Raw genomic sequence first — 263,877 nt, forward strand, 5'->3', positions numbered from 1 at the left:
AACTTTTCTTTTGGACCAAGGCCAAGTGAAAAAAACCAACATAGTGAATTATTAGCAACAAACAAAACAACAACATGCCACCAAAGACAACCAAACAAAGCAGTGCAATCTCGGACGAGGAGATCGAAGAGATAAAGAAGGCGCTGAACTTTATGTCTGGAGAAATTGCAACTGTGTCTAAACAGCAAAAACTAATAATGGACTTGATGGGGGAAATTAAGGAGCTGAAGAGACAACATGTCGAGAAGGACAAGAGGATAACCCTCTTAGAGTGCCGGGTGGCGGATCTGGAGCAGTACTCCCGCATAAACGATGTGATCGTTAGCGGGTTGGAGACCAGGCCACGGTCATACGCCCGGGCGGTGACACCAGCAGACGGCGGGGGGCTCACCGAGCCCGACCAACAGTCCCTTGAACAACAGGTGACGGCTTTCTTCAACAACAAAGGCATCTCCATCAACAACACCGACATCGAGTCATGCCACCCTCTCCCCCGGAGGAACAAGAGCGACAAACCGGCCTTAATAATCCGGTTTTACCAACAGAAAGCACAAAAATACGCTGCTTAGACAAGGAAGAAAGCTAAAGGGGTCCGACGTTTATGTGAATGAACATCTTACAAAGAAAAACGCAGACATCGCCAGAAAGGCACGCTTTCTAAGGAAGCAGAGGAAAATTCAATCAACGTGGACTGCAAACTGTAAAGTGATCATCAAACTGAACGGGTCACCAGAGGCCAGAGTGCTGGTTATCAGAGAAATTGAAGAATTGGACAAATACCAGTGACATCAGAACAACACAACAAGGTAATCATACCTGTCTGTGGAAAATGGGTTCTTGTGGAATTACATAACATTCACTGAACATTATCTGAACACAATATGCATGAACTGGAACTGGAAGATATTGATCCTGACAATAACTTTTTTAACCATCTAAACAATACATGTTGCTACTACACCGATGAACAGTATAACAGCAATGTGAAGTCAGCTCAAGGAATGTCAATTATTCACTTCAACAGTAGAAGCTTATATGCTAATCACCAAAACATCAAAGAATACTTAGGTCAATTCACAAAACCATTCAATGTCATTGCAATATCTGAAACCTGGCTCAATTCTGAGAAAGAAGCAGATTTCGAGTTGAAAGGATATGAATTCAATTACATGAACAGGAAGAGCAAAAAAGGATGGGGTGTGGCCCTGTATGTGAAAAATAGTCTGAAATATAAGATTTTAGAAAACATGTCAACCACTATTGATGATGTGATGGAATGCATCACTGTAGAGATCTGCATGGAAAACCAAAGAAATGTGATGGTCAGTTGTGTATACAGAGCACCAGGAGCCTGCATTGAAACTTTTAAAGACAGTATGGAGAAAATATTTGCCAAAACTAATCAGAAGGTTACATTCATTTGTGGGGACTTCAATAAAGACCTGCTAAATCCTAACAAACACAAAATGACAGACGAATTTATTAACACAATGTATAGTATGAGTTTATATCCACTGATCACCAAACCAAGCAGAATAACAGCGCACTGTGCAACTCTAATCGACAATATATTTACAAATTACATGGAAAGTAGCTTAGTGAGCGGGCTGCTGATGAATGACATCAGTGACCATTTGCCAGTTTTTGTGATCCATGACTGTGATTGTGGAAAAGAGAAGGAGGACCATAAAATCAAATATAGGAGATTGAGAACAGAAGAATCCATAAATGCATTCAGAACCGAATTGCTATCACAAAACTGGAAAACCCTCTATGAAGGAAATTATGTTGATACAGCATATGAAACATTTCTAAATATATTTAAGTCATTATATGACAAAAACTGTCCAATAAAACAAGATAACACTAGGAATAATAACACAAACAGACCATGGATCACAAAGGGACTGCAAAATGCCTGTAAAAAAAAGAATACTCTATATAGACAATTCATAACATGTAAAACTAAAGAGGCAGAACATAAATATAAGAAATACAAAAATAAATTAACTAATATTATGAGGATATGCAAAAAGGAATATTATACCAAATTACTAGAAAATAACAAAAACAATATAAAAGGCATATGGAATATATTAAACAGTATTATTAGAAACCGTTCGACTAGCTCAAGTTACCCTGAATATTTTATTGATAATGATAGGTCTTTAAATGATATGAATGATGTGGTTAATGGGTTTAATGAATTTTTTGTAAATGTGGGACCAAAGTTGGCAGGAAAAATCAATGACACGTCTCCAAAGGATGGGGAGGGTGTTGAAAGCCACATTGCAAGAAATTCAAACTCAATTTATATCAAAGCTATAGACAGAAAAGAAATCATAGACATAGTTAACAAGTGCAAGAATAAAACATCTACTGACTTGAATGGAATCGATATGACGATAGTCAAGAAAGTCATTGACAGTATTGCAAACCCCCTAACCTACATTTGTAACTTATCATTCATAACTGGCACATTTCCACATAAAATGAAAACTGCTAAAGTTATTCCACTATATAAAACTGGGGACAAACATAATTTCACTAATTACAGGCCTGTATCTTTACTTTGCCAGTTCTCTAAAATATTGGAGAAACTGTTCATTGGAAGATTAGATAACTTCATTGACAAGCACCATTTACTGACAGACAGTCAATACGGGTTCAGAGCAAACAGATCAACAGCAATGGCATTAATGGAGCTAACAGAAGAAATAACCAGTTGTATTGATAACAAGAAGTATGCGGTAGGAGTATTTATAGATTTAAAAAAAGCATTTGACACCATTGATCATGATATATTATTCAATAAAATGGAAAGGTATGGTATAAGAGGGGTAGTGCTGAACTGGTTGAGAAGTTATATAGGAAACAGGCAGCAGTACGTGCAAATAGGGGACTACAAATCAACATGCTCAGGTATTACTTGTGGGGTCCCGCAGGGATCAGTATTGGGTCCAAAATTGTTTATTATGTATATAAATGACATAGGTAGGGTATCAAGGACACTGAATTTAGTTTTATTTGCAGATGACACAAATATTTTTTGTTCTGGGGAAAATCTGCAGCAGCTTTTGGAGGTGGCCACATCAGAAATTAGAAAATTGCAACGGTGGTTTGACAGAAATAAATTGTCATTAAATTTGGACAAAACTAAATTTATGTTATTTGGAAACCAAAAAATAGACATACCAGTACAAATGATAATAGATGATGTGACTATTGAAAGAGTATATGTAAATACATTTCTGGGTGTAATACTGGACCACAAAATCTGCTGGAAACCTCAGATAAATTATGTAAGAACAAAGCTGGCAAAGAGCATAGCAGTCTTAGGGAAAACAAGACACACACTGGATCATAAATCACTGCACATTCTGTATTCTTCACTTGTATCACCATATCTGAATTACTGTGTAGAAGTTTGGGGTAACACTTATAAAAGCAACTTACAACCATTATGCATACTACAGAAGAGAGCAATCAGGATAGTAAATAATGTGGGATATAGGGAACACACGAACACACTGTTTTTGAAGTCACATGCATTGAAATTTATGGATTTGGTCAAATTTAAAACCGCAATAATTATGTTTAAAGCAAGACATAATTCACTTCCGGGCAATATTCAAAAAATGTTTTGTGACAGGGAGGGGGGTTATAATTTAAGAGGAACATTTAATTTTAAAAAGCATTGTGTTCGTACAAAAAAGAAGAGTATGTGTATTTCAGTTTGTGGGGTGGATTTGTGGAATGGGTTAGGTGATGGGTTGAAGGGGAGCACAAATATAAATCAATTTAAAAAGCTATACAAGAAAGATATTTTTGGGAGGTATATGGTTGAAGAAGAGTTGTGTTAAAGGTTGGTTATATACTTTTTAACTCCGGATGTATTTGTGGGTTGTAAATAAACTTGGGATGCTGTTCATATATTCAACTTGGGATGTAAATAAATCTGAGATAGTTTTTATATTATATTATATTATCATTCTATGATATATGAGTTAATAGAGGAGAAGTGAGAAAGGGGTAGGGTAATATAAGTTTTTCTTCTACCTACTCCTTTTCGGACACTATAACTCTTGTTTTGTTTGTTATTATTTTGTATCTGTTTTTATTTATTATATGTTCGAAATAAAGTCTTTCATTCATTCATACGTACATGAATACATACATACATACATACATACATACGTACATACATACATACATACATATATAGGCCTACATACATACATACATACATACATACATATATAGGCCTACATACATACATACATACATACATACATACAGGCCTACAAACATACATACATACATACATATATAGGCATACATACATACATACATATATAGGCCTACATACATACATACATATATAGGCCTACATATATACATACGTACATACATACATACATACATACATATATAGGCCTACATACATACATACATATAGGCCTACATACATACATACATACATACATATAGGCCTACAAACATACATACATACATACATACATACATATATAGGCATACATATATACATACGTACATGAATACATACATACATACATACATACATACATACGTACATACATACATACATACATACATATATAGGCCTACATACATACATACATACATACATACATACATAGGCCTACATACATACATACATATAGGCCTACAAACATACATACATATATAGGCCTACATACATATATAGGCCTACATACATACATACATACATACATATATAAGCCTACATACATACATACATACATATATAGGCCTACATACATACATACATACATACATACATACATATAGGCCTACAAACATACATACATACATACATACATATATAGGCCTACATACATACATACATATATAGGCCTACATACATACATACATACATACATATAGGCTACATACATACATACATACATACATACATACATACATATATAGGCCTACATATATACATACGTACATGAATACATACATACATACATACATACGTACATACATACATATAGGCCTACATACATACATACATACATATATAGGCCTACATATATACATACGTACATGAATACATACATACATACATACGTACATACATACATACATACATACATACATACATACATACATACATACATACATATAGGCCTACATACATACATACATACATACATACATACATACATACATACATATAGGCCTACATACATACATACATACATACATACATATATAGGCCTACATACATACATACATACATATTTAGGCCTACATACATACATACATATATAGGCCTACATACATACATACATACGTACATACATATAGGCCTACATACATACATACATACATACATACATACATACATACATACATACATAAGGTGGAGTCAGATAAAATGGGCCACTTTTTGGTAAATGATTAATAAGACCATCAAATAACACTCTGCATGAGATCTAGTGGTATTTTTTATAAATTGGCATGGGTCTCTTAAATATTTATTTGTAAAAATAAGTGAAATAGTATAATTGTTTTGGAATTATGAGAGTCAGAGTATCAGCAGGTTCCCTCTTGAGCTACGACACAATGTTCAGGTAAGATGGGCCAGTATGAAAAGAGGGCATGCAACACAGTAATTTCAGCTAAAATCATTTTAATTTGAACAGTAAATTAACAGTAACTATTGTCACCATAAATACATTTTTGCTTGGATACACATTAGACCTATGAACCTCTTTTACACCCTCAATTTCTGTGTGAATTTCTGTGTAAAAGTGTGTTGGAATGTGGCCCATTTTAACTGAAAATAGTGGCCCAATTTAGCTGACATGGTTAAGCTAAAATGGGCCAGTACCTAAAATTACTTTTTTCAAGAAAATCTAAGTTTTTTTTTATTTCAACTTTTTTATTTGAAAGAGCTCGTCAAAGCATTGCTCATAAACATTTTGCTTTGTTTGTAAGCCATATTATAATTGCTTTATCATCTTTATTAGTGATGAGTGACATGCCCTGCCCATATTAGCAACCTCAGACCAATCAAAACTATTCCTACATGTCAACTAGTGTTGTAGCAACAATGCATCTCCGGGTTCTCCGGTTTCCTCCCACAGTCCAAAGACATGCAGGTTAGGTTCATTGATGACTCTAAATGTCCCGTAGGTGTGAATGGGAGTGTCAATGGTTGTCTGTCTCTATGTGTCAGCCCTGTGATAGTCCGGAGACCTGTCCAGGCTGTACCCCCCCGCCTTCACCCAATGTCAGCTGGGATCGGTTCCAGCCCCCCCCGACCCTGAATAGGATAAGTGGTTACAGATCATGGATGGATGGATCTCATCTGATCATTCCAATACACTGATATTTTCACAACAACATGGCCATCTTGAATGAAGCTTAGTGGTGAGTGAGAGTGGTGGGAAAATGGTCGGCAGACGCCGCTTTGCTTCATGTTTGTATGATAACGGCTTGTGTATCCGCCGTCTTCGGTCATCCGGTTTCCCTTTTAAATGGCGAATACAGACGGCAGCGACCTGCTGGTGTGGAGAGTTATTTCATCTCACGCAGGTGCAGAACGTACGTGGTAGTTTTTGCGGTGTGTTCGAGTGCAACTTTTTGGCCAAGACAAAGGCAATGTGAGGCGACTCAAAGGTTGCCCTTCATCGCCGCTAGTTCTTTGATGTCGATTTGGTGTGTCTGGGCCTTAAGCACGTGTTTACTGTGACAGAAAAGTGAGGGGTCTGACAAAGCGTCAGTATGAGACGAGTTGGGATGAGAACTTGTTGCAGCACAACTTCCCCTGACTGAAGAGGCTTTCAAGCAACATGTTCTGAGAGCAATGTATTCAATTCAATGGATTTATACACCCTGATACTCTGGCGTCATAGCCATCTTCCAAGGGCACTTCTCTGGAATCCCATTGGAAAAAGATGGACAGTCAGACAATGGATCCATGAGGCCACGTTGTTCCAGAAACCAGCTGCTCTACAAAAGCTCAGAAACATCCCACACCTATACAGCAGTGATGGGACCTGTAGCGACCGCAGACAATTCCAGTGCCTTTTAGTGGGATTGATGTGAACTGAGTTTTGCTTGTGTCCCTTTCCTGAGTGCCCAAACATGACACATTTTGTCACCGAGGATAATGTGGATGGACATGCTTCATTCAAAAGATGGAAAAAGCAAGAAAAAAATAGACCAGAGAACGTTTTGTGTTTATATGGGTGTTATATATTCATACTTAAAAGTTTAAGTGCAAATTATTACTTTTGCATCAAGAGCATTTATTAACTCCTTAAATAAAAATTGATACAAAACTTTCAATAAGTGTTGTGTAACAATTTCTCCCTGATTGAAGTGTATGTTTAAGTATGTATTGACTGCAGACATGCCATTAACCCCATTTACCCCCCATTTCATGCTTGGAACACGTGATACATTTCTTAATGTATACCACTGACCATACCTGCTACTGTTACATATCATATATTACCATGCCATTCCAATAAAATCCTGATTGGTGTTTCTGGGACAATCCCAGCCAAAGCTACTTAAAAGTAAATTAATACATTCATCATAGACCTTCATATTTGATATTTCCACTTATTGTACTTATGTGTTTGTAGTACTGTATTTCATCAATGCATTGATATAGTCACATTCTGTTTCTTCACACATGTAGAGGAACCCATTGGCCACTATCACACCAAATTTAGGATGAATCAGAGCTAGCATTATGAAATTACATGAGTTTTGGAGTACCATCTCCCATTCGGCTTGGCTTTAATTTTGCCATCCATCCATCCATCTTCAACCGCTTATCCGGGGTCGGGTCGCAGGGGCAACAGTTCCAGCTTTGTTTTGCACTTATTTTATTTATGGGGTGTGTCACAATATCTGTCAATTTAACCACTTTTGCAGTAAAATATTTTTATACAAGAATCCATTTCATATGTAGGAGACCAGAGAGAAAATAAAAAACATTGTTGTGCTTTGTTCTATCTCTGGTAGGGTATCTCAAAAACTAAACTAACTAACTCCTGAACTCCACCAAATGAAATCCATGAATCTCCAGCTTGAAAGACTTTCCAAGAAAACCAGTTTAACAGTCCATCACCAAGCCTACACAGATTACCTTCAACAATACAAAGACGTTCTCTCCACAGCCCGGTCCACCTACTACTCTCATCTCATACACTCTGGCTCCACAAACCCCAGGACTCTCTTCTCCACCATCAACAAACTTCTCAAACCCAGTGACAACATCTCCAGTTCCTTCACAGCCAACAAGTGCAAAGCTTTCCTCTCATTCTTCCAAACAAAAATCAACACCATCTACACCAACCTGACCACCTCCCCCGCCCTCTCCACCGCCCCACCCGTTCCCCCCGCCTGTACCACCCAGCACCTGTCTCAGTTCTCCCCTCTGTCCTCAGTGGAGCTATCTGACCTCATGGTTTGCCTGGTAAAGCTCTACCTATGTTCTGGACCCCATCCCATCCAATTTTGCCAAGGACTGTCTCCCAGCTATCTCCTCACTCCTCACACACATCATCAACTCCTCCTTCAGTTCTGGTTCAGTCCCCGAAGCACTCTAACTGGCTGCTGTCACCTCCATCCTCAAAAAACCTGGCCTCAACCCTGATGTCATGACTAACTTCCTGCCCATCTCCAATCTCCCCTTTCTGTCTAAAATACTGGAACGTGCCGTCGCCTCACAACTGAAAACCCACCTCATCTCCAAAGACCTGTACGAACCATATCAATCCGGTATCCGCTCAAAACACAGCACAGAAACAGCCCTCCTCAAAGTCACCAATGACCTCCTCCTCTCCTCAGACTCTGGTCACCTCAACATCCTCATCCTCCTCGACTTCAACTGCACCTCCTCCCCCGCTCCTCTGTCCCAAGGCGTCCCCCAGGGTTCGGTGCTTGGTCCCCTTCTGTTCATCCACTACCTGCTTCCCCTTGGTCACATCATATGCCGCCATGGCCTCCACTTCCACTGCTACGCCGACGACGACCAGCTCTACATCTCCACAAAATCCATCACCACCGCTACATACTCCACTCTGTCCAACTGACTCACTGAAATTAAATCATGGGTGCAAATCAACTTTCTCAAACTCAGCTGTGACAAATCAGACATGATCGTCAGCGGTCCAAAATCACTCACCAGAACCGCTCACAACTTCTGCCTCACCATCGACAACTCCACTCTGTCCCCCTCCCCTCACATCCGCAACCTTGGAGTCATTTTCGACAGCCACCTCTCCTTCGAACACCACTTCAACCACATCACCAGGACTGCCTTTTTCCATCTCAAAAACATAGCTCGTCTCCGCCCATCACTCTCCTTCTCTGATACCGAAACTCTGATCCACGCTTTCATCACATCCAGAATCGACTACTGCAACAGCATTCTCTACGGCTCATCATCCAAAATCCTCAATAAACTCCAATACAACCAGAACTCTGCTGCCCGTCTGCTCACCCATTCCCGGTCCCGTGATCACGTCACCCCTGTCCTCCAGAACTTCCACTGGCTCCCTGTCCCACAATGCATCCAGTTCAAACTCCTTATCCTCACTCACAAAGCCCTCCATAACCAGCCCCCCAAATTGTAAAGAGCTATGATGCCCCAACCTTATCTGGCCCATTTTACATGATGGCCCATTTTACCTGACTTACCACCCTACATACATACATACATACTGTACATACATACATACATACATTGTACTGTCACCTTTATATACTTTTACTTACTGTTTTACACCTGTTTATATCTCTGTATGTACCGTATATATTTATTACTTCTCACATTCCTGTTTACATTCAGTTTATTCATTTTGCAATTACTGTCTACCACAAATTTAGTCCACACATTTTATTTGATATTTTATCCTTATATTTTTAACTTTGCACTATTTTATGTCTTTTACATTTTTACATGCGTGATTTTCTTTTCATATATAGCATATTTAATGAGCGTTGTTGGAGGGCAGCCTGAGATCCAAGATTTTCATTGCCTATGACAATCTCTGTAAATGTTTTGCATATGACAATAAAGAACTTGAAACTTTGGTGCATAACAATAAACATAGTAAGAGAAAGGAAAAAGAAGACACAAGTACTGCAAAAGTCCAGCATCATAGAAAAGGAACATTTACAATAAAAATGTGAAACTAAATGAAAAAATGTTTTTAAATTAAAAGACTGTACAGTGTTTAGAGGGTGAGGAGGATTGGGAGTGCAAAATATTGAGCATGGAAGATGCAAATGTTAACAATATGAAGTAAAGTATTAAGTCAAAAAGTGTGTTAATGTACCATTGAGTAAGATGTGGAGACTTTACATTAACATAATGTGTGGTGTCCATAGGGTGCCCGGGCCTTGTTGATGAGGCCAGCTGCAGTTGGGAAGAGACTGTCCTTCTGGCGTGAAGTTTTCGTCTTGATGGACTGTATAATCTTGCCAGAGAGGAGTGATTCAAAAAGTTTGTGTTCAGGATTGGAGCCGTCATAAACTTTCTTGCTGGAATCATGATCCTGTAAGCGTACAAGTCTGTCAGATTGCAGCCAATCACCTCAGCAGAGCAAGTGATATGCTGCAGTCTGCCATTGTCTGACCATTTGTTTTACTAGCATGTGTTCCACTAGCCCAGTGGTTCCCAGTGGCTTCATCACCAACCCACACACACACACACGCACACGCGCGCGCGCGCGCACACACACACACACACACACACACACACACACACACACACACACACACACACACACACACACACACACACACACAGGTAAAACAATATCAAATACAATTATAACAAATACAATTGCAAACAAGTTGTAAAGATAGGGCACTATATCATATGGTTGCACCTAAGAAATAAAAATAAAATAAAAAGAATTCAAGCGGAACCGACGTGACATGCACTGTGTTCCATCCACGCCCCCCAGAGCGGCTCATGTTACAGACCGACTAGTGGCAAAACCAGAGAGAGAGAGAGAGACACACACAGCGACACAAAGAGAGCGAGAAAGACACAGAGTGCCACAGAAAGAGAAAGAGAAAAAGATAAGAGATAGGAAGGAAGCGATGTACCAAGATGGACAGATTTGTGACTGGTATGAAGCGCAAATCAGATGGCAAGTCTGTTACAGCTGTAACAGGCGACGCGACCACCACAACAACGGCACAAAAAAAGGTGAAAGCAAGAAAATATAACGAGGCATATCTGTCCCTGGGCTTTACAAGCACTATGGTCGGCCAAGAAGAGAGACCCCAGTGTGTTGTGTGTCTTCAAATACTGGCGACAGACAGTATTTGACAGACAGTTTAAAAAACCTACTGTTAAATGGGGAAATGTAAGTTGTTCACTGTTCCTAACTTCAATTTTAACATTTGAAGTTAATTTTACTTGAAAATATATTCAAGAATGGATTGCAATTAATATATCTGATAGCACTACTTGAAAGCAACCTAAAGTCCAATCTTTTTGGAAATTGATTTTATTATTGCTATTTTTTTTTTCAAACTGAACAATAAACTGTGAAGTGGAAAAGTGAAGTGATATGTACTTATTTTAGAAAGAAAAACAAATATTTTATAAAGTTTATATATTTTAATGCAATTAATTCAAAACAAAGAAGGTAGGACCCATTTGGGGTGGGAGGGGTCGGGTGCGTTGAGGGGGCTTACAATGTTCCTATATCATCGAAGGGGGGCTTGACAAAAAAAGTTTGGGAACCACTGCACTAGCATGTGTTCCACTAGCATGTGTTCCACTAACATGTGTTCCACTAGCCTGTGTTCCACTAGCATGTGTTCCTAGTGTTCCACTAGCATGTGTTCCTAGTGTTCCACTAGCATGTGTTCCACTAGCCTGTGTTCCACTAGCCTGTGTTCCACTAGCCTGTGTTCCACTAGCATGTGTTCCTAGCGTTCCACTAGCATGTGTTCCACTAGCATGTGTTCCACTAGCATGTGTTCCTAGTGTTCCACTAGCATGTGTTCCACTAGCATGTGTTCCACTAGCATGTGTTCCTAGTGTTCCACTAGCATGTGTTCCACTAGCCTGTGTTCCTTAATTTAAACTGTACTATTAACTATTAGGTATCTTACAGATCAAGTTAACGTTAGCACCAAGCCTCCAGGAATAGCGCCGGTCGTTGATTCCAACTTTCGTAGTGGTCAAACGGCAGTACTACATCTTCCGTGTCCGTCACGTGATGCCATTGGGCCCAAAATGACTTTTTCCCATAGACTTCCATTGGGAAAGAGACGTCTGTAACTTAGAGAATCATTTATTTTGAGGTGAATCAACTCCCCAGTATGAACACTCTAATAGTCCTTATTTAAATCATCAGGTCCTAAAAGTTGTAAAACGCACTAATAGCTGAATCCAGAGTTATTTCCCTTCCTCCGTTCATGTGAATGAGACCCAGACCGAGGCTGGGGCGCAAGCCGTGACGACGGCGTGACGTTGGGACCCCGTGACCGAGTCATGTGACCGAGCAGACGCTACTGCGCATGTTCCATGTGTCCGAGATCCGAGTACTTTTCCAGATGGAAGTGGAGCCATTTAGTCTTCATGCTCCACTGAGACACTCTGATAGGAATGAACGAGGCCCCGCCTCCAACGCTGGATCCAGTTCTCTTCATACATCCATGGTTAGCACTCATTCGGTGGTTGCCTAGCAACAATAAAAAAAAGAAACAGCAAATCCCAAAGAACACATACTATCTGATTGGACATGAAAAAGGCAGTACGGTGCACCTCTCTGTTCGATCAGGGCCTTAAGACTGGAACCGCCCTACTGACCCATTTAGACAATTTGGTGTTGAAATGTGCTCGTAGACACACTGCGGGACACAACGTGCAATGCGTTGCACAAAAAATGGTGACAAGGGCACATTTCACACCTGTGCATAATTTGAACACAACTGGTCTGAGAGAGTAGCTGTTAAGAAGCAGGAACTCACAGCTTTATTTGTCCAACTACATCTGCAAACACACAGTACACGGATCATGAAACAAACCTAAAATGCACACATGACATGATAGCTGACAGTCCAGCTCTGGGTCACCGCACCGTGCGAAGGTGGCATCGTATGAACACGTCAGATACTGGGAACAGGCTTGTATGATTCATATCATTCAGATTATATGCAGATAGATACTGTATGTTCAAAATCACAACCCAGTGTACACATGCTCACACACAAACAAAGAAAAGAGTCATCTGTCGGAGGCAGAGTCCTCGAGGAGGTGAAGGTTCACATTATAATGTTCAGTTCAGTTCGACAGTGCTGAATGTTCCAAAGGTTAACGGAACAAAGCCGTATAGTCTGTTGTGTGTTTCAATCCGTCAGTCCACTTTGACCACACTGTAGATCTTTGTAACGAACCAGAAACAGGAGAAGAAGCCGATAGAACCTGAGGAAAGAGAAAACACACCTTTAATTAGAGCTACATTAAATCATGTCAAGGGGCAGTGGGTCACCATCAATGATGAAAACATAAGTGTTTCATACATATTGTAGCCCTGTAACTCTCAAACTGTTTCACTACAAGACTTACTGTTTAATATTAGAGCTTTATTTAAGACTCAGCTGACCTGATCCCAGCTTAGTCTGACTTATTCCACCATTTATTGACCTGGGGTCAGTAAGACCAGACCAGTGGCCAGATGAATAAAACTGTCTAGATCAAGCATCAACCTGCGAGGCTGAAAAATGAAGCCAATGCCAATGAAGTACCAAAAAATGCAGTTCATCAAACAGCCACTTGAGGCTCCAAAAGTCCATCCCATAGACCTCCATGTTAAAATGGCCGACTTTACAGCAGAAAGAAACGTCTACAGCCTGGTACAAAAAACGGTTTTGGTCCCTAGAGCTAATTTCCCCATTCATGACTACTGAATCTTTATAAAACTCAACTGTTTAAATTATATTAAGGCTTAAAGTTATACATAATTAAGAGCGTGGCCTCTTTGAATGACAGGTGGGGGCCGTCACAGCCGCTAGCTGTCTGCTGGGTGCCACCTCAGCTACTTGGAGTCACTGAACTTAGCCTCTGGGCCGTGTTTGTGATGTTGGTGCCTTTTGGAGATATTTTCATGCACGTAGCCCATCGGACAAATAATACGGTTCACTGTGTGGTTAACTGTACGACGGGCTTCCTGCTGGACAATGTGCGGGCGTTGGATGGCGGGCTGCCGTTGGAGGACCTCCGTGCTCGTATCGCTTTCCAACGGGACAACAGGAACTGTAATGTTCATGAAACTTGGCTAAATCTGGCACTACCGAACAGCGCCATTCAACAGTGACTCTTTTTCTATCTACTGATCTGACAGAACAGAGGACTGGAAGGAAAAAGGAGGCGCGTGCTTTACGGTGAATAATGTCAGCGTTAATGCACAAACTGAAGGAGCTGACGGCGTTGCATTTCATTTGAGTTTTAACATCACCTTGTACGATTTCGTGTGGCCAATAAAGCTAAATTGATTGACTGATTGAAGAAGTCTGCGCTCCAGTTTTTTTGGTGATTGAAATTCTAACATTACTATTTTTTTTTAGGGCCCGAGCACTGACAACTTCGGGCCACGAGGACCCTATTGAAACTGTAGAAATTATTATTTTTCTCTCAAATGAATTGCCTTTTTGAGGGTCTTGACATGCTCAAAAAGTTGTTAAACTTGGCACACTTATCAGACGATGATATTTTAAGGGTCTCGGGCTTGGCTGTTGCAAAATGGCCCACTAGCGCCCCCTAGAAAATTGGACATATTGAGCCCCTCGCTCCAGATTCACTTACATGTATGAAATTTGGCAAACAGATGTAACATGTGGAGACGCACAAAAAAGCCTCTTGGAGGTATGCCCAAAACTCAACAGGAAGTCAGCCATTTTTAATTGAATGTGCGATTTTCACCCATTTTTAGCGTTTTATAGGACGTGTAGTTTAACGAACTCCTCCTACGGATTTAATCCGTCAATTTGAAATTTGGTCAGGACCATCTTAAGACCTTAAGGATGAAAAGTAATTCAAATTCGAGTTTTCACTGAACCACCTGACCGTGGCGTGGCAGCCATTTTGAGATTCTCAGGCATGATGAGGGTCCAGTCCTGAGGATATTTACATGTCCATATTGAGTCACACTCATAGCGCCCCCTACTGGCAACAGGAAATTACATGTTTTCTATTTTAATGTACTCCTAGCAGGTTGACCAGATCCACCTCAAATGTGGTCAGAAAAGCCTTAAGACCTTGATGATCCATTATTGTGAAGACTGAGTTTACGTTGAACGGCTTTGCCGTCGCATGGTGGTCATTTGGCGTGATTCGCCATGGAACAGGAAGTTGTTGTAACTTCAGCATACTTTATGAAATCTGCTCCAAATTTCTCAGCCATGATGGTGGTCCTGGCCTGAGGTCATTTTCATGTCAATATAGATTCATAGCCCCGCCCCAAGACATTAGCCACGCCCCCTTTCATAACTCATGAACCATTTGTCGTAGAGTCTTGTGGCAGGCGTCATTGCGCTCATCAGAGTTGCGGTTTCATCGTTCCTGGCCGCGTCAATCTGTGTCCCGCCAGTACCCCCGACGCGCGTGAAGGTGCAAGGTCCTGTTCATCGCTGCTTGCAGCTTTAATATTCATATGTTACACAAGAACCAACTGGCAACCACAGGATTAATGTTAGCCAGCTACACAGAGTAGCATATGGCCCGTTCTCTTCCATGATATAGCCTAGCTTGTTAGCCTTAGCTAGCTTGGTATCTTTGAGCTAGGTGGGCATTCTTAAGCAAGCTCTTCAGAAACCTGTGATGTCACGTCTAAAACTAAAAAAAAACAAATATCTCAGTTCTACAAAAAATATAGGAATATGCAATATTTTTCTTTTCATCAGATTTAATAAGCCGTGTGTACGCACGGTTCTGTTTTGTAAAACTCAATCATTGTGGAACTGGGCACATGTGCATGACCCCCATTGATGTAGAATCACCCTTAAAAATCAGTTTGCATTTCAACGTGAAAAAGCTAAAGCGGCTAAAGAGACAGACATATTTGTCTAGATGGTGGAGACCAAACCAGAGCTAAAGAGTCAATAATAGACCTGGGTTTGATGGCTTTGATTGATTTCTTATATTCATCAGATGGGCACAAATACGTTCACCATATCAATTTCGGGTCACGTCACTGTTAATTATGTTTGAACGCCCCATCACACAAAGCCACACAGCCTGGAACTGAACCCAGTCCCAACAGTTGTACCCCCAAAATAATCAGTTCTGTAGCTGTATGCATGAGAAAGATGACAGCCATGACAATCCAAAATAGAAAAATACATCAACCCTCATCCTTCCCTTCTTTTTTATATATATACTGTATATACGTACCAGTGAATAAGAAGAAGATGAGAGCCATGATCATGGTGTATCCAAAGTACAGGATGGTGCTGGCCAGTCCGGTGATTTGCAGCTTAGAGAAGAAGTAATGAATGGCGTAGACCATGAAATAGACCGCAGTGAAGCCGCTGGTCAGGAAGGAACGCCACTGCCAATGGTAGTCCTGTGAAGAGGAGGAACACAGCCAGGGTTCAGATGGAAGGGAGGTCTTGACTGAAGAAAGAGCGAGTGGCCGCTGTCATACAGAGTCTGTCGATGCTGGTGAGTGTTAAAGGTCCCATATCGTGCTCATTTTCAGGTTCATACTTGTATTTTATGTTTCTACTAGAACATGTTTACATGCTGTAATGTTAAAAAAAAAACTTTATTTTCCTCATACTGTCTGCCTGAATATACCTGTATTTACCGTCTGTCAGAAACGCTCCGTTTTAGTGCATTTCAACTGAAATGCAATGGAATTGCGTTGATAGGCAACAGTTTGGGTCCATATTTACTTTCTGTCAGCTGATGTTATTTACATCCACTGCAACAGGAAATAAACTGGGACACATTTAGAATGTTTATTTTTAAAACCGTGTAATGGTTGTATATATATATTGTATATTTGTGACATCACAAATGGACAGAAATCCTGACGGCTTGTTTCAAACGCACAATTTCTGAATATGGGCTGTGTGTATTTCTCAGTATATTGAGTGTTTTGATAGTTTAACAGTATTTATATAGCACTTAAACCTGCTTTATAATATAAAAGACATGAAAATCTCACTTTTTACAATATGAGAATTTTAAATCAATCACATCAACATAGAAATCAGAACTTAATCAAATCTAAACTAATACAAACATGTCAAACCACTGTGGTTTGCCAACCATCAATGTCCGACCTGTCTGTCTGTCTGTCTGTCTGTCTGTCTGTCTGTCTGTCTGTCTGTCTGTCTGTCTGTCTGTCTGTCTGTCTGTCTGTCTGTCTGTCTGTCTGTCTGTCTGTCTGTCTGTCTGTCTGTCAGTCAGTCAGCAGGATTACTCCAAAAGTTTGCGATGGCTTTGAATGAAATGGTTTTTTTTTGGGGGGGTGGATGTGTGTGTGGAGCTGCTGTCCGTCCGCGGTGAGAAAGAACAAAGCGGTAGATGACGGGATGAGAGACAACGTAGTGTAACGTTATACAGACATAACAAGGCTTCTGAATGAGAGAAGAGGCATCCGCCGAAACGTTACACTGAAACACACGGTGTTAATAACAAGCCGACTACCTCACAGTACCGCCAGCTGGGAGCTGGGATCTGGTTTTAAAGTCACGCATTGGCGGCGGACTGCGCTCTCCGAGTGCCATTCTATTTGGGACTATGATTAAAGTTGTACTGCAAGATGCATCTTTAGACTTAAAGGTGCAATGATTGAAGGAGACCGCTTCGCCGGGAGGAGAACATGCGGCAGCTCCAGGAGACGGACTTTCAGTTAGTGGCTTTGTAGCAACTCGCACACAGGCAGCGGAATCCCCAGCGACTCCCCGCCGGATCAGCAAACTTTCTGTTGCAGTCGTTACACGATTCATGGATGTATAAAGAGACGTCTGTAAATCAGAGGATATAAATCAACTTCTCAGTAGGAGCACTTAAAGATCCCTCATTTAAATCATGATGTCCTAAAAGTAGCAAAATGAGCAAACAGCTGTATCCAGAGTTATTTTCCTCGCCATAATGAACAGTCATCAGACCCACGGGACGCTCTGCACGCTCATGACATATCTGGTTCTGCCAGCTTCCTGCTAGCTGTATGCGGCTGTAATAATGGATATATTGGCTGTAATTCATCACTTTTATTATCTTCTAATACACCCATGGTGGTGCAGTGGTTAGCACTGTCGCCTCACAGCAAGAGGGTTCAAATCCAGCTTGAGGTCCTTCTGTGTGGAGTTAGCATGTTCTCCCTGTGTCAGCGTGGGTTCTCTCCGGGTTCTCAGGTTTCCTCTCACAGTCCAAAGACATGCAGGTTAGGTTCATTGATGACTCTAAATGTCCCGTAGGTGTGAATGTGAGTGTCAATGGTTGTCTGTCTCTATGTGTCAGTCCTATGATAGTCTGGAGACCTGTCCAGGGTGTACCCCCCCCCCTTCACCCAATGTCAGCTGGGATCGGCTCCAGCCCCCCCGTCACCTCAAGTGGGATAAGAGGTTACAGATAATGGATGGATAAATAATACACCCATGGGCTGTATGCTGTCAGCCTGTACCGTGGTGGATGTATTAACGTCTCTGTTCCCAAACAACCGGCTATCGGCCAGTAGCTACTGTAGTGCATAAAACTGGTCACATTTCAAACGAATAGCTGATGTCAGTATTATTATCATGGCTGAAACATTAAGATGATAATGTTAAGGTATTGCACTGATCATGCTCTTTACCTCAGCACATAAGTGGAAGTAGCAGAGCAGGATGGTGGCCTCAGAGCAGGTGATGACCAGAATAATGAAGACGAGGAAGAGGAAGCCAAACATGTAGTACATCTGATGGGACCTGGAGGACAGGCAGAGACATGGACTACAGTAAATACAATAGATTACAGACATCACTGGATGGAAATGCATCTTATTGTCAGTCTGCCACCATATTAGGTGATAGGCAGAGAAATAGTAGATTTAAATACAAAAAATAATTTGCCACCTTTTGATGCTAAATGTAGTCGAATGAAGCAATAAAATCCTGTGCGTGCTATATTTAAGGGATAATGTACAATGAGCTGGTCATTATTGTGAAAGAATCCCCTACAGAGTCTCTCATCGCCCTGAAGGGGATTCTTTCACAACAATGACCCGCTAGCTGTACATTATCCCGCTTATTACACGGCTACTTACTGAAGAAATCAATAATTTGACACAAAAACGGTCCTCCAGAGTCCAACATCAGAGCTGGGTCCATAGCAACAGTCTGTTATACATAGTAATGGTCTGCTATACATAGCAACGGTCTGTTATACATAGCAACGGTCTGTTATACATAGCAACGGTTTGTTATACATAGCAACGGTCTGCTATACATAGCAATGGTCTGCTATGCGTAGCAACGGTCTGTTATGCGTAGCAACGGTCTGTTATACCTAGCAACGGTCTGCTATACATAGCAACGGTCTGTTATACATAGCAACGGTTTGTTATACATAGCAACGGTCTGTTATACATAGCAACGGTCTGCTATACATAGCAATGGTCTGCTATGCGTAGCAACGGTCTGTTATACCTAGCAACGGTCTGCTATACATAGCAACGGTCTGTTATACATAGCAACGGTTTGTTATACATAGCAACGGTCTGCTATACATAGCAATGGTCTGCTATGCGTAGCAACGGTCTGTTATACCTAGCAACGGTCTGTTATACCTAGCAACGGTCTGTTATACATAGCAACGGTCTGTTATAGAGAAATTACAGACGGCAGAACGCTGTGATTGACCAATCAGAATCAAATATTCAACACAACTAATTTAATGGTCTGCCTCTGAAGGAGTGAGAACCGCCAACGAGCTGCTGCAGCGGGGTAGCTGCTCAGCGGGCAGCCGGCATGGCTCGGCAGCAGGAGAAGTCAAGTCAATTTTATTTGTATAGCCCAAAATCCCAAATCCCAAATGTGCCTCAGGGGGCTTTACAATCTGTACAGGATACGACACCCTCCGTCCTTTACAGTACCACCCTCTCATCGGATAAGGAAAAACTGAACCAAAAAAAAACTTTTAACAGGGAAAAAAATGTTAGAAACCTCAAGAAGAGCAACAGAGGAGGGATCCCCCTTCCAGGATGGAAAGACGTGCAATAGATGTCGTGTGTACAGAGTAACAACATCATGAACATACAACATAGACAATCCATATGACAAAAATTAATATTTATAATGTGAACATATGTGAGCGGGTGGATCCAGGAGGATGTCGAGCAGCTTCCTGGCATCGCCAAACAGATAGAGCCAGAGCAACACGACCTCCTCTCCACGCCAGATAGGTAGAGCCAGAGCAACACGACCTCCTCTCCACGCCAGATAGGTAGAGCCAGAGCAACAGGACCTCCTCTCCCCACCAGATAGGTAGAGTCAGAGCAACACGACATCCTCTCCACATCAGATTGGTAGAGCCAGAGCAACACGACCTCCTCTCCCTCACTAGATAGGTAGAGCCAGAGCAACACGACCTCCTCTCCCCACCAGATAGATAGAGCCAGAGCAACACAACCTCCTCTCCACGCCAGATAGGTAGAGCCAGAGCACCACGACCTCCTGTCCACGCCAAACAGATAGAGCCAGAGCAACACGACCTCCTCTCCACGCCAGATAGATAGAGCCAGAGCAACACAACCTCCTCTCCACGCCAGACAGGTAGAGCCAGAGCGACACAACCTCCTGACCACGCCAAACAGATAGAGCCTGAGCAACACAACCTCCTCTCCACGCCAGATAGATAGAGCCAGAGCAACACAACCTCCTCTCCACGCCAGATAGATAGAGCCAGAGCAACACAACCTCCTCTCCACGCCAGATAGATAGAGCCAGAGCGACACAACCTCCTGACCACGCCAAACAGATAGAGCCAGAGCAACACAACCTCCTCTCCACGCCAGATATAGAGCCAGAGCAACACGACCTCCTCTCCCGCCAGATGAAAAATCTGAGAAATCAGCTGTCAATATAGCAGTGGCACCGGGGAATTAATGTCTTCAGTGGACTACATTTACCATCAGCACTGATTGGAAACACATATAAAAGGTTTAAAAGATTATTTTTTCTATTCTCTATTTGGGTAAATTCTATCTGCCAAAATAGTTCTAAACAAAAGAATATATGCATTATGTCCCTCTATAATGTAAAAACCAAGTAGGACAATGTGTTTGTGCTCGAGACACTTCAGAAGAACAAAATGTTCCACTCGATTGTATTCTGTTCTTTTTCATATCAAAATATCTCATTTAGTTGCTGATTTGTGCTCATCATGGCTAGTTCTAATACCTGTTCATGTCTTTCAGGCTGAACGGACTCTCAGTTTTCTATACTTACATTTTTAGTAGCAAAAACTGAGGTTGCAAGATGTATTCAGACGTTCTATGAATATTACTTTTTCTTCATTCTCACCAGATGGAATTTAATATGAAGAACAGCTGAATAAATATGCATCCAAAAGGCAGAATTCCTCCCATGATGATACCAGGGAAAGGCTTCGTGTAGAAGGACTGCTCTGGGACTTGACGAGGAATCTGATTGGTCCTCACTGGGTGCTCGATACCCTTAAAGAAGAGAGAGAGAATCAAACAGTCAGGTACACCCTGAAATAGTCACTCTATTTAAAAATGGAACATACTTCAAGTTTGTTAATGTGAACCACAGTACAGCATCTTCACATGAAATCATCATGATGACAGAACATAACAACACAAACAATGCTGGACCGAGCAACAGACTCTTACTTAAGAACTTAAGTTAGTTACTTGAGTACTTACTGTACTTTACTGATGACATTGTGACAGCACACTCGTCACTGACATGAAATGTATACCAACAATTACAGAATGTATCAGAGGCCTGTACTATGAAGCAGGATTTGGCGTTAGTGAGGTAACTTCAGGGTTAACCCTTCAGGGTTTTCAGTCCTATGAAGGTGGTTCACTTCTTACCGGGGTAGATCACCATGGTAACTGATGCTGAACAGCTGACCTGCTCCGGTGCAGGTTATGTTCCAGATAAGAGATCAACTCATATAAAAGTACCGCCTACTGACCAATCAGAGCTCAGTGCGTGGTTCGTTTGATATTACACAAATATGAAGAAGTTACAGTCATAATCAGACTGAAAACAACACAGTTTAAACTGACGGATGAAGAAGTTACAGTCATAATCAGACTGAAAACAACACAGTTTAAACTGACGGATGAAGAAGTTACAGTCATAATCAGACTGAAAACAACAGTTTAAACTGACGGATGAAGAAGTTACAGTCATAATCAGACTGAAAACAACACAGTTTAAACTGACGGATGAAGAAGTTACAGTCATAATCAGACTGAAAACAACACAGTTTAAACTGATGGATGAGGAAGTTACAGTCATAATCAGACTGAAAACAACACAGTTTAAAACTGACAGATGAAGAAGTTACAGTCATAATCAGACTGAAAACAACACAGTTTAAACTGACGGATGAAGAAGTTACAGTCATAATCAGACTGAAAACAACACAGTTTAAACTGACGGATGAAGAAGTTACAGTCATAATCAGACTGAAAACAACACAGTTTAAACTGACGGATGAAGAAGTTACAGTCATAATCAGACTGAAAACAACACAGTTTAAACTGACGGATGAAGAAGTTACAGTCATAATCAGACTGAAAACAACACAGTTTAAACTGATGGATGAAGAAGTTACAGTCATAATCAGACTGAAAACAACACAGTTTAAACTGATGGATGAGGAAGTTACAGTCATAATCAGACTGAAAACAACACAGTTTAAACTGACAGATGAGGAAGTTACAGTCATAATCAGACTGAAAACAACACAGTTTAAACTGATGGATGAAGAAGTTACAGTCATAATCAGACTGAAAACAACACAGTTTAAACTGACAGATGAGGAAGTTACAGTCATGTTTTTATATTTATTTCTTTACTTGGTCTTGAGTCCGTTTCACACCGCCGGAGACGGGACGCAGCTGAAAGAAGGATCAAATAGTCACATACGCCACAAACTTGTTAAAACCCTGGGTTGATTTACCAAGTTGATAACCAGCGTCGTAGGACTGTTTAGCGTGATCTCGGTTGTTGGGGTTAGTTAAGACAGATAACGAGGAGATAGCCTGGGTATGTTGAACTCACTTCGTAGTACAGGCCTCAGGTATGAATGGATGTATGTTTATATTTACTTACTGCCTTCTTGAAGCCAAAGTATGCTCCTATAAAAGTGAGTGGCACTGAGATACAGAACCAAAGAGCCAATATGGCTACCAGGGTCCCAAATGGCATGGCTGCTGAAGACCCTTCACCCCACAGGATCAAGTTCATCAGAAAGAAATCAGCAAATACCACCCTGAGTAGAGATGAAGGAGTTAATGATTGAGAGAGTGGAGTCAAGTCCTTGTCTTCTTTCTCATGTATTATTACACGGCTGTGTTGAATACTCGATTCTGATTGGTCAATCACGGCGTTCTGCGATCTGTAATTTATGTATAACAGACCGTTGCTATGTATAATAGACCGTTGCTATGTATAGCAGACTGTTGCTATGTATAGCAGACCGTTGCTATGGGCGCAGCTCTGGTGTTGGACTCTGGAAGATCGTTTTTGTGTCAAAATATTGATTTCTTCAGTAAGTAGCCGTGTAATAAGTAAGGATAATGTACAGCTAGCGGGGCATTGTTGTGAAAAAATCCCCGACAGGGCTATGAGTGACCCCTCCGCCATTCTTTCACAACAATGACCGGCTCGCTGTACATTATCCCTTACATAAACTTCTACCCTGGTGTTGTGTCCAGTATTATGTTGAGTGTTTGAGCCAGCTGTACCAGTCTTACCCAGGACAGAGGAAGGCTGTCAGCAGAACGTTGGTTTTCCACTTCTCTCCTCCAAAAGCTGACGATAACAAACATAAAGGATTTACAGAAATCAAATCAAACTGGATTATGAAAGTAATCGGTAGCTACAGCCCTACCTGGAATATTTTTTCGCCAACATGAGACACTTCCCTGTTTCCTTTCTCACTTACATTTGTAGAGGCGAGCAGCCACATATCCAGCAGGAGTTCCCAGAAGAACCCAGAGAACAACAGCACATGTCATCAGAGCGCCACGGTTCGCCGGAGAGAGGAACCCAAGACAGGCAAAGACTGGAGAGAGGGGAGAGGACATTATTACAGGTCCCACTAATACTGGATTCTTTTAGGCTAATACCAATATCTATTTATGAGTTTAAAAAAATCGGATCATGAAATATTGGTTGATATTGTTTTTTTGTGGCGGCCCTGAAGTGCAGAACACAGTACAATTGGACAAAACTCAACAACAAAACAGAAAAAAACATTTCACAAAATGGAAATGGTAGGGATAAGAATTCTTCATGATTGGACAGAACCCAAGTCAGTTCAGAGTTTAAACAAGATAAGTCAGCAATACTTAACAGACTGAAACTCCCACAGATGTGCTGACTGGCCATGGATGTATCTATGGATGTATGGTGAATACTACTGGGCCAATTCCTTTACTCTTTATTGAGTCGCGAAGAGGGAGGAGCTATTTTGGGCACTCCTGGTTCTGGAAGTAAAAGTCCTATTCCTGTTCCCATACAAAATGATACATGACTCACAGTTTGAGCTACAGCTGAAGTTGGAACTACAGGCCCATATCAAACCTCCCATTTCTGGGTAAAATCAGAGCAAAACACCTTCCTGGCACCTAATAACTGTTTTGATGTTCTCCAATCTGCATTCCGACCACATCACAGCACTGACACTTGCTCTCATGAAAAGTCCCAAACCACATCTGTTTATATACCAACAATGGCAAAGTCTCTGTCTTAATACTGTTGGCTTTCAGTGCTGCGTCTGACACAGTTGACCAGAACATACTACTGGACAGACTGGAAAACTGGGTGGGGCTCTGTGGCACAGCCATCAACTGGACTGGTACAAATGTGAACGAGCAGCAATGACATGTAGAGTTCCCCAAGGGTCCATTCTTAGTCTAGCTCTAGTCCACATCTATATGCTCCCCCTTGCGCACATCTTGGAAAACAACAATACATCCTACTATATGCGGACGACACACAGATTTACATAAAAATAAACCCAGATTATTATGGACCAATGCAGACACTGAATGAGTGCACATAGCGGGGCATTTAAGCATAACAACTGTGCATTTTGCGATAAAAGCAACACAGATGTAGGTTTATACGTATATTATAAAAATATATAGATATCGGGGCGCTGCCAATTTGGCCTCTGAGGGCCGTGGCAGCCATTTTTCAAAATAAAAATGAAATCAATTGTAAAATGTGGAATACAGACGTAGGCAAAGTTGTTGGTAACGTTCCGTTAAAGAGAGAAAAACCCACGATGGTCACTGAAATAACTTGAAACTGACAAAAGTAATAATAAATAAAAATTCACTGAAAATGAACTAATGAAAATCAGATATTGTTTTTGAATTATGGTTCAGAAGAATCATTTAAAAAAACAAACTAATGAAACTGGCCTAGACAAAAATGATGGTAACATTAACTTAATATTTTGTTGCACAACCTTTTGAGGCAATCACTGCAATCAAGTGATTTCTGTAACTCTCAATGAGACTTCTACACCTGTCGACAGGTATGTTGGCCCACTCCTCGTGAGCAAACTGCTTCAGCTGTCTCAGGTTTGAAGGGTGCCTTCTCCAGACAGCATGTTTCAGCTCCTTCCACAGATGTTCAATAGGATTTAGATCAGGGCTCATAGAAGGCCACTTCAGAATAGTCCAATGTTTTGTTCTTAGCCATTCTTGGGTGTTTTTAGCTGTGTTTTGGGTCATTATCCTGTTTGAGGACCCATGACCTGCAACTGAGACGAAGCTTTCTGACACTGGGCAGCACATTTCGCTCCAGAATGCCTTGATAGTCTTGAGATTTCATTGCACCCTGCACAGATTCAAGACACCCTGTGCCAGATGCAACAAAGCAGCCCCATAACATAACCGAGCCTCCTCCATGTTTCACATTAGGTACAGTGTTCTTTTCTTTGGATGCTTCATCTCTTCATCTGTGAACATAGAGCTGATGTGACTTGCCAAAAAAGCTCCAGTTTTGTCTCATCTGTCCAAAGGACATTCTCCCAGAAGCTTTGTGGCTTGTCAATATGCATTTTGGAAAATTCCAGTCTCGCTTTTTTATGATTTGGTGTCCTCCTCGGTTGTCTTCCATTAAGTCCACTTTGGCTCAAACAGTGACGGATGGTGCGATCTGACACTGATGTACCTTGACCTTGGAGTTCACCTCTAATCTCTTTGGAAGTTGTTCTGGGCTCTTTGCTTACCTTTCGTATTATCCGTCTCTTCAATATGTCATCAATTTTCCTCTTGCGGCCACGTCCAGGGAGGTTGGCTACAGTCCCATGGACCTTAAACTTCTGAATAATATGTGCAGCTGTAGTCACAGGAATGTCAAGCTGCTTGGAGATGGTCTTATAGCCTTTACCTTTAACATGAAGGTCTATAATGTTCTTTCTGATCTCCTGAGACAACTCTCTCCTTAGCTTTCTGTGGTCCATGTTCAGTGTGGTACACACCATGACACCAAACAGCACAGTGACTACTTTTCACCCTTTAAATAGGCAGACTGACTGATTACAAGTTTGAAGACACCTGTGATGCTAATTACAGGACACACCTTAGTTTAATATGTCCCTATGGTCAAATTATTTTCAATCTTTTCTAGGGCTACCATCATTTTTGTCTAGGCCAGTTTCATCAGTTTGTTTTTTAAAATGATTCTGTTGAACCACAATTCAAAAACAATATCTGATTTTCATTAGTTCATTTTCAGTAAATTTTTATTTATTATTACTTTTGTCAGTTTCAAGTTATTTCAGTGACCATTGTGGGTTTTTCTCTCTTTAACGGAACGTTACCAACAACTTTGCCTACGTCTGTATTGTGTAATTACAATTGATAAAAATCTGGGTTTTCCCTGATTTTATAAGTGTTTTTTTCACAGTGCATAAGCCAAATGAACAGAAAAAAACTCCTTGCATTGTTTTGGTGTCATTTCTGGGCACGTGGCTTCTGTCCTATGCTCTCTGTGTTGGTGTTTCATCGAGAGTCGGGCTCAGCTCCTCCTTCTCCACACACACACGTTTTCTGAATTAGATGTTGAATGAAGATGTTGAATGTCTTGTATTTCACACTTTTTAACCTTAATTAGGCAAGGCAAAGGGTCAGGGAGCATTAATTATGGAGTGGATATGACAGAAGAAAAACAGGAAAGCTAATGGCATGTCAAGGGCAAGTAATGAAGCAACACACCTATCAGGTACTGTCACCATATAAGGATAAGGTGGTACTAGTGTTGGCATCTGTGACTGTTTTTAATTCTAATAAACAATTATGAAGATAATAAAGATATAAAAAAAAACATACAAAGGGTGACAAAGGTCATAATGAAGATCTGGGTTCCAGAGCCGAGGAAAACCGACAGCAGCATTCCCTTCCTGGGAGGTCGGAAAACATCTCCATGGACCAACTTCCACCCAAACTCCTCCTGAGCGTCCTCCTGGATGAGCAGATATGACAACAACACAGCTTCACCCCTAAGGTCCACGTTCCAGTAGTGCCGTGACTACCTGGTATGATTATGTTTCATGTGATAGTAAATTTAAAGTGAATCATTGCTGTCACTATAACCTATATATAATATATTATAAATATTTGGAACACAGCTCCCTCTCAGCTCAACAGTGATGCTTTCAGCCCCACAGACAGGTACTCACCACAGAGTCCATCTGATTGTATCTGGCAATATCTTTATGCAGAGTCCTCAACAAGATCATGGCTACCATTCCAGACAGGAACAACACGATCACCAACGAGTTCATTATGCTGGGAATAAAAAACAGACAAGCCACATTAGGTATCATAGTCATTACTTAATGAATGTCGTATCACAATTTTGATGTGGATTGTCTCTGTTCTTACAGACAACCGGTCAGCTAATAGACAACAGGGTTGAGCAATGGTTTGAATGAATCATTAGGACACTGTGACATCATTAATGTTTGACATCAGAGGCATTTTTAAGCCAAAATAATGATGAATGCTATCTGAAGTCTTCCCCCAAAGCCTGCTGTCACTGAAAACTGGGGGGACTGTTACACTGGGCTGTCATGGTCGGCACTGGACAGACGGAATGGAGAGAAGACGGGAGGAATCACCTTCACACTGATGTCGTTTGAAATCTAGTGGAGTTAACTGACTTAAAAGTGTGTATGCAAGATGAACAAATTGATCAAACTGAAGACATACAGCTTAGACCAGTGGTTCTCAAACTTCTTACACCACGTACCACCTCAGAAAATATTTGACTCTCCAAGAACCACCATGACCAGGGGTGGGCAATTATTTTTTCCTGGGGGGCCACATGAGAAGACCAGATTGTTGCCGGGGCCAAACAAATTCTGTCAGAAGTAACCTCTATTGTATCACTACATTAATTTATAGAAAACATACAGCACACTTATTTTTCAGCATTTATTTGACTGAAAATCACTCCAAACAGCAGATTATTAAGAATATGACATTAAATGCAGGAGTTTATGAACCGTACAGGACTGACTATTTTGGGAAGTAATGATTCCATTAACAAAACTTAAAACAGAGAATCCCCCAGCATGCCAACATATAAAAACAAAAAAGCCCTGTTTTTTACTGTACACAGTACTGTACTGTACTTTGTTATTGTCATCTATAGTGGTCATTTGCATAAAAACACACAATTCAAATGACTATGATTATTTAAATATTTGCTTTGATTAAAATAAATCTTGGCTAGCTGCTTAGAGCTAGTGTTAGGAAGTTAAACAGGTCAGAATTCAATCTCTATTATCTATTTTATAGTGATGTGAAAACATCTCCTTCAAACAACTGGATTTATTCAAGTTTCTCGCCAAAAACTACATTTTACAAGATTACATTTGAACTCATCATGATAACGTTGTAATTTACCTTCACCCAATAGTCATTTTTCCTGAGCAGACAGTGAACGTCTCATAATATTAACTCAGTGTCACCTCCGTTAACGTTTGTATCTCCGGTATTTATCCAGTCAGGACTGTGCAGTTAACGTTACTAACTCTCCTCCTGCTGATTTCAACACAGATTTGTTGTTCAGTGTTGCTTTATCAGGTCAAAATAGGGTGCACCCCCTCAGGTTTAGTAGCGCCACGCTGTTGAGCACTTTTTTTTTCTCTCTGCCGTGTCTCCGGTCCAAAACAAACTGAAACATGACATAGCATGCATATGCGTCATAGTGCAGTGTAACTGTGGGAAAGCTTCAATAAGAGGATCAATATTCAGAGATTCCTCCGCGTACCACTAGAGAGAGCACGCGGACCACCAGTGGTACGTGTACCACAGTTTGAGAACCACTGATCTAGAAGATCTAGCAACGACCTTTATTGCTTACTTAGACAGATGTCTACAGACAGATTAGACACAGATGTTTGGGTCAGCAGTTCCACATCTGTCCCTGCATGCTCTCAGATCTTGACGTGTTAACTGATGACCACTTGAACTTTTGTTGTTAATGAACTTCCAAACATCACTGATGATGATCATTGATCAGAAAATTCAACATGAACATGGGCTCGTATTAATGAATTATATCTGAGCTGCAAATGATGGCACAAAATGAATTAATGTCAAATCAAAGTATGTCAGTGTGTGTTTGAGTCTTACCTGAACCACTGGATGTTGGTGTGAGGCATTGACTCAAGGATGTAGTCCCATCTAGACGCCCAACGAATGTTCTTGTCTTCCTACACACACAAACATAAATTTTTGCTGTAAAATGTGCTCTGTTTTAACTCCAACCAGGGCATCCTAACTCCTACCAGTGTGTATCGTCTGGTCTGCTTAAAGATATTTTAATAACTTCTAATTAGCAGTGACGTTGCAGGCTCACGGTTCCCTGCGGATGTTTTTATCAAAGGTCGTCTGCCCCCACTGACTTCATGACTTGGGCTTTATCGTGGTGTTGGTGCAGGGCATGCTATGCAGCTTCACACCGGTGACCTGCTATTTTTCGGGGCCGTTCTGGGGTTATTCCCTTGCCTGTGCTGGTTCAGTATCTCGATGACTTGATGCACCACAGTGGGGGAGAGGCAGAGTGTAGCGGCAGTTCCCCTCAGATGCCATTAGCAGCAAGAACAATGAGCTGATTGGCGTGCGTATCAGTCACACTATGGCGAGCGCAAATGAAACGCCAGAGCTGGAAGACCCGCCTGCGGGTTTCCGGTCAGCTACAACAGCAATGGAAAGAGAGAGAGAGTTGTGCATAAGACGAGGACGGTGTGTCGGCGTTGCTGTTGACAACAGTTTTTGTTCACAGTTTACTGCTTAAAGGGGAACACCACCTATATTAAGGTTTCCAATATGTTGTCTCCATCACTGAGGAACGTTCAACCAATTTGTGTGAACAGGAGCTGCTCTCTCTGAAAGACAGAAACCAGAGAAGTAAGTCTCAAACTTGTGACGTCACAGGATATAAAGTCTGGAGCTGTTGTCAGTTGTGAAACAGAAAATGTTCCCATATACTCAGAACATTCCTCTGGGTGCTCTCAATGTCATCTACAACATCATCTCTCCCCATTCATTGTCTGTGGAGCAGTTCCACACTTTATACCCTGTTATGGAAGTTTTTATTGGACTTTATTAGTTGTAACCCACAGAAGACATTCCACAAATGTGTACCATGATCTGCAAATATTTCACTATCCGCAAACATGTATTTTTGTATTTGTGTTGTGTAAAGTCACATCCACAAAAATACAGGGCGATTTGCAAATACGCATAACTTACTCTGTAAATATGTATTTTAAGGTTTACATGTAAAGTGACATCTACACATTTGTGCATCTAGTTTGTATTTGCAGATCGCTTCCTGTGCATTACGGGCCACGTGACATTTGTTACTTCCCTCCTGTTTCTTTACAGAATTTTGTCCGATTGGTACCGCAGCAGATCTGTAGAAAATAGTTGTAACCCACAGAAGACAATTCACAAATATGTAACATGATCTGCAAATATTTCACTACCCACAAACTTATTTTTGTATTTGTATTGTGTAAAGTCACATCCACAAAAATACAGGATGATTTGCAAATACACATAATTTACGCTGTAAATACTTATTTTAAGGTTTACATGTAAAGTGATAAACACACATTTGTGCATCTATTTCTACACCTGGAATGCTATTTGCGCATTTACAGATCGCTTCCTGTGCATGTTTGGGCCATGTGACATTTGCAACTTCCCTTCTGTTTGTTTACAGCATTTTGCGGTACCAATTGGTACCGCAAAGATCTGTAGAAACAATCTGTAAGTAAGAGATGCATTTACTAGCTCCACCAGGAGGGGGCAACATCCCCTCACATGAGCTGACGGAACTACAGTCTAACGCTGCTGGCAGAAAGCTATAGAAGAAGAGTCTAAGACAGCCAACAGCCTGGCTTCTGGAGGTGAGAGCCGACGTGGAATATCTTTATTTAACGCCAGCCAGTGTCAGTGACTAAATCAGTTTAATTGCATTGTTTTCTGTTAGAATGAACTAACACAAATACAAAAATACGTTTGTGGGTAGTGAAATATTTGCAGATCATGTTACATATTTGTGAATTTTCTTCTGTGGATTACAACTTTTATCTACAGATCTGCTGCGGTACCAATTGGACAAAATTCTGTAAACAAACAGGAGGGAAGTTACAAATGTCACATGGCCCATAAATCCACAGGAAGCAATCTGCAAATGCGAAATAGATGCACAAATGTGTAGATGTCACTTTACATGTAAACCTTAAAATACGTATTTACAGTGTAAGTTATGCGTATTTGCAAACGCCCTGTATTTTTGTGGATGTGACTTTACACAACACAAATACAAAAATACATGTTTGTGGATAGTGAAATATTTGCAGATCATGGTACACATTTGTGGAATGTCTTCTGAGGGTTACAACTAATAAAGTCCAATAAAAACTTCCATACCCTGTGATATCACAAATTTGAGTTTTAGCACTCTAGTTTTGGGGATCTGGGAGAGAGTTGTTCATGTTAACTAATATTTGTTGGACTGTCTTATGCCAGGATCAGACTACTCAATATGTTTGACGGTTACGATGATCACTTTGTCAGGTTAGATGATTGAGAGTCATAAATTCTTGACGTGACACAGACTACACGTCGGTCCCGTTCCGACAATACGCACTATCTCGGCACCGCCGTCTTAATATACGGGCTTACTGGGGCTCAAGCCCCCGGGCCCGACCATGTAAAGGGGCCCACGAGGCTCCAGGGGAAAACCATAAAAATATAATTCACAGGGAGAAGTAAAAGCGGGCGCGCAACGGGATGCTCCATGCGCAAAGACGCAACGGCAGTGGTGTTTTTTACTCCGACACAACCTAGATTGAATATCCTACTGCGAGGTCCGGCAGCAGTTGAAGGTCCAATGACATCATTCTGCAAAATAAGTAGCCATGTGCTTTGTTTACAGCTGTGTGCGTTCTGTGCTCAGCCGGTCAAATTCACGACCGTGTAGTGGAAAGCAAAAAAAAAAAATCAAACATGCTAGACTTTCTGTAGGGATATCGTGAGGTGTCGCTGACGTCGCGAGGCGTCCCTGACGTAGCGTCGGTTGTGGTGTACTATGACACACTACACGAGATAAAACGATCGATTGTTGCACACAACACTCATTTATCGTTCCCGATCCGAATCGACACCCTACGATGGCCGTGTCGGGCTATAATCATGCTGATATCGTGTAGTCTGAACCGGACATTAGACCAACGGAATAACATATATGAATTTGGGAAATGGCGTAGTTCGTCTTTAATACAGTGCAAAACATAAATGTTTGGGTGCTTTGAATGTTTAAATATAGCCAAAGTGAAACTAATTGAAACACTCCTCCTAATGCACAAGTTTATTTTGTAGTTTATTTAAGGATTTTCAATATCGTAGCAAAAGAGAAGCTTTTCAGTTGTATAGTGTGTTGTGACCTGTTGCCTTCTGGAGAAGTGTTCCTACAACAGTGTAATACAGTAAACAGTTTGAAATGTTCCTTATGTTTATAATGACAATAGTTGGTCCAGTGGACAAACTGCTGCGTCAGTCCCCAGAAAGAGGACTGTGCCCGCTGGCCAAAGAAAGGGAGGGAAGAGGGTCTCTCGCACGTCCCAAGGTCCGGATGCTCACGTTGGGTCCAACACCTCACAACAGGCCGAGGTCTGAGAACAGAACCTGAAGAAGCCTCTCCTGGTTCTAACCTGCTCCAACTAAAACCAGAGAAGTCTGAATCCTGAAACACCTGATCTTCTCTCGCGCTGCTCTGCTTCAGATTTCTGACTTCCATTTTGAAATAACCAAATGTAGCATTTTGTCTGGATTAAAAGTAGGATTGGATCACCACATCTGCATCCAAATCTTCAGGATCAGAAATCTTTGGATCTGCTTTGAAATACCACATTTTCAGATCAGATAAGAATTTAATCAAATCCAACCCGAATAAATCCTGTGAGATCATTTTTGAAATACCGGTCCCAGAAGAGTCCTGAAGATTGTCCACATTGTCCCTGATATATTTGAGTACTTGGTTTGTGTGTATGAAGTATTACGGTCACTGTTTACAAGACAATACGGCTGTACTAACCACAAAGTTGACAGTGTAGGTGTACGGGATCTCGAACAATCCTATGTGTTTGTTTTTCAGGAACTTAGGCCCTCCAGAACAATCAGGGCTGTCATCATTATTGTTTTCATAGCTGGGCAGAGAAACACAGACAAAAGAAATAGATTAAAGTAGTCCACCAGTTATCACAGTTATGCACAGGCAGATTTGATCACACTACAAGCAGAACATACAAGAACGCTAATAAATACCACACTACTGTACTAGTCTGTGGAACAAACCAGAGCTCTGTTAGCATCCCCAAATGTAAAGCAACATAATAAGCTTAATAACTGACATCTACATTTGGACTAGATCCAATCAAATCAGACACACAATCATACACAGTACAAAGTACTGACATTAGTAGGTGCCTAGCTCCAGAACGCATCTAACAAATAGATCAAAAAAATGAAACAGTGACACAATGAAACAATATAACCAGTGGGGAGTTTCAGAAAATAATATAAATTAAAGCTGCAAGCATTGATGAACAGGCCCTCGCCCCTTTGCCCACGAAGGGGGTTCCTGCTGCCATGCATTTCCATGAAAGTCAGACACTGCACGCAACAGTTAGAGGGTATTTTGTGCTTGGAGCGCGTGGCGCCCAAGACTCTTATAAAACATGCCAAGTTCGGTGCAGATTGGACAATGTATTGTCAATTTACAACAACTTCCTGTTTCCTGTAGATGGCGCTATGACTATCACTCATAATGACAAATATATGTCTTTAGGCCTGGGCTCTTATCCAGCTTGTAAAATTTGGGGCAGATTGGACTATGTAAAGTCAAGTTACAACAGCCTCCTGTATCATGTCGAAACATCGAAATTTGGCACGCCGTTTGAAACGCCGTTTGGCGAAAACACCAAAACTTTATAATTTAGCACCGTGAAGGTGTTGAGATTCTCCTGCCCGACTTTGAGATGGATCTCTTCAATCCTTTAGGAGGAGGATTTATTTCCATACCTCTAACGTGATAAAATGGCGTCTTCTCACATGACCTATGACATCAACGTTTGAGCTATCAAACATTCCTTCGCAATTTAGCGTCGCATTTGTTTGAGGGTTATACTACCAAAGCAAATCCAATTAACTCTCTAGGAGGAGTATGTAAAAGTATGCATAAAATACATGAAAAACGGCATCAAAATGGCCGACTTCCGGGTTGGTGGAGCTAATGAAACCCAATGAGGAATATGTCTGAAATAATGAGCAGGATGTGCCTACCAAATTTCATGAATATAGGATCAACTTTGTCCAAACTATGGCCTTCCTCGTATTAGAGGCCAACGCCCGAGCCCAATCAATACAGAACTTTGCAATTTTCACCAGTTCTGATGCGTATTTCAATTTTTGTGAGTTTTGGTGCATCTTAAGCACCTCAAAAATGCGATCTCGCAGTGAAAAAATAATCTTCCGAAAAATAATAGGTTTCCTCGGGCCCTAATTAAAGCTGTGCAGTTCCGTGACTATCGGACACTGAGCTCACGAGTTAGATAGTATTTAGTACACTATTATATATATAGTACAGTATAGTATAGTATAGTATACCATTATATAATATATCTTTCTGTGTCATGGTGACGCATGCAAATTGCCCGCCTTGCCATGGCAACTGCGTTCCATTAAAACTAAAAAGCTTTGCAGTTTGGCATCGTGAAGGTCTTTAGGTTCTGCTGACCAAATCTGATGTCGATCTGTTGAGTCCTCTAGGAGGGTTTTAGAAAAAGAAAAAAAAAACTGTAAAGTGCCAAAAATGGTGTATTGTCACATGACCTTTTGACATTATCGTTCAAGGTATCGACTATTCCTTCACAATTTAGCATCAAATTAGTCGGAGGGGTATACCAACCAAATTAGAAATTAATCTGATAATCCCTTTTAGAGGAGTTTGATACATTATATATCATAAATATGTATGTATGTATGTATGCATGTATGTATGTATGTATATAAACTGGAAAAAGAAAGTACGGAAACTTGTGTTTGGTGGATTATTTCTCTGTTACAATGCTAATGGTCATTGTATTTTACATGGTTGGAAAGCCTGTTTATTTACCTTCGCAATGATGTCCAACTTGTAAGGATCATGCATTTGTGGGATGAGCAGCACAGCTGGTTATGTGGGCAGCGCCCAAGAAAAATGTTCCAAAATGCTCCGTCAATGGTAAACAGTGTATTCTCCTGTTGGTATTGACTCTTGTTTTGAGTTGTTTGGTGGATTGGATGATTGAACTCTCTATCAGTAACAAGGAACAAACAAGACATATTGGCTATTTTACACTTTATTCATTTAATACACCGTCAGGAGCCTCAGTAGCGGTGGAAGATCCATACGCAGCCACAACAGCCTGGCACCTCCTCCTCATGCTGGTCACCAACCTGGTCACACGTTGCTGTGGGATGGCGTTCCATTCCTCAACCAGCATTTGTTGCAGGTCAGCCAGCGTGGTTGTGTTGGTCACTCTAACACGTACAGCACGCCCAAGCTGATCCCACAAGTGTTGAATTGGGTTGAAGTGTGGACTCTTGGCAGGCCGTTCCATTCTCTCTACTCCCACATTGTGGAGGTAGTCTGTGATAACCCTGGCTCTGTGGGGGCGAGCGTTGTCATCTTGGAGGATGAAGTTAGGTCCCAGATTGTGGAGATATGGGATCGCCACTGGCTGCAGAATCTCATCCCGATATCTCACTGCATTGAGATGGCCTTCAATGATGACAAGCCTTGTTTTGCCAGTGAGGGAGATAACCCCCAAACCATGACACTGCCCCCACCAAAAGCTGTTACTCCATCGGTGCAACAATCAGCATAGCGTTCTCCACGTCGTCTCCGTACTTTGACCCTGCCATCCAACTTTGGCAGACAGAACCTGGACTCATCACTGAACATGACATTCCCCCACATGTTCAGGTTCCATTGTCTGTGTTGTCGACACCAGCGCAAACGGGCCTGACGGTGAAGGGCAGTCATTGCAGGCTTCCTGGTAACCTTATGAGAATACACTGTTTACCATTGGCAGAGCATTTTGGAACATTTTTCTTGGGCGCTACCCACATAATCAGCTGTGCTGCTCATCCCACAAATGCATGATCCTTACAAGTTGGACATCATTGTGAAGGTAAATAAACAGGTTTTCCAACGATGTAAAATACAATGCCAGTTAAAGCTGCAAGCAGCAATGAACGGGCCCTCGCCCCCGCGGGCACGTCTGGGGAACGCGCACGTCGGGGAACACGCTGTCGTGGCACGTATATGTCTTCAGGCCAGGACTATTATCAAGCTTGAGAAGTTTGGGGCAGCTGGGACTAGGCAAAGGCAAGTAACAACAGCCTACTGTTTCATGGCGAATGGCTCAAAATGGCCGCCACGCCACGGTCAGGTCGTTAAGTGAAAACTCACCATTTTGATGACTTTTCATCCTCAAGGTCTTAAGATGGTCCTGACCAAATTTCAAATTGATCTTATTAAATCTGTAGGAGGAGTTCGTTAAAGTACGCGGCCTATAAAACGCTAAAAATTACATGAAATCCAATATGGCCGACTTCTGGGTGGGCGGAGCTAATGAAACCCAATGAGGAATATGTTTCAAATGATGAGTGGGATATGCATACCAAATTTCATGAATATCGGATCAACTTTGACAAAGTTAAGATTTCAACGCGTTAGGGGGCGCTATAGAGCCGGCTAAACACACTGAGCCTAATGGCTATACATTTACATAAAGTTCACAGGTGTCTATCATTTTGCCAAATTTCATGAGATTCCGAGTACATCAAGGTATGTTCACAAGAAACAAGACATAAGGGGGCGCTAGAGAGCCAACATGCCACGCCCAAGCAAAATTTCACCACTAAAATAAAGTAATTACCAGTTTGGATGTGCGTGTAAAGTTTCATAATTTTTTGTGCATCCTAATGTCTTCAAATATGCGTTCGTAAATTTTAAAATCACGCAGGAAGTCCAACATGGCTGACTTCCTGTTGGCCGAAAAAATCTCAAAAACATTTAATCCAAGTATAAGGGCGTGAGCAATGACATACTTGAATTTCGTGAAGATCAAAGAAACTTTCTCTGAAAAACTGCGTACGTTAGGGGGCGCTATGGAGCCCCCTGGAGACACCCGAGCCCAGTCACTACAGAACTTTGAATTTCCCACCAGTTCTGACGCATACTCCACTTTTGGTGAGTTTTTGGGGATGGCTAAGGTCCCAAAAAGGCGATATTCCAGCAGAAAAAGAATAATAATCCTTAGAAAAACAATAGGTTCCTTGCACTTCGTGCCAGGACACCGTTGGGGTCCTGGCACTTTCGTGCTCGGGCCCTAATTAGCATTGTAACAACAGAGAAATAATCCACCAAACACAAGTTTACTAACTTTGTTTTTCCAGTATATATATGTATACAAATTGTACAAACAAAAGTTAAAATGGCTGACTTCCTGTTGGGCGGAGCAAATTAAAGCTGATGGGAAATATGTCTGAAATGATGAGAACAATGTGGATAACAAATTTCGGGAATATCGGAGCAACTATATCCAAACTGAGGCCTTCCACGCATTAGGGTCATGCCCGAGCCCAATCACTGCAGAAGCAGTTCTGAAGTGTACGACAATTTTGGTGAGTTTTCGAGCATCCCAAGCCCCTCAAAAATGCGATTGCGCAGCAGAATAATAATCTCAACAAAAACAATAGGTCGTGCTTGGGCCTTAATAATAATATATATAAGGGGTGAAGATGACATCAGTGTGACAGGTGAATGAATTATAAAGTTTATGTAAAGTCACTGGTTCCATATCATAGATAGCTCTATACCAGCTAAAATTGTCACCTTTTGGGTTCAATCTTTGCAGCCACCAGTCGTGCTCCCAGTTGTTCATGCTCAACGATGTGGTAATGGATGGTGATGTCCACGTGGTTAAAGATGTAGAAAGAATCCTTTTCATTAAAGTTGGACTGGAAAACAAAACCGAGACACAAAGGATCAAAGCATAGACATATGCACTGTATAATAATGACTTATTACAGTAACATCTATGTGTAGGATATAAACTATTCTGACTTTCGGGACTGAGACAAGTGCTAGTATCAAAAAAGACCCTGTGGCAGACAGTGGTGCATGCCACTGATCTTGTTTCTACCTCCCAACAAATGTAACCCACAGACACTGAAATGGCCTTAAACCCCCCAGTGTTACAGTGTCAATATCTCACTGATGCTGATGTATCAGGACTCACTGTCTAATCATTTTTATACAGAATCTCATGAATTACTAGCCTATGTTTGATTGATGCAGATTTGACTTAGGCCCTGTTCAGACCTGGTATTAAAGGAACAGTGTGTAACATTTCAGGGGACCTATTTTCAGAAATAGAAAATAATATTCATAACTATTGTTTTCTTTAGTGTATAATCACCTGCAACTAAGAATCATCATGTTTCCGTTAGCTTAGGTGGAGTCCTTCATATCTACATAGGGAACGGGTCCTCTTCACGGAGGTGTAGTGGCTAGAAGGAAGCCCGCAAACTGGGGAAACGCTCACTAGACTGTAAAGGTTAGCATTGCTCTCAAATAGTTTTCAATTCAATTCAATTCAATTTATTTTTGTATAGCGTCAAATCACAACAGAAGTTATCTCAAGATGCTTCATATATAGAGCAGGTCATAGACCGTACACCATAAATAGTTAAGGTTTGGAATTGACCTTGAATAGTTAAGGTTGGAATAGATCATCAGGCAGTGAGTCTCACAAAACTTTTTGCAAGTTTTTGCAGATTTTGGATCAGATTTCGCAATTTGCGGGACAGGACCTTCACGGAGTCTGCCATGTTGCTCCTCCATGTTTCTACAGAAGCCCAGACCGGACAAACCAAACTCTGGCTGTAGAGAGAGTTTTTACGTAACCAGAAGGCCACCATAGTTCTTCGACACGCTTGTGAAACTGCGGTAACATGAGCCAACATGAGTAATATGAGTGCAAAACCGTGGTACCTCCAGCTGCCGTCTGACTTCTGTTGCTCCTAAAGTAGAGTTATTATGGTATGGATGGCCTCTGAGCGAGGTGAACGGCGTTACCATGGTTTTGCACTTGTGCACATTACCGCAGTCCTGGAAAAGGAGGAGTGAGTGGAGGGATATTCAGTTGGTTGCAATCTTTAACTACAACACTAGATGTCACCAAATCCTACACACTGTACCTTTAACATGAGATCGGATCTTTCAGACCACATTCAGAGGTATCAGTGTGTAGTGAATGTGTCCTGGGCTACATTAAGTACCGCCTACTCTACTGACTTCTCGCTGGGATCCGCGGGGCTCTGAGCTCCTCAGGTGAATAGACAGACAGACATGAGCGCTGGTCTGCCTCGCGGCATGGAAACGGCCTCTGTGCTCTACTGTATCCTGTCGGTACATCTGTATTTTATTAAAATATATCTGATCTGTAGGCTATGTATCAGCCTTTACACACATGGATCACAACAACACATATGTAAGGATGCTGTTTGTTGATTTCAGTTCTGCTTTCAACACAATAATTCCACACAAACTGGTTCAAAAACTGAGCAACTTGGGCTTAGGCAGTTCACTGAGCACATGGGTGCTGGACTTCCTCAGGAACAGACCCCAGTGTGTCAGGATGGGCGACTACACCTCAACCACTCTGACCCTGAGCACTGGAACACCACAGGGGTGCGTCCTCAGTCCTTTTCTCTACTCCCTCTTCACATATGACTGCTCAACTATTCACCCCACTAACACCATGGTAAAATTTGCAGACGACACTGCTGTAGTAGGACTGATAACCAACAACAACGAGACAGCCTACAGGGAGGAGATCCAACATCTGACACAATGGTGTTCCATAACAACCTGGATTTAAACACAACTAAAACAAAAGAAATGATAATAGACTTCAGGAGAGCAAGACGGGTGGAGCACTTTGCCCTCTGCGTACGCGGAGAGGAGGTAGAGAGGGTGGACTGCTTCACGTACCTCGGAGTCTACATTTCAGCTGACCTCACCTGGTCCAAAAACATCTCTCATCAGGTGGGGAAGGCCCAGCAGAAGCTGAAGCAGGCTCACCTTCCTCAACACCTGCTGATTAATTTCTATCGGGCAACCATTGAGAGCCTTCTGACCTACTGCTGCACTGTTTGGTTTGCTAGCTGCACAGTAGAGGACAGGAGGGACCTGCAGCAGGTGGTGAGGATGGCAGAAAAAGTGATTGGGACCACATTACCCCCCCTCAGTGACCTATACGCCTCCGGAAGGAGATAAAGGACAATTAAAACACACACAAACAGACTACGAAATAGCTTTTACCCACAGGCTGTCAAGTGTGTAGAACCCCCCCCCCAAAGGCTGAGGACACTAGCAGCTGAACCATAATCATGACACCTGCACTTTATGATCCATTTATTTGTCTACTTTGTGATTTGAATGTTTTTATGTTTGCTTTTAATGTTTGCATTTACTGCAAAGAGCTGCTAAACTATTTTTCGTTGTTTTCAATGACAATGACAATAAAGTCTCTATTCTATTCTATTCTATTCTATATCTACAGACTATCAGACTAGACACGGGGAGTGCATTATTATCAGACTGTCAGAGATGTTTTTGTTCCGGTGCTACGCACGGAGCTGACACTGGCCCGCTCTCTGAAGCTCTGCCAGGTGTGAACAGGGCCTTATCCTGTTAAAGAGGGATTTGTGTATCCATGTGTGAACAACTCACATTGACCACGCAGGCATCTTTGGGTCGACCTGCTTCTGTGACATAACAGCCGATAGGGAAACCAGGATTACAGAACTTCTGTCCATCTTCAACATCATAGCACCAGGTAACCGGCATGTTATCCACAATCCTTCACACACAAACACACAAAAAAAGCCTGTGATACTCACCAATGTACACAGCATACACTGACAACAGCGTACCAAACTTGGTATTTTGCATGCTTCCTGCCACAGACCTACTGACAGGGCTTGTATGCTTCAAGGGGATATATCATGAAAAACTATATTTTCTGTGTTGTTTACATCCATCTGGGTATCTGGAGTGTATACTGTAATACATATATACTGATCAGCCATAACATTGAGACCACTGACAGGTGAAGTGAATCTCCAGAACTGCAGCTGTTGTGGGATGTTCCCGGTCTGCAGTGGTCAGGACCTACCAAAAGTGGTCCAAGGAAGAAAAAAACGGTGAACCGGCGACAGGGTCAGACCCGAGGCTCATTGATGCACGTGGGGAGCATCCGATCCACTAGAAGAGCTACTGGAGCTCAAACTGCTGAACAAGTTAATGCTGGTTCTGATAGAAAGGTGTCAGAAGACACAGTGAGGAGCAGTTTGTTGCGTCAGGGTGCCCGTGCGCATCAGAACTTGACCACGGAGCAATGGAAGAAGGTGGCCCGGTCTGATGAATCACGTTTTCTTTTACATCGTGTGGCTGGCCGGGTGCGTGTGCGTCACTTATCTGGGGAAGACATGGCACCAGGATGCACTATGGGAAGAATGCAAGCTGGCGGAGGCAGTGTGATGCTTTGGGCAATGTTCTGCTGGGAAACCTTGGGTCCTGCCATTCATGTGGATGTTACTTTGACACGTACCACCTACCTAAACATTGTTGCTGACCAAGTACACCCCTTCATGGAAACGGTATTCCCTAATGGCAGTGTCCTCTTTCAGCAGGATAATGCGCTGGTGGTCATAATGTTATGGCTGATCGGTGTATATTCAAATAAGGACAACTGATTAAACCAACTTATCCGCCTCCATGGATAGATGGATAGATGGATAGATGGATAGATGGATAGATGGATAGATGGATAGATAGACGGATAGATGGATAGATGGATGGAGAGTCAGTGAGTCATACATACCAGTGATGCTGGTAGTTGAGTAACATGCCTTTCTTGAGGAAGTCCAGCTTGGCCTTGTCTGCTGGGTTGTTGGTGTCGTAAGATCTGGTACACACCTTCTGACACACCGCAGGTTTCTTAAACTCAAACTGACACACAGGACACCGTCAGAATGGGTGTGCTTTGGCTCCCTAACAATTGGGTTTTGTTTGCTTGCCATCATTGATATTAACAATGCATCATTCGCCACTGTAAACATTTTTTCAACAAAACAAAGAAATTCAATTCGAAAAACACAAAAATTACAATATAACACAGATATTAGTCTCTGTTGGGAGATAGTAGGCTCGTTGGATATGAGCCAGGCCTGCGCAGAATCCATCAGCAGCAATTTCCGTGCAATGTATGCCGGTTAGATTGGTGTCCGACTTGATGCCGACTTGCTCTGACGTCGTGCACACGTGGGCAACAATAACCTCACGAGATCGAGGCGGCCGCAGTTTTTAGAGCCAGGGGCCGCAGCTGCTCTCCACCGACTGCAAGACCCAGGGCATTATGGGAAACGCCTGGCTGTCTCCTGATCCGAGAGCTGATTGGCTCTTAGTTTTGACAGCTGACAGCAGACACCACGTGTTGTAGAAAGTCACAACTTCCTAAGTAACTGTAATATTTAACACTAGATGTAGGTTATTAGTCTCTGTTGGGCAATGAAGGTTTCATCTGTTAACAAACATCTTGTGTGGTTGATAATAATAATAATAATAATAATAATAATATTAATAATAATAATAATGAAGGTCTGCCTGATCTCGTCTACGTTCGAGGCGAGGAGCAGTTCATCTCCAACGAGCCTAATATGTTCCCTTGTCATACCATACGATACGATACGATACGATACAATACAACTTTATTGTCAGTTTGCACTGAAATTCATTTTGCATCCATAGGCAGCTCAGTTTGAGAAAAAGTACTCATACAATAGACATACTGTTACCATAGACAGATAGACAAGTAAGACCCATCAGACAAAAAAAAACAAAAAAAACATCACAATTATTCATATATAATCCATTACAAAAATGACCATCTGTCCTCTGGATTTACATGTCTTTAGCAGCACATTAATTATTATTTAGCAACAAGATGGACTGATGGACAAAAGCGTTCTTTAGCCTGATGCGATTAAATGTAGGGACTCTGAATCGCCTCTTGGAGGGTAGAAGTTGATATTCCCCATTTAAAACACGTAAGGGATCAGAAGACATGCTGTTGGCCAGTCTGAGCATACTCTGGTTGTGAGCTGCTTGAACGGAGGCTGCCACAGGTTGGCCAATGATCTTCGCGCAGATTTTGATTTGGCTATAAAGTTTAGTTTTAAGTTTTACAGAGAGACTACTGAGCCAGGCTGTGCTGCAGTACAACAGGACACTCTGAATCACTGATCTGAAAAATAATCTGGCTACTGGCTCCAAATGATCTGAGTCTGCGAAGAAAGTATATGTGCTGCTGTATCTTCTTACAGGTGAATTCAATGTAAGGGTCCATGATAGGGTGGAGTGTATCATAACTCCCAGGTATTTGTATGAAGAGACCTGTTTAATTTCTACATTGTGAATTGTAACTGGAGGCAGCTGACAGTCAGGAGGAAGGCCAAAAATGATTTCTTCTGTCTTACTAGTGTTGATGATAAGAGCGTTTTTGTCACATCATTCAATCAGCCAGGCGACATTACACTGATGCAAACTGAGGTCATCGCTGTCAGTCAGCAGAGAAATTAAGGTGGAATCATCAGAGTACTTTAACAGACATTGGTTGGGCAACACTGGTCGTACAATCAGCAGTGTACAAAGTAAATAACACAGGTGAACTAATGCATCCTTAAGGTGCTCCAACATTAGTCCTGATGGAGGAAGAGAGTGTGTCATTTACTTTTACTCGCTGTATTCTGTTTGTAAGAAATGAATTGTACCAATGAATGAGGTTTGGGTTGAACTGTAACTGAATCATTTTGGACAGAAGCACATCAGGCTGGATTGAGTTAAAAGCTGAGGAGAAATCCAGGAAAAGAACTCTGGCAAATCTTTTTGATTGGTCATGGTGTTTGGAGAGAAGATGCACAAATTGGAAAGGATCCTGTGCATTATCTATTTCTCAGTTGAGATGACGGACCATAATCTTCTCAAGTGACTTCATGATAACAGATGTGAGTGCTATTGGCCAAAAATCATTACACTCCTTAGGACAGTGTTTTTTGTGGAGAGGTTCAATATGTGATGTCTTCCAAGCTAGTGGAATGGTGTGAGTGTCGACAGAGAGTTAAAAGATAGGCTGCCAAACGGGGGCAAATTCCCTGGCAAAAGATTTCAAAACAAGAGCACTGCTCGAGTCAGGGCCAAGAGCTTTCCTTGAGTTGGCACGTTGGAAAATGCTCCTGACTTCATCCACAGTAATGACAATCCTATCTGCACTAGTGGGTGTGCTATTCTTGAGAAGATCTGCACATTTCTCAGGATAGCGGGCAGAGTCAAACCGAGTGAAGAACCTATTTAGCTCATTTGCAGACACAAGTTCATTGTTTGTCACCATAGGTTTGTTAGAGGATGACATTCCCGTCATCCTCCTCATAGTGTCCCAGATTCTTTTAGGGTTGTTGGCTTTAAAGTTCTCCTCTAGACGCTGTCTGTGTGCCTGTTTGGCATCCCTGAGTTCCTTCTTTAAGTCTCTTTCCACCTGTTTGAGTTTGACAGAGTCTTTGTTTTTAAATGCCAATTTCCTGGTGTTGATGTTTCTTTTAATGTCTTTAGTCACATACAGTTTATTATTTGGGTAGATTTTTATCCTTTTGGTGTGAATAACCAGTTGTACACAGAAGTTAATATAGTCCGTAGTTACAGCAGTGGTTTCATCGAGGGAATTACTGTGAAATGTTTCCCAGTCAGTACCATCAAAGCATGCTGCAAAGCTCTTCCCTACTTTCAGGTGCCCACAACCTGACTTCTCTCTCCTCTGGCTTACTACTTCTTAGTTTTGCTTTATAAGTTGGAATCAAATGCACAACGTTATGATCAGAGTTTGCAACAGGAGGTCTGATTCTAATAATAATAATAATAATAGCTTGGATTTATATAGCGCCTTTCATGAAACCCAAGGACGCTTAACAAAGACATAAATAAACACAACAAATGTAACAGAAGCTAGAGGCCATAGGCCTTGGTGAAGAGGTGGGTTTTGAGGAGTCTTTTGAAGGTGTCCAGAGATGGTGCGTTGCGGAGCTCTATGGGGAGAGAGTTCCAAAGTGTGGGGGCTGTCACACTGAAGGCTCTGTCCCCAAAAGTTCTCATTCTTGTGTGAGGGATGGAGAGCTGACCCGTGCCTGAGGATCTAAGGTTCCGGGGCTGTGTGTAAGGGTGGAGGAGGTCAGATAAATACTGAGGAGCCAGGGCGTTGAGGGATTTGTAGGTGAGGAGGAGGATTTTGTAGGTGATGCAGGACTTGACCGGGAGCCAGTGGAGGTGGATGAGGGTGGGGGTGATGTGCTGCCAGGGCTTGGTGCGGGTGAGAACCCTGGCAGCCGAGTTTTGCACATACTGGAGCCTGTCCAGGGCTTTGCTGGGAACCCCGGACAGAACTCCATTGCAGTAGTCCAAACGGGAGGTGACGAAAGCGTGGATGAGGGTTTCTGCCACAAAGTCAGAGAGTGATTGCCGGAGACGTGAGATGTTTTTGAGGTGGAAGAAGGCGGATTTGGTGATGAACCTGATATGAGACTGGAATGATAGTGTTGGGTCCAGGATGACACCCAGGTTGCGGACTTCCGAGGATGGGGAGAAGGAACAGCCGTCGACGTCCAGGTGGAGATCTCCAACCTTCCGGAGCAGGGCCTTGGGAGCCACAACCATGAGCTCGGTTTTGTTGCTGTTGAGTTTTAGGAAGTTAGATGACATCCAGATTTTTATTGCATGTAGGCAGTTTACAAGTGACTGTGGGGGTAGCTGGGTGGATGGTTTGGTGCTGAGATATAGTTGTGTGTCATCAGCATATGAATGAAAGCTGAGACCGTGGTGGCGGATGATCTGACCAAGGGGGAGCATGTAGATGGTGAAGAGGAGGGGTCCCAGCACAGAGCCTTGAGGTACGCCATGGTTGACTGGGGCCGGGGTGGAACTGGAGTCTCTGATGGTGACAAACTGTTTTCTGTTTGTGAGGTAGGACTGAAACCAGGAGAGAGCTGAACCGGTGAGGCCAAGGTAGTCAGATAGGCGGGTGAGGAGGATGGTGTGGGAGACTGTGTCGAAGGCAGCCGAGAGGTCCAGGAGGATGAGGATGCTGATGTGACCAGAATCTGCAGCGATGAGGAGGTCATTTGAGATTTTGATGAGGGTGGTCTCTGTGCTGTGGTGTGGTCTGAAGCCAGATTGAAACGTTTCGTAGAGCTCATGGTTGGCCATATGTTGATGGAGTTGGGCGGCCACTGCTCTTTCCAGAATTTTACTCAGGAAAGGAAGGTTGGAGATCGGTCGGTAGTTGTTGCTGTCATCCCGGTCCAGACCTGGCTTTTTGAGGATGGGAGTGACTGATGCCATCTTGAGGCTGTCGGGTACAAGACCAGATGCCAAGGAGGAGTTGATGATGTTCACCATAATGGGGCACAGGGCAGGTAGGCACGCCTTGACCAACAGGATTCTGGATTCATAAGCCATTTTAACATTTACATAACATTTATCTAGGATGATGTGTAACCAAGTTGCAATGACACACATCATCCCCATAAAGGAACCCACAACAGCTCTATCTATTCAGCAAAGACATACAGTACACCTGAGATGTTTTTAGCCCAGTTTAGCACAAAGATGGGGAGAAGCAGGTGTCAACTTTTAGTCAAGCTCTATCAAATTTAAACAAGACTAGGTGGAAACCTAGTACTGTATACGGCTGGACCATGTACTTTATGTTCAATGTGCAAAATTGTGGCCAAATTGTTAGATGGATAATCAGTGGTGTCTATAATGCAAATTCATGGATATTAAATGCCCATCTGCAATGTTCTGTAGTGATCCCAGTAATATTTGTTCTTAAAGTGTACTGAAGTAGCAGATCACATGACATGGTTAAGCTATGTTTGCTTTGTTTGTATGCTAGCTATGAAAGCCTCCTCAGGATGTAATTGAGGACTGTCCATGCCAAAAAATGGAGACAGTAAAGTAGATACAATACGTATTTATAGGGAAAAATGTTACCACCGGACCACTGTTGCGCTTATTCAATTTGAACTCACTCGTTTTAGGGCTAGCCCTGCCCACACTATTGCTCTGTCTTAAGAACACAAGTATGTCCAAGCACAATGTGATAAACATTTAATGTTTAAGTATGGCATGACAGCTGCCCAAAAGTGAAGCCACAACATGTCAATCGCCCCCTGGTGGCTGGCTGGCTGCAGTTATAGAGCAGACATACAGCCCGACATAGTGGCCCAAACTACAAGTCAAAGCATACGTCACAAACGTTTTTTTCCAAAGATGGTTTCTGTCGCTTTAGGTAGTTCTTATCATTCATAACTGATTTGTGTTCAAGTGTTCATTTTTTTTATCAGTTTGGTTCTAATTAGTTATTTGATACTATAAAAAGGGGGTGAGACGTCATCAGCTGTCCAACTGCTTATCATACACCAAAGATGTTTGTCTCTGTTCCGTCTCTTCCACTGGTTCATCATTTATGAATGCTCTATACCCTGTAATGAAGCTACTATTGTTATTATGTACATGAGTCTGCACTCTTTATCAGGCAAACAGTTAACATAACATCAGGAGGTCCTTTGAATCTTGTACAGTTTTCCCATATATTGCTGGATAACCCATTTTTCATATATTAAAAATATTTTCTTTTGGAACTATTTGTTTTTTTGACGTGTCTCACTGAAATTGATTATCTAGAAAGTTTTGTTTGACGCGTCGACCATGATGTCTGCGTGATACCAGTATTCCTTACCCTCAAGTTAACCCCTAAAGCCCGTGGCACATATACAACATCAGGAGCGCGTGGCGGCTGCGTGCCGTGGTGGCTGCGTGATACATGCGTCTGGTGTTCACACCAGCTGCGTGTCGGCTGCTCAGAATAAAAGCCTCGTGTTAACAAATGAAGGGATTCTGTCCACAGAAAAAACACCTTAGGGCTTTTATTTCGAAATGAAAGCCGGAAGTGTTGATTTAAACCCCATACTTTATCAATTCATGGAGCTCTCCAAGTGATTGCAGGTTCATCAGCACTGACTGCTCATATTTCACAATAAAAGCCTCGTGTTAACAAATGAAGGAATTCTGTCTATAGAAAAAAACGCCTGAGGGCTTTTATTTTGAAATGAAAGCAGGAAGTGTTTATTTAAAAATAAGTCTTTACTATTTTTCATCTCCGTAACATATTCTACAGATAGACCTCGAAACTGTAGTAAAGTCTTGCTGGTATGATGTTAATATACAGTCAATAGATCACCTTCACTGTCTGTGACATATTCTACAGATGTCTAGACATGCAAACTGTATTAATGTAGCTGATATGATGTTAATATACTGTCACTAGATCACTTTCACTATCTGTTGCTGCGAGATGCAGCTGAGATGCGCGTGGCACACGTCAAAAATAGGCGAGACCTCTATTCTATAAAAGACACGCAGCTTTTATCGCGTCTCATGCGTGTCTCATGTGGGCAGTGTGGCTGCTCTAACCTGTTAACAGGGACGCCGAAATAAAAAACAACACGCCACACAGCCGCCACGCGCTCCTGACTGTATGTGTGTCCACGCTGTAACAGTGTTAGGCAAGTCACTCATGAAGAGTAATCAGTTTGTTTTCACTTATTACCCCTTTAAAAAAGTAATAATATTACTTAACTTATTACTTGCTATCAAAAGTAATTAGTTACGGTACTCATTATATTACTATATTAATTTTGCTAACTCAACTGAACCACCAACCTTGTGATTAATGGACTACCCGCTCTGACCCCCCCTGAGCCACAGCCGCCCATCCACCCCAGCTATAATCCAGTTTTCTGCACCTGGTCTAAAAATAAAGGATTGCATCTGCAAACAACTATCTGTGTTTATTTTGTGTACGTAAACACAGCCAATGAAAGCGCTTCATTCATGAAATTCAATTTCACCTCAACAGTGTGAGTGTGTGAGTCAGTGTTTCAGTGTTTGTTGCTGTAAATGTATCTTACCTTGTATGGTGAGGGTTCAATCCTCTCCCCAAAAAGAACCTGGCCCAGATTCTCTGATGGACGTTTCATTGTTTTCTCTGAGCAGAAGTCAAACCTGCACAAACAGGAGGCAAACTGTTCAAAGTGTTGCTGCAGAATACATAGAACTACACAACACCTCTATTCTCCATTACACACCACATTCAGTAACTTGTTATCTGGTTTAAGGGTTTCCAGATGACCGGGGGAACTCCCAACAGATGAGAAGTACATTAATACAGATACACTGTTGAAACTCCCTGAATTCTGTTTGAAATTAGACCCCACTTGAATGAAATAAGGCAACTGCTGCTGCATGGTTGTCCATAGGCTGAAACTTGTAATCATGCTGAAATGTTTTCAACAGTTTGATGTTCCATGTCCATTGCTTTGGAAGGCTGAGCCACATCGGATCAAATTCCTGATCCCTCTCTCAAAGCAGACAACCAGCGAGGCAGTCATCACCTTTGTCAAGGCTGGAGAAAGGCTGCAGCTGCCACCACAGCCACCACAGCCACCAGGGGGGCTCCTTGCTGCAGCACAGGACTAGCAGCTGAAGGTCAACCTTGGGAGACAGCTCAGATTCCCAGACACCATCGCAGTGACTACACCACAGCTGGAGCTGACTGTTCCTTGGGAAGACCGGATGGAGGAGGCCTTTGAGAAGAAGAGGGCCAAGTACGAGGAGCTAGTAGGCGAGTGCTGAAGCAGGAGATGGAGGACCCAGTGCGAGCCCATCGAGAACGGGTGCAGAGAATTCGGAGGCCAGTCACTCTGCAGGGTACTCAAGCTCCTTGGGATAATAGGACTGTACAGCAGGAGAACCATCAAAAATATCACCAATGCCACAGAGAAGGCGTTGAGATAGCTTTGGATAAGGCGGGGTGATCCGTGGACCACACAAGCTACTTAGACACAAGCCAGGGCTGATGTTGAAAGACCCAAAATACCCGATGACCCCTGGTTACATCACTGATGATGTGTACAAGTTGCACTGAAAGGTGTGTGTTAAAACCAGTTCAACCATTGGCGTCCAGGAAGAGTCTAGATGACTACCAAGAAGAGCATGGTGACATCTGGAGAGACAGCAACCAGGGCAGTGAGGGTTAGCACCCCAGTCTGCAGCTCTTGCAAGGGAGAACCCAAAACAAGCTAAGGAAAACATACTGAGTTATACCCCCAGGGGTGCCGCTGAAAGCTTTGGCACAAAGGAGCAACAGCCAACCAGAAGTTGGGGGGGCCAAACCGAGGGGAGGGGAGGATCAGCCAGCTATGGCAATAGCTTAGACTGCTAAAATGGGGAGGACAAGCATGGGCTAGCAAAGCTCCATAACATAAAAAGGAAAAAACTCATAACCCTTCGTCGAGCAGAGTGGCATAGAAAGAGGGGCAGGGAGAGGGCCAGGTGACAGCAGACAAAGTGACCCACTTGTTTGCACTCAAGAGGAAGTGGACAAGTACCTCATTACCACTTATAGTGAAAGAGCAAGGGAGCACGACCTTGGGCCAAGCAGCACATTGATAACTTGGGAAGGTAAAGGGACACTGCAGCACTCCAGGCAACCAGCAGAGAGTTGAGGCTTACAGCACTGGACAAGACAAGGCTGCCAGGGAAATATAAAGCCTGGATTTACCAGCATGGCATCCTGCCACGACTCCTCTGGTCACTGCTGGTCTATTAGGTTCTACTGACGTCCGTCAAGGGCTTCGGAGGAAAGGTGAGCCACTTCAACTTGAAGTGGGGTTGTATGAGGTACTTATCCATTGTAGGTGTATTACTTACAGTAGATGGCAGTTGGTGTGCCCCCAGCATTGAGAAACAGACAGGAGCACCGGCACTGGAGCAAAGCAACACAGTGCTGTGGACGGGGATGGCAGAAAAACACATTTTAGCCACCTAAAAAAAATTGATATCCGGTTTAGTGTACGCTGTATTTAGAATATTTTTCAACAAAACTGAAATGAAAGTGAAACATATCTCTGCTGTTTTTCTCCTCTGAGCCTGCTGGCTTTGGAGAGTATAGATAAGTTTCACTTTCAGTTCTCCGTCACAAAGGAGAAGGAAGACGGCAAGATAAAAGGGTGAAAATATTCAAAATAAAGCGTACATTTAAACGAATATCGATGTTTTTAGGTGAGCCTTTCTTCTAGGTGGCTAAAATAAGTTTTTCTACTGTCCCTGTCCGCAGCACTGTATTGCTTTGCTCTGGTGTCGGTACTCCTGTCCCGTCTGCAGACCATCATCCACTGTAAGTAATACGCCTACCATGGATAAGTGCCTCATACAACTCCACTGAGAAACTCCGAACTATTCGTTTAAAGAGATTATTTTTCTGGCTTTTTGCCTTTACTTGACAGAGAAAGTGATAGTCATGAAAGGGGGAGAGAGAGGAGGTGACATGCAGCAAAGGGTTGTGGGTCGGATTCGAACCCCGGGCCGCTGCAGCAAGGACTCACGTACAACCACTCGTTTAACATGAAAAACTGATGTGCTTAAATCTAAAAAAAAATTGTGGTATGGGTTTTTACATGTTTTTTGTTTTACATTTTATTTATAGAAGGACCATGGACAATAATGATTTTCATAACCAGAATTAATTATATCTGATTTACATTAAATCCAGTGTGAATAAGTTAACAAAACCTGCTCTCTGTTATATGTTTTGCATTTAATGGATAAAATGGCTCAATATTTACCTAAAAATCAACTTAATCTCTAAACTGCAACAACAACAACAATTCTTGAATACTTGTGGGCAAAGTGTGCAGTCTGCAGCAATAAAATGGAAAAAACATCATATTGGTATGGTGTTACGCACTTGGCACTTACGCAGTATATTCATAAGGCAGAACAGACTCCACTGAATCCAACCTGTTCACAAACAGCTCAATGGTTGACTAGAATAAAACAAAGCAGACACACACATATTAGGAAGACAGCAGGAATGCTCCTATCAGGCTTTCATTTTCAAGTTGTTAGATATTGATTCTTCTCTTCTTTTTTACACCTTGTCTTAAGGACATTGTAATGACCATTTTTTTTCTTTTTTATCTGTTTGTTATGCCACCATTATATTACCAGCCTAGATTTTCTCTGAAAAAAAAGAAAAAAAAGAAGACTAGGGATGCACCGATTTACCAGCCCAACATTGGTATCGGCTGATATTCGCCTTGTTGACTGCCATCGGCCTATCGGCCAAATACGATGACATTCACCGATGGCAGTGGCTGATATTTGTTGTGTTGCATCGATTTTGCGCAGGCTAAATGTTGTGTTGGTTACTCTCGGACAACAGTAACCAGCTGCTGATTCGGAGAAGAAGCCACCGGCTGGACATGACTCTGACGGCGGGTGTCTTGTGCCATGCGCATGTGTGGTTTACAAATAAAAGTGAAAGAAAAAGTTATGTTGCATTCAATGACAAATTAATCAGTAAAACAATGACTTACAAGGTTTATTAAACACAATCACTGCGGTCTGGCTGGGAACAAACCTCGCGTGTGCGTAATGCGTAACTAGAAGCTAGGGATGCTAATTTTGACAGACCGTGTGTGTGTGTTGGCGGTGAGTGTGAGGTTGATGGTGGCGTTATAGCTGTGAACGTAGGTGTAGCAGTGTGTGTACAGATAATTTGTCGGTGAGTAAATGCTACTAAACTACAACTCCTTCGCTCCGCTCAAGTGAGCTCGAGAGACCCATGGAGAGACCGGAGCCAACTTCCTGTATCCTGCAACTCCGGCTCCGCCTCTTAAGGTTGGCTGTTAAGTTCAACCAGCTTTTCTCCTTAAAGTGACAAGCCGCTCATCTGAGCCGCTCAGCTTTTTAATTAAAGGGACTATTTGTAACTTTCAGAAATGCTTGTTAACAGCGACACCTGTGGCCGTGAAATCAACGAAAGTCAGCGTCGAGCTTGCTCGCTCTAAATAGACATGAACGAGCATCGCTCAAAACAGTGAGGCGACACACGTCAGCTAAAAGCACAATATCACTCTATATTTCAGCTGCTTGGCAGTAATGTCATCTGACCAGACCAAGGTCTCTCAATGAATCAATGCTGATCTTAGTGTTGGCTTTTCCTGCCTCAGCTCAGGCTGAGGCAGCGGGGCTCCGCAGGCTGAGAAACGTTCTCGTGTCCGACCGCGGCCAGAGGGAGACACCGGCACCCGGTCGGTAACGAGACGACAACGTTTCTCTCTGCGGAGCCCCGTCACTTCACAAGACACGGAAAACCTCTGTTGGTCTGGAGGAGCTGCAGCAGTTATTTCTGCACTAGATATTCTCAGAGCTAAACTAACTCTTCTGCAGTGTGGAGTGAGCGCGCGTTCACGTCTAGAGGTGGAGCGAGTACGCGAGAACGCGCGCACTGTCTGAGTGAAGACAAGCAGGCAGAGGAGCAGAGACAGCGGCCACACGCAAGCGTGCATATGCGAGCGTGCATGTGTCCCGACTCGGTACATTTATACGCTTAAAAAGTTACAAACCGTCCCTTTAATTATTAACATTTCTTTTAACCGTTTTAACCGATAGCGTTAATTGGTTAAAATGCTTAATGTCGGTGAATGGTTAATTATTAACATTCCTACTAGAACCTGTCAGTCCAACAAGGATGACACAGCCCCCAGTACTGATACTACTACTACTACTGTTACAGTGGGAACATCCTCCATGCCGTGCAGCCCGTGCAACAGTCCGTCCCCCATTCCAAGACCCAGTCCTGGGTGAGCAGAATGCAGCAAGACGTTGACGTCATGCTCATTTCCAGGTTCATACATGTATTTTTAATGTTGTACTAGAACATGTTTACATGCTGTAATGTTAAAAAAAAACGTTATTCTTCTCATTGTGTTCTCATCACTCTGCCTGCTCAGAGCCTATTTTAGCCTCTGTCTGAGAGACCCTGATTTAGAGCCTGTCTCCACCCACTCTGCTCTGATTGGTCAGCGTTTCCTGCTGTCCTGTCAATCAAGCGCCCTCAAAACAGCGTCACGTTTTTAGAGCCATTTTTGGACAGATGGAGCAGGAGAAAAAGAGAGAGGATGGTCTTTTATGATACTATGGTGGCCTGTAGACACACTGGGGACAGATATTGATGTTTAAAAGATATGGAAAAGTGCATTTTGCATAATAGGTGACCCTTAAATACCGGCAGGGGACATTGTCGCCACGAGTAAATAAAATGTGTCCCAAAAATACAGGCCAGGCGAAAAAAACACAAGGGTAGATAAACTCCTGGTGCCTGACATATAATGTGCATGTCAACAAAACAATGTACTTTTCCATCACTTTAATAAATTCAACAATATAATCATGTTATTTTCAACACTTGGTTGTTATGGATTACTCATCTACAGTGATATTGTCCTGTTTCAGTCACTGTGGGTGTAACGGTATGTGTGTTACTGTCCCAGACAAACTGTATTCTGTAGTAACGTACGAGTACCACAAGATGGTAATAGGTACAGTATTGGAACTGAACTGAACAAACACTGAATTCTCCACATCTTGTTCGTGCAACTGTTTCACAATAAGAGCCCTGTTAGTAAATGAGGGGATTCTTTCCACTGAAACACTACATGGCTTTTATTTCAAAACATGTTGAATCCATATTAGCAGATAGAACGCATCATACTAAAATATGACCTAATATAGGCCTACTTATTAAACAATGAATTAGAAATAAAGTCATGTATCTAATATAAACCTCTCGCTCTGCTGCACATAGATTGATTTTAAATAGCTTGTTCAGTATTCAGCCCTACAGAGAGTATCTAACTAAACAACCAGGAGTCAATAGCATATCTGTTATTATAATATCTGTTATTATTATAATATCTGTTATTATAATATGTTATTATTATAATGTTATTATTATATGTTATTATATCTGTTATTATTATAATATGTTATTATTATTATATCTGTTATTATAATATGTTATTATTATTATATCTGTTATTATTATTATAATATCTGTTATTATAATATCTGTTATTATTATATCTGTTATTATAATATCTGTTATTATTATAATATCTGTTATTATAATATCTGTTATTATAATATCGGTTATTATTATTATAATATCTGTGTTATTATTATAATATGTTATTATATCTGTTATTATAATATCTGTTATTATTATAATATCTGTTATTATTATAATATCTGTTATTATATCTGTTATTATTATAATATCTGTTATTATAATATCTGTTATTATATCTGTTATTATTATAATATGTTATTATTATGTTATTATTATTATATCTGTTATTATTATTATAATATGTTATTATAATATCTGTTATTATTATATCTGTTATTATAATATCTGTTATTATTATATCTGTTATTATTATAATATCTGTTATTATTATAATATCTGTCTGTTATTATAATATCTGTTATTATAATCTGTTATTATATCTGTCATTATAATATCTGTTATTATTATATCTGTAATTATATCTGTTATTATTATATCTGTTATTATAATATCTGTTATTATTATATCTGTAATTATATCTGTTATTATTATATCTGTTATTATAATATCTGTTATTATTATATCTGTAATTATATCTGTTATTATTATATCTGTTATTATTATATATGTTATTATTATTATATGTGTTATTAGTTTGATGTCCAGACTAACGGAGCTACATTGAGTTCTTTAGCTGAGGCTAAGGCTAGCTTGCTATCTAGTTATCATAGTACCCGTTAGCTTTGCTGTTTGTTTTGGCTAATGTTAGCTGACTCCCATAACGTTCCATGATAGCGTTAGCTGTTTCTAAAGAACTAGCTCACCTGGTCTATTTATTCAGTGGGTTATTTAGTTGTAACATGTGGCAGCTACACAGGTGATGTGGGACCTGTTAGGTTTACCTTACAGTCTGGAACTGTGTCTTTTCCAGGCTCACAGAAGCTCACCGGAGCCAGACCCGGGAGGTAGAAGCCGGCAGCTGGAGCCAGCAGCGCAGCCCCGAGCAGCCACCGCCACATCTTCACACCCGCTTGACACCGGCCAATCTTCACTCCAGATTCACACAGTTAACTAGCCCCTCTTCGCACTTCACTCTGCATCTGACATCTACACAGCACAGCTGCACAGCTGCACAGCCACCAACTTCCGGTTCAGACACGTCACGTACCGGAAGTCCTGCTTCGTGAATAGGAGCATTGTGGGATCATAACCACCCAGTCACATGTCACCCTTAAATGTGTTATACTCCCAGCATTCATTTAGGATACTTTGTCTTAGAAATGTAACCCTTTCACCGTGTGTTTTCACTCCATCAAAGTTAATTGCAACACTCGGTCAATTAAAAATGTCTTATTCAGCGTTTCGGTTGTGCTTAGCTCCACCCTCTCCTATTACTTCTGGTTGCAAAAAAACAACAAGATGGCAATTTGCAAAAACCAAGATGGCGAACTCGAGGCTTCAAAACGGCAGTCCACTAACCATATGGGTGACGTCCCGGTGACTACATCCACTTCTTATATACAGTCTATGGCAGCCATTCTCAACCGGTGGGCCGGCCGCAAAGCGCCATCTAGTGGGCCGCGGAGGCAGTGGTACTAGATTATTTTTTTATTATTATTTAGCAAAGTGAACAGGTAAAACCTAAAGGAGGTAAGATGCCAGCTGCCGTAAAACCAAAGCCTATTGAAGGAGGCTGAGACACGGGCGGACACGGGTCTTGTATTGGGTATAACACATGCGCAGTGTAACTGGAGCTGCGGTCGTGCGTTGCGATCGGCTCAATTTCGGCGAGTGCAGAGCAGATATTACTGCGCATGTGCGGTACCCCGGAGGCGCGTTGATTAAGTGTGACCCAACCTCCTTCAATAGGCCTTGTGTAAAAACACCAAACATCATCAGGTAGAGACAAACCTGTTTGCCACTGTTAGCTAGCTAACGTTCTCGGATGCAGTGAGACAAAATGGACCGGTTTTTAAAGCGAAAAAGTGATGTGGGAGACAACCCTGCGCCAGTAACAGCTCCGAAGCGTGTGGTGAGGAAATATGACCCTGAATACATAAAAATTAGGATTCGTGCTTAATCGCCTTTTTGAACTGAGAGAAGAAGTGCACACATTTCTGGAAAAGCAGCACTACCCTCTTGCTGAGCATTACACTGATGGTAACTTTTGTGCAAAACTGGCCTACTTATCAGATATATTTGACCACCTAGTCAGCTCAATATATCAATGCAAGGCAGAAACAGCACAGTGTTTTTGGTTTCAGACAAAATTGAGGGCTTCAAGAAAAAACTTATTCTGTGGAACAGAAGAGTCAAGGAGGGACGATTTGACGTGTTTTCACTCCTCAGTGAAACTTTGGAAGCCACTCCTCATGTCAACATATCCAGTGTTATAACCCAGCATTTGACTCAGTTGTCAGGAAAGTTTACAGACTACTTCCCAGAAGATGCACGAGATGGAAACCTTTGGATTTTGGACCCTTTCTCTGTGGATCCTGCTTCAGAAGACATAGCTCTCTCTACTGTGTTGGAAAATGAACTGATGGAACTATCAGCAGACAGCAGCCTGATGCTTCAGCTCACACAAGTAGACCTTGCTTCATTCTGGATACTGGCTGCCAGTCAATATCCCTCTCTGTCAAAACGGGCAATCAAATTTTCTGTTGCCTTTCACCACCATCTATTTATGTGAGTCAGGGTTTTCCATTGTGACTGTCACAAAATCAAAGGCAAGGAACAAACTGAAAGCAACTTTGAATGCTACTCTGCGTGTCAGCCTCTCACCCATCCCACCACGACTTGATCTCATTATGTCCCAGAGGCAAGCCCAAGTGTCTCACTGAGGGTAAGCAGAATATGTATTTTGGTCATTACAGCTGACAGTGGCATAACACATATCTGCAGCCCAGTTTATTATTTGTTGTATAAACATGTTAGGTTTTTTACTCATTTATTTGGGAAGGTGGTCCTCGGAAATGTTTTGACAATCACAAGTGGGCCTTCAGTTGCAAAAGGTTGAGAACCCCTGGTCTATGGCATGCACATGCCGATGTAAACAGGAAACAGGATAATGTCACTGGACACTAACCTGACCCGCTAGTTTGTTTGTGACACAGAACAGAACCATCTGAGAAGCCGTCTTTGGAAACTGTTTGGAAAAGAGCGGACACACGTACCTAAACCACGCTCACAGCTGCCAGTAGCTACTCACAGGATGCTGATTGGTCCGGACACAAACGCATTACTTGCAATTCTCACAGGATCTTGTGATATAGTTAATTCGCTATAAATGATTATGGAATAATTATTGTATATGAAATAATATAACTTAATTCTGCAAGTCCAGTGTGGAATTATTCATACTAAATACAGTTTATACTACCACAGCATACTGTAACAACATAAATTAGTAGGTAAACTACACCATTAATTAAATCATTCACAATTTATTTCCTTGAACGTTACTTGGTGACTGAAAGTAGCCAGCTAACCAAACATCAGCCTGTTTCAATAGTGGAGCGGATAGAGGAAAAATCATGCAAATAGTGATACAAGCACCAAATTTGGCATGATGATTCCCGAGGGGACGCTTAGCAATATCAACGATTGGCCACCTAAAAATACAAGATGGCGGCCATTTTTCAAGATGGCCGCCAAATTGACCTGCCGTTAATGGTTTCTCTCATAGAAATTCATCTACTTGGTCGATTTGAGTGATCTTGGTGTCAAATTATGTGTTTTCTAGCATGCTGGATCTAATTTTGATAGTTTTTACAATTTTTAACTTCAACATGGCGGCCATTTTTCAAGATGGCTGTGAAATTTACTCGCCGGGAATGTTTTTCTAAAAGAAATGCATGTACTTGGTCAATTTAAATGATTGTGATGTAGAGTTATAGGTTTCTGGTATGCTTGATTTAATTTTTACAGCTTTAACATCCAAGTTTTTTCTTACTTTTTGGCTGTCCGGTGAGTCTTTGCTTTGTGGTGTTTGTATGTCTCAGTTGGCTTGTAGGCCTACTGTTGTAGACAGCTATCAATAGCTGCTGTTGCCATAGGTGTAGAGGCTTAGTGGTAGAGGTAGTACCTTTGTTTCAGAAGTCAGCCACATCCTCCAGGATGGACTACTGGCACTGGTCCTCACTATTTGCCCAACTCTCACCTATGGCTTCAAGAAGTTGCTAGTGCACGGCAACGGCCACACCCGGGACACGGTGTTGGCTCACGGGCTAAACTAGGTGAGGGTAGCACACAGAGAGTCTCTGTGTGATGGAGTATTTCTAGCTCCAAATTTCGAAGTGCATAGAGTCAACGAACTAGCCATCTTTATCCATGAGGTTCCCTCACCAACATATCTATCACTTGCCTCTTTCTGGTCTTGGCAAACACAGACAGGCCAACATACACAGGAAAAGGTGTCTCCCGGTCCTTAGAGTGCCTGTGGACCTGTGATCTTTCCCTGTATTTGGCAAAGCAGTTGTACTGTAACAGTTGGGACATTGCAAGGTCAGATTTTGATGCGCCATTCTGGAGACTTGATATCAGCCCCATGTTGAATCATACATACAAACTGAAGCAGGGAGAGTGGGACGGTATCTTCAAGGTACCCATCATGGAACGTGCTGTTGAATTCTGTTTTATGCTGAAGCAGGTCACGACGTATCATCTCAGCAGCCTTTGGGTTGGCAGTTGGGTTGGAACCTCATGGATAAAGATGGCTAGTTCGCTGACTCTATGCACTTCGAAATTTGGAGCTAGACATACTCCATCACACAGAGACTCTCTGTGTGCTACCCTCACCTAGTTTAGCCCGTGAGCCAACACCGTGTCCCGGGGTGTGGCCGTTGCCGTGCACTAGCAACTTCTGGAGCCATAGGTGAGAGTTGGGCAAATAGTGAGGACCAGTGCCAGTAGTCCATCCTGGAGGATGTAGCTGACTGCTGAAACAAAGGTACTACCTCTACCACTAAGCCCCTACACCTATGGCAACAGCAGCTATTGATAGCTGTCTACAACAGTAGGCCTACAATGGCCGCCATATTGAAGTAAAGAATTATTAAAACTATCAAAATTAGATTCAGCATGCTAGAAAACATATAATTTGACACCAAGATCACTCAAATCGACCAAGTAGATGTATTTCTATGAGAGAAACCATTAACGGCAGGTCAATTTGGTGGCCATCTTGGAAAATAGCCACCATCTTGGATTTTCAAGTGGCCAATCGTTTATATTTGCTTCGTGACCCCTCGGGAATCATCATGCCAAATTTGGTATCACTATTCACACAATTTGACTGAAAAATGGATGTCATCCGCTCCACTACAACATGAATTGTATAACAGCAGACATCTGAATCATATGATCACAATGTTAAAATAAACCAAAACAACATAACTGCATTTTAGCTCAGTTTCCAACAGCACTGACGCATAACTGCGTTCAACAACTTCATAACCCAAAAACCATGGCAAAAATAAGCGCGTCCCAGCTGTGTGCATCACTTTTTATTGTCCCCTGGAAACAGTCATGTGAGCTTCTTGCAGCATGTTTCTGTATTTGTTAGTTTAAAAGTTTAAAGTTTAAAGTTTCATTAAAGTGTTTTCTCTTCTGATAATGAGTTTGATTTCTTCAAGTGTTTTCAAGATCACCTCCAGGTCTGTGACCCAACACAATAGTGACAGAGGGTGGTATTTTAGTGTTTATGCCACAATTATTTCCATTCCTTTGCCTGTGGAGGGTTAGGAGGAACTGAAAAAGCTATTTCTGTAAAGGAAAGATAAGCTAACATGGCCCTTTAAATCATGATGTAAAGTCAAACGAGCATGGCTGCTGCACACATGTTACTTTTACAAGAATGAATCATTTCAAAAACAAGTTTGATTGACAGCATGGTATGTTTTCATACTGATACAGTAACTGCAGACGGTTCAACCTACAATTAGTTTCAGGTTTCAGCTACACAGTCACTCCACCTGGGGTCAGGAATGAAGTGCCTCTTGTGTTTAACCTTTGACCTCTGACCATTAACACAGGTCAATTTGACCACTAATTGTGCCTTCCAGGGGCATTATGCCCAAATCCGGCAGGACAGACATCCATCTGCTGTACATCCCATCCACAGAGGAACTACAATTGCACTCTCACCAGTCTGTAGTGTACGCTGGTTTGATGAAAGTGTTCAGGCAGCTGTGAAGATGCAACAGCAACAGGAGATGTTTCATAAAGTACGTCTATAAGTGTACGTCTCCTTTTGTGTGTCTCCTTGGCTGTAATGTCCAGTCTGGTAAGGAGTGTTCCTTCTGTTGTACCCTGGACATCTTTGCAGTGTGCTTCAGATATCACAACCAGAGACGATCAGTGAGTCAGTCAGTATCTGTCCTGGTCTCGGCTGTGCATGTCCCTGGTCCATTTGATCATAGTCTCTGGAGATCGATAGAGGAAGATCAGTTTGGAGTAAAGTTCCTCTTCTAGCTCCAGCTCTCCTGTCTCACGCACCTGAATCACACAGAAACATTAGTTTGTAGAAAAGGACTACAAAGAAATCATTTTCCAGGACACTTCCAACAACGTGGCAACAAGTGTGTTTTTTTGGGGACCCATTATTTATGTTAATGTTTAGATATTCCATAATTCTTGGTTCAAAAGCTGCTTCTTCAAATTTGGAAAGATTATTTCACTCAATCTCTGATATGTGTGTGTCCATGAATACAGTAATTGTGTGTGTTAACATGCACACATACTGCTCACTAACCAGGAAGATGTCTGTGCAGAGCTTCAGGATGCGGTCCACACAGGGCAGCTCCTCAAACATGATGGAATGTGAGATCTCACTGAAGAAGCCACGCACAAACTTCCCAATGACTAAGACCACAGACACATACAGACCCATGATCCTGAGAGGAGAGAAAAGAAAAGAAGATTTACATTCAAGAAGCGTGGGAAAAAAGCAACTCACAAATCACAGTTGTTGTGTTTAAAATGATTAAATGTGCAGAAGGGAACAGTTTGGAAAATATAAAAAGCCTAATCTTGGAGTCATGTCTGAGATGGCCGCCTAAAAGGAGCCTCCCATCAAACTGCTAACTTTCCCTTTTAGTTGTTGGAGTAACACCTTTATTTCTACTGTGTAATAATTGTCCATCAAGGCTTGTATGTTTCCGTCACTAGATTCAACAAGGAGACTGGAAAATGGCAATCTCAAACTCCAAAACCATAATAGCAAAACAGGCTGCCGGTAATGCTAGCATGGCTAGCGGCAACAGGCAGGCTAACACCACGGAGACTCCAGCCATGCTCTGCTGGAAAACGCTGGATTGCTCCCTCTGGGTTGGGTATGAGTCTTTGCCCCAAGCCAGGGAGTTCAAGTACCAGGGTTTACAAGTAAGGGTAAAATGGAGCATGAGATGGACAGGCTGTTTCGTGTGGCTTCAGCAGTCATGCGGGCGCTGTACCGGATCGTTGTGGTGAAGAGGGAGCTGCTGAGCCGGAAGCCAAAGCTCTCGATTTACCGGTCAATATACGTTCTAAACCTCACCTCTGGTCATGAGCTTTGAGTAGTGACCGAAAGAATGAGATCACAGATACGAGAGGCCAAAATGAGTTTCCCACGTAGGGTGGCTGGGCTCAGCCTCAGAGATAGGGTGAGGAGCTCACACATCTGGAGGGAGGTGGGAGTAGAGCTCCTTCACATCAAAAGGGGCCAGCTGAGATGGTTTGGGCATCTGATCAGGATCCTCCTGGGCGCCTGCTGTTAGAGGTTTTCTGGACATGCTCAACTGGTAAGAGGCCCCAGGGTAGACCCAGAACACGCTGGAGAGATTATATATCTCATCTGGCCTGGGAGAGCTAGAAAATGTTGCTGGGGAGAGGGACGTCTGGAATACTTTGTTTAGTCAGCTGCCTGTGCCACCCGGTCCCGGACAAGCACATCAAAATGGATGGATGGATGATTTGTTGACTTCTTATATGCCTGTGCATCCCCTTCCATATGTGGACGGGGCTCTGGTGGTTATGTCTCAGCTGGAAACGAACGGCAACTGATCCTGGTCCTGGACTTTTGAACATCTTTAACTTATTTTACATGGCTCCTTAAAAAAGGCTGTTATTAAAAATGTATATCTATGTAAACGTTAGTTAGTGTGGGTTCCTTACCCATATCCAGCCAGGAAACCCAGGCTGGGTGGACTGACTTTGTCGTTGAATATGACCATGGGTAGAACCCCACATGAGGAGGGGGCACAGCCTGCAATGGCAATGTCCCACCACTCCTGGTTCCCACTGCCGTTCAGTGACCTGTCACTCATCAGGGACAGGGTTATATTCAGGTAACCATCTTCATTACCTACAAGACAACCAATCAGCTGTGTTAAAACACACACTTTCATGAATAACATAATATAACGTGAATAACAAATATAAATGCTTGTAACCAGAGACTATGTTGCAATAATAGTAATTAAGCCATGCTGGTTGCTGTGCTGGTTGCTATGCTGGTTGCTATGTTGCCATCTAGTGTTTCTCCTTCACCCCAACAGGCACTTTACCACCATCGTGGTATTTTTTGTTGTAAGACACAAAGTGCTCTGTGACAGTAAGTTCAGGACAGACTCACATGTTAAAAAGACTTATACAGACAACTGCTGTCAATAATGACAGCAGTTGTCTGCATTTAATGTTAACCAGTGACCGAATGTTTCCTCATGGAAACCTCTTCCTTATTTCTGACTTGATCCTGCTAGAACTGTACCGTACCGTGCAGTGCCGTGCAGTACTGTACCGTAACGGGCTGTGCCGTACTGTACCGTACCATACTGGACCGTACCGTACCGTACCGTACCGTACCGTTCCGGACTGTACCGTACTGTACCGTACCGTACTGTACCATACCGTACTGTACCGTACCGTGCCGTACTGTACCGTACCGTACCATACTGGACCGTACCGTACCGTACCGTGCCGGATTGTACCGTACCATACCGGACTGTACCGTACCGGACTGTACCGTACCGTACCGGACTGTACCGTATTGTACCGTATTGTACCATGCCGTACTGTACCATACCGTACTGTACCATACCGGACTGTACCGTACCGTGCCGTACTGTACGGTACCATACTGGACCGTACCGTACCGTACCGCACCGTACTGTACCGTGCCGTGCCGTACTGTACCGTACCGTACCGTACCGTACCGTACCGTACCGTACCGTACCGTACCGCGCCGTACAGTAACGTAACAAACCGTACCGGACTGTACCGGACTGTACCGTACCGTAAGTACCGTACTGTACCGGACTATATCGTACCGCACCGGACTGTACCGTACTGTGCCGTACTGTAACGTACCATACCGTACTGTACCGTACCGGACTGTACCGTACTGTACCGTACCGTACCGTAAGTACCTTACCGTACCGGACTATATCGTACCGCACCGGACTGTACCGTGCCGTACTGTAACGTACCATACCGTACTGTACCGTGCCGTACTGTATAGAAGGCAGCCATTAACTACCTTGGGTGTTTTGGCTGTCCTTCCATGACTGATGGAAATTATTCTTCCAGTAATATCTTTCATGTTATGAAAAAAAACGTATTGACAGTAATTCAATGAACTCTGACCTTTATATAGTTGATTGACTGGTTTGGCCTCAGCTCCGTTGGGGGCACGGATATAGTTAGGGAACATATGAGGAACATGCCTGGGAATGAAAAAAGACAGCATCTGTAAGATACAACTATATGTATTAAATATAAAAACACATAAAGATCCTTCCAGAGAGGAAACCTACACAGGCTCAGTGCGATTGCCAACCAGTAGTGAGGCCAGATCTGCTCTGACTGGGTTCCCAGGTTCCAGGTCTATAGAGTGTTTGTCAAATGTGTGTTCCACTGTCCCTCCTTTACCAAGGTCCCTGTCAGAGACAGAGAGACAGAGACAATCAGCCTTTAGAGAGCAAAGAACAGTCAAAGATACATCACATATACTCAGTAATATTACTGATAGAGCAGATGGACTGCATGCGTTACAGTCAAGAAAACTAATATTTAGAAACAATGAAGGCCATCAAAATGATCAGCTATCCATATAATGTGTTTTGTATTATCTCAGAGGACACTTATCCCTTCACTTACTCACAATGTTTTGTATGAGATACAGTCTAATTTAAGGCCGGTATTATAGATTAATGGCCTGAGGGTGATGCCAGGAGAAAGCCATGTTGTAATCCACTAAACTGTATCTTTTACATGGTGGCCCTTTAAGACATCTCAGACTCCTGGCAGCGGGTCAGAGATGTTTCACCATGTTAAAAAACGAGGCAATATTTACATGAGCCACAATCTATGTTACATTTTCTGACATAATAAAACAGAAGAAATTAGCAATAGGCTATATATCAAAATCACCCAAATAAAACCTGTTTAATATGCCGTTATGCCCCTGCTAACAACGCCATAGCTCATGGTTGCTGGTTTTCATACTAAGGCAGTTTTCCATAGGGCTGGGTATCGTTTAAAAATTGATGATGCCAGTACCGATACCAATAGATTACCTTTAAAGTGATACCAATACCAATAGACTACCCTTAAAGTGATACCGATACCAATAGACTACCCTTAAAGTGATACCAATAGACTACCCTTAAAGTGATACCGATACCAATAGACTACCCTTAAAGTGATACCAATACCAATAGTAAAGTAAATGGTAAATGGACTTGCATTTATATAGCACTTTTCTAGTCTTGATCCATCCATCCTCTGAATGCTCTAGGTCTCTAGTCTGATCCATCCATCCTCTGAATGCTCTAGGTCTCTAATTTGATCCATCCATCCTCTGAATGCTCTAGGTCTCTAGTTTGATCCATCCATCCTCTGAATGCTCTAGGTCTCTAGTCTGATCCATCCATCCTCTGAATGCTCTAGGTCTCTAGTTTGATCCATCCATCCTCTGAATGCTCTAGGTCTCTAATTTGATCCATCCATCCTCTGAATGCTCTAGGTCTCTAGTTTGATCCATCCATCCTCTGAATGCTCTAGGTCTCTAGTCTGATCCATCCATCCTCAGAATGCTCTAGGTCTCTAGTTTGATCCATCCATCCTCTGAATGCTCTAGGTCTCTAGTTTGATCCATCCATCCTCTGAATGCTCTAGGTCTCTAGTTTGATCCATCCATCCTCTGAATGCTCTAGGTCTCTAGTCTGATCCATCCATCCTCTGAATGCTCTAGGTCTCTAATTTGATCCATCCATCCTCTGAATGCTCTAGGTCTCTAGTTTGATCCATCCATCCTCTGAATGCTCTAGGTCTCTAGTTTGATCCATCCATCCTCTGAATGCTCTAGGTCTCTAGTCTGATCGATCCATCCTCAGAATGCTCTAGGTCTCTAGTTTGATCCATCCATCCTCTGAATGCTCTAGGTCTCTAGTTTGATCCATCCATCCTCTAAATGCTCTAGGTCTCTAATTTGATCCATCCATCCTCTGAATGCTCTAGGTCTCTAGTTTGATCCATCCATCCTCTGAATGCTCTAGGTCTCTAGTCTGATCCATCCATCCTCAGAATGCTCTAGGTCTCTAGTTTGATCCATCCATCCTCTGAATGCTCTAGGTCTCTAGTTTGATCCATCCATCCTCTGAATGCCTTAGGTCTCTAGTTTGATCCATCCATCCTCTGAATGCTCTAGGTCTCTAGTTTGATCCATCCATCCTCTGAATGCTCTAGGTCTCTAGTTTGATCCATCCATCCTCTGAATGCTCTAGGTCTCTAGTCTGATCCATCCATCTTCTGAATGCTCTAGGTCTCTAGTTAGATCCATCCATCCTCTGAATGCTCTAGGTCTCTAGTTTGATCCATCCATCCTCTGAATGCTCTAGGTCTCTAGTCTGATCCATCCATCCTCAGAATGCTCTAGGTCTCTAGTTTGATCCATCCATCCTCTGAATGCTCTAGGTCTCTAGTTAGATCCATCCATCCTCTGAATGCTCTAGGTCTCTAGTTTGATCCATCCATCCTCTGAATGCTCTAGGTCTCTAGTTTGTGGCTGTAAAGTTTCATGAGGCTGTGATTATCCTAGAGGTCACCACAGGTCATTTTATAATGTGAGATCAAGTTTTAAAAAATGGTCTCACTACAATGAAATGTCTCCTATGGGGACTAACATCATCACACATGAATACAGTTGGGCTCATTTGATCCACAAGAGCCTCAGCTTTACAGTGATACCCAGTTTATGGAATTTGAGACTGTTTAGGGACCCCAGTATGCAGAAATATTCAAACACACCATTTTAGAAAGGGAGAAAATAATATTTATACCGCATGAAAAAAAACTGCATGTGATTATCATAAAGTGGGCATGTCTGTAAAGGGGAGACTCGTGGGTACCCATAGAACCCATTTACACTCACATATCTGGAGGTCAAAGGTCAAGGGACCCCTTTGAAAGTGACCATGCCAGTTTTTCCTTGCAAAAATTTAGCTGAACTTTGGAGCATTATTTAACCTCCTTCCCAACGAGCTAACGTGACACGGTTGGTACAGATGGATTCCTTACAGTAGGTTTTCTAGTTTAATATGATATTTTTAACTGTAGCTCTAAAACTGAACTTGCTACAGCCTCTGAAAGGTCCCGTGGGTCTCAAAGGGTTAATGCGCAAACATGCCCATAAAGTTTTGCAGCAGAGTGCAATTTGCCCTTCTTTGTGACTGATTACAATTATCCATGTGGCTCAGTAAAAATGTGCCTTTCCCCATGAACACAGTAGGCAGAACAAAGGCCAAGAGTAAAGAAAAATTAAATTTTCAGACTGCAGAAAATTAAACGTGATAGAGAGAAACTGTATTTGGTATTTAATATCTGTCAGTACAAATGTGCTTCAGTTACCACCAACTCTCTGAAGACGCTGATAATCTCACTGTAACTGTGTGTGGCTATCAGTGCTGATCTTTGTGAACTGGACTGTTTCTTTAATGAGGCTCGTTTGCATTAAAAGGGGCCAATTTTCACCAAATGTCTGCATATTCCGAATTTAAATACATGCAAATAGCACAGGAGCACTGAGACACTACTTGCTTGGCAGCACAGTTAGGGGTACATTTACACTGTTTCTTTCTCCCTTGTTTGTGCAGGTTTAGTGGCTGCAAAAGCCACGCAAATCATTTTGTGAATTTGCCCCTTAATGTAGTACGGCTGTTACCAAGATCGGATCTGTGTGAGCTGGCTTTCACATCTCTGGTATAAATGTAAACTGGGACAACTAGGACACCGTGGGTTGCTCTGTGCCCTTGTGAATGGGTGCCATGGTTTAAAGTAGTGCCTCAGCTGTCATTTGTCATGGTCAGCTGTTCTTCATCAGCTTTTACATGCTAATTTGGGTTATTTGACGATTACCCAATTAGTTTGGTGATAATTATGCATAATATATAATAGTATAATGCTATTTTGTTATTACGAGAGCAAAGGTTTTACCTCTGGAAAATCCAGGCCAGACGTAGCGTTAGATCGACAGGACTTCCAAGTAGTTCTTTGATGACTTCCTGTCTGCTGGGGGGGCTGATCCTCCACACCGATCCTGAACTCCCTTCAATCATGGACGTCACGATGTCCTCATAACTGTAGAGAGTGATGAACTGCATGGCTACCTAGATGCACATACACACAAAATAAAACAAATTATGAAAACAGGTATACAGAGAGGCAGCAACTCCAGTAGGACGCACGCACGCACGCACGCACGCACGCACACACACACACACACACACACACACACACACACACACACACACACACACACACACACACACACACACACACACACACACACACACAGTCCAGTAGAAATAGTCCTATTAATCTGAGCATGTATAAGAGCTGAGCATGCTAAAACAAATCATTTAGTGCCAATTATGAGGAAATGTGATTTAAACTAACATTTCTGAGGATCAGCTCTTGTCTGGTCACGCTGCCAAAGAAGTTAGAAATATGTTTGGAGAAGTATCTGTTTTGTTGAACAGGAGACAACTTAAACTTTATTACAATCATCATATACGTACAGGTACATACAGGTACATACATGACATTTAACCCATCTTTAGCATTAGGAGTAGTGGGCTCTACCCACTGAGCCACAGCCTGTCAACACTGACAGATAAAGAGTTAAAGAGGAGAGTCAGCAAGAACCGCCCTCTTTAATTCACTTCATCATTATTAATCAGAAAAATTAAAATAGAGGGGGACATCCCCAGTGGAAGTTATGCCCTTGACGAGAGGCAACAAATAAGTTACTCCACAAAGAGAATGATGAGCAGAGTGTCTGGCCTGACTGAAGACAAGGAAAAGGGACATTTGTTTTTTGTCCTCCTACTTGGAACCATAGATTTGCAATAACATTTATTCATTAGGTAGATGCTTTTGTCCAAAGTGGCCTACAAATTAGGTACAATCCAAACCCATCAAGGAGAAGCCTTCAAACATACAGTAAGTGCTGCAACACTAAGTCCATGTTCCATCAACCTGTTCCAACTCGTCAAACACTGCCGTTTGGTCAGCAACCCTCGGCATCAGATACCGACACACGGACGCAGCCTTTAGCGACTGTAAGTGATGAACCAGGCTTTCAACTTACGCCAATGTAAAACCACCGGCGGCGTTGCTCAACGTTCAGAGCATGTGACGTAGTATTAAGAGTATGAGAGTCTGTTCAGGGCAGGCGGGAGGGGAGGTGGATGGGTCAAACAAACACAGGACTTACACCAAACCCTCAGGAAGAGCGCCGGGCTTTGAAGTTAATGTTCGTAGTGGTCAAATGGCGGTACTACAACTTCCGTGTCCGTCACGTGATGCCATTGGTCCCAAAAATACTTTTTCCCATAGACTTCCATTGGGAAAGAGACGTCTGTAACTCAGAGGATCATTTATTTTGAGGTGAATCAACTTCCGAGTATGAACACTTTAATAGTCCTTATTTAAATCATCAGGTCCTAAAAGTTGTAAAACGCACTATAGCTGAATCCAGAGTTATTTCCCTTCCTCCGTTCATGTGAATGAGACCCAGACTGAGGCTGGAGCGAGGGCTGGAAGGAGGAGTTAAAGGAAACGCTACTGCGCCTGCTCTATGGGCACAATGGATGAGGAAGATCACCGGATGATCCGGGTACTTTATCACTCGGAAGTCGAGCCATTTTGGCTTCATGCTCCACTGAGCGACTCTCATAGGAAGGAATGGCAGCCTCCGACGCTGTATCCAGTTCTCTTAATACATCCGTTACTTACACCGAGCAGACCTGTTCGTGTCCCGTCAGAAACTAAAAGTAACTGGTGACTTATTTTGTCACGTAATCCTGTGTTTCACGTGGTCGCCAGTCATGTGAGCCGTTATGAGCGGTTAGTCACTCGCTAGTAACGTGAGTCATACGTTAGTGAAGTTAACGTCAACCACGACCGTTTCCTAAACCTAACTGCATGCTTGTGTTGCCTAAACCGAACTCTCTGTGAAAACGAAAGTTTATTTTGAAAGGACACTATGTAACGCAAGAGGGGTACCCCGTGACCGAGTCATGTGACCGAGCGGACGCTACTGTGCATGTTCCATGTGCCCAATATCCAAGTACTTTTCCAGACAGAAGTTGAGCCATTTAGGGCGCTTTCACATTAGGGAGCCGGGCCCGGATCCGAGTACACTTGTCCCCAAAGTCCAGTTCGATTGGCCGTATTCGGGCGCAGTTCGTCGATCCGTACTCGAGTCCACTTGAAAAGGTGGTCTGGAGTACGGATCATGTGTACTCGGGTACGGTTTGCATCAGGTGTGAAAGCCAACCGTACCGGAACACGGAAGGGGATGTAATCGTGGATGATACAGCAGGAAGGCCGGCAAGAGGTTCCTTAAAATATAAACAATAGGCAATGGGGTTGAGTGATGTTTGTTATTTTATTCAGCTGGTTTAATGGTCTGTCTCTGAAGAACGAGAGCCACTCAGCTGCTCAGCGGGTAGAGAGAGAGAGACGGAGTAGGGGGAGACAACGTGTAGAGTCGGCCTATTTTTACATCAAATTCGATGAAATCAGAGTTTATTTAGACCAAACCAGAGTTGGTGATTGTTGGAAAGACTAACGACAACAGTGTTGGTGAGTTTTATTTAGTTTCTGTCCAGTTTGAGTTAAGTGTTTTACGATGCTACGCTGCTAGAACAGCTGATCTCAACATAAACAAATACACATCCGTAACATATTCTACAGATAGACCTCGAAACTGTAGTAAAGTCTTGCTGGTATGAAGTTAATATACAGTCAATAGATCACTTTCACTGTCTGTGACATATTCTACAGATGTCTAGACATGGAAACTGTAGTAATCTTGCTGGTATGATGTTCATATACAGTCAATAGATCACCTTCACTATCTGTGACATATTCTACAGATGTCCAGACATGTAAACTGCGGTAAAGTCTTGCTGGTATGATGTTAATATACAGTCACTAGATCCCTTTCACTGTCTGTGACATATTCTACAGATGTCTAGACATGTAAACTGTATTATGTAGCTGATATGATGTCCATATACTGTCAATAGATCACCTTCACTGTCTGTTGCTGCTGGGACACGCAGCTGAGACGCGGGGGGCTCGCGTGTAAAATAGGCGAGCCTTCTATTCTATAAAATAGACCCGCGTCTGACGCGCGTGAGACGCGCGTCTCAAGCGGCCAGTGTGTCCACTCTAACCTGTTAACATGGACGCCGAAATAAAAAACAACACGCCACGTGAGACTCACGCGAGCCTGATGCGGGCAGTGTGTCCACCACTTTAGGCTTCATGCTCCACTAAGACACTCTCATAGGAATGTGCGGGGCCCCGCCTCCAACGCTGGATCCAGTTCTCTTTATACATCCATGGATGAGACAGGTGTCCTCTCCACAGCAATGACGACTATTTAGTGCTATTGAAATTGTTGGGAATACAAGTGATTCTTGGAAATGAAGTTGAAACATTTATAACTCACGTCCATAACATAACCCTGTAGTAACAGTTGTGTTTGATGTTATCATTAAAAGTGCACTTTTAAATATAAGTTCAGTGAAAAATACTTCCAGAACCTGCAGCCTGTTCTGGGCTATACTCTGTAGAGGTACAGGATCTCCTCAGGGCTGTCTGACTGCATATCTAACGTCCTGCCTTGAGAAACAGTCTTACAGAATGACACAACTGTTTTAATACACATGACAGCAGGACAGACAGACACATACAGACAGACATACAAATCAAAGTGAAATCAGTACGCACCGCATTGTCTCCAAAGTTGTTGGTGAGTTGGTCATATTCAGCCTCTGTGAAGGGCTGGATGGACTGCTGCTGCACACTCATGGTGAACAGGGACTGGACATACACACAGAAACAAATACAGTGGATTGTGTACATTTTATATACTGTGTCATACTGCGTCATTTGCACCTATGTTTCATTTGGCTGTACTGTATGTACACTGTAAAGATCCATTGCTACAGAATTGGTTTCCATCTGTGAATGAGATGAACCTTCTAGAGCCCTACCGAGGACTCTAATGATAATCTAGGATCTATGGGATTTCTCAACTTCCACCTTCCTAACCGTAAATGTACCAGATGATCAGAACAAGTAGAACCTCAAAACATATCACAGAACTGAGTCTACAACACAACTTCAAACAGCCATGTCTTTCAGTTTGTAACACTGGCTTTCTGTACTCTCAATCCAATACTGAGAGAACCATGATTACATCATTATGGAAATGTATCACATGACAGTTTGAATCTCTTTTAGATCATTGTGATGCTCAACAAGTATTAAGAAGCCATATCTAAAATAATCCCTGTCTGTTATTTGAACACACTGCAGATACTATATAATCATTAAAAGAATTCCTCAGTGTTTACTCCATTTGTCATAATACCCAGAGAGCAGTTTTGGAAGTTTTTATGTCAGATGATATTAAATGCAGCTCCTCTGCCATAACGTAATGCATTATTTTCTGTTTCAAGAGACAGGAGTAGAGACATATGAAAGGTGGATTACCTCGTATCCTCCCAGCTTCACAGTCACAGTGACATCGATGGGGTGGTTGACCACGCCCACAACTGATCTGACCAATGAAATGAAGAGAAGGGGGAACCAGATGATGCAAATCAGGAAGAAGATGATGAGGCCACCCATTCCATATTTCACTATCTTCTTCTTCTTCTGTCCTTTAGGCTGCGGGTATTTCTGAGGGCATAAAATATTAGGTTTAGAGATAATAAATATTTATATAATTATCTCTAAATAATACATCCATCCATCCATCCATTATCTGTAACTGCTTATCCTGTTCAGGGTGGCGGGGGGTGCCATCCCAGTTGACATTGGGTGAAGGCGGGGTACACCCTGGACAGGTCTCCAGACTATCACAGGGCCGACACATAGAGACAGACAACTCCTTTAATAATATATAAATATTATAATTGTTTTAACTAATGTTGAGTATTTTCTTCACATATAATGTTAATTATGCAGCCATAATTTAGAGGGAACTATCACTGGGTTTTGTGTCCCTGTGAGCTGCGTTGTTGGAGGCAACAGCCTCTGGTAGGGACTCCCAGGTGAGGGGCCAGACTAAGAGCCACTCATCCACCCCAGATAAATCCTCCCAAAACAGGGAAACCGGGGCCCCATCCTTCAGCCAGACCTGAGAGGGGAGCTTGGCGTGCTGACCCCTGGCACCGTAAACTGGTTCTAGGGACATGGAACATCACTTCTCTGGCAGGGAAGGAACAGGATATACACTGATCAGCCATAACATGATGACCACCTGCCTAATATTCAGTAGGTCCCCCTAGACCTCTGAAGGTCTGCTGTGGAATCTGGCACCAAGCCGTCAGTAGCAGATCCTTTAAGTCCTGGAAATTGCGAGGTGGGGCCTCCGTGGATCGGACTTGTTTGTCCAGCACATCCCACAGATGTTCTATTGGATTGAGATCTGGAGAATTTGGAGGCCGAGTCAACACCTCCAACTCGTTTCCATCCACATGATGTAAAAGAAAACGTGATTCATCAGACCGGGCCACCTTCTTCCATTGCTCCGTGGTCCAGTTCTGATGCTCACGTGCCCATTGTAGGCGCTTTTGGCGGCGGACACGGGTCAGCACGGGCACCCTGACCAGTCCCCATACACAACAAACTGCTCCTCACTGTGTGTTCTGACACCTTTCTATCAGAACCAGCATTAACTGTTTCAACAGTTTGAGCTCCAGTAGGTCTGCTATTGGATCAGACAACACGGGCCAGCCTTCGCTCCCCACGTGCATCAATAAGCCTCGGGTCTGACCCTGTCGCCGGTTCACCGGTTCTCCTTCCTTGGACCACTTTTGGTAGGTCCTGACCACTGCAGACCGGGAACATCCCACAAGAGCTGCAGTTCTGGAGATGCTCTGACCCGGTCGTCTAGACAGCACAGTTTCTATTGGGCTGAGAGCAGTACTGTCACTGATCAGAACCAGTGTAGACACTGACAGCGGACCTGCTGTAGACACTGACAGAGGACCTGCTGTAGACACTGACAGAAGACCTGCTGTAGACGAGGTGGTGCCATTCTATCCTGAGGACGGCTCTAGAGGTAAGACCATGCGGTCAAATCAAAACGTCTCACGTTGATGATTTAATCCAGAAATTTGACCAAATGTAAAGGAGCGGTCACATTAGCCTTCTATTTAATGACAAATTGCCCTGCACTCAAGAAGGATGTGATGTAGGTAATAAATGAATATTGATCAGTGATCACAGACTGTAGACAGAGAGCGATGCTTTAGTTTATAGGCTGTAGAATGAGTTCTTCATTTCCCATCACGGTGCATCACTGTTTCTGGCTAACCAGACAAATTCACGTTGGAGTGGAACAAAGTTCACTGCCGATCCATCCCATCCAAACAGGAAACACATGCTGAGGTCATCAATCATTATGGGCTTCAGTTGAAGTGAATGAGAGTCTGAATATTTACAGTTTGACTGGTGTTATTGTGATGTGGGTTTTAAATAATGAAAGATTGTTTTTGCACATATTGTTGCAGCTGATTTTGAGGAGTTGCTGCTTTAATGGAGTTCTTCTCTCTGCTACAGTATCATATAGTATTAATACACTTCATACCTTCTCTGTCTCACGGCTGCATTTGATGATGAAGATGTTGGCATAAATGTCCTCCACACACATCCAGTTTGACAGAGACAGAGTGGTGTCGGTCCAAACCCAATCCATCACTGCTCGCAACTCCACCAAGAACGGCACCAGACGAAACCTACACTCACACATAGAGTAAGCACAACATCCATATCATACCGTCAATATACTATATTACCATATTATACTATATGCTGATCCTTGACCCATTGAAAACTCTCAGTTTCCTTGAGTAATGATAAAGGTTCATCATTAATACCCAGGTTGCGTTCGAATAGTCCTTTTTGCATAGGAAGGTTCCTAACTGAGTGAAATGACCCGGAAGTACCTCAGTAGCAGCCATGATAAGAGCCGTTCGAATTCACCAAAAGTTAAGGAAAGGAGCTTCAATGCTTCCTTTATTATCTCCTTTAGCAGAGGATACACTGGAGCATCCTTTACCAAAGGAAACGAGAGAATAACATCCCACAATTCCTTGCGGCCCTAGCATTTAAAGCGACGCACCATTTGGCCGTTCATGATAACAAACTATATGCTTATCTTGTATATTATTATCATACGCTCATACACTAATTGGGATTCATGTTTAATACTAGTGGACAGTGACAACCATTTCGTTTCACTTTATTTTTAATTAATTATTTATTTCGAACATGTAACAAATACCTCAGTGAAAAACAAAACAAGAATAACTAATAAAATGAACAGTAAACAACCAATTAACAAATAATCAACATAAATAAATATTCCGAATATTTCGAAAAGAAGTTGGAAGAAGTACAGCCTACACTTACAGTATACGGTCCTACCCCTTCTCCATAACTCCAACAATTAACTCAATATTTATCATATATTCCTGTTTATTTTAATCCCAACCTCGGTAAGGAAGTGATATTTTTCCACGTTAGGTCAGATGATCTTTATTATCTGTTGATAGAGTGTTCCAGCAGCAGGAGGAGGAGCTGTGGTTTCTCTCTTTAACACACCGCAGGTGAAGGAGTCTGTCACTGAAAGACCTATTTAATAACGCACGGGGAGAAGCGGCGCCTTTTGTAGTCCATCTTCAGAACATTGTAGTTTCACCACAGCAAACTGACGTCACTAACATAACATAATGACGGAGTCTAGTGAAAGAGCAGTCGGATTCTCCTAACACCGCTGTTGTGTTTTCCTAAGTCCTCCTGAATTCTCCTTCTCATCTTTCCTTGACCTCATGACGTTTTCCACTGAGGTCAAGGAAAAGTGGTTAGGAAAAGATGTTAGGACGTAATTATTTGACTATTCGAACGCAGCCCCAGTCTCCACTGGATCCGAGATCTCATCCTTAAAACAGAGCTAACATATAATAAAACATAAATAATGTTCAAACTGAAACGATAGTTACGAATGTAACTACGGTTCTATGAATCCTGGATGACCGCCAGAGGCAGTGCTTCAACACTGAATATCTTCGTCTCGCGCATGCGCAGGTCGAGTATTAATATCAACAAAGTCACGTGTGACCTCGGATGACCCTGGTTAGGTATAAGTTCCGGTGTCATCCACGAGATCAGTCCTACAGAATCTTCTCGCGGGATCACGAGATTCTGAGTGACTAAGAACTCTGGCGGTCATCCAGGATTCATAGAACCGTAGTTACATTCGTAACTATCGTTCTATTTCATCCTTACTGACCGCCAGAGGCAGTGCTTCAACACTGGATGACTTATAACAACAGAGTCACGAGGAATCCTCGAGTACATACCCCATAAAGATGAAGCAGAGGAACTCGGCTGAAGGACCACGCCCAGTGGATGGGGGGTGGCCACATTGACTCTATAATATCTGAAGAATGTGCTCGGTGACGTCCCTGAGGCCGCGGCACATATGTCCTCCAAGGGGACCCCTCTCAGGGTTGCCCGTGATGTGGAAACACTCCTGGTAGAGTGGCACCTTACTATGGATGGAGGAGAACGGTCATTCACCTTGTATGCGTGGGAAATCACTTCCACGATCCAGTGGGACAGGCGCTGCTTTGAGAGCGCACAGCCCTTCTTGGGACCGCCGTAACAGATAAAGAGTTGCTCTGACCGCCGTATGCATGCGGTGGCTTCTACATAGGCTCTAAGGGCCCGCACTGGGCATAACAGCCTTGCCCTCTCCTCCCCATCTCCTTTAGGGGGTTGAAACTGGGCAAGCCGAATAGGCTGATTGTGATGTGATCGTGACAGCACCTTAGGGAGGAACGCTGTATTTGGCCACAAAGTGACACCTGAGCCATCTGAGTTCCACCTCAGACGTGAATTGTTCACTGACAAGGCATGTAGCTCGCCTACACGCTTTGCAGAAGTGATGGCAAGGAGAAATGAAGTTTTGGCCGACAGCCACCTCAGCTCTGCCTGTACTAAGGGTTCAAAGGGAGGCAAGCATAGAGCGTCCAGCACCGGGGGCAGGTCCCATGCGGGAGCCCTCGGAGTGCTCGGGGGACGCAGCCGCAGAGCCCCTTTTAAGAAGAGAGACACAAGCCTGTTGCTCCCCACAGTGTTATTATCGACCCTATCGTGCTGCGATGAAATAGCAGCCACATACACCTTCAGTGTAGATGGAGACCGGCCACCTTCCAGGAGGGACTGCAGAAACTTCAGAATTGTAGGCACCGAGCAATGTACTGGGTCCTCTTTCTGAACTGTACACCATTCAGAGAACAACTTCCACCTGTTCTCGTACTGCAGGTGGGTAGATGGTGCTCTGGCATTCAGAATAGTCTTTCTGACGGGCTCTATGCAATCAGTCAGCATTGGGTCGGACCCTCCAGCGGCCAAACCCACAGCTGAAGGCGGCTGGGGTCGGGATGCCAGATCTGACCCCCCAGCTGAGATAAGAGGTCTGTCCTGCTGGGGAGGCGCCAGGGCGTCCCGCAGCAGAGTCTGTGCAGCAGTGAGAACCCTATCCTTGCTGGCCAGAAGGGGGCCACCAGGAGAAGTCTGTGGCCCTGCTGAAACACTCTGAGAAGCGTTGGTAGGATCAGAGGGAACGGTGGGAAGGCATAGAGGAGACTCTCTGGCCACGTGTGAGCCAGAGTATCTTGACCTAGAGGGCTGGTCTTCTCCCTCAAGGAGAACCAGAGGAGGCAGTGGGTTGACATCTCTGAGGCAAAGAGATCCACCTCTGCTCTGCCGAAGAGACTCCATATTTTGTGCACCACCTGTGGGTGAAGGCGCCCCTCCCCCGGCGGGGGTTTGTGACGGGAGAGGAAATCTGCGACAGGGTTCCGTTCCCCTGGCAATTACATTGCCCGTAGGCTGGTCAGGCGAGAGGCTGCCCATGTCAGGAGAGCCTGGGATGTCTGCAGCAACCTTGCAGATTTGGTGCCCTCTTGGTGGTTTATATAAAAAAACGGTCGAGGTGTTGTCCGACCGGACGAGCACATGTTTCCCTCTCAGGTATGGCAGGAAGTGCTTGAGCGCTAGGTGCACTGCACGTAGCTCCAGCACATTGACATGCTCTGTGCAGTCCAGAGCAGACCGCTGTCCCCGAGCAGTCTTGTTCTGCCACACTGCACCCCACCCAGAGAGGCAGGCATCTGTTGTGACGGTCTCTCTGCGGGATGGAACGGAGCCCATGGGCACGCCCTTTTCCAAGTACGCTCTCTCCCTCCATGGGGATAGAGCGAGAAAGCACTGTTGAGACACCTTTATCTTCTTGTGCCTGTGCTGCTTGGCGTCCAAGTGGAGGCTGTTCAACCATCTCTGCAGAGGGCGCAGTGAAAGCAAGCCCAAGGGAACGACAGCTGAGGCAGCTGCCAGTTTGTCCAGCAGGCGAAGAAACAGAATGTGGGGCAACGACCTGCCCCCTTGGAAGATGTGAAGGTGGTGGAGGATGTTGTCCACACGCTGAAGTGACGGACAAGCCCTCATAGTGACTGTGTCCAGAGCCATACCAATAAAGGTTATGCTCTGGGAGGGGTTCAGAGAGCTCTTCCCCAAGTTCACCCTGAGACCCAGCTGGGTCCTGTGGGAGAGAAGGAGGGCCGTGTCCCGGGCCGCCTGAAGCGGGGATGGCGCACAGATCAGCCAATCGTCTAGATACGGCAGGATCTTCATGCCGCGTGACTGCAGGGGCGAGAGGGCCGCCGCAACGCACCTGGTGAATACTCGTGGGGGACAGGGAGAGTCCAAATGGAAGCACCCTGAACTGAAATTGACGGTTTTGGAAAACAAAACGAAGAAACCTCCTGTGGTGAGGTACAATGGGAACATGGAAATAAGCCTCCTTCAAGTCGACAGATGTGAACCATTCCCACCTGGTGACAGCTCGAAGAGTGTCCGCTGTGCTCAGCATTCATTATGACCCGGCTGGAGGATGGGGGCCGGCGCCGGAATTGAAGTTTGTACCCCCGGGTTAGGGTGGACACCACCCAGGGGTCTGAAGTGTGAGCTGCCCAGCAGTTGAGCTGCTGCTGGGAGAAATAACCGACAGCCGGCCCTAGGGTCTCAGTAGCGGGCCCCCCGGCCTCTGAAGGCTCTGGGGGGGCGGCGGTTAGGCTCCACGGCCCAGATTGCCTGGAGGGCAAGTGGGCGGGGTTGTCACGGTAGCGGACCTGCCTCTCGGTGGAGCGCTGAGGTCCGTGGTGGCCACTAGGCTGAGCCGGTGGCCGGGAGCGGCCTCGGGGGGCAGACATGGAGCCCCTCGGCCTGGCAGGGGGGGGCATGCCCTTTCGAAGACCAGAGAACTGCCTGGTCTGGTCAGCTTGGACAGTCTGCTCAAGTACCTGTAGGGCAGCTGTCCCGAACAGGTGCCCTGGTTCTACTGGAACAGTACGGAGGGTCCTCCGACATGTCTCAGACAAGGGCAACTGCGCCAGCCAAACCTGGCGACGAGTCTGAACCAGCATGGACATCAGCCGTCCAAGTTCCCTCGACATCAGTGCAAACGCCTGCAATGACGCGTCACTGAGGCTGGTGGAGGAAACGTCGGGAGCAGCCTCCTGCAGAGAGGCTGAGAGGGCAAGCATGAGGTGTGAGAGGGAGTTGCCCATGCGGCCCATGCGAGCCGCTGTATCATAAGCTTTAGAGAGGAGGTCGTCTGTGACCCGACATTGGGGTCGAGGGCACCTTGCCTCTGGTCTCAGAGCCTCGTCAGGGGAGACTATGAGAGAAGCAATGGCAGGCTCAATAGCTGGCATGTGGTCAAGGCCAATTTTTTGCCGCATCCTGCATGGCTGCCAGGGTTCGGCCATCAGACGGGAGACGGGAGAAAGCCCTAGTATCCCTCCAGCATGCCTGTAACTCCCTAAGATACTCTTTGGAGGGAGGGACAGTAAAGGTGGTGGAGGCCGGCGCGCGCCTAAAGAAAGCGCTCACAGGCGCCGATTCTGGCTGCCGTATACCCATCGGAAGAACTATGGGCCGAGGAACGGGAGCTGCGCCCAGAGGAATGGGAGGGCTCCTCCACGTTGTATTCATTAAAGAGGGTGGCCGAAGCCGCCATCGAGACAGCATCTTCCTCCGAATATGACTCAGCCATGGGCAGAGTTGGTGTACCTGCGTCCTCCGTACCCGCACTAGAGTGGAGGGCCAGGAGGAGCGACTTCATCTGGGCTAGCTCAGCCGTAAGCAGATCCACCTTAGAAGACAGCTTGCCAGACTTAGCCTGCTTCTTGGATGGCGCACCCGCAGCCTCTGTGGCCTGCCGTTTGGAACGGGTAGTTTGGGCTGGGGCCAGCTGCCCTGAGGGGACAGCGTAACCCATCAGGAGGTTTGAAGAGGAGCCATACAGGTGTAGCAGCCTGGAGAGTTGAGCATCGTGACAGCCACGGAGAAACTCTGTCCCGTCAGTTGCTGCTGAAGTCAGTCTGAGCGAGAGCACTCCGCTGACTGAAGAGAACGTGCAGGAAACAGTCTGTGTAGTGAGAGGAGAGCGAGCACACTGTCTTCACTAGCACAGTAACTGTTATCAATATACTTAACTGTTGCTGGTGTCGCGCCGAGTTAGCCTGAGCGAGAACGCGCTGCTAACTGGAGAGAACGTGCAGAAAAAACAGCCTGTGTAGTGAGAGGAGAGCGAGCACACTGTCTTCACTAGCACAGTAACTGTCGATGTCTGAGTCTACCCGATTAGCCTGAGCGGGAGCACTCTGCTAACTGGAGAGAACGTGCAGAAAAAACAGCCTGTGTAGTGAGAGGAGAGCGAGCACACTGTCTTCACTAGCACAGTAACTGTCAATGTCTGAGTCTACCCGATTAGCCTGAGCGGGAGCACTCTGCTAATGCGAGGACAGTAAAGTTGTGGTAATCAATGCCAAGGTTAGCCTGAGCGGGAGCACTCTGCTAACTGAGGAGAACGTGCAAGAAACAGTCTGTGTAGTGAGAGGAGAGCGAGCACACTGTTTTCACTAGTACAGTAACTGTCAATGTCTTAGTCTACCCGATTAGCCTGAGCGAGAGCACCCTGCTAATGCGAGGACAGTAACGTTGTGGTAATCAATGCCAAGGTTAGCCTGAGCGAGAGCACTCCGCTAACTGTGAAGGCGGTAACGTTGTGAAAACAATGCCGAAATTAGCCTGAGCGAGAGCACTCTGCTAGTTAAGAAGGCAGTAAGTTTATAGTAAACAATGCATACAGTAATGTTACCACTATACTCAGCTGTAAGCAATGTTCGTTATAGTGCTACACAGAGCAGAGAGGAGAGCTGGACGCCTCCTCCCTGACAGCACGTTGTCAAACGGTAAACACTGAGCGGACACGCTCTTGTTAGTATCTCACTAGTTTAGCATGAGCTAACGCTCTGCTAACTGTGCACAGACGTTCTTGTTATAGAAAACAATGTAAATCGATCTCACCGGGTGATGTACACATTGGAAGATGTCCTTATCACGCTGGTGATGATCAGGATAGGTGCATCCGCCGTCTCCTCCGTCGGAGGACCGAACGGCGGACAGCACAGTTTGATGGGCGGCTCGTCGCAGCCTTTGGAGGGCGAAACTCCGCAACTCCGACCGGTGGTCACAAGGCTACCGGCGACGAGCTCAAATAGGTTATTTAGCTTTTAGCTAATGCTACCACAGTAGTTAAACTGCGCAAGCGAGAAGATGAAATAGGACTGATCTCGTGGATGACACCGGAACTTATACCTAACCAGGGTCATCCGAGGTCACACGTGACTTTGTTGATATTAATACTCGACCTGCGCATGCGCGAGACGAAGATATTCAGTGTTGAAGCACTGCCTCTGGCGGTCAGTAAGGATGAAATAGAACACATCTTTGATTCTTGGAACGTCTGTTCCAGATGTTCATTCTACTAAACAGCTGCAGACTGGCTTCGTGCCCGTACGTACCCTTGGAATAGAAACAGGTTGAGGTGGTTGTATTTCTTGGTGAGGAAGTTGCCAAGGATACGGGTGGGGTATCCACAGCGGATCTGATAGGCTGACAGGCCGAAGTAAATACACTTGACAAAGTACCAGAGCTGGGCCACAAAGTTCTGATTGAACATCCTAAACATAGAGAAGGAGAAAATGAGGAAGAATAGAGCTTGTTAAAACTCATTTACAGTAAGCTGAAGACTCAACTCATATACAGGGTATCATTCTATCAGAATGTAATATTTTACTCAAACAGCCCAAACAGTCCCTTTCTGTGATTTAGTCTATTAGTGAGAACCAACGTACAAAATCATAATACAAGAAATACATGATTTCATTCACCTTTCAGTGACAGCAGGCAGGATGAAGAACATCCAAAGGTGGATCCCAAACACAAGGATCACCTGGAAGGAAGGAAGGAAGGAAGGACAGACAGGAGGAGGATAGGAAGGGAACAAAAAGAGAAAATACTTAGAATGCAGAAAGGCAACTCTAGCCATCCTAACAAATATTGAAAGCCACTCTTGGCCTCTCCAAAAGTCACCTACTTTTCACCTGAAATATTAGTTCCCCATCTGAGCACTAATAAGGTCACATGATGTTACAGATTAAAATGAAGATATATATCCACTCATTGGTGTCTGATATAATCTGTGATGGTGAATGAGGGAACAAACAATAGTCCTCCACCCCCCGACAGATACATGAGTGCTAATAATGTGAATACATGAAGTCAACCTGGAAGATGAGTTTTCCCAGGACAGCCTTGCGCAGGTACAGGGCTCTGTCGATGATCATGGTGCTGAACTGGATGAGCAGCATCACCAAGAAGGCCTCAGGAACCTGGTCCTCTGACAGGGTGGAGGCTATATCTGCTGCTGCACTGTGTTTCTGGAGGACAGACACGGACCAGTAGGTCATGTTAGAATATTATTTTTTAAATATGCAATGTCATCTAACATTTGGTATATTTACTTCATGAATAAAGGTGATGTTAACATTACCTTTGATAATGAAAATAACTTTAAATTATTTTACTTGTCTTCACTTTGCAATCTGAGGAATTATTACCACCTCTCTCTCTCGCTCTCTCTCTCTCTCCCAGCCGGTATCGGCAGATGGCCACCCGCCCTGCGCCCGGTTCTGCTCCAGGTTTGTTCCCAGTGATCGGGGAGTTTTTCCTGGCCACAGTGCGCTTGGTGGATCTTGTTGGGTCTCTAAACTATGGTGTACGGTCATAGACCTGCTCTATATATAAAGCGTCTTGAGATAACTTCTGTTGTGATTTAACGCTACACAAAAATAAATTGAATTGAATTGAATTGTATTGTATGGCTGTGGAACCAAGGATGTGCAGTGTCTTTTTTGTTGGGCATGAGCCCCCGACAACTCAGTCACGAGCCCCTGACAACTCAGTCACGAGCCCCTGACAACTCAGGCATGAGCCCCGACAACTCAGTCACGAGCCCCTGACAACTCAGTCACGAGCCCCTGACAACTCAGTCACGAGCCCCTGACAACTCAGGCATGAGCCCCGACAACTCAGTCACGAGCCCCCAACAACTCAGTCACGAGCCCCCAACAACTCAGTCACGAGCCCCCGACAACGCTGCAAGCAGCAATACCGGGAGCCTACTGGGAGCCAACCAGTCGTTCCGAACGGCGGCGGCTCATTGACTGCCGTTCACTTTACCGAATTCATCTTCACTTCCCTGGAATCAACACGAGTGGAGAGCCAACTGGAAGCAGAATCCAACCAGAGTGTAAACTTTTTATATCTAAACATCATAATAAATGTAGAGCTGTTTGTGGCTCTTTTAGTTTGGGCTCCAGGCAGTTTCCTACCTTAACGGTAAATCTGTCCCTGGTGGTTTTAACGGTAAATCTGTCCCTGGTGGTTTTAACGGTAAATCTGTCCCTGGTGGTTTTAACAGTTCTGTCCCTGGTGGTTTTAACCGTGAATCAGAGTGGATTTCACTGGTGTTTCTGACCGTGACTGGCCGTGACTTGGGTGTGTGACACAACTATGTCATGGCAGGTGTGTTGCTCAGGAACCAAGGAAGCTCAGTGTTGAGTGTGAAGTTGTTTCTATGAGCAGCAACACCACAGAACAAATATTCAGCCTGTTCTGATCAGGCATGTTTTCAAGAGGTAAGGCACTAGTTAACATTAAACTGTAATTGTACCACTGTAAAATCTCTTTCAATGCAGTAAATACCTTCAAGTTTTTCCTTGACTGAGAAACATTTTAGGTGACTCTCTGCAACACCCTGAAGTAAGTCCCTGAGCCCAGGTGTCATACTTACGGCGAAAACTTAAGGTGCTCTGTGCAACCGGCCCCTGGTACCGTCTACTATTAGTATTAGTAGTACTATTTATTTGTATTTACAGTAATATAGTTATTTTTCAGTGACTAATAACTATGTTTTTTAACAAGCTAGGTAAGCGCACCCACAGCCTACCTGCACATTAAACTGAATTATATTCGTCATATACATAGAGGTACATCATGTACATACATGAAATTTGACTACTGCAGTTAAGCCATCCTTAGCATTTAGGAGCAGTGGGCTGCTGAGAAGCGCCCGGGGAGCAACTTGGGGTTCAGTGTCTCGCTCAAGGACACTTCGAGCCTGGGATCAAACCGCCAACCTTGTGGTTAAAGGACGACCTGCTCTACCGCTGAGCTACAGCCGCCTCATATGCAGTCACATTCATTTAGGCTGCATATCTGTCTAGATATTTCACACATAGGTATATAGTCTAGCTGACTTAGCTAACTAAATGCCTTTCGTGTTCATAGGGCTGGCCCATGGATGTATGAAGAGAACTGAATCCAGCGTTGGAGGCGGGGCCTTGTTCATTCCTATGAGAGTGTCTCAGTGGAGCATGAAGCCTAAATGGCTCCACTTCCGTCTGGAAAAGTACCCGGATCTTGGGCACATGGAAAATGCGCAGTAGCGTCTGCTCGGTCACATGACTCGGTCACGGGGTCCCAACGTCACGCCGTCGTCACGGCTTGCGCTCCAGCCTCGGTCTGGGTCTCATTCACATGAACGGAGGAAGGGAAATAACTCTGGATTCAGCTATTAGTGCATTTTACAACTTTTAGGACCTGATGATTTAAATAAGGACTATTAGAGTGTTCATACTGGGGAGTTGATTCACCTCAAAATAAATGATTCTCTGAGTTACAGACGTCTCTTTCCCAATGGAAGTCTATGGGAAAAAGTCTTTTTGGGCCCAATGGCATCACGTGATGGACACAGAAGTTGTAGTACCGCCGTTTGGCCACTACAAAAGTCGGGATCAACGACCGGCGCTCTTCCTGGAGGCTTGGGCTGGCCCCGCTTTGCTGTGGTCCAGCCAACAAATCAACACATCCTGTTGTATCATACCACAGCACCATCAAGAATGCATTTTCAAATAATGAGAGCCCAATCTGGGGTTGATGTGGGCTTAGACAGCAACATGAACTGCTTTAGACACTATGCCTGTTTACTGAAGAGCAGGAAAACATTATAGATCACCAATTATATGATATCTACGTATATTATTTATAGATATTATATGATTGTCTTGCTAACTGTTGAATAGTAAGATCAGTGGATGTTTTTTGTAATGAATATTGTCCGATACCAATACCTTACACTGCATGTAAAATAAGACTAACTAAACTAAAGCAAGTTGGCTGAGTAGGCCCACCCTCATTTCACTTTAGTTTTCATTTGGAAAATACATTTAATTTTTATTCTAATCAGAAAATGTGATTTCTTCACATTGTAGTTTCTGTTTTCATTAATGTAAATCGTTGATAATTGGTAAATAATTACAAAATGACATCTTCCATCCATCCCTCACCCCAAAAGCCCAGAAGCCAAAGACAATGATGATGAAGTCGATGACATCAGTCAGGAACATGAATGCATAGACATCAGTGGCAGCCCGATAATCAGCGTGGAGAATACCGCCGAAGAACCGCTGAGCTGGCCTGTAAACACTCTGAGCACTGCAGAGGGAAACAAGATGGCATTAAAGATGGCATTAAACCACTGCATTAGCAGAAAACCTAACAGCATTACACTGTTTTTAATTCCTCCTGGGATTGCAACTAAATTATTTGTATTAATCTAATGTATAATTTGAATAAATGATGGATTATTTAGTCATTAACGTGAGATACTTAGATACATTTTCTTAGAGGGTGACTGTGGTGACATCATAGTCTCTATACTTTATTGTTATTATTATTATTATTATTATTATTCTGCCCTACTCACCCAGAGATGAAGACATCTTTGATCTTGTGTCCCACAGCCAGCAGTCTCTCAGTGGCTGCCTCTCTCCTCCTGCTTTTCTGCTTCTTCTTCACTGGTTCTTCACAGGGATCTGCAGCCTCAGCTGTGGGCTCCACTGGAACAGTCAGAACCAGAACCAGAACCAGAACCAGAACCAGAACCAGAACCAGAACCAGAACCAGAACCGAGGAGGGATTCAAAGAGAAATAAAAAGTAAACAGTTTAAGATCTTTATTACACATGCTCTCTCAGTGTCTTGTGGTCCAAATGACACTATCTGCGTATGCATGCAGAATCCGTCGGCAGCGGGACAAGATTTTGGTATCGGAAGCGTTCTGATTTCCGTTTGTAGCTCCTTTGTAGTATTGACCAATCACATTTGAGCGGGCTTTGGTTGCATGCAGCATCAGAGGAAGAACATCTCAGAACCCATCGGCTATCGTCTGACGATAATTTTGCTTATTAGCTTAAAGATGAAATTTAACTGGCAACTAAACCAGTCATAGACGTCTTCTCTCATCAACTCCATTCTTACTAATCAGACTGTAAACAAAGAGCAGCGCACCTGAAAGGAAGTCTTGGCCTGGATATCAGTTATCCGTTTACCCGGATAGCTGCTGGCTACACTGAAGCTCACCACATATTGTCTGTTGTCTGCAGAGGCTCAGTCGTCGTCGGACCGATAGCCGATGGGTTGTGAGATCGGCTCAGAGATGACCGAGATAAGCAAAAAAAAACAGTTGAGTGGAGCCCAGAAACAGTCAAATTTAGCAAAATTAAAAGCAACATTCTAAAACGGATAGTTTCGGTCCTTGATTTTGATTGGGTGAGCCGTTGTAAAATACTCTCTAAACACACAGCTGTGACTGCATTACAACAGCATCGCTGCAACTATTAGTCACCTATTGTTTCAGCCAGGGAACCCAGTCTGTCCATTGCTGCTGCCTTGTATCTCTATCCAGAGCTAACAAACTACAACCATCTATGGTAAGTTAACCATGTAACTCTAGCTAGCTTGCATGTTTTTATTTTGATTCATGTCTTCATTATTTAAATGAAGGTTTCATATTAATACAGAGTCTATTGTCAAACAAGGTCAACAGAGAATCTATCTGTTGAGGAAGCTGAACTCTTTTAATGTCAGTGAGAGGATCTGAGAGTAACTTTTATTGTTCTTTTATTGAAAGTCTTCTAACCTTTTCTTTTATCTGTTGGTTCAGTGGCTTAACCATTAAGGACAGAAACAGCCTGTATAGCATTGTTAAGGTTTGCTCCAAGATTACTGGAGTCCAACAAAGAGACTTGTGTTCCCTCTGGGAGAATCAGGTGGTAAAGAAGGCTAAAAATATTATCAGCCAACCTCTTCATATTCTGTCTCCTGAGTTCTCATTGATGCCTTCAGGCCGCCGTTATCAGGCACCTCTGAGGAGAACTAACCGTTACTCCAACTCTTTTATTCCTTCTGCTATCAGGTTATTGAACTCAGACGGGAGTCATTTCACGTAACACTTTTAACGACAGTTCCCTTATGTGATAAATCATCTTTTCGTTTTCTCTTTTTATTGCTGTTTATAATATTTGATTAACTTATCTGCTGTCCTTCACCCACCTCTGGTGGTCTGTTTTACTGATCTGTGCTTGACATGTAATATTTTGGATGTTGCCTGTGTGTTTGTGATGGGGTAAGCTGTGAATGAATTGCCCTTCTTGGGATCAATAAAGTTGTCTTAATCTGAATCTAAACCTAATATTTGTATATAATACAGTAGCTTGGTCACTCAGCTAGTAACTGGGCTACACTCTAATACTGTAAACAGCTATAGGGGAAAGGAAGCATGATAGTTGCAGATGGTAGATATACATACAGTATGTGTTTGTAATGCAACCGCAATAAGAGAACTCTTTTTTCTCTTTAGGTATAGTAGAGCAGTGTTTCCAAACAATATTAGAAGTAGGCTACAATTATTAAAACAATCAGGCTCCCTCATGTGGCTCAGAGCTGAACTGCAGACAAAACTCTTACAGAAAATGAAAGAAATTCTGAAAATTGAATTGACCCAGTTTTTGGGGGATGATTAAAATGCAACCTGTCCAGAGTCAAACAGCCCTGTACCAACAAAGAAGAGTGCTGACATGATTTAACAATACTTCAACAATTGCACAGTTAATGGCAATGTCCAGACAAATAATAATAATCATCATATTTAAAGGGACTGTTTGTAACTTCTTACACAAATAAATCATTGCGGGTCAGTGTCCTATGGTCGCTCGCGTGTGGCTACGCTGTTCAGACTCAGACTCCAACACAAACTACAGTGAAGCACCAAAACCTCTTGGTTGTATCTAGTGAAGCCCGTCTGTTAAACAGTGTTGGCCGCGGTCGTAGGACGCGGGGGAGACCGTAGCTTTGGTCTCCAGGACCGGAGTCTCTGCTGTACTCTGCTCCTCTGCCTGCCTTCACTCACACACCGCGCTCGTTCTCACTTGCTCTCTCGCTCCACCTCTCACGTGCATGCACGCACACTCCACACTGCAGAAGAGTTAGTTTAGCTCTGAGAATATCTAGTGGACGTTTGAGCAGAAATAACTGCTGCAGCTCCTCCAGACCAACAGAGGTTTCCCGTGTCGTGTCCTGCTGCTGAGTGAATAGACGGAGCTCCGGTGTCTCCCCTGTTCCTTTTGACCGCGGTCGGGAGGCCGAAGCAGGAAAACACAGTATCAGCACTGATTCATGGGGAGACCTTCGTCTGGTCAGCTAACATTACTGCCAAGCAGCTGAAATATAGTGTTGACAGATGCTCATTCATGTCTATGTAGATCGAGCACAAGCACGAGCAACAGGACGCTGACTTTCGTTGACTTAACGGCCACAGGTGTCGCTGTTAACAAGCAATTTCTGATTCTTACAGAGAGTCCCTTTAAGCATGCTTTCCACTGCATCTGTGTGTTGCTTGGCAGCCGTTCTGCCGCATGTTGCTGAAGAACTAAATTTTTTGCCGGAAGAATTTGTTAGCAATAAATTATTGCATTTTTTGTTGCTGTGTATTTCTTTTATGAAACCTCCAGGTCGGTCTTAATTACGCCCCTTAGCTGTTGTAAAATCACTGTAGATCACGGCCTTTCGTGGCCAATTGCTTCATTTACTGTCCAGCTTCCAACATTTACATTGGTTTTGGAACAGCAAAGTTAGTTGTGAAGATTCCTGCAGTCAACAATGACAGCATGCATGTTGTCACAGTTAGCTCCAGGAATCCTCCAGACAGCTCCCTCATTCCTGTCTCATTCCTCTCTTTATTAGTCTTTGTCCATTAGGCTACATTCATTAAGCTGCTGCTTTTATCCAATACGACTTACAATAAGTGCATTCAAACATGTGGGTACAACAAGAAAACTGATGGGATACCCACAGGGAGACACGCAGACCCAGTCAGATCAGAAAACTAGAAAGCTGCTGACAGTCAGATGAAAGAAAGCAGGAACACGGGAGTGGAACTATTCTACAGAGACTCTTATTTATACAGATGGCATGTCTTGGTCGAGACTTGTAGAAGACCAAACAGGGCAACAATACTGCAGGTCATGCTTGAATTTTCATCATTTAATATGCACCATAGATGGTCCTATGCCAGGGAGACACTGCTGTGCAAGCATCAGTCTGATTTAAGTGTTAATTAGTCAAATTTATTTAAAAAAATAATATGTTCATTTGTGACAGCCCTAGTGTAGACAGACCCAGAGCATGTGATATGGCATATGTTAAGAATTCTAGATTTTAAATATGTTTGGGACATGTTGTTGATCAGCTGGTATTTATTGTAATGAGAGCATTCACCTGGGAAGATATTAGCTATGTCCCAATTCATGGGCTTCCACCTTAGAGAGACATATCCTACAAAGTTGCAGCCTTCAGGCAACTAACAGGATATGGTACTGAACCAGCACCTCCTTCCCAGTGACAGTCAGCCTCATAGAGACCCAAACTAACGGCGCCCTCAAGGACTCTTCATCAACTTGTTAAGTTGGAACTTTCAAAGACACTTTGACTATAGTTAACAGGGTTAGAGTCCTGGGTAGTTTTCTAAAATGAGCTGACCTCACTGTCAATGACATGGTTTGGGAGGATCTACGGTAAAAGGTTATGTTTCATTAAAACTAGTAAGTCCGTTAGTCAGCCAAGGGCGTCTTCCTGCACACCCGCCACGACGGGAAGCTTCTCAACCTGGCTCGCCTGCGTGCAAAAACCAAAGTAACCTGTGTCCTGGTCAGGGATATGCTCTTTACCGATGATGCCGCCTTTGCCAGCCACACGCAGGAAGGACTCCAGAAGTGATGGACAACTTTGCCAAGGCATGCCGTGAATTCTCCCTCACCATCAGCATAAAGAAGACTGTAGTTATGAGTCAAGAAGTCATCTCACCACCCACAATCACCATCAATGATGTGACTCTGACATCAGTGGGTATCTCTGGTATCTAGGGTCCACCATCACCAACAATCTTTCACTTTACCATGAGATCGACGCCCAAATTGGTAAAGCCGCAACCGTCAAGGGGAATCTAAACAAGCGCGTATGACCCTGCCAACCACTGCATAGAGTGGCAATGATCCTCTAAATATTGCCCAACGCAGCCCCCCAAATTCATTCACATTGGAATCAAGGTTTGAGACGCTGCTGGGTGATCCAACAAGCATTACTAACATACTGAGACCTTATCTTAAGGATTTCTAGAGGAGGGAGGATGACTGAGAGGATTGTGAGAATAGACCTTCATCACTGCAGATAGAACAAGCTGCCACACCAGTGAGTAGCCTTTAATGTGGTGCAGCCCGTGTTAATGTTATGAGTCACACCTCACACATAATGAAGCCACCAACCTTTGCTGCGCCGTTGTTTGGGTTCTTTAGGTTGTTTGGGTTTCTTGCGGAAGCGGATACTGCTGCTTTTCTTTGGGACTTCCTCTATCACCTGCTCACTGTCTCCGTCCATCCTATTCTCCCTCGGCCTGCTGGGAGGATTCAACATGTCCTCCAGCCCAGACGGAGTTTCCTGTCCATCTTTTGAACCACTGGGTTCTGGTTCAGCTGCAGGAGGTTCTGTTGTAGCAGCAGCAGAACTGGTACTCGGTTCAACATAGTCCACATTATCCTAAATTGATAAAAAAAATTGATTAAAAATATAATATCTAATATCTTTAAAAATAAGTCTACTGATGCTTTAGTCAATGGCAAGAACACGTTGTTATTGATAGGCGGTAACCAATAGCAACTAATATCAAGTATTTGCACCAACCTTTTCAAGTTGGTCCAGTTCAGTAATCTCCAGGTTTTCCAAGGTAGATGTTGAGCTAACTCTGCCCTCCTCCTCCTCTCCTCCTCGTCTCTCTTTCCTGATTCCATCTTCATCTCCTTCTCTAGTTTTTCCTTCATCCTTACAACTTTCTGATGAGGGGCTCTGCTCCTCCAGGGGGCCCTCGTGGTCCCACAGGCCATAACGCTGTGTGTACGCACACACACACACACACACACACACACACACACACACACACACACACACACACACACAACACACATGAACTCAGATGTGGGAGGCAGGCTGAGGTGCTGGCTACAGAGGAGTTATTCTTTAGCATCCCACTCCTCTCACAGCGTGAGGAGAGTTCAGGGCAGCTGCTCTGTCTGCTCTTTATTGGATTTAGTGAAGTTTATTGGAGATAGGTCTACCAAACCAAGTAAAGGTGAAATGTTTAAAAATATAAGAACATGGGTCACCTTTGTGTGGCATGTCCATCTATCTTTTGCTATACACAAATCTGGGGAAATACTGGAAGTCTCCCTACAATACACGCGTTTGAATGCAAGCTGTCCTAAGAAGTGTACAGTTTTACCTACTTTTATCTTTACTTTTTATGTAAAGTTACTTTTGACAACAATGTCAAGAAGTTCAGGAAGAAGGTTAGCCTAACATGGCACAAGTAACAAGTAACATCAGCTATAGTTAACACTGCTTAGCTAGCATAGCTAACGTTAGCCTAACATGGTGAAACAAGTAACATCAGCTAAGTTAACACTGCTTAGCTAGCGTAGCTAACGATGGTAGTGGGCTGAGACAACGTCTAGACCAGGGGTCAGCAACCTGCGTCTCTTTAGCCCCTCACCAGGGGCTCCCTGTGGATTTTTAGAAATGGAAATGAATAACTGTTTTTTGTTTACATTTTCATTTTTATTTATCATTGTTGTAGGTCTATGGTACGACGGTACGACGGAGTATTAGGGCCCGATGAGGAAAAAAAATAAATCTAAGATTTCGAGAATAAAGTCATAATATAATAAAGTCATAGGTTTATGAGAAAAAAAGTTGTAGTATTATGAGAATAAAGTAATAATATTATAAAGCAGTAATTTTACGTGTTATTTTCTTCTTTTCTCATAAAGTTATGACTTTATTCTCGTAATATTATGAATTTTTTTCTGGTAAATTTATGACTTTAATCACGTTATATTACGACTTTTTACACGTAAAGTTATGACTTTATTCTCCTTATATTACCGCTTTTTTCTCCTAAAGTTATGACTTTATTCTCGTAATATTACGACTTTTTTCTTGTAATGTTATGACTTTATTCTGAAAATCTCAGATTTTTTTCCCTCAGTGTGGCCCTAATACTTCGCAGTACATTTGCACTTTGGCCCTCACTGCATTAGACTTACAGTATATACTATATACTTAGACTATAAACTGTGTTACCTTCATCACAATGCTCAAATGTTTTGCGGCTCCAGACATTTTTTTTTTTTTTGTTGCCTAAATTGGCTCTTTTGATAGTAAAGGTTGCTGACCCCTGGTCTAGGGGCTGCAGCGGTCCCACAGAATAAATTAAATCAACTGTGATGTTATTGTGAATTATTACACGGCTGTGTTGAATACTAGATTCTGATTGGTCCGATTTCTCTATAACTATATAGAGACTATAACAGACTTGCTATGTATAACAGACCGTTGCTATGTATAACAGGCCGTAATTGCTCTAACTAGAGCAACCTAATGACCACGAAGTAAACATCATTCAGTCGGCATCACCAACAGAACAGGTCCAAAGTGTCTACTAACCGCGTTAACTGGTGACTCTGGCCAAACAAATGGTGGTTGCTCGTAGTGACGGTATGTATGTGTCCTCATAAAGGCCGTCAATTTGACTTTAATTTTAAATAAATACTCATCTGTGTCTATCTACGCCGACCATTTCTGTGAGTTACTGCGATGAGCCACGGATGCATTCGGCTGAAAGTCACCAGCTAACACGGTTAGCAGTCAGCCAGCACCGCTACATGGTGGAACACACACACAGCGGTTGCTGGATTTGTCTATAGTAAGCATCTGGACAGCGGTACATTGGAGCAGTGGTTCTCAACTTGGGGGTCGCAATACAATTTCTGGGGGTCGCCAAACGGTTGTGGAGAAAAACATAAAATAACATATTTTAGACTGGGGAATGTTTTTTTTATGGACTTGCATTTTTATATAGTGCCTTTGGTCTTCACCCATTCACACACACATTCATACAGTGATATCAGAGGCTGCCATACAAGGAGCAGACCTGCCGATCAGGATCTGATCTAAATACTCATTCACACAGCGATGGCTCAGCCTTCGGGAGCAGTTTGGGGTACAGTATCTATCCTCCGCTTAGTGGACGACCTGCTCTACCTCCTGAACCGCAGCAAAGCAGCACTGGCTATTTCTGCCATGGTTGATGGTCGTTGTTGGTATCTACATGGGTATCTGCGGTCAAACTTGCGCAAGTAACACAAGGCAAAGATTTGCTTGGCGTTTGGTGTGAACACAGAATAACTGTAAAACTTACAGGTGGGTATAGGCTATCTTGAAAAGTGAAAGGTGGCCGATTATGCCCTTGTTGCTTTCACCATGAATGAAATCTTTAACGTGTACTTGCTTACTGTTTGTGGAGCTATAACCATCACTGTAATGACTGTAAATACTAACTGACCATGAGCAGGGATCTGTGGAAGAACAGAGCCAGCAGCTGAAGAAGATCATATCTGATGTAATTATCGGTCTTCTCCACGCCCAGAATGCGAGGTGGGAAGTAAGGTTTGTCTTCATTTAAAGTCATCTCATAAACACTGTTCCAAGGAAAGAATCCAAACTGGAAAAGGTATTTCACCACCACCATCACCTGGAAAGAGAAGAGCACAACAAAACCCCAGTCAAATAGAGAAGGAACAGTACACATGCTGTCAGTAACATATGGAAGGTTGTGAACTTTATATAGTGTAAGTCTGCCTTTCATTATGCCATAGCAGGCCTCCCTGAATATAATTATTAGATTATTTACAAAATCTAGTAGAGTTGTGAGCCATAAAATTAAAAAAATGAGCTGAAAGAGGCTAAAAAGCTCTGTAGAGTTGAGGGGAACTGCAGAGTTGGGGCGCGTCACTTTGCCCCCTTTCACATAACACTGTCAATTCATCAATTTGGATATAACATATTTATTAATGTCTTGTATGTATTTATTAATTTAATATTGAATGAAATGGCGTTGCTGTTGTTGCCTCAGCACACTATTCACTCAGAAGCACAAGTTATGTGTCCTATAAAACCAAACAGAAAGATATATAAGAGATGTATACCAATATGTGAATAGAGCTGCAGAGTTGGTGATGATCCATTGTGAGTTTGTCACAGAGTCATCTGACAGGTTCATATAAAGAATATTGATTGGCATATCTTTAAAGGTGAGAGTGGTTCTGTTTTGCCCCTCAGGGCCACTGGTGCTTTGGCATTCTTTGGCATGCCTGTGATGGTTTATGGTACATGTGTGTTCATACCTCTGTGTAGACTATAGCAGTCATCCAAAACCTCTTGGTTGGTCTTGGAACAGACAACAAAGCCCATAGGAAGACCAGTATGGGGAGGACCAGTGATATGGCAGAGGCACTGACCACGTTGTTTAACACTAAGATAAAATAACAGACGAGCTCAGAGTTGGCTGCCAAAAGGTTGTACATGGCAAACAGCAGCTTCAGCAGGCGGTTCTGGCCGTTATAGAACTCTCGGCTCTGTTCTAGCTCCTCAATGAAGAACTGCCTGCAGAGAGAGAGGAGGAAGTCACAACCATTGTATTCATTTTTCATGGTATTCATCACCAGTCGGTCAGTAACTGAAATAAAACAATAGTTTTCCCTTAACACATTCATGACATAAACATGGTGGTATTACTGCTGCTGTGAAACCATGGTGGCCACTGGCCCTGTGGATCATTGTTGGCCTTCTATAGTCATGAGTATAAGTATGTACCGGTCTCCCAGCAGCTCGCTGGCTGTTCTGGAGTGTCTGTGTTGTTGTTTGGATGGAACTGGTACCAGCTCCATGCTGCTGGATGGGGGTTCTGGACTCAAAAGGTTCCCGGTGCTGTTGAGCCTCGGCCTGGGGGTAGACCGCCCCGTCACACCCATGCTGTCCACCTCAAGGCAGCTGAGAGAGTGATTCAAACACACAGACACATCAAATTTACACCAAAGCTGAGAAACTGAGGATCTAAAGCCTCCTAACTGCCACCCTATGAAACAGACAAACACACCATTAACTATTCTTAGGTCGGGTTCACACCTAAAGGTCCGGTTCCTGAATAAAACCAATCCAGAGATTGTAAACAAAACTCAGGTGGTGTAAATGTCTTTGGATTATTGGTCAGGCAGTTGGCAGGTAGGGAGACAATAGAGACAATAAACAGCTCCTAATTTTCTAGCTGGATATGGTAAATCATGGAGCACCGTCAGATTCTGTTCATGTTGGTGTTGATCTGGAGCGCATATCAGCACACTTTAGTAGAGACAGCAGGTATTTAATTTATTAATGCAGGTATTTGAAGGGAGACGCTGTCATCATCTTCAGCCCATATGTTAAAAGAGGCATCTCACTTCGTCGTGAGTCCAGGTTTGTCCTCTGCCCCTCGACATTTTGCTAGCAAATGCGCTAATAGCCACCGATAACCAAAACAGAAAAAGGAAATGTTCTTTTAACCAATGAAATGACGCATTAAATGGTACACTTCCTGTGATTGGTTCGAACGGTGTTCACACCAGAAACAAACCGCTCCAGAGTTCAATTGACAGCGGACCGAGGCGGACCAGGGAGTGGCTGTTTGGTCCTCACCAGGGTTCGATTCCTGCGTTCACACCAACCCAAACAAACCGCACCAAGGGGGTAAACGCTCCAGGGTTCTGTTCAACCGGACTAAACAAGGCTGGTGTGAACGTGCCCTTAGAGCTTACCAGTAGTGACACTAAACATGTACAGTTTGTCCTGAGGATCAAAAGGTAATGACAAAAACATAGAGGATTCATTCTTTATGAACATGCTCAGTAAATTCCATGGCAATTAACACATTCAGCACAAGAGCGTCCATGTTTGAATAAGGACTAGCTCTCATTACATCACCTAAAGCTATGCAGGCTCATACCAGGGTGTGGAACCACATTCACAGCATGATGTGCTCTAGGAGTAGTGTTTCTAATCCATATGTATGTGGTTGGTAAATAGAAGACACAACACTAACCTGTATCTGGTGGAGTCTCCAACATTCTCATCCAAACACGTCTCGAATGTGGGACTCTCACTGCCCTGAGACACCTGCTCATCTGTGGAGTCTGCTGCTGTACGATGCTGCCAGTCAGAGGGAGACAGACACAACTTAGAGAGTGTTCAATTCCAAAAATCAGTGTTTGTTCAACAACAAACTCTGTGTTGTGTTTACTTGCTGTATCTTGTGTATGATGAAGTAGCGTTCATTGCACAGGACAGTAGACGTTTCTCTGTACTGTTTAGTCAGCAGGTTGAGCCACTGAGTCAGTCCATCCACCATGGCTAGAACTACGGCCAATAAGAAGCGCAGGATATCCAAGATCCTCTGAACCATTTCACCGTGACCTGCAGCACACAGACAGGTAGATGCAGGGAGAGGAGAGGAGAAGAACAGGAAACTTATACTTTTCCTATACAGTACTTACAGGGACTTCTGGGACTAGACTGGAAAAATGTCACTTCACAAAAACACTGAAATTTGACATGTTCGGTGATTGTGTACTACATGTATATTTGTGTTAGGATATAATTTGAATAGTAATTAGACAAATAGATGTTCTAACAGTGTATTTGTAAATGTATGTAAAATGGGAATTACAGTTTGCTGCCAAATATTCTCACATTTCTACTAGTTCTGTCTCATAAATCATGTTTTATAATAACAGCAAAATAGGTGTGCTGTTGCATACTGTTATCTGTTATCTGTCTAATGAATAGGGCTAACCCAACCTAATAACGTTGACAGTCTGAACCATCAAGGCAAAAGTGAACATGACTCACGTACTCCCGCTCACTGCTTGACCCCTGCTAAACTAGGGCCAAAGGTTTTGCCCTTTCAGAACATTTTTAAAAGTTTTGGGCACCCTGGACTTCTAACCCCCAAAAGACACAACTAAACCACACTGTTAACCATCACACCAAACACAACTAAACCACACTGTTAACCATCACACCAAACACAACTAGACCACACTGTTAACCATCACACCAAACACAACTAGACCACACTGTTAACCATCATACCAAACACAACTAGACCACACTGTTAACCATCATACCAAACACAACTAGACCACACTGTTAACCATCACACCAAACACAACTAGACCACACTGTTAACCATCATACCAAACACAACTAGACCACACCATCAACCATAATACCAAACACAACTAGACCACACCATCAACCATCATACCAAACACAACTAGACCACACCATCAACCATAATACCAAACACAACTAGACCACACTGTTAACCATCATACCAAACACAACTAGACCACACCATCAACCATCATACCGAACACAACTAGACCACACTGTTAACCATCATACCGAACACAACTAGACCACACCGTTAACCATCATACCAAACACAACTAGACCACACTGTTAACCATCATACCAAACACAACTAGACCACACCATCAACCATCACACCAAACACAACTAGACCAGACTGTTAACCATCACACCAAACACAACTAGACCACACTGTTAACCATCACACCAAACACAACTAGACCACACTGTTAACCATCATACCAAACACAACTAGACCACACTGTTAACCATCACACCAAACACAACTAAACCACACTGTTAACCATCACACCAAACACAACTAGACCATACTGTTAACCATCACACCAAACACAACTAGACCACACTGTTAACCATCACACCAAACACAACTAGACCACACTGTTAACCATCATACCAAACACAACTAGACCACACCATCAACCATAATACCAAACACAACTAGACCACACCATCAACCATCATACCAAACACAACTAGACCACACCATCAACCATAATACCAAACACAACTAGACCACACTGTTAACCATCATACCAAACACAACTAGACCACACCATCAACCATCATACCGAACACAACTAGACCACACTGTTAACCATCATACCGAACACAACTAGACCACACCGTTAACCATCATACCAAACACAACTAGACCACACTGTTAACCATCATACCAAACACAACTAGACCACACCATCAACCATCACACCAAACACAACTAGACCAGACTGTTAACCATCACACCAAACACAACTAGACCACACTGTTAACCATCACACCAAACACAACTAGACCACACTGTTAACCATCACACCAAACACAACTAGACCACACTGTTAACCATCATACCAAACACAACTAGACCACACTGTTAACCATCATACCAAACACAACGAGACCACACTGTTAACCATCACACCAAACACAACTAAACCATACTGTTAACCATCACACCAAACACAACTAGACCACACTGTTAACCATCACACCAAACACAACTAGACCACACTGTTAACCATCACACCAAACACAACTAGACCACACTGTTAACCATCATACCAAACACAACTAGACCACACCATCAACCATCATACCGAACACAACTAGACCACACTGTTAACCATCATACCAAACACAACTAGACCACACTGTTAACCATCACACCAAACACAACTAGACCACAATGTTAACCATCACATCAAACACAACTAGACCACACTGTTAACCATCATACCAAACACAACTAGACCACACTGTTAACCATCATACCAAACACAACTAGACCACACCATCAACCATCATACCAAACACAACTAGACCACACTGTTAACCATCACACCAAACACAACTAAACCACACTGTTAACCATCATACCAAACACAACTAGACCACACTGTTAACCATCACACCAAACACAACTAGACCACACTGTTAACCATCATACCAAACACAACTAGACCACACTGTTAACCATCATACCAAACACAACTAGACCACACTGTTAACCATCACACCAAACACAACTAGACCATACTGTTAACCATCATACCAAACACAACTAGACCACACCATCAACCATAATACCAAACACAACTAGACCACACCATCAACCATCATACCAAACACAACTAGACCACACCATCAACCATAATACCAAACACAACTAGACCACACTGTTAACCATCATACCAAACACAACTAGACCACACCATCAACCATCATACCGAACACAACTAGACCACACTGTTAACCATCATACCGAACACAACTAGACCACACCGTTAACCATCATACCAAACACAACTAGACCACACTGTTAACCATCATACCAAACACAACTAGACCACACCATCAACCATCACACCAAACACAACTAGACCAGACTGTTAACCATCACACCAAACACAACTAGACCACACTGTTAACCATCACACCAAACACAACTAGACCACACTGTTAACCATCATACCAAACACAACTAGACCACACTGTTAACCATCACACCAAACACAACTAAACCACACTGTTAACCATCACACCAAACACAACTAGACCATACTGTTAACCATCACACCAAACACAACTAGACCACACTGTTAACCATCACACCAAACACAACTAGACCACACTGTTAACCATCATACCAAACACAACTAGACCACACCATCAACCATAATACCAAACACAACTAGACCACACCATCAACCATCATACCAAACACAACTAGACCACACCATCAACCATAATACCAAACACAACTAGACCACACTGTTAACCATCATACCAAACACAACTAGACCACACCATCAACCATCATACCGAACACAACTAGACCACACTGTTAACCATCATACCGAACACAACTAGACCACACCGTTAACCATCATACCAAACACAACTAGACCACACTGTTAACCATCATACCAAACACAACTAGACCACACCATCAACCATCACACCAAACACAACTAGACCAGACTGTTAACCATCACACCAAACACAACTAGACCACACTGTTAACCATCACACCAAACACAACTAGACCACACTGTTAACCATCACACCAAACACAACTAGACCACACTGTTAACCATCATACCAAACACAACTAGACCACACTGTTAACCATCACACCAAACACAACTAAACCACACTGTTAACCATCACACCAAACACAACTAGACCATACTGTTAACCATCACACCAAACACAACTAGACCACACTGTTAACCATCACACCAAACACAACTAGACCACACTGTTAACCATCACACCAAACACAACTAGACCACACTGTTAACCATCATACCAAACACAACTAGACCACACCATCAACCATCATACCGAACACAACTAGACCACACTGTTAACCATCATACCAAACACAACTAGACCACACTGTTAACCATCACACCAAACACAACTAGACCACAATGTTAACCATCACATCAAACACAACTAGACCACACTGTTAACCATCATACCAAACACAACTAAACCACACTGTTAACCATCATACCAAACACAACTAGACCACACTGTTAACCATCATACCAAACACAACTAGACCACACTGTTAACCATCACATCAAACACAACTAGACCACACTGTTAACCATCATACCAAACACAACTAGACCACACTGTTAACCATCATACCAAACACAACTAGACCACACTGTTAACCATCATACCAAACACAACTAAACCACACTGTTAACCATCATACCAAACACAACTAGACCACACTGTTAACCATCATACCAAACACAACTAGACCACACCTTCAACCATCATACCAAACACAACTAGACCACACTGTTAACCATCATACCAAACACAACTAAACCACACTGTTAACCATCACACCAAACACAACTAGACCAAACTGTTAACCATCATACCAAACACAACTAGACCACACTGTTAACCATCATACCAAACACAACTAGACCACACTGTTAACCATCATACCAAACACAACTAAACCACACTGTTAACCATCACACCAAACACAACTAGACCAAACTGTTAACCATCATACCAAACACAACTAGACCACACTGTTAACCATCATACCAAACACAACTAGATCATACCATCAACCATCATACTGAACACAACTAAATTTGAAGTTCCTAAATGAAATAGCTTTCAAGTTCTGCTCCGGAAATGAAAGCGTGACACCCGAACGGACGGAAGGACAGACGGACGGACACGCAGAGCGCTATATACCCCTGACTATGTTGTCACGGGGGTATAATCAACTCAGTCGTAAGGCTAATTGTTCTGGCTTTATGATGCCCAACAGAATTGTTTAGGCTCTTGTTAAGTGCTGAATACCAATAATAATTATAATATTTACTGAATACACAACCATTAAATTTTCAAGACAAATTTTAAGCAAACTTTTGAAATTACTCAAATAAGAAATGCAAATTAGACACATTTCCATCAACTGGTTTGGAGCGAATAAACTGGGCTACAGTGTAGTTTGGTAAATTTGCTATAATACGCATGACTGTAATCCTCCAGTAAACAGAGTAGAAGAAGTAGAGGTCGAAAACCGGAAACAAAACAAGCCGCCTTGGTTGATCTAACTTTCTATGAGATCTTCGGGAATTTGTTTCAATTAGGTAAGATTCTAGTTCTTTCATGTCAGCTACTATCGGCCATGTTTCATGCTGTCCGGAGACGAAGACAAGAGGTGCATCTCATTTCCCGTTTTTTTGCCTCCTCGTCTCCTCGCTCCTCAATCCTCTGGCTGTGACCCGGAAATCGATCTCAGCGCTCCATCTTGAAGGACATCCCGATTCTTAAAATGCATCTCGAGGAGCAAGGATCGAGGAGGGTTGAGCGAGGATACACCGGTGCATCCTCCAGTGTATCCTCCAGTGTATCCTTCACGGAAGTTTTTTACCGACCGACACGCCCCCTTATTGGATGTCAGTTATTGATTGGACGCTGCGCCGATAGGACTGATCTGATACACGTCAACATCACTGGAGTTTTATACCGGAGTGAAGACAGATCACAGATTAAACGTTTTATATTTTAGTTGTCTTCTGATTCACCATCTAGATAAAATCTGTGTTAAATGTAGGTGTGAACTGTAGTTGTGAACAGTGTTAACTGTAGGTGTGAACAACAGACGGACCATGTTGATGGTAAAGTGTTCCAGCAGCAGAAGGACCTGCAGTATCTCTGCTTCACACAACGCGGCTGAAGGAGTCTGACACTGAAGGAGCCTTATAAGAACTGACAACAAACGGACCTCAAACAACTTTCTGCATTTATTAGAAAGAGTTTTCTTTTGATGATCTGTTGTTTCCCCCGTTAACTTTTGTTAAGTATACAGTTAAAGTCAGAGAGAGAAGGAGGGTCTGTCTTTTACAACTTTTACGTAATTTATCCTCATTTCCATTCAGTCACATGAGGCTGATAATTCCTGAGCGTCGGGTTTGATATGAGTTACATCATTTCAACTTTCCTTGAAACATTCAGCCTAATACATAACTTCTACTATCAGAATATCAATAACTACAGACGCTAATAATGAATAAATAATATAAAGATATTGTGCCAGTAGAGATGGTTCCTGGTCCTCTAAGCAGGACTCAGTCCACAGTAGAAATACAGACTGCAGCTGTTATTCATGTGCAGGTGTTTGTTAAACAGGTAACAGGCTACAGAGAAAACACTGCTGCTCTGCCATTGAGAATAACTGAGTGTCTTTATTAGTACTATTAGATCAGTTCAGACACAAACTCCATCTAAAGTCTCTACAGCTGTTAAAGCCGACTGACAGCTGATCCAGCTGTGATCATCCGCTGCTGTCATCAGAAACGGACGTCGCTTCATGTGATGCTTCAGAGGAAAGGACGTCTCATGTCTCTAAAAACATATTTCCTGTCTACCTCTCTCCTCGTGTCTCTTCCTCGCCTCCTCCACTCCCATCTCCCGTGGGCGGGAATAAGAAGCGATAAGAGGAATCGAAGAGTCGAGGAGAGGAATATGGCTGTATAAAATCAGAAATGGGAAAGGCCTAAGCATTCCCGTAAAATGGGAATATCTGAGAAGACGCCGACAGCAGAAACAGCTGATTACCAACACGCGTTTCCATAAACCCACAACAATGTGAACCTACCAGACTCCTGTTCCTCGGGCTCCTCCTCCTGAAGGCCGAGGTCCTCAAACACATCATTGTCTCCACAACCTACACGCACACACAAACACACACACACACACACACACACACACACACACACACACACAGTTAGTCTTTATGAGTGGTAAGTGGTATTTATGCATTTAAGATAAGATAAAATAAGATGAACCTTTATTAATCCCTGGAGGGAAATTCAGGTGTCAAAGCAGCAACATCAGCAAACAGAGTGAAACACAGGAAAGGTAAAGGTATACACAAATTATAAAAACAATACTAGAGATATAAAAGATACAGAGTGAATGGGTGAACATAGTGTGTGCAGTCCGTCAATAAATAAATGTAGTATGTGCAATAAATAAATGTAAGTCTTAGGTTGGATTATATTTAACTTTATTGACATTGTGACAACACAATGTAGTTGCAGTAGCATCGAACCAGAAGTGCGAAAACCGTGGTGCAGAGTTCAGCAAGGTGATGGATGAGGGGAAAAAGCTGCACCTGAGCCTGCTGGTCCCGGAACGGAGAGTCCTGTAGCGCCTCCCAGAGGGAATGAGGGCCAGCAGTGAGAGGTGTCCCTGACCATGATGTGCTCCGATTACTTGTGCTGGACAGCCTCAGTGTCGGAGAGTGTAGCACTGGTGATGCAATGGGCGGTTTTCACCACCCTCTGCAGTGCTTTGTGGTCTGAGACAGATCAGTTGCCATAACATACTGTGATGCTGGTTAGGATACTCTCGATGGTGCGGTGATAGAAGTTCAACAGAACTCAGAGAGAAGAGACGGTGGTGAGCCTTCTTCACCAGGGTCCATGTGTTGAGGGTCCAAGATAGGTCCTCCGAGATGTGGACACCCAGAAACTTAAAGCTGGCGACCTGCTCAACATCTGTCCCGTTGATACGGATAGGGGTGCATGTGATCTTAAATGAGCTCTTTGGTCTTCTTCCTGTTGAGGGACAGGTGCTGGACCTCCTACCTGTAGGCTGACTCATCTCTGTTAGGTCATAAAGAAGTAGGTGGGCTGCGGTGACTAGCCTTTAGCTGGCCTGGATCAGTGTGGTTTGGTCAATGTTGTGTCGCGGGCTCCACCCACTGTACCCATAGAGGCCAGTAGAGGGCAGAGACTGTGTGAGTTAGAATGAAGGTTACGATATAACCCTAGTTCTATAAGCACATGGGGAGCCCTCTACCAAGGAGGCCCTGTTGCTCCTGCACCGCCTGCTGAAGAGGGCGTGGGATGGCTGACAGCGGTGGACGCTGTCTTATATACTGTGGGGTTCGCACGTATTCAGCTAGGCAAATCCTGATTAACCGGCTACGTTCATGCAAAGTTCACTGGCCTTCGTTCTTTTAAGCTTAGCATTAGCACCCGGTGGGATATATGCTGCTGTCTGGGCAGATAGAGAGGTCTAGGCTACACTTAACCATGAGATATTCTAGGTTAACAGAGCAATGACTCTCCATTGTAGCAGTGTCTGAGAACAGACCCCAACACTGGTCTTACTGAAGTCATCTGCTCTTCTATCTACCCGGAAGGATGTAGCGCCCTATTAGCTCAATGGTGGGGTCGGGAATGTCGTTGCTGAGCTGTGTTTTCATAGAAATCATGATGTTGCATTCCATAATCCTTTTGTGAGTGATGATCCAGAGACTGTGCATTGGTGAGGAAAATGCTGGGTGGGGATAGCAGATAAGGAGTTAGCATTAGCTTAGCCCTCCTCTCTTGCCCCGCTTGTTTACAGACTCGACGCCGCCTGCAAGCACTTCCGAGCTGGTAGCCTCCGATGTTTTGGCGATTTCTGGAGTGATTAAATATGAATATGAATGTGATAAAACTGATTACTTTTATTGTGTAGTCCAAAGGGGGTTGTGATTAGTCCCTTATGATGACTGTGAGTGACGTATACAGTATGCTACTGCTGGAGTCTGCGTCTCTAGAGTGCTGATAGGTAGCCTTTAAGTAGCTGATTGAAATGTGTGTTTGTGGGTAGATTTAGATGGCTCAGTTTACTACATCGCATTTCGTGAAAGTATTTAGAATCCTGCGTTAGATCTCACTTTATTTTCTTCCTTTCTGCAAAGGATTAACAAAAGGAATACAGACGCTTGCTGTTTGTGAAAGGAAGGACGCGACTACCAGCTCGATGAATGGAGACATCTCTTGTGAGTAAATAAAATAATTAATAAATCCTGCTTGTGTGTAACGAAATGGAAATGCAAAATGGAAGCGCTGTTACGCGCTACACACAGTGCAAAGTACGTTTTAATAATGTTTCGGATGGAAGCAAGCTAAGCAAAGCATGTTAGGTCTTTGAAAGACGTGTGTGTAAATAAATGCAACTCAAAACAGCGGAGAAAGGTGTCATGGAGTGAGAGATAAACTCAACCAAAGATGAAGTCAAAATGACCCAACAACCGCTGAGGCAGAGTATCTTTTAGAGAGGTAAACTTGGAGTATTCACAAGGAAACTTAACGGAACAAAAGCTTTGATTATGAATATGAAGATGTTGATCATGTCGATGAATATATGGCCATGCTTCAACAAGCTGTTGCAGAATTTAATCTGTGAGCCCAGAGTGATGAATTTCAGTTACTTTCTAGAGGAAGCTGAAACATGGAAAAAAGAACAAAGCACACAATGAAGAATTGAACCACTGGACAGTCAATGGCATCATCAACATCTTCAAAGGCCACTTCTGCTGCCAAGTTAACATCTGCTGAAAAGGCAGCTGTGGAGCCTCGATCTGCTGCTTTAAAGGGCATACACGCCTTACAGCTGGAGGAAACTATTACAAAATCAAAGATGGAAAAAGTGGAACTGGATGCATAAATAGCGGCAGTGGGGATGGTATCAATGCCAACTACGAGGAAGCAAGCAAGATAGAAACTGCGGAACCTACACTTACTGAAACCTCTGCTTTGGAATATATTCAACTGGCTACTGAACCAAAGACTCCACTTCAGAGAGCAGTTGGAAACATCCGTCTAGTCCACAACTGGAAAATCCTGAAATCAGTAATGTCTCTCATGAAAATCTCAGCACAATGGTGCAAAAAACAAAAATAATTTGCTGACCTCATGATTATGCAGCAAAATCTATCGCTGCCACCTAAAAGAGAAGTACCAGCATTTGATGGTGACCCACTATCTTATCAGTCTTTCATCCATGCATTTAAATATCTGATCTGATCTCAAGACCAGCTACCAGGATAGGCTCTACTTTCTTGAACAGTTCACGTCAGGCCAGACCAGAGACCTGGTTTGTAGCTGTCTGCACATGGATGCAGGCCAAGGATATCTAGAAGTCAAGCGACTGTAAAAGAGACATTTTGGGAACGAGATGGAAATTGCAAAGGACAGCCATTAAAGCAGATGATGGAAAATCACTTCATGCATATGCTTTATTATACCTAAGGGAATGTTGCAACGCCATGCAAGACTTGGAATACATGGACGAACTGGATGTTACATCCACCTTGAAATCGATAACATCCAAGCTCCTGTAGAAGCTCTAAGAAAGATGGTGGACTACAGCCCATGAGGTGTTTCAAAAAACAAACACACAAGCTAGATTCAGACATCTAATGGAATTCATGGAAACACAGTCTAACAGCTTATTGTACCCAGTGCTTGGACACAGTAAAGATTCAACTTACACAAAAAGGTTCATCTCAAAGACACCTGACTTGAAGACGACTTTGAAGCAAAAGGGGCAGTAGCTTTGAAACTACTGTGGCCACAACTGAAGAACACACTACCAAACAGCAGCAACACACCAACACCCTTGTTGCTATATCAGCCCTGTGTGGCCTCTGTCAAAGCAAACATGCGATAGTGGATTGCTTACAATTAAAATCACAGCCTCATGAGAAAATAAGGTTGAATGTGTGAAAAGGAATTGTTATTGCTTTGAATGCTTAAAGGAGGGTCACATGACCAAAAACTGCTAAAGAAGTCTGAGGCCTGTACTACGAAGCGAGCTCAACATACCAAGGCTATCTTCTCGTTATCTGGCTTCACTAACCCTAACGAATAAGATCCTGCTAAACGGTCCTACGAAGGTGGTTATCAACTTGGTAAATCCACCCAGGGTTTCTCCATCTGGCTATGAGCGTGTTCACATGAACGGGGCGGTGTCTGCACCATATGACCAATCACAGACATGGACAAGTTTACAGACAGCAGACAAACAGACAGAGCGGCACATTTTACAAAGGAAGAGTAAACTATATTAGACAAATAGGAAGAAGTTAAACACTTAATCAGACTAAAGGTAACACAGTTTAAGCTGCCAAATGCAGGAAGGACAGCTGGTGAAAGAAAAAACTCCCGATGTGTGAATGTGTAAATTAACAGACTTATTCATTTAACGGAACACTCAAAAGTCAGATATAGTCGTTTAGATATAAATACCATTACTATTACTAAAGTATGGATGGATTACACCTCATTATATCCATTAATTACGATATGGCATGTATGACTATTTGAGCCTTCTTTCAGCTGCGTACCCGTCTCCGGTGGTGAGAAATGGACTCAAGAGCATGTAAAAAAATAAATATAAAACTACGCCAAGGTAGCTGACAAGCTCCCACGGAATGACCAGAGGCCAACGAAACCAGACTGGGAGAACGAAGGAAATCTCCAGTACAGAAACACAATAACTGGACTTTGCAACGGTGTAAAGACTGCTTTCCCAGTGAGAATGGACATTGGCAAAATCTCACTGTGCACTGGGATAACATTGAGGGGGATTTCAAACACTCTTTTCTCTTGTCAAAACACTGTCCGATTAACCTGATGGGAAGAGATTTTATGGGTTTACTGGGGATAGTCTTGATATCTACACCACAGCTGTAGAAAGGCATTCCTGACCTTTTTCCACTTCCAGGGTGGACACCACCAATTTATGATGATATTGTCTGAGATAGTTTAATTCCTTCTTTCTCATATACTTAAATCAAAATCACATAGTATCTTCACACTTTGAGATCAGATATGTTCATTATTAAAGTGAGCATTGAATGCTCAAAGGGGGGAATGTAATGGCAGTTTTCATATCTGCAGTTAACACTGTACCTTTAGATAATCTCAGGGCCTCACATCTAGCAGATCTTGTCACCATAAGCATTAAAACAGTGACCCGACAGTTTTATCTTCTGTGACTGTAAACATCACTGTAAACATCACCGGGAACCATCACCTTAACGTGGTGGAGAGGTTTGTGTGTTCCTATGACCCTGAGGGCTGTGTTGTCTGGAGCCTCGTGCTCCTGGTAGGGTCTCCCATGGCAAATTGGTCTCAGGTGAGGGGCCGGACTAAGAATGGTTCACAAAACCCCAATGACGAAACGAGGCAGAGGAGGAGTTACCCGGCCCGGAGGAAGCCCGGGGCCCACGTCTGGAGCCAGGCCCAGACGGAGGGCCCGTCAGCGAGCGCCTGGTGGCCGGGCTTGCCACGGAGCCCTGCTGGGGATACCCCGAAGAAGCAACGTGGCACCCCCCTCCTCTCCATCCTGTGGGTTCACCACCTGCGGGAAGAACCGCTGGGGTCAGGTGCGCTGTCACACGGGTGGCAGTGAAGGCCAGGGACCTCGACGGACTGGACCCGGGTGGCAGAGGCTGGCTCTGGGGATGTGGAACGTCACCTCTCTGTGGGGGAAGGAGCCAGAGCTTGTGCGGGAGATGGAGCGCTATCAGTTGGATCTGGTAGGGTTTACCTCTACGCACAGCCTCGGTTCTGGAACCGTACTCCTGGATAGGGTTTGGACTGTATTCTTCTCTGGAGTTGCCCATGGTTTGAGGCGCCGGGCGGGTGTGGGGATACTCACAAATCCCTGGCTGAGTGCCGCTATGTTGGAGTTTACCCCGGTGGACGAGAGGGTCGCCTCCCTACGCCTTCGGGTTATGGGGGGGAAAACTCTGACTGTTGTTTGTGCGTATGCACCAAACAGCAGTTCGGAGTATTCGGCCTTCTTGGAGACCCTGAATGGAGTCCTGTATGGGGCTCCAGTTGGGGACTCCATAGTTCTGCTGGGAGACTTCAACGCGCACGTGGGCAACGATGGAGACACCTGGAGTAGCGTGATTGGGAGGAACGGCCTCCCTGATCTAAACCCGAGTGGTCGTTTGTTATTGGACTTCTGTGCTAGTCATGGATTGTCCATAACGAACACCATGTTCTAACATAAGGATGCTCATAAGTGTACGTGGTACCAGAGCACCCTAGGCCGAAGGTCGATGATCGATTTTGTAATCGTATCGTCTGATCTGAGGCCGCATGTTTTGGACACTCGGGTGAAGAGAGGGGCGTAGCTGTCAACTGATCACCATCTGGTGGTGAGTTGGGTCAGAGGGTGGGGGAAGACTCTGGACAGACCTGGTAAGCCCAAACGGGTAGTGCGGGTGAACTGGGAACGTCTGGAGGAGGCCCCTGTCCGAGAGATCTTCAACTCACACCTCCGGCGGAGCTTTTCTGGCATACCTTTGGAGGTTGGGGGCATTGAACCCGAGTGGGCAATGTTCAAAGCTTCCATTGCTGAAGCTGCGGTGGTGAGCTGTGGTTTTAAGGTCTTAGGTGCCTCAAGGGGCGGCAACCCTCGAACACCGTGGTGGACACCGGTGGTCAGGGAAGCCGTCCGACTGAAGAAGGAGGCCTTCCGGGATATGTTATCTCGGAGGACTCCGGAGGCAGTTGCAAGGTACCGACAGGCCCGAAGAGCAGCAGCCGCTGCCGTGACGGAGGCAAAGCACTTTGAGGAACTTCTGAATCCGACCAATACGCCCTCTATTGTAGAGGCAGAGCTGGAAGCTGATGGGGGACCATCATCAATTACCCTGGTGGAAGTCACTGAGGTAGTCAAACAACTCCACAGTGGCAAAGCCCCGGGGATTGATGAGATCCGCCCAGAAATGCTGAAGGCTCTGGGTGTGGAGGGGCTGTCTTGGATGACACGTCTCTTCAACACTGCGTGGAAGTCGGTGACAGTGCCTAAGGAGTGGCAGACCGGGGTGGTGGTTCCCCATGTTCAAAAAGGGGGACCAGAGAGTGTGTGCCAATTACAGGGGTATCACACTACTCAGCCTCCCTGGTAAAGTCTACTCCAAGGTGCTGGAAAGGAGGGTTCGGCCGATAGTCGAACCTCAGATCGAAGAGGAACAATGCGGATTCCATCCTGGCCGTGGAACAACGGACCAGCTCTTCACTCTCGCAAGGATCCTAGAGGGGGCCTAGGAGTATGCCCATCCAGTCTACATGTATTTTGTGGACTTGGAGAAGGCGTATGACCGGGTCCCCCGGGAGATACTGTGGGGGGTGCTGCGGGAGTATGGGGTGAGGGGGGCACTTCTCAGGGCCATCCAATCCCTGTACGCCCAAAGCGAGAGCTGTGTTCGTGTCCTCGGCAACAAGTCGGACTCGTTTCCGGTGGGGTTGGCCTCCGCCAGGGCTGCGCTTTGTCACCAATCCTGTTCGTGATATTCACGGACAGGATATCGAGGCGTAGTCGGGGGGAGGTGGGTTTGCAGTTCGGTGTACTGGGGATCTCATCGCTGCTTTTTGCAGATGATGTGGTCCTGTTGGCATCATCGGTCTGCGACCTCCAGCACTCACTGGATCGGTTCGCAGCCGAGTGTGACGCGGTCTGGATGAGGATCAGCACCTCTAAATCTGAGGCCATGGTTCTCAGCAGGAAACCGATGGATTGCCTACTCCAGGTAGGGAATGAGTCCTTACCCCAAGTAAAGGAGTTCAAGTACCTTGGGGTCTTGTTCGCGAGTGAGGGGACTATGGAGCGTGAGATTGGTCGGAGAATTGGAGCAGCGGGGCGGTATTGCATTCGCTTCACCGCACCGTTGTGACGAAAAGAGAGCTGAGCCGGAAGGCAAAGCTCTCGATCTACCGGTCAATCTTCGTTCCTACTCTCACCTATGGTCATGAGGGTTGGGTCATGACCGAAAGAACGAGATCGCGGGTACAAGCGGCCGAAATGGGTTTCCTCAGGAGGATGGACCCAGGACTAGGTGGAGAGATTATATCTCTACTCTGGCCTGGGAACGCCTCAGGATCCCCCAGTCAGAGCTGGTTAATGTGGCCCCGGAAAGGGAAGTTTGGGGTCCCCTGCTGGAGCTGTTGCCACCGCGACCCGATCCTGGATAAGCGGTTGAAGATGGATGGATGGATGGACTGTAAACAACAGAGGGCTGAAGTACTTGTTATGTCTTGTGATGCTCTGTTGTCTGTTCTGTGCTGACTTAATGATTAACTTCTATCTTTCTCTTCTTTGCACTTATCTGTGTGATATGCTTTAGTATGTATAAATACTGACTACTCTTGTGTTCAGGGTTCACTTGCCACTCAGGTGGCTGTGCTCGTGAGTCCATCTGCAGATGCTTTTCTTATTAATATATGCTTTTTTATTAAATTTACTTGAAAGACAAGTTGTTACCTTGGTTTGTGTCTTGTTTTAACAGAAACTGCCACCCCAATGCACTATCTCTTATGAACACATGGCTCTACTAGGCAGCGCCCTCTTGGCTTCTAAACATCACCATTTCATTCCATAACACTACGTACAGCATTACTACACATTGCATGAAACATAAACACAGTCGATACAGAGCTAACTCTGCTAACGAGCATGGCTAACAATTATGCATCCCTCATGTAGCAACTTAAGACATATCTTCAAACAGAAAAAGGAAACTTACTTCTCAATAGACGCACACAGGCTCTCACTGTCCAAAATGTCCAAACTGTGCAGTACTAATTACGTAGCTCAACTACTGTGACAGCTCACTTGTCACGGAACTCTCCAGAGCAACAGAAAAAGGAGACGATTTACCTCTGCTACGGATGATTGATTGACAGGCTACTCAGCCAATAGAAATGCACCATAGGCGGGACTTAGCAAAAGGATAGGTAATGATATAAACCAAGGCATAGATATTCAAGCAACATAAACTGAGGTAGAAAATACATGAAAGGATATGGAATCTTCTTTACACTTACATTGCCAATAGGATTGCAGTGATCCATAACCTGTCCCCAGAAAAACAATGTAGGCATGTAAGTTCCAGGGACAATCCAGCGGACGATTCCTCACGTGGATTGCATATAGAACCGTTCTTGGATTCCATCAGATGGTTAACTGACCCTGACTTCCTGTCAAAAAAAGAAACTGACAACCCTTGGCTACATCTCTCCAAGTGATCCAGAGGTAAAGAAAGACATCACTGTAAATTGGTTGTACATGAAGAGCAGTGCAACTAGTAACCTTATTGAACACTACTCTTTGTTGGATGGTTGTTAAAGCTTAAAAAACTCCTGCAGCTTCGAAGTCAGAAGGCAAAGGTTCTTATGACTGACCCCAAACTGACAGATGGACAAAAAGTGTTATCTGTGGAGGACTTGGACGAAGCAGAGAAGTCAATCATTTGCTATAAACAACAGTTTTACTTTGATTCAGAATGTACTCTTAGCTCCATACCCAAACTGGATCCGATTGTTGATGAAGGCAATCTCATTGTCCCTCAGGATTGGAGAACGGATAAGTGAAGCAGCTTTGCCAGTCGGCTTGAAAAACCGGATTATTCGTCCCAGAGACTCAAATGTATTCAAATTGATTTTGCATGATATCCATCAGCAGGTTGGGCACTCAGGAAGGAACCACATGCTCTCCAGTCTAGGCCAAACATTCTGGCTACCTTCTGCCAAACAACTCCTCAGCCAGGAAAATCATAAAGTCTTGTGTTTTCTGCAGACGCATGCAAGCAAGAGTTGGGGAGACTTACCAGGAGATGGTATAACTCCAGATCTCCCACCCTTCTCTCATGTGGGCATTGATTATTTTGGACCCATAGAGGTTGAAGGAGGTTGAGCACACGTGAAACGATGGGAGGAAACATTTACCCGCCTGGTTTGTCGAGCTGTCGAGCACTTTGGATACAGACTCCTGCACCATCCGCACAGATTGGGGTACCTCAGAAAGAACTTTAGGCTGCTTTGATCCAGCTGGATCACCAAAAGATTCAGGATGCACTGCTGAGTGCTGACCAGTCAAGTCAAGTGGTTTTTCAAACCCCCATGTGGAACCCACTTTGGAGGAATGTGGGAAAGATTGATCAGGCTGGTGAAAAAGGTACTCAGTAAACTATAGAGTCAGATTGTATAGAAGTCTATGAGAAAATGAGCCTACTTCTCTCTTGATTTATTACCTCAGTAAACATTGTAAACATGAGTTTATGGTCTCAATCACTAGTTTCAAGTCTTCTTCAAGGCTACCTTGTGATTGACAGGTCGCTACCACGGCGTTGTCCGGTCTGGGAGTTTTCCGTGTTTTCGTCTTACACCTTTAACACTTTCACAGTGTGTTTTCACTTCATCAAAGTTAACTGTAACATTTTGGTCGCATTTATATGTGTACAGCATTCAGTTTTACTGAGCTCCACCCTCTCGTGTCACTTCTGGTTGCATAAAACCAAGATGGCGACGCCCAAAAATGCAGAACTCAAGGCTTCAAACCAACGGGTGATGTCACAGTGACTACGTCCACTTCTTAAATACAGTCTATGGTCATGACATCAACTAGCTGGTCGGCACATGTTCTTCGTACATGGCCAGGGATGTTATGAGGCCGAGCACCTTTACTCATATTCACTCACATCAGGTATTTTCTCACATCCGCTGTGGATACTGACAGTGACCTGTCTTCTGGAGGCGGGGCACACTTGATCAAAGTGAACATAAAAGGTGTTAAGCTCATCTGGTAACGTGACCTCAACATGATGGGGGCACTCCTGCTTTTGTAGCCGGTGATATTCTAGATCACCTGCCACATTGTTGATGTTGTTGGTGTTGAGGTCTCATCTCTTCCAGTCTCTTTGATGCTTTCAGTCTTGCTCTGGCAGTGTTGTATGCTTCTTTGTCACTGGACTGGATAGGGCCCTCATCTCTCCATTCCTTTTTTTCTGATGGTTTGACCCTTTTAATCAGCTGGGAGTAAATCAGCAGGAGAAGCAGGGAAATGTTGTCCAAAGTTGGGGCGTGGGAGGGCTTTGTAGGTGCAAGGAATGTTCATGTAAAAATGGTCCAGGGTATTGTGGTGGGGGTGTGGACACACTGGTAGAATTTAGGTAAAACAGATCTGAGGTCTGCTTGATTTAAATCACCAGCATTTGAATTAGCATCAGGAGGAAGTCTCATTTCAGCCATTTGATTATCCTGAGACTGGACATCAGCCAGGAGCAGGCTGGGTGGTGGAGTAGCCTCAGGTCCTAGCTCTTCTCCCGGCTCTCTTCCCTCTCTTTCTGGGGCAGTCACGTTGCTCTCGTTGGCGTTTGGTCCAGCAGGTCTGACTGGCTGGTAGGAAGATGTTGTGGACAGCGATTGTCTCAAAGTCCTTGCTGAACTTAATTCAATCCCTTCGCTTCCTTCTCTGATGTTGAGGAGTGTTTTTCGGACATAGGCAATATGTGCTTCAGTAATAAAGGTGAAAAGATAACAAATCAAAACAATAATGTAGCGAAGTTTAAGGGAAACACGAGCCACTGCCTCTGCATGCACTGCTGTCACCATGGTAATAAAGAAGGGAAGGATGTAAGAATATCTAACCTATCACAGAAAACGCCTCCTGTTGTGACTCCACTCTCCCCTCTTTCTCTTTCTCTTTTCTCTCCATCTTCCTCAGCTGTCTCTGGTGTCTCTGACGTTCTCTTAAAGCTGTTTTCACACTGCTCACCCACGCCTGGTACGCCAACTGAGGGGGAAAAACCAAAATCATCAACAATAAAACATATGAAAATCAGAGTTTCAACACAGCGCGTTAACCATAGCAGTGTTACACATTTCAACAACTGCAACTATATACCGTATAAACAGTATCAGTCGAAAAACATCAGACGTGAGCCTGCACATCAGTCTCATGCTGAACAGACCAAACGCATGATTAAAAACAACTGGGCCATTGTTGAGAGCGACACCGTGTTGAGTCAAGTTTTTCCTGAACCCCCTATTGTTTCTTTTAGACGCGGCCCTACTCTTTGGGACAGACTCATGCATGCATTGCCCTCACTGTGAAAATATGATGAAAAACTAAATATTTTGCTGACGTTAACTCAGATAAAACCAATAAACAAAGTGATTTCATTAACTGTAATACTAGCTTTGTCATATACCGCCTGTCTTGCCCATGTGAGGAGGGCTTTTTCTACATAGATCGCACAAAAAGACGCCTGAGAGATCGCCATCAGAGTCAGGAATCGCGACTACCCCCCATGGCTAGACACTTTAATGAGTATCACGGTGCTAATGAATCTTTGTTACGCATAGAGGGCATCGAACACATTAAACCGCTGGTGGGGGGGAGATAGGTTGACTCTCTCATACACTCTCAATACCACCCCCCTACTGTATCCCTCTCTCTCCCTCTGGTACCTGATTGTTTGCACACCGGCAATATTTGCACTATCTGTTTATATCATGTTTATTTTGTTTATAGCTTATTTTGTATATTGTATATTGGTAGAATTTCATTTTTTTTTATTCTTATTTTATTCTAACGTTTTTATCTATTCTTTTGTTATTATACTGTTTAACTTGCACCAACAAAACCAAAGCAAATTCCTAGTGTATACCTCTTACACCTGGCAATAAACACCATTCTGATTCTGATTTTGATTCTGAAAAATTTTAGCGGAGGGAGACTTTTTGGATCCATTGACTGGATGCCTTAAAGTATTATAATTTACATGCTTTCTGTGAGTAATAACAAATAATAATAAAAAATATTCTATAAATTTTTGTTTTTCTGTATAGGCTCCTATGTTTGCTTTGCAGCCTCTGTTGTAAAGTATCAGTAGTTTCCTTAATGAAGGACATGAATTACTTGTTTCTGTGTTATCTCTTTGATATTTTGTAATATTTTGTTATACCATGATGATCATGTGATTGCCTCCCATTGGTTGTTGATACCATACACAGTAGGTGAGGCCACATCCACCTTGTCTGTTTGTTAGTAAGCCCTGACGAAGACCTACAGTGGTCCAAACATGTTGGCTTTTTAAATGATTTTGCCACTCCCATAAAGGCTTTTTAATATATTCTCTTATTCACTTTTTTGATATTTTGAATATTTTGAAGTGCCTAGATTGCCTTCCTGTTTTTTTCCCCGTTTTCCAAGAGCACCCGACACATTATGCCTTACGACTGAACACACAGAGCAACCAGTTATCTCTCTTTCCAAGTATCAGTCAGTTGTTTAAAAGCAGATATTATGGACCTTTGACTCCACAGCTTTAGAACTGTCTACTGCAGCATTAGACCTGCCAACGGACCGTCTATGGTCATGTTGTAGCCACATTGCTGAGTTTCTCCACAAGCTGCTGAGTAAACTGTTGGCATGCATGATGACAATCATCAAGATTGACTCCCATAGAAATGGTACATGGATATATCATATATAAGTAAGTACATTTAGTGAATGAGTCGTGTGTCTGACCTGAGAGGCAGTCTGTTTCTGAGGCTTCTGTTCTTCAGACTCCTCTTCATCCTCACTGTCTGATTCAAACAGGTAGTATTCTCCTGAGTGGAGCACTGTGAGTAGAAGAAACACAGAGATTATCTGAAGTTAGATCAGAAAGACTACTTTAGTTCTACAGCATGTTTTCAGCCATCAGCAGCTTGTCTTGTGTTTGTCGTACCTTTAGCGTGGTCCAACCATGGCTGGTGCCACTTTCTCTTCCTGGAACTCTTCTTGTCTGTCTGGCTCTCTGGAAGGAAACAAGAGAAGGTCTAAATTGGAGGAAGTACTGCACAGGACAATGATGTGATTGGTTTTAAAATCCTAAATGTAACCTGAGGGTGGTGCTAAAGTAAAGGCCATGGGATCATTCCAATGAAATGGTTCATCATGAATGTGCCCAGCAGATTTCATGGCATATTTGGCCTTTAAGATTAGCAAGAACAACATAATAGGGTGATAATATAATCACTTTTGTTTATTAATATTATTATATTATTAATATATCAGGGTTGTGAGTCTCTCAGCTTGCTTTGGAGTTCTTCTTCCTTCTAGTGGTGAAACATGGATTCATGCAGCTTTACGTAGAAGCAGACGTGTCATAGCATTAGCAAGGAGTGGTTTAGTATGAGTATTACTATTATAGTATTATAGTAGTATAGTAGTATTTAATGAGTATCTTTGTGAAGAACAGTACAGTTTAGTTCACTGTCACATGAAATCCTTGTATTTCCAGTTTCTGGTATTTTGACATTTTCAGATCAGTTGAAGAAATAATGAAGACAGACAGAAGGAATGACAGGAAGAACACATATCAGTGTTGTTTTATGAGCTTACGTCATGTTGAGTGTAAAATATAAATAAACTTGACGAATGATGCACTTCACTGCTGATTATTACACTGATTTAACCCTGAGGGGCCCAGAGACATGGCAGACATGGTGGAACACATGTTTCCAGTCAGTCAGTTTACTAGTGAGTCCTACCAGCAGTCGGACTCTTGGTAGAACATTCACTTGTTTTGTGTCCGTCTCTGTGCTTCTGCTGCTTGGAGCGAATTCTCTGCATCCTGAAAGCAGAGGACAGGAAAAGGATGCTCAGGAGACAGAATAATTCAACTTTAACTCTCTACTTATAATATTTGCTGTGGGCTAAAGTAAAGCTATGTATTCTATATCTACCTGGTGTCATGGTGTATTTTGGACAGGTGCCACATCCAATCCACTAATTCAATTTGGTGAGGATCTTTTGATTAATCAATCAATCAATCAAACTTTATTTATATAGCACCTTTCAAACAGGTCAAATGCAATTCAAAGTGCTGTACAGACGATTGACAAAAATGTGTTTCAAATGAGTGTTAAAAATGGATTTAGGGACTAATGCACCAAAACAACCAATATAAAAGTTCATTGAATAACAACGCAATAAGAGATGGGTATTTAAGATAATAAAAGATAAATAAAATACAACGAAATAAAAATAACAATAAAAATAAATAAATACAAATTATTTAACTACACAAAATAAGCAGATTGTATTAAAATAATACAATTTTAATAAAATAAAATAGAATAAAAGAGATAATAATGATCAGCAATAAAATGTTGATTAAATAAAATAGAGTAGAATAAACTATAATGATGACGATAAATAATATAAGTATAAACAATAAAAAACATAAAATTTAAAACTATAAAACACTACATAAAAGCCAGATTAAATAGACGGGTTTTTAGTTTACGTTTAAAAATATCTATATTTTCAGCTCCTCTCAGTTCCTCTCAGTGGTATTTGGTTTTGCAGCCAGGTGGACAGAGAGTTATACATTATGTTATATTACATATTTACATTATTATGTTTGAACTTCAAACAATATCCATTCAATTCGGTACTTACACAAAATCTTGAGTTCATTATTTAAAAAGTGGACATAGAGGATCTCTACAGCCAGCAGTGTAGGAAGAAAGCCCCCCCCCCAGCCATTTCCACTCCTTCATTGATGCAACATTACGCTGCTACTCCCACTCACTGTACGGTGAACACTTACGATCTCTTGAGCTGTGACAGAGATTTCCTCTCAGCTTGTTGGTGGAACTCAATGTTCTTCACAATACTGGCTCTGAAGAGCTCAAAGCCCCTGGAAGGAAGAAACAGATGTCATCAGTAAGTAACCAGCCAATATCAGCAGCTACATCTCAATTAACAAAGAAAGGGTGTCACATTAATTATAGGATTCTGTACATTTGGGATCTATCAGCCTGTTCTTGAAATTAGCAATCTGAAGGGAACTAATAAATAACCAGATGTGGTTTTCACTGATGCTGATGCCCATCGCCTCATGGTGACAGAACATTATGAACTGCATTTCTTGTCCATGATGAAAGTGACTTGACGGAGCACGAAGCACCCCGTGTGGATTAAAACTTGTTTTAAATGCTGACACAAATGCTAAATCTAAGCCACTGAATCTCTTGGAGAGCTGGCCTCACTGAATGTCTTTAAAGTGCTTCTAAAAGATTTGGAAACAAGCACATCTGGCTGCAGATGTCTTGAATGCTGATGAATGTTTTTGATACCTTATGATTCTGTAATTTGTCTTTGTTTTTAAATTGTTATGTTTGTTTTATGTCTGCGACCGTGTAACTGTGCTGCTGCCTATCATGGCCAGGACACTCTTGGAAAAGAGATTTTTAATCTCAATGAGTTTTTACTCCTGGTTAAATAAAGGTTAAATAAAAAAACAACAACATGAAGTGATTATATTCTTGCGGCCTCCGTACGGGAGTGTGTTTGTGTTTGTGCCGGTGGGCGAGTACTGCTGGCGTGGCCTGACTGCCGCTTCTCCCTCTGTCAGCTGTCTTTCTTCTCGTTTTGTTTTGTTTTGTGGCTGTTTCTTCACTGTTCTCCTGAGTTTTGTTATGTTCCGTCTCGTTCTCACTCTTGTTTTCCGTCTTTTGGTTTTCCCTGTGCTCCCATTCGCTCCACTCTCCTCGCTAGCTAGCCGGTTAGCCGCTAACTCGCTAGTGGAGCTGCCCTGCATGTTTCTCTGTCCCTCTCCACTCCTCCCGGACACTCCACCACTGGAATTACAATAATCATCTGGCTGTTCTCCTCACCACCTGTATCCATCTGTACCGTGAGTACCAACGGCCCCCCTCCTGTCTAACGCTACCCTGTGCTGCCTCTACCGTCCCTCTCACCGCCTGCTAACCGCTAACCCGCCTGCTAAACAATGGAACCATCAACCCTACTCACCCCTCTTACACAACCCCCCCTGCTATTCAAAGGATTCCCCTGGTTCCCACATTTGTTTTGTCCCCTCAATACCTCCTCCCCTCCCCTCCCCTACTCTCGCTGTCAACTCCTCCGCCTTATAAAAAACTACAGGTTATCCTCCACTGCTCTCTCCTCTGCTCAATCTGCTGGAATCCTCATCTGTAAACGCTACCTTCACTGTGGCCCCAAACATAACCATCATCTCCAGTCATCCATTACCCCCACCACCCAGACTTACAACATCCAAACCATTCGCCCCCCCTCCACTGCGGCCCGCCGCACTGTGAACCTAGCAAACCTCCAACCTCTCCAGCGTGCCCCCATCACACCACCCTCCCACTCACCCAACTTTGCCCTCCTCAACACCCGATCACTCAACAACAAAGCCCCCATCCTCCATGAACTCATCCTGGACAATTCACTGGACTTCCTCCTGCTCACTGAAACCTGGCAACAACCCAATGACTTCTTCTCCCTCAACCAAGCACCCCCCTCCCCCCCAGCTTCGGCTACCTCGGTAAACCCCGCCCCTCCCGTCGTGGAGGGGGCCTCGCAGTATTATTCAACCGGAACCTCAGGACCACAGAACTCACTTTCCCTACAGTCACCTCATTCGAGTCCCTCGCCTTCAAAACCTGCTCCACCACAGTCATCCTCATTTATTGCCCACCTAAACCAAATTCCTCCTTCCTCTCCGATCTGTCTGAACTCCTCACCCTAGCATCATCCCTCCCTTACCCCCACTGCTACTGGGCGACTTCAACATCCACATGGACTCCCCCACCTGTAAACTTGCCTCTGATTTCTCCACTCTACTGGACAACTTCAACCTCGCCCAGCACATCACCTTCCCCACACAAATTAAAGGCCATATTTTAGATCTCGTCTGCTCTGTCAACGTCCCGGTTCTGAACATCCACCCCTCCCCCTTTCCCCTTTCTGATCACAAACTCATCCAATTCACAATCCCTTCCCCAACACCCCGTCTGGAACTCCCCTGAGTCATATCATTCCGCAACACTAAGTCCATTGATCCCCTCCATCTCTCCAACCTGCTATCTGCTGCCCTCCACCTGGACCCACCCCTCACCTCACCCGATGATCTTACCAACCACCTTAACTCCACCCTGTCTGCCTCCCTCAACTCACTGGCCCCCCTGAGAACCAAAACTGTTTCATTCAACACCTCCTCCCCCTGGTTCACACCCCACCTCAGAAAACTCAAACAGACCGGCCGGCCACGTCTTGTGGGAGGTGTTATATCGCCCAGCAGAGAGTGCCTGTTAAGTTGGTGTTGTTATCCCCGCCCCCTACACATTAGCCACGCACCCCTTCATAACTCGTGAACCGCTTGTCGTAGAGTCTTGTGGGAGGTGTCATATCACTCAGCAGAGAGTGCCTGTTAAGTTGGTGTTGTTATCCCCGCCCCCTACACATTAGCCACGCCCCCCTTCATAACTCGTGAACCGCTTGTCGTAGAGCCTTGCGGCAGGCGTCGTGGCGCTCGTCAGAGTTTCGGCTTCACGGTGCCCGGCCGCCTCGGTCGCCGTCCCGCCAGCATCCCCGACGCGCAAGTAGGGGCGAGGGCCCGTTCATCGCTGCTTGCAGCTTTAATTATTCTTTTTCTGCTGCGAGATCGCGTTTTTGGGACCTTTTCCATTCCCAAAAACTCATGAAAATTGGAATATGCATCAGAAGTCGCGAAAATTGCAAAGTTCTGTAGTGATTGGGCTCGGGTGTCTCCAGCAGGGCTCCATAGCGCCCCCTAATGATGGCAGGCTGTCAGACAAAGTTACTCCGATCTTCACGAAATTCAAGTATGTCATTGCTCACGCCCTCATACCTGGATTAAATGATTTTGAGATTTTTTCGGCAAACAGGAAGTCAGCGATCTTGGACTTCCTGCGTGTTTTTAAAATTTACGAACACATGTTTGAGGACTTTAGGATGCACAAAAACTCATGAAACTTTACACGCACATCCAAACTCGTAATTCCTTTGATTTAGTGGTGAAATTTTGCTTGGGCGTGGCATGTTGGCTCTCTAGCGCCCCCTTATGTCTTTTAGCCTTTGAACATGCCTTTGACACCCTTGGGATACTCGAAAACTCATGAAATTTGGCAAAATGATAGACACCTGTGAACTTTATTTAAATGTATAGCCATTAGGCTCAGTGTGTTTAGTCGGCTCTATAGCGCCCCCTAACGCGTTGAAATTTTAACTTTGTCAAAGTTGATCCGATATTCATGAAATTTGGTATGCATATCCCACTCATCATTTGAAACATATTCCTCATTGGGTTTCATTAGCTCCGCCCACCCAGAAGTCGGCCATATTGGATTTCATGTCATTTTTAGCGTTTTATAGGCCGCGTACTTTAACGAACTCCTCCTACAGATTTAATCAGATCGAGTTGATATTTGGTCAGGACCATCTTAAGACCTTGAGGATGAAAAGTTATTAAAATCGTGAGTTTTCACTTAACGACCTGACCGTGGCGTGGCGGCCATTTTGAGCCATTCGCCATGAAATGGAAAAATTGATATCCGCGCTCCGGTTTCACCTACAAGTACAAAATTTGGTAGACAGATGTAAGATGTGGAGAGAAACAAAAAAGCCTCTTGGAGGTATGCCCAAAACTCAACAGGAAGTCAGCCATATTGAATTTTATGTGCGATTTTGCCCATTTTTCGCCCATTTCTGGGGGGTTTTGTAGGCCGCGTACTTTAACGAACTCCTCCTACAGATTTGATCAGATCGACTTGAAATTTGGTCAGGACCATCTGAAGACCTTGAGGATGAAAAGTTATTAAAATGGTGAGTGTTCACTTAACGAGCGGACCGTGGCGTGGCGGCCATTTTGAGCCATTCGCCATGAAACAGGCAGTTATTGTAACTCAACTGTACATAGTCCGATCTGCCCCAAATCTCTCAGGTATGATGGTGGTCCAGTACTGATGACATGTACATGAAAAAATATACTCATAGCCCCGCCCCAAGACGTTAGCCCCGCCCCCTTTCATATCTCATGAACCGTTTATAGTAGTCTTGTGGGATGTGTCATATCACTCAGCAGAGAGTGGGTTAACCCTAACTCAACTGAACATAGTTCGATCTGCCCCAAATTTCTCAGGTATGATAAGGGTCCAGTCCTGATTATATGTAAATGCAAAAATATAGTCATAGCCATGCCCCCTACACATTAGCCCCGCCCCCTTTCATAACTCATGAACCGTTTGTCGTAGAGTCTTGTGGGAGGTGTCATATCACTCAGCAGAGAGTGCCTGTTTCATTGGTGAAGGTTATGCCCGCCCCCTACACATTAGCCCCGCCCCCTTTCATAACTCATGATCCGTTTGTCGTACAGTCTTGTGGGAGGTGTCATATCACTCAGCAGAGAGTGCCTGTTAAGTTGGTGTTGTTATCCCCGCCCCCTACACATTAGCCACGCCCCCCTTCATAACTCGTGAACCGCTTGTCGTAGAGCCTTGCGGCAGGCATCGTGGCGCTCGTCAGAGTTTCGGCTTCACCGTGCCCGGCCGCGTCGGTCCGCGTCCCGCCAGCATCCCCGACGCGCAAGGAGGGGCGAGGGCCCGTTCATCGCTGCTTGCAGCTTTAATTAGGGCCCGAGCACGAAAGTGCCAGGACCCAACGGTGTCCTGGCACGAAGTGCAAGGAACCTATTGTTTTTCTGCAGATTATTATTTTTCTGCCACTAGATCGCGTTTTTGACGACCTTAGCCATCCCCAAAACTCACGAAAAGTGGAGTATGCGTCAGAACTGGTGGGAAATTCAATGTTCTGGAGTGACTGGGCTCGGGTTTCTCCAGGGGGCTCCATAGCGCCCCCTAACGTACGCAGTTTTTCCGAGAAAGTTTCTTCGATCTTCACGAAATTCAAGTATGTCATTGCTCACGCCCTCATACCTGGATTAAATGATTTTGAGATTTCTTCGGCCAACAGGAAGTCAGCCATGTTGGACTTCCTGCGTGATTTTAGAATTTACGAACGCATATTTGAAGACTTTAGGATGCACAAAAATTTCATGAAACTTTACACACACATCCAAACGAGTAATTACTTAATTTTAGTGGTGAAATTTTGCTTGGGCGTGGCATGTTGGCTCTCTAGCGCCCCCTTATGTCTTTCAGATTTTGAACATACCTTTAGGTACTCGGAATCTCATAAAATTTGGCAAAATGATAGACACCTGTGAACTTTATGTAACTGCATAGCCATTAGGCTCAGTGTGTTTAGCCGGCTCTCTAGCACCCCCTAACGCGTTGAAATTTTAACTTTGTCAAAGTTGATCCGATATTCATGAAATTTGGTATGCATATCCCACTCATCATTTGAAACATATTCCTCATTGGGTTTCATTAGCTCCGCCCACCCAGAAGTCCGCCATATTGGATTTCATGTCATTTTTTTCGTTTTATAGGCCGCGTACTTTAACGAACTCCTCCTACAGATTTAATCAGATCGAGTTGAAATTTGGTCAGGACCATCTTAAGACCTTGAGGATGAAAAGTTATTAAAATCGTGAGTTTTCACTTAACGACCTGACCTTGGCGTGGCGGCCATTTTGAGCCATTCGCCATGAAATGGAAAAATTGATATCCGCGCTCCGGTTTCACCTACAAGTACAAAATTTGGCAGACAGATGTAAGATGTGGAGAGAAACAAAAAAGCCTCTTGGAGGTATGCCCAAAACTCAACAGGAAGTCAGCCATATTGAATTTTATGTGCGATTTTGCCCATTTTTCACCCATTTCTGGGGGGTTTTGTAGGCCGCGTACTTTAACGAACTCCTCCTACAGATTTGATCATATCGAGTTGATATTTGGTCAGGACCATCTCAAGACCTCGAGGATGAAAAGTTATTAAAATGGTGAGTGTTCACTTAACGAGCGGACCGTGGCGTGGCGGCCATTTTGAGCCATTCGCCAGTTATTGTAACTCAACTGTACATAGTCCGATCTGCCCCAAATCTCTCAGGTATGATGTTGCTCCAGTACTGATGACATGTATATGAAAAAATATACTCATAGCCCCGCCCCAAGACGTTAGCCCCGCCCCCTTTCATATCTCATGAACCGTTTGTCGTACAGGCTTATGGGAGGTGTCATATCACTCAGCAGAGAGTTCCTGTTTTATTCGTTAAGGGTAGCCCCGCCCCCTACACATTAGCCCCGCCCCCTTTCATAACTCATGAACCGTTTGTCGTAGAGTCTTGCGGGAGGTGTCATATCACTCAGCAGAGAGTGCCTGTTTCATTGGTAAATGTTATGCCCGCCCCCTACACATTAGCCCCGCCCCCTTTCATAACTCATGATCCGTTTGTAGCAGAGTCTTGTGGGAAGTGTCATATCACTCAGCAGAGAGTTACTGTTTCATTGGTAAATGTTATGCCCGCCCCCTACACATTAGCCCCGCCCCCTTTCATATCTCATGAACCGTTTGTAGTAGAGTCTTGTGGGATGTGTCATATCACTCAGCAGAGAGTGCCTGTTTCATTGGTGAAGGTTATGCCCGCCCCCTACACATTAGCCCCGCCCCCTTTCATAACTCATGATCCGTTTGTCATAGAGTCTTGTGGGAAGTGTCATATAACTCAGCAGAGAGTTCCTGTTTCATTGGTGAATGTTATGCCCGCCCCCTACACATTAGCCACGCCCCCCTTCATAACTCGTGAACCGTCATTTCCAGCGCCACACGCTCCAAGCAGAAAATTCACTCTTAACTGTTGCGTGCAGTTTCCGACTTTCACGGGAATGCACGACAGCGGGTTCTCGGACGTGCGCGTTCCCCCGACATGCACGCAGGGGCGAGGGCCCTTTCATAGCTGCGTGCAGCTCTCGTTATTCTTTTTCTGCTGCGAGATCGCGTTTTTGGGACCTTTTCCATCCCCAAAAACTCATGAAAATTGGAATATGCATCAGAAGTCGCGAAAATTGCAAAGTTCTGTAGTGATTGGGCTCGGGTGTCTCCAGCAGGGCTCCATAGCGCCCCCTAATGATGGCAGGCTGTCAGACAAAGTTACTCCGATCTTCACGAAATTCAAGTATGTCATTGCTCACGCCCTCATACCTGGATTAAATGATTTTGAGATTTTTTCGTTAAACAGGAAGTCAGCGATCTTGGACTTCCTGCGTGTTTTTAAAATTTACGAACACATGTTTGAGGACTTTAGGATGCACAAAAACTCATGAAACTTTACACGCACATCCAAACTCGTAATTCCTTTGATTTAGTGGTGAAATTTTGCTTGGGCGTGGCATGTTGGCTCTCTAGCGCCCCCTTATGTCTTTTAGCCTTTGAACATGCCTTTGACACCCTTGGGATACTCGAAAACTCATGAAATTTGGCAAAATGATGGACGCCTGTGAACTTTATGTAAATGTATAGCCATTAGGCTCAGTGTGTTTAGCCGGCTCTATAGCGCCCCCTAACGCGTTGAAATCTTAACTTTGTCAAAGTTGATCCGATATTCATGAAATTTGGTATGCATATCCCACTCATCATTTGAAACATATTCCTCATTGGGTTTCATTAGCTCCGCCCACCCAGAAATCGGCCATATTGGATTTCATGTAATTTTTAGCGTTTTATAGGACGCGTACTTTAACGAACTCCTCCTACAGATTTAATCAGATCGAGTTGATATTTGGTCAGGACCATCTTAAGACCTTGAGGATGAAAAGTTATTAAAATCGTGAGTTTTCACTTAACGACCTGACCGTGGCGTGGCGGCCATTTTGAGCCATTCGCCATGAAACAGGCAGTTATTGTAACTCAACTGTACATAGTCCGATCTGCCCCAAATCTCTCAGGTATGATGGTGGTCCAGTACTGATGACATGTATATGAAAAAATATACTCATAGCCCCGCCCCAAGACGTTAGCCCCGCCCCCTTTCATATCTCATGAACCGTTTATAGTAGAGTCTTGTGGGATGTGTCATATCACTCAGCAGAGAGTGGGTTAACCCTAACTCAACTGTACATAGTTCGATCTGCCCCAAATTTCTCAGGTATGATAAGGGTCCAGTCCTGATTATATGTAAATGCAAAAATATAGTCATAGCCACGCCCCCTACACATTAGCCCCGCCCCCTTTCATAACTCATGAACCGTTTGTCGTAGAGTCTTGTGGGAGGTGTCATATCACTCAGCAGAGAGTGCCTGTTTCATTGGTGAAGGTTATGCCCGCCCCCTACACATTAGCCCCGCCCCCTTTCATAACTCATGATCCGTTTGTCGTAGAGTCTTGTGGGAGGTGTTATATCACTCAGCAGAGAGTGCCTGTTAAGTTGGTGTTGTTATCCCCGCCCCCTACACATTAGCCACGCCCCCCTTCATAACTCGTGAACCGCTTGTCGTAGAGCCTTGCGGCAGGCATCGTGGCGCTCGTCAGAGTTTCGGCTTCACCGTGCCCGGCCGCGTCGGTCCGCGTCCCGCCAGCATCCCCGACGCGCAAGGAGGGGCGAGGGCCCGTTCATCGCTGCTTGCAGCTTTAATTATTATTATTATTTTATACCATTATAATGGAATTGTAACCCCCCCTTGTGTGTCCTTTTTAAAGGGAGTGAATATGATTATGATTGTTTGTTAAATGCGGGTATATCCTGGTTCACATTCAGTCACAGATGTGGTGAGAGGTTCATAATAAAGCTATGAGTAGGTGATTAGGCTTTTAGCATACGTGGGCTTATGGGAAATGTTTGTTTAAAATGACTGCGTGATTTAATATTACCGCAAACGTAATTATACAATACTTTGTGGTTAAATAAATAATTAAAAATAGTAATTAAATAAGATAATATAATACACATATACATATTACCTTTATGGTAAGGCAAAAGCTGTGGCAGCAGTGGGCACTTGCTTATTTGCATTTAACATGAGTGTGTGAATTAAATTAAATTAAATAAGGATTTATGAATTTTGCAAAGTCTCAAAAAACTTGCTTGTTCTTATTACACTTATTTTGTAATAATGTGTATACAGTATTTTCTTTTCTGTATTTTTTTTCTATTTAAAAGTTTTTTCACATAATGGCTAATAATAACTCCTAAATGAACTGAACTTTCAACTCAACCTACAAAATAAAAGAGCAAAAAAGGAAAAGCTGTTTGTCATTGTGTGGATTCCAGTTCCAGTCTTCGGATGGATGTTTTGATCTCTTTCAATTTGGGAAACTGCACATATTTGAACAATAACTTGACAGGACATATAATAGAATAAATGTCACTTTATTTTGTTAAACTGAAAGTTAAGTCAAACATGAGCTAACGCCATTCAGTGAGGAAGACAGTGACATACAATTGAAAGCCCTAAAAACATTGTTTATTTTGTGACATATACTATTGATATACTGAAACGTTAAAGTGAAGTCCTATTTATTGGTTTATGTGTGATGTCTCAGCCCAGTTTAGGGTCGTGCTGTGGACATGAGTTTATTTCTCAGATTGTTTGATGTGAAGTATTTTTAAACATAACACCATTATGTGTTTTCTTTAATAACCTGCTGACCCCTAGCATTGCATCAGTTCGTCGTGTCTTACCTCGAGGCTTGTTTGGCAGAAGCCTGCAGCTCTGCCATCACATGCAGGAAGTAGTAACTGAGGAAGACCCTCCTCTGCAGCAACAGAAAGAGGAAACAGATACTGTCCCAGATGATCCCGGCCTCTTCTACTGGAAGGCTGCACGTCTTGTCACTCACTGCTTTCGCTGTCAGGAAAAAACAAACACACTCTATGACACATACCTAGACAAAAAGGTATTCTGCAGAACACAACCGTCTGGAACTGCTTCCCTCAGGTGTCAATGCTGTTACCTCACAGACACGACTATCACAGCTATAAAACAGCCATCTAATACTGAAAGCTCCAGTTCCAGAATTATCTGAAAAGGTGGATCCTCTTTGTACTATTTAATAACAAATCACTACCAAATATCCCAAAATATACAGTATGAAACACAATGCAATAATACATCACCTCTGCATAATGATATAAATATTATTCCTAATATATACATGGCCATTGTGGTGTATTATTATTATTACTAAAGCACTTACGGTCGTAGTATCCTTTGACTGTGCAGACCAGGCTGAAGAGTTGAATCACCCAACAGAAGCCCTTCTGCATCTCAAACACAAACACACATGCCAGGATCTGAAACACACACACACACACACACACACACAAACACAGAAATACACAACTCAGTGTTTTTTTACTTGCGTGCATGTGTGTATATTTCTCTTCAAACTCCATAACAATGGCATTTCATAATCCTAAAAAATAGAGTGATATTATCAACAGTAGTAGTGGTACTATAGTACTTTGGGGTTGAAGTTGTACCCAAAAAGTAGGTCCTAACCCGGGTCTGAAATTAACTCTCTTCTCGTCCTGCCACTGTGGCAGGTCCGTCTGCCACTCAGAATGTTTATCTGCCACTTTTGAAATCTCTGCACTAAATGAAGGAATAACATTTTAATTCTGTTTTCATGCAGTGTTCAATATATTTGACATAAAAAACATATACATGGTTAATTCCAGTTTTCAAATGACACTGTAGTTTCTGGGAGAGCCTTATTTTTCGGGGCAGGGAGGGTAGTGTACACAGTACTGTACTGTACTTTGTTATTGTCATCTATAGTGGTTGATTGCATAAAAACACACAACTGATTTTGATTATTTAAATATTTACTTTGATTAAAAAAATCTTGGCATCAGTAGTTTTAATTATGTATTATAAGCTGCTTAGAGCAAGTGTTAGGAAGTTAAACAGGTCATAATTCTCTTTTATCTATTTTATAGTGATGTGAAAACATCTCCTAACAACTGGATTTATTCAAGTTTCTCACCAAAAACTTAATTTTACAAGATTACATTTGAACACATCATGATAACGTTGTAATTTACCTTCACCCAATATTCTTTTTTCCCTGAGCAGACAGTGAACGTCTCATAATATTAACTCAGTGTCACCTCCGTTAACGTTCGTATCTCCGGTATTTATCCAGTCAGGACTGTGCTGCTAACGGCTGCTAACAGCTAACGTTACTGACTCTCCTCCTGCTGATTTCAACACAGCTGGTTGTTCACAGTGTCGCTTTATCAGGTCAAAATATGGTGCATCCCCTCAGGTTTAGTAGCGCTACGCTGTTGAGCTTTTTTTTTTCTCTCCGCCGTGTCTCCGGTCCCAAACAAACTGAAACATGACACAGCGTGTGTATGCGTCATTGTGCAGCGTAGCTGTCGGTGCATCAATAAGAGGAATCCATAGTCATGGTGGCATGAGATGCCAAGAAACAGCTACGGTTCTCTATTCCATCACTAGTGTTTTCCGTGTCTGCCAAAGTGGCGGATGGCTTTTATCTGCCACTGCCAAAAATGTACCCGCATTTTGCGGGTGCTAATTTCAGACCCTGGTCCTCAGTCTGAGAGAAGTTAGAGGCAGTCCTTAGGACTCCTAAAACACTAAGATTAAGCTTTTTCACTGTTAACAGCTGCCTGGCGTTTTGAGAGTGGTGAGAGTGAACCACAGCAGCAGCTCAGTAAGCTGGACAGCTAATTAATGAGCTGAAACTTGTTCTAAAGCTCCGTAAAGCCGATGGGGAGCAGCAGATTCGGGGCATAATTAAAATAATAATAAAATATAAATTGAAATGCTCATCAAAATTAAAATGACTAAATGCAGCGATGACGGGACACCTACAGTATGCACGCGTTGAGAACAACCTCCTGGCTGAAGAGGTACAGAAGGCCCAGGACCCCTGGTCTTCTTCCACCTGCCCCAAGAGACTCTGATCAGCCCCAGAGACCCATCCATCAGGCTTAGGGGCTGGAGGTCGATCCCCAGGACCCCGGGTCACTAATAATATGTGTTAGTGACTGTGTCAGTCAGGGCTGATGTGAGCAGATCCTTCAAAAGAATGAATCCATGCACGTCACCTGGGCCTGATGGCATCCCCCCTCTCACTGCTCCAGTCTGTCCCCACATGTTTCATGCCTGACGACTGACGCCATCACCCCCCCAACCCTCCACACTGCCCTCTCCCACCTGGACCACAGGAACACATCATGACTATAGTTCAGTATTCAACACCATGGTGCCCTCCAAGAGACCTGGGACTGGACCCACTGGAGCCCTCTCCTCTACTCCCTGTTCACACGACTGCACCACCCACAGCTCCAACACCACATTCATCGGCCCGATCGCCGGCGGCGACGAGACGGACGACGGCCTCCCTCTCTGACTGTGGACTACAGGAAGAGACGGTGAGAAGGACACGCCTTCGTCTCCATCAGCAGGACTACGGTGGACAGAGTCAGCAGCTTCAGTGAGGACCTGACCTGGACTCACCACACAGACACCATCACCTAGACAGGCAGGCTGAGGAGGTTCAACATGGACTCCAGGATACTCTGCAACTTCTACAGGTGGACCATCCAGAGTCTCCTGACTGGCTGCATCACCAGCCGGTACGGCGGTAGCACCGCCCCTCGACCGTAGGGCTCTACAGAGGGTGGTTGGAAGCTGCTCAGCACATCACCAGGATGGAGCTGCCCTCCATGGAGGAGCTCTACACCCAGCGGTGGAGGAAGAAGGCTGCCAGCATTATTAGAGAGCCCAACCACCCCCCAGCCACAGACTGCTCTGCCTGCTGCCGTCCGCCAGACGCTAGCGCAGCATCCAGTCCCGCATTGCCAGGCTCATCACCATTTGATGCAATCTTATTATAAAATATTGTTTATAGCAGCTTTAATTTAATCATCATGCAGACTGGAGGGGCCGGCAATCAAACCGCTGACCTTCCAATTAGTGGACAACCCGCTCTTCCTCCTGAGCCACAGCCGCCCCTCTGTGGTTTCTAGTCCTCTTTGTGATACCAGTAACAGAGGGAAGGTTTGCCCTTCCTCAGTACTGAATAAAGTCACTATGTGTGCGTTGTGGGGTGACAGTGTGCAGAGGGATCTCAGGTGAGTTGCGTTTGTTTGATGTGTGGGAGTGAAACGTCTTTATTCAGCTAAGCTTCTCTCAGTGATTTCTACCGCCATCAGACAGTACAACCAACCAACCCTGCTGACCAATCACAGGTCTGGTGGTCTCCGGCGGTCTCTCTGTAGCTGCCGCAGTCCGGATGTGTAGTTACACCTTTGAGTGTTATGCCAGGGTAATGTCATGTTAGTAACAGTACATGTACAAGATGTTCAATTCAACGTTTGTATACATAGGCATTTATACACACATATGCATACATATAGATATATATTGATATTCAATACACCTATGCTACAATATCATTAATTTTCTAACAATTTTGAAACTGCATTACAACGACCACTCAAATACACTGATCAGCCAGAACATTCAGACCACCGGCAGGTGAAGTGAATGACATGGATTATCTGGTTACCATGGCACCTGGCAGTGGGGGGTATATATTAGACAGCAGGTGAACATTTTGAACTTTGAACTTTGTGTTGGAAGCAGAAAAAATGGGCCAGCGTAAGGATGTGAGCGACTTTGACGAGGGCCAGATAGTGCTGTCTAGACGACCGGGTCAGAGCATCTCCAGAACTGCAGCTCTTGTGGGATGTTCCCGGTCTACAGTGGTCAGGACCTACCAAAAGTGGTCCAAGGAAGGAAAACCGGTGAACCGACGACAGGGTCAGACCCGAGGCTCATTGATGCACGTGGGGAGCGAAGGCTGGCCCGTGTTGTCTGATCCAATAGAAGAGCTACTGGAGCTCAAACTGCTGAACAAGTTAATGCTGGTTCTGATAGAAAGGTGTCAGAACACACAGTGAGGAGCAGTTTGTTGTGTATGGGGACCGGTCAGGGTGCCCGTGCTGACCTGTGTCTACCGCCATAAAGCGCCTACAATGGGCACGTGAGCATCAGAACTGGACCACGGAGTGATGGAAGAAGGTGGCCCGGTCTGATGAATCACGTTTTCTTTTACATCATGTGGATGGAAACGAGTTGGAGGTGTTGACTCGGCCTCCAAATTTAGCACTTTAGCAGCCTCTGCCATTAATGTATGAATGTGTGTGTGAATGGGTGAATACTGACATGTAGTGTGAAGAGCTTTGAGTGGTCGGAACACTAGAAAAGCACTATATAAATGCAAGTCCATTTACCATCCTTTTTAATAATCTATTCTCCTTTTCAAATTGATTAGGTATGCATTGGAGAGTGCCCTGATCAAGCCCCACTGAGGGTTTTTTGCACCTCTCCATTACATCTCAATCCGATGGAGCATCTGTGGGATGTGCAGGACAAACAAGTCCGATCTACGGAGGCCCCACCTCGCAACTTCCAGGACTTAAAGGATCTGCTACTGACGGCTTGGTGCCAGATACCACAGCAGACCTTCAGAGGTCTAGTGGAGTCCATGCCTCCACGGGTCAGGGCTGTTTTGGTGGCGAAAGGGGGACCTACTCAATATTAGGCAGGTGGTCATCATGTTATGGCTGATTGGTTGACAGAGGAACTAAGGAGCCCACAAAAAGCTGCAAACTAAAGCACCAGATGATGAGCGTTCTACTTACTGATAACATGTTCTTCGATATAATGACTGCCACGTTGTAGATGATGAGACAGTCCCACAGGGCGAGGCGGGTCCTGGATGATTTGACCAATAGCTGGGTCCCAAACAGCAGGAAGAAGAAGCAGGCCAGCAGGTAGCCCAGTCCAAACACAGAGATTCTGGTGGCCCCGGTGATGAAGACCACCGACAGCACAAACCAGAAGTGGTGACGGAACACCAGAACTTTAGCCATGTCCAGGTAGCTCCTGGAGGAGGACGAGAAAAGAAACACCATCATCTACAAATGGTAAATTCATAGTTAATTAAACTGAGGTCATAGTTATTTTACTGTTAACAAACAACAAAATGATAATTAATAATGTTTACTAAGTATAAGTATTATAAGTATTTGTTAATGCTTAAGATATTATTTGTAAACCTGTTTGTAAAACATACATACAAATTATATAGATCTTATAAAGATTATATTATTAATAAATACTTTGTAAAGCATCTATAAACATTATTTAGATAGATAGTTAACACTTTGTCAACGGTTAGTAATCAGTTTCTGGTCCATCTGTCTATGTAATGTTTATAGATGTTTTACAAACAACTTCTTAAAGGTTTTCAAATCATTTGGTAATTATTAACAAATACTTCATATAGTATATAAAATGTTGTAATGTGTACAACAATAAAGTGTTAAACAGTGTATTAATGTAATCAGAATGTAATTGTTATCGTCTCTTAACTATGATACAATATAGAATTTATAAACTAGTTATTTCATATTACACAAACGATGATCTGATAAATGATGAATGATAAAATAACAGAAGTTATAGCATTACTAATAACTAATAAACATTATTGATTACCAATTCATTGTTTGTTACGCATAAAACAACTATTAACTAAGTTTAATTAGCCATCAATTTACCATTTATAAATGACACAGACACACAGACAGACAGACAGACAGACAGACAGACACATAGACACACAGACAGACAGACAGACAGACAGACACATAGACACACAGACAGACAGACAGACAGACAGACAGACAGACAGACACACAGACAGACAGACAGACAGAAGGACAGATAGACAGACACACAGACACACAGACACACAGACACACAGACAGACAGACAGACAGACAGACAGACAGACAGACACACACACAGACACACACACAGACAGACAGACAGACAGACAGACACATAGACAGACAGACAGACAGACAGACAGATAGACAGACACACAGACACACAGACACACACACAGACAGACAGACAGACAGACAGACAGACAGACAGACACACACACAGACACACACACAGACAGACAGACAGACAGACAGACAGACAGACACATAGACAGACAGACAGACAGACAGACAGACAGACACACAGACACACAGACAGACAGACAGACAGACACACAGACAGACAGACAGACAGACAGACAGACACACAGACAGACAGACAGACAGACAGACAGACAGACACACAGACAGACAGACAGACAGACAGACAGACAGATGCTGTAGGCCTGTTTACCTGCAGTTGATGAAGTTGGGTGCAGGGTTAAACAGTCGACCTTCCATCGGTTCAGGGTCATCCGTGTTCTCTCCCGCAAGAACCATCCATTCCTCTGTGTGCTCACACTCAAACACCTTCCACTGCTGGGACGCACACATCAGCAGCACAAAGTCCGCTTTGGACACACACACAACAACACAACACATGACAATCTGTCAAAGGTAGACTCTTCTGTTGATACAGATAAATGAAAAATGCACGCACGCACGCACGCACGCACGCACGCACGCACACAAACTGACCTATGAGGTTTTTGGAGTGAGGCACGGTGTAGAAGTCAGGCAGGGAGATCCATTTAATGAGAGCTGAGTTGATCAACACTGGAGTGTTCCACCTCCACGGGTAGTCTACAGGACAACACAGGACAGACAGGTAGGAAGGTCGAAGGAGGGACACTCAGTTCAACAGTTTGTCTACCATTCTATAAATATTCATTTCTACAGTAGTTTACCTTCAGCAGAGTTCTACATGATGCCATGTGGGGCCTAATCTAAAGTTTGCTTTGCACAATATTCATTGTATATGTCCTGATTTTACTTTGTAACCAAAGTACTGAACTGAAAAGTACTCATGAGCACTATAAGCATACAGTACACTATAGTACACACACTATGCGACCAGGGCGGCTGTGGCTCAGAGGGTAGAGCAGGTTGTCCACCAATCGGAAGGTCGGTGGTTCGATCCCCGGCTGCTCCGGGTCACATGTCGATGTGTCCTTGAGCAAGACACTTAACCCCAAATTGCTCCCGGAGGCATAGCCATCGGTGTGTGAATGAGTATTTAGATTAAATCCTGATGGGCAAAGTTAGCACCTTAGTAGCCTCTGCCATCAGTGTATGAATGTGTGTGTGAATGGGTGAATACTGACATGTAGTGTAAAGCGCTTTGAGTGGTCGGAAGACTAGAAAAGCGCTATATAAGTCCAAGTCCATTTACCATTTACCAGAGACTGAAACAGTCTTTGACACTTTCACAGGTAGAAACTACAGGCTAGAAAAGGAGAGCTGCTGTACATGTCATTAGATTGTACAGGTATATCTAATGAACTGGGAGATGCAGTGCACATTGCATGCAGTATATTTGGGCATATTATAATATATAATAAAATATAATATCTATTCTCCGTCTTCAGAAACGAGCATTAAGAATTATTAACTGTGTTCACCAAACTCATTCATCTCAACCTTTGTTTTTCCAGTCCAGCATCCTCAATGCTTATCAAGTTAACCAACTTCACATGGCTGTATTTGTGTCCAGCTCTTTGAACAGGACCCTTCCCTCATATTTCCATCAACTGTATTCCTTTAATCAACAATTCCACAATTATTTGACTCGAAATAACTCCAAACTCAGACCTCCTGTGTGTCGAACATCTCAGTTACACTTTGGTTTCATTTACAGAGGTTCAGTGATATGAAATGCTCTGCCATCTCATTTCTTAAAATTGTCACCAGAACTATTTAAGAAAGCTGTTAAAGGTTTGTTTTTATCTCCCCAATGTTTTCCATATGGATTATCTCTGTAAATTACTTACTGATAATGACTTTTTATTGATGATATTATAATGTGAATCTTAATTCCATTTAACGTTGTCTTTGGAATGCATGTTGGGTCGGCTGTGGCTCAGAGGGTAGAGCAGGTTGTCCACCGATTGGAAGGTCGGTGGTTCGATCCCCGGCTGCTCCGGGTCACATCGATGTGTCCTTGAGCATGACACTTAGCCCCAAATTAGCACTTTAGCATCCTCTGCCATTAGTGTATGAATGTGTGTGTGAATGGGTGAATACTGACATGTAGTGTAAAGAGCTTTGAGTGGTCGGAACACTAGAAAAGCGCTATATAAATGCAAGTCCATTTACCATCCTTTTTAATAATCTATTCTCCTTTTCAAATTGATTAGGTATGCATTGGAGAGTGCCCTGATCAAGCCCCACTGAGGGTTTTTTGCACCTCTCCATTACATTCGTTGTTGTTTATGTAATCTCTACTTGTACCTTTTTTATATGTGAAAACAAATAAAAATCTAAATCTAAAAATCCAAACAATATATCCATAAACAATATTGGTGCTATTGATTTACGGAGAGTACAGGTGCTCTACCTGCACCCCTACAGTAGGAGAACACTGCTGTTGTGTGTTATATTGAGCAAGATACTGAACCCCAGACTGCTCCTGAAGGCTGAACCATCAGTGGCTCCTTGCATGGCAGCCTCTGACATCAGTGTGTGAATGGCTGAATGAATGGGTGAATGAATGGGTGAATGAATGGGTGAATGAATGGGTGAATGCTGACATGTGTAAAGCAATTGAGTGGTCAGAAGACTAGAAAGGAGCTATACTATATAAACACATTTACCTGTGTATCAGTACTCACCTATACAGAGAGCAGGCGGTATGCCCACACACAGGAGATACTGGTAGATCATAAAGATGGACAGAAAGAGACAATATCTGGGCCAGATCCTGGCGATAGCTGCCCGCCGCCGCCTCACCAAGATGGCTACCAACCAACAGCCATGGATTATCACCATGAAGTTCATCCGCTGGCCAATCACATTCACCGTCATCAGGAAGCAAATCTGTAAAAATAAGGATACATTTTTGGAGATTTATATAAATTTAAATTAAAAAAAAATATTTTACAACTTGATTATCTTGTTTGCTCTGGAACAGTCAACAAGAGGAACTCACATTAGCCTGTCATCTTCTTTTATATCAATATTTTATTATTTCATAAAAAATATTTCAATGTAAACTTTATAACAGTTCTCTTGTTTTCCTTCCTTTACTCTCTTTTTTATTTCCTTTTCCAAAAAGCCCCCCGGTTCTCTCCCAGCTACCTCTAATCCAAACTTGTAGAAGGTGTAGTTGAGCAGGTACTTGAAGCACGGTATGAGGCCCTGGTCTAGGGTGTCCCTGGTGGTGGAGGGGAACAGAGCACGGATGGTGGGGGGGGATCGTTGGAGCTGTCGGTAGTGGTGAGCCTGGTGACGGTACACTGTGGCCTCAAACACCAACAACACCAGCACTATTAAATGGTTCTGTAAAAAAACATTCAGGACACTGATTCAATGAGTTCTGGTACTGAACCTCAGGTATCATATTCAGATCCATAGATTTATTTGATCTATATTTTAGAGAAAACACACAGTATACATACAGTACACTGTGTTTCTATATCACATCTTCATAAACCTGATACAGTAGTATTCTTACTGCAGCCACGCCATTCACTGAGGAGACATCTATTGAAATATCTAATATTGAGTATACCTTGCTGTATCCCAGGACTGTGGCATCTTTCCTGATGCCGAACCATTTGGCTGGATCCACCGGCTCCTTATACAGAGAGGAGTTCATCATCTCTTCTGGTAGCAGGTTGGTTTCATTTGTTAGAGGCTGAGACGAAGAGACGAAAGAAACAAATTCATAAGCAGGTCAATCAACACTTTATCACTCCAGTTCCCACTTGGTCACATGACTATCTAGGGTGACCAGATGAGGATGGGTGTAATTCTAGACAGGGGAGTTGCTGTGCCACGTGGCTGTGCATCGCGGCTGTGCATCGCGGCTGTGCATCGCGGCTGTGCATCGCGGCTGTGCAGATATAAGGGTTTTTGGAAGTACTTGCAGCTGTGGAGTTGTATCTTGGCACGCCTTAGACAACTACCACGGTTTTTATAACCTTCTGAGGGAGTTTCAACCACCCACATCTTTAAGGCCTTAAGACATGCTGGGAGAGGGACATAGGGAAACAGATAACTGGAGAAATGTGTGGGGGGAATTATTGGATTGTGGTTCAAAGTGTCAAGGGAAATGCAGATGTGACTCAGAAGCTCTGACTTGTGTTGGAGATGTGATGCTACTTGTGCCACTCTCTTACACGTGTTCATCAGTACAGTGATGACTGCTTCACCGGTACAGGGACCAGTGCTTTGCCTAAGTGAAGTGGTTTGAATGCCCTCCAGATGTCCTGGTGCAGAATGGCACGTCTTACTGGATGTATGATAGTGTTGCGACACTGGAAGGAGAGATGTCAGTGAAGGAATGAATGGACAAAACATCTAAAATTTTCTCCTATGAAATGTACTGTTACCAGCTGGTGGATAGGAAGCAAGAGATCTACATGAAAATATGGGGCCCTTTTGTTACGACAACCTGATGTGCTGAAGTGTTTCACAATTTCCAGTTAAAGGGACTGTTTGTAAGAATCAGAAATGCTTGTGAACAGCAACACCTGTGGCCGTTAAGTCAACGAAAGTCAGCGTCCTGTTGCTCGGGCTCGCGCTTGTGCTCACTCTACATAGACATGAAGGAGCATCACTCAACACAGTGAGGAGACACACGTCAGCTAAAAGCACAATATCACTCTATATTTCAGCTGCTTGGCAGTAATGTTAGCTGACCAGACCAAGGTCTCTCCATGAATCAATGCTGATCCTAGTGTTGGCTTTTCCTGCCTCCGCCTCCCGACCGCGGCCGGAGGGAACAGGGGAGACACCGGCACCCGGTCGGAGACGATAACGTTTCTCTCTGCGGAGCCCCGTCACTTCACAAGACACGGAAAACCTCTGTTGGTCTGGAGGAGCTGCAGCAGTTATTTCTGCACAAACGTCCACTATTCACTAGATATTCTCAGAGCTAAACTAACTCTTTTGCAGTGTGGAGTGAGCACGCATCCACGTGAGCATGGGGCAAAATAGCGTGAACGAGCGCGGTGTGTGAGTGAGTGAAGGCAGGCAGAGGAGCAGAGTACAGCAGAGACTCCGGTCCTGGGGACCAAAGCTACGGTCTCCCCCGCGTCCTCCGACCGTGGCCAACACTGTTTAACAGACGGGCTTCACTAGATACAACCAAGAGGTTTTGGTGTTTCCGTGTAGTTTGTGTTGGAGTCTCGTCTGAACAGTGTAGCCACACGCTCGCTCGCATATGCGAGCGCACGTGGGACACCGACCCGGATTGATTTATACCTGTAAGAAGTTACAAACAGTCCCTTTAATTAAAACATGAAAAAATAATGTGATATACTATATGACATGTCTAATTTGTGGTATTATGTAGTTTATATACTATACAGTGTGTCACATAGATAGAATATATTCTATGTATAATGCTCTACTTCTGTTATTGTCTCCTGTTCTTGTCCTAACTTAAGTGTAGTTTGCTGTGGTACTTTTATAGTTTTATGTGGAATAATATTTTACAGGCTATGTATGTATGTATGTTTTTAAGTTAAATAAAATAAAATAATAAAACAACGCTGCAAAGTGAGAAAACAACCAAACACATTGCAAATACAAAAAAGCAGCACAGTAAACTGAGACGGATCTGAGTTACAGAGCAGACGTTTCCAGGGGACACTAAACCGTGAACACAGGACTTCTACTTTTAACAGAGTAGTTCCACATTGTGATGGGACATAAAACTAATACTCTATGTCCACCTCACACATGTACATTTGTCTGTCTATCTATTCCTTACGTAAATGGTAAATGGACTTGCATTTATATAGCGCTTTTCTAGTCTTCCCTCCACTCAAAGCGCTTTACACTACATGTCAGTATTCACCCATTCACACACACATTCATACACTGATGACAGAGGCTACTAAGGTGCCAACTTTGCACATCAGAATCTAATCTAAATACTCATTCACACACTGATGGCTATGCCTTCGGGAGCAATTTTGGGGTTAAGTGTCTTGCTCAAGGACACATCGACATGTGACCCGTAGCAGCCGGGGATCGAACCACCGACCTTCCGATTGGTGGACAACCTGCTCTACCCTCTGAGCCACAGACGTCCGTCCATCCATCCGTCCGTCCGTCCGTCCATCCATCCTTCCATCCATCCATCTATCTATCCATCTATCCATCTATCCATCTATCTATATTACTGTAATGACAAATTGAAATATGACATCATGCCTGCTGGAACAGATATTATTGATGCAGAACATGTGTGTGTGTGTGTGTGTGTGTGTGTGTGTGTGTGTGTGTGTGTGTGTGTGTGTGTGTGTGTGTGTGTCTTACCAGGCTACAGTTGCTGGAGTACTCGACAGGGTTGACGACACTGAGCTGGTACAGCATCTTACAGACGATGATGACACACACCCAGACCGTAGACAGACAGGAGGCCATGGGCCCGAAGCGACTGTAGGGCATCGCCAGAGACCACAACACCACCAGGACCAGGTTCATCACAGACGGCTACACGGAAACAGAAATAGGACGACATGTTTAAGAGCTTCATGTCAAGTATGATATACTGTGTATGTGCAGATCACTCATCTTTCAGGCTGACACCAAAACAAGCTGTTACTGTTACTTGATACAGAGCTCTAAAATAGTGCCCCATTCATTTCCATGAAAGTTGCTCATCCAGTGGTCAGTCCAAGACGTCTAAGACGCTGTAGTTTAGCAGGTTTTCATATACACTGATCAGCCGTAACATTCAGACCACTGACAGGTGAAGTGAATAACATGGATTATCTGGTTGCCATGGCACCTGGCAGTGGGGGGGATATATTAGACAGCAGGTGAACATTTTGAACTTTGAACTTTGAACTTTGTGTTGGAAGCAGAAAAAATGGGCCAGCGTAAGGATGTGAGCGACTTTGACGAGGGCCAGATAGTGCTGACTAGACGACTGGGTCAGAGCATCTCCAGAACTGCAGCTCTTGTGGGATGTTCCCGGTCTGCAGTGGTCAGGACCTACCAAAAGTGGTCCAAGGAAGGAAAACCGGTGAACCGACGACAGGGTCAGACCCGAGGCTCATTGATGCACGTGGGGAGTGAAGGCTGGCCCGTGTTGTCTGATCCAATAGAAGAGCTACTGGAGCTCAAACTGCTGAACAAGTTAATGCTGGTTCTGATAGAAAGGTGTCAGAACACACAGTGAGGAGCAGTTTGTTGTGTATGGGGACTGGTCATGGTGCCCGTGCTGACCTGTGTCCACCGCCATAAAGCGCCTACAATGGGCACGTGAGCATCAAAACTGGACCACGGAGCAATGGAAGAAGGTGGCCCGGTCTGATGAATCACGTTTTCTTTTACATCATGTGGATGGAAACGAGTTGGAGGTGTTGACTCGGCCTCCAAATTCTCCAGATCTCAATCCGATAGAGCATCTGTGGGATGTGCTGGACAAACAAGTCCGATCTACGGAGGCCCCACCTCGAAACTTCCAGGACTTAAAGGATCTGCTACTGACGGCTTGGTGACAGATACCACAGCAGACCTTCAGCGGTCTAGTGGAGTCCATGCCTCGACGGGTCAGGGCTGTTTTGGCGGCAAAAGGGGGACCTACTGAATATTAGGCAGGTGGTCATCATGTTATGGCTGATCGGTGTAGATTCACATTCTACAGCTGTAGATATTTGTGTGAGTGTACTCACATAGAAACCATCAAAAGTCAATAAATAGAAAATGTTCTCAGAACCATTTTCATTTATCAGTTCTTTTCTTCCAGGTGAGCATCGTTGACTGGGGCAGACACAGAATTAGAGGTATCTGATTGGCTGTACAGTGTTTTATGAATTCTTTGCCAACATTCCTTTCATAAACACACACGTTCCCCCCCGCCTTTACCTCTTCAAGTGAAACCCAGACAGAGAAGAAGGCCACCATCTTGAAGATGTGTAGCTCCAGAAGCCTCCAGAGAAACACTTGGACTTTGGTGAGATTGTCAGAGAACCTTCTAGACAGAACCAGTAACCTGTCCATCACCAGACCCCACTTACTGGGCACCAGCTCCACTGAGCAAGGGAAGAGATGGATGGATGGATGGATGGATGGATGGATGGATTAAGAGCGAGAGTGAGAGGGTGAGGGGCAGATGGGAGAAACAGAAAAACAGATATCAGTCCATGAGAGTTTAAGAAACATTTGTGTGAGTGTACTCACTTAGAAACCATCAAAAGTCAAAAAATAGAAAATGTTCTCAGAACCATTTTCATTTATCAGTTCTTTTCTTCCAGATAGAAGTGATTATGGGATGGATTCCTGGTTCAATAATCCGAAAATGTGAAATGATAAGACTGTTGAATTGTTTGCTTAATATGTCAGAATACAGGATCAATAAGAAGGTTTTTCTTTGGTAGAAATCACATAATGCTCCATGGGCTACACAACTTTATGCCGTTTTTGAGGAAGCTGAATTACAATATGTATAATAATAATTTATCATGCAACATGAACACAATTAGAAAAAAGTTACTTAAAAGAAAGATATATTGTTAAAACCAAAATTACGACATATATTAAAATCAATAATTTTTGCACTGAATCTGATGTTCTAGCAAATTTATCGAGGAGTCAGAGGTCTTTAGTGGCACAGTTGAGAACAGGAATCCTTCCTCTGGGTTAGGGTTAGGTTATCCTTCCTCTAGGGTTAGGGTTAGGTAATCCTTCCTCTAGGGTTAGGGTTAGGGTTAGGGTTAGGGTAAGGGTTAGGGTTAGGTTATCCTTCCTCTGGGTTAGGGTTAGGTAATCCTTCATCTAGGGTTAGGGATAGGTAATCCTTCCTCTAGGGTTAGGGTTAGGGTTAGGTTATCCTTCCTCTGGGTTAGGGTTAAGTTATACTTCCTCTGGGTTAGGGTTAGGTTATCCTTCCTCTAGGGTTAGGGTTAGGTTATCCTTCCTCTAGGGTTAGGGTTAGGTTATCCTTCCTCTGGGTTAGGGTTAGGTTATCCTTCCTCTAGGGTTAGGGTTAGGTTATCCTTCCTCTGGGTTAGGGTTAGGTTATCCTTCCTCTAGGGTTAGGGTTAGGTTATCCTTCCTCTGGGTTAGGGTTAAGTTATCCTTCCTCTGGGTTAGGGTTAGGTTATCCTTCCTCTGGCCGTGAAGTCGGTAGATTTAAAAACATCCCGGAGGACAACAGGTTGTGTGAAGTATGCAAGTTAGGAGAAGTTGAAAATGAATCACATTTCCTTTTGGATTGTCCATACTATGATGAGTTACAAACTTCTATTTTAGATTAAATGTCTGCTTAAAATCCAGAAATGTTTTGGTGCTCGGATGATGACAAAATGGATTTAACGGCTGTTTAATTTTGATGTTAATAAGTCGGCTACTTTTGTTTCTCAAGTCTGGAAAAAGCGTCAGGATGGTTTATTTGTTCAGTATTATTTGTAATTTATACTGCTACTCTGGTTTCTGCCTTTGTCTTTTCTTTATTTTCTAAATAGGCTAAACAGGCTCCACAACCAAGGCTGACCCCCATATGAGAACTATTAGGACTTTAAGAAGTTTAAACATGCACTATCTGCCTTTAAACATGCACTATCTACCTTTAAACATGCACTATCTACCTTTAAACATGCACTATCTGCAACCATCTTGGACTCTTACACTTACTTACACTATACATCCTATATACCACTTAATAGACTGCACACATTTACATATTACATGTATTTATTGCACATACTACATTTATTTATTGACGGACTGCATACACTGTGTTCACCCATTCACTCTGTATCTTTTATATCTCTATTATTGTTTTTATAATTGTTTGTATACCTTTACCTCTCCTGTGATTCACTCTGTTTGCTGATGTTGCTGCTTTGACACCTGAATTTCCCTCCGGGGATTAATAAAGGTTCATCTTATTTTATCTTATCTTATCTTAAATAATGGTGTCTTGTAAGCCTGTTTGGGCTGGGCAGATTATTTATGCATGACACACATGACACTTTATACGACTTTATATGACTATAGAGTAACTGGAAGTCTCACAGGAAACTGGGTGCCATCATCAAAATACACAATATATAGAAAGCTGAAGCAGGTATGTTCAGAATTTTCATGTCCAAAGTTTTCACACTGTATTTCTCTCATAATGCAAAGATCCATGCAATGCTGCTAAGAAGTACAATATTAAGCATTAAATGAGGCGTGGCATTTGTCTAGAGAGAGAAACTGCATAAAAATTATTATTTTCCCACTTTGCAGAATGCAATAGTTCAGAATGGTGTCAGTAAGTAGTTTGGAATCATAAATATGGGAACAATATAATTACTAATTTGTGTGTCAATAACCAACACGTGAATTGTAAAAATGTGTCTTTAATGCAGACTGTCACCTTCGTCTTCAGATTCCTCATCAACGTTAGTCACCAGGTCTTCCTCTTCAGAATTCATTCCCACATCACAAGAGCCAGTCTGCTCAGTCCTCCCGCTGGGTTTCTTCCTGGAGGCACAACGTCTCATTAGTTCATACAAAGGGAAACATCCCAGGGAACTCCTACAGTAGGTAACACATGATGAGGAAATACCACCACAAAAAGTAGAGGTTTAAATATAAATATTCATCTGTGACTATAAGCCAAATTAATTTCCCAATGATTAGATTAAAGGTCCCATATCGTGCTCATTTTCAGGTTCATACTTGTATTTTGTGTTACTAGAACATGTTTACATGCTGTAATGTTCAAAAAAACCTTTATTTTCCTCACACAATCTGCCTGAATAAACCTGTATTTACCCTCTGTCAGAAACGCTCCGTTTTAGTGCATTTCAACAGAATTGCAACGGAATTGCGTTGCTAGGCAACAGCTTGGGTCCATGTTTACTTCCTGTCAGCTGATGTTATTTACATCCACTACAACAGGAAATAAACTGGGACACATTTAGAATGTTTACATTTAAAACCGTGTAATGGTCTATATATTGTATATTTGTGACATCATAAATGGACAGAAATCCTAACGGCTTGTTTCAAACACACAATTTCTGAATATGGGCTGTGTGTATTTCTCAGTATTTTGAGTGTTTTGATAGTTTAACAGTATTTATATAGCACTTAAAACCGCTTTATAATATAAAAGACATGAAAATCTCACTTTTTACAATATGGGACCTTTAATATTGCCTTGGATAAGTAGGAGAATACAGTGCCTGTTTAGTGCATATGCATTTTCTTAACTTTCTTAGAGTGACTTTATTAGTCAATGTAATGTAGTGGTCATTTCTGTTTGTCCTGCATTGTTATACTAGAAGGGTTTGCGTTAGCTTTAAACATATTTCTAGGGAAACATCAGGTATCCTTGGGTTCATTCACTAGTTCCATATTTGTATAATATTTTAAATTAATGACTTGGCGACACAGTGACTGATCTGCAGCATAATCAGCTTCTCTCTTCACTCTCCGTAGATAGATCACTATCTTCACCACCAGAGGACCTTCAGGAATTTCTTTAAAGTACATGAAATAGAAAAAAATCTAGAATTAGGGCCTCGTGGTTGTATGCCTCCGCCAACCAGTCAGGTGTCTGTTTACATCCATGTCTGTCCAAAATGTCATCACTTCATCATTTTATCCTGTTAGACATTTGTGATAAATTATCATGATTAGCGTATGAATTATTGAGTTATGGCCAAAACTGTGTTTTGTGAGGTTACATTGACCTAGACATTTGACCACCAAAATCAAATCAGTTTATCCTTGAGTTTAATGAAAAGGTGAAACACTGGCTGAAACTAAATCAAACCTGTGATCACTGATTATTGATTGGGAACATACATATGTAAATTGATTGTAATGTACGATGTTGTAATATGTGATTTTATGTCAATTCAATTCAATTCAATTTATTTTTGTATAGCGTCAAATCACAACAGAAGTTATCTCGAGACGCTTTATATATAGAGCAGGTCTATGACCGTACACCATAGTTTAGAGACCCAAGAAGATCCACCAAGCGCACTGTGGCCAGGAAAAACTCCCCGATTACTGGGAAGAAACCTGGAGCAGAACCGGGCACTGGGTGGGAGGCCATCTGCCGAGACCGGATGGGGGGATAGATAGATAGATAGATAGATAGATAGATAGATAGATAGATAGATAGATAGATAGATAGATAGATAGATAGATAGATAGATAGATAGAGATAGAGATAGAGAGAGAGAGAGAGAGAGAGAGAGATAGAGAAGCAGCCACAATAGTAGCCTAGCAGCTGTAATAGCTAATACAAGTAGGACTGATAACACAAAACCAATAGTGGTGGATGGAAAGAGTGATAATACAACTATCGGAATTGATGTCATTGGGTCGTCCCCAGACGGGCTTTCAAGTGGAGCTTCCAGCTGTCTCAGTCCACCATACATCTGGCTAGCTCGCCAGCACTGTCCAGTATGTATGATGTTGTATTATATATGTTTTTTATTTTTTTAATAAAAGCCTAACCAGGGACAAGGTCTGCAAATTAGCTATGGCTAGAAGTCCTATATATATTGCATCGGTTTAACTTTAATTAAGTGTAACAATGCCCACATGTATTGTCCCTTTCAAATAAACTAATAAAATAAATAATATAAAGTGAATGTTTGTGCCAAAAGTGAAGAAAATTCCCTCAGGGTGTTCCTAAGATATGGCGTTCACGAGAATGTCGCCGGTGTGGAGGCATAAAAACATTTTCTGTGTCTCTGTATTAATTGTTCCTCTAGCTCTTAAAATATACTGTATATTCGTTGCAGTATTTTTATACAAAAATCCCTCTCTTTTCTCTTCTTGTAAAACATTATGGTAGTTTTGATGACTCGTCTTGAACACAGGGGCATATACATACATTTGTCTAGTCAAACGTTATGTGGTGACTAGTTAACCCTGATGTAAAGCTTGTGGGTCGTACTGGGTAGCAGAGTGATTAACAAGAGAAGGAGAAGGTGTGTGTGGTTGAGGTCTCTCCTTTGCCCTCCTCCTGATCTAATAATGCTCCAGATCTCCCTGCAGATGTGATTTAAATCCCTCCCACAACACTGTCTAGCAATATGAAACAGGACAGGTGTGTAGGCTGTGTTACCTGTGTATAGGTGTAACATGCTCCAGGTCAGTTATTCTCATAAAGGGTTTGTGGAAGTAGTGCAGCTGTAGAATACAGGCCAGAAGGAAGAAGCCAGGGATCAGGATACTGCTGAAGAGTTCAGACAGAGCAAACGTCTCCAGACCAATCGCTGCCAGCCTGAGGACGACAGGGGGGGCACGATTACACCTTCATTATTGCAGTTCTAAACTTCTATCTTTCTTATTCCTAAATTACTGTGTTACCACACATAAAATCTGGACTCAGGTAGTAAAACTGCACACATTGCTCATAGAGTGGAAGGAATACAGGGTTATTAAGGATCCAACGGGGTATTTTTGTCCTGTAGTGCTTTGTAGTGATGCTTGGGGAGTTTTGTGGTATGTTAGAATAGTCTTTTAGGCAGGGGTAATGTTTAAATATTACAGAACTTTCTATTTAATATAGAAATCAAAATCTGCAAATTCCTGACAGCAAAGCCGGTCTACAGCTGAAGAGAATACAGAGAAGTATATAGAGAAGTATCAGAAGTTTAGAGGAGGACACTAGACAGTCTCCATCTTTTGTAAAAGAACGTACTGTTCGTACTGAACGTACTGAAACGGACCAAACGGACTGAAGTAACCTCGCCCGGACAAGGGAGACCGGGGCCCCCAACTGGAGCCAGACCCGGGAGGAGAGTTCGCCGGCGAGCGTCTGGCCCCCATGGGGCCCGGCCGGGCTCAGCCCGAAGAAGCATGATGGGGCTGCCTCCCTGTGGGCCCATCCCCCACAGGGATTGGCACTGGGGTCGGGTGCAATGCGAGTCGGGCGACAGGCAAGGGTGGGGATCTAGGCGTGCGGATCCCTGGCATTTGCAGACTGGCTCTTGGCGCGTGGAACGTCACCTCTCTGGCAGGGAAGGTACCGGAGCTGGTGCGGGAGGTGGAGCGGTACCAACTAGATATAGTTGTGCTCATCTCCAAGCATAGCTCTGGTTCTGGAACCACACTCCTGGAGAGGGGCTGGACTATCGCCTTTTCCGGAGTTGCCCCGGGTGAGAGGCGCCGGGCGGGTGTGGGGATACTCACGAGCACCCGGCTGAGCGCCGCTGAGTTGGAGTTCTCCCCGGAGATTGAGAGGGTCGCCTCTATGCGGCTACGAGTCACTGGGAGGAAGTCTCTGACTGTTGTTTGTGCTTATGCACCAAACAGAAGGTCAGAGTACCCGACCTTCTTGGAGTCTCTGGCTGGCGTCCTGAAAAGGGCGCTGACTGGGGACTCTATAGTTCTGCTGAGGGACTTCAACGCTCACATGGACAACGATGGAGAAACCTGGAGAGGGGTGATTGGGAGGAACGGCCTGCCTGATCTGAACCCCAGTGGTGTTTTGTTGTTGGACTTCTATGCTAGTCATGGATTGGCCATAACAAACACCACGTTCAAGCATAGGGTGGTTCATAAGTGTACTTGGTACCAGAACACTCTAGGTCAACGATCGGTGATCGACTTTGTGGTCATATCATCAGATCTGCGGCCGTATATCTTGGACACTCGGGTGAAGAGAGGAGCGGAGCTGTCAACTGATCACCACTTGGTGGTGAGTTGGATCAGGTGGCAGGAGAAGCTACCGGACAGACCTGGAAAACCCAAACGTATAGTGAGGGTGAACTGGGAATGTCTGGCTGAGGCCCCTGTCTGTGAGGATTCTGGAATCAGAGTGGGCCTTGTTCAGAGCCTCCATTGTGGAAGCACCTCGGGGTCCCCCAGGAAGAGCTGGAAAACGTTGCTGGGGAGAGGGACGTCTGGAATTCCCTGCTAAGCCTGCTGCCCCGCGACCCGGCCACAGATAAGCGGAAGAAAATAGATGGATAGATGGACGTACTGTTCTTCTGTAAAACCAGTAAGGTTTCCCCAGTATCCAGGGAAGTCTTCAAACTGGTAAGTGTAGATGGAGATCAGCACCAGCATAGTGTAGGCCACAACGAGCCACCAGAAGAGCTTCAACAGACGTCTCCACAGAGAGTAGTACACCTGGGAAATAAGAACAAGTCAATCACACAAGAGATTTTTGAATTAGCATTTATTTTTAAATATGCAAATTACTACAACAGTTTGAAGAGGCGTCTGAGTGATTAAGACAAAACTGTCACAATGACAGTGAACCTGAATCAGGGAATCGGTGGTATGTAGGCCTGTTCCTACCTGATAGAGACAGAGGCAGAGCAGGAACAGCAGCATGTAGATGATTTTGTATCCAACAAGTTTTCCAGCAAAGGAGACCATGATGAACATCCCTCCACACACGTAGATCCAGTATTTGGCATAACAGCTCATCACCATGCCTCCTAGAACCTTAAGCACCGATTCATTACCAGCCCCCTCTTCTGACAAGTAGGAGAGAATAGAGAGGGAGGAGAGGGGGCAGAGGAACAGGAACATTGATGATAAAATGGGAAAGAAAAAGTCATCAGGAGGACACTGTGCATGGTAAGAAGGACTGTAAAAAAGGGCTAGACAAACGTTTGTCACGCTCTGCAGACTAGGAACATATTTCATCACTTGCGTAGAAAGTTTGTGTTTACGTACAAAGCTGACAGTTTAACCTGATCGTAGCACTAGATAGGAGTCTACAGAGTTGGTTGGTTAATCCTCTGGGGAGGATGTAAAGAGAACTGGTGCCAGGAGATGGTCTTGAGGAGACTGATGTTCAACCCAAAGCAAATTATGACCAGCTAAAGGACTTCAGACTGTTGTCTAAAAGAATTCATTCAGTTTGGAATTAAACTTTTATAATATTGATGACATTTTATTATATTTTAAATTAAACTCATTTTACTTCTGGAAGAAATTTTAGTAATATCAATACAATGGAGGTGCATGTAATAATAAGGTAATTTTGTTAAAATTTAAGGGATGGATGGATGGATGGATCAAAGTTTAAAGGTGCTAAACAAAGGATTGGGAGCATTTCTATTGCTGCTTTCAACATGGCGACAGTGAGCTGGTGGCTTGCAGCTAACGGTGCTAACAGTGCTAACAATGCTAACGATGGTGAAAGAGATAATAGTGTTAACCTGAGGGGGAACCGGAGGGTGGGCGGTACGCTTCCACGACGACACTGTTGATCAGGATGGTGTTATCAGCTGTAACCACCGTACCACGTGTGCGTGTGTGTGTGTGTGTGTGTGTGTGTGTTTAAAAGATATCTGACCTCCTGTAGTGACCTCCTGTAGTGGTGCGGCCATTTTCCTCTTCATGCTGAAGTTTTCCTTCACTGACTGACGAACCAACAGCCAGAAAGTTAAAGTAAAGAGGATCTGGAGAGACAGAAAGAGAGAGAGAGAGAGAGAGAGAGAGAGAGAGAGAGAGAGAGAGAGAGAGAGAGAGAGGAAAACAGAAAATGGAGAGCAAGAATTCAGTTCCCTGGGTTTCTCTATCTAGCAGAATGACCCATCCCTTTATTCAGCTGTTCAAATCAGTAGGACTTTTTAGGGCATATTTATTAAACCCACAGCAAATGACAGGGAACAAAACTTTTCATCAGTGATGATGTAAAAGAGCCAGCAGCTACAGCTGAACTGGGTTAAATGAACAGAAGAAAAGCTGATGCCGGGCTGTTCATGTACAGGAATAGAGCTCTGAAGTGCTTCCTGTTGCTGAAGGAATATCGTTAAAGAGAGGACACTTGTGGAACTGTATTCTCTCTGGAAGTATGAATGATATATGTAAGAAAATATCAGTTTAATAGGCAAATGTCAGTGCAACAAAAAGGTCAGTGATTACTTTAAAAGATTAATTATTTTTTTGTGAGATTAGGGTGTGAGAGTTTATCAGCTCCAGTGCCGGTGCTGTGTGAAGGAACATGAACTGAATTGGTCTGTGATACTGAATGTAATCTGTCACAGCCATGAGTTGAACGTGTGATACACATGCTGTACTAACTGAGCTCATGCCTCATAGTGCCGTGTGGAGAGATTAACCCTACTATATGTGATGAAAAATAAACACAATCTCATTAAAGGGCACAACTTTAATTTCATCATCAGAAAGTCACCCAGTATCTATTCTCTCGTCTTACCATAGCTCCCAGTCTTAGACAGGGGTACTGGGCTCTGTCCAGTCCCAGTTGCCTGAGGCTCATGGTGCCCACAGTGGTGGGCAGTTCAGGCTGCAGCTCCATGGCCCAGACGTACTGCAGACAGCACAGAGCCAGGCCATAAAGCAGGATGAACGGAGAGCACAGTGTGGCTGCGTGCCGTCTGCAAAGAGAGACAGCTAACTGAACTCAAGTGTGAACTATGAAACAACACATTAATGTGGGTTCAGAAATCTATGTTGAAATCACTTTAAAACTTCAGATTTGTTTAGTTTAAAATGACCAAACACAAGCAATATGTGTAGGAATCAACTCATAGAATGACCAAGCATCAATTCAACCTGTAACATCTAAAGATATTCAGAGTCCTGGTTGGTACCTGGAGCGCAGGATCCAGATGAGACACGCCCACAACAGCAGCACAAAGGTCAACCAGCTGTGGTACGTGATGCTCCAAACCTGAACAACATAGAAACAGCACATACGAATGTGGAATCCATATTGTGATGCTGTATAGGTTCATAACAATCAGCATGGAGAACCAAAGGTCTGTGATCATAACTAATGAAGTCCAGTTGATTGGTAGATAACAAGGCACACTGCATTGGTCTTATGTCCTTTTAGAAATGTGTGGTTTATTATTATATAGTTACCATCATGGCTATGAGAGCACAGACGTAACTCTGCTGCATGACCACCTTTCCCAGCTGGAAGAACGGGCTTTCACTCTGTCGGGGGCCACTGGGGGCGCCGCTAACACCTGCCAAAGACAACAATCATCTCAGTATGCAGAACATTAATTACATAGATTATAGAAGAGGAAGAGCATCAAGAAATATGATGTGTTCTATATCATCATATCTGAGAAGTCATTTGTCTGTTGAAATGATCTTTAAAGGATAATTCCAGTTTATTACAGCTTGGCACTTATTTTTATAGTCGTGGTCATCATTTCTAATGATTACCTACTCCGGGTAGGGAATGAATCCTTACCCCAAGTGAAGGAGTTCAAGTACCTCGGGGTCTTGTTCGTGAGTGAGGGGACTATGGAACGTGAGATTGGTCGGAGAATCGGAGCGGTATTGCATTCGCTTTACTGCACCGTTGTGACGAAAAGAGAGCTGAGCCGGAAGGCAAAGCTCTCGATCTACCGGTCAATCTTCGTTCCTACTTTCACCTATGGGCCGGGTCATGTCCGAAATGGGTTTTCTCAGGAGGGTGGCTGGCGTCTCCCTTAGAGATAGGGTGAGAAGCTCAGTCATCCGTGAGGGATTCGGACTAGAGCCGCTGCTCCTTTGCGTTGAAAGGAGCTAGCTGAGGTGGTTCGGGCATCTAGTGAGGATTCCCGCTGGGTGGCTCCCTAGGGAGTTGTTCCAGGCACGACCAGCTGGGAGGAGACCACGGGGGAAGACCCATGACTAGGTGGAGCGATTATATCTCCACACTGGCCTGGGAACGCCTCGGGATCCCCCAGTCAGAGCTGGTTAATGTGGCACGGAAAGGGAAATTCGGGGTCTCCTGCTGGAGCTGTTGCCCCCGCGACCCGACCCCGGATAAGAGGTTGAAGATGAGAAAGTGATGAGTGAGTGAGTCATCATTTCTATCAGTTATGATATCATTGTACTCACAACATGAATAGCTGAGATCTGGATACACAGTGATGTCACTACAACAAAAAGATGAGCAGCCAGACAGGTTGGAAACAAATAAGTTATCCAGATGATCAAAATCACTTTATTTGGAGGTCAAACTGAAAGTGAGCATATGTTGCTAATAATCCCTCATTGGACAGGAAAACTGTGTGCACTACAGTGACGTCACCACAGTCAGTACAGTAGGTCAATGTTGAGGTTGTTAGATGTTTACAACAGACAGCTTGGGGTTATAATTTGACTGTTTTCTCCTCTCCTGAAGCTTGTCTGAGCTGGGAGCTTTGTTTCCAAGCTATCCGATGGACTGACCTGTCAGACTTCTTCTTTATTGATGTCACTGTGTTCCCAGATCTCTGCAATTAACTTAGCTGAATACAGTGTTATCAAAATAAAAGGCAAAACTATGAAATGAAGGTAATGCACCAAAATGATCATTTAATAGACACCTGTCAATAGTTTAAAGAGTCTTTAGAGGACTGCTGTGTGTTCACATTGTGCCGCTCTGCACCATTCAGACAGCAACAGCATTTGGTTGAGAAGTGTCGTCATATTGTCGTCAAGCCTCGCTGTGATTGGCACAGAGCAGTGATATGACTGGTTGAGAGTGTATTTATCACCACACCCTCCGATCACCCTCACTCTCTTATTTTGATATATAAATTTATATATATATGAGAATTAAGTGGTGATCTTGAGTGAATGGGTCACTTCTAGCAACCATCATTATTCTGTCCCTCTGTGTGACAAATGACTTCCTCCAAATGGTCAAATATATTTGTAATAACCTAAATCCTGAACAGATGTTCCACTGTTGTGTTGTTGTAATGACACATACTGTTACTGTTACATTACATACCCAGATCTGGCTGACTGTCTCCGGCCATCGTTCCTCCTCTGCTGCTCTCTGTGCCCATCGACAGGAGCATGAGCTGAAACAGACAAGCATGCAAACACACTCATAAACACATTGGTGGATATGTGAATACAGTTTTATTAAAGAATGGGACTCATCATTTCATTCCACTTAATATAACTCTTGATATGATGAATATGATACAGGACATAGAGAAATGAATATTTACCTCTGTGTCATCTTCACAGTTATCTTTCTGTTGAGTCCATGACCTTAACTCCACCATCTCCTCCTCTTCTATTTTCCCCTGCTGCTCCTCCTCCTCCTTAACCTGCTGAACACAAATAAAGCGTCAGAGAAGAAACACATGTCCAAACTAACAGCTTTGTTAAAAATCAATCATTGTACAAAAGTTTGGATTGGTTGCAGAGTCATCATAAGCGTTTCTACTGTTCTACTACAGCTATTAAATACAACGCTATTCCAGTTTAAAAGCTCTTGTGCCTCCTAGCTCCTGCTCTCACTGCACCAATGTAAGCCAAAACAGCAGCAACAGTGGACACAGCAGAAAACTGCATTTGGATTGACAGCTCACTGTATCTGAGTGTCAAAATTTTTATTAATTTGACAAATAAAGTGAAAGTCTTTAGATGTAAAATGTTGTCTAAATACATGCATAGATGGACATTCACTGAAATAGTTAGCAAATCATTTGATTTAAATCATGAATTGTGATCAAAGAACATAGGTTACGATATTGTAACCCGAGTTCTATAAGCACGTGTGGAGCCCTCTACTGGACTCTATGGGTAATACTCTCCTCCAATCACACGCATGCATTCGCCCACTGAATTTTGCATAAATGTGGTCGGCCAATCAGGACGTGCCAACCCGAACACATGCGGGCCGTACAGTATATAAGGCAGTGTCCCTAGCTGCCAGCTAGCCTACGCCTTCTTCTGCGTGCAGCACAGGAGCGGCAGAGCCCTCAGAGGGCTCCGCCTTTGCTTACAGAACTAGGGTTACAATATCGTAACCTTCGTTCTAACTCACACAGGCTCCGCCCTCTACTGGACTCTATGGGTACATGGATGTATGATGTATGATGGATGTACGCCTTGCCGGGTCACCACATCGACCTAAGGACCTAACCACACTGATAGTATGGTAACCAAGTGTCGCTTGTGCTTCTTGGCATCTGGCAGTCCACCTCTGCAGGGCCCTTATGTGCAACAACTCCAGCGGCACCACCAGGTGAGCAGCTGCATGATGGTCACGCCGTCACTATCGCTGCAGTTTGCAAACTGCCTGCAGCAGGGCCGTCCATCTCCTCGTAAAACTGTGTGAGAGGACGTCCATAAATAGTCCATAAATGGTCGACATGGAAAGGGTGGAGCCAGTAATGCCATCCTTGAACACACCGCAAGCAGCCGTAGACATAGCGATACCGTGCTGCATCTCTCTGTCCACCCGTGTAGAGGTAGATGAAGGAAAAACAGACACTGGAGTACTCCCCCTGGGTTACGCTGGACTGAACAAAGCCGGTGTCTCAGCAAGGATGATCGGAGGCAGCGGCGGAGCTTTGGTGTCTGGAAGCAGAGATGCTGTCTTGACTGTGTCAAGCTCAGCCTCCGGGTCACTATCATCACAACTGAACATTATGCTGCAGTGTCGGAAGTGATCCCACCCCTGCTGGCGTCGAATCTTGGGAATCGACCGGCAGGCCAGGCAGTCTGGAGGTTGCAGAACAACCTCTTCTGAGTGGTCCGCCACGAGGCACTGGAACCATGTGTCGTGAATATCTGCTCCGGCAAAAGGCCGGGGCACAACGGACAATGGCGAGGTTCTTGAAACGGCAACTCCATCCCTGGACATGAGCAGTTAGTGGGCAAAACGGTGATCGCTGAAGAAGAAAGGATAGTTGGGTGCTATTATTGTGGGGTAGGCACGTCCTGATTGGCCGACTACGTTCATGCAAAATTCAGTGGGCGAATGCGTGCGTGTGATTGGAGGAGAGTATTACCCATAGAGTCCAGTAGAGGGGGGAGTTTGCATGAATCAGTAAGCACAACAGCTAACCATCCAGAAGAGACTCTCTGCCATGGACACATTTCAGTCTGTACCAAAGAAGAAGAAGAAGAAGTGGCAGATACCTGGTTAGGTGTTCCTTGACATCCTGACTTGAGAACAGTTGCTACTGTAATGTAGAGGAGGAACAGTATTCCTGGGTTGACATAAACTGGCCAATCATGATTGGCATTAAGGTTAAGGTCGTAGGGTGAGGAACAGTTTCCTGGTATGATGATGTCTTTCAGACCAAAGAGTCTAGAGAGGAACAGAGATAAAGAAGTAAACAGAGAAAGAGAGAGAGAAAAGACAACAGAAGGAAGTTAGGTAATGGCATGTTGAACAAACAGAAGTCTGTGGTGCAGCTGGAACATCAGGATTAAATGGGATTAATGGAAGTGTGAAAAGGTGGAATCAGTAAATCTAATCTACATTCCAGAGCAATGATCTGGGGGAGAGTCTGGGATGCGCCATCATCCACACGTGTTTTTGTTTATGTTGAGATCAGCTGTACGTCGTGGAGCAGCATAAAATAACTTCAGTGGAAGTGGTCAGACACAAAAAAAAACTCACTCTTTGCAACAGTCACCGAGTGTGCCTTGGTCAAAGTAAACTGTGACGTCACCGAGTTTGATGAGGAAAGCTGGCAGAAGGAGAGCGGCTGGATGACGCATCATAAACGTGTCATCATTTACACTGCGCATGTCCTGAAGCCTGTGGTGTAAATGCACAGGCTGAGCGGAATTATTAAAAAAAATTCCCAAAGCCGGATCATGATCCGGATCGCCACCAAAATCTAATGGATTGTTCTTTGTTCCACACCCCACCCCTCCAAAATTTGAAATTCAAATCCGTAGCGGACTTCTTTTTTTTTTGATACTTTGTTTTTATTGCTTTTCCATGACAGAAAGACAACACACACATAGAACAATAAAACAAAACAAAAACCATAAAAGGATATAGATTGCCCTGTCTCTACAAAGTGTTCATCCTGTCATTGACATGTAAACATTGTCCATTTCTCCCACTTCTCTCCACATTGCTCTTCTTGTGTTCTTATCCTATGGGTTAACAGTTATCCTGGGTTAACAGTTCCATATCATATATTTCATTCACAATTTTCAGCCATCCATCTTTTGTAGGTGGTTCTGCCTTACACCATCTCTTTTCAATGGCCTTCTTATTTCCAGTCATATTACCGAAATACAGTACTATACATGACGTGGGTATATCATAGCCCAGAATTTTGCAAATAATCTTATGAACATATTCCCAAAACTGTGCAACTTCAGGGCAAAGCCAAAATATATGTGAATGGTCTACATTTTTGGCCCCACATCTTCTCCAGCATGGTTGTGCTACAGACAAGTATTTGTTTGTAATTTTGGGTGTTATATAAAATCGAATTACATTCTTCCAACAGTGTTCTCTCCATGTACGTTGAGCTGTTGTAGACTGTTGTGTTCTCCAGATATGTAACCATTCATCATCTGTTATAGTGACACCTAGTTCTTTTTCCCATTTCAGCTTTACATAGGATGTTGTATTTCCCCTTCTCTCCATTAGGCACTGATATAATGTAGATATTATCCTATATCTTTTTGAATTATAAACTCAAATTATGATTCTTACTATCCCATTTTTATCTAAATTTACATTGTGCTTTATGTCTCTGTCATAAAAGTCCCTTAATTGCAGATATCTAAAATGGTTCTGGTTGCTCAATGAATAGTTTTGTTTCAGTTCCTGAAAACTCTTAACATTCACATCTTTTATTACTGTACATAATGCTGTTACACCAATTGGAATCCATTGTTTGAGTCTCTGGTCAAGAGTGCCAGGGATATAAATTTCTGTCATAGGCTATCCATCGAAGTAATCTGAGCTCCTTCTCTAATCCAAATTTCCGTACCAGTTTAAAACAAAATTCGAATTTAAATGGAGTGATAGTATCTACCTGGTCAAGAAAATCTTTTGCTACATATCTGTCCCCAATAAGGCTCTGAATTTCTCTTCCTTGTACATATCTCTCTAAATTTTTCCATTTTGCTTCATAATCCTTGGCGCACCAATAGATTATTGATCTAATTTGTGCTGCATTGAAATATTCCCTAAGGTTTGGCAAGGCCATACCCACCTTTATGTTTCCCAATCTGTAATGTCTCAAATCGGACTCTTGGCCATTGACCATTCCATATACATTTTGAAATAACTTTATCCCAGGTTCTAAATTGTTTCTCAGGAATTTCAATTGGTAATGACTGAAATAAGTAGAGGAGTCGTGGGAGTATATTCATTTTGATGGTATCTATTCGTGAACTGAAGTCCAGTGGGAGGACAGCCCACCTCTCAATATCATTCCTAATGTCCTGATCCACTTTGATATAGTTGGCTTTATATAATTTATCAGTTCCTCGTGTTAATGTAACGCCGAGATAAGTAATTTTTTTAGAACTCCAATTCAAGTTATATTTATGTCATATAGTTTATGATGGGTAATAATTCATTGTTAAAATCTGTGTTTTTGCTAAATTCAATTTGTATCAAGAGTAGAAGCCGAATATCTCAGGTTGATTGGTTAATATAGGGAGGCATGTCAGACATGGGTCAGGGTCCTCTAAATAACAGATCACATCATCCGCAAAGAGCTCAATGATGTGTTCTTCATTTTACAACCTTTATCTCTTTAAAGTCTTTATTCTTCCTAATTGCTTGTGCAAGGGGTTCTATAAAAATTGCAAATAAAGTTGGGGAAAGACAACATCCCTGCCTGGTGGACCATTCTAATATTATACTATCAGTCAGACTGCCATTTATTTTTATCCTTGCCGTCGGATTTTGGTAAAGTGTTTTAATACATTGAATGGCCTTATCATTTAGTCCAAATTTCTCAAGTACCTGATACAGAAATGCCCAGTTTACACTGTCAAATGCCTTTTCTGCATCAAGACTTATTAAGGCTGCACTATTATTTTTGTGTTTGACATGTTCAATGATGTGTAGGGTTCTTCTTATGTTATCTTGGGTTTGGCGCCCTTTAATAAAGCCTGTATTATCTTCATCTATAATGTCATTCATGAAATGTTCATTTTTTTTGCTATAATTGAGGTGTAAAGTTTATAATCTATGTTTAATACTGATATGGGTCTGTAACCAGAGCAGGTCTCACTGTTCTTCCCCTTAGGAATCACTGATATAACAGCTTCCTTCCAGGATGGTGGGAGTTCACCATGTTCAAGTGTATAATTGAATGAAGACTCGAGTAGTGGTATAAGTTGTTCACTGAATCTTTTTTACCACTCAGTTGGTACACCGTCACTGCCAGGAGACGTATTTGTTTTTAGACTGCTCATTGCTTTCTTGATTTCTGTTCTTGTAATGGGTGAAGTCAAAAGGTCATTCTGATCTTTCCCAATTGATGGTAAGTCCGGTGTCTCTAGAAAAGCTCTCATTTCGTCAATGTTAGCAGACGGAGGCTGGCTATACACATTTTTATAGTAGCTCCTGAAGATAGTTTCAATCTCTTTTGGTTCATAGGCCATCTGATTTGTGAGTGTATCCCTTATCTTATGAATTGACCTATCTAACTGTTGCTTTTTCAGTCTTTTTGCTAACAATCTGGTTGCTCTAGGCCCCACCTCATAGTAGGATTGTTTTAGAAATATTGTTTTCTTTTCTATCTCTGTGGTTAATAATTTATCTATATTATCCCTGATCTCTTTAATTTTTGGTAGTAGTGTGGAGTCTTGTGTAAATTTATGTTGTTGTTCAATTTCAAGCAGTTTTCCTTTTCCTTCTTAAAGGCTTCTTCTCTAGCTTTTTTGATAGATGCTGTCTTGGCAATAGGCTTCCCTCTCATGACTGCTTTAAGAGCGTCCCACAAAATAGCGGGGTTAACCTCTCCATTATCATTTTCATTTTTATATGTTATAATCTCTTATTTGATCTCCTCGACGATTGATTTATTATTTAATAATCCCACATTTAATCTCCATAATGTTTTTTTCTCCTGTGATTTTAATTTTACTTTGAGATAAACTGAACAGTGATCCGATACATCCGCTCCTTCAATTTCACATTCCCTTACTCTGTATAGGTCTTTTTTACTCATAAAAAAATAATCAATTCTAGCATAGCTTTTATTAGGTGCTGAAAAATGTGTATAGTCCCTTTTAGAGGGGTGCAGTTCTCTCCAGATATCCACTATACCAAATTCTTTAAATATTGTCTTGATCATTTTTGTAACATGGTTGGCATTTTTCTTATTGTTTGTTGTGTCTATCTTACTATTCATCAAGATATTAAAGTCACCCCCATAAATTAATATTCCCTCCATTTCCAAGATAATGTTATCAAACAGGTATTTAAAGAAATGTTTTTCACTGTTTGGTGGGGCATAAACATTGAACAATGTCCTTCTTCGTTTTCCAGTTTTCCTTTCACAATAATATATCTGCCCTCCTTATCACTAATTTCTTTAGAACATTCAAATTTCACAGAGTTAGGAATGAGAATGGCTACGCCTCTTCTACAACCATGTTGGAATGAACTATAGAATGTATTTGTATAGCCAAACCTCTTAAGCTTCTCATTTTCCTGCCTAGACAAATGTGTCTCCTGTAAATATATAATCTGTGCTTTGTCTTTCCTTAATTTGGTCATTACTTTCTGACGTTTAACTTGATTATTCAGACCATTGACATTCAACGACAATATCTTCATATTATGCTCTATCATTTCTATTATGGAGTCATGTTGCAATCCAAACCCAAACATAAAAAAAATATTTGAAATATTGAACGTCAACTGAACAAAGAACTTTGTGACTTCAAAAGCAAAGGATGTACTCTGCCATCCCTCGAGTTCCCTGTTGGTGGGAGGAGGGTAACATGCCTCATTGCTGAGGGGGCCCTCCCTAGTAGTGAGAAAATATCCACAAACTGGTATTCCACATATACTAGAAGTGTCCAACATTCAGCGCATACAACACTCCCTCCATCGGTTTCACAAACTTATTAGATTAAGTCATAAGACTTTTATAAGATGTGGCCCAGAGTTCGCATTTTTTTTCGAGTAATGTAGACCGTAACAAAAAAAAAGAAAAGAAAAAAAACAACAACTAGTTGTTATCTTTATCATTGTAACTAAAATTATTAAGAGGCACAATCTTAAAATGGCTATTGTATTAATAAGGGCTATAGAGCCCAGTTCAAGCTGAAATTAATGTTCAAGTTTAATTGGTAATAAAAAAAAAATAGTTGTAATAATTGAAATTATACCTTTATCTCAATAGGTGCCTCTTCCAAAACAGGATGTATTCCCAGACTCTGTCATAGAGGAATCTTTGTTCAATTCTGTCATGTTTATAATTGTTTGGACCACACTTATCTCTTTAGTCCCTTTTTTTTTACGTTGTGGGCTTCGCATGTACTCCGGGAGCCTCTCTCTCGCATGCTGGGCCGCACCGCCTGTTGCGTTGGTACGTTTCCATGGCAACAGCTCGTTCAGGCGCTCCTCTATGATCCTCCCGTTGTTCTTCCCCCCTGTCACCGTCACCTTGACTCCGCGTTGATTCAGATCCTGGGCTGCATCTTCTGCACTATCGTAGATCCGCAGTCCGGAGTCCCAGTGCACTCGTATCCTCGTGTAGGGCGTCTGGTACCGGATCCCCTTCTCCTTCAGTACTGCTTTAATTGGTCCATATGCCTTGCGTCTTTCCATGATGTCCGTTGCGTAGTCGTTGTCAAAGTAAAGTCGTTTGCTGTAAAGTTCAATTCTCTGCTGCCAGGCTTTCTTAAGGACCAGTTCTTTAAAATGAAACTGTAGAGAGTTGCCTATTATTGATCTCGGAGTGGCAGTCGCCGCCGGCTTCGGGACCAGAGTCCTTTGAGCTCGCTGGATCTGGAGCTCCGCTCCCTCAGGTAGTGTGAGTTGACTTTTAAACAACTCACTTACAAACTCAGCAACTGATCTCCCCTCTTTATCTTCAGGTACTCCATAAATACGGAGGTTATTTCTCCTGGAACAGCTCTCCAAATCAACTAGTTTGTCTCGCATGCCCGTGTTCTGTTTCACCACCGTCAACAGCGCGTCTTTCATCTCCAGGCAGGCTGATTCCAGGTCTGCTATTTCGGGTTTGTGCCTCCGTGATGTTAGCATTTTGACTCTGTAGCTCACGGAAAACTTTGTCTTTAAACTCTGTAAGATCTTCTTTCATAGTTTTCTTGACGTTGTTTTTGAATTCACTAAGATCCCGTCTCATTTCTTGTTTAAAGTCTTTCAGCTCTTTGGAGAGTCCTGATGTCAGGCCCTCTAGTAGTGCATTTTGGCTAGCTGTTGTGTTAGCTTCTTCTGCCGTTGCTTCCTCATCGTCGCCGTCGTCATTCTGGTCAGCGAACTCAGCCACACAGTTTTCTTGTGTTTTATTCATTTTCTTGTCAATCTTATGACTCCTCTGCGATTTCCCTCCTTTCATCTTTAAGTTAAACTGGTTTTAATGCTGTTTTATATTGTGTTGGAAATATATCATGAAGAATAATATGGCAATGCTTAAACTATTATGTTACGAGTTCATTGGGTTGAAGATGTTTAGACTAGAATTATAAGATGAATACTGTGGCGCCTGAGGGACTTCTCGTGCAGAGTCACAAGGGTGGGACGGCATAAACATATTTTTGTGTAGATAGAACAGTCTCAAGGACACAGCCTTAGGGAAGAAACAGATAGGGGGGAGATGACAGAATGATATGAACAGTAGACAGCGTTGTCTAAGGATGGAGTCAGATAAGAGGAAGGTCACAGTGACATTATGGAAAAGTACTAAGACTGATCAAAACCCTGCCCCTCCCTTCAGAGAATGTTTACTGCTGTGTATAAAGGCAAATGTAAAGAAAAGCTCGGGGTTCATTCACTGCGAACTGAACACTGTATTACATGGTATCAGGGACACATTGATGAATCCAGAACTTCTGTAATAACTCTGTGCAACTTTGATGAATATATCTGCGGAATAAATTGATACTGATTTAACCTACTTTGCAATCTTTTATGATTTTAACTCTGAGCTTGCAGCTGCCTAGAAGATAAACCAACACGCATGAAGGTGACGATTCCCTGAAGGGAATTCCTTCAATTGATAGAAGGTACTTTCAAAAAACGACTTTGAGGAGCTCACCACTACACGTCCATCTTGTTGTAGCGCCACCGGAAGTCCCATCGCAGACTTTTTGAGTAATCCTCCAAACGGACAAATCAACAAACCAACCAACAAACCAACAAACCAACCAACAAACCAACCAACAAACCAACAAACCAACAAACAAACAAACCAACCAACAAACCAACCAACAAACCAACCAACAAACCAACCAACAAACCAACAAACAAACCAACAAACCAACAAACCAACAAACAGACCAACAACACAACGCCGGTGAACACATAACCTCCTTCCTAGACCTTCAGCCTTGACGGAGGTAATAATAGAAATTCAAAGATTTTAGAGAAAACCTGTTGTATTGAGTTAATATTCCTCCTGCAGGAGCTTTGAAGTTCACTTTCTCTGAATTTGAATATTAAGAATTAAAATGGACGAATGGAGTTTTAACTGAGGTTGTATTCTACATATTTTATTGAGATGAGAAGTATTTAACAAAAATTGGGATGGAATTTATGAAACTTAGATATTCTACTACGTTGTCAATAAAAAAGATATAAGAATCTTTACATTTCATAACATTTTGAAACTTATTTCTGGAATACATTATCTGTGCAGATCAGTTAGTCATGCGTACTATAGGCCTACTCCCAAGTTTCTGATTTGCCATCTAGTAAAGAGTAGTGGATCTGTGGTTTAGGTCGGATTAACAACATAACCATACAACCAAACACTTTCATCATTCATTAAAAAGATTATAATCGGGTAGAAACTAGTTTTATATGAGATATAATTTCCATTTTCCCCAAAACATTTGGGCTAATGAAGTTCTGACTCTACAAATGTTCGTTTATTTTTTCTAGTAAAGTACATCAAAAAACTTCACAAACATACTTTGGCTTTTATAGGGTATTTTGCCGAAGATATGCAAATTCAAATTAAATGCTTTTTCATAATCTGTCAAATTATACAATAACCTCTTCCACAACTTGAGGGTGCCGGCGCCTTGGCGGACTTTGCTGTCTTTCAGAGGCTGTACCAGGCTCAGTTTTAGAGCTACTTTAGTGAAGGTCCGAGTATCAAATGAAACTAGAAAACCGAAGGAATCCAGTCATGTCATGCATGTCGGGAAGGAGGCAAAATAATGCTCCGAAGTTTTTGCGAGGAAAAAAAGTTCTGGCATGGCCATTTTCAAAGGGTTCCCATGACCTCTGACCTCCAGATATGTGAATGTAAATGGGTTCTATGGGTACCCACGAGTCTCCCCTTTACAAATATGCCCACTCTATGATAATTACATGCAGTTTTGGGCAAAAACAAGCATGCAGTATAAATGTATTATTTTTGCTTATTATAAAAATAGTTTCTGCATACTGGGGTCCCTAAACGGTGTTGAATTCCATAAATTGTGTATCACTGTAAAGCTGAGACCCTTGTGGATCCAATGAGCCCAACTGTATTCATGTGTGATGATGTTAGTCCCCATAGGAGACATTTCGTTGAGCTCACTGTATAAAATGACCTGTGGTGACCTCTAGGATAATCACAGCCTCATGAAACTTTACAGCCAAAAACTAGAGACCTAGAGCATTCAGAGGATGGATGGATCAAACTAGAGATCTAGAGCATTTAGAGGATGGATGGATCAAACTAGAGACCTAGAGCATTCAGAGGATGGATGGATGGATGGATCAAACTAGAGACCTAGAGCATTCAGAGGATGGATGGATCAGACTAGAGACCTAGAGCATTCAGAGGATGGATGGATCAGACTAGAGACCTAGAGCATTCAGAGGATGGATGGATCAGACTAGAGACCTAGAGCATTCAGAGGATGGATGGATCAAACTAGAGACCTAGAGCATTCAGAGGATGGATGGATCAAACTAGAGACCTAGAGCATTCAGAGGATGGATGGATCAAACTAGAGACCGAGAGAATTCAGAGGATGGATGGATCAAACTAGAGATCGAGAGAATTCAGAGGATGGATGGATCAAATTAGAGACCTAGAACATTCAGAGGATGGATGGCTTACCTAGCTAGATTGACAATAAGGGGGTTTCTGAGCAGTTTACACAACAGAAGTGCTCGCCATCCTATCACCAAAAAATGAATTCTTGCAGGAATCTCCAAACGTCAAAGGTTTTTGATCCCAAATCCCAGAATGTCTTTTTCTATGGTGTTCCTCAAAGTCTTGGTGTCTTAATGTGATATTTTGGAGGGATTATTGATCATTTTTATCAATTCTCCAGTGGTAAAAAAATGGTTAAATTTAGCACCAAATCTGTGGAACAAATGGTATCAACCCAAAAATTGCAACACCAGCTTATGAGACATAATAGAGCATGAGGATGGCCATCATATACTTCTATCATAATGTTCTAAGCCCTTATACACTCACACACAAATTATGTTAATTGATAATTGATTCATTATTTTCATTTTATTATATATTATTTCTGATTTATGACTAGAAGAACTTGACCCTCAGTGCTGAGCTGCATCTCAAATTAATCTTCAGGTTCCAGCTTTCAGATGATGTACACCACTTCTATGTCATATCTACTGCTGACCTGCTATCTCCCCCTAAACACCCTCTGTACCCCCCTAAAGACCCCCTGGAACCACCTAAAGACCCCCTGTACCCCCTTAAAAAAGACAAAAATGGGTCTATGAAAAAGAGTGGTGGAGCCTGTGTGAGTTAGAACTATATGGATGCTGGATAACGGCACTCTGCCAAACTGTGTACGTTTTTGCTAACTCATACTACTGCTCTACTTCTATCCACGTGTTTATGTCAGAGCAAGCAACTATTTTTGGAGCCTTTTTGGAGATTGATGTGTATAGTGTGTATAGAGTGTATGGTGTGTATAGAGTGTATAGAGTATATAGTGTGTATAGTGTGTATAGAGTGTATAGAGTGTATGGTGTGTATAGAGTGTATAGTGTGTATAGAGTGTATAGTGTGTATAGTGTGTATAGAGTGTATAGAGTGTATAGTGTGTATAGAGTGTATAGAGTGTATGGTGTGTGTATAGAGTGTATGGTGTGTATAGAGTGTATAGTGTGTATAGAATGTATAGAGTGTATAGAGTGTATAGTGTGTATAGAGTGTATAGAGTGTATGGTGTGTATAGTGTATAGAGTGTATGGTGTGTATAGAGTGTACAGTGTGTATAGTGTGTATAGAGTGTATAGTGTGTACAGTGTGTATAGTGTGTATAGTGTGTATAGAGTGTATAGTGTGTATAGAGTGTATAGTGTGTATAGAGTGTATAGAGTGTATAGAATGTATAGTGTGTATAGAGTGTATAGAGTGTATAGTGTGTATAGAGTGTATAGAGTGTATGGTGTGTATAGTGTATAGAGTGTATGGTGTGTATAGAGTGTACAGTGTGTATAGTGTGTATAGAGTGTATAGTGTGTATAGAGTGTATAGAGTGTATAGTGTGTATAGAGTGTATAGAGTGTATAGAGTGTATAGTGTGTATAGTTTGTATAGAGTGTATGGTGTGTATAGAGTGTATAGAGTGTATAGTGTATAGTGTGTATAGAGTGTATAGAGTGTATAGAGTGTATAGTGTGTATAGAGTGTATAGTGTGTATAGAGTGTATGGTGGGTATAGTGTGTATAGAGTATATAGTGTGTATGGTGTGTATGGTGTGTGTATAGAATGTATAGTGTGTATAGAGTGTATAGAGTGTATAGTGTGTATAGAGTGTATAGTGTGTATAGAGTGTATAGAGTGTATGGTGTGTATAGTGTGTATAGAGTGTATAGTGTGTATAGAGTGTATAGAGTGTATAGTGTGTATAGAGTGTATGGTGGGTATAGTGTGTATAGAGTATATAGTGTGTATGGTGTGTATGGTGTGTGTATAGAATGTATAGTGTGTATAGAGTGTATAGAGTGTATAGTGTGTATAGAGTGTATGGTGTGTATAGAGTGTATGGTGTGTATAGTGTGTATAGTGTGTATAGAGTGTATAGAGTATATAGAGTGTATGGTGTGTATAGAGTGTATAGAGTGTATGGTGTGTATAGAGTGTATAGTGTGTATAGAGTGTATAGAGTGTATAGAATGTATAGAGTGTATGGTGTGTGTGTATAGAGTGTATAGTGTGTATAGAGTGTATAGAGTGTATAGTGTGTATAGAGTGTATAGAATGTATAGAGTGTATGGTGTGTATAGAGTGTATGGTGTGTATAGTGTGTATAGAGTGTATGGTGTGTATAGAGTGTATAGAGTGTATAGAGTGTATAGAGTGTATAGTGTGTATAGAGTGTATAGAATGTATAGAGTGTATGGTGTGTATAGAGTGTATGGTGTGTATAGTGTGTATAGAGTGTATAGAGTGTATAGAGTGTATAGAGTGTATGGTGTGTATAGAGTGTATGGTGTGTATAGAGTGTATAGAGTGTATAGAGTGTATAGTGTGTATAGAGTGTATAGAATGTATAGAGTGTATGGTGTGTATAGAGTGTATGGTGTGTATAGTGTGTATAGAGTGTATAGTGTGTATAGAGTGTATAGAGTGTATAGTGTGTATAGAGTGTATGGTGTGTATAGAGTGTATAGAGTGTATAGAGTGTATGGTGTGTATAGAGTGTATGGTGTGTATAGAGTGTATGGTGTGTATAGTGTGTATAGAGTGTATGGTGTGTATAGAGTGTATAGTGTGTGTATAGAGTGTATGGTGTGTATAGAGTGTATAGAGTGTATGGTGTGTATAGAGTGTATGGTGTGTATAGTGTGTATAGAGTGTATGGTGTGTATAGAGTGTATAGTGTGTATAGAGTGTATGGTGTGTATAGAGTGTATAGAGTGTATGGTGTGTATAGAGTGTATGGTGTGTATAGAGTGTATGGTGTGTATAGAGTGTATAGAGTGTATAGAGTGTGTAGTGTGTATAGAGTGTATAGAGTGTATAGAGTGTATAGAGTATGGTGTGTATGGAGTGTATGGTGTGTATAGAGTGTATGGTGTGTATAGAGTGTATAGAGTGTATAGTGTGTCTAGAGTGTATGGTGTGTATAGTGTGTATAGAGTGTATAGTGTGTATAGAGTGTATAGAGTGTATAGAGTGTATAGAGTGTATAGAGTGTATAGAGTGTATGGTGTGTATGGTGTGTATGGAGTGTATAGAGTGTATGGTGTGTATAGAGTGTATGGTGTGTATAGTGTGTATAGTGTGTATAGAGTGTATAGTGTGTATAGAGTGTATAGTGTGTATAGAGTGTATAGTGTGTATAGAGTGTATAGAGTGTATAGAGTGTATAGAGTGTATAGTGTGTATAGAGTGTATAGAGTGTATGGTGGGTATAGTGTGTATAGAGTGTATGGTGTGTATAGAGTGTATAGTGTGTATAGAGTGTATGGTGTGTATAGAGTGTATAGAGTGTATGGTGTGTATAGAGTGTATGGTGTGTATAGAGTGTATGGTGTGTATAGAGTGTATAGAGTGTATAGTGTGTATAGAGTGTATAGTGTGTATAGAGTGTATAGTGTGTATAGAGTGTATAGTGTGTATAGAGTGTATAGAGTGTATAGTGTGTATAGAGTGTATGGTGTGTATAGAGTGTATGGTGTGTATAGAGTGTATAGAGTGTATAGAGTGTATAGAGTATATAGAGTGTATGGTGTGTGTATAGAGTGTATAGAGTGTATGGTGTGTATAGAGTGTATAGTGTGTATAGTGTGTATAGTGTGTTTATAGAGTGTATAGAATGTATAGAGTGTATAGAATGTATAGAGTGTATGGTGTGTATAGAGTGTATGGTGTGTATAGTGTGTATAGAGTGTATAGTGTATATAGTGTGTATAGAGTGTATAGAGTGTATAGTGTGTATAGAGTGTATAGAGTGTATGGTGTGTATGGTGTGTATGGTGTGTATAGTGTGTATAGAGTGTATGGTGTGTATAGAGTGTATAGTGTGTATAGAGTGTATAGAGTGTATAGTGTGTATAGAGTGTATAGAATGTATAGAGTGTATGGTGTGTATAGAGTGTATGGAGTGTATAGAGTATATAGAGTGTATGGTGTGTGTATAGAGTGTATAGAGTGTATGGTGTGTATAGAGTGTATAGTGTGTATAGTGTGTATAGTGTGTTTATAGAGTGTATAGAATGTATAGAGTGTATAGAATGTATAGAGTGTATGGTGTGTATAGAGTGTATGGTGTGTATAGTGTGTATAGAGTGTATAGTGTATATAGTGTGTATAGAGTGTATAGAGTGTATAGTGTGTATAGAGTGTATAGAGTGTATGGTGTGTATGGTGTGTATGGTGTGTATAGTGTGTATAGAGTGTATGGTGTGTATAGAGTGTATAGTGTGTATAGAGTGTATAGAGTGTATAGTGTGTATAGAGTGTATAGAATGTATAGAGTGTATGGTGTGTATAGAGACAAACTTGTTAAAGGGCATAATGAAGTGTAATCAGTGATGAACTGATTACACTTCATTATGCCCTTTAACAAGTTTGTCTCTTCTGAAAGCTATTTATATCTAGACGACTATATCTGACTTTTGAGTGTTCCGTTAAAGTCTGTTAATTTACACATTCACACATCGGGAGTTTTTTCTTTCACCAGCTGTCTTTTCTGCATTTGGCAGCTTCAACTGTGTTACTTTTAGTCTGATTAAGTGTTTAACTTCTTCCTATTTGTCAAATATAGTTTCTTCTTTTGTTAAATGTGCCGTTCTGTCTGTCTGTCTGTCTGCAAGTCCGTAGACTTGTTCATGTCTGTTCATGTCAGATTCTGCAAACACCGCCCCGTTCATGTGAACGCACTCACAGCCAGACTGAGAAACCCTGGGTTGATTTACCGAGTTGATAACCAGCGTCGTAGGACCGTTTAGCGTGATCTCGGTTGTTGGGGTTAGTTAAACCAGATAAGGAGAAGATACCCTGGGGATGTTGAACTGGCTTCGTATACAGGCCTCTGGTCTCTGTCAGTATACCCAGCTGTGTCTGCCTGTTTATATTTCTACACTTAAGATAACTCGTCTTTGTATTTGTGACTCAGTAGAAGAGGAAAAACCTCATGATGATCAGTAATAATAAGTCTGAATAACTAAACTGATCAAACTCTGGAGTTTGTTGTGTTTTTCCTGTTTTTGAGGATCATTGTGCAAGCTGTGCCATATTTACCTGAAGGCTACATAGAGCTGATTATTCCTCTTCTAATAGTTTTCATTGTATATGCAGTTATAATTATTTTGATTCTACATGTGTATTATTCTTCTGGTAGATAGACAAACATTTCTAACTATTTTGTGCATTGTATCATGGGAGCAGCAGAAAGAAGAAATTAATCGAAACAACTAACGTATTTTGAATCAGTATATATAACAATTATCAACACTGACATCCACAATAAGTGGTATATCAACTGTCACAGTGAGTCTGGCCAAAATCTACAAGGGCCAATCAGATGAGTCCTGAAGCCCCAAACGGTATCTTCAGTATTCGGTATTCGGTATTCGGCATCCGGCATCCGGCATCCGGTATCCGGTATCCGGCATTCGGCATCCGGTATCCGGTATTCGGTATCCGGTATTCGGTATCCGGTATCCGGTATTCAGTATTCAGTATTCGGTATTCAGTATTTGGTACAGAAAGTGCTGAAGTTAATGTATGTAAAGGAAGTGACAGGGCTGCACAATTGATCAAATTTGAATTGCGATCATGATTTTGGCTTCCCACAATGAAATGATCATGATCGACAGTGATATTGACGTTTAAAATGCTCCGCTCATAGAAAAACTCCACTGAATATCAAACTAGAATGGCACTCGGAGAGCGCAGACCTCAGCCAAGGTGCGTGACTTTAAAACCAGATCCCAGCGTCAAGCTGGCGGTACCGTGAGGTGGTCGGCTTGTTATTAACACGGTGTGTTTCCATGTAATGTATCGGCGGATGCCTCTCTCATTCAGCAGCCTTGTTATGTCTGTATAACGTTACACTACGTTGTCTCTCATCCCGTCATCTACCGCTTTGTTCTTTCTCACCGCGGACGGACAGCAGCTCCACACACACATCCACACACGTATCTCTCTGCTCTCAGAAGGAGGTGGGGTCACGCATCATCAACGGGTCATCAGTTACACTGCGCATGTGTCTTCATGCTCAGGCTGATCGGAATCCTTAAAAAAATTCCTGAATCCTGCTAACAGACAGAAAGACAGACAGACAGACAGACAGACAGACAGACAGCGCCGACAAACCAACGCTGGTGAAAAGATAACCTCCTTCCTCGGCCTTTGGCCTTGGGGGAGGTAATTAAGCACTTCCTAATCTAACAGCCACCCACCAGGGGACGATCCAGATGTTTTGGCTTCACTTTTGTGGAGCTGTCATCGTGCCACATCATGACGCCACCTTGTGCAGACAGTGTGTGAAAAACGTTCTTGAATGGTGGCGGTTCAGAGTAGAAGAGAGAAAGAGAGACAACAGAGAAAGACGGGCTAAACTAAACTCAGATGTCTCAGTGTTAGTCCCTCGGAACCGATCATCATCCGTTGTTTGGAGGTATTTTGGATTTAGGACAAGTGATGTTAAACAAGAACAAATAATATACAAAGATTGCACAAGACTCTACGTCTGGTTGGTGCCAACACCAAAATTGTAAAAATGTGCTGGTCACATCCACATGCAACTGAGCCAGGAGTTTAGACTTGGGTTTATGTCCTGTTTATAGCTTTCAGTGTCATACTGTGTGTAAATTCATGCTGACATAGTCTTCAAAATTTATGGTGACAAGGAAGTTTTGAAATTGTGAAAGTTTTGCCTCATGGTGACATATTGTTTTATGTATAATGAATGAAAAGTCTGCATTAATTTAAGAAAGGTATTATTGAACTAATGAACCTTATGTAGTGTATATTACCTGTCTTCTCACATTGTAATGAAGTTGTTGAACATGAATGAAACGTGTTGGTTTGGCGTACAGTCGGACAGTGTGCTACAATCTTACCTCGCCCACAGACTGTGTGGGGGGAACAGGGCCTGGGCCAGAACACACTGGTACAGGTATAGACACAACATGTGACCAGCGGTGAAGAAGCCCACCATCACACACAGTGCATTGAAACCCAGGTGACTGATGGGAAGGTGGCACGCCCACCACGTGCACACGCCGATGAAAAGCAGGAAGTAGATGGCTGAGAAGGCAGAGGGCAGTGTGATGCCTGGGGGGGGAACGGAGGAGAGGTCAGAGACACAGACAGAGACTCATATAAACTGCTGGAGCTTCCTTGTGTTTGATTGTAATGGACAGAAAGGAAGAAGACTCCATTCACACTGCCTTATTAAAGATCTCAGGCAGATTTTGATCATTTTAAGAAACAGTCCAATATTTTGAGATAAATGTACGTTTCCTCTTTGCCATACAAAATGCAAAGTCAGATCTCAACTTCATATTTGTGCATCCAGCACAGCCATGCTGTATGTTTGTGACCTGTTTTGCCCACAGGCTCAGTCTGCGTTGGTTCAGGAGGCTCACTGAACCCCTACAAATGCATCTATATTATTCATAATAATGCAGAACTAATCATTTATTGTCATGATAAATAATATCAACCTTCTTGTGTCTTCACATTGACAGAATAAGAAACCAACAAGATAAGAAGATAGATTTGTGCTCTTTTTATTTACTTATAGCCTGATAACATCAGACACTCTCTGTCCACACAAATATTCTGTTACGTCATGTAAACAAACCACGGACCATCAGCTGTGAGCTCCTGATCAGACTGGAGACGGAACCACTTAAAAGATGGTGAGTAGTACTTGCCAACTTCCGACGTTTAAGTGTACTTTAAACAGAAAACACAGGTTTTATACTGCCATATTTACTGAAAATGACAAACTAAGCAGCCAACAGTAGCCTCAGTAAACTATCAGGTGATCTCCCTCCAGCCAGCTGCCTCCTTATTGAGGTGTTTGTAGTAACATGAGGAGGTGTTGTATAGATACCTCCTCATTTCAACTTCACCAATCAGCCGTTCCTCGTCCGTTTCAGCAATTTCAAAGCGAGCGACAGGAATAAATAGAAACAAAAGTTCAGCTCAAAACGGCGTCGTGCTGCAGAGCTTCGTTGCTTGTGGCCAGTTAGTTCATTCCCATAGAAAAGAATGCAATGAAACTGATTTTGTCGCTGTCGCTCACTCCAGTTGCATTCTGTTTGGAGGGTGTAGTACATATTACTGACCGCCAGAGGCAGGGCTTTAGTACGGAATTAATACATCTCGCGTACACGCAGGTCGAGTGCCGCAGAGCGCCCTGGCGCCTTTCTGGCAGGAGAGACCTCTTGTCTTAGCTGGGGGGTCGGATTTCCCGACTCATTCCCGACCCCTGCCGCCTTCAGCTGTGGGTTTGACCGCTGGAGGACCCGACCCGCTGCTGAGTGATTGCATAGAGCCTGTCAGAAAGACTATCCTGAATGCCAGAACACCGTCTACCCATCTGCAGTACGAGAGAATGTGGAAGCAGTTCGAAACCAAGACCAGAACATTGCTCTGTGCCTACTATCCTTGAGTTTCTGCAGTCCCTCCTGGACAGTGGCCAGTCTCCCTCTACCCTGAAGGTGTGTGTGGCTGCTATTTCACCACAACATGAAAGGGTTGATAATAACACAGTGGGGAGCAACAGGCTGGTGTCCCTCTTCTTAAAACGGGCTCTGAGGTTGTGTCGCCCTAGCCACCAAGGGTTCCTGCATGGGACCTGCCCCTGGTGGTGGACACCCTAAGCTTACCTCCCTTTGAACCCTTGGTACAGAGCTGAGGTGGCTGTCGGCCAGAACTGCATTTCTCCTTGCCATCACTTCGGCAAAATATCTAGGTGAGCTACATGCCTTGTCTGTGAGCGATTCATATTTGAGGTTGAACTCAGATGGCTCAGGTGTTACCTTGTGGCCGAATACAGCGCTCCTCCCTAAGGTGCTGGGACGCTCGCATCTCAATCAGCCTATCCGGCTTGTGCAGTGTGACCCCTCATTAGGGGGAGGGGAAGTCAAGACTGTTGTGCTTGGTGCAGGCCCTTGGAGTGTAGAAGCCACCACATGCATACGACGGTCGGAACAACTCTTTGTTAAGTTGGTCCTAAGAAGGGCTGTGCTCTTTCGAAACAGCGCCTGTCCCACTGGATCGTGGTCATTTCCTATACAAGCAGGGCGAACGACCATTCTGGATCGTGGTCATTTCCTATACATGCAAGGCGAAGGACCATTCTTGATCGTGGTCATTTCCTATACATGCAGGGCGAAGGACCATTCTCTGCCATCCAGAGTGAAGTGCTACTCTACCAGGAGTGTCTCCCCGTCTTGGGGCGACCCTGAGACGGGTTCTCTTGGAAGACATATGTGCGATGGCCTCATTCTCCAGATACCATAGTGTGAATGTGACCACCCCCCATCCATTGGGCGTGGTCCTTTTGCCGAGTTTCTCTGCTTCATCTTTATGACGTAGGTACTCAGGATTTCTCATGACTCTGTTGTTATAAGTCATCCGGTGTAAAAGCACTGCCTCTGCCAGTCAGTAAGAATGAAACAGAACAAGAGTTACGGATGTAACTACGGTTCTATGAATCCGGGATGAATGGCAGTGTTCTGAGGGTGCTTTCGGCCCGGACCCGAGTACACTTGTCCCCAAAGTCCAGTTCGTTTGATTAGTGTGAACGCTCCGTACCGTGCTGGCCACGGTTCGTCGATGCGTGCCCGAGTCCACTTGAAAAGGTGCAACATATTTTTCCCTCAAACTCGGTGAAATAAGAGATTGTTTCAACTAAATCAGAATTGGTGATTGTTGGAAAGACTAAAGACGACGGTTTTAATTAGTTAATTAGTTTTATTTAGCTTCTGTCCAGTTTGAATGAAGTGTTTTACGATGCTCCGCCACTAGAACAGCTGATCTCAACATAAACAAATACACCAGGATGATAACGCAGGTGTACTCGGGTACGGAACAACTTTACTAATGTGAAAGCAGAGCAGAGACGGGGGTGGGGGGGCAATCGTACTTGGGCACGGTACAGATTAATCGTACCTCATATGAAAACGCCCTTAGTCACTCGGAATCTCATGAACCTGCGAGAATCTTGTGGATGACACTGGAACTTCTACCCAGCCGGTGTCATCCAGGGTCACACATCACATGACTTAGTTGATATAAATAAAATACTCGACCTGCATGTGCGCGAGACAGAAGATATTCAATGTTAAAGCACTGCCTTTGGCGGTCATCCAGGATTCATAGAACTGTAGTTACATCTGTAATACTCGATCTGAGTACTGTTAGATGTCCTAACTCAAACTAATTAGAGGTGACATATCATCAGAAAACTTCTCCTTCAGTAGGATAGCACAGAGAGAGTCAGTGACACATTCTCTGGGTGTTTATGCAGCATGGTGGTCAATGAACACCTGTCTCTGGACAGGAATCACTTTTTAAATGATGAATGAAGACAGCCTGACAAAATAAATCTGATCAGAAGTTTTAAATTGAGCACCAAATACCAATGTCTGGACCGTGCTCATTTTTTTTCAGCTTCTTCTTTTTCTTCATATGTTGTGAAATAATGTGGAAACGTTATGACATAGATCCTACCAGCCAAAGCCAGCAGGCTGATGGACAGGATTCTCCCCAGGTCCCGGAGAACTTTCCGGGCTGTGGCCTTCAGACACTCAGCCACCTGCTTGGCTCTGGTTGCTGTGGAAACCTCCTCGTCAGGGTCAACGGGTAATGACCTTTCTTCTTCATCTTCATCTCTTGATGCCTCTTCCTCCTCCTCATCCTCCTCCTCATCATCTGTGTTTTCTGTTGGATCATCTTCAAGCTATAGTGGAAAAGGGACAAAATTAAAATTACAGTTGTTAAAGTAAATTATGCAGGTTCAGTTACAGACACAAGAATGTATCTCCATGTAGGTCAGGTTGTATTTATGAAACATCTTAGAGCTAATACTACCTCCTAACTAGGAACAACTCTTACGACTGAGTCAGTCTATTCATGAAAACCTGTCATTAGGTTATGGGGGTAGATTTGTCTCAATAGTGTGAACAGATCCGCAAGACGCCTGTAAATGTGTCATCTGTAAACTTAACCTATGGAAGCTGCAATCTTATTTCCATATATATGTATTTTGCATATACAGTTCCCTTGCAATATTTTTATTTAATGCTGTTATCTCAAGATCTCGAGGTAATTATCTTGTTATCTCAAGAAATCAAGCTTTGTTGTCTCGAGATAACGAGATAATTAATGATTGCTAGGAATTCAGGCTGGACGTCGGAAGGGACGAGCGACTGGGATTCAGGCTGGTCACTAGTGGGCCGGAATGAATGCTGTGAAGCAAAGAATGCTTCACCTGCTGGGTCCATGTTTGGCGAGTTCGTACTGTCATATCTCATGAAATGCAGGACTGGACAGAGAGACACACCCAAAAGGACTGGATGCATGAACACACCTAAAATATACATGGAGTGGTCCACCAGTAGTATCCACACTTCTTCACTCATTTACATTTCTGCTTCTTTATTTCAGGATACCTGCATCCTGTCCCTGCATGTGTGCAACATTTTGAGTTGTTATATGAATCTGAATTTTTGGTTTCACCTCTGCAGGAGGGCCCCTGCTCCCATACACACCACTTATACTGCAGTATATGTCTTGTTTCAGCCCAGGATTGTAATGGTACATACAGACACAGATTGTACCACTTGTCTTCACTGCACTCTTCAACATTAAAGATTACAGATACAATACTCAGGCTATCAAGTTCCATCACATAAATACAACACAGGTCTGACTACTAATTGTGCTGTGAGTAGTCTAATATCCCTGTACACACAGTACACACAGTACACACAGTACACACAGTACACACAGTACACACAGTACTAGCAAACCACTCAGTCATGATATGCAGTAACAGGTGTTTCTTATTACTGAGACAGGAATATCTCAGGAACTAATCCGCCTACAAAATATGACTTCACTGCTGTGTAAAAATATCCAGTCAGACAAAGGTGAGTAGTCGGCTCGGGGAAACCTCTGAATTATGAAATATAATAAATCATTCAAGAGAGAATCCCAACAAGAAATGTCCAAGTGTTCATCTCATTTCACTGTTTATCATATCAACATGAAAAACTGGAATATGTATTCACTCAGATTCCATCGTCTGACCTACATCTCTGTACTGTTTGTTTAGGCGGTTGCCCTGGAGACGGAGACCCACAACGCCACCCTCCACAGCACCCGAGACATGGAACAACTGGCGAGTCCCCAGAGCCCTACCAAGGAGCTCCTGAATATCTCCCCCCTCCTCACCCCAGACCCCCACCCAGCGTCCGACTGCCACCTCCATACCCACCCCACCCTGGAGCCCCACTCACATCCCCATGCCCAGCCCACCATGGACCCCCACATCCATGCCCACCTCCCTTAGGCCCCTCAGTAGTGCCAATGGGCATGGCAGGACCACCACAAACATGGCAGCAAGACCTCCGTTCAGCACCACCATCACAGCTAAATGAGAGAAGCTATGCTGAAGCCCTCACTGGAGCTACAGGCTCCTGTGACATGATGGACATCAGACAGATGCTCATCCTCATCTACATTCACTAAACAACGTACTGACCAACTAATCCAAGAGTCTTCAGTGGATGGACTACATGATACAGTCAACTTCAAGGCCGTCTTAACTCAACAGAAGCATCAAATCTGACTGATTGTCAGCTCTCAGGACACGATGGGTAAGCTCTGTATTGAGTTAATGACATCGTCATGGAATAATGCCCTGATCACTACTGTCATTTTTTATTTTTGCCATTTGATTCAGTGCTCAGACATAAAAAACAAAGTTCCTGTTTTTGGGCTTCAGCTCGCCGGTCATCACCATCATCCCAGACATCCTCCGCTCCAAACTCACCCAGCTCACTGTCCCAGCCTCCACCTGACAGCAGGTGAGGCTGGGGAAAATCCCATCCAGTACCCGGACCACCATTCCTGCGCCAGCTCAGGAAGTTCAACCTGCCTCAGGAGCTGCTGATCCAGTTGTAAACTGCAATGATCCATCACTGTGTGGTTCGGGTCGGCCACCGAACAGGACAGGAACGGACTAAAACGGACAGTCAGGACTGCAGAGAACATCACTGGTGGCAGCCTGCCCTCCATCCAGGACTTCTACACCTCCAGAGTCAGGAAGCATCACTGCAGACCCTCCCCACCCTGAATCTTCCCCCCTCTGGGAGGCGCTACAGAGCACTGTACGCCAACACAACCAGACACAACAACAGTTTCTATCCGCCGACTGTCACTCCGATCAACACATCAGTCATATAGTGTCAATATATTTTACCAGTAAATGATATATTTCATAGTGTAAATACTCACTGTTTTTTAACATGTTAATATCATCACAACCAATATGAATATAAATATCGCTGTATTGCTTCGGGTCGGGGTCCACCAGCATCGCCCTGTCGGGGATTCTTTCACAACAATGACTGGCTCGCTGTATATTATCCCTTACACATTAAACATTCCAGCATCCTTTGCATTATTGTATGACTGTTTTATATACAGAGAGACTTTATAGTAGACACATGTTTAGATCTAACTTGTTCAGCTTTATTGTTCCTATTTCTAGCCGTATGTCTATTTCTGTGCATTCTTTTTTTCTCTGTTCATACTTACTTAGCCATTAAAGCTGATTCTGAGTCTGATTTGTCCCAAGAATCAATGCCCACCCTTTCCCACTAAAGACTAAAGCCAGATGTTGGTGGGCTGCTGAGCCACTTCTAGAAGCTTGTCGTAAGGTAGCACAATAAGGAAAGTGTTCATATAATTCAGTATAATATAGTAGTCTACTGTTAGGGGCAAACCTGCTTCATGAAACCAGACTGAAGTGAATGAGGCTTTCTAATCATATACCTGATAATCCAGTTAACTTGCTTTATTACACGGCTGTGTTGAATACTCGATTCTGATTGGTCAATCATGGTGTTCGGTCTGTAATTTCTCTATAACAAACCGTTGCTATGTATAACAAACCGTTGCTATGGACCCAGCTCTAATGTTGGACTCTGGAGGACCGTTTTTGTGTCAAATTTTTTATTTATTCAGTAAGTAGCCGTGTAATAAGTGGGATAATGTACAGCTAGCGGTCATTGTTGTGAAAGAATCCCCTTCACGTTCGTGCAGCATCGCCCTGTTGGGGATTCTTTCTCAACAATGACCGGCTCGCTGTTCCCTTGCCGCAAAACAGCACCTCCACATAATGAATCAAACACTGTGTCATCACAGTGACCTGTTCAGCCATACTGTATCTCTGGCAAACACACACACAACTCACCGATGTAATGTTGGCAGCAGCCACCATCTCTCTGTTCCTGACCAATCGGCTGCAGAGGACGATTGTTACCAAGGCAACTATACACACACCCAGGTCAGGACACAGGAGGCGTAACACACTCCAAGGATCATCCAGAGGAAGCCTGTGAGACACACACAAGGGAGGACAAAGATCCCATTTACACCAACACATGCATTTAGATGCAAATGAAAATCTCATATTCTGATATTTCCTCAAATATTCGACACAAATTAAATGAATCTGCTTGTGCCTTTTGTCTTATACTACTTAAAATATGAGGGCGTATCAAATTCGCACCACATGAGACTGCTGTCTGCATTATAAGCGTTCTCTTATTTTTATCAAAACCCTTTCCCCAATCAGTAACTGGTGCTCCACTCGTTACGTACCTGGACAGTCCTATATGCCTTGTTATGGTGTCCCATTGTGAACAGTTATCCCCTATGGCGATGTTGAGAGGAGGATATGTGTATAGGACTGTCTGGAAGCAGATATGGGCCAGTACGAACAGTAGACTCGTACAGAATACTGCTCTGATGAACCGACCTGTGTGACCTGGAAGACAAAGAGACAAGAGAGACAGAGGATGGAGGTCAAACCTGAGTTCAATGTACAGTCAAATACATCACAATAAATAATAATACAGAGTAAAATACACCCAATGTGCAGACTCAATCCAACAATGAATGTATCTACTAACCAGTAAGCCTATATTGTGTGTATCCAAGCCCTGATAGATATTATTCCTCTGAGTCATATATATATAGAGTGACGTTGTTCCCACACTCAATCCAACACACACTGCTCCAGACACTAGAGCATCACACTGTATGTGGATTAATAGACATTATAATACTAATAATGTAATGATGTGGTAGCAGAATGTTTACTTGTTGTATGCTGTCATTGTTTTAAGTATGGTACGGTATTAACTTCATGTGACAGCCAGAAAAACAACGGTGCATTGAGGAAGTAGAGAAGAAGAAAAAGTGGGCGGTCCTGTACCCCAAGAGCCAATCAAAGCAGAGCCGCTGATGTAATTGGACCTGTCTCATCTGGCCAGTAGTTGTGGGCAGGGTCTGAAATTAGCACCCGCCACCCGCCAAATGCGGGTAAATTATTGGCAGTGGTGGGTAAAATCATCAGGACATCCGCCACTTTGGCGGGCAGAGAAAACGCTAGTGATGGAATAGAAAACAGCTGTGCGCACTTTCTTGGCATCTCATGCTTCCATGACTATCAATTCCTCTTATTGATGCCCCGACAGTTACGCTGCACAATGACGCATACGCACGCTGTGTCATGTTTCAGTTTGTTTTGGACCGGAGGCACGGCGGAGAGAAAAAAAAGTGCTCAACAGCGTGGCGCTACTAAACCTGAGGGGGTGCACCCTATTTTGACCTGATAAAGCGACACTGTGAACAACCAGCTGTGTTTAAATCAACAGAAGGAGAGTTAGTAACATTAGCTGTTAGCAGCCGTTAGCAGCACAGTCCTGACTGGATAAATACCGGAGATACGAACGTTAACGGAGGTGCCATTGAGTTATTATTATGAGGCGTTCAAAGTCGGCTCAGGAAAAAGGACTATTGGGTGAAGGTAAATTAAGAATTTTTTATCATGATGTGTTCAAATGTAATCTCGTAAAATGTAGTTTTTGGTGAGAAACTTGAATAAATCCAGTTGTTAGGAGATGATTTCACATCAAATTGATAATAGAGAGAGAATTATGACCTGTTTAACTTCATAACAACTTACCAAGATTTTTTTTAATCAAGCAAATATTTAAATAATCATAATCATTTGAATTGTGCGTTTTTATACAAATAACCATTATAGATGACAATAACAAAGTACAGTACTGTGTACACTACCCTCCATTCCAACACTGTAATTTACCGTGGATATAATGTTTTTTTATGTTAAATATATCAAACATTGAATGACATCGGATCTAAAATGTTATTCCTTTATTTAGCGCAGAGATTTCAAAAGTGGCAGATCTAATTTCCGAGTAGCAGAAAAAGAAAATACTGACCTGCCACAGGGGCAGGAAGTGAAGAAAGTTGATTTCAGAACCGGGTTGGGGGGATGTGTTTCTGTGAAGAGTACTGGACAGGTGTCAGCCCTACAGTCACTACAGCAGTCAGCTACAGTACGTCAGAGCTGCATCCTCTGTCCTGGTTAATCTAAGGTATCACACATTAATGAGTCCACTGGGAATGGTAAACGTCATGTCAAGCTCCCACTTGACAAACTTCCACTCATTACACATAAATGACATACAGTGGTGTGGGGATACAGCAGTGGGTTTTGTAGGGCAAGGTGTGGAGTAGTGTGATCCACAATAGAGTTGTGACATGTTGTTATTATATATCCACAGTGAAGAGGCCTTCAGCAGCCCCATAAATATAAGAGGTTGTGTCCAGTTAATTCTGCCCCACTGTGGCAGCTGTGGTATGGAAATAAACGCAGCAGGCTTAACTATTACATCTGCTACAAGCTGTCACTTAGAAAACACTTTCAGACATGTAGGATACACCAGTCACGGGAGTATAAAACTAAGCCTAAGTAGGCTGAGTATACGTAGTTAAATGGTTTCTTGTTATTGTGTTTATTGTGGCCAGTCCCTGCTGTGTTGTGCTGCAGCCTGTAGACAAAGTTAATTCCAGTAAAAGTCCAAGACTTGTGGCTGTGTTTTAGTTGTTAAAACAAGGCAAAAGTGAGCATGGCTCACATCCCCCCGCTCACTGCTTGACCCCTACTGAAGTAGGGCCAAATGTTTTGCCCTTTTGGAAGTAATGGAATTAGTCTATTGAGCACAATCTAGCTTGTTATTAGCTCACCTTCCTCAAGTAAGGTTGGGTTACCCAAAAGGTTGGCCTTTTGGGTAACCCCCAAAAGGCACAACTAGACCACCGGACGGACGGAAGGACGGACACGCGTAGCCCTATATACACCCGACTACGTTGTCACGGGGGTATAATAACATTCATCCTCATAATTATTTTGTATCTATATTCACATACAGTGCCTGTTAGCAGGAGAAGAACACTACAGAGGGGGGAGGGGGTAGAAGGAGAAGGAGACATCTCCTCAACCAGTGAAGGAGGCGCTGTGCATTGTGCTGCAGCTCCGTCAAAAATAATGTTTTTAGCGGTGCTTCTGAAATGGGATTATTTCTGGACAGCTGCTGGAATCCAGGATTATGATTTGTGTCAAACTATCATGATAAATAGTTTTCCAGCGGTTCATACCTTGCTCCAAATTGATGGATCAATGATTATGTGTGCAGCATTTCACTTGATGTTGCCCGAACTCATAATCACAACAGTGGACATTAAAGTCTAAAACACGTATTAACAGAAAAGAAGCAGAATCTGCTGGGGCAGTGTGGGAAAGGCATCAAGGCCAAACTGAAGGGGCATGAAAATGTAAAGGAACCCTAGTGGTCCAGCTTTCTGTGAGACAATCCAGTATGTGATCTGTAATGAAGTCAGTGACTAGAGGGCCTTTGTTTGTGACAGATTAGATGTTGTAGAGGGCAAATTTACGACAGGTCATGTGCGTATATGCATCTGATTTAGAGATTTAACACACTGTGGTCTACACCATGGATGTATGAAAAGAACTGGATCCAGCGTTGGAGGCGGGGCCTCGTTCATTCCTATGAGAGTGTCTCAGTGGAGCATGAAGCCTAAATGGCTCCACTTCCGTCTGGAAAAGTACCCGGATTTCGGACACATGGAACATGCGCAGTTCTCGGTCACATGACTCGATCACGGGGTCCCAACGTCACGTCGTTGTCACGGCTTGCGCTCCAGCCTCGGTCTGGGTCTCATTCACATGAACGGAGGAAGGGAAATAACTCTGGATTCAGCTATAGTGCGTTTTACAACTTTTAGGACCTGATGATTTAAATAAGGACTATTAGAGTGTTCATACTGGGGAGTTGATTCACCTCAAAATAAATGATCCTCTGAGTTACAGATGTCTCTTTCCCAATGTGAGTCTATGGGAAAAAGTATTTTTGAGCCCAATGGCATCATGTGACGGACACGGAAGTTGTAGTACCGCCGTTTGACCACTACGAAAGTTGGGATCAACGACCGGCGCTCTTCCTGGGGGGTTGGTCTACACGCCGGTAACAGGTGTTCTGACACCGTGAGCGTTTAAATCTGCTGATGAGAGGCTTGGTGCCTAATGATGGTCTGTATGGGGAATTGGTCCTGTGATGGGGTAGAGACAGATGAGGCTACTGGTGGGGCGGGGAGCTAGCTTGGGGAACAACAATACTCTGCGGTGTCACTGTATAGGCGGGGATGGAGATGGGGGTTCCAGGAAGGGGTGTGAGATGTAAATAGTCAATCACGTGGGGAACACTGTGCGGCGTGCTGCATGTTAGCTGCTAGCATGCGGCTACTCAGCCTGTTGGGGTGGACTCCGTCAGTCCTGAAGAGGGAGAAACGGCCCCAAAACAGGTCAACACTGTCAATAAAACCTGTTAAGAAGGTTTGCAGTTCACTTGGAGTTCAGGCACAGCAGCCCCTTCATTTCATTAGACAGCATGTGAACGAGCATGTCAGGAGCTAATCAGCTACTTGGACTTGAAGTGGCTCATTTAGCCTCTGTAGTCTGGTCTGCTGGTTCACTGCAGTGAGTTCGATGCATATGTGTGGGATGAAGGTTGTCTTGCTGGCTGTGTAGGAGATTATGTGCGTCAATTAAGATAAACCACACACACTCATTCAAGTGTAAACCTGCACAGTCTTCTAGTAAAGAACTAGAAACCTTTGAAGCATCTTCTCATGTATTCTTACCGATACACCACAGTGATTATAAACTCCACAACCAGTAATATTTATTAGGAGGTGCTAAAGCTTTATTGTGAGGTAGGTGGTGAGGTGAGGCACTGATGAAAAACAATGGCATAAAAGAAGAATTGTATTCAATCAGATTCCCTCAGTAATGAGATATAAAGTAGATTTTGTAACCCTCTGACCTCGTCAATAAATGTTCTCATTAACTTCATTGTTTGTTAGATATGACAGATGACTGCTGCCTGTTTCACACAGTCCAGAGAAAGTTTCCAAAGCAAACAGCAAGCACTTCATACTCTATCAACTTATAAAATGGTAACGGATGACATATTAGCAAACAAAGGCCTTCTACATCCAGCAGACACAGAGCAGCGTAGACACCCCCCCCCCCCCTCCTGCTGACACCTCGGCTCTGTGGCCTTGAGTCTCATTTAGACCTGTTAACACACGCAATACAAACAGCTTTCATCTTTTATTTATTCCCCAACCTGGCAAGGTACCATCTCATCTCAACACTGTCTCTTCATGTCTCAGACTGTGTGTCTCAGTGAGTCTCTGCAGGTCCAGTTAACAGCACACACAGTACGGAGGGATTATACAGCATGTGTGTTTGGCCGTTACCCTCATCATGAACTTTAACCACTTTCTGAGACACCGTGGTCTGTCTGCAATGAAATACTGCTGCATATCAGACCAGTAAGAATCTGTGAATGTGTCTGAGCTAAATGCTAATGTAGCTATGCTAACATGTTCCCCATAGAGAGCTGCAGGAATGAGTCCTGAATCCCGCACAACAGCACTTCCTGTTCCTTTGTCTGGAAGTCAATGGGATTTTAGTAAGATGCCTGAAATAAGGTCTGTGGTTGGCACAAGCTGAAGAGATTTTAACGTTTAGTTCTACGATATAAAATACGTCAGTAAATATCCCACTGGTGAATTCTGAAGCCTTTATGTGTCTTAAAAACGATGTGGGCTTCATTGATAATTGGAACTCTTTCTGGGGGACTCCTGGTCTGATTAGGAGAGACGGCATTCATCCTACTTTGGATGGTGCGGCTCTCTTATCCAGAAATCTGAACAAGATTGTTAGTGGACCAAATCCATGACAAACCAGAGGTCAGTCCAGGAAGCAGAGCTGTAGTCTTACACACTTCTCTGCGCTTCCACTAGAGCAGTTACCCACCCATAGCTTAACCCCAAACCTAACTGAGACTGTGTCTGCCCCACCTAAATGAATTCAATCAAAAGTAAACAGAAGAGGAGTTAAACATAATAATCTAATCAAATCTAACACTAGCACTGCAATAAAGCAACAAAACAGGAGAATTAAATGTGGACTCTTAAATATCAGATCTCTGTCATCTAAAGCTCTACTAGTAAATGATTTAATATCAGATAATCACATTGATTTATTTTGTCTTACTGTGTCATGAAGAATATGTCAGCCTAAACGAATCCACTCCCCCGAGTCATATTAATACTCACATTCCTCTAGACACCGGCCGAGGAGGTGGAGTTGCAGCCATCTTCGACTCAAGCCTATTAATAAACCCTAAAACTAAACTAAATTATAACTCATTTGAAAGCCTTGTTCTTAGTCTTTCACACCCAACCTGGAAAACACTACAGACAATTCTCTTTGTTATAGTGTACCGCGCTCCAGGCCCATATTCTGAATTTCTATCTGAATTCTCAGAGTTTCTATCAAGCTTAGTCCTGAAAACAGATAAAGTCATTATAGGAGGTGATTTTAATATTCATGTGGACGTTGATAATGATAGCCTCAGTACTGTGTTTATCTCTTTATTAGATTCAATTGGTTTCTCGCAGAACGTGCATAAACCTACTCACTGCTTTAACCACACCCTCGACCTTGTTATGTCATATGGTGTTGAAATTGAACATTTAATTGTTTTTCCACAGAACTCTCTTTTATCAGACCATTATTTAATCACTTTTGAACTCTTATTACTAGACTATACACCATCAGACAAAAGTGTGTACACTAGATGTCTATCTGATAGTGTTGTAGCTAAATTTAAGGAAGCGATTCCATCAGCATTAAATTCAATACCATGTCTCAATATAACAGAGGGCTCGTATGCTAACTTTAGCCCCACCCAAATTGATCATCTTGTAGATAGTGCTACAGACTCACTGCGAGTCACACTTGATTCTGTTGCCCCTCTAAAAAAGAAGTTAATAAAACAAAGGAAGTCAGCTCCATGGTATAACCCTCAAACACGCAAATTAAAGCAAGCATCGAGGAAACTGGAAAGGATATGGCGTTCCACCAAACAGGAAGAATCTCATTTAGTTTGGCAAGATAGTCTTAAAACATATAGGAAGGCTCTCTGTGATGCCAGAGCAGCCCATTACTCATCATTAATAGAGACAAATAAGAACAACCCCAGGTTTCTATTCAGCACTGTAGCCAGGCTGACAGAGAGCCACAGCTCTATTGAGCCATGTATTCCTACAACCCTCAGTAGTAGTGACTTCATGAGTTTCTTTAATGATAAAATCATAACTATTAGAGACTAAATTAATCACCTCCTACCGTCAACTGGTACCGATTTATCCTCAAACTTAGGAACCTTAGAAACAGCTGTACAACCTGATATATATTTAAACTGCTTTTCTCCCATCGACCTCCACAAACTGACTTCACTGATCTCTTCATCTAAACCATCTACCTGTCTCCTAGACCCAATCCCAACTAGACTGCTTAAAGAAGTTTTACCTTTAGTTAGCACCTCTTTACTGGATATGATCAATGTGTCTTTACTAACAGGCTATGTACCACAGTCCTTTAAAGTAGCTGTAATTAAACCTCTTCTTAAAAAGCCCACTCTTGATCCAGAGGTCCTAGCCAACTATAGACCTATATCTAACCAAGTAAACAAGTGCAAACATTAAAATGTAGTATTAAGATAAGTAAAGTGTGAAGTTAATCCATCTATCACAAGTACGTCACTAGTGTCAGACATGAAGGACTAACTGAATCTTTATAACTGAATCACAGAGTCAATATGTAACTTATCCTTCCCACTGATAGGAGCACGGCAACACGTCCTCATACCTAAATGACTAAATCATCTGTTTACCAGTGACTCACATGTTGAGGATGACATATACAGTGGAGGAAATAAGTATTTGATCCCTTGCCGATTTTGAAAGTTTGCCCACTTACAAAGAAAAGAACGGTCTATAATTTTAATGGTAGGTTTATTTTAACAGTGAGAGACAGAATATAAAAAAAAAATCCAGAAAATCACATCATATAAAAGTTATAAATTGATTTGTATTTCATTGTGGGAAATAAGTATTTGATCCCCTAGCAACCAGCAAGAATTCTGGCCCCCACAGACCGGTTAGATTAGTCCTCCCGCTTTAAGAAAGTACTCCGAATCTCAACTCGTGACCTGTATAAAAGACAACTGTCTCAACTCATTACCTGTATAAAAGACACCTGTCCACAATCAGATTCCAACCTCTCCACCATAGGCAAGACCAAAGGGCTGTCTAAGGACGTCAGGGACAAGATTGTAGACCTGCACAAGACTGGAATGGGCTACAAGACCATCAGCAAGCAGCTTTGTGAGAAGGAGACAACTGTTGGTGCCATTATTCGGAAATGGAAGAAACACAAAATGACCATCAATCGCCCTCGGTCTGGGGCTCCACGCAAGATCTCGTCTTGTGGGGTATCGATGATCATGAGAAAGGTGAGGGATCAGCCCAGAAATACACGGGAGGAACTTCTTAATGATCTCAAGACAGCTGGGACCACAATCACCAAGAAAACCATTGGTAACACACTACGCCGTAATGGTTTAAAATCCTGCAGCGCCCGCAAGGTCCCCCTGCTCAAGAAGGCACATGTACAGGCCCGTCTGTTTGCCAATGAACACCTCAATGATTCAGAGAAGGCTTGGGAGAAGGTGATGTGGTCAGATGAGACCAAAATCAAGCTCTTTAGCATCAACTCGACTCGCCGTGTTTGGAGGAAGAGAAATGCTGACTATAACCCCAAGAACACAATCCCCACCGTCAAACATGGAGGTGGAAACATTATGTTTTGGGGGTGTTTCTCTGCTACGGGGACAGGACGACTTCACCGCATCGAAGGGAGGATGGACGGGGCCATGTACCCTGAAATGTTGGGCGACAACCTTCTTCCCTCAGCCAGGACACTGAAAATGGGATGTGGATGGGTCTTCCAGCACGACAATGACCCAAAACATACGGCCAAGGCAACAAAGGAGTGGCTCTAGAAGAAGCACATTAATGTCATGGAGTGACCTAGCCAGTCTCCGGACCTTAATTCCATAGAAAATCTGTGGAGGGAGCTGAAGCTTCGAGTTGCCAAGCGACAGCCTTGAAACCTTAAGGATTTGGAGATGATCTGCAAAGAGGAGTGGACCAAAATCACTCCTGAGATGTACGCAAACCTGGTGACCAACTACAAGAAAATGTCATGGAGTGACCTAGCCAGTCTCCGGACCTTAATTCCATAGAAAATCTGTGGAGGGAGCTGAAGCTTCGAGTTGCCAAGCGACAGCCTTGAAACCTTAAGGATTTGGAGATGATCTGCAAAGAGGAGTGGACCAAAATCCCTCCTGAGATGTACGCAAACCTGGTGACCAACTACAAGAAACGTCTGACCTCTGTGCTTGCCAACAACGTTTCTCCACCAAGTACTGAGTCATGTTTTGCTAGGGGATCAAATACTTATTTCCCACAGTCAAATACAAATCAATTTATAACTTTTATATGATGTGATTTTCTGGATTTTTTTTTAATATTCTGTCTCTTACTGTTAAAATAAACCTACCATTAAAATTATAGACCGTTCTTTTCTTTGTAAGTGGGCAAACTTTCAAAATCGGCAAGGGATCAAATACTTATTTCCTTCACTGTATGAGGCAGTGGTGGCCTAAAGGTTAGAGGAGCGAGCTTGTGACCGGCCGGTTCAATCCCCGGACCGGCAGGATAAATCTGGGTGGGGAAAAGTGAAAAGCAGTGTTTGCCTACCCCCCCTAATTACCACCACTGAGGTGCCCTTGAGCAAGGCCCTTAACCCTAACCGCTCCAGTGGAGCTGCTCAGTAACCAGCAGATAAGACTGTGGTTGTACTGGTGTACTGGTGTACTGGGCAGCTTCCAGGTGTGAATGTGATCAGGGCATTTCTGAAAAAGAGAGCATTGTTCTCAGAGAATCTCCCCTGAGTATATAAAGGTAAAAAAAACAAAAGAAATTACTGTTTTCATCCCAACTCGTCACATACTGACGCTTGGTCAGGACCCCTTGGCTTCACTACCTGACACACCGGGTAGCCCAGCGTATCAATCCATGACACTCGCAGTAAACACGTGGTTCACGTTGTGAATTCAAACAAAAACACTTGCTTAGGTTCAGGTGACAAAACCACTTAGTTAGGTGGAACAGAAGAAACAAATCACCGGCACTCACAGATAAAGAGTCTTTTTTAGTTTATTCTGGGCAAACAAACAAATATTTAAAACTGGCATTACGTCTTGAGTGATCCCGCTGATGACGGCTTACAGCTGAAACGCGTTTGTTTGTTTGCCCAGAATAAACAAAAAAAAAGACTTTATCAGTGGTGCCAGGGGTTCTGGGTTAAAACAAGTACGTTTGTTACGCCTATTGCGCTTGCTACGTTTGTTACATTTGTTACGTTTGTTACGCTTGTTACGTTTGTTACGTTTGTTATGTTTGTTACGTTTGTTACGTTACGTTTGTTACGTTTATTACGCTTGTTACGTTTGTTACGCTTGTTACGTTTGTTACGTTTATTACGCTTGTTACGCTTGTTACGTTTATTGCGCTTGTTAAGTTTTTTACGCTTGTTACGCTTGTTACGTTTGTTACACTTGTTACGCTTGTTACGCCTGTTACGCCTGTTACGCCTGTTACGCTTGTTACGTTTGTTACGCTTGTTACGTTTGTTACGCTTGTAACGCTTGTAACGCTTGTTACGCTTGTTACGTTTGTTACGCTTGTTACGTACGTGACGCAAGTTAAGTACGTCAGTTACGTTAACTGTAAGTTAAAATATATCTACGTTGACTTTTGGTTTCACATGGGACATGAACAGTGTCCTCCTTGTTGAAAGTCCTCTGTTTGACCTCTCCGTCCACCCCATCCTCCTCCCTATGCAGACTTTGACTTTGCTGATGTCACGTGACTTCCTCCTTTGTTCCCGTCATCTTTACTATGGCTCAGGGCAGGACTCAAGATATGCTTTGTTTTATTATAAAAAGTAAAATTTCAAAGATTCAAAGATATTGATGTACTCCAAACTTCATCACTTCCCTTAGTACCACTGCTTTACAACAACTCACAATTTACCATTTAGATATGAATTCTACATTCTCCATACAATCCTTGGTTTTGTCATAGTGCCTAACGACTGTGAACTGTGTAACATCAACGCATCACTGAGTTTATAGAGAATAGTCCTCTGAGACTTTAAGAACAATCTGACATCACCATCCTCCAACTAAAAAAATCATCTCAACCCCCCCCCCCCCCCCCCCCCCCCCCCCCGCCCTTAAAGAATAACTACAGTATGTTTAGGAGTCTTATGCATGATGAATACCAGTAGAACTGAATATTTGAAGACATGCCAGTTGTTGAGTAATCTCCAGCTCTGACTTAAACTGTCTCTCAGTTCTCTTCAGAGCCCAACAATGCTGCTTCCTATTAGTCACTCCCGGTGGTATGTGTGTGTGTGTGTGTGTGTGTGTGCGTGCGTGCGTGCGTGCGTGCGCACGAAGGTTTTCCTTCAGGGGAACTCCCCGTTGCTCTCTGTTCCCTCTCTTTAACTATTCTCCTACCAAAATAAAAGCCTCTCTACACATTTTGATTACCAGATCAGAAAGACAGGAAGTGAGGCCCACCTGGTTTTAACATGCATCCTCAATTGATCCGATCACAAGTGGACAGCTCTAAGTACAGGTAAATGGTAAATGGACTTGCATTTATATAGCGCTTTTCTAGTCTTCCGACCACTCAAAGCTCTTTACACTACATGTCAGTATTCACCCATTCACACACACATTCATACACTGATGATAGAGGCTACTAAGGTGCCAACTTTGTCGATCAGGATCTAATCTAAATACTCACTCACGGGGTTAAGTGGGGTTAAGTGTCTTGCTCAAGGACACATCGACATGTGACCCGGAGCAGCCGGGGATCGAACCACCGACCTTCCGATTGGTGGACAACCTGCTCTACCCTCTGAGCCACAGCCGCCCGCCAGGTGTGAACTCACTCGAGACGCATTGAGGACACATTGAGATCGGATCTTTCAGACCACATTCAGAGGTGGTCTGGGCCACATATGACCACATTCTTTTAACTGTGTGTAGTGAATGTGTCCTGGGCCACATTAAGGACCGCCTACTCATCTGATGTTCCGCTGGGATCCGCAGGTCTCTGAGCTCCTCAGGTGAATAGACAGGCAGACACGGGCGCTGGTCAGCATGGAATCAGCCTCTGTGCTCTACTGTATCCTGCTGGTACAACTGTGTTTTATTAAAATATATCTTGTTTATAGGCTACATATCTACAAACTATCAGACTGGGAACAGGAAGTGCATTATTCTCATACTGTTGGAGATGTGTCACTGGTTTTGTTCCGCTGCTTTGCTCGGAGCTGACACCCGCCCTCTCGCTCTCTTCCCGGCTCTCTGGAGCTCTGTACCCCTACAGGCTGTTGTCTGGCAAAGGCAGCGGTGTCGGCAGCGCGGAGGTCCCCGGGGACCACCGGTACAATAACCTTTTATTTTTATGTTAATAAAATCTACCGAAATTCCAATATGTAGGATATTACTACTGACATTCCTGTAGTATTACGTCACAACTTCTGCTTTATTAGCCATGTGGTTACTACGTGTTTATTTGCATACAGAGCGGGGAAGTGAAATCTGATCACAAGTGAAGACGTTTTCTAATGCCAGGTGTGAACAGACGTACTTACAGCTGTCCACTTGTGAATAGATCGTGGCCCCGATGCATGTTAACGCCAGGTCTGAACAGGGCCAGAGACAGAAGGGAGGACAGGAAAAGAAGGCAAAAAAATATTTTGACCCACTAGGAACTGGGACTAACGATCACAGTGTCAATTGGCGAAGTAGCAATTTTCATTTCGACATTGTGGAAAATATCAGAGAAACTACTCAAAGCCTCACATTTATAATCGTGTGTGTGTTCTCAGTGGGTGGAGGAGATAGTTATATTCTTCAATTAAAGGGACTGTTTGTAACTTCTTACACGTATAAATCATTGCTGGTCGGTGTCTCATGCACGCTTGCGCGTGGCTACGCTGTTCAGACTCAAATCCAACACAAACTACACGGAAGCACCAAAACCGCAAAGTTCTATCTAGTGAAGCCCGTCTGTTAAACAGTGTTAACTCTTCCTGCTTCAGCCTCCAGACCGCGGTCAGAAGACAACGGAGAGACCGTAGCTTTGGTTTGTATCAGTATCAGCATTGATTCATGGAGAGACCTTCGTCTGGTCAGCTAACATTACTGCCCAGCAGCTGAAATATAGAGTGATATTGTGCTTTTAGCTGACATGTGTCTCCTCACTGTGTTGAGCGATGCTCCTTCATGTCTATGTACAGCGAGCAATAGCATGAGTGCGAGCCACAGGACGCTGACTTTCATTGACTTAACGGCCACAGGTAAGCTGTTAACAAGACATCTCAGAGGGATCCATTGGCAGAAATGGAATATGATATTAACAGGTGTGTTTTTTGTGTATAATCAAATGAAAATGAGAACCGTTGAGTTTTCGTTAGCTTAGAATGAGCTGTTCATATCTACATAGGGAACGGGTAGTGGGTGGGCGATATGGCAAAAATATCTTATCACGATTTTTTTTCATGCTTGTTTTAAAGACAATTTTGAAAGTAACTGAACATTACAACCAAACTAATTCCCCCATTTAAAAAAAACAGCCCTATAAGCTAATAAAACATAAGGAAAAAGAAGAACAAATCATTAAGGACAAACGGATTTTAATCAAGTGTATGATTCTGCAAAGTATGAACACTCAACAAGAATTTAGACTTGACATCGGTTTCAAAAGGTAAACAACAACACTCAAGTAAAGAGCACTCTTGCCACATAACATTAAAGGAACTGAACATGGAATAGTAAATCAGGTAGCTGATTAGACACAGATCCACAGGTGGAATATAGACAGCCGTAATAATTACTACTGTCAGCTCTCTGGGCATATAGAAGGGTCGACACATACTGTGACAGAGCCTCTAAATCAGGGGAACAGTGACGCTTGGTAGTGGGGTTTGTGTGGATGTTTCTTTAGCCTAGCCAGCAGCCCCGTCCGGCATCCCCGTTTCTGCTTCCTGTCTCTACGTCGCTTCCCAGAGCCGATAACAATCCACGTAAAATGTGGACCCCCGGTGATGTGGAGATATCCGCTTGAAATGGCTTGGTATTGTGCTGTAATCCCACGTTGATTAAGTCTCGACGACTACACACATACTTTGCCTAACAAAACTCAACAAGCAAATCCAGCATTCACACAAATAAGCACCAAACTAGGAAGCGCAGAGCCGGTGCACTGACGCACGCCATCTTGAACCTACCAGCAACAGCAACTGTTAGAATGTACACTGTATCACGGTTCTAACGATCTCGCTGTAAAGGCAGATCGTAGAGACATTTTAATTATTCATGTTTTAGTATCATCATATCGCACGCCCCTAGGAGCGGGTCCTCTTCACGGAGCCGGCCGCCATGTTTCTACAGTAGCCCAGAACGGACAAACCAAACACTGGTTCTAGAGACGGACGTTCACGTTTTCGTGTCGCCCACGTAGTTCTCCGACACGCTTGGCACACGGAAGAAGTTTCAGTTGGTTGCAATTGGCAACCTCACTGCTAGATTCCTACACACTGCACCTTTAAGTCAAAGATACAATATAATGTTTTTAAGCTCTTGGAGTGGAAAAAAAGAAATGCCTTACACTTTTAAAGGTTCATTCCATTTCCTTATAGTTAATAGTTAATAGTTATAGTTAGTTATAGGTTTAATTGCACCCAAATACTACTTTCTGTTTAACAAGTTAATTCATTTCAACTTCCACCTTCGACAGTATGACAGTTTAGCTTCTTGCTTTTCTAGCATCTTTTTTTGGGTCATGGAGTTCAGCTCCAGTGCAGTGTAAATACATTTGTGCTTTAATGCTTTGCAATAAATTTCAGCTCTCAGCATTCACACGCATTTTCTGCAGGAAAAGCAACTACTAGTTTGTGTTTAGTGTTTCCTGTTTTATTCACACTCACCTCTCATTTCAGATCAATTCACTTCCTGTCTTTGTGTGTTCTGGATGTCTGCCCCGCCCTCATTAGATTCCCCTGTCCCTCGTTACTCACCAGATGTGCTGCTCACCTGTTCTCTATTCCACAATCAGTCATATACAGTACGTCCAGCCCACTTCCTTTGTTCTTTGTCAGCTTGTCTTCGTCATCATTACTGTTTGAGTTTTTTTACCTGCTACCTGATTGTCAGTTAGTCACCCCACTGATGTTACCTGCTACCTGATTACCAGTTAGTCACCCACCTGATGTTACCTGCTACCTGATTACCAGTTAGTCACCCCACTGATATAACCTGCTACCTGATTACCAGTTAGTCACCCACCTGATGTTACCTGCTACCTGATTACCAGTTAGTAACCCACCTGATGTTACCTGCTACCTGATTACCAGTTAGTCACCCACCTGATGTTACCTGCTACCTGATTACCAGTTAGTCACCCACCTGATGTTACCTGCCTGCCTTTGGACTCATTGCCTGTAAACCTTTCATGTAATAAATCAGTGAACTGCACCAGTCTGCCTGCCCTCTGCTTTTGGATCCAGCTGCTTGATTCAATCTTTGGGTGAAATTGATTTGCTAGTTTGAGGTTAAACTGTTAAATTACACAGGTTGAGATAATTTAAGATTACACCAGATTACACATGCAGATTATACACAGTAAAGTAAAGTGTGAACACACAGTCTACAAGGAAAGAAGTGATCTTAAACACACAGCTTCTTCCCTAGGTGATACAAACGGATGCAAAAATGTGTCTGTATTAATAATAGAAAATGTTTTTTAAAAAATGAACCTTTATAGTTTGACTCCATTAATGTACAGACTAGGGATGTCAAGGTACCAGAAATCTAGTAGTCGATACCAATACCAGTGAATTTCCATGATTCTCGATACCCAATTCGATACCACGGTAAAAAACAAAACAATAACAACAATAACTCCCCTGTACTGTAATTCAACATGTACTCTTTTATTAAAAACATTTGAACATTACAAAAAACAGAGGCATGTAGCCTTTAAGTAATAAATAAAAGAATTGACCCATTTAGTTCATTTTGGCGTATCAGCGGCATGTTATCAATCAACAGTCAGACGACGGACGCTACATATTGACCGTGAACGCATCTGGTCCTTCAGCTCAGAGTAGCAGGAGTAGGAGGCAGAGGATTTATTGTTGAAGTGAAAAGCAAACGCACCTATTTGGCAATATTTCACGTTTCATCCCAATGCTATAAGGGAACCAGAACGTTAATGAGGTAATCGCCGCGATGCGGATGGAGCCGTCACAGACGGTGTGCACGGAGCAGCGGCGCCAGGTGGACCCCCGCAGCGGAGCCCCGCAGCAAAAGCTCTACCGGAGAGTCCAGACACACCGCCAACCGACAGTAAAGATCAGAGTCAGCGCTCTGCACATGTTGACCTTCATCTTTTCTTGTAAAATGTCCGGTGTAAAATTTTGGCAACGACTTTGTACCGAAGTATCGGTTCTCGTGACATCCCTAGTACAGAGGCATAAATATGGTCCACGCAAGTACCCGAACACAGACGCTTCGAGGTACGCAAGATCGATTTCACGCATCAGTGTGTTCTGTGTGTGTCACCAAGCGCAAGCTGAGCATTGCAGCTAGAGGTGCTATAAGGGTGCTATAAGGGTGCTATAGGGGTGCTATAGGGTTGCTATAAGGGTGCTATATGGGTGCTATAAGGGTGCTATATGGGTGCTATAAGGGTGCTATAGGGGTGCAATAGCATGAAACAACCAGAGAAAGCTGACTTCTTGTTTGGGTTCACTTCCAATCCAAACTATTGCTACCTGTCTGTATGCATCAGCATATTAGAATAGAATAGAATAGAATAGAGATTTTATTGTCATTGTCATGGAAAACAACGAAAAACAGTTTAGCAGCTCTTGGCAAATTCTTTGAAACTTGACCTCCCTGTATAAAATGACCTGTGGTGACCTCTAGGACAATCACAGCCTCACGAAACCTTACAGCCACAAACTAGAGACCTAGAGCATTCAGAGGATGGATGGATCAGACTAGAGACCTAGAGCATTCAGAGGAGGGATGGATCAAACTAGAGACCTAGAGCATTCAGAGGAGGGATGGATCAAACTAGAGACCTAGAGCATTCAGAGGATGGATGGATCAAACTAGAGACCTAGAGCATTCAGAGGATGGATGGATCAAACTAGAGACCTAGAGCATTCAGAGGATGGATGGATCAAACTAGAGACCTAGAGCATTCAGAGGATGGATGGATCAGACTAGAGACCTAGAGCATTCAGAGGATGGATGGATCAAACTAGAGACCTAGAGCATTCAGAGGATGGATGGATCAGACTAGAGACCTAGAGCATTCAGAGGATGGATGGATCAAACTAGAGACCTAGAGCATTCAGAGGATGGATGGATCAAACTAGAGACCTAGAGCATTCAGAGGATGGATGGATCAGACTAGAGACCTAGAGCATTCAGAGGATGGATGGATCAGACTAGAGACCTAGAGCATTCAGAGGATGGATGGATCAAACTAGAGACCTAGAGCATTCAGAGGATGGATGGATCAAACTAGAGACCTAGAGCATTCAGAGGATGGATGGCTTCCCTAGCTACATTGACAATAAGGGGATTTCTGAGCGGAACAGAACTTCATTCCACCCAAAAATAAATCTCCAAATGTCAAAAGTTTTTGATCCCAAATACCATCATGTCTTTTTCTCTGGTGTTCCTCGAGGTCTTGGTGACTTAATGTGGTATTTTGGAGTTTATTTTAAGCCAAACCATGATGTTTGTTTTACTAAACCAAGTTGTTTTGTTTCAATTAAGTTAACCACGTGTTTAAAACTGTTGAAAACTTTGACTTTTAATCTGGGAGAAATTACGTTTCCCTAGAAACGTAACAGTTTAGTATATGGGAACGTAATTTAGTAGGAGACACGATTGCTTTTTAACATGATAAGTCTGTATTTTGTAATAGCTGTAATAAAGGGAGGCATGACTCTATAAGAGAGCACTTACTGCTCTGGATCAAATCTCAGTCTTGTTACAACCTTAAATTCATAAATCCAAACATACACAAGCAAATCATGTCTGTGAATAAACACCAGAGAACAGAGGACTGACAAACTGAAGTCACAGTGACTGGAATCCCATTTCATTTGACAAACTTGGGGTCTGAGGAGAAGCCATAAGAGCTGTGACGGTCTTACCTCTGATGGTGTGCTTGTTGGGACACAGGAACCATGGCAGCAGCAGCAGGTAGAGGAAGTGAACCAGTGACAGGATGTTGTAGCGGAAAAGACAAGCTGCAAAGACAGAAACACCAGAGTCAAGAAACAGCATTTAGAGATACATGAAGAGATTCTAGCATTTGTGACCTACCCATAAACCATTTAATAAAAGTATAAAGCACTCATGATCATACCATACAACATGACTGAGTCTGAAAACAAATGTTCCTCATCTATAAAAATAGTGGAAACTAGAAAACGACTGAGTATCGGGGGTATATGGCGCTTCGCGTGTCCGTCCGCATGTTAAAACTATTTAACTTAGGAACTTCACATTTGTGTTTTGGTAAAGGAGGTTGCGCTTCAACAATGGGAATCATGGTGGAATGCTTATTGGAATCCAAAGTCCAATAAGCATAAAAATGTGATAGGGTAGCACATCCCAGATTTCAAAATCAAGGAGGACAAAATACTAACATTTAATTTGTTTAATTGGCTCACATCACAAGAGACATATGCATACACGTGTCGGCACGGAGCCTTGCTGACGTGAAATGTTAGTATTTTGTCCTCCTTGATTTTGAAATCTGGGATGTACTACCCTATCACATTTTTGAACTTCAAATTTGGTATGATGGTTCACAGGGTGGTCTAGTTTGGGGGGTTAGAAGTCCAGGGTGCCCACAATTTCAAAAATTGTGGGCCCCCTGGACTTGAGGAAGGTGAGCTAATAACAAGCTTGTGCTCAATAGATATTAATATAATAATAAGAATAATTCCATTAGGTCCAAAAGGGCAAAACCTTTGTCCCTACTTTAGTAGGGGTCCAGCAGTGAGCGGGGGGGGGGCCATGCTCCCTTTGGCCTTGTTTCTTCATTGTCAGATGAGTTCTTGCGCCAAGCTGCATGTGCACATCCACATTTCCCACTGCAATACATTCCTCTTCTGCCACAGAGACGATGCCTCTTACTGCACTCATTTCCACTTTCCTTGCCTCCACACATTGTCAGCTCCAAGCATCTGTACAGGTTCTGTTAATTATATGGCTGACAGAGGCCTACTGTCTTTCAGAGGCTTTAGCGGGCTCAGTTGTAGTGGAGGTATGGGTAGGCTATCATATGAAACTAGAGGACCTAAGGAATCCAAGTCATGTTAGCTAGTCGTGGAGGGGGCTAAATAACGCTCCAAAGTTAGGCTGAATTTTGGCGATGGAAAAACTGTCTGAACTCATAGATATCTAGATGAAAATGGGTTCTATGGGTACCCACGAGTCTCCCCTTTACAGACATGCCCACTCTATGATAATCACATGCAGTTTGGGCAAAACAATGCAGTTTTTTGCATGCAGTATAAATGCATGTAAATGTTATTTTCTCCTATTTTAAAATTATGTATCTGAATATTTCTGCATACTGGGGTCGCTAAACAGTCTTGAATTCCATAAATCGGGTATCACTGTAAATCTGAGACTCTGGTGGATCCAATGAGCCCAACTGTATTCATGTGTGATGATGTTAGTCCCCATAGGAGACATTTCATTGAGCTCCCTGTCTAAAATGACCTGTGGTGACCTCTAGGATAATCACAGCCTCATGAAACTTTACAGCCACAAATTAGAGACCTAGAGCATTCAGAGGATGGATGGATCAAACTAGAGACCTAGAGCATTCAGAGGATGGATGGATCAAACTAGAGACCTACTAGCATTCAGAGGATGGATGGATCAAACTAGAGACCTACTAGCATTCAGAGGATGGATGGATCAAACTAGAGACCTAGAGCATTCAGAGGATGGATGGATCAAACTAGAGACCTACTAGCATTCATAGGATGGATGGATCAAACTAGAGACCTACTAGCATTCAGAGGATGGATGGATCAGACTAGAGACCTAGAGCATTCAGAGGATGGATGGATCCAACTAGAGACCTAGAGCATTCAGAGGATGGATGGATCAAACTAGAGACCTAGAGCATTCAGAGGATGGATGGATCAGACTAGAGACCTAGAGCATTCAGAGGATGGATGGATCAAACTAGAGACCTAGAGCATTCAGAGGATGGATGGATCAAACTAGAGACCTAGAGCATTCAGAGGATGGATGGATCAGACTAGAGACCTAGAGCATTCAGAGGATGGATGGATCAAACTAGAGACCTACTAGCATTCAGAGGATGGATGGATCAAACTAGAGACCTAGAGCATTCAGAGGATGGATGGATCAAACTAGAGACCTACTAGCATTCATAGGATGGATGGATCAAACTAGAGACCTACTAGCATTCAGAGGATGGATGGATCAGACTAGAGACCTAGAGCATTCAGAGGATGGATGGATCCAACTAGAGACCTAGAGCATTCAGAGGATGGATGGATCAAACTAGAGATCTAGAGCATTCAGAGGATGGATGGATCAGACTAGAGACCTAGAGCATTCAGAGGATGGATGGATCAAACTAGAGACCTAGAGCATTCAGAGGATGGATGGATCAAACTAGAGACCTAGAGCATTCAGAGGATGGATGGATCAGACTAGAGACCTAGAGCATTCAGAGGATGGATGGATCAAACTAGAGACCTAGAGCGTTCAGGGGATGGATGGATCAAACTAGAGACCTAGAGCATTCAGAGGATGGATGGATCAAACTAGAGACCTAGAGCATTCAGAGCATGGATGGATCAAACTAGAGACCTAGAGCATTCAGAGGATGGATGGATCAGACTAGAGACCTAGAGCATTCAGAGGATGGATGGATCAAACTAGACCTAGAGCATTCAGAAGATGGATGGCTTTCCTAGCTAGATTGACAATAAGTGTCATGTTATCATCATCTTGTGTTTCCTCTGTTTCCCTGCCCTTTTGTCTCCTGTGTGGTTTTCCCTGTTTGTCTAGTCTGTAAGTGTGTTGGGAGGTGTGGCCTTCCTCCTCCTCTGGGCGGGCACTGCTGGAAGCAGCTGTAACCAATCATCACTCAAACCTGCAGTATATCTACCCCGGTCTTCCTGCCACTCATCGCCAGATCGTTCCGTCACCCACAGTGGTAGATACTAAATCAGGCTCCCTGGAATTTTGCTAGTCTTTGCGGTTGCTCTTATGTTTTTTGATTGTTTGGACTAAACCTCGTTTTTGTTGCTCTGTGTGCAGGTCTGTTCTCCTGCCAGCTGTGGCTGCTTCCAAACCTGCCTGCTCACTCCTGCACTCGGCTCTCCCTCAACCTGGAACCCTGTAGTTTAAAATAAATATTCTTTTTGTTCATACTTTAAAACTCTCGTTGTGTGCTGCATTTGAGTCCACGCTGTTGTCTAATCCAGAACATAACAATAAGGGGGTTTCTGAGCAGTTTACACAACACAAGTGCTTATTGATCATTTTTATCAATTCTCCAGTGGTAAAAAATGGTTAAATTTAGGACCAAATCTGTGTAACAAATGGTATCAACCCAAAAAACAGCTTATGAGACATAATAGAGCATGAGGATGGCCATCATATACTTCTATCATATTCATCATTAATTCAATTCAATTCAATTCAATTAATTTTTGTATAGCGTCAAATCACAACAGAAGTTATCTCAAGACGCTTTAATGACTAGAACAAGTGCTGAGCTGCATCTCAAATTAATCTTCAGGTTTCCAACTTTCAGATGAGGTACACCACTTCTGTGACATCTACTGTTGACCTGCTATCTCCCCACGGCATCAAATACCGACGCTTTGTCACAGCCATCGGCGTTCGATACCGCCGCACAAGACGCTCTTTAGTGCCGGTATGAGATGCACCGGAGCTTTTGATTAACAATTTTAACTCATCCACGGCAACAGTAGACGCTCAGAGACAGTCCTGTGTTGATGTAGTTTAAAGAGCCAAAGAGACACACATGGTGGGAGGGAGGGGAGGTGGACGGGTCCAAATCCACAAGGCTTTCATCCAGGACTCCGCTGTTTATGTCCCGTGCATTAAAGTTTCACTTTCACGTTACAATCAGCTGTTCTTTCGTGTCCCGTGTTCACAACGTCATGACGTTTTCATTGTACAAACATAGTCATTTTTTAAGCTTTTTTATATTTCCTAAACTTACTCAGTGGTTTCTGTTTAATTCACAACATTAAGCAGGTGTTTACTGCGACACCGAGGAGTCTGACAGAGCATTGGGATGAGAAGGTGTTGGTGGAGAACCCAACATATACCCAATACCCAACATAATCATGTATGTCCTTGTTTCTACTGTATAACACCATGTCTACACAGGCAGCATGTTAGCAGCATGTTAGCAGCACAGCTGCTTCAGTGCTCTGTCAGTGCCGACACGCTAAGTAGCGCTCAGAGGAATACACAATCACGTAAGATCTGCACTAGAATATGAAGCTCTGTTGATCTGACCAATGCTTCCCAGCTCAGCATACTTTTATAACAGTGACCTGAGGGACAAGTGTCATTTATAACTTTATTTAAAGCCACTACAATGCCCTGATGAGCCTGTCATCATATCAGAGCTCCACAGCTGTCTCTCTCCTCCTCCACATACGGTACAACTAGAGGGATTTTATGAGGTGTTGCTGGCTTGAAGGAATTAAGACAATCTGCCAATATTAAGAGCTGGAAATAAAGAAAACGTGCTGGTTTATTTCCTGCTGTTAAACACACGCAGTGATAATAACTGGCTCCCCTCCTAGGTTAAGGTCGGGACTAATCTCAGCCTGTTGAGATCACAGTTTGAGCATCGAGGTGAGAGGTTTACCATGCAGGTTGTTGTCTGGCCCTTAAAGCTGCAGCAGGACAGAATGGAGCAAATACTGTATGATTAAAAAAAGTTATTTCTATGAAACGGTCACTATATCCTGACAGCAGTGTGTATGATACAGGTAATCTGAAAAACATCATGTGCCTCTGTGTCCTACGGTGTCCTACGGTGTCCTACGGTGTCCTCCGGTGTCCTCCGGTGTCCTCGCAAACTCTGATCAAACGGTCAAACTAGGCAGCGCTGATCAAATATGAATCAATATTCTGTAACTGTAATGTATGAGAGGAACGCTCTCTCTCTCTGAAATGACCTGTGATTGGTCAAAGTCTCTCGTCACGGGCTAGATGTTTTAAAGCCTGAAAACAGAGCCTTGAGGAGGAGCACTAGTCTAGTTTTCTCTCAGAACACTGGCATTACAATATGCTGAAAGGTTATTATGGGATTTTTGTCCAATGATGCTAAAAACATTCTGCCTACTGCAAAATACAAGTAAAACACCAGACACTCAACTATGAGACTCCACATGTAAAAATATAAAACAACATACAGGTAAGAATGTTAATATAACAGGATATCAGGCATCTCTTCTCCTAAAAAATGACATTCCCATACAAATAAACTACATTCTCAATAATGTTTCTAGGGAAACATATTTTCTACCGGATTGCAGTCGCAGTTTTAACATGGTTAACAATTCAATTCAATTCGAACTTTATTGCAGACTCAAGGTGGAGATAAACAAAAACAAAAACAATATATTACATATAATACATTACAATACAAGAAGCAACAAAAAAGTCATGATTAAAAGAGATTACAAATATAAATATAAATATATACATATATTAATGCCTTAAGTATAAAGAACTATACCAGTGCCTCCACAGCTGTGATTGGTACCATGTAGTGCTAAATCTTATGTTAGACAACCGTAAGATGATGTCTTTCTCAGAGTCATTTAGCCAGCATATAAATTAGTACATGAGATTTCTTAAGACGGTTTGAAAAGTATTTACTTTAGTAATGAAATGTCCAAGATATTTAACCTTATTACAGATACAAAGATTGTTATCAGACAATTTGAAGTCTGGAAATTTTAGACATTGGTCCTCCTTCGTTCTACAGGTCAAGACTACACTCTTACTGGCAGTATATTGGATATCATGTTCCACACCATACACAGAACATACACTGAGGAGCTGCTGAAGACCAGCACTAGTTGGACAAAAGACCACAAGATCATCAGCATACATGATATGGTTCACTAAAGTATTCCCAACCATGCACCCAGTATTACAGGCTTTCAATTGCTTGGACAGATCATCAATATATAAATTAAAAAGAACTGGAGACAAAATTCCCCCTCCCCCTCTGACACCATTGCTAACCCCAAATGAGGCTGAGGCACTGTTGCCCCATTTTACTTGCATAGTCTGGTGAGCATACCAGTAAGCCATGATTCTCAATGTATTTGGGCACCCCTCATTAACTCAATTTAATAAACATCTCTCTATGATTAACACGATCAAAAGCTTTAGAAGCATTGTTGTAAATGGAAACAAAACTACTTTGTTAGGTTTAGTAAAAAACATCATGACTTTGGTTGTTATGTTATTAAATATAAATAAGTGAACATTGACTTTTAGATTCACAGGAGACACGAACACAGGACGGTCTCCTCGGTTTCCGTCCTGTGTTCGTCCACCAACTTTTGTAGTGGCCAAACGGCGGTACTACAACTTCTGTGTCCATCACGTGATGCTATTGGGCCCAAAAAGACTTTTTCCCATAGACTTCTATTGGGAAAGACACATCTGTAACTCAGAGGATCATTTATTTTGAGGTGAATAAACTCCCCAGTATGAACACTCTAATAGTCCTTATTTAAATCATTAGGTCCTAAAAGTTGTAAAATGCACTAATAGCTGAATCCAGAGTTATTTCCCTTCCTCCGTTCATGTGAGTGAGACCCAGACCGAGGCTGGACTACAAGCTCATCCTGTCTTTCTCTCTCTGAATCACTTCATGATAGAGTTATTATATGTTATTATATGACTCATACAATAGCTGGAACACACACAAAGAATGAAACACACAAGCGCTCTGTTATTTCCTCCAGTTGCTAAAGCAGAAAACATATTGTCTTCCTGCCTCTCTGCAGGAATGAGACCACATCAGAGGGAGGCTGTCTGTGACCTGGAGACAAGGATAATTAATACTTTCATCTCTTCACCTCTTTAGCTTTGTGTCTCTCTGCTGCACCATGAAGACAAACGGAATTAGTCAAGGTGGTAAGGTGGTGAGGACTATGAAACAGAGATCTATAGGAGATTGAACTTTTATAAAATGTCCTGCAATGCTGCACCATATTATGAGAGAACAGACAGGTGGGTATTGTTTAGTATCCACTCAACCAGTCTTTTGATGTAGTCATGTAAGGCCAAAGGTTGCTCTGGTGTAATCTGTAGGACAACGCTGACTAAACACACCCCGCCCTAAAAAAACACAACTAAAACTCCCCGTTCCCCTCCCTCACCCTCATCCTTCATCTTTGTCTCTCTCTCTCTTCCTGTTCCTTACAGTCACAATATGTAAAGCAAATTCTTCCAATCATCCACATTCAACAAAGCCGGGGCAAATCCAACCAAATCTGGACCTCAACACCCCCAACATCCGGCTGAGTGCTGCCTCCAGGCTGAGCTTCCTCTTTCAGCCTGTGTAGCTCCACCATTGCTAACCTGCTATAAACTCATACTGAACATCACATTTCTTCTGCAGCTCCCTGGATATCTAGGCTGCTGAGCAGATGTCAGGAAACCAATATGAGTGCCTGTAAAGCCTTTATTATTCACCTTCCAGGCTTGCTATCAGCAGGAATACTAACCTACCTCTCACAGTTATCTACCAACTAACTTTCTACACTAAAGTGTTACAATTATAGATGATATCTTCAGTCACAATCACTATTTCATTCCAATTAGGTGTTCAGTTTAAAACATGACAGCTGTATATTGCAAATATAACACCCACGTTTGTAGCTTAGGCATTCTGTTCAATTTCTCCAAGCTTTTCCCAACTTAAATCACTCTAACCCAAGACACTCAAATGGAATGTATTTTGTCTGACATGACAAATAAAAACAAAAGAATATTTTGTTTCTGACTTAACGAAGCTCTTCAAGAGCTGTGAAGACACAACGTGTTCTCATCCCAACTCGTCACATCCTGACGCTTGGTCAGGACCTGTTGGCGTCGCTTCCTAACGCGCTGGGTAGCCCAGGGCGACAAACTATGACGCTCCACTACGCTCGCAGTAAACACGTGGTTAGCGCTTGCTTAGGTTCAACGTATCCTCATACAACAGTTCATATAATTTCTTAGCAAAAGTTATTCCTCATTTTCTGTGCGTCTTCCTATGAAGGTCCAGCAACACGAGATGCACGTGTCAATTTCCGCCTCAGTCTTTTCAAAATAAAACTACTTAGTTAGGTTTAGGAAAAGATTAGAGATGATCCAACACCATTTTTTCCTTCTCAATACCGATTCCGATCCGATACCAGTGTGATAAAAATAATATTAATTATTATTATTATTAAACAGCTGTTTACTACTGACCATGTATGGATGTGATATGATTACTATCTTTGTTGTAAGATCCCCATTAGCTACAGCATTGCAGCAGCTATTCCTCCTGGGGTCCGTCCAACAGCAGTGCTAGAGGGGTACTCGGTACGTCAGGCTCTGATGCTGAGGGGTCCGTCCAACAGCAGTGCTAGAGGGGTACCCGGTACGTCGGGCTCTGATGCTGAGGGGTCCGTCCAACAGCAGTGCTAGAGGGGTACCCGGTACGTCGGGCTCTGATGCTGAGGGGTCCGTCCAACAGCAGTGCTAGAGGGGTACCCGGTACATCGGGCTCTGATGCTGAGGGGTCCGTCCAACAGCAGTGCTAGAGGGGTACCCGGTACGTCGGGCTCTGATGCTGAGGGGTCCGTCCAACAGCAGTGCTAGAGGGGTACCCGGTACGTCGGGCTCTGATGCTGAGGGGTCCGTCCAACAGCAGTGCTAGAGGGGTACCCGGTACGTCGGGCTCTGATGCTGAGGGGTGCTGACCAAACGGCACTATGTGACGAGATGGGAGTGAGAATGTGTTGCCAAAGCAGCTCTACTCACATCACACACACACACATCATTCATTGTTGGCTTTAGTTATTTATTGGCCTCATCACGGTTCAGGTTGATTTAAAACATTTGAACAGATTGGGCCCAAACACAGGATCGGTACAGGTATGGGATCAGCCATCAAAGAGTCCTGGATCAGGCCTGAACCTGATCTTACAGACTGACTTCATAAATAAAACTAGGATTCTCAACACAGCACATTATTGTGTACGACTACAGTATCAGTCCCCACATAGAGAAGGAGCTCCACCCTGCTGCAGTTAATCATCAAACACACCCAGAATCATGTCTATGGACCAACATGATAACACTGTTCAGCAGCTACAGCACCTATCTGTCTGTCTGCAGCACTCTGTCCTCTCTGTCCTCTCTGTCCACTCTGTCCTCTCTGTCCTCTCTGTCCACTCTGTCCACTCTGTCCACTCTGTCCTCTCTGTCCTCTCTGTCCTCTCTGTCCAGCTACGTTTCCTCTGCAGGTTTCATATTCAGACAGAGTATTTATTTCAGTTCAGCATCTGATGCACAGCTGCTATGGTTCAGTTTGTGTTCTCACATCTGTCTTTATCGGCAGGCTGTGGTAGGAAACGTTGCCTCACTTCATTCCAGTTGCTCAGATCTCTGCTTCTGTTTCTCCTCCTCTCAGCACATTCACTCTGTTCACCTCATCCTCGCTCTCTAAATGCTCCTTTATAATAGTTAGTAATCAGGAAGTGTTGGATTCAATCTCCTGAGCTGTCATGGTGCTCTGCACTGAACTAACTTCAACAGTTTTTCACAAATCTTAAAACACTTTTGATTTCCTGATTTTAAAAGAAGGGGAAGAAGATCTACAAAGATTTTATTTTTATAAAACGGTCACTATATCCTGAAAGTAGTGCATGAGACACGTGGTCTGAACGGCATCTGGAAGACTTCACAGACCGGAGGAAAACAGTCAGAGCTGATCTGGAGTCTGCCGTCTCTGAGCAGCTGTCAATCACTCACCAGCTTTGATCAAACGGTCAAACTAGGCAGCGCTGATCAAATATGAATCAAATCAATATTCTGTTACTGTAATGACTATTTCTCTCCTCAGATGTTCTCAGAATCATCTTGGAGTGTACTGTTTAGCTGTAAAATGATAGATTTGTGATCCGGCAGCCATGTTGAGATCAAGTTGAGGAAATACCAAGCACCGCCCACCAGCTGGAGCACAGCCAATAGGAACGAGTGTCCCGTCATGGCCTAGATGTTCTAAAGTCTGAAAACAGAGCCATGAGCCAGAGCCAAATTATGCCAAAAATATACTGCCTACTGCAGGTTAAAAACACTTTTCTACTTTATCAATTATTTGTTTGGCGTTATAAGATAAGATAGAACTTTATTAATCCCGAAGGAAATTCTTGTGCCAGAGATTGCTCAAAATTACAACAAGTTCAAGTGTATAAAATAAAAAGTACTATTTCTAGCACCAGTGGCTAATAGAATAACAATAAAGTAAGATACATTTAGTAAAATGAGTAAATAAGATAAGTAAAATAAGAAAGGTAAAGTACGCTAAAAAACAGAAAAGGAAGTAACATTGCACATGATGGACATTAATATTACACATGATATTGATATTATATTTGTCCTCAGTGTCAGGTGTTTTCAGCTGTCCTTCCTGCAGAAGGGGGAGGAGTTATATAGTCTGATGACCACTGGTAGGAAAGACCTCCTGTGGCGTCCTGTGGTGCACTTTGGTCCACTTGTATGGCTTGAATACAGATCAGGACAGTTTCAGAGCTTATTACATCTTTCAGTCATTCCGTGCACCTTCACAGTCGGTGTGATCAGTCTTTCCACCAACTTAATGTGCCTCAACCTCACTGGTGTAAGTTTAAATGACATGTGCTACTTGTATGAAATCAGAGCCAGAGCAGCTGGACAGAGTGGGGGTGAAATTACAGCTGCTGGACGGGGTGATCGGGTTCACATCCCAGCTGAGGCTGCTGAGAGTCCAGCTAAGGCCCCCACAGCAGAGCTGGGACCACTCGCACTGGCTCTAATACCAGACCTACAGGATTACAATGAGAGTCCAGCTCAGGCCCCCACAACAGAGCTGGGACCACTCGGACCAGCTCTAATACCAGACCTACAGGATTACAATGAGAGTCCAGCTCAGGCCCCCACAACAGAGATAGGACCACTTTGACCAGCTCTAATACCAGACCTACATGATTACAATGAGAGTCCAGCTCAGGTCCCCACAACAGAGCTGGGACCACTTGGACCAGCTCTAATACCAGACCTATATGATTACAATGAGAGTCCAGCTCAGGCCCCCACAACAGAGATGGGACCACTCGGACCAGCTCTAATACCAGACCTACATGATTACAATGAGAGGACCCAACATGCAATCTGTTCAAGGTAGGGTCCGATACTGTGCTCATGTACTCATACTCGCAAAACGGCTCCAATACAACGGCACCGATACCACTTTACAGTGATCCGCCCGACCCCACTGGGCCGGGATCCCACCTCAGCCGGCACGCGCTGGCCCTCACTTTCATTGCGCCATGGGGTTTTGATTGCACCCTCTGACTCGCGCGTGCGTTAGACTCCTTGGTCCGTGTTTCAAGACGAGTCGGGTGGGTTGCTGACATCGCCGCAGACCCCTGGTGCCTTTTACGTGGGCCGAGCCCCGATGTGGCGGCACGACGCGGTTGGGGCGCACTGAGGACAGTCCGCCCCGGTCGACAGTCGCACCGGGAGCAGGGGGCCGTCCCCGGCGGGGAGAGAGGGCACAGCCCCGAGCCTTTCCAAACTGACCTAGAGCCGGTCGCGGCGCACCGCCTCGTATGCGGGACTCCCCAGCCTGTTGTGTGTCGCCTACACTCCAGCTTCCTGTTAACGAGGGTCTTTTGGTGCAGAGAAGTACTCGTATCGGTACTCGGTATTGGCAAGTACCTAAATGTAAGTCCTTGTACTCGGTCTGAAAAAAAGTGGTATCAGTGCATCCCTAGATCAAGGAGACTTCATTTTACAGGCTACCTTCACTAAGTGGTATAACCTGGACCTAGACACTCTGACACCATATAAGATACTATGGCACTCCACATCCAGACCAATAAATCAACCAGAACCAACAACCCAGCTGACATACAATGAACATCGCTCCCACAGCTGGTAGGAGCCCTTATATATACAGTTTATAAGTATATACCACGATCAGCCAGAACATTCAGACCACTGACAGGTGAAGTGAATAACGTTGATTATCTGGTTACCATGGCACCTGGCAGTGGGGGGGGGGATATATTAGACAGCAGGTGAACATTTTAAACTTTGAACTTTGTGTTGGAAGCAGAACAAATGGGCCAGCGTAAGGATGTGAGGGACTTTGACGAGGGCCAGATAGTGCTGGCTAGACGACCGGGTCAGAGCATCTCCAGAACTGCAGCTCTTGAAGGATGTTCCCGGTCTGCAGTGGTCAGGACCTACCAAAAGTGGCCCAAGGAAGGAGAACCGGTGAACCGGCGACAGGGTCAGACTCGAGGCTCATTGATGCACGTGGGGAGCGAAGGCTGGCCCGTGTTGTCTGATCCAATAGAAGAGCTACTGGAGCTCAGACTGCTGAAAGAGTTAATGCTGGTTCTGATAGAAAGGTGTCAGAACACACAGTGAGGAGCAGTTTGTTGTGTATGGGGACTGGTCAGGGTGCCCGTGCTGACCTGTGTCTACCGCCATAAAGCGCCTACAATGGGCACGTGAGCATCAGAACTGGACCACGGAGCAATGGAAGAAGGTGGCCCGGTCTGATGAATCACGTTTTCTTTTACATCATGTGGATGGAAACGAGTTGGAGGTGTTGACTCGGCCTCCAAATTCTCCAGATCTCAATCCAATAGAGCATCTGTGGGATGTGCTGGACAAACAAGTCCGATCCACGGAGGCCGCCCCTCGCAACTTATCAGTGTATAATATTATATAAATTTAGGGATGAGACTAGAGGGTGTTTCCAACAAACCCCACAAACATCAGCTATATCTCAACGATGGAACCGGCCACCAATAAGAGCAAAAAGAAAAGTATCCATACATCAGTCTGACAGAGTTTGTATGAATGAATGAATTGATGTTGCACAGATCGCATAAATATATAATATCTATGACGTGTCATGAGTGACTCTGTGGTGTTTTTTCTTCTCCTCCCTGCCTGGTATACAGGGAACAGGTGTCCTCTCAGTCCTGACACACAGATAGCAGAGTCAGACCTCTGGTGTTGAAATTGTGAGTTCCTAACGATTTGTCCACACTGGGAACGTCAGGAGCGAGTGGCACGCGTGGCTGGCTTGGCGACCGCGTGGTTCACCCGTCGGGTGTTCAGACCAGCAGCGTCTCTGCTGCAATAATGTTGCTAATATGATGTCAATATACAATCAATAGATCACCTTCACTGTCTGTTGTTGCTGTGAACCGCACACCTCGAGTCAAAAATAGACGAGACCTCAACTCTCTAGAAGAGACGCAGCTGACACGCAGCTGAGCCGCGCATGAGACGTCTCACGGCTGCTCTAACCTGTTAACACGGACGCCAAAATAAAAAACAACAGGTAACGCAGCCGCCACGCGCTGCTGACGTTCCTGGTGTGGACGAAGCGTTAACCGTAGCTAACATTCAGTTAGAGATAAAGTCCGCTAATGCTAACAAACGACCAGCACCCACCACAATTCAGACTCCTTGTTTCCCTGCTGCTGAGTGGAGTGACGGGGGTTAACTCCGGAGCCAGTAACACTACAGAGACCAACAGAGACCAACACTACGGAGACCTTCGTTTGGTCAGCTAACATTACTGCCAGGCATGTGAAATATAGAGTGATATTGTGGTTTTAGCTGTCAGTCAGGTTCAGTCTCATGTGCGTCGCCTCACTGTTTTAACTGAGGCTCGCTCGCGTCTACGTAGAGCGAGCACAAGCGTGAGAGCGAGCAACAGGACGCTGACTTTCATTGACCATAGAGTCCTTTTAAAGGACAAGACTTGTCATGACAGGAAACTGACAAAGGAGTGTTACCAGTGATGATCAGAAATACGTCTGATAAAAAGGCTGCAGCTGAAACGGTCAAAGCCATCAGCTGGTTTCCACTGCAGGGCAGCAGGACGTTTCCACTATAGATTTATACGAACTAGGACAAAGAGACTGGGATGTGTCCCTCTTCTTCTGCCATCAGGGAAATAATGTCAGGAATAACAACCATTCTTCTGTTCTATGGCGACATGGTGTCTATATATACAGTATATATAGTGACTATAGTGACTCTCAAAGTGAACGGAGATTGAAAAATATTTCATTTGCATGTGATTTAAAAGCTGTGATGTCAGAGAGTCTGGTGGATTATCACTGAACTTTATTAGTGTTTTACAAGTCTGATTCATTTCCATGATTTCAGCTGTAATCTCGTAGTTCTGATACTTCCAGACGTCTGTGGCTCCTTCAGGGATAAAAGAGTTGTTGATGAAATGTTGAATAGAAAATACCAGAAAGTGGAGACAGAGCAGGTTCTGGTTTAATTCAATCATAACTGCATATACCAAGTCATCAATTCACATTCATTGAATCCAGACATCTGGTCTGATCAGAGCCTGAAACTGGAACAGATGTCGACTCAACACAGTGATAGACGTCTTATCACTGGAGGCCCGTGTGTGTGTGTGTTTACATTTAGTTATCTATTAATAGGAAGCCAAATTTAGCTTTAATGCAACTAACACACACACACACACACACACACACACACACACACACACACTGGAAAAACAAATAGTCGGCCAGTATCTGAACAAGTCAACAGATCGACTTTATATGACTTTATTCTGATAATATTACCAAATTTTTTCTCGTAAAGTTACGACTTTTTTCTCATTATATTACAACTTTTTTCTCGTAAAGTTATGACTTTATTCTCGTAACATTACGACTTTGTTCTCGGAATATTATGACTTTATTCTCGTTATATTATGACTTTTTCTCGTAAAGTTAAGACTTTATTCTCATTATATTACAACTTTTTTCTCGTAAAGTTATGACTTTATTCTCGTAACATTACGACTTTGTTCTCGGAATATTATGACTTTATTCTCGTTATATTATGACTTTTTCTCGTAAAGTTAAGACTTTATTCTCGTAATATTACGACTTTTTCTCGTACAGTTAAGACTTTTTTCTCGTAATATGACTTTATTCTCATTATATTACGACTTTTTTCTCGTAAAGTTATGACTTTATTCTAATAATATTACGACTTTTTCCTCATAATATTATGACTTTATTCTCGTTATATTACGACTTTTTTCTCGTAAAGTTTTGATTTTATTCTCATAATATTACGACTTTTTCCTCATAATATTATGACTTTATTCTCGTTATATTCTGATTTTTTTCTCGTAAAGTTATGACTTTATTCTTGTAATATTCAGACTTTTTTTCTCGTAAAGTTATGACTTTATTCTCCACTATTATATTATTCCACCATGCCATCCCTTGCTCTGGTCTGATGCTGTTGATAGATCATTTCTTTCTTATTTGTAAGAAATTTCAAAGCCAGCATATTACTTTGTCTTTGAAGAAGAAACAACCTTATAATAGGTTATTGACCCCATTCATTTTCACACTAAACTGGAAATGGGATGGATCAGGAATGACTTATTTGGGTATACAATTTAGGTCACACCTTACAGGTCTATGACTGATTAGTAATTACTTTGTCTTTGTACTTAGAAATCATAAGTGACGGGCGCCTGGGTTAGCTCAGTTGGTAGAGCGGGCGTCCATGTATTAAGGCTTGGTCCTGACCGCGGCGGCCCGGGTTCGAATCCGGCCTGTGGCCCTTTCCGCATCCACTCTCTCTCTCCCCCCTTTCAAGACTCTATCCACTGTCCTGTCATAAAAATGGAAAAATGCCCCCAAAAAAAATAACTTTAAAAAAAAAAAAAAAAAAAATCATAAGTGAATGGTCACATGAGGTTTTCCTGCAGTGAATGCTGACATATGACCTAGTTATGATGGCATAGCCACATGTCTGCTGTATGTGGTGGCTGGTGGGTTATAGCATAATTTTCTATCTGTGTGGTGCTCTGGTAGTAATGTGCACCCAACATGTTGCACGGATGGACTGTAATACCTTTTTCTGTGTATTGGGGAATGTAGTGATGGGTAATTTATGCTTGATTTACCAGTCATATAAATGTAAGGAAGCATAAAGCACAGTTAATAACTTTTTAAAATTTAACTTTATGGTTTTTAACAGTTTTTATTACATGCACTTATTTAACAATAAAATCTTTAAATCTAAAATAATGTAGCAATACAGAGGAAGTCAGCTGTCTCATAGAATAGTCAATACCTGTGTTTTTTCAGTTTATGTATGTAAAGTAGTGCTAAAGTTATGCAAAATTACAAAATATTTCTTTCTTTAGGCATCTATTTTCTTCCAATTATACACTTTTAAATAGATTAATAACAGTATTTGTATGTATTTGACAGTGATATATCGGTAATATTTTGTAAAATTACAGAAAATCTTGCTACTTTTATCAGTAAAGAATACTTTAATTTTACGGTTAGTTTTGTTCAAATTAGCATTCAAAAGCTGTTAAAAAACAGATATTTAATGTATTCTATTTATACAGAATTGTTTTGTTAAAACACAAGACACATTTCAATAAACAGTTAATCATTATAATTGTTACTTTTTTTCTGTCATTTTGAAATACAGGGAACAAAATTTAAAATTTCTTGAGAAAAGCTGTAAAAAAAAAGAATAGTTTTCATTTACAGTGTAGCCTTGTTCTTAGGTTGTGTTCGGGTCTTGGCAGTACCAGGCAGGTTTAGTTGGGTCAGATCTGAGAGGAGCAGGTACAGGTCGGGTTCAGGCCCTTTCAGAGACTAGATGAGCCATGGCGTTGGCATGGCAACAGATTCCTATAAACTACAATGGTCACTGTCTTAGTGTTCGTATCCTTGTGTTGTTGTAGTACTGGAACCTTCTAATAGTCACATTAATAAAGAGCATGCGGGCCACTGGAAGAGTTCTCCTTCAATCCCTCTCTCATCCCTAAGGTGAGAATCAAGGGACCAAAAGATAGATCAGTTTGGCCATCTTATTATTATCTTATTACAGATATCATGTTTTTAACTCTACATTGTCAATATCTGTATCAGCAGTTTACAAGTGTTAGTGAGGCTGTTGTGTACCCAGAGCATTAAAAGGTTAATACAGAAAGGTGCAGATGTAGGGAGCATCCGTTTATCACTGCAAAAACTAGACAGACGCTCACCGACGGCCCCAAACTGGCCGGTACTGACTGCAGCTGAAGCTCTGACATCCAACAACATAGTTATAGAAAATGATCAAATACAGTCCAGCAGAACAGACGTATCATGTTAAGATCTGAGCAGGCTGCTGTTAAACTGACAGCTCAACATGTGTCATGAAGCTGCTTTAGATCATAGTCATGCTGCATTCAAGCTTGTTGTGTTTCAGCTGGTTTTCTTTGACTTTGGTCCAGTCAGCAACGTTCAGAGCTGTTCTGTGACCAGCTGGCAATTTTCATTCATCACACTATCCTCTTTATGACCAACAGCTACTGTATACTTAGGCTTTGTGGAGACTGTGTGTGTGCGTGCGTGCGTGCGTGCGTGCGTGCGTGCGTGCGTGCGTGCGTGCGTGCGTGCGTGCGTGCGTGCGTGCGAGAGAGAGAGAGAGAGAGAGAGAGAGAGAGGGCAATTAAAAAGTCATCAAACATAAGATATACCTGTAAGAATCCCGTTCAAAATATTCAAATCTATAATTGAACCAATTCTACTGTATGGTAGTGAAGTGTGGGGTCCTCTTGCAAATCAAGACTTTGATAAATGGGACAAACACCCAATGGAAACCCTACACGCTGAGATTTGCAAGAGCATTCTCAGAGTCCACAGGAACACCCCCAACAATGGATGCCGAGCTGAATTAGGCCAATTTCCCCTTTTAATTAGGATGCAAAAAAGAGCCATCAAATTCTACAACCACCTAAAAACAAGTGAGCCCAACTCCTACCATTACAAAGCTCTCCATCACCAAGAGGAGAACATAGAGAGGAGTCCCCTCAGCCAGCTGGTCCTGAGGCTCACCTCTTCTAACAGCACAAGGCCTGAGGACAGCCCTCACACTATCTAGACCAACCGAACTAGAGCTAAAGAAAATGATATCAACTATTGGACATCTACCACAAAACCTCAACACAAACTTCAATGCTATTTGGCTCTAAACAGACAGTACACAGTGGCAGACTATCTGACCACCGTGACTGACCAGAAACAGAGAAAGACATTGACTATGTACAGACTCAGTGATCACAGCCTGGCCAGAGAGACTGGCCGACACAGGCAGACCTGGCTGCCTAGAGAAGACAGGCTGTGTCAGCTCTGTCCAGAGACAGGTGGAGACAGAGCAACATTTCCTGCTACAATGTAGCACATATGAAGAAATTAGGAAAAAATTCTTTACAAAAATTAAATGTAAACTCCAAGATTTTGATTCCCTCTCTGACCAAAATAAAATACAACATCTACTTGGAGAAAATAGTGTCATCAGCATAGAAGCTGCAGGATATGTCAGTGCATGTCACAGCCTAAGAGACAACCACAACAACACATAATAGATGTAACTCACACTCTGCCTTTTATTTACTCCTCTACTTAATGGTTTGTTTTGGGGGGTTTTTAATTGCCATTTGATATTAAAATATGTTGTTGTTAATTGTTTTTTATTTGTTTGTTTTATTGACACAACAAACTTGAATTATTTCTGTATTGTTTTCTACCATTTCCATGTTCTTTTTAAATATATATTGTAATTTGCTTAATGAATTGTATATATGTATATATATGTTTTTGTTTTTATTTTGTTCTCCATTTTTTTTCATTTTCATTAACCTTTATTTAACCAGGTTTAGACCCATTGAGATTAAAATCTCTTTTTCAAGAGCGACCTGGCCGAGAATGGCAGCAGGACAAACAGTTTCATACACAAACATTAAAAAAACAATAGATCAGCTCAAAGGTGCCGTACCGTAAACGTGCAGGAAAGCCATATAATCCTATTTCAATCAAAACAAGTAGAGTTATCGATTGAGTTCGTTTCTATAGATTTCGCCTTGCCTTTAAATTCATTTAGAGTGACTAGGTCCTGGAGTTTTAGTTCATTTTGCAGGTTATTCCATACAGATGGTGCAGAAAACATAAAGGCCTTCTTTCCCAACTCAGTCCGAACTCTGGGAACAGTCACGAGCATCGTGTCCTGAGACCGTAACCCATCATTATTGAATTGACGCTTTGGCAATATTGTTCACCTAACAGTCATGCCAATAAAGCATATTGAATTGAAAAATGAGAGAGAGAGAGAGAGAGAGAGAGAGAGAGAGAGAGAGAGAGAGAGAGAGAGAGAGATTTATATTATATATTCATACAGCCCAATATCACAAATCACAAATTGACCCCCTCTGTCTTTTAGACCCTGGTAGTGATAGAGAGTGTGTTTTTGTGTTTTTGTGTGTTTGACTCTACTGTAAACTTCTACATTCTGGTATTGGGGGCAGAATCAAAAGAATTAAATCAATGTATTTAGAAAATAGACAAACAAACTGAATTGTTCACCCAGAGAATGAAGAGGTGTTGGTCAGCTTTATTTAATGTGTACATAAAGTTGGATTGATGTGCTGGTCCTGGCCTCTCCCTCCTACATAGAGAGGTGAGGTGATGACCTGCTTCTACTGTCTCCTCCAGGAGCTTTTTATACATTTTATAATTTCCATATTCAAATTGAAATGTGGTTTATAATATTTGACAGTATCGTCCAGCTCATTGCTCTGTACAGTAGTGAAGTGTGGGGCCCAGTCCACTCAGTCATCAGAGCTCTGCCCACTGGCAGACACAACACAAGATTTACATATACACATAGTACATGTTACACACACACAGAAACTGTACTAAGAGTTCACATTTAAAAGAGAGCACTCAACTTTTGAAACCACCTTAAATCCAGAACCCGAGACCCCTCCAGACCCAAGAGCTGAGCCCAGAACAGAGTCCCCTTCTCAGACACACTGTGAGCAGCCTCACAACAACACCAACCAGAGGAACACTCATTATAACACAATGTAAAGGAAACTATTGACTATTTAGATCAGAATGTAATCTGATGAACAGTCACAATATGTCTCTACTGTCAGAGAGAGGAAGCAGAGACAGATCCGAACCGAGGACAGGCTCAGGGACCACAAACTGGAAATAGAAACAGGAAGACACCAAAGATCCTGGCGACCGAGAGAAAACAGAATATGTGGTCAGTGTTGGACAGGTGAGGGTGAGACAGAGATGCACTAAAACATTCAACGATATAAGGATCAAAGATCCTCCTAGGAGAAGGAGACAAGGCATATCTATAGCTATCTAATATCTCTATGTAATATATCATTAATATATAACAATTGTAATGTTGTGTTAACATTCATAATTAACTTCATATTATTGTGTATTTGTATTTTGTATGTTGATGCTTTGGCAACAATAAAGCCACTTTGAATAGAAGTGAATAGAAGTGAGTGTATACAGTATGTGAGGGAGTTCCTGAGTCAGTGGTTGGTGTGGAAGCTCAGTTCTCCCAGTCTGTAATCAGCCTGCTATACTGGTCCAGGGCTATACAACCAGTTTAGGATGAGGACCTGCTAATTAACTAATTACTGGTTGAGGTAAGGCCAGCGGTGGACCATGGGCAGGGCTGTCAATCAAAAGTTACGAATTTTTTTTTTTTTTGTTCAGCCAATGGCAAAGTAGCAGAGAAAATAACAGAACTGTTTCCAACTTCTGATTGGACGGGCAGCCTACAGGCTACTATACACTAGGGATGAGCATTTAAAATAATTTCCCTATTCCAGTTTTCAAGTACTTGCAAAAAAAAAAAAAAAGCAGTCAGAAGGAATAAATCAGCGGTGGCTGATGACTGAGATCAGCAGTGGCTGATGACTGAATTCAGCGGTGGCTGATGACTGAGATCAGCGGTGGCTGATGACTGAGATCAGCGGTGGCTGATGACTGAGATCAGCGGTGGCTGATGACTGAGATCAGCGGTGGCTGATGACTGAATTCAGCGGTGGCTGATGACTGAGATCAGCGGTGGCTGATGACTGAGATCAGTGGTGAGGACAGGAGGAAAACCAAGCCATGGTATCATCTTACTTCTTCTTTCTCTACTTCTCTCTCCATGTCCTCCCTTTGAGTGTCATTTTGCGTGTTTTGGCCAATAACAGATTAGCATGAAAAAATGAAATACAATAAATTGATAGAAGAGAGAAAAAATATTTTCTAAATGATACTGAGATTTGGTAATGGTTTATTTCAACCAATTACTCTTTTTAATATTTTGATCTCCCTCTTTGCTCTCAAAAATAGAGGAGAAATAGAAGAGGAACAACAACCTCTATGGACCAGCCTCCTCTGCATTTAACCCATCCTAAACATGTTAGGAGCAGTGGGCTGCTGTAAAGCACCCGGGGAGCAACATGGGGGTCAGTGTCTCGCTCAAGGACACTGCAACATGTGGCCAGGAGGAGCCGGGCATTAAACCACCAACCCTGTGATTAAAGGATGACCCCTGAGCCTCAGCTTGCATGCTGCAATCAGAAAATAACAGACTTTACACCGGGAGGCATCATTTATTGTTGTGGGTGACTTCAACCACTCCGACCTGACATGTCTGCTGTCCCAATAGAGGAGACAAGGCCTTGGACCAGACTGAAGTGTGTTTGCCATTCAGGCCACCCTGGATATGGACACTGACTCTATATCAACACTAACAGCACCCTGAAGAACAACTTCCCTGAACCAGAAGCTGTGGATGAAGAGGTGATGAGGAGGAGATGAGAGGTTTGCCTACTGCTACACTACTATTAAATCAGGTTGCGTTCAGGCCCACAGTTCATCCAGGGCTAACCTGAAAAGGGCTAAGCACCACCACAAGCTAAGGGTTGAGGAGCACTTCCAACAGTGACGCATGTGGCAAGGCATCCAGGCCATCACGGTGTGGATTATTCTGCACGAGTTGTGTGAGAGAACGTAAACAGATGTTTGGATTTATTTTTGCTGTTGTTAAACGCGGTCCCCATTTACTTCAATTCACCAAGACTTTTCTCTGTTTTTTGATTCTTCATGAGAGGAAAACTATGTTTTCTTCAAGAATTCAAGGTAACACGGGGTGAGTTATTGATATACAAATGATCATTTTGGGGGTGAAGTATTCCTTTGAAAACGCTTTAATTTGACTCAATGGATCCTGCAGACAGGACTCGGCTTAAAGAGGTGAAACCATATACGCTGTGAACTGGCTGGAAAATGTGGATTTCACATTCCTCTTGTCCATTCCTTTTATGATGAATATATCCGAGGCAGTGCACGGGCATGAATTACCAGCAACACTGTCAGAGACTCTCTCACCCCAACCGCTGCTAAAGGCAGCAACTCTACATTCACTCATAATGTGTTTTATTCCACACCTCCCAGAGAGAGGAAATAGCAGCAAGTCGGCTGTGTAAAGCATTAAAGCTGAGAGCAGTGAAGCTACATGTGATGACGGTGCTGTCCAACTCAGCCTTTTGTTGCATGAGTGCGTGTGTGCGTGCATAGTTGAATCCATGCTGACCAGCTTTCCTGTTTTTGTGGAAAGAAAAGGGCCAAACAGACATTTATAATTTACACTCATTCTCTCTCTCTCTCTCTCTCTCTCTCTCTCTCTCTCTCTCTCTCTCTCACACACACACGCACACGCACACATACACATACAACACACACACAAACACACACACGCACACATACAACACACACACACACACACACACACACACAGTCTAATTATAGTGTGTTGTGATGGTGGTGCTTACGGGTAGTTGATGTTAAAATCATTGGTCTCCTGTGTGTACATGTTATGTATATATGGACGTTCATGGAAACATTTTCAGTGTCCAAGCTGAAATTTGGCCTGATGAATGGTCTAAAACAGGGGTGTCAAACGTACGGCCCGCGGGCCGGATCAGGCCCGCGAACGGGTTTAATCCGGCCCGCGAGATGATTTTGCAAAGCATAAAAAGGAGCTGCAATTTTTTTTTTTTTTTTTAAGATTTTTTTTTTTGGTCTTTTTCCTTTATTTGACAGTGATAGTGGTGAAAGGGGGAGATAGAGGGGATGACAATGCAGAAAGGGCCACAGGTCGGATTCGAACCCTGGGCCGCTGCAGCAAGGATCGAGATCGATGAAACTGTTATATCGCGTAGAAAGTATAACAGAGGATAAATACTAAAAACGGAGTGGATGTTTGGTGGGGTTTACAGGGAAACAAAAAAGAGATTTTTAGTCCATGTACCTGATAGAAAAGAACAAACTTTGTTGGATTTAATTGAGAAACATATTGCTCCTGGTTCAATAATCATTTCTGATTGCTGGAAATCTTACTTCAATATTAAGAAAAATGGGGTACATACACAGGACAATAAATCACTCTAAAAACTTTGTAGATCCAAACAACCCAGAAGTACATACACAAAGTATTGAAAGCACATGGAATGTCTTGAAAAATGGATCAAGCGTAGAGGAACCAATATAAGCGATTTTGTTGATGAATATATTGATGAATTTAATTTCAAAAAGAGTTAAAAAAATGCATTTTATGATTTAATTCAGTTGATTAAGAATAAATACAGCTTTTAATTTTGATTTTTGTTAATTTGTTATGGGGGACAAATAACCAATTTTATCCCAATTCTGTTAGGCAAGCAAACTGTTTATACCGGGGCTAAGGAAGTAGGCTACAGCTAGTCCGGAGCTAGCTTGTCATTCTGCCTGCCTGATTTGAACATTACGTGCTTTGGCACCCTCATTGCCCCAAAATGTCTCTGTCAAAAAAGAGAAAAGTGGACGCAGAGTGCAGACTGTTCCAAGAAAAATGGTCATCCTCCTATTTATTCACGGAAGTGAATGGGAAAGCTGTGTGTTTGTTGTGTTTACAGCAAGTTTCAGTGCTGAAAGAATATAACGTTCGTCGCCACTATGAGACTCTTCATGCCGACAAATACAACAACCTTCAAGGACAACAGAGAAGAGAGAAGGTGAATGAATTGTTGGCGGGTCTGAAGAAACAGCAGTCTGTGTTTACTCATAGCCGAGAAATCAGTGACGCTGCAGTGAAAGCTAGCTATCTTATTGCTAATGAAATTGCAATGGCTTCAAAGCCATTTAGTGAGGGGGAATTTGTGAAAACATGCATGCTGAAGGCTGCGGAGATTGTGTGCCCTGAAAAGCGCCAGGCTTTTTCAAATATCAGCCTGACAAGAAACACAATTGCAGACAGGATTTCTGATCTTTCGGCGGATTTGGACAGCCAATTGAAGCGCAAAGTAAAGTCATTTATTGCGTTTTCAGTTGCAATTGACGAAAGCACTGACATTACAGATGTTGCGCAACTGGCCATATTCATCCGTGGAGTTGATGACACTTTGACCGTCACCGAGGAGTTCGTGGAGTTGGTGCCAATGACGGATACCACAACAGCAGCTGATATTTTCACCGCACTCGTCGGCGCCCTGGACAGGGTCGGAGTGGACTGGTCCCGCGCTGTCAGCCTTGGTACAGATGGTGCGCCCTCAATGATCAGGAAAAAAGCAGGTGTTGTGACAAAGTTCAGAGAGAAAGTGCAGACTGCAAATGGAGAACGTGATTTTTGGACTTTTCACTGTATTTTGCATCAGGAGGCTTTGTGTTGCAAGTCATTAAAGATGGATAACGTCATGAAGGTGGTCGTCCAAACTGTTAATTTCATCCGATCCAGAGGCCTGAATCACCGTCAGTTTGACAGCCTTCTCAGGGAGAAAGGCCACAACTATAGGCTGCCATACCACACCGAGGTAAGATGGTTAAGCCGAGGTGCTGTGCTGAGGCGTTTCTTTGAATTACGAGAGGAAATTGAACAGTTCATGGAAAAAAAGGGCAAACCAGTGTTAGAATTTCAGTCCACAGAATGGATGCAGGACCTTGCATTAATGGTGGATGTTACAGAGCACTTGAATAACTTGAACAAAATGCTGCAAGGGCACAACAAAGTTGTCACGCAGTATTATGACAGCATATGTGCGTTCAAGTTGAAGCTGTCATTGTGGGAGACGCAACTCGCAGGTGGTGATGCAGCTCACTTTCCTTGTCTGAAAGATGTGTGCGCGACCCAACATGCCGCAGACATGAAGCGGTTCAAAGATAAAATAACGGGACTATTGCGGGAGTTTGAGCAACGTTTTCAGATTTTTGGTGAACTGGAGAAAGACTTCAAAGTGTTTTGCTCGCCATTCACCGCGAATGCCTCTAATCTGCCCGTCAACATCCAACTTGAAATAATAGACTTGCAGTGTGACTCAGATTTGAAGGGCAAATTTGCTGCAGCTGGCTTGGACACATTTTATCAGTATCTCTTGCCACGTTACCCCAACTTGACAGCCCTTGCTGCAAAAGTGTTGTGCATGTTTGGAACCACATATCTTTGTGAGCAAGTTTTCTCTGTAATGAGCATTAATAAAACAAATCTGCGCTCAAGGCTCACGAACAACATCCTGAAATTGGCTGCCACTCAGGATGTGACGCCTGATATTGATGCACTTGTGAAAGCTCAAAGATGCCAGGTTTCAGGAGTGAAATAAACAATGGGTAATCCCACTTAAAATGCTGCATGAGACACTGCACCCTGATATAGTTCTGTGAAAATGATTGTCTTCTGTGGAAATTTAAAGAAAGTGAACAGTGTGTGATTTACTGTAATAATGTCAGTCACTTCAATTCATAAGTTTGGTTTGTTGAAATTGTTCATGCATTGCACAGCTTTTATTTTTCTATCAATAAATAGTTTAGCCTACAAGGCAGGGAGTAACTCAACCCTCTTGAATAGTTTCTACCTCAGTTTGTATGGTTTGTTGAGTTAGCACAGGATTAATATGTGGAAATGACAAATGAGGTATTTGATACCTAGAAGAGTTGTTTTATTTATTTATTATTTATTTCGTATTTTGTTCAATCCCAGATAGGCTGTGACTTAAAGTTTAATGGCTTTGTAGATACACTGAGACGAAGTTTAAGTTCCAATCACTGAGGCATTGTGTTCTTGAAATTGCACCAATTTTTTCCTCAGAATTTTCAACTAACTTGAAGTGTTTTGTCAAGAGGATTATTTGTGATGTGTACATTTTCAGAATGTGCTTGTACTATTTTGGACCAAAGTAAAACAAAGAAAATAATCTGAAGTTGTCGTTATTTTTAAGTTATTATGCCATGATTTTACCGGTCCGGCCCACTTGAGAATAGATTTTTCTCCATGTGGCCCCTGAGCTAAAATGAGTTTGACACCCCTGGTCTAAAAGAAAGGTCAGCAAACACTGTAATTGGTCTGTTAACACCAGAAATGACATGAAATGTATAGTATTCAACAATGGAGTGTGGAAGCTGCAGACCGTAGACAGTACATACCATGATTCTGTGTGCTATTTCAACAGTTCATTAGTAAAGGCAGATAGAAATTAGTTATAGAAACAATAATACTTTGGTTAAAGGTTCTCTATATGGAACTCAAGGCACATCCATTGCCTCCATACGGCTCTCAACATGGCTGAGCCGAGCTAACAGCTAACAGTGCTACCAGTGCTGACAGAGCTAACAGTGTTAACCTGGGGGGAACCAGAAGGGGGCCGCTACGCTTTCGTGACCGACAGCGTTATCAGCTGTAACCGCTGTATGAGAGCAGTGCATAGCTAGCCAGTGGGGCCCGCTCACATGCACTGACGTGTGGCACTCACGTCACACATGATGAAGACCATGGAGCGGCTCCTCCTCAACCTCATCAGACCTCAGGTGCAGCATGCTCAGGATCCACTGCAGTTTGCTTACCAGGCGAATGTCGGGATGGAGGATGCAGTCCTCTACCTCCGACACCGGGCCCACTTGCACCTTGACAAGGGAGGTGGCACAGTCAGAATCTTGTTTCTTGACTTCTCCAGCGCCTTCAACACCATCCAGCCCCGTGTACTACAGGACAAGCTGGCCAGGATGCAAGCGGACCCACACCTGGTGACCTGGGTCAAGGACTACCTCACCGGCAGACCACAGTATGTCAGGTTGAAGGACATCACATCTGACACTGTGGTCAGCAACACCGGTGCTCCACAGGGGACTGTACTGGCCCCCCTTCTCTTCACCCTCTACACGGCGGACTTCAACTACATCTCTGAGTCGTGTCACATTCAGAAGTTCACCGACGACACGGCCATTATGGGATGTGTTGGGGGTGATCAGGAGGAGGAGTACAGGAGCCTGGTGGGGGACTTCGTCACCTGGTGTCACTCCAACCACCTGCAGCTCAACACCTCAAAAACCAAAGAGATGGTCATAGACTTCAGGAAGTCCAGACCACCCCCAGGACCGGTCCAGATCGATGGGAACGAGGTGGAGGTCGTGGGTACCTACAAGTACCTCGGGCTGCAGCTGAACAACAAACTGGATTGGACAATAAACACTGACCACCTCTACAGGAAGGGCCAAAGCAGACTGTACTTCCTGAGGAGGCTGGGATCATTTAACATCTGCACAAAACTCCTGCGGATGTTTTACCAATCTGTGGTCGCCAGCGTCCTTTTCTACACTTTGGTGTGCTGGGGGGGCAGTACAACTAAGAGGGACACCTCGAGGCTGGACAAGCTGATCAGGCGGGCCTGCTCTGTGGTCGGCATGGAGCTTGACTCTCTGGTGACGGTGGCAGAGGAAAGAACACTCAACAGACTGCTGGCCATACTGGACAACGCCAGCCATCCTCTGCACGCCGTCATCACCAAACAGAGGAGCTCGTTTAGCGGCAGGCTGCTGCTCCCCAAGTGCTCCACAGACAGACCCAGGAAATCCTTTGTCCCCTGAGCCATCAAACTGTACAACACCTCTCTATGGAGAGGGGGGGGGGGACAAAGGAGGACGGTCTACAGGGCAGATAATAATGCACTATACTCATTTTTAACAGTCTCTTCTGCACTATATTCACTTTTTTAATAGTCGTGTATCACAGCTGTTACTCTGCACTATATTCAGTTTTAACAGTTTTCTTCTTCATCTTGTATTTTTATATCTGGTATATTTTTTTTTACTTTGTACTTTGCACTACTAACTTTTTTACTGCCTTTTTACTAACATGTTTTTGCACTATGGAATTGTGATGCTGGAAACTTGAATTTCCCTCGGGGTCAATAAAGTTACTATCTACCTATCTATCTATCGATCTATCTATCGATCTATCTAATATACACTAAAAGGCGTGTGTGGCCGACCTGCTGATGTCAACAAAGCACAGAGAAGCTCAAGCCAAGTGTCAGTTCACAGCCATGTCTGTCCGAAATGTCATCCCTTCATCATTTTATCCTGTTATAACATTTGTGTGAAATTGTCATAATTAGCAAATTAATTCTTGAGTTATGGCCAAAAACGTGTTTTGTGAGGTCACAATGACCTTTGACCACCAAAATCTAATCAGGTCATCCTTGATCCAGGTGGACGTTTGTTCGAAATTTGAAGAAATTGTCTCAAGGCGTTCCCGAGATATCACGAGAATGGGACAGATGTGAGGTCCCAGTGACCTTGACCTTTGACATTACACCACCAAAATTGAAGTAGTTCGCCCTTGAGTCCAGGTGGATGTTTGTGCCAAATTTGAAGAAATTCCCTCCAGGCGTTCCTGAGATATCGAATGGTCCGGACGGACGGACAAGCCGTAAACATGATGCCTCTGGCCACAGCTGTCGCTGGTGAGAGGCAGAACAAAACACCGGTCCTGTGTTTGTTGGACCATTCACATCCCCTCTCTTTTTATTCTGTCACTGACTCTGACCACTGAATATTCATATTTATCACTACACGTACAGACTACATGGCGTACAAATGACATGACAAAAGCAAGAAAGGCGTTCTAATTGCATATTGTGGTGTCATTCATACATCTGGGGTTAAATATGAATGTGTGTGTGAGTGTTATTTATTTATATATACATACATACGCATATACAGTATATATACATACAATTTATTTATTTGTATATGTATGTTTTTCCTGTATCTATAATGGCTTATTTTATATTAATATTGTGTTTGTTAAGATTCTTTGTACGGAGAATGTTATTATCGGTGAATGTTTGTTCTGTTGTTTCAAAATGAACAAAAAAACAATACATATAGTACTGAAATAATAATAATAATTGCATACACAAGACACAGAAATGAAACTGGTTAAATAAGAAACACAATAACTCATCCCCCTGCTTGTACTGGAGCTTTCAACTGTATCACACAGTTTGCTGATAAGGATCATGTAATATGGTGGAATGATGTGAGACTGTATATGATCTGTTGCTGGTGAGTTTGACAGATAAAGTTTGGTTGTGATGAGGGACATGAGACAACAGGTAGAGGAACAACCACATGGTTCATTATTCTTAATCAGTCTGGTGACTGCAGACTCAGCAAACACTGCCAGTCAAGTAGAAGCCAGTAAGTAGTATATTCAGATAAAACGTGCAGTAGAGTTGGCCTCCGTGCATTTCACATGTCAAAGACATTCTCTCTGATAGCTGAAACAGGCCTCCTGTTCACTCCTTTTATATTCTGTGGAAACTGTCCGTTATCAGACTGGCCCAAGCAGCCAGTGTCTCACTGCAGTACAATAGATGTCATTCTTTACTTCAGAATGTTTCACTCCAGATGTCTAGACCTGGTGTTAGAATACACTGATAGCTGTTCACCTGTCACCCCTACAGTGGAGTTACATGTCTGTCCTGGTTTACACATGTTTACACAGCGTCTACGTTTCCCAGAAAGTCTCTTCTGTGGTCAGATATTCCATGAGTTAATGCTCCATTACAGGCCCGTCAGAGCCTTGGAGCAGATACTGTCCTGGCTCTGAACTCTCCAAATGTGCCACACTCTCAGCACGCTGGCTCAAACATGCAACAGCATGTCTTCACCGTTAGAGCTGAGGAGGAAAAAGGAGCCAGCACGTAGGAAAATGTGACTGAGCTCTGAAGAGTCAATAAAAGGTTGTGGAGTTTAAGGTCTTTGGGAAGAAGAGTCAGGAGAGCTCCAGCTCGTTGTCCTGACGCTGCCCAGATAGAAGGATTATCACATCTGTGTCTGGACGGAGAAAGAACTGGTGAACCACTCCTCTCTCTGGCCCACAGCTCACACTCTCTCAGAGTATTTCTCACTGAGCCATGAAGTCTTGTTAAACGGCTCTGATGTGGAATAGCTCTGACTCACCGGCTTAGCAACACTCATACACAACACACACAACACTCTCTCTGTAATATCTGATATGAGGGAGGCAGATCCCAGTTTGATCTCTTCTGATACACAAACGCAGAATACCAGCGCTCTTTTTGGTTCGTTCACTTTAAAATCTGTACTCTGATTACAATCCTTCTTTGTGTAGCTCAACTGAGGCTGTAACTGTTAATGCAGCTGGGTTAGATATTCGTATAACAACAATGACTAAGAAACAGGATTTAATGGAGACAGGTCATCTTTGGCTGATACCTGATCTAGAATTATGACCAACGAGTGATGGCTGAATGTTTACATTTTTCAAAATAAATGACAAATTTGATTTTATTATATATTTTTTTATTATTTTCCCTGTTATACTGAAAACGTACTGAAATGTTGGTTGATGGCAGTCAAAACCAAAACTACATTTCTATATTCCATAATAAGTAAGGGATAATGTACAGCGAGCCGGTCATTGTTGTGAAAGAATCCCCGACAGGGCGATGCTGCAGAGGGGTCTCTCATCACCCTGTCGGGATTCTTTCACAACAATGACCCGCTAGCTGTACATTATCCCGCTTATTACACGGCTACTGACTGAAGAAATCAATAATTTGACACAAAAACGGTCCTCCAGAGTCCGACATCAGAGCTGGGTCCATAGCAACAGTTTGTTATACATAGCAACGGTCTGTTATATGATTGAGGGCAAATTCCAAGCTACACCTGAGCTCTTTTATTTCTTTGAGAAGCGACACAAGAAGATCAAGTTATTTATTAACCCTGGACGGGACATCTCTGTCCAGAGATGAAGATTACGGTTTGGTGGATGTGCTGCTGGAGTCCATGTTGTCCTGTTGATGGTAGTAGTGATCCATAGACGTCCGATAAATCCTCCCGTGTGAGGGTAATCCATTTCCTGACTCTGGAGGAAGATTATAATAGTTTGAATTTTCAATTAGTTATATTTCATTTTAGTTTTGACTTTCTGATTTAATTTTAGTTTAGTTTTCAGAGTGTGTTTGATAGTTTTAGTTTAGTTTTCATATATTTAGTTTTAGTTTTACAGTAGCCTGGTTTTAGTGTGTTTTTGTTTGTTTAGTTTCTCTTAAAGGAATTTTTTGTATTATTTAGTTTCAGTTTACTAACAATATTTTTCACTACTTATTACTATTTTGGTTTTAGTTTATGCTACTATAATAACCCTACTCTGGATGGAGGGCAGAATGTTCTCTGCAGTCCTGACTGTCCGTTGTAGTCCGTTCCGTTCCTGTTTGGTGGCCATGTGTTGGACATCCACTGGAGGACCTGGGAGATGGTGGATCCCAGAAACCCGAAGGCTTTATGTAAGGTCAATATGTAGGCTAATTTAAATGTGTACATTAATATAATAATAATAAGTTTAACGACTAGTATTTCTTGTGCCGACTAGCGAGCGGTCCCACTTTACTGCTGTCCAGCACTGCAGTGCAATATGGGACTACTTTATTAGACTGTTTATTTATTGTCTTTATTGCTCTATGTTCCAGCTGCAGACTGGATGTGTGTGTCTTGGCAACTTCACTGGCATCTTTCACTTCCTGTGACTCAGTAGAAACTCGTGAAACTGTTGACAGAAACACTACCAGTTCTGTAGCTGGTGACATCCTGTCAGGAGACACACGCACACACACACACACACACTCAATATGGAAACACCACCAGTATGCTCCGTACACAAAGATTAAGTCATATTGAAACATAGATAGATAGATAGGTAGACAGACAGACAGACAGACAGGCAGACAGATAGATAGATAGATAGATAGATAGATAGATAGATAGAAAAGAAAGAGAAAGATCATCGATTGCCCACATAAACTAGTAACGTTTCATGTGAAGCGTAATGTGCATCACGGGTCACATTCGCTCTTGGACAGGCTGAGCACAGTTCATCCCCGCCGAACCTCACTGAAATATCAGTCACTTTAGGAGTCCTGTGCTTATCAGCTAACCCGCAAACTTGGTAGAAAATAACGTATGACCTGTTAAATACAACTGCAACAACTGCAGTCATTCGGCTAATATTCCAACCCCAAAGCAGTGATAACTTGGAATATATTTAATTTTTTCCACAGCTTCACCCGTTCTCACTATCGCATTTCACCACAACAAAGTTCGCCCATGGGAAGCGACAACAACACTTCTTCCACACAGACTGACAAGTGCTTTTGATCTACTTAGTTGAGGTCTCTAAATCCCTCATATGTCCTATGTGCTGGTACAGAGAGGACATGTGAAATCCTTGTCTACTAGCAGCCTACCACTACCTATCCTATCACTCCACACACCAAGTTGTTGCGAACTTTTTCAGTTTCGCCTCCAGCTGCTGCAGCAGTCCCAGCCCAGCGTGAGGCCACGTTACTGCTGACGTCAACGTAGATGGAAATTAATAGTTTGACACATGTCCATTGTTCCTGTTATTGAGACAAATGAAAGTTATTTACCTGTTAGCAGCGCGGTGGGCATCAGACAGCTGTAGAAGAGCCAGACTATCACCTGGAGATCCATGTCAGCAGCCTCCGGATCAATACTCAATAATCCCCGATGATCAATAGATCAATAACTAGCACTGATCAGGGCACAGACACGTGTTACCCAACGTATCCGGCTCCATCGGGGTTGATTGGGACAGAGCGTTAATCCGATACTCATGATCTTCCATCAAAAAAAGGAAAGCAAACTTTAGTGCAAAGTGTTGAAGTTGGATCAGTCGACTGTCCCGGTCCCGGTCCCGGTCCGGTCCCGGTCCTGTTGTGTGTTTAAAGCTGTGTTCTGGGTGTTTCAGCAGCACACCGACTCGGTTCAGTGAAGTTGTCGGGAGGAAGAGAGCTCTTGTTGCGTGTGTTCCTCCGGCGGGGCCCAGTCTGGAGTCACTGGGTAGTGGTAGGTGGAAAATGTGATTCACAGGCTGCTGAGTGTGGAGGGCGTTCATAGAGGAGCTACAGAGGAGCTATTCTCCACCCTGCTGCTGCTCCTACTGCTGCTGGTCACCTCCCTGCTGCTCCATCAACTACTTCTACATTACTAAGAGTTGCTATAAATTGTATAAAGTTCAGGCTCCTCATCTAAAGGTAATATCAGGCCGGTCTGGGTTATTATAGATTACTGTGTGAGAATGGCTTTCTTATTGAAAATGCCATGATGACCACATCTATCAATAGGTCTTCACCACCATGTATATCTGCCTGATCTCACACCAAAATACATGACATTGTGTGTGTCGGTGGCGCCCCCCAGCGTACAGATACGCACTGGACCAACATGGAGCCAGTGGCTGCTTTTTGTGGTTAGTGTGGACATCATTCTCTCTCTCTCTCTCTCTCTCTCTCTCTCTCTCTCTCTCTCTCTCTCTCTCTCTCTCTCTGTCTCTGTCTCTCTGTGTGTGTCTCTCTCTCTCTCTGTGTCTCTCTCCCTCTCTCTCTCTCTCTCTCTCTCTCTCTGTCTCTCTCTCTGTGTCTCCATCTCTCTCTCTCTCTCTCTCGCTCTCTGTCTCTCTCTCTCTCTCTCTCTCTCTCTCTCTCTCTCTCTGTCTCTCTCTCTCTCTCTCTCTGTGTCTCTCTGTGTGTCTCTCTCTCTCTCTGTCTCCCTCTCCCTCTCTCTCTCTCTCTCTCTCTGTCTCTCTCTGTCTCTCTCTCTGTGTCTCTGTCTCTCTCTCTCTCTCTCTCTCTCGCTCTCTGTCTCTCTCTCTCTCTCTCTCTCTCTCTCTGTCTCTCTCTCTGTGTGTCTCTCTCTCTCTCTCTCTCTCTCTCTCTCTCTCTCTCTCTCTCGCTCTCTCTCAATTCAATATGCTTTATTGGCATGACTGTCAGGTGAACAATATTGCCAAAGCGTCAATTCAATAATAATAATAATAATAATAAAAAAGAACAAAATAAAAACAAAAACATATATACACATATATACAATTCATTAAGCAAATTACAAAATATAGATATTTAAAAAGAACATGGAAATGGTAGAAAACAATAGAGAAATAATGTATGTTTGTTTTGTTAATAAAACAAACAAAAAACAATTAACAATATATTGCAATATCAAATATCAAATGTATATATAAAAAATAAATAAATGGGGGGATCACGTGATGTGCCGACCTGAGTAGACGTGGAGTTTGGTCTCTCCCCGCTGGATTGCTGTAAATATAATTTTTTAACACATTTCCTACCAGTGGAAAACTACCTCCGGTGTACACTATATTTTGATAATGTCACTCAACAACTTTTTTGCGACTCCCAGACCTACAAGAAGAAAGACGGACGTAAAAAAGGAGGTAACGGCAATGCTAACGCTAACGTCAACTATGCTAGCCAAGACAATGAGCTTGACCCGGACGACAATGCGGCCTATGAGCCTACTGACAACGAAGACCCAAATGTGAAACGAGGCAAATTAATTGTGGAGACTGTCACTGCTAATATAGAGAAGACGCTGGACAGTAAACTAGCTAACATGATTAAACCAGTTAGCGATCAGATTGGAGGATGTGTCGGCTACCACTACACCCCGGGTGGGAGCTCCGGAGGTCCAGCTAAAGAAGGCATTAGATCGCCTGGAAAGTTTTGAAAACCAAAGTCGGCTGCCGAACGTGAGGATTGTCAGACTGAAAGAAGGTACAGAGGGCAAAACACCCGTCGATTTCTTTGAAAAGTGGATACAAGATGTGCTGAATCAAGATTGAAAGAGCCCACTGTACGGGACCGCTAGTGAGATCCGCCGGCAAGGAGGGTCCGAGAGCCGCCCTGGTGAGGCTGCACAACTACACTGACAAACAGAAAATCCTGTATGCAGCAAGAAACCGAGGCACGATAAATATCGGAGGTGGAAACACGTCCTTCTATCAGGATTTCTCCACAGAAGTTGAGAGGACGAGGAAGGAGTCGGCAAACGCTCAAAAATGACTGAGAGAAGCTGGGAGTACTCCTTCTTGTACCCTGCTGTCATCAGAATCTTTCACCCCAACGGCACCAGCTCCTCCTTCGCGTCTATGGATGAAATCAATGGCTATACCAGTAAGCTGCCCGCATCAAAATAAACCTCTGGCTTGAGGTTAGATAGAACAAGACTGCCTCAGGTACTGAATGTAGAGTGACGTGAAATACGTGCCTTTGCACATCGAGGCTTCTCCTATCTCACTGTATTGTCACATAATTGAACTTACACTGGTATTCTAATTGTTGCAATCCAGTAAGGGGCGTGTATACTCATGTTCTTGATCCTCTACAGCTGTGCTTACTACAAGGTTAAAGTACAACTAGGTAAGGTTAGATTTTATTTTCCTTTAAGTTTTTTCCTTAATGTTTTTTTTTTCTTCTTCTGATTTTTTTTCCTTCTTTTTTTTAGTTCTTAGTGATTCCAAGCTTTCTGTTCTGTTCTTGCTTGGAAATCATTCCCATGTTCAACAGTGCTCATTCTGCACTTGAAGCTGTCTGGTCCACCTTATTTTTAAATGCTGAGGTTCTATGTGGCACGCAATTCATAACACAACCTGTTGTCAATGACTATTAAGATAAGTACATGGAATATTCGGGGTTCTAATAATGTGGTAAAGAGGAAATCTGTCCTGAACTCCCTTAAAAAAGATGAGTTTCAAATAGCTTTTTGACAGGAAACGCATTTAAATGATGAGGAGCACAAAAAATATCTCAGTGAATGGGTTGGTCAGATTTTCTTCTCATCACATTCAACAAGTAAAAGGGGTGGGATTATACTGATACACAAAAATCTCCCATTTACTGTCACAGCTTCCTGTAAAGACACTGAAGGAAGATACGTTCTAGTTAAAGGGGTGCTACACGGTGAAAATATTTGGTTAGGAAATGTCTATGCCCCTAATGTCCAAGATGAAGCATTTTATGCATCCTTATTTAGTCAACTAGCTGATATGGATTGCACGAATATGATAATAGGGGGTGACTTTAATTGTGCATTATGCCCAATGATGGACAGACTTCCCTCTCAGACAATTCAATCCAAAAATGCCAAGGCTATCTTAAATATTAATAAGGAATTTGATCTTTTGGACATATGGAGACATTACAACCCACTTTCAAAGCAATATACATTTCGCTCTCAGCCTCATTTGTCAGCATCACGCATTGACTACATTTTTGTTTCTAGATGTCGTACTCATTTAGTTGAACGTGTAGAAATAGGCCATATTGCCCTTATGGACCATGCTCCTGTTGTTATGTCCATTCAACCTCATAGACCTAATGAACTCTCTTGGAGAATGAATACAACGGTGCTTATGGATGAGAAATTTATAACATTTTTGAATGATCATACAGATTTATTTTTAGAATTCGATGATAAGGATGGAGCTGACCCAAGAATTATGTGGGATGCTTGTAAGGCTTACATGAGGGGCATGATTATTTCATATACAAGTCAAAAGAAAAAGGAGCGAGTAGCAAAGCAACTGGAAATTGAAAATAAAATAAAACAATTAGAGGAGACCTACTATGCAACAAAATTAGATATGACCCTAATTGAACTTAAAGCAACTGAATAATTTGATAACTAGAAAAGCAGAAAAGGATATTCTGTTTGCTAAACACATTTTTTTTTAATTGGCCAACAAACCAAATCGCCTTTTAGCATGGCTGGCAAGGAATGCCCCTGTAAAGTCTTTTATCTCAGCTATACAGGATGAGAATAACCAAAGGCAATTAAATAATCGTCAGATCAATGAGAGCTTCAAAAGATTCTATGCAAACCTATATAGTTCAGAGATTGATCTGGAGAGGCTCAGGACAGGTTGCTTCTTAAATAACTTAACTTTTCCACAGATACCAGAGGATCAAGCAAATGTATTGGAGTCCCCTATTTCCCAATTAGAAGTAGATAAAGCTATTTCCACACTCCAATCAGGGAAATGTCCAGGAGAGGATGGCTTCCCAGTCGGGTTTTTTAAAGTGATGAAGGGGGAAATTAATAATCTCTTACTAAGGGTTTTTAATAAATCCTTTGAGGAGTCCAAACTCCCAGAATCTGTAGCCAACCTCCCTGGACGTGGCCGCAAGAGGAACATTTATGACAAATTGAAGAGACGGATAATACGAATGGTAACCAAAGAGCCCAGAACAACTTCCAAAGAGATTAGAGGTGAACCCCAAGGTCAAGGTACATCAGTGTCAGATCGCACCATCCGTCACTGTTTGAGCCAAAGTGGACTTAATGGAAGACGACCGAGGAGGACACCAAATCATAAAAAAGCGAGACTGGAATTTGCCAAAATGCATATTGACAAGCCACAAAGCTTCTGGGAGAATGTCCTTTGGAGAGATGAGACAAAACTGGAGCTTTTTGGCAAGTCACATCAGCTCTATGTTCACAGACGCAAAAATGAAGCATACAAAGAAAAGAACACTGTACCTAATGTGAAACATGGAGGAGGCTCGGTTATGTTCTGAGGCTGCTTTGCTGCATCTGGCACAGGGTGTCTTGAATCTGTGCAGGGTACAGTGAAATCTCAAGACTATCAAGGCATTCTGGAGCGAAATGTGCTGCCCAGTGTCAGAAAGCTTGGTCTCAGTTGCAGGTCATGGGTCCTCCAATAGGATAATGACCCAAAACACAGCTAAAAACACCCAAGAATGGCTAAGAACAAAATATTGGACTATTCTGAAGTGGCCTTCTATGAGCCCTGATCTAAATCCTATTGAACATCTGTGGAAGGAGCTGAAACATGCAGTCTGGAGAAGGCACCCTTCAAACCTGAGACAGCTGGAGCAGTTTGCTCAAGAGGAGTGGGCCAAAATACCTGTCGACAGGTGCAGAAGTCTCATTGAGAGTTACAGAAATCGCTTGATTGCAGTGAGTGCCTTAAAAGGTTGTTAAACAAAATATTAAGTTAAGGGTACCATCATTTTTGTCCAGGCCAGTTTCATTAGTTTGTTTTTTAAAATGATTCTGTTGAACCACAATTCAAAAGCAATATCTGATTTTCATTAGTTCATTTTCAGTAAATTTTTATTTATTATTACTTTTGTCAGTTTCAAGTTATTTCAGTGACCATTGTGGGTTTTTCTTTCTTTAACGGAAGGGTACCAACAATTTTGTCCACGTGTGTAAGAAAGCCAACTCACTGGAATTTTCAAATGACTATCATATTGAGATATTTCTTATGGACCGCAAAGGGCAAAAGCACTTTATATCTAAGTTTTATTCAGAATTATTAAGTTTGGACTTGAACAAACTTGCATGGTTAAGAACATCTTGGTGTACATTGCTCAAATGTGTGATGGATAATGATGTGTGGGATAAGATCCTGCGGTTGCCTTCCAGAATTTCAATCTGTAATAGATATAAAGAGTTACAATATAATATCCTGCATAATATTTATATATTACCATACATTTATAGTAAGTATAAGGCTGGAATATCACCAAATTCTTTAAAATGTAAAACTCATGTAGGTACTAGGCTGCATTGCATGTGGGAATGCAACAAAATTCAGTTATTTTGGAAGGCAATCTGCGTTAAAGGGACTATTTGTAACTTTCAGAAATGCTTGCTAACAGCGACACCTGTGGCCGTTAAGTCAACGAAAGTCAGCGTCAGGCTCGCGCTTGCTCGCTCTACATAGACATGAACGAGCATCGCTCAAAACAGTGAGGCGACACACGTCAGCTAAAAGCACAATATCACTCTATATTTCAGCTGCTTGGCAGTAATGTTAGCTGACCAGACGAAGGTCTCTCCATGAATCAATGCTGATCCTAGTGTTGACTTTTCCTGCTTCAGCCCCGCTGCTTCAGCCTTCGTCTCCCGACCACAGCCGAAGTGACAGGGGAGACACCGGAGTTTTGGTCGTAGACGATAACGTTTCTCTCTGCGGAGCCCCGTCACTTCACAAGACACAGGAAACCTCTGTTGGTCTGGAGGAGCTGCAGCAGTTATTTCTGCACAAATGTCCACTGTACATTCACTAGATATTCTCAGAGCTACGAAGTCTTCTGCAGTGTGCAGTGTGCAGTGTGCAGTGTGCGCGCATGCACGTGAGGTGGACTGAGAACGCGCGCGTTGTGTGAGTGAAGACAAGCAGGCAGCGGAGCGGTCTGAACAACGCAGCCACACGCGAGTGTGCATATGCGAGCGCGCATGGGAAACCGACCCGGTAGATTTATACCTGTAAAAAGTTACAAACAGTTCCTTTAACATTAGTACAGCAATAGGTCAACAGGTGTCAGCAAACCCACTTTTATGTATGCTCGGAAATGTCCCAGACTCTCTAAAACAATATGAAGAAGTGGTTCAATCGCTTATAATGCTGGCGAGGAAGGCCATTATGGTTAAGTGGGTCGGGGACGACCCTCCTTCTATTTCCGTCTGGAAATCTCTGATATCCGAGGTTGTGACTCTGGAAAAATTAAGACATTGTATTGATGGAAGGACTCATCTTTTTCTGCAGAAATGGAAGAACCCACTGGAATCTCTGGGAGTTCAATATAATCTGGACTTAAATTGATAACTTTGGACAAATCTTTGAATCAGGGACAGTGGGCGTGAATCGGATCCACATACGCAATTATTGACTTCATTCATCATTTAATTTCATCATACTTTCTTCTATTTAAGTGCAGTGCCTCATTTTTATTTATGTTTTAACTTTTTTTTAAATGTATTTATTATTATTCTTTCTCTTTTATGGACCAGTCTTGTAACGTTATTGTATCATTGTATTGTGGTTTGTATGTTTGTTTGTGTTTGTGTTTAAAATAAAAAGTAAAAACTGAAAAAAATAAAATAAATAAAACAAATAAAACCATGAAGTAGAGGAGTAAATAAAAGGCAGAGTGTGAGTTACATCTATTATGTGTTGTTGTGGTTGTCTCTTAGGCTGTGACATGCACTGACATATCCTGCAGCTTCTATGCTGATGACACTATTTTCTCCAAGTAGATGTTTTATTTTAGTTTGGTCAGAGGGAATCAAAATCTTGGAGTTTACATTTAATTTTTGTAAAGAACTTTTTCCTGATGTCTTCATATGAAATGTTGCTCTGTCTCCACCTGTCTCTGTGGACAGAGCTGACACAGCCTGTCTTCTCTAGGCAGCCAGGTCTGCCTGTGTCGGCCAGTCTCTATGGCCAGGCTGTGATCACTGAGTCTGTACATAGTCAATGTCTTTCTCTGTTTCTGGTCAGTCACGGTGGTCAGATAGTCTGCCACTGTGTACTGTCTGTTTAGAGCCAAATAGCATTGAAGTTTGTGTTGACTTTTTGTGGTAGATGTCCAATAGTTGATATAATTTTCTTTAGCTCTAGTTCGGTTGGTCCAGATAGTGTGAGGGCTGTCCTCAGGCCTTGTGCTGTTAGAGGAGGTGAGCCTCAGGACCAGCTGGCTGAGGGGACTCCTCTCTATGTTCTCCTCTTGGTGATGGAGAGCTTTGTAATGGTAGGAGTTGGGCTCACTTGTTTTTAGGTGGTTGTAGAATTTGATGGCTCTTTTTTACATCCTAATTAAAAGGGGAAATTGGCCTAATTCAGCTCGGCATCCATTGTTGGGGGTGTTCCTGTGGACTCTGAGAATGCTCTTGCAAATCTCAGCGTGTAGGGTCTCTCTCTCTCTCTCTCTCTCTCTCTCTCTCTCTCTCTCTCTCTCTCTCTCTCTCTCTCTCTCTCTTTCTTTCTCTCTTTTTCTCTCTATCTCTCTCTCAACCCAACCGGTCGAGGCAGATGGCCGCCCACCCAGTTCTGCTGTAGGTTTTTCCTGGCCACAGCGCGTTGCAATGCTCTTGGTGGGATCTCTTGTTGGGTCTCTCAACTAAAGAGTACGGTCTAAGAGCTGCTCTATATATAAAGCGTCTCGAGATAACTTCTGTTATGATTTGACGTTATATAAAAATAAATTGAATTGAATTGACTCATGGGCTGTGCGCAAAAATTAGAGGAAAGTCTGAAAAAAATATCCACAACGTGTAACAGAATTTTCCCTTTTGGTGACCCTCTCAGATTATTCTTGGGACCTCTAAGGGGTCCTAACCCCCAGGTTGGATTCAATTAGGCCATTAGGCTTCTTAAACCTGCAGTAGGCAGTATATTTTTGGCATCATTGGGCTAAAATTCCATAATAACCTTTCAGCATATTGTAATTCAAGTGTTCTGAGAGAAAACTAGACTTCTGCACCTCCTCATGGCTCTGTTTTCAGGCTTTAGAACATCTAGCCTGTGACAGGAGACTTTGACCAATCACATGTCATTTCAGAGAGAGAGCGTTCCTATTGGCTGTGCTCCGGCTGGTGGGCGGTGCTTGGTATTTCCTCAATTGATCTCAACATGGCTGCCGGGTCACAAACTTTCTAATTTTACAGCTAAACAGTACACTACAAGATGTATCTGAGAACATCTGAGGAGAGAAATGGACATTACAGTACCAGAATATTGATTCATATTTGATCAGCGCTGCCTAGTTTGACCGTTTGATTGGAGTTCTTGAGTGATTGACAGCTGCTCAGAGACAGCAGACTCCGGATCAGCTCTACTGCTTGTTTTCCTCCGGTCTGTGAAATCTTGCAGATGCCGTCAGGAACACCGGAGGACACAGAAGAACATGATTTATTTCAGATTACCTGTCTCATGTACTACTGTCAGGATATAGTGACCGTTTTATAAAAATAACTTTTTTTAATCATATTTGCTCCAATCTCGCCTACTTCAGCTTTAAGCAGTGTGATACCACAGAGGTAAAGTACTCAGTTAAGAAGAAGAATTACTTATTTATATCTTAAATGCCCATTAAGTCTTTCATATTAATGAGAGGTGTGTATGGCGTATAGGCTACGGACTTTAATCCAGTCGCCCTCATATGCTGTAATTAACATAGCTGTCCCTTAAACCTGCAAAACAAGAGGAAACTGAAGAACAGAGTATGTTAAGAGGTGTGTGCATAGGCCTATAGACTACCAGATGATTAAGACAGAGTACTCATTAGAATGTGTTAATGAATGGTGTAGGTAGTTAAAAGAATCTGGCTATAGATCAAACTACTGAATGTTATGGTTGGGAAGTTCAACTACTATATTTCATTTCAAGTCATATCTAATATGTAAAATAAGTCAGTACTTTCTTTTGACTATAAAGGACATTTGATTTGCAGACAGCATAGAAAAAGTCACAGTGGGTGTAAAGAAAAATTATTATAAAAATGATATATAAATAAAGACTATAGCTTAAACAGGAAGGCAATCCAGGCACTCCAAAATATCAAAAAAGTAGCAACGAGGAAGAGAATATATTAAAAAGCCTTTATTGTAGTGGCCAAATCATTTAAAAAGCCAACATGTTTCGACCACTGTAAGCCCAAAGACCTACAGTAGCCTTTATTGTAGTGGCCAAATCATTTAAAAAGCCAACATGTTTCGACCACTGTAAGCCCAAAGACCTACAGTGGTCGAAACATGTTGGCTTTTTAAATGATTTAGCCACTACAATAAAGATTTTTTAATATATTCTCTTCCTTGTTGCTACTTTTTTGATATTTTGGAGTGCCTGGATGCCTTCCTGTTTATCCAGATTTTTTTCCCTGTTTTCCAAGAGTACCGGACACGTTTTGCCTTACGATTGAACACACCGAGCAACCAGTTATCTCTCTTTCCAAAGTCTATAGCTTGTTGTCAGTGAAGACAGCTGTAGCAGCTCTGAGTCAGGTCCATTGATCATGGGATGTGAGGACATGTGATCATCGTCTAAACTGATTAATCATGTCCTTAAACATCTGAGACATTCAGGTTCAGTCTAGAGTCATTACACTGGGACACAATTCATTTCATTAACAAAAGACACAAAGATACAAAGATATAGTTGTACTCAATTATAAGATACTTACCTCAAATTATAAGCTGTTTAAGAACTTGAGTGAAATATAGATTAACAGTTAATTCTCCATTCTCAGCTACAGAGGCTGATTTAGCCTAATGTTACTTTTAATGTGCAGTCATCAGTCATGTTTTATGTCCTCAGCTTTGATTAGTTATATTCTCTGTCATGTCTAGATTGTTCAAATTAAGTCAAATCCTCAAGTCTGATGTGACGGAATTTGTAAAAGACATATTTATTTATTTGGGCATACCAGAAAGTGTTCTTATACTTCTACAAAACTCTGCTACTGTTGATCAACATGTCAAATCAGAAGATTGGTGGAAAATATTTCTATTGGAGGTACTCAAATATTTCTATTGGAGGTACTAATATATTCATATTTGAGGTACTAAAATAGTTATATTGGAGGTACTAATATATTCATATTGGAGGTACTAAAATATTTATATTCGAGGTACTAATATATTTATATTGGAGGTACTAATATATTCATATTGAAGGTACTAATATATTCATATTGAAGGTACTAAAATGTTTCTATTGGAAGTACTAATATATTTATTGTTGGAGGTACTAATATATTCATATTGAAGGTACTAAAATATTTCTATTGGAGGTACTAATATATTGGAGGTACTAAAATATTTCTATTGGAGGTACTAATATATTCATATTGGAGGTACTAAAATATTTCTATGGGAGGTACTAATTTATTTATATTGGAGAATATATTTATATTACAGGTACTACTATATTTATATTGGAGGTACGAATATAATATATTTATATTGGAGGTACTAATTTATTTATATTGGAGAATTTATTTATATTGGAGGTACTAATATATTCGTATTGGAGGTACTAATTCATTTGTATTGGATAATATATTTATATTGGAGGTACTACTATATTTATATTGGAGAATATATTTATATTGGAGGTACTAATATAGTGAAAGAGACGTGCTCCAACAAACATACCAGGAACACACTCAGTTGTGTTTCTGTCCCTTCATCTAGATGTTTTTGGTCTTCTTTATTTTAGGATATACAGCGGGAGGAAGCTTGGTGATAAATACTGTATCAATAACAGACTTAAGGAAGTATCTTTAAAGATATTACATAGAATTTATCCAGTAAAACTTGTGTTGGAAAGATTCAAGCTGGATATTGATTATAAATGTGATTTCTGTGAGTATTTATTCTTGCATCTATTCTTTCACTGTATACATACAATAATGTTCTGGATGGATGGAGCCAACTTTCTGAAAAATTGTATAATAAAAATATGTATTAATACATGTGTTTACAAATTCATTTATTAATCTATGAATAAATGGACAAAATTACAAAGTATTTAATTATTTGACATTTTAATGGGCAATTAATAGATTAATTATGAAAAGAATTTACAAATGAAATATGAATCCATCAATACCTGTTTTTATTGTAAAATTAATAAATTAATTTGTAAACACATTTATTAATGCTTGTTTTTATTGTACAATTAGTAATTCATCAATGAAATGCTCTATTACTATTTACGTGACTCTTGTGGTAATAACATGATCAACATGGCCCGTCCTTCTTTTATTATCCTAGGACGTAGACCGGAAGAGGCGTGGTTTTGGCGACTTCGCGCGAATTTCCTTTCTTCTTCCTGTGCAGTGTGAACATTTCCGGAGATCTGTTGTCGATGGGCGGTATTTATACCTTCACCGACTCATTGTAGGTTAGTGCAGTGTCTCTCTATGTCCACCACCTGCACCAGAGCCTCCACCATGTCTCAGGCTCGAGTTACTGACTTCTTCTCCCAGAGAAAGAAGGGCGCCGCCGGCTCAGTGAAAGCAGCCCAGCAGCGCAGGTCTGGGATCAGGTCTAGGATCAGCACTAACGTCGCCAGCACCAGGTCCAGATCCTCGAAGAACACAGTTGACCTCCTTTGTTCGTCCTCCGTCCACGAAGAGTTTGTCCGAGTTATCGACGAGGCCGCGGAGCTAACCGTCGGAGCGGGTCCTGTCGGTAAGCCCGCCGAGCATCCTCCCTCGAGTCCCCGGACACCGAAGCGGAGCTCGGCCGAGACAGAGACAGAGTTCGACCTCGGGGCCGCCGTGTTTTCAGCCACCGCCGACCACAGCACGGCAAAGAAGAGGCGGCAGGCGGAGGTCGTTAGTGCCGCTAAAGCTGCCGTTGACGTCCCGGAGAAAGCACCGAGGAGGAAGGCCAGGAAGAGACTGCTCCTCCCTCAGGACACCCCGCAGGTACCGTTAACGCTAATGTTGTTCTGTTGGACCCCCTATCTCTGAGAGACATGTCTGTAAGTCCCAGCTAGTGCATGGAGCTAGTACCCACACTAGTACAGGTTCGGCTTCATTATTTCAGCCACACAGAAATGGCAACCAGTAAACACAGTTGGGTTATTTTTTGGTTGCGAGCTTAAGAAAAAATTAATATGAAGCACATATATACAGTCACACTGTAGCCTATGTGTGTACAACTCAAGGAAGACTGTCTGTCTGTGTATGTGTAGCTCCGGCCCAGTGAGGTGACCCAGCTTCGGCCCGGTGACCACCTGCAAACCAACAGCTCTCCACAGAGGAGTCCAGTCAACAGCAGGGACAGTGGAGGACGGGCCAGCAAGGTAACACACTGTTTTGTGCTTCACTAATGTGCAGCCAGTCACCTCACTATCTGGGCAGGGACTACATGGTGTATATATATACGTATATACACATATATGTATATGTGTATGTATGTATGTATGTAGGTATATATGTGTGTATGTGTGTACATATATATATATATATATATATATATATATATATATATATAAATATATAATATATATATATATATATTATATATTATATATACACACACTGTGACAGTGAGATAAGTGTCTGATATGGCTGTGGAAGGTAAACATAATGATGCTAACCCAGTGTACTTAATTGAAATGATATACATGGTGTTATTCTGTAGTTTTTACAGGGTTCCTACGCAGTATAGAACTAGATTTTAGTAGTTTACAGGTCTGGATCAATACGGGGGGGAAACATGACTCCAGACTATTGGCCCTGTTCTGTTTTCTAACATATGAAATTCAGAATTTCTAAAAGTGAACTGATCATACAAGCAGCAGAATAATGTTCATGGTGTTTGGAGCAGCCAACATGTTCACCGCTGTGTGAGGTAGGGCTGGCCAGAGCGAGCTGGACGTCATCGCAAAGCAAGAAGGAGGCGATGGACTTAACGCACACTCCTACGCAGAGCTGCCTCTACGCCCGCCGTCACAGCCACGGCCAGCGCATTCGTATACGTGAACTAGGCCATTGCCCAGGACGGCACTTTGGCAAGGGCGGTGAAATGTGGGCCAACTATTCATCATGAGCAAAATAACTGATAAAAGCATGTTTTTAGCAAAGGGTGAAGGAGATGTGTGCATGAATCCACATGTGGTGCTTTAGTGAGTGTTGGTGGCAGCAGGACGGTGGATGAGGGGTTGAGTCCAGATAGACTACAGTGTGTGTTCATGGTGATGAAGGAACACGTGAGGAGCTCTGTGGTATAAGAGGAGTAGATCCACACACAGTACTTGTTAGTAGTGTGTACTTGTTGGTTTGGCTCTGCACATGATGGATGAGTTGACAACAACAAAACACTTTCCCTCCTCTCTGTCAGGCTTTGTGTAGAGAGGACATCGCAACCCTCAAGTCTCGCCTTCAGAGGATCAAGAAACACACAGAGGAATTTACCAGCGCTGCTTCAGCTTCGATATCCTCCTCTTCCTCCTCTCCCTCCTCTCCAGCTGCTTCAGCTCTCAACAGTACCACCCCCCCTGTCCCAAAAACCACAACGCCTGCCACCCCTGATGCTACGGCCCTCAAGTTCTCTGTAGCACAAGTCCGAGAGCTTGCAGCCAAAGCTCAGCGGAGGAAGGAGGAGAGAGAGGCCAAGGAGAGCAAGCTGAGTGAGACACCAGCCCAGGACAGGTGAGCATATACCTACAGCCATACCTCCAGTACCAGTCTGGACTGTACCACTAACACTAGGTTCCATCTCTTGTTCCTCAGTACTGAGCAGCCTGCATACCAGCGGTACCACACTCTCGCCCAAGCGGCCCCCCCAGGTCTATCCCTGCCTTACCAGTACAAGGTCCTGGCTGAGATGTTCAGGAGCATGGACACGGTGGTCGCCATGCTGTACAACCGCTGTGAGACGGCCACCTTCACCAAGATCAAACAGGGCGTTCAGGACATGATGCACAGGTTGGTAGAAGGACGGAGAGATGCTCTGGTTGGACTCTTTAAGTTTCAGATTTCAAGTCCTGATGTGAGGCTTTCAGTGATGCAGAAGTGTCTTCAGAAATGTGTTGATTTCACTCTTTTTTTAGTCTTAAAAGAAATTAAAAAAACCCATAAGGATAACTTCGGTATTTTGTAACCTGGACCCTATTTTCTCATGTTTCTGTGTCTCAGTGACTAACGGGGACAACAGCACTTTCTGAAACTGGACCAGTATTGAGGAGGTACGCTGCAGCTAAACCAGCTGTAATGTAATTTTTTGGGGCAACCTGGCACCGTCAGTGCTTGTTGTTGCCACTGACAGGCTCAGATTGTTATCAGCCTCCAGAGAAAGGAACCGTTGATCCGGTCTCTTTGTTATTGTGTCTCTCGGAGAAGCGTCAGTCTGAAACGTTGCATCGCCTCCACCTTGTGGAAATCATCTAAATATTCAGCCATGACATTGAAAATGTCCCTAACACTAAACTACAGCTAAGCTCCAACACAACACCAGCAGTACTCTCTCAAACTCTCACTCACGTTTCCATCATCGTCTTCTGGCAACGAGTCACATGAAGGTAAGAGGAGGGTTTCCTTCCTCTGGAGGCTCCTCTCCACTATGTTGTCAGACACTGATAAGAACAATCTGAGCCTGTCAGTGGCAACAACAAGAACTGTTAGTGGACGTAAATGGACGGTGCCAGGTTGCCCCAAAAGATTACATTACAGCTGGTTTAGCGGCCAGCGGCTGCAACGTTCCCCCTCAATACTGGACCAGTTTCAACAAGTGTTGTTGTCCCCGTTAGTCACTGATGGTGTTTTTCAACCTGGACCCTACTTTCCCATATTTTTGTGTCTAGCTATCCTTTAAGGCAGGGGTCTCCAACCAGTAGCTCTACCGGTGTCTGAGTGGCTCACTAAAGGTTACAAGAATATGGACATTAATTAGATGACACAAAGTCACATTGTAAACCAGTTTAAATATCTATCCAATTAAATTCACAGACACTGACACTAAATGATTATTTGCCGATCGGCCAATTAAACAAGTTGAGCTGCTTTCAGACATCAGCAATGTTAGCAGACCAGCAAGCGTACACCAGATCTGACAACGACCGCAGAAAATAGCCAGGCCAATAAAAAGGAACAAATCACCTATTTTAATGAGCAATGGGCGGAGACGTGTGTGTCTGCAAGCGTGTCAGTCGGTAGAAGATGGAACGTTGAGCGCCACTTCACCAAAGTCCACGGCAACTTTTCACGGGACTTTCCGTGTGGTAGCGGTCTACGAACGGAGAAGGCAAAAGAGCTGAAAACGAGGCTTAAAAGACGACCGTCTCGGTTCACCAAACTGATGAAGAAGGCCAACGCTGCAGCAGAGGCTTCGTTTAGTGGACACATCCTAACGAAGCACAGAGCCCTTCACCGATGGAGGGACTGTAATAGAAGCGATGACTGTGTGGCTGAAACGTTATTAAAGGACCATGAAAGTAAGACAGAAATGATGTCTGCTGTTGGTGATGTACAACTGGTGGTGCTATGAGGAGCTCTCAGCCACTTTCATTTAGTCCTATTAGCTCTCAGAGGGAACAAGGTTAGAGACCCTGCTCTAGACATTCTGCTGACCATGTGAGGACAACCAAAGGTTTTCCTTCAGTAATCTCTGTGATACTCTGGGAAGGAACCTACAACACGTACACTGTTCAGCTATGTGCAGTAAAAGCTGCTGTTATGTCAGTTGAAACCCTTTTTAGTGCTCCTGTTGTAATAATAATTCATCAGCCCATAGAACAGCCTTCTAAACATCCAGTACAACATGGCGGAGGTTAGACCTGGCTTTAATGTTTGCCTCTTGTCTTGATCCCCCTCACAGGCGCTTTGAGGAGAGCCACGTTGGTCAGATAAAGACGGTGTTTCCTGAAGCCTACACATTCAGACAGGAGAAGAACGTCCCAACCTTCAACAGCAGCGTTAAGAAGAGCCGCTACCAGCTCACTGTGGAGCCCGTCATTCTCTCTGGTAAAAAAAAACACCCTTTTCACAATCTTTTCAGTCACCACTTCTGCTCCAAATATTACAAGTTTAATATCGATTACCACTGTGATCAGTTCACCTTTAATCCACAGCTTTTTTTAAATGGGATAGATGTAACCGGTGGGTCCTTTTTATAGGTGCTCAGTAGGGGTGTAACTATCTGTTTTTACTACTATACGATTTCCATGGTTCCGATAGATTCAAGGACGATATCTAGAGCGATACGATCCGATACGATTCAATGATTTGAAATGGATACAGAAACTTTTTTTGCCAAAGATTCAGTCAGTGTGACTGAAATAAATATGTGATACTGGACAGAGCAGGTCAGGATTCTTCAAAGTTTTTCTTGTGATGGAATCAGGGATAAATTAATTATGGATATAAACAAGTAAACAACGATTAATGGCAAATACATATAGCTTTTATTAGAAAATAATAAAAAGTGCAACTGCAGGACCTGCTGCTTCAGTTCTCCAGATACAAGGCAGTGCAATATTGAACACTACATATAATAAACCAACTTCTATTCAGTATAGTATTCTAGTGATCAACAGCGTGGGACAGAATCATTCCTCTACAAACGCTGTTTAAATAATCTGCTGATAGTAATCCAGTAGTCCACCTACAGGGTTCATTTGGGCTCTTTTCATACATGAAAACATCTGGAGAAACATCTGGAGGAAAATGTTAAAACTACGTCAGACTGCCATTAGCTGAGTTTCTGTTTTGTTTTTTACTTTACTCCCGTCGTGATAATTCACCTCGTGGACCGTCTGCTCTCCGGCTGGATATGTGAGGCTGATGATGCGTGCACGTAGATATCATGACGGGGAAAGGAAAGGAATTTTCTCTGAATGAAACAACGTCAGCGCACGGGGAAAGCTCCGGTGGGTGAAGCCGGCCTCGTCAGGTGATCGATAACACCTGAAACTCTGCCGACCGGCTCCTCTGCACCGCAGCGCCGGCAGCTCATGCAGACCCTCTCCCTCCACGCCGCTACCGGCTGAGAGAGCGAGGAGTCTAGTGCGCCGTTCGTCCGCATGCACGCCATTGATGCGTGCTCGCGCTGCAGAGGGCAGAGCTGGCAAGCTGGCGCATGTCTGGAGAGTGAACCGGAGTAACGTTTAACATTTCTTTACTGATAAAAGTGCTAAAGACACTTTGATATAACGTTTGTTGTCCTTAAATACAAGGTGCAAATCCATAGTATCCATACAATGGATTTTATATCCATATACGTCTCCCGTGAAGGACAACTTGCCGAGTACCTTTGGATGTAGTTGGATCGTAGGAATATAAATGATACATGGATGTAGTAGATGAATCGTCCCACCCCTAGTGCTCATGATCCTGTGTTCATGTATTGACCTGTTTCCTGTCATCCTCCTCAGACCAGACTGGAGCTCGTCCTGTCCTGGCAGCCTCTCGCCTCCTGGAGAGAAGACACATCTTCCACCTGAATCAGGTCTCCATAGTCAAACAGCACCACAAGGTCAGCAGCTGCTCCGGTGTTGTTTCCAGTTGGTTTCATATAGTGAGAGTCACATCTAGGCAAAGTCCCAGTCCCTAACCGTGTGTGGTCTGAGCTGAGACGGCCGTCTCCACGGACACATGGGAAATACATGTAGGTGTTTCAGCGCGCTTCATTTCTCCCTCTGTCTGCAGGTCTTCCTGTCCTCGTTGGTTCCTCCGGTGTCCGTTCCAGAAGACAAACTGACCCGCTGGCACCCTCGCTTTAACGTGGACACTGTGCCAGCCATCTTCACGAGCCCGCTGCCGCAGCCTCCTCACACCGACACGCTGGCCACAGCTCAGGAGGTGCTGGACAAGGCTCGCTCACTCATCACACCAAAGGTGCCGTGTTGGTCAATGTTCTGAAATTATGAATAATGTATAAACAGTAGGCTCGTTGGAGATGAGCTGCACCTCGCCTGGAAAGTAGCCGAGATCAGGCGGCAGCAGCAGGGGACGGAGACTAACAGCTGCGGTCAGGTCGGACAGTTTCCTGCAGCCTTCACTGAATTCACAGGAAGTCACAGAGACAGTTACTTCCTGTTAGATCCGATCTGTAGGCTACTTGTAGTTTTCAGACCACATTGGGATTTATTTATATTTGTTTGTAAATCTATGTGGAAACGTGCATGTGTCTGGCGTTGGATTCTATCCTTTATTATTTTTATGTCCGCCTTGATTTGATAAGTGTTATATATGAATAACCTTCATTATTATTAATATTATTATTATCAACCACAGATGTGGATGTTAACAGATGAAACCTTCATGCCCAACACAGACTAATAACCTACATCTAGTGTTAAATATTACAGTTACACAGGAAGTTGTGACTTTCTACAACACTTGGTGTTTGCTGTCTAAACTAAGAGCTAATGGGTAAATGGTAAATGGATTTGCATTTATGTAGCACTTTTCTAGTCTTCCGACTAGCTTTACACTACATGTCAGTATTCACACACACATTCATACACTGATGGCAGAGGCTACTAAGGTGCCAACTTTGCCCATCAGGATCTTATAAATCTTATAAATACTCATTCACACACCGATGGCTATGCCTTCAGGATCAATTTTTGGGTTAAGTGTCTTGCTCAAGGACACATCGACATGTGACCCGGAGCAGCCGGGGATCGAACCACCGACCTTCCGATTGGTGGACAACCTGCTCTACCCTCTGAGCCACAGCCGCCCAATCAGCTCTCTGATCAGGAGACAGCCAGGCTTTTCCATCATGCCCTGAGTCTTGCAGTCGGTGGAGAGCAGCTGCGGCGCCTGGCTCTAAAAACTGCGGCATCTAACCTCTAACCAGCATGCATTGCGCGGTGATGGATTCTGCGCCGGCCTGGCTCATCTCCAACGAGCCTCATGAGTCGTTGTGTTTAAATGTCATGCTTTATTTTCTGATGCGTACTGTATATGAATTCAGTGTACTTGGCATCGTTCTGTCCAGTTCACACGTCATTATTCTGTCGTCCTGCGTTCAGATGGAGAGGGCTCTGGTCTCCCTGGCTCTGAAGACAGAAGATAAAGAGCCAACATCTCCACAGAACCCAGCAGCACCCCAAGCATCCGCTCAGGTCCCAACTGCCCTGAAAGGAGTGTCCCAGTCCCTGCTGGACCGGGTGAGTGGACCAGGAGAAGGGCGGGGGTGGGCAGTATGGACTGTGTGTATTATTAGCCTTTGCCACATCAGAACACCACCTTGTCATGTATCACAGTGTTGTCTCTGCTCATTTGTTGGTGTTTCAGATTCGGGCGAAGGAGGCCCAGAAGCTCCAGGCAGCCATGACTCGAAACCCCACCCAGGAGGAGCGTCTGCTGATGATGTCACGGCTCCCCGAGCTGGCCAGGATCCTCCGCAATGTTTTTGTAGCAGAGAAGAAGCCGTCTCTGATAATGGAGGTGGCCTGTAACAGGACGGTGGCCAGCTACAGATCTGCTCTCAGCACAGGTTGGTTCAAACAGCAGAGATGGACGGGAGCAGCCGACGACCGACCTCCACACAATTTTTTATTATTATTAACTGCTAGAAATTAGGGGTGTAACGATTCATCTACTACATCCATGTATCCATTTATATTCCTACGTTCCAACTACATCCATAGGTACTCGGCAAGTTGTCCTTCACGGGAGACGTATATCGATATAAAATCCATTGTATGGATACTATGGATTTGCACGTTGTATTTAAGGACTACAAACGTTTTATCAAAGTGTTTTTAGCACTTTTATTAGTAAAGAAATGTTAAACGTTACTCCGGTTCACTCTCCAGACATGCGCCAGCTTGCCAGCTCTGCCCTCTGCAGTTATCAAGCTGTTGATCACTAGAATACTACACTGAATAGAAGTTGGTTTATTATATGTAGTGTTAAATATTGCACTGCCTTGTATCTGGAGAACTGAAGCAGCAGGTCCTGCAGTTGCACTTTTTATTATTTTCTAATAAAAGCTGTATGTATTTGCCATTAATCGTTGTTTACTTGTTTATATCCATAATTAATTTATCCCTGATTCCGTCACAAGAAAAACTTTGAAGAATCCTGACCTGCTCTGTCCAGTATCACATATTTATTTCAGTCACACTGACTGAATCTTTGGCAAAAAAAGTTTCTGTATCCATTTCAAATCATTGAATCGTATCGCTCTAGATGAGCCAGATATCGTCCTTGAATCGTATCGGAACCATGGAAATCGTATCGTTGTAAAAACGGATCGTTGCACCCCTAATAATCTAGAAGCAGCATTTTACTGTAACATTCACTGTTATTCTGTAGCAGGAAACCTGTTGCTGTAATGTGATTGGCTGTTCGTCCTCTCTGAACAGGTGAAATGGAGAAACACATCCGTCTGCTGGCAGAAGTGGCTGCTGATTGGCTGACCATTCATCCTATCAGGAAGGACTTCTACCTGAAGTTGAACAAGAACATGGAGCTCAACATAGTTCTGGACAAACTGAGCAACAAACTACGAGAGGAGGAGAGAATCTGAGCTAGATGTGATGGCCTTTCAGTCCTCGCTGTGGGAGCTGCCAGCAGACTGGACACAGGCTGCTTTACAGGGAAACATGTTTCAGTGATTTCGCTGGTTTGTGGGCAGCAGGCTCGTGTGTCTCACAGTTTAGACGCACCATGGGTTTTGTGGTGTGCCCTGCGCTCTACGCTGCCACAGACTGTTCTAAGAACAGCTCCTGGACAGAGACCACATGGGACCGACCAGACCTAGTCCTGGTTTTTCCACCATCAGGGGGACGGTGTTGTAAACCGGTTGTTTTAACCCCACTACTGTTCTGTTGCTTTGTTTTAGTTCCTCCATGAAGGGGTAATATCAGCTTCCAGACTTTTTAAGGATCTATTTTCTACGACGTTGAGCTGATGAATGTTTCTATTTTTAAAGGTCACTGTTTGATAATGTTTCAGAAATACAATCATTTGTCAGAGTTCTGCTTCCCCCAGTTGTTTTCTGTGAATGCAGTTTATTAAATCTAACAATGTGTAACACAAAGGCAGTGATTGCATTAAATATGTGATAGCTGGAGGAGAACCAGAGACAGGACGGCGTCGGCGGTTCAGGTCTCCCTACTTTAATGCAGAAAGTTATAGTTTGTTTTTCTAAGATTTTGAGATGACATTTTATTTGTGGTGCTTTTAGCATTTAAAAACGTAATTTTAATAACAATACAATAGTGTGTCTCAGTTCCATATAAATGAATCCAATGACGGTGCACGTGGTGGGTGTTCCGTCTACGGTTTACAACCACAGCACTTTGAGTACTGACTGAAATGTGAAGGCAGTTTTTAACCAAGTAGCAAAAGTTGACATTGAACTTGATCAGATTATTTAACCAGAGATTTCCTTACCTCATCAAATGAGGAAATGTTATTTTCTTATTTTGATTTAGACCATGCATTGACAGGTTTGTCCTGTTGGTGTTGGCACTGTTCTAAAATGCTCCCTATACCTCTGGATAGTTGTGTGTTGCTGGAGTACTACAGTATCTCTGCCTGCAGTGGTCAGTAATAATAGAACTGATGACTGGCAGCTGCTTGTTCATTATTAGGGACCTTCATCAGCCAGCAGGACTTTTTCTCCATTTTCTCACACACATTGTCTGAAAGCATTCCTCATTTCTCAGAAAAAATCTGCAAAATGAAACTGCCTTCAAAAAAATGTGATGTCCTTTTAAAATTGTATTTTGCGTTCAAAAGAACACACCATCATAGGAACAGGCCTTTCTGAGATCCAGCAATGATGTGCTCAACGTAAATCACTAGTATGAACTAGAAAATGCATTTCCTGCAGAAAAAGTGTGTGAATGCTGACAGCTGAAATGAATTGCAAAGCATTCCTGAAAATAGAGAAATCTTAAAGCACAAATGCATCGAACTGCTCTCCTGAAAAACTGACCTGTAAAACTGGCAGAGATGAAAGCTGAACTCCAGCACCCAAAAGAAGCTAAGAGCTGAAATACACTGCTAGAAAAGCAGGAAGCTAAACTGTAATACTGTCACAAGAGGAAGTTGAAATGAATGAACTCTTTAGGCAGAAAGTTTTGGCTGAAATAAACTTTTAAAACTACATATTTGGACCGAAAATATAATTTTGGTTCAGACGTTAAAAAGTAGTAAAAGCCTCATCCTGAGCTTCCTGTTAGAATTTAGACTAATAATAATAAATAGCAGTGGATATAATACAGTGATAATAGCAATTAAATAGTAATGATAGCAGAAATAATAATAGAAATATGACTACTGCTAATAATTATATTAATAAAGATAGATAATAGAGATGATCAGAGACATGGAGACATGACTGTGAGCTCCCAGTGGGATGCAGTAATAATGTGTTTGGTGATTTAAAGGTTCAATAGAGTAGATGTTAAACCGTAGACATCTATTCAGCATCCAGTGACTTATTTCAGCTACTTCAACAGATGTCATCAATTTAAAGACAGTCAGGGAAATGCTGTTAAAAGTCGCTCAGACAATACGCAGCCTATTTAACTCCATTCTGCAGCTGCACCACCATCCTGCTCACTGTTAACACATATTAATATGAACAGATCATCTACAATATTAGAGGAGTTGTGTTCCAGATAGAGATCATTATTCATTGATCCAACGTGTCTGAGCTTCATGCTCATCGTTACTGTTTAAACGGAGATATTCCAGGTTTCAGTGGAGCTGCTCTAACAGACTGACGGCTGTCTGTGTTCACAGTCACAGTGTTAGAAAGGAGGACATGCAGAGGTTGGATTCTGAGCTGAGGGCCACGATATGATGCTGTGTGATATCTGAATGTTCAAAGAAATGACTGACAGCACATAAGAGTCACTTTAGGCAGTCCAGAGGAACAAACTAATATCTGAAACCCAGTAAACCTTCCATAGGGACTGAATGGATGAATGAATGAATGGATGAGTGAGGGAATAAAGCAGCGTGTCTGCTGACTCTGTGAGAGGGAGGAGACAGAGACAAACTCAGGGTTTGTTGTTAGGTTACCATGGCAACTGACTCAGTTTAATTGATCTCTCTTTCTGAATTGATAATCCAGAGTTTACCTAATCTCCAGATCAACTAACTCAGAGTTTTCACAATTCCTGCTATCTGAAACACGACTCAGCAGTTATTAGGGCCCAAGCACCGACAACGTCGGGCCAGTGAGTTGAAACTCTAGTGTTTCTTCTTTTTCTTTTTCTCTCAAATGAATCGCCTTTTTGAGGACTTTAACATGCCCCAAAAGTTGTTAAACTCGGCACACTTATCAGACGCTGTGAAAAATTTGATATTTTAAGGGTCTCGGGCTTGGCTGTTGCAAAATGGCTCGCTAGCGCCCTCTAGAAAATGGAAAAATTGAGCCCCGCGCTCCGGTTTCACTTAAATGTATGAAATTTGGGGGGCGGGGATAACCTTAACCAATGAAACAGGAACTCTCTGCTGAGTGATATGACACCTCCCACAAGACTTTACGACAAACGGTTCATGAGTTATGAGAGGGGGCGTGGCTAACGTCTTGGGGCGGGGCTAATAGTATATTTTTGCATGTAAATGTCCTCGGGACTGGACCGTTATCATACCTGAGAAATTTGGGGCAGATCGGCTATGTACAGTTGAGTTACAACAACTTCCTGTTTCATGGCGAATGGCTGAAAATGGCCGCCACGGTCAGGTCGCTCAGTGATAACTCACCATTTTGATAACTTTTCATCCTCAAGGTCTTAAGATGGTGTCATATCACTCAGCAGAGAGTTCCTGTTTCATTGGTTAAGGTTAGCCCCGCCCCCTACACTTAAGCCCGCCCCCTTTCATAACTCATGAACCATTTGTCGTAGAGTCTTGTGGGAGGTGTCATATCACTCAGCAGAGCGTTCCTGTTTCATTGGTTAAGGTTATCCCCGCCCCCTTTCATAACTCATGAACCGTTTGTCGTAGAGTCTTGTGGGAGCTGTCATATCACTCAGCAGAGTTCCTGTTAAGTTGGTATTGTTAGCCCCGCCCCCTACACATAAGCCCCGCCCCCTTTCAAAACTCGTGAACCGTTTGTCATAGAGTCTTGTGGCAGGCGTCATGGCGCTCATCGGAGTTTCGGTTGCACTGTGCCTGGCCGCGTATGTCGGCGTCCCGCCAGCACCCCCGGCACGTGGGGAGCTGCGAGGGCCCGTTCATCACTGCTCGCAGCTTTAATTGTTATTAGGGTTATAGCCCCGAAGGGGCATAATTAGGGTTATAGCCCCGAAGGGGCATAACCCTATTGAGTTTGTGTGAATTTTATTTATTTGTTGTCTTATGCCGCGGCTCAATTTGCCGTGAGCTGGAATGAGCGAGAAAAGTGAAACTTGGCACAATAACTGCAAATGATGTGCATGTGCTTCTCAAGAACTATGACCCCAATCGGCCACATGGTGGCGCTGTAATTAACGCCCAAACACGCGACATTGGAAAGGCCACGCCCCGCACACCGTAAGTCCGATTGACTTGAAACTTGACAGACATGTCCAGCTCCGTGTGATCTACAATAAAGCCTCTGGGACCACTAAAGGCCGCCTGGCAAAATTTTCCGCCATATTGGATTTTTTGAAAAACACATTTTTGACATCTCCTCCTAAACCGTTGGTCTGATTGCTACCAAATTTTCTATGGATCATTATTGGACTAATGTCATCTAAAGTTGCATAAAGCGTGTTGATACCTCATTGCGTTATGAATCTGTTGACCAACAAACTTTTCAATTGGAGGGGCTTAGCAGGAAATTGGCCATAATTCATTGACCATTAGTCAAATCATCATAAATCTTGGTAGATATCTTCAGTACGTGTTTGGGAATAGGCGTACCAAAGCATTTTCCGCTTGACCCATAGGGGGCGCCACAAATATCAGAAACTTGTATCGCAAGATCCGGTGGACAGAATTTTATCAAATTTGGTGCACATACTCTGGGGGCAAGTATTAACCAAGATCTGAAGTGTGATATTGATCGGTGCATGTGGGCGTGGCCTATTCAGCATTTTATGCTAAATTATGCCTTTGCTCAATTTGCTGTGAGCTGGAACAAGCTAGAGACATGAAACTTGGTACCATAACTGTACATGATGTCATAATGCTTCACATAAAATATGAAAACAATTGGCCACATGGTGGCGCTATACAATTTTTCAAGGCCACCCCCATCACACCATAAGTCCCATCAATTTGAAATTTGACAGACATGTGCTGCTGATTGTGTTCTACAAAAAAGTCTCTTGGACCACGAAAGTCCACTGACTAGATTTTCTGCCATGTTGAATTCTTTGAAAAACACATTTTTGACATCTCCTCCTAAACCGTAGGTCTGATTGCTGGCATATTTTCTGCGAATCATTATTGGACCAGGCTCATCAAAAGTTGCATAAAGCTTGTTGATATGTTATTGTGTTGTGAAGATATTGACCAATTAATTTTTAAGGGGCGGGCTCAGCACATCAATAGACCTAACTTCACAAGCCTTTGGCCCATCATCTCCAAACTTGCAGCATATGTTCACAAGAGTAGCTGAAACATCTGCTGAAAGTTTCATTCAAATCGGCCACATGGTGGCGCTGTAATTAACGCCCAAACATGCGATTTTGGAAAGGCCACGCCCCTCAAACCGTAAGTCTGATTGACTTGAAATGTGACACATATGTGCAACTCCGTGTGATCTACAATAAAGCCTCTTGGACCTCCAAAGTTCGCCTGGAAATATTTTCCGCCATATTGGATTTTTTGAAAAACACATTTTTGATATCTCCTCCTAAGCCGTAGGTCCGATTGCTGGCATATTTTCTGCGAATCATTATTGGACCAGGCTCATCAAAAGTTGCATTAAGCTTGTTGATATGTTATTGCGTTGTAAAGATATTGACCAATAAATTTTTAAGAGGCGTGCCTCAGCACATCAATAGACCTAACTTCACAAGCCTTTGGCCCATCATCTCCAAGCTTGCAGCATATGTTCACAAGAGTAGCTGAAACATCCGCTGGAAGTTTCATTTAAATCGGCCACTAGGGGGGCGCTTTGAGCGATAAAGGCTATAACCCGCGAAATGCCACTTGCGGCTTTAATTGTATTTGTTTATTTGTCTTTTTACTGTATTGAAATGTGTTGCAGTTAGTGGGAAAAATAGTATGTTCCAAAATAGTCCGAGATATTGGAAGGCCATGTCTGGATAGCTCACACACCCATCAAATACACACTTTGAGTACCAATGTAAAGGCTTTAAGACCCTTTGGCCCATCCAAAAGAAAAACTCATATTCACATGAAATACAGCTGAGAAACCGTTTTATTATATATTCATGTATGTTGTTCAGGCACTGGTCCCAGCATTTAGCAGGTGAAAAGGAACAGAACATTCTAGACACAGAGAGACATACGAGACCACTAACAATTGAATTGTTATTATGATTTGAATTATGAATGAATGACAAATCATTTAGTATTTTAGTGCTGATTAAAACTGCAAAACAGGGATTGAAATGACAAAAACTGTAAATGTGTGCATGAGCTCCAGAGGTGACTGCTTTTAGAACCCCCGTTGGACTGGTTTCCAGTGATGCGGCAGCGTTGGACTGGTTTCCAGTGAGGCGGCTGCGTTGGACTGGTTTCCAGTGAGGCGGCTGCGCTGGACTGGTTTCCAGTGAGGTGACTGTGTTGGACTGGTTTCTAGTGTGGGGGCTGCAGCGGTCGTCAGTACTGCACCAGGGAGAACACACTGTGTGATTTCAGCTTGTCGATGCCGTTCAGCTCCTTGAGCTCGATGACCACCATACAGCCCAGGATCACAGCCTGCTGCTTCCTCATCAGCTCACAGGCTGCATACAGCGTCCCTGAAAAACACACACACACCCGAATGTCACTTTATTACAAGATGGTGGGCGACCCGATAGCCTAGTGGTTAGGGCGCATACCACATGGGCGTAAATGCCCGGGGCAGCCGGACCGTTTGACTCTCTTTCCTCTCTCAACTATCTACGGGTCGCATCGTGGTCCACTCTCTATACTAGACCACTGCAAAGCCCGACCACCAGATACCATGTTCATATGATTGGTTGGTAGTTAGGTAGGTAGATGCTTTATTCATCTCGAGGAAAATTCAGGTGTCCAGCAGCTAACATAAAGGTATAGTACAGTAATGGACCAGATATATAGATGAAGTAAAAGGTTAAAAGTAAGCAGTAAGTAAGTACCACTACAGACGTAATTAAACATTGAAATGAATAAAAGTAGTGGCGGGTGTGCAGCTGAGTCCTGGGTAACAGGATTTGAGCAGTTAACAGTAGAATAAAAAGACACAGTAGTAGAACATGTCCAGATATGTGCAAAATATAGCAAGGTACGGCAATACAATTATTAATGTGCAAAGAGGTCAAAAGTATTGCAAACACTGAGTGACTTTAGCCACACTGTGAGACCGTGTCCATGGTCCTGAAGGGACAGCCCCCTACTGGGGGTGGATGAATTAAGAGGCCTAATGGGAACAAAAGAGTTCTGAAGGCAGACCTTCCCCTTCAGGGAGAGGAGTCTAGCACTGAACCTGCTTCTCTGGCTGGCCGATGTGTAGTGGAGGGGATGGTTGGTGTTATCCAGGATGTCCTTCTCTCTGCCACAGACACTAGAGAGTCCGGCTCCGTGCCCAGCACCGAGCCGGCTTTCCTGATCAGTTTGTCTAGCCGCATAGCGTCCCCAACCTTCACGTTGCCTCCCCAGCACACCACGGCAGGAAACATGACACCGGCCACTACGGACTGGTGAAACATCTGCAGCATCTGGCTGATCTGAAGCATCTGAAGAGCCGGCTCTGCGCCTTCCTGTAGACAGCGTCAGAGTTCACAGACCAGTCCAGCTTTTGGTCCAGGTGCACATCCACCACCCCAATGGTCACCGGAAGTAGGGGAGCTGGCTTTGGACCCAAGTTTGACCTTATGCCTGACCTTAACTATTAATGGACTTGCATTTATTCACACACACATTCATACACTGATGGCCGAGGCTGCTAAGGTGATTTGCCCATCACACACCGATGGCTATGCCTTCGGGAGCAATTTGGGGTTAAGTGTGTTGCTCAAGGACACATCGACATGTGACACGGAGCAGCCGTGGATCGAACCACTGACCTTCCGATTGGTGGACAACCTGCTCTACCCCTTGAGCCACAGCCGCCCCATTAGCCGCATATTAGAGATCAATGCCTACATCGCCGCAGACCTCTTAGACGGAGGACAGTCCGCCCTGGTTGACAGTCGCGACGGGAGTCCCGTCCCTCCCCACAGGAAGAGAGGGCATACTGCACAGCGAGAGTTCAACGGCCCCGGGTAGCGGCGAGGTCCGGGAGAGGTGTGCTGTAAAACTCACGGTCGGGCCTTTCATAGCAGGGCTCGGTCGCGGCGCACAGAACGATGCGCCCGGCGAGGAGCCCACCAGGCTCATGATGAAACTGTGTTGGGCTGGATGTCATCAGATCACTGTGATTTCATCTGAATGAGGCTACACGACGGTTGGTTCTGATTGGATAAAGATCCACACTCACATAAATATATTATTCGATGCTTTAATGGGCATCAACCTCACGTTTAAACACCTATTGTTGAAAAAAATATTGGCATGAAGAAGCGTAAATAAATGCTTCAGTTCAGGTGGCGGTTCCGTGAGACTTAGCTGAGACGGAGCCGTGCAGACAGCTGCTGACCAGATTAACATCTGGAGAGTAAAACTCTATATACACATATATATACATATATGTATATATATATATACACATGTATATATATATATATATATATATATATATATATATATATATATATATATATATATATATATATATATATACACATATATATACATATATGTATATATATATATACACATGTATATATATATATATATATATATATATATATATATATATATATATATATATATATATATATATATATATATATGTATATGTATATACACACATATATATACATATATATACATATATATATATATATATATATATACATACATATATATATATATATATATATATATATATATACACACATATATATACATACATATATATATACACATATATATACATACATACATACATATATATATATACATATATATATATATATATATATATACATACATATATATATATACATATATATATATATATATATATATATATATACATACATATATACATATATATACATACATATATACATATATATGCAACATCAGATATCAGATATCACGCCGTTCCCCGCGCTGCGCTGGGAAACTCCGACCACGTCTTGGTCCACCTCATCCCCTCTTACAGGCAGAGGGTCAAACTGGCTAGACCGGTTGTGAGGACGACCAAGAAGTGGAGCAGCGAGGCGGTGGAGGATCTGCGTGAGTGCCTGGACTGCACGGACTGCACGGACTGGGAGATGTTTAGGACCGCCACTGACAGTCTGGACGAATATGCAGAGGATGTGACGTCGTATATCAGCTTCTGTGAGGACAGCTGTATACCGACGCGCACCAGGGTTCACTACAACAACGAGAAGCCCTGGTTCACAGCCAAACTCAAACAGCTTCGT

At 43.0% G+C, this 263,877-nt stretch overlaps 4 protein-coding genes and 1 long non-coding RNA gene across 9 annotated transcripts in view; 1 reads left to right on the forward strand and 4 right to left on the reverse strand.

Moving 5' to 3' along the window:
- Positions 1 to 12,934: 12,934 nt before the first annotated feature.
- LOC141773605 (transmembrane 9 superfamily member 2) lies at positions 12,935 to 58,486 on the reverse strand. 3 transcript variants are annotated; one of them, XM_074645448.1, is made up of 17 exons: positions 56,881 to 58,486; positions 52,822 to 52,889; positions 49,974 to 50,067; positions 42,779 to 42,906; positions 41,626 to 41,755; positions 38,722 to 38,846; positions 33,874 to 33,985; positions 29,898 to 29,977; positions 27,935 to 28,043; positions 27,585 to 27,717; positions 24,182 to 24,301; positions 23,991 to 24,048; positions 23,347 to 23,506; positions 21,556 to 21,707; positions 18,849 to 18,960; positions 16,436 to 16,607; positions 12,935 to 13,468 (listed from the first exon to the last, which is right to left on the reverse strand). In XM_074645448.1, exons 1-17 carry the CDS (start codon positions 56,995 to 56,997, stop codon positions 13,401 to 13,403), a joined length of 1,938 nt encoding a protein of 645 aa, XP_074501549.1. In that variant the 5' UTR covers positions 56,998 to 58,486; the 3' UTR covers positions 12,935 to 13,400. The 3 variants fall into 3 exon arrangements, with proteins under 3 accessions (XP_074501549.1, XP_074501552.1, XP_074501550.1); XM_074645451.1 differs by lacking the exon at positions 52,822 to 52,889 and having other exon boundaries at positions 12,961 to 13,468; XM_074645449.1 differs by lacking the exon at positions 56,881 to 58,486 and having other exon boundaries at positions 12,961 to 13,468; positions 52,811 to 52,889.
- Positions 58,487 to 61,470: 2,984 nt separating this feature from the next.
- On the reverse strand, positions 61,471 to 234,246 carry piezo1 (piezo type mechanosensitive ion channel component 1 (Er blood group)). Of its 3 annotated transcripts, none has more exons than XM_074645453.1 (54): positions 233,570 to 234,246; positions 200,763 to 200,858; positions 182,735 to 182,900; positions 182,325 to 182,466; positions 178,574 to 178,802; positions 174,946 to 175,159; positions 158,894 to 159,065; positions 156,970 to 157,071; positions 156,744 to 156,816; positions 154,889 to 154,995; positions 154,615 to 154,694; positions 154,218 to 154,398; positions 153,351 to 153,456; positions 152,342 to 152,523; positions 152,022 to 152,170; positions 150,159 to 150,317; positions 147,441 to 147,547; positions 144,944 to 145,110; positions 143,387 to 143,563; positions 140,628 to 140,753; positions 140,195 to 140,395; positions 139,729 to 139,933; positions 137,597 to 137,701; positions 137,313 to 137,469; positions 135,767 to 136,010; positions 131,281 to 131,377; positions 130,766 to 130,931; positions 120,971 to 121,060; positions 119,907 to 119,989; positions 119,102 to 119,170; positions 118,900 to 118,994; positions 117,015 to 117,159; positions 105,386 to 105,454; positions 98,582 to 98,754; positions 98,384 to 98,490; positions 97,123 to 97,299; positions 96,654 to 96,912; positions 95,813 to 96,001; positions 93,097 to 93,300; positions 92,682 to 92,952; positions 87,789 to 87,921; positions 87,370 to 87,517; positions 84,247 to 84,399; positions 83,851 to 83,912; positions 83,482 to 83,640; positions 76,134 to 76,281; positions 74,030 to 74,218; positions 73,262 to 73,354; positions 69,452 to 69,624; positions 65,773 to 65,895; positions 65,603 to 65,682; positions 64,133 to 64,322; positions 62,733 to 62,874; positions 61,471 to 62,476 (listed from the first exon to the last, which is right to left on the reverse strand). In XM_074645453.1, exons 1-54 carry the CDS (start codon positions 233,631 to 233,633, stop codon positions 62,348 to 62,350), a joined length of 7,827 nt encoding a protein of 2,608 aa, XP_074501554.1. In that variant the 5' UTR covers positions 233,634 to 234,246; the 3' UTR covers positions 61,471 to 62,347. The 3 variants fall into 3 exon arrangements, with proteins under 3 accessions (XP_074501554.1, XP_074501555.1, XP_074501553.1); XM_074645454.1 differs by having other exon boundaries at positions 152,342 to 152,520; positions 156,970 to 157,074; XM_074645452.1 differs by having other exon boundaries at positions 156,970 to 157,074.
- Positions 125,836 to 126,758, reverse strand: LOC141773614 (uncharacterized). Its single transcript, XR_012595163.1, has 2 exons — positions 126,472 to 126,758; positions 125,836 to 126,222 (listed from the first exon to the last, which is right to left on the reverse strand). It is a non-coding gene; the product is annotated as an uncharacterized LOC141773614 (long non-coding RNA).
- An 11,311-nt stretch (positions 234,247 to 245,557) lies between the features above and the next one.
- cdt1 (chromatin licensing and DNA replication factor 1) lies at positions 245,558 to 255,281 on the forward strand. The gene is made up of 10 exons (XM_074645468.1): positions 245,558 to 246,205; positions 246,475 to 246,585; positions 247,626 to 247,936; positions 248,018 to 248,212; positions 250,101 to 250,246; positions 251,656 to 251,756; positions 251,930 to 252,118; positions 253,264 to 253,401; positions 253,529 to 253,730; positions 254,605 to 255,281. The coding sequence occupies exons 1-10, from the start codon at positions 245,696 to 245,698 to the stop codon at positions 254,766 to 254,768; spliced, it is 2,067 nt and encodes a 688-aa protein (XP_074501569.1). The 5' UTR covers positions 245,558 to 245,695; the 3' UTR covers positions 254,769 to 255,281.
- Positions 255,282 to 260,558: 5,277 nt separating this feature from the next.
- aprt (adenine phosphoribosyltransferase) overlaps positions 260,559 to 263,877 on the reverse strand; it is a 24,436-nt gene continuing 21,117 nt past the window's right edge. The window contains exon 5 of the mRNA XM_074645475.1: positions 260,559 to 261,120. Coding sequence (XP_074501576.1) covers positions 260,981 to 261,120 — 140 coding nt within the window. The 3' untranslated portion in view covers positions 260,559 to 260,980. The remainder of the gene's footprint in view (positions 261,121 to 263,877) is intronic.

Source organism: Sebastes fasciatus, chromosome 9 (genome assembly GCF_043250625.1).
Source record: "Sebastes fasciatus isolate fSebFas1 chromosome 9, fSebFas1.pri, whole genome shotgun sequence".
NCBI lineage: Eukaryota > Metazoa > Chordata > Actinopteri > Perciformes > Sebastidae > Sebastes > Sebastes fasciatus.

Coding starts and splice junctions, on each gene's coding strand:
- cdt1 (XM_074645468.1), top strand. CDS start 245,696: ATGTCCACCACCTGCACCAGAGCCTCCACCATGTCTCAGGCTCGAGTT. Junction 248,213..250,100: donor GTTCAGGACATGATGCACAG/GTTGGTAGAAGG, acceptor TCCCCCTCACAG/GCGCTTTGAGGAGAGCCACG. Junction 253,731..254,604: donor CAGATCTGCTCTCAGCACAG/GTTGGTTCAAAC, acceptor CTCTCTGAACAG/GTGAAATGGAGAAACACATC.
- piezo1 (XM_074645452.1), bottom strand. CDS start 233,633: ATGGATCTCCAGGTGATAGTCTGGCTCTTCTACAGCTGTCTGATGCCC. Junction 182,467..182,734: donor AGGCATATAGGACTGTCCAG/GTACGTAACGAG, acceptor TGTGTCTCACAG/GCTTCCTCTGGATGATCCTT. Junction 152,171..152,341: donor TCTGCCTCTGTCTCTATCAG/GTAGGAACAGGC, acceptor CTTATTTCCCAG/GTGTACTACTCTCTGTGGAG.
- LOC141773605 (XM_074645448.1), bottom strand. CDS start 56,997: ATGTGGCGGTGGCTGCTCGGGGCTGCGCTGCTGGCTCCAGCTGCCGGC. Junction 52,890..56,880: donor ACACAGTTCCAGACTGTAAG/GTAAACCTAACA, acceptor GTTTTATTCTAG/TCAACCATTGAGCTGTTTGT. Junction 28,044..29,897: donor ACCAACATCCAGTGGTTCAG/GTAAGACTCAAA, acceptor TTTTATTCCCAG/CATAATGAACTCGTTGGTGA.